This window comes from Saccopteryx leptura, chromosome 3 (assembly GCF_036850995.1).
Source record: "Saccopteryx leptura isolate mSacLep1 chromosome 3, mSacLep1_pri_phased_curated, whole genome shotgun sequence".
NCBI classification, from domain to species: Eukaryota; Metazoa; Chordata; class Mammalia; order Chiroptera; family Emballonuridae; genus Saccopteryx; species Saccopteryx leptura.
In genome coordinates, this window is record NC_089505.1 from 53,869,629 (window position 1) to 54,157,986 (window position 288,358).

At 41.4% G+C, this 288,358-nt stretch overlaps 1 protein-coding gene across 3 annotated transcripts; it reads right to left on the bottom strand.

The window, feature by feature from the left end:
* Window positions 1-1,141: 1,141 nt before the first annotated feature.
* On the bottom strand, window positions 1,142-137,488 carry ARMC2 (armadillo repeat containing 2). 3 transcript variants are annotated; one of them, XM_066373520.1, is made up of 18 exons: window positions 137,294-137,488; window positions 130,918-131,139; window positions 130,411-130,483; window positions 123,189-123,357; window positions 113,600-113,807; window positions 97,131-97,207; window positions 92,440-92,538; window positions 88,011-88,186; window positions 74,879-74,981; window positions 72,895-73,118; window positions 40,770-40,915; window positions 36,999-37,098; window positions 16,807-17,125; window positions 13,099-13,221; window positions 12,665-12,778; window positions 10,450-10,582; window positions 9,721-9,878; window positions 1,142-1,656 (listed from the first exon to the last, which is right to left on the bottom strand). In XM_066373520.1, the coding sequence occupies exons 2-18, from the start codon at window positions 131,133-131,135 to the stop codon at window positions 1,505-1,507; spliced, it is 2,592 nt and encodes an 863-aa protein (XP_066229617.1). In that variant the 5' UTR covers window positions 131,136-131,139; window positions 137,294-137,488; the 3' UTR covers window positions 1,142-1,504. The 3 variants fall into 3 exon arrangements, with proteins under 3 accessions (XP_066229617.1, XP_066229616.1, XP_066229618.1); XM_066373519.1 differs by having other exon boundaries at window positions 130,918-131,177; XM_066373521.1 differs by lacking the exons at window positions 123,189-123,357; window positions 130,411-130,483; window positions 130,918-131,139; window positions 137,294-137,488 and adding an exon at window positions 120,055-120,086.
* Between the last annotated feature and the right edge of the window lie 150,870 nt (window positions 137,489-288,358).

The window sequence follows — 288,358 nt, forward strand, 5'->3', positions numbered from 1 at the left end:
GCAATGTGAAATGATACAGCCTCCTTGGAAACAGTATACAGGTTCCTCAAAAAACTAAAACTAGAACTACTATATGATCCAGTGATCTAGGTATATATATAAAAGAATTGAAAGCAGGAACTTAAAGAGATATTTTCACACCCATGTTCATAGCAGCATTATTCATAATAGCCATGAGGTAGAAGCAACCTATAATAGATGATCTTTGATGGATAAATGGATAAACAAAATGTGGTGTTATATACAAGGAGATATTATTCAGTCTTGCTGCAACATGGATGAACTTCGAGGACATTGTGTCAAGTGAAATAAGCCAGTCACAAAATGACAAATTTTGTATGATTCCACTTATTGTAGTTATCTAAACTGGTAAAATTCATAGAAACATAATGTAGACTGGTGGTTTCCAGGGGCTAGAAGGAGGGGGAAATGTTTGGAAGTTGTTTAATAGATATAGTTGTTTCAGTTTTGCAAGATAAAAATGTTCTGGAGTTCTTTTATGGAAAACCATGAATATACTTAACGCTACTGAATTGTACATTTAAAAATAGGTAAGATGAGATAAAACAGAAAAAATAAAATAAAAATAGGATGATAATATTTTATGTTGTGTTATACCACAATTTTTTTTAAAGGCAGGTCTATGGTTCCAAATGGGCCAGCTTGTACATGAGCCTGAGGGGGAGGAATTTAGTATGTAGGAGAACAGGTCTGATGGTATTCCACCATGAGTTACATTAGTTATAGTGAGGAAGCTGTTTCAGGGAGGGGGGATAGTTTGACCTTTTTCACTGAAAGTAGAATATATGGCCTGCTATGGATAAAATATATTAATATCCTTAAATGTTTGTGAGAGATTAGCTCCTCATACTTAAAATGATGTCAACTATTGGAGTGAATCTGCTCGCGCATACTTATGAATTACAGGCTACGATAAGGTGAGCGTCCCTAGCAGTTTTGCTGAGCTTTAATCAGGAATAAGCCCCAGATTAGAAGAGCCCTTGGAAAATCTATTTGTTCCTGGAAATTTTTTCTAATAGGCTTAGAGAGCCTGTCCAGTTTGTGATGGCCATCCTTGTCCCACTAGTCTTGATATTTTGTAGGGTGAAAGATGAACCATGAACATCAGCTTTTCTCCAAGTTGAGTAGTACACCTACTTTAATTTCCAAATCTTCATTTGCCTTGTCTCAGATAACAACAGTAATTTTGATTTTTTGGTTTTTATAACTTATTCTAAAGCCAAATTTATCCTTCAAAGAATGACGAACTAATAAACTAGGATCATATTAATTTATTGACTACCTACTACATTCCAGACACTTTACTAGGCAATTTGCCCATTCCCCCCCCTAACCTGCACTATGATAAAAAAGGTATTATTCCTATTTTATAGTTTCAGCTCAAGAAATTAATTTTCTGAAAAAGAAAATATTCATGTTTGTTACCACTGTTTAAGAATAAAGGCCACCTGACTTCTTGTTTCTGGTGTTAATTTGCATCATGTTAGAAAGAAGGACTAGGCAGGGGTTCCAGGAAGCTGTGACAAGTCTGAATTCGGTTTAGAAGCTGTTGTGCCACAGGTTTGAAGTCTGTTTCCCAGTGGAGTTTGTGGTAGTTTTTTAGGTCTTGGTCAAAACTCGCATCCAGTTCTTCATCTGTATCAGAAAAAGTAAATTACAGCAATTATTTGGAAATGTAATCCCATTGAATAAAGTTAATTTTTAATGGCATGAGTTAAACGCATCCTGGGTCATCCTAAATTCCAACATGACACTGACAGGATCTGGGGCTTAAAAGACATTTTTTACTGGTTTTTTGTTGTTGTTGTTTGTAAATTTTTTTTATTGGAGAAGTAATTTACTCTCTTCTGTTCTTTACAAATATTTATATATACATAGAGGTTAGTTTCTTAATATAAAAAGGACAATAATAAAAAAATTTCTAAATTGCATTGAACTTTTATTTTAACTAATCTCTTATGTTTATAAGTCCACATCCAAAAAGTCAGATCACAACTGCTTAAAACAAAGTACACGGGGTCCTCTGGTTACGACAGTCTGGACATACGACGTTTTGAGTTCATGATGTTCACTCCCATTAAAACTTAAAAAAATCGAGACATGAGTGTTTTGGCTTAAACCGTTAGTGTCGTACTTACAGACTACGTGGGCGAACTAGTTTGGTTGCACACGGCAGAAGAATATGCAGTACAGTGTACAGTACAGTATATTTATGTCCTTTTCCTTTTTCTGTGGCTTAGTTATGTTTTTATGTTCTAGATTATGATATTACAACTGTGTTAGGATAGGTAAGTGACTTAGGCTAAGGTGTGTTTTGACTTACACCAAAATTCGGGTTATATCACTGTTGTAGGAACAGAACTGTGTGGTAACCCAAGGATCCCCTGTATTAATAGGTTACTTCCTTATCTGTGCTAATTACTTCAGTGGATGACAGATATAAATGGAGTCAGGAAATTCTTTGGGAAAGTAACACAGTTGAATTTGACACTTAAAACTCGACTAGAAATCAACTTTGCTCTCTTCAAAGCAGCCTGGTGCCCTGGCTGGTTGGCGCAGTGGTAGAGGATCAGCCAGTGTGTGGATGTCCTGACTTTAATTCCTGGTTTGGGCACACAGGAGAAGCAACCATCTGCTTCTCTCTTTCTTTCTCTTCTCCTCCCGCAGCCATGGCTCAATTAATTTGAGTGCATTGGCCCTGGGTGCTGAGGATGGCTCCGTGGAGTCTCTACTTTAGCTCGGTTATGAGCATGGCCTCAGATGGGCAGAGCATCGGCCCAAGATGGGGGTTGCTGGCTGGATCCTGGTTGGGGTGCATGCAGGAGTCTATCTCCCCTCTTCTCACTTGGAAAAAGAAGAAGAAAAAAGAAAAAGAAAAGCAGCCTGGACATACTTCTTTAAAAAGACAACCTCCTATCCCTATGCTTTGACCTTTAACAGTAAAAAGTGGGAGACTTTGAGGATCTCAAGGAGTATAAGAATTTCAAATGAGTCCATGGATAGTGCAGAAAAGAACTTGTGAAAAATTGCAAAATTACAATTTTAATTTCTACTTATTCCAAAGACATCCTGAATTCCGCAAACTATCATAGGTGTATCTATCCAAGCAGGGAGACGAATGGCCACTAGGGTTTCTGCGCTGACCCACCACTGCACTTTTGCTATTTATATTGGGTCTCACACCTCAAGAGAAATACTTTAGGAAAACACACTGGCCTGCCAGTCAGAAGGCTGGCTTTGCCACTTCCTAGGTCTGTGGCGGAGGCAGGCTCCTTAAGTGGTAACCACTAAGTCCTAAAATGACCACAAATATTTCAAAATAATTTGAAAACGTTCTTCATAGGGCTAATGAAAATCCTATTATGAACTGATTTATTGCTATTTACATCAAATTTTCTACACTGCGTATTTCTGTACACTGTGTACTTTGGCATTATTAGTGGTAGTGTCCCCACCCAGAGTAAGATAAGGGAGTCTGGAATCCCAGTTTGTACCTTCCCCTCCTCTCCTCACAGCTGGGTGAGCAGCTATGCAGCTCTGAGATAAGTGCTGGGCAGACAAATACTTCAGCAAGGCTCTCCATGGACACCCTGTAAGCAAACCTGCACCGCACCCACTGAATTACCAGCCCTTGGAGAGGAGAGTGCTGACAGTGATGCCTTCAAAGCCCTTCCCATAAGCCTGCTGCTGGACAAGAGGAGTCTGTGAGACTCAGTGGTTTCAGATTTCTAGATCTTCTTCCTGCTCATTCTTTTCCAGATCTTCTTAACACTGAACTTCCATTTAAAAATGAATCCTCTGGGTTTATGCCCTTCTTTCCCAAGATGCTTAGGGCTGAGGTCTGCCCGTGTATCTCACAGTCCCTGCCTCTGCCCACAGCTTTGGTTGGATTTGGTGGTTTTAGCAAATCTCTATTTTCATGCTTTAAAAAAACATCTAATATCAAGACCGTGTTACTTCTTGAGGCTTAGCCTATAATTAGTTAATCTACACTCAGACCCTATTAACTCTAAACTGGGTTAGACAACATAATAAAAGTGGCCAAATAGCTACAGGTAAGAGAAAAGCAGGCCCAAAATTTCAAAGTAAATACAGCAAATACATTTTTTAAATGCCATATTACACTAGGGATTAAAATTTGGAACTTGTATTGCAAAGAGTGGCAGAAGCTAATGTAGGAAAAAATATATTCTGATATTTTCTTTCTTTGCTACTCTATTCTTTAAAGATGCTGGCCACAGTGTGAAAAGTGCTGATCTAGGAAATCTAGTCATTCCTAAGTCCTCTGTGCATAGCACACTTCCAAATACCAGCATTTTAGGCAACGTATCAGAGAAGGTTAAAGGACTCAAGACAGTGCAGTTGTCAGTGATCATTATAACACAGTCTCCATTAGTTTATGTGTCCTGTGGCAGTGGTTTTCAACCTTTTCACACTTGAGGAGCGGTGAGAATAGGAGAGTTATTCTGGGGACCACTGAGGCAGAAATCACCCTGAGCATAAGAGAATTTGACTAAGATCACTGGAGCTATAATTTTCATACAGTATCAGGGTGGTTAACTCTTTCGCCGACTGGCATGAAATTTCTGGTAGACTGGTCCACAACCCAGCAATTGAAAAACTGTCCTACAGCCTCCATAAAAGCTTCTCCTACTCACTGCACTATTTCCAAGCTTGCTGTTCAGCTACTTAAAGGATCCAGTATTGCTCTATTTTCTAAGAAGGCACAGTCCTCATGTATTACAGAAGCATCTACTGGCTCTTTGACATAAGCTGGACCATGTGATCCTCTAACTTGAATGCTGTACCCCACTCTACCCACCCAGATGCTAAGTTCCACGTACCTTAATGGACATTAAACAAAACTGAGTGTATTCTGCAGTCACAATAATAAACCACACACCCTGGTCACCAGTTGCCAGTCCCCCAACAGAAGTTCATGGCAGACTGCTGTGCTAAGGCAACCATTTAGAAACTTCAAGATAAACATAGTGATAATGAGTTTATAAAAAGTGATTGTAATACATCAGGAAGTTTTAGACAACATTCTTTTCAAACTACTTTCTAAAAAGACTGTCAACGTCCCGGCATCCCAACTGTGTTGCGGACCATTACTGTATCCTTTTCATTTTTCTAGTCACCCATCAAGAAAAAGTTGGGTAACTTATATTACTTTATGAAAAACAGTGCTCACACTTCAACACGGGACTTTGTTATTTAATAACTCATCCTGTTTTCAAAGTGACCTGTTTTTTTTTTGTTGTTGTTTGTTTGTTTTTTTAGCTATCTTTATAAAAGAACTGAAATTCAAATACACTCCCAACCACATCTATATTTCACTTACTGCTGCCCAACTGGCCAGACACAGCTACAGCCCTCTCAGAAGTAAGGTTTTGAGGCCCATGCTGTGGAGAGAAAAGCCAAGAAGCAGCCCAGTCCTCACGGTTCGTAAGAAGGGATCTCATGGATCATATGAGAAATCCTGACACTGTGCTGGTGACTTAGACCCCTGACCTTACTGTGTTTATTTTTGTCATCCATGCCATAGCCCCCTTCCATGGTGTGGGGTGTGGGTATACTATTGTGGACAAAAAAAGAAAAATGTTTTTTTAATAAATCAAGATGTGACCACTAACATAACCTGACAAGCTCAGGGAAGACCTACACAGTGGCCTTAACTCAGGGAACTAAGGTAAACACAGGATGGTCTAATCAAACCTTTCTAACTAAAAGCAGTTCAACACCCTCTTGTCCATGTCCCTGAGTCTCATTTTTATGTCCCACCTATGTATGGAATCATATAGTTCTTAGTTACCGGGTTGGGGAGGAGGACATAGAAAACCAGATAGAAGGTGATGGAGGACAATTTGACTTTGGGTGATGGGTATGTAGCATAATCAAATGTCAAAATAACCTGGAGATGTTTTCTCTGAACCTATGTACCCTGATTGATCTATCTATGTCACCCCATTAAAATTAATAATAAGAGAAAAAAAAGAATAAAAATAGTTCATGGTGGGTAGTCATGTCCTATAGGGAAGAACTTGCTCTAAACACAGGTCAATGGTTGCTTTTACTCAAGCCAGCTACAATAATACACCTGATAACAAGCCTCTGGAATGTACAGATCATCTTCCTTCTCCTTCAGGCCAGACATCCCACCAGAGCAGAAGCCAATAGACACCTCATTGTTATTGTTATGTGAACCACTAACTGTTAACTGTCCTGCTCCTGCCTATGTAAACATTTCAACAACATATACGTTTTCACTTTTACCCAATCCCAGAGATTTCCCCACTTTGCCTTCTCCTGCCTCCCTAATCTATCACCAATCAAATTCATGTAACCTCCCTACGTCTTCTCCTTTGATTCTGATGTATAAAATAAGTGGTGAAACTGCCATTTTTCAGAACATTTCCTCAATCTGTTGAGACTTTGCTTCCAGGCAATTGTCCACAGTTTGGCTCAAATACACTCATAAAAATTCTTACAGGTTTAGAAGTTTCTTTTTAGGTGACACTATGAACTGGAAGAGCAGAAAAACACGGGGCTAGATGTTTATTTTCTGATGGAAAGTCCTGACTTTGCTACTATGACCTTAGGCAAGTCACTTAACCCCTTAGACCTTTCCTCATCTGTCACCTAGCTGATAACCTCAGAGAGATCTTATGAAGATAGAATGAACATGCTTTTAAACATCTATAGCACTATTAAAGCAAAGGTACCACTAATGTGAGTCACTCCACAAGCATCTATCAAGAACCTACTTTGTGTGAGTCAATATCCTTTCCCTAAAGCGGCTCAATTGGAGTGGGGAAATGAAAGAAACCAAACAATAGCACAGGAGAAGTCCCACAGTTCATGATTAATTGCTATATAAGTACAGATTTCCTATGATTAGACAGGGGACTTGAAAAGTGATCTGAGACGGGCTTGCAAGGACAGGAGCCTCTGGCTAGGCAGGTCAGGGCTATGCAGTTAAAGGTGCAGAGTTTGGGGAAGCACACGCAGAAGCCCAGCCTGGCTCTAAGGGAAGGCTGAGGGTGGGGATTGGTAGGGAGCTGGCCCATGCCACACCGTCCTGACAGGTATGCTGCCCTGCTGAGAAGCCTACTGTGCCCACACCCCCTTCTAAGGTGTCCTGGGAGCTCGCGGTCCCACCATCCTCGTTACTTATGGTTGACTGTCCCAAACTTAGGTGCCCCAGGAAGCCACAAATAGTTGGTGGAGTCAGCTGCTCCCAGAGGCAAAAAAGCCCTATGGCCCAGAAGTGACTCTGGGACCCAATCACATCTTCTGTCCAAATGGGAGACAGAAAAGTGCACCAAGCACAGAGGAAAGGCAGTTGCACACTCCGGGTACAGTAAGAAGAAGCCTCGAGGTAGTTGGCATGACCAAGCAGAGCCTGGAGGAAGAAGGTGGGGAGAAAGGGCTTCTTGCATTACAGCAGAGACAGAGCAGAGCTGGGGCTCCAGCAGGTCGGGCCAGGGTGCCTGCTGCTGAGGGCTCACTCCAGGGCTCTGGTTCCGTCCGCAGCAACCGCGCAGGTCTGCTCTGGCAGGCTTTGGGCAATATGCTGGTTTCCTGGCCTCCACCCTCCTACTCTTTGCACCCTTCCCTTAAACTCCCTTTTAATCCGGGCACGGGCTCTCCTCAATCCTGGCTGTACAGCAGACTCACCTGTGAAGCTTTTTAAAAACACAGATTATCAACCCCCCCCCCCCCCCCAAGCTCCTGAATCATTATTCCCAGGCCGGGCGGGCAGGGATAAGGGTGTTTTCCCTACATTCCGAGCTGAGTCGATGCTCTGCCGCAGCAGAGACCTGCGTTAAGGCGGATGGAGTGTGCACGCTTGCTCCTGGCGACCTGGGAAGCCTCACGTTCACAGAGCAGACAGTCAAGTGAACCTCAGTGATTCAAAACCGTACTCATTTTTCTTATACCCACCCCCACAAAATTATGTTTAGCTGGAAAAAAAGCAAATTTCACATCAACCTAGCAAACCTCCTAGTTGTGAATTCCTGTTTAATAACGTATGGTTACAATGCTTAAGATTTACGGAGCACTCCGCGACCATGTCTGCAGGGCTTGCTGTGTGGCAGGCGCCGCATCAAGGTCTTCCTATGCGTTGGCTCGTCCATCAGCCTAACACCTCTGCACAGTGGGCATCCATCGCGCCCATCTGAGAGACGAGGAAATATTGTATAAACCGAGAAAGCTTAAAACTTCTCCTGTAAGTGCTGACACAGGGCTGAAACTCCGCCCTGACAACAGCCTGTCCTTCCGTAGTGCCCTCAGGCTGTTTGTTTGGTCCCCATGGTTCCCTGCAGTGGAGCAGGGATTACCAGGTCCCCATTCTAGAGATAAAAACACGGGTTACTAAGAGATCCTCTTATCAAACGACACCGCCTGAACCACAGCTTCCAGCAAAGGGTGCCTTTTCACAAGCCTTGCTGATCCAAAAGGGGGCTGGGCAGTGGGAAGTATGTCTCCATTTGGGGACAAGGATGATTGAAAACACTCATCAGCTGCCTCTAATTACTGTTGCTAGGCTAACCCAGTATGAAAACAATTATCCTAAAAATGGACATTTTAAAAACGGACGAACCTATCTGTAAAGCCGGTAGCCACGGCCACCATCACAGCCGCCTAGCTTTTGCTGGTTCGCATTTAATTCCGGCAGACGGTAATGAAACTGCGGAGCCAAGAACTGGTGGGCCATTACCTTTATTCCTAGCTCGCACTCAGCAAGCGAGTAAACACAAACACACTGGGCTCCAAAACCCGCTCATTCGCTGCTCACAAAGCTACTGACACATCCAAGTTTTCCTAGAATCAAAGGCCCCCACCCGTCTTATGCCCTCTGGTTCCCCATCTCCCTTCCCCTCTCTGCACAAACTGGCTTCTCCTTCAGCACCATGCCAGCTTGACTACCTCCTCTCCTCTAACCACATGGCCTCTCTCCCCTGGAACAACGTGGTCTCTCTTCCTAAAATGGCCTCCTAGCTCCTCTTTTAAAACTTTTCAGTGAGACAGTCCCTCCTCAGCACACGTTAGCATAACCAAGCCCATTCCTAAGAATGAAAGGCAATTAGCTGTATCACGTGAGAGCATCATCACGTGAGCAGTGGCCATTTCTAACAATAAAAGTGATCATATCGATCACATTATACTTATTTGCCCAACACTATCCTCTTTCCTTTGGTTTGTATCATTGATTTTCTACTTTCCAAGGACCTCACCTTAATGTCAAATAGTTTCACAGACTCTGAACAAATGCAGACCAGTAATGCTCAGAGTTCTCAGCTGCTAATTAACACAGAGGCTAATTAAAATATACAGATTCACATAAAAGCATGACAATTTGGAGTGGCTTTTAGCCATATTTTCTCAATTACAACAATGTTGATATACTTTGTATTTATGCAATCTATAAAAAATTGCATAAAAAAAAATGAAGAAAGCCACAGAAGAAACCATAAATCATGACAATGTCCAATGAGTTAAAGTTTTTGTGTCCCCCATTGTAAATAACATTCATTCTCTTCCAGATATTTCTAAATTAATCATTAACAGGCTGTAGTTGCATATAAAAATACAGACACCCAAATGCATACTAATCTTTATTTGTACAGGGCACAGGAAAAATGTTTTCTGTCACTCTGATAATACTCACAAGTTCATAGTGAGGAGTCTTACCTAAAAATGATGACAGCAGGACTAAGAGTGTGTTGGTATCTTCATCTCCAAAACATGACGCATTAGTGATATTTTCACTGAAGTTCCACAACGTTTTGCAAACCAAAGAAGCCAGCTGCCAGTCGGTGGGACCAAAATCTCTTAAACAGTCCACTAACCTGAGTTCATAAAGGCAAATTGAGAAGTAACTAGGTCAGAATGTCTTATATTTAACTTTTATATTTTTAGAACAATAGTGATAACCCTTCTGTAATATTTAATATGTATTGTGTATCATTCAGTGATTATTTAAAATATTTTCATATCTATAAATTTAAATAGCTGTAAGTCGCAGTAATCGACTCCTGAATTATTTTTGGTGTCCAGTGGAACCTAAATCCCCTCTTTTCAGCCCTAACCTGGCTCTTCCCAGTATCGTAATACCTCTGCCCTGGAGGAAAGACTAGCTGGACCCAAACTGCCTGAAAAGTTAGGTCTTCTGAATCCTGAGACAGTTGGAACTCCACGCCTTGAAACTTACTTTTTTTTTTTTTTTTTTTTAATTTTATTTTTTATTTATTCATTTTTAGAGAGAAGAGAGAGACAGAGAGAGAGAAGGGGGGAGGAGCTGGAAGCATCAACTCCCATATGTGCCTTGACCAGGCAAGCCCAGGGTTTCGAACCGGCGACCTCAGCATTTCCAGGTCGACGCTTTATCCACTGAGCCACCACAGGTCAGGCGAAACTTACTTTTTAATGCTGCCTTCTTCTTTCAGGATGACACGCTTGTCTTTATCCACAGTGAGATTTAGGAGAACACCGCAGGCGGAGAAGCAGATATCCTGATGCTTCCTGCCCAGCAGCGCAATCATGAACTTGTAGACTGAGAGGGCAGAGAGCAAATGCAGACCCGTAAAGCTCGAGCTTCCCAGCTGCGCCTTATTCCCCATTCTTTAAGGGGAAAGGGCAAAGGGGACATGAGTAGGAAGTGGCTTGCAAAACTGAAAATCCTACCAGGGGATCTAACCTATTCTTCCTATCGCCCGCTAGTGGGTTCCCCAACACCCACCCACCAGGTCCTCTGTCCTCAGATATTGCTGCGGCTGCACCTGGACAGCAGTTCCTGCTCCAAGGCACTAGTAGAGGTGGAAAGGAGGAGAACATGGATTTCCACTCACACAGGTGACCCTCATCTTTAACAACTAAAGGCCTCTTTGAACCTCCAGCAGCAGTTTTCTCTACACAGCCCTGCAGGAGGGCTCCCGTTGAGATCTACCCTGAGGTCTTCCAGGGCCACAGAAGTCTTGATCAGAACACAGAAACCGGCCTGTGGCAAGGCAGAACTTACTGAGTAAGGGACATTTCAAAAGGGAGACAGGCGCCCCGGCTCTGCGGCCTGGCTTCCCTTTCTCCTAGGAAATGAAGCTCTTTGTCTTGTTTTCTGGTCCCCCAGCTGGGCTGGTCTGAGGTCTGGGGGAGAATGGATAGGTGTGTGTTTTGCCTCCCCTCTGTTTTCCTGCACACCTGAGAGGTGGCCACCCTGTTCTGACCTTGGCCCCATCGACAGTTCCAAAAGTGAGCTTGGCAAAGGCTGTGTAACACACATTTGTATTAAGAGTCTGCAGAATGTACACCAAATGTGAAAAGTTATCTCTGTGGTAGTGAGATAGCGGGTGACAGTTTGCTGCGGCTGGGTTTTGTTCTTTTCTCTCTGTATTATCTAAATGTTTTGATTGTGAACATGGATAATTAGTTATTTGTGGACAAAAAAGGGGTGCTGTAATAAATCATAAATTCCTAACTGGGCAGGTCATGGTGGGTAGTCATACCCCAGACCTGTAACTTCTTTAGTGAAAGGTTTTAAGTAAGCCCCGTCCATTGTTCTTGTGCCTCTAGATTAATACAGCTTTGAGATGCCAGAGGTAATACCCTCGAAGGGGTAACCACTCTTCAGAAAGCATACAATCTTGAAACTTAATCCCCACCTTGCTTTCGCCCACCTGCACATAATTCTCTTTACCTTCCCTACTTAATTTCAAATGCAGAAGAGAAGTTGCACAATCGTTATTCTCAGGAGCATTTGAGATTTTGCTACCCAGTATATGTCATCAGTTTGGCTTAAATAAGCTCATAAAATTCTCTACGGGTTTCTTACATCAACATATTTTTAGTTATTATTCCTACATGAAATAGTTGAGACATACAGAGGATGGTTAGTGTAGCTCTTGTGTACCTGCCACCTAGTTTAAGAAATAAAACATTATAGATTCAAATTTACATTTGGGCATTCCTTGCCCTCCAAAGATAACTTTTGTCTTAAATGTGGAGTTTATCAATTCCAAATACCACTTATACCTCATACCATTACTACATGAGTCCATTACATCAACAAAACCCAAGCTTGTTTTGCATATTTTAAAGCTTACTTTAATGGCATTATTCTGTATATATCCCTCTCTCACTAACGCTTTTGCTCTTAAATTATGTGTTTGAAGTTGATCCACAAGCCTCTAGTGCATTTATTTTCATTGCTGCAGAGCATTTTTTGGCATGAATATACCAAAAAGTGTTTATCCTCTTGCCTGTTGATGGGCATTTAAATTGTTTCCATTTTTTGCTATGAGAAGCAGTACTGTAATGGCCCTTCTCATACATGAAGGAGCATGTATATCTCGAGTCCATTCCCATGGACAGAAACGAGAGTATAGACAACTTGTTACACACACACACACTCACACACACCCCATCTAGGAAGTCAGAAGACCTCTCATAAGGAAGAGGGCACACAGGGCACACTGCCTACACCGCCTTGGCATTCTGAGCCGACAGACGTACGTGTGTACGGAACAGAATGTAAAGCAGAGCGGAAACAAGCACCACCCTGTCAGGACCCAGGCTGCGAGACTGCTGCGCTGTCTATCGGCAAGAAGGGCATTGTGTGTGAACGCAAGCATCATTAACTCACCATTCTTCTGCACAATGAAATCGCAGATGTCAGGGTCCTGCGAGAGATTTCCGAAAACACGCACAGCCTCCAGGATTCCACCCATGTTGTTACTCATGAGAAGCTTTAAAAGCACTGGATTTGGTGACCAGAGAAATAAAATCAGTGAATTTAAGTTTTGATTTAAAAGCTACTGGAAACCAGTATTATAACTCAATAATCATAATAAATACACTGATAACTCGAAAATTAAAAATGATAATAAAATGCAAACTTCAGGGGACTTTAGTGAGAAGTAAGAAGCTGACTTTCCTGCATATTCTAATTCCTCAGAATGAAATCAGATATTTTACCAGGAAAAGAGAAAATCTGAATGCTTCTAGTACTGTATTTAGTTAACACAACCAAAGCCATAAATGAACATGTATCTACCCAAACCCAAGTCTGAACCTTACATTCAGCAATATGTAGCTTCTCATCTTGAATTACGGAATTCTTCACTTGGTAGTAAGATAAGTTGTTGATTGTTGTTGTAGTATTGATCACCAGCTCCTCACAATCATCAATTGACGTGTGTTCTGAAACAAAGTAAGGGCGTCACCAGCTCACAGTAGGGGCAGCAGCAATGCCATCCTAATGCAGCAACAATCCCAGCTGCAGCAGGGATGAGCTGTCCTCCTGGGCAAAGTCTGTGCAAGGGTACCATCTGCCCTTGCTGTTTGCTGCTTTATTCCCTGGCTCTTCCTGCAGGGATATGCACCAAGTGCAGAGGACCACTCCTTGCTCAGGATTTGAACACTCTCTGCTCTGTCGCTCTAGCCAGGGGATCTGGGAAAGTGGGCCCCGTGATGTAGGAAAGCAAAGGTGCCAACACGCCAGTCAGCCCAGCTCTCTATCTCTAATCCCCTCTGGTTTGCCCTGACCCTAAACAGGCAGAGTCTGGTCACTTCTCACCTACTCTGCTGCCAGCAAGCCCAGCTCTCACCCCCTAATTGGCTTCTCTTCATCCGCCTCTACCTCCTGCATTATCCTCAGCATGGTGATCCTTTAAACGTTAGTCAGATGATGTCATTGGTCTCACTTAGCCGCCAGGCCCTCCCTGCACTGCCCTACACAGTCCTGACCTCTCTGGCCTTGTTTGCTGTTTCCTAAGGCCAGTCACACTGGTTGTTCTTCTTGAACATGTCAGCATGTTCCTTCCTGAGAATGTTTGCACTGCTACTCCCTCTGTCTGGAACGTATTCTTTTTCCAGTTACAAATATTGATTGACTTACGACCTATGCAACTTATGACCATTCGACTTTACGACCACAATCGCTAGCCACGATTGCTCTGCATCTGGCAGCGCAAGTGTTGCCCAACTGGGCGTATGACAGTGCGGACCAGCTTCCGGCAGCACTACCATCTCCGCGTGCACCATTTCAACTGTTATCCCAGATTCGGTACAGCAATTTGTGTTTTGTGTCTTGGATATTTTTCATCAAACCCCTCGCAAGATGTCTACCAAGAGGAAATTGTCTTTGCAAATATTAAACCAGTTGTAATGGTAATGCAGTGTTTTACTTAAACCTGACGAATGTAAGAATAAGAAACAAAATGGTTTAGAGATGATACAAATGGCATAAAATGAACAAAGAAAATTATGAGATATAAAAATAATGAAAGAAAATTATGATAAAATATAACTTAAAGATTTTTATAACATCATTTCACAGTACTGTACATATAGCCTACTCAACTTACGACCAAATTGTGTTACGACCGGTCTGTCAGAACCAATCGTGGTCGTAAGTTGAGCACTAGCTGTATATGCTTGCTCACTCACGTGCTTCGGGTTGTTGCTCAGATGTCACCTTATTGGACATACTTTCCTTAATCACCCTATATGAGACGGTACCCATTATTCTTTTTCCCTTACCCCACTTTAATTTTCTCCATAGAACGTGTGACCACTTGACTTAATGTTTAATGTATGTCTTCTAACACCTAAGTTCCTGCAGACTAGTGATTTGTGTTTTATTCATTGCTACATTTCCAGCATCTTGAGCAGTGTCTGGCACATAGGGGTGCTCAGTAAATAATTACTGAATGCAAGAATGAGTGAATGAATGAATGAACAAATGAGAGAATGAATAAGCAAATGAACACTTTAGCTTAGCACACCAGACTCTTAGTAATTCTGTCCCTGCTTTCTCTTTTCCGCTCAGCCTCCAGACTTCTATGGCCACCATGCAGAGAAGGGCAGGGGCAAGGATGCCAGTGAGGGGCCTCCTGTGGTGCTCAGGCGACAGATAATGTAGCTTAGGCTTGGGTGATGGCAGAGATGGAGCAGGGCGACAGACTGAAAAGCCACTTAGGGAGGAAAATGGACAGTAAGAGGTGAAGACTAGATTGGGGTAAGGGAGAGGAATCACCCAACAATATCCCTGGGTTTCTGGATTATATAATTGGATCTACAGTGATCACATTCTATGAATTCAGGTCATGGGAAGTTAGGAGAAAGGTCATGAGTTCAGCTTTAGATATCTTGAGTTGTTTTTAAAGTACCCACATTTGGTGAGGGGTTGGATACATGGTCTGCCTCTCACCTTTGATCCTGCACATACCCCCCACCCCCAGGCCTTGCCCCAGCCTGGGAGGAAACCAGCTCAGCACCTGCACACACCTGGGCCCTTGCTTGGTAAAGAAGTGCCTTTTACCTCTTGTGTGAAACCAAACTTCCTCAGGGAATAAGAGCAGGGCTGGGAGCTGAGCAGGAGGACTGTGCTAGCTCTTGTGCTCTCTGATTTCCTTCTCTCTCCTTTTGGCCTTCTTTTCATTAAAGAGAATGGCCTTTTCATAGCTTACTCTATTCAAAGGAAAATCTAGTCATTCATATGCTACGGAAAACATATACTGTACTCATTTATTCTTTCTTTCTCCAAGTATTTATGGAGTACCCACCATGTACTGACCTCCACACTGGCCTCTGTGGGTGGAGCTGCCCCTGGCTGAAGGACCAGTGTATGTTTTAAGAGCTGACAGACTTACTTGTTAGGTTTCAGACTTGCTTGGGACCTGACAACTGTTCCGTTTTTCCTATTTCTCTCTTGTGGAATGAGAATGTGTATCTGTGCCTGTCCCATCATTGTGTTTCAGAAGCACATAACTTGCCTGGTTTTATAGATTTACAGCAGGAGAGGAATTTTTTTCTGAGGATAAACCATACCTCAAGTCACACAATATCTGATTTAGGTGATATTTAACTGAGATTATGAACCTTGGACTTTAGAGTTGATGCTGAAATGAGTTAAAAGACTTTGGGGATGTTGAGAAGGAATGAATGTATTTTGCCTGTGAAAGGACATAAATTTTTAGGGTACTAAGGGCAGAATACTATTGACTGAATTGTGTTCAGTCTCCCAAATTCACATATTAAAGCCCTAACCTCCAATGGGATTATATTTAGAGATTAAAGTTAAACAAGGTCATAGGGTAGAGTCCTTATTCAACAAGATTGGTGGCATTATAACGAAGAGGAAGAGCGAGGTCATTCTCTGTCTGCACACAGCAAAGAAAGGCCATGAGAACACATAGCCATCTGCAAGCCGGAAGACAGTGCTCACCAGGAACCAAACCAGCCAGCACCCTGCTCTTGGGCTTCCAGCCTCCGGAACTCAGAGAAATACATTTTTGTTTTTTAAGCCAACCAGCCTGTGGTATTTTGTCATGGCAGCTTGAGCTAATACAGGGGAAAAGATAGGACCTGAATGACTGGCGACTGTAATTACAGATGATGTAACCACCTGAAAAGTGGAAAGATAAATACATTTTAATCACATAGACTAACTGTGGAAAAATTTGGGTTTGTAAATTCTTTGTGGTTATGTTTGGCCAATTCTTGGTAATTTGATCGGCCTACATTTTAAATATTGAAAATGCAATTCACTCTCCTAAAGTGTACATACAGTTCAGTGGGATTTACAAATAATATGTATTAACCATTTTATCATTTTTTAAAAATCTGGATTACTTTTGGGGCAGTTCTGAACAGAAGAGAGATTTTGTTTCACAGGGCTGAGAAGTCTCATGAAAGTGAGTTAGTTGATTGTACTAATAAAACTGAATCCACAGAACTGCCTCTGGCTGGTGGAGCAGCTGCCGCCTGGGCCGAGGCGCTTACCCAGCACGGCGAGGAGCATGCCCACCACGGGTGGGTTGGCAGCCATGGCTGGCCCGATGCCCGGATGGATGGCCAAATTTGTGAGCATGCGGGTCAGCTTGACGAGCACGTCCTCTGCCTGGGCCGACGGAGCCTGGGCCTGGGGCTGCTCATCTCCTCCGCCCACTTGCCCCTTGGGGCGCAGGTCCAGTCTGTAGAAGGTGTGGAACAAGGACAGCAGAGTTGGGATGCTCCCTTTCTCTTTGTAAAACTGTTCACGAGCCTGGTTACTTTTCGAGGTCAGGTTGCCAAGAACGAAAACAATACGAACAACTAAGTCCTGCAATAGATGAAAGACAAAAGGTTACAAGTGCCCAGGGGCTGGGACAAATTGTTGGAAAGAGTACAGCATTTATTCATAATATGATTAATAGTAAAATGGAACATGTTTGGCTTTGACTAACTTGTACAGGATCGAGTCCCAAGCTGGGTGCACTTGGCAGCTCTGAAACGGGACCACTGAAGGATGCTATAGGGGTCCATTAACTTCAGATCCTTTGGCTCAAATTCTTTCTTCTTTCTCTCTCTCTCTCTTTCTTTCTTTCTTTCTTTCTTTCTTTCTTTCTTTCTTTCTTTCTTTTCTTTTCTTTCTTTCTTTTCTTTCTTTCTTTCTTTCTTTTCTTTTCTTTCTTTCTTTTCTCTTTCTTTCTTTCTTTCTTTCTTTCTTTCTTTCTTTCTTTCTTTCTTTCTTTCTTTCTTTTCTCTCTTTTCTCTCTTTCTTTCTTTCTTTCTTCTTTCTTTCTTTCTTTCTTTCTTTCTTTCTTTCTTTCTTTTTTTCTTTTCTCTCTTTCTTTCTTTCTCTCTTTCTTTCTTCTTCCCTCCTCCCCCAGAAACCAACCAGTGGCATGGGATATCATTACTAAGAATACTGTGTTACAGAAATCTAAGCTTTGATACTAAGAGGTCTCTGGAGCATCCAGACCTTTTCCTGAAAGTTCACCTCCTGTGGAAGCACTGGCTTTCTGAACACGAGGCAACAATGGCCAGTCAGGTTGTGTTGCAACAGGGTTTCTCAGTGGGGCGCTGCTGACAGTGGCTGGACAATTCTTTGCTGGGGGTGGGTGGCGGGCCCACCTTGTATTGAATAGCATTCAGGCCTCTAGTGCTGGGTGCCAGTAGCACTGCCCCTCCCCCCAGGTGAGAAGCACTGCCTTAGATCTGCGTGCCACTTTATGGCAGAACTGTACGTGTCTTTCTTGACCTGGTTAGTGGTTAACTGGGTGACACTTTTATAATTCTAACTGGTACGTATGTGATTCATGAACTTTTCTGTATGTGTATTTCACAATAAATTAATAAATGTTTCTAAAAACCCCCAAATGAGAACATTTCACAACTAAAATAGATACAGAAACAATTATGTGCTTGATTCAACAACAGACATGAGTACAGTCAGCCTTACACGTGGTGGTAAAGGAGCCCCTGACAGGGGGAGACTTTGAAGGAAGACTTGAATCAGCTACAACCAGCCTGGGTACTAACACTTACTGCACCAGGTGTATGCTATCTCACAGACAAAAGGCAGGCTTTGGGCGCTGGGTCACACAGACAGTGAGGGTGGAGTCGGGGTTTGAACTAGGGTTGCCCAGACGTGGAGTCCTTTCTACATCCACGCCGTACTTCCCACCTCTTTGTCATTTAACAATCTCTCCTTCCACATGTCTTCTTTCAGCACAGTTATGGAATCATCTCCTTTTTAAAATGCAAACATGTCATCAGGAGGGATTCCAGTAAACCTTGTTGTTGTTTTTTTTAGATCTTATTTATTCATTTTTATTAGAGAGAGAGAGGATAGACATAGAGAGAATAGGGGGAGGAGCAAGAAGCATCAATTCCCATATGTGCCCTGACCAGGCAAGCCCGGGGTTTTGAACTGGGGACCTCAGCATTCCAGGTCGACACTTTAGCCACTGCATCACCACCAGTCAAGCCCAGTAAACCTTGTTTATCAGAGTAGTCGTGATCAGCAGCCTTAAGGAACAGGGACAAAAGGCAGAGGGCTGGGCTTGATTTTATCAGGGATCCACGTTCAGATGGGACCTGGGGGCGTGGGGACAGCACAGAGACAGTGTGGCAAAGAGACAGGGAAGATCTAGGACAAAGGACAAAACTTTTGGATTTGCCCAGGGCTGCTCTGCCAGTACCAACTTGTTCCAGCTTGTTCTTGAAAAAAATGTTTTCCCTGGCCCCAGCTGCAGAGAGATGAGGCTGCTGCTTGTGCAGCTGGAAACCATTTGCCAACATTAGAGTAGGAGGGAGTCTAGGAGTCCAACATGATGGCGAGAGCTGTGGCTGGACAGGAACGAGTCCTCTGGGAGGAACCTCAGCTCGGCCTGCCACCACCTGCAGCAGCGTCCAGTCAGGAGAGCCTGCCCTGAGGACCCGGGGATGGACTGCTGGTCCTCAGATAATTTTTTAATGTGGGGGCTGAGGGGAATTCATGCTGAGGAAAGAGTGAAGATAAGAAATATAAAAAATGGAGTCATTTTGTCCAAGCGGCTAAAATTATTAACATTATGAGGGTTGACTCCATTCTTGTTCTAACTAGCCTGGGAGCTTCAACTTTTTGAAGTTTCCAGTTCTGTGTCAACGCCTGGATGTACCTCCAGATCTCCAGGCTACCCTCTGACTGTCCCCTGAAGGACTAGGCCACTTGGCCTCCTTCATCCAGACTGATCACCATCTGACTGATCACCACCCTGGACCATCCTGGGGCCCAGAGCACAGGACTGATGAGTCTCAAGAATGCACTTTTTGCTGTAAGAACTCTTATTTCTTCTTTGGAACTCTTATGGGTTTTGCCTAGCTGTTGTCCCAGTTTTCAAACTCCAAGACCCTTTAATAAATCTTCCAAATTTATTTCTAGCCAAAGCCTCTGGACCCCTTTTGTTCAACAGCATGCAGAAGCATGTTTAAGACCAGGCACTCTGAAGAGCTTCTAATCTATTGGAGAAGACAGGACCATCTGAGGAAGAAGCTAGACAATGGAGGGGATTAGGACTCCCAGCTCAAGGGCCAGGCAGTCCCAGTTCATATATGTCACTTTGCTTAGCCTCTCTGTGCCTGCACTAACTCATTGGGAAAATGGGGAAAACAAGATATTTTGAGATTGAGACAAAACATATAAAGCACAAATTATAGTGAGTAATGATTCATGAATTGTTTTGAACCCTTTTCATGTATTATCAGAAAATTGTTAGTAGCTTTAAACTATGTGGGACAGGCTCTCTGGTCTTAAAAGAGTTTCCACTGTAGGATGCTCAGTGAACAGTGTGAGTGTGGGTGTCAGCAAAGTTACCACAAATGAATTTGAGCTCAACTTTGAAAAATATATGAAATGCAGATATGTGGGAGTAGGGGGAGGGTTTGGCAGGGGCAAGGACCTTGGGAATAAGTAGCTGGGACCACTCCCTTCCTGGTGCCCAGGGTCACCTTGTCTGTCTCTGCTCCCCAGATGGTTCCAAGCTGAGGCCATGGGTCTTAATCTAAAACAAACACATACAACTTCATTATAATACTCAAATTCCACTTCGTGTGAAACCAATGGTTACTTCAAGTAACTCGGGACAGCTGATGCTCCTTCTGGGCTCTGGAAGGAAGGCTCACTTCCAACCTGGCCACATCTGGAAGAAAAGCCAATATCTTTCCAACCAGCACGGGGGTATTTCTGAGAATTAAGCCCCTTGAAGTAAAATTTTATTTTATCTTTGTTAAGCTGAAGAATAGGAGCTTTTGGCATACCCTTTGATATATGATTCCTGATTACAGACATTGTACCTAAGTTTTACCTCTGGAAAACTATAATAATTAATGCTAGTAGTAATGGTAGCAGCAGCTAACGCCTGGAGCTTATGATGTGCTGGGCACTGATATATAAACTAACTGATTCACTAGAAGTGATAACAAAGCTGCTTCCAGTCTCCACCATAGGAGAGCAGCTTCCCTCACGCACTGGGCAGTAGTTATGTCGAACATCACCGAACTCCACGCTGTTCCTTGGGTGTGTGCTCTTCTCCCATTTCCACAAAAGCACATTAAGCTAGACAGAAAAGATGTTATATGTGATTTTAAATGACTTCTTAAAGAATATGATAAATACTGGTATTCTGCTCATTAAATTATTACCAAGACTAATCACTGTTATCTCCTACTGTTGTATCTGAACAGCGAGAAATAGACCTTTTGCCTCACAATTAAGTAGTCAAATTTGGCCCTGGCCGGTTGGCTCAGCGGTAGAGCATTGGCCTGGAGTGCAGGAGTCCCAGGTTCGATTCCCGGCCAGGGCACACAGGAGAAGCGCCCATCTGCTTCTCCACCCCTCCCCCTCTCTGTCTCTCTCTTCCTCTCCCGCAGCCGAGGCTCCATTGGAGCAAAGATTACCTGGGCGCTGAGGATGGCTCTGTGGCCTCTGCCTCAGGCGCTAGAATGGCTCTGGATGCAACAGAGTGACACCCCATAGGGGCAGAGCATCGCCCCCTGGTGGGCATGCAAGGTGGATCCCGGTCAGGCGCATGCGGGAGTCTGTCTGACTGCAATGCCCTACCTCCTTCCCTCCAAGATTTGCTTTTCTGCTCTCATTCCATCCTATCATCCCCCTTCCCTCTGTCCACTTTCCCTCTGAACCCTTTGATCAGCCTCTGTCTCAATGCCATTCCTCAGTTCACATTGTTCATTGGATTCCTCAAATGAGTAAGGTCATATGATATTTTTCTTTCTCTGCCTGGCTTATTTCACTTAACATAATAGTTTCCAGGTCCATCCATGTTGCAAAAAGTAATATTTCCTTCTTTTTCATGGTCCCATATTATTCATTGTATTATATATATGTACCACAGCTTGTCAATCCACTCGTCCACTGATGGACACTTGGGCTGTTTCCAGATCTTGGCTATTGAAAACAATGTTGCAATAAACATGAGGGTGCATTTCTTCTTTTGAATCATTGCTGTGGTGTTCTTGGGATATATTCCTAAAAGTGGGATGACTGGGTCAAAAGACAGTTCCATTTTTAATTTTTTGAGGAATCTCCATACTGTTTTCCACAGTGGCTGCACCAGTCTGCATTCCCACCAGCAGTGCAAGAGGGTTCCCTTTTCTCCACATCCTCGCTAGCACTTATTCTGTGTTGTTCTGTTGATGAGCGCCATTCTGACTGGTGTGAGGTGATCTCATTGTGGTTTTAATTTGCATTTCTCTAATAATTAGTGATGTTGAGCATTTTTTAATCTGCCTATTGGCCATCTATATGTCCTCTTTGGAGAAGTGTCTATTCATTTCTTTTGCCCATTTTTTGATTGGATTGTTTATCTTCCTGGTGTTAAGTTTTACAAGTTCTTTATAAATTTTGGTTATTAACCCCTTATCAGATGCGTTGTTGAATATGTTTTCCCATTGTGTGGTTTGCCTTTTTATTTTGTTCATATTGTTTTTTGCTGTGCAAAACCTTTTTAGTTTGATATAATCCCATTTGTTCATCCTGTCCTTTATTTCACTTGCCCGAGGAGATAAATCAGCAAATATATTGCTGCGAGAGATGTCAGAGAGCTTACTGCCTATGTTTTCTTCTAAGATGCTTATGGTTTCACGGCTTACATTTAAGTCTTATATCCACTTTGAGTTTATTTTTGTGAATGGTGTAGTTGGTGGTCTAGTTTCATTTTTTTTGCAGGTAGCTGTCCAATTTTCCCCAAACCATTTGTTAAAGAGACTGTCTTTACTCCATTGTATGCTATTACCACCTTTGTTAAATAACAATTGTCCATAACGGTGTGGGTTTATTTCTGGGTTCTCTGTTCTGTTCCATTGATCTGTATGCCTGTTCTTATGCCAGTACCAAGCTGTTTTGAGTACAATGGCCTTGTGGTATAACTTGATAAAAGGAAGTGTGATACCCACCACTTTATTCTTTTTTTTCAAGATTGCTAAGGCTGTTCATGTTCTTTTTTGGTTCTATATGAATTTTTGGAATATTTATTCTATATCTTTGAAGTATGTCATTGGTATTTTAATAGGAATTGCATTGAATTTATAAATTGCTTTGAGTAATATGGACATTTTAATGATGTTTATTCTTCCTAGCCATGAACATGGTATGTGCTTCCACTTGTTTGTATCTTCCTTGATTTCTTTTATCAATGTTTTATAATTTTCCTAGTATAAGTCTTGAACCTCCTTGGTTAAATTTACTCCTAGGTACTTTATTTTTTTTTTTGTTGCAACAGTAAAGGAAATTGTTTTCTTAATTTCTTTTTCAGACAGATCATTGTTGGTGTATAAAAATGCCTCTTATTTCTGAATATTAATTTTATATCCTGCCACCTTGCTGAATTCATTTATCAGGTCCAGTAGTTTTTTGACTGAGACTTTAGGGTTTTCTATCTATAGTATCATATCATCAGCAAATAATGATAGTTTTACTTCTTCTTTTCCAATTTGGATGACTTTTATCTCTTCTTCTTGTCTGATTGCTGTGGCTAGGACTTCCAGAACTATACTGAATAAGAGTGGTGAAAGGGGGCACCCCTGCCTTGCTCTTGATCTTAAGGGGATTGCTTTTAATTTTTGCCCATTTAGTATGATGTTGGCTGTGGATCTGTCATAGATGTCCGTTATCATGTTGAGGTATGTTCCCTGTCCCACTTTGCTGAGAGTTTTGATCATAAATGGGTGCTGGTGGGGCTAGCTTTTAAAGACAAAGTTACACACTGATTGAGGAATGGGGAGGAGGAGAGAAAACAGCAGAAAAACAAAGCAGTGAAACACACCCTCTTATAATGCTTATCTATAGGGTTAATTCAGGGAGAAACATTCTGGGAACACCTGCAACATTGCAGAGTCAGTTCAAGGCCGCAGCCTGGGAAACCAGCCTCAAGGCCAGGGGTAGGGAGTCTTTTAGAAAAACTAAGTTCTGCTAAAAGTCTCTTTGTTTTAGAGAAAGTAAGTTCTGCTAAAAGTTACCTATGTTAAATGCCTTTCTTTTCTATATTTCACTGCAACATCTCTGCCTTCTTCTGAAGGGTGCTAGACTATTTTTAATCCTCTTCTCCCTCTTCCTAGGCCCTGCAGCTAGGAAGAGGAGACAGATGAGAAGCATCAACTTGTAGTTGCAGCACTTAAGTTGCTTCTCATATATGCCTTGACTGGGGTGGGGGAGGGGGCTCAAGCTGAGTCAGTGACCCCTTGTTCAAGCCAGCAACCTTAGGCTTCAAGCCAGCGACCTTTGGGCTCAAGCCAGTGACCTTGGGCTTTAAGCCAGTAACTTTTAAGCTTAAGCTAGTGACCGTGGGATCATTTTTGATGATCCCACACTCAAGCTAGTGAGCTTGCACTCAAGCCAGACGAGCTCATGCTCAAGCCAGTGACCTCAGGGTTTTGAACCTGAAACCTCAGCATCCCAGGTCAAGGCTCTATCCACTGCACCACCACTGGTCAGGTGAAAAAATTTTTTTTCCAATTACAGTTGACTGTCCATATTATATTAGTTTCGGGTGTACAGCATAGTGTTTAGACATTGGCATAACTTACAGAGTTATCCTGTGTTTGTGTTTTCTGGTAGTCTAACTCAGTGGGCTCCTGTGGCCCTGCACCACCTCCATCTCTCATTGTTGACCTGTCAGGTGTATTTAGGCCCTGGCTCTCTAGGTAAAAGCAGGTTTCCTTAAAGACTTTCATTCTTCAAAACACAAATGATCTCCACCCAATGCCACCTGTGGTCAGATCCGGGAAAACTTAAGTGCTGCTTTTCTTTGAAAAATTTTCTTAGGCCCCTCCCACTTCTGAGAGACTTTGACTTTAACCTCTCTGTGGGTCCTGGCATGGCCTGGATGAGTTTGTCTGGCATAGGAAGAAGAAACTCTAAGTGTTAAGACGGGAAGAGTTAACACAGCTACAATACCTCTCTCCGTGCCTTCAGAGAGAAAAAGGAGGGGGTGTTCCTGGCAGCAGTGATGCCAACTGCAGGATGGCATGCGAGATCCACGAATGGGGACGCAGACTATGCCGTCTGTGGCAGCAAACTCCCAGCAACTGCTATGTTCACTGTTTCTGTCCTCTTTCTCAGGGTTGGCTAAGGTTTTCTACCCTGCTCCCTTCTCAAATATATTCTCCACAAATACAGGGAGCGCAGAATAGGCCAAAATAGAAGCAGTCTCAAGGAGCTTGGCAGAAGCGTTGTTTCCTTATTCCCAAGCCAGCGCTTGTCTTGACTCATCTGGAATCCTGGAAGCGGAGGCCGAGCAGCGGGGTCCGCCTGGCCCCTTAGCTCGCCACCCGCAGCCCCAGCGCCATGTGGGACAGTGCACCAGGACAGTTTTGTGGAGAGGTTATCTACTGTTCCACAGCCACAATTCACCTCAAGTCTATAACATATCACTTAATTAAAATCTTCTACAGGTTTGAAAAATTGGACAAAGGTCAAAATCACTGATTTGCAGAGACTACCAATTTCACAGCAGAAAACTCTTTCAATATGTAATTCTCCTTTAAGGTACAGATGCTTTCCTTCATTCTTAGACAATATCTGAGAACCAGCATTTCTGTTAAATACGACACAATGTTGCATGTTCCTACAACAGTTATGAAAGAGCAAAATGGAGATGAATCAGGAGAGATCTTTTCTTTTTTTTTTTTAAGGAAGGCAGTCTAGTATAACCAGTTCATGTTGACTTTCTAATCTGGCTTAAAATGGATTCAGCCTTGCAAAAGCTATGGCTAACCAGAGCTCAAATAGGTATGCCTATGGTAAGAGGCCTGATCTCAACTGTGCACTCCAGCTATAGCCCGTGGGATATTCTCTTTGGTTTCACATATGTTGTGCCCTAGTGAGTAAGCATGTCACTCGATCTGAATGAGCTCCACATGACTGTAAATACAATTCCTTCAACTTGAACAAAACAAGGAGCAAGACACTGCTCACTAGGCAGAGTGGTCTCTGTCAGCTTCCAGCAGCAGTGCTAGTGGTTGTTAAATGTCACTTCCCACACAAGAGACAATGGCCCAAAGTCAATAAAGAAGATTTCCTCCTACTCAGAGATCTGGAAACTGAGGCTCTTAGAGGCTCACTGACCCTAAAGTCCAACTCAGTGAAGAGAAGAGGCAGAATTTGGATGGATTCCAAAACCACCAAGAACCCATCTCTGAATTCCCAGTGACCTTCCCCTTCCCTGTCTGCCAGGCTCAGCAGATTGGCGCAGGTGTACGGGACATCTTTGATTCCTCCTTGTCTCACTCCCCTCACCAACCAGTCACCAAGTTCCCTCTGTTCTCTCATCTCAAAATCTCCCCTAACGCCTCTTTCTAATGCTTACTCTGGTTAACCTGTTGGGAGACTCTTGCCAGAGACCCTTGACGAGCTCCTCCCTGTGCCATCAATGCTAAGACTACTCCATGAAGCACAGCTCTTACATCATTCCCTTCCTCAAAACAGCCCTTGCCTATTAAATGTCAAATCCAATATCTCATGTACTATCTAGCCCCATGCGACCACTCTGCATTACCTCACACTACTCCCCACCCACAGCCAGCCACAGTGAACACGTTCCTCCCTGACTCCCACACCCTTCCTATCGTGCCTTAAAATAACCGATATGTATCATGTTGACCACAAGGAAGTATCCACCTCATGCTGTCACAGAAAGAATAAACTATATTCAGCAGACTTCACTTAGTAGAGGACTACTTCTTTTTTCTTCTTCTTCTTCTTCTTTTCCAAGTGAGAGGAGGGGTGATAGAGAGACAGACTCCTGCATATACCCCAACCAGGATCCACCTGGCAACCCCCATCTGGGGCCAATGCTCTGCCCATCTGGGGTCATGCTTGCAACTGAGCTATTTTTAACACCTGACACAGAGGCTCCACGGAGCCATTCTCAGTGCCATCCTCAGTGCCCGGGCGATGCACTTGAACCAAGTGAGCCATAGCTGCATGAAGGGGGGGGGGAGGGGAGGAGTGGAGAAGCAGATGGCCTCTTCTCCTGTGCGCACTGACCAGGAATCAGATAGGATATCCACACGCTGGGCCAAAGCTTTACCACTGAGCCAAACGGCCAGGGCCAAGTACTTCTAAGGAAAACATTTTAGAAAGATTTTCAAGAATGGGTTGAAACTAAAGGGGTTTAAATGTGCTTACAATTGGAACCTTCTCCTAACCAGAACATTAATGACATGCCCTGTTTAAAACTTGGTTAGAAACCTGCATCTGAGAACCAAATCAGAATTCACAACTTGCAACATTTACCCAACTTCCCACCCTCAGTCAAAACCTCAACATGAATGGAGCTTACAGGTGGCTAGAAGACCAGATGAATTCTACCAGCCTGGAAGACAGACTGCAATATTGTCAACATGCTAATCAATCCTAGCCAGGGTACTGAAAGTGGGTCAACAGTTTGTGTAAGTGTTGAACCACACACAACGGAAGCACTGAGATGTTTGAGACTCAAAATCCAGAATCTAGTAGAAAATCATTTAAAAACCAGAAGAGATTATCCTTGATGCCTTGACGCATCGAACTATTCCATTGGCCATCATTTACTGAACATCCACTAGATTAGTGATTTTCAGCCACAAGAATTATTTTTAAAGGGTATTTTTAAAATTAAAAATATTATATATTTTACTTATTCACTTTAGAGAGAAGAGAGAGAGAGAGAGAGAGAGAGAGAGAGAAAGGGGAGGAGTAGGAAGTGTCAACTCCCATATGTGCCTTGGCCAGACAAGCCCAGGGTTTCAAACCGGCAACCTCAGCATTCCAGGTTCATGCCTTATCCACTGCGCCACCACAGGTCAGGCATGAGAATTTTTAAAATACATAATACCTGACTATTTAGTCAGAGGCACTGACTTCTTCTCCCTTAGATTGTCAAATAAAAAAAATTACACAGTCAACACAACAATAGCCATCTGGTGTGAATGAATCAAAATTATACCTATATTTTTTCTTAATCTGACGAGGGGTGTAGCTGAATTTTAGTAATTAGTCTGTGTGCCATGAGATGAAAAAGGTTGAAATGCTGCACTCTACACTTCTGAATGTGTTATCACTCAAAGCACCAGGGCAATGCTAGAATTTCACTGTGTTCCATTCTTTAAGTCAGCAGACATAAATCAGGCATTTGGGCTCTGTGCTGAGTGGAGGAAGAGCCAGTTCCACAAGGGCAAAGCAGCAGGGGCTGGAAAGAATGCGCAAGCCGAGGGCTTATTGTGCTGCCTGCTCTCCCGGTCAGGGGTGCAGACCAAGGCCAGGGCTGAAAAAGAGAAGCAAGCTCAGCCAAAGGCTTTCGGCACCCACTGGGAATGTGCCTGCAGAGGGGCTGGGAAGAGAGCCACAGGGCACACTCCTGCCAGGCAGGAGGCAGCGGGGGAGCCGGCAGCCAAGTCACCATAAAAAGGCGCCAGGGTTAGGGGTGGAGGGGCCTCCCTAACCAATCCTCACTGGCCCCAAAGAGGATGGAGGGGAGAGAGAGGTCATGTTATCTCTGGATGGTGCATGACGGAGCTTGCGTTGAAGATGAATGGCTAGAAACATGGCAGATGTTTGTGTGCTTTTAGCCCACACTGTCCAGACATTCCAAGTCCATTTTCAACACCCTGATGCCTCAGAGCTCCAAATCAGACAGTGCTCACATGGTTGGAGGCAGCTGTTTAAGAGGAAGTCTCAATGCAACGAGAGAGGCATGACTTTCAGAGCAGCACAAGCAAAGACGTGTCTGATGATTTGCAGACAGGGTTTGTGAAGGCTCTGATGATGGACCTTCATCTGAAAGTTATGTTTGAACCCCTCTCCCCCAAATTGACCATTTCTATAAGTAGAAAGGGTTAGACAGACAGTTGATCAATGGACAGAGTAGTGGGAATATAGATAAAGGTTATTATTATTATTTTTTTTGGACCATGACTTTGCAAAATATTGCCAGTCTTTAAAGTCATATTTGAGGTACTTTACCAGATATCTTGCCCAGCAGATATTTATAGAAGGAATGGGGAAAATCCCTTTATATTCTTTCAAAAAACAAACCCACACATATTTTGCTAAGATGCTAAACGCAGCCACACTGACGTCAGAAGCACCCCCAAGGCAGGCCTGCTCCGCACGGCCACTATCCACCCTGCTCATTCTTTTGATTCTAGGCTCATCTGTTTCACATTTCGTTTGTACCAAATGCAATTTCCACCATAAAGCATACAATATGTGCATATTTCTTAAATGGAATTTGTCACTTAATTGAATTTTGGTCAGTGTTTTTAATAGATGTTTTACCTAATGCTAAAGTTTAGCTTTCAAACTGCATTAAGCCAACTGAAATGTTGTGTTTCGGTCTCACTTTTTGTGTGGATGGAAACTAGAATTATTAGCTGTACAGTGGATCTTGGACAAATTAACCTCACAGACAGGAGCCAAAGACATTTCCCTCACTGTCCCTGAGGAAGCCCTTTGTTAGAGCTGGGAGGAGCAGATTCTTTTTCTCAGAGGCTGTGATGAAGCACAAAGCGCTGGCTCATTCTCGGACCATCCTACACAGCCAGGCCCGTGTCTCCATGCAGAGACCTGACCATGTTTCATTTTAAATGAACTAATGTCCCTCAAATTTATTTGTTGCAAACTTACAAAGTTTAGATATGGGTATATACTGAACTTTCTCAAAGCAGGATATCTGCAGGAATATTTTGTGATTATTTTAAAATAAAAGTTTGTCGTTTTTTCACTAACAAATCAACAACTGAGCGCTGCCCTTCCTAGACCACTGGAAGTTAAGGGGTTCTCCCTTCGTCAGGCAGTTCCGAGGGTCCCACTGGAGAGGCCCTGTGCTCACCCGTCCTGAGGGGCCCACTCTGACCAGTGCCCAAAGCCTCATCATTGTGACGGCTCTCTATCCATTATCAACGTTATCAGTGGGTTTGGTCTCAGGACCCCTTGTTTTGACACAAGTCTGGTGGACAAAATTTACAGAGGCGTCTACAGCAGCATCCCATTTTCTCTAGCCAAGAAAGGAGCCCTCGGCAGCTGGTACAAAAGGCAAAGGCGTGTGGCTGTCACTACTGACCGAGGAAACTTACACCAACACCTGGCACAGCTATTCGGTTCCTGCTTCGTGAGATGCCCTTTTAGCCACATGCCTGTGGAGAAAGACTGACCCTGTGCGGCTGATTTGATTAATCATTTTAAAATCTCTCAAGGTTTTGCAGAAAACTTTCTGCTGTCAATACTGAAGAAAAAAATGTTTTAAGGAACCACCTTAATTTATACCATAGGTTCCCAAACCTGCTATTTGAAGCACTGTGAAGCCTCTTAAAAATAGGCTCTTGGGTCCCCTCCCAGAGCTGAATCAACATTTCACAGGGTGGGGCCTGAGAACCGGTATTTTTAAAGCTCCCCAGGTGATTCTGATGATAAGCCACTGATTTAAATCAAGAACGAATTAGAATCTCACCACCTTAATAGCTACCTGTCTTTTATAATACCGCTTTATTAGAATAATCTAAATTTATGTTCCCTGTAAATAGTTCTCACAACACACGTAAAAAATAAAGGTGGAAATTTCAGAGACAGATTTTAAAAAGACCCATTCCTATGTGCTGAAGTCAGACTTTACCTTGACAAGAGATGAATATGCATAATGTCAAAAGATGGAAAAAGTTTTTGCTTTTGGCATTTTCTCGTATAAGTTTTTTTTTTCTTTTAACAGGAAACAACAACAGATGGGGGAATAAATATTGTATTTCTCCCAGCAGCAGCGAGTCTGGTGCTTGCTGGATTCTAAGCAAGATTTCCCCAGAGGCAGACTGTGGAAGCACCTGGCCTCACCTGGTTGATAAAATCACTTGAAGAGGTGTGTTAAGATACTGTGTTTATTACTAGAGAAGGGCTTCTTTCCTTTTCTTTTTTTTCTTTTTAAGATTTTTGTTTCTGTTCTCTGAAAATACAGTTAGTCATAAACATGATTTAATTGAAAAATGAATCTCAGAAAAATGATATCTCTGTTGATTCCAAATGTAGTCTTCAGGCTTTGAAGACAGGGACAACACTGACCTCTCCAAACAAAGATAAGGTGTAAAGATTCTTCCGGACTGTTTAATCACTTGGTGGTAGCGTGATATATCAAGTGACTACAAAGCTTCTAAGGTCTATATCTACAGCCCATGGTTAGTGTTGCAGAAACACTTCCTGGAGCTCCAACAAAAATAGTTATAAGAAGTGATCATTCTATTTAAAAAGTTGCTGGAGAGCTGATGTATATTTCAAAGGTCAGTTCCAAGCCTCAACTGTTCAAGTAAATCTCAGATGTAGCAAAGTTCTTAGACACCACAAATTAATACATTCACATCAGATCATGGTGTGAATTTCTAGAAATTGCTTTTCTTTCTAGGAAAGGGAGAAAAACAAATTGTATTCAACTGGCCACCTGGGCCAAGAGGAATGTGAAGTTAAGATCTTCAAGTTCTTATCAGTTCTGCCATACTGATCTGAAGCAATTTAAAATTCATCACTTCTGTTGTGCTGTTGTGTAAGGTAGCCCACCCAAACGTGAAAAGTGTGGGGAAAATTCTTTTTTCCTCCTCCAAACAAGGAAGAAAGTAAATACTTATGGAAGTAGTACTAAAAATACTAGAAAAATATTTTTAATGCTTTACAGACTTCAAAACATTTCACACACTCAAAATTCATTCTTTGAATACTTATCAGGAGCCTACAGCGTCAAGCCTCATCTCAGTTTTATCAAGACAGGGCCATGTCCTCTAGGCTCTCCCAGTAGTGAGAGAGGCAGCTACACAAATGATAACCATTTGGAGAATTACAGAAGAAATATGTATTTCTAAAGACCTATGAGAACTTTTGGTTAATGATTTTAGGAAGTAGATAGGACACAATAATTTCCTTGTAACCTGAACAATTTCCCAGCTCTTCAAAAATAATTTGGTTTTGAGAAAGAAATAAATTATCTATCTATTTCTTATACTAGAAAAAAGGTCAAAAATAATTCAAAATGGTAACATTTCATTCTTTAGTACAAGTAAAAGATAGTATAGAGTCAAAGTATAGTTTTAGGAGACTTAACAACAGTCCTCATATAAATATAAAATTAACACATTAAAAGAAGTATCTCAGGCCTCACTGGTGTTGGCAAAATCGATAGAGTGTCAACCTGGGATGCTGAGGTCCCAGGTTTGAAACCTTGAGGTCACTGGCTTGAGCTCAGGCTCATCTGGCTTGAGTGTAAGTTCACCAGCTTGAGCATGGGCTCATAGACATGACTCCATGTTTGTTGGCTTGAGCCCAAAGGTCACACTGGCTTGAAGCCCAAGATTGCTAGCTTGAGCCCAAGGTTGCTGGCTTGAGTGAGGGGTTACTGGCTCAGCTTGAGCCCCCTGGTCAAGGCACATATGAGAAACAATCAGTGAACAACTAAAAAGTGACACAACTACAAGTTGATGTGTCTAATCTCTCTCCCTTCCTTTCTCTCCCTCTCTCTATCATTTAAAAAAATTATCTCATTAATGAAAGATCCAATACAATGGTAAAGTTGGTTCCAAGAACAACAAGGAACTGGGTGTTTACAGCATTAAAAAGAATATTGAAGCCCTGGCCGGTTGGCTCAGCGGTAGAGCGTCGGCCTAGCGTGCAGAGGACCCGGGTTTGATTCCCGGCCAGGGCACACAGGAGAAGCGCCCATTTGCTTCTCCACCCCTCCGCCGCACTTTCCTCTCTGTCTCTCTCTTCCCCTCCCGCAGCCAAGGCTCCATTGGAGCAAAGATGGCCCGGGCGCTGGGGATGGCTCTGTGGCCTCTGCCTCAGGCGCTAGAGTGGCTCTGGTCGCAACACGGCGACGCCCAGGATGGGCAGAGCATCGCCCCCTGGTGGGCAGAGCGTCGCCCCTGGTGGGCGTGCCGGGTAGATCCCGGTCGGGCACATGTGGGAGTCTGTCTGACTGTCTCTCCCTGTTTCCAAGCTTCAGAAAAATGAAAAAAGGAAAAAAAAAAAAAAAAAAAAAGAATGTTGAGGTGCTGGCCATTTGGCTCAGTGGTAGAGCATTGGTCAGGCGTGTGATGTCCAGGGTTTGATTTCCCATCAGGGCACACAGGAGAAGCACCCATCTGCTTCTCCATCCCCCCCACCCGCTTCTCTCTCTCTCTCTCTCTCTCTCTCTCTCTCTCTTCCCCTCCTGCAGCCACGATTGGAGTGACTTGGCCCTGGGCACTGAGGATGGCTCCATGGCTTCTGCCTTAGGCGCTAAGAAGAGCTCAGTTGCTGAGCAACAGAGCAATGCCCCAGATGAGTAGAACATCGCCTCCTAAGTGGGCTTGCCAGATGGATCTCAGTTGGGGCATATGTGGGAGTCTATCTCTCTACCTCCCCTCCTCTCTCTGAAAAAGAAAAAAAAGAATGTTGGGTACCCTGACAGAGTAGACCAGTTGGTTAGAGCATCATCCCCATAGGCCAATGTGGCAGGTTCAATCCCAGGTCAGGGTACATATAAGAATCAACCAATGAATGCATAAGTAAGGGAAACAACAATCTGATGTTTCTCGCTCTCTCATCTCTAAACTCAATAAAAAAAATGTTAAGATAAGAGTACTAGGTTAGATACACACCTGGCAAAAAGCCTACAGCAGTAATTTTCAAACAGTATGCCACAATAATTTTTAAAACATGCAATACTGCAATACCTGACTATTTAGTCAGGGGCAATGATCTTGTCTCTTTTAGACTGTCAAATAAAAAAAAAAACAACCCAGCCAATACAACAATAGCCGTTGGTGTGAATGGATCAAAGTGATACATTTTTGTCAGGTTGGCAAAAAACGTAATATATTTTTTGGTCTGTTGCAGAACTTGGACAATTAGTTTATTTGTGCCAGGGTAATAAAACCATAATTTTTGAGGTTATCTTGTCTACCAGAGAGAAATCTAAAAATTAATGTGTAACTTTATAGTAGCTAGGTTTTACTTAAGTAGTAAATAGCAAGTTTAAACACAGATACATTCTCCTCATGGATTAAGCCCTGCCCATTAAACAATACCCCAGCATGATTTTGTTAGGACATGCAGACTCCTATACCACAGGTGATTTCTCAGTGTTAGGTAATTTTTCTTAATCTCAGTGAAATGGTTATTAAGATCATGAACACACTAATTGAATCCTTAGCTCTGAGTACACTAGCCAAATGTATTAGCTACACTGATCTTTAAGATGATGCACTGATGATGGAGGAATTGACTGATCTTAAGAGGCTTCACCGAGAAAAGAACATGAGAGCCATATCTTGAAATATACACTGGCTTTTGAGGATGAGAAGTGACAAGAGAAATTTCATCAGCATCCTTTAGGTCCTTTTCTCTTAAGGGCCTATTTGTATTCAATTTTATTTTAGACATTTTAGGTGTTACTTTTAACAAGCTTGGTTATGATGTTCCCCTACTAATTGCAAGCAAATACATAATTGCCAAAGGCAGGTAACCATTACCAAAGGCAGGAGTAACAACCATTAGATAGGGAAGAGAGAAATCTACAAAAAGAAGACACAAAGGTTTAAAGAATCTCATCAAGAGACTCGTGCTCCCACTGAGGACCAAGAGCCAGAGCATCAAGAAGGGGCTAAATTATTTTTAATATCTTTTGTAATATATTTGAATATGATTTTCACCACAATGATTAAAATAAGTTTGGTAATTAAAGGGATACATTATGCATTTTCTTGATAGTTTGAATAAACAGGATGTTATTTACTGTATACAGTTTGCAAGGTGCTCTTTATTCTTTGAACCAAAATTATTTTATTAGAAACACAAAATTATAATATAAATCAATAGAGAAAAATATGGCTTTTAAACACCAATTTTGCTTTGCAGATAACTATTAGACTAAGGTGAAAAATAGTTCAGTGAGCAGTGTGGTAAAATTTTAGGCCAATTAGACTTGAAGTCACGCAGTCTCTGAAACTAGAAAAAGCATATCCTTACCATACTGACATCTCAAGGCCTCATATTGGCAAGATACCAAACTTTTTGTCAGTTTACTAAACATGGTTATCATCTAACTACAGTCAGAGAAATAAACAGTAGTTTATTAAACCTATTAGTAATGCCATAAGGCTATATATTAGTACTCAACTGATGGGTTTTCTTTCTTTTTAAAATTATAAGTATGACAGTTTGAAGTCAAGCTGTTAAAAACAAGTGTTTTCTTTTGTCCACATTTGAAAATTCTAGTGCAAGGCAAAGACGTCTTCTTCAGTTACAATCATGTAAGTCATGCATGATCAGAATGTCAAAGCCAAAAAGAATAACGCTGGTAAATAAAATTACAATGCAAATCCATGTAGTAAAGCCATAAAATAAAATTACAAAATGAACAATTGAATCTTTCTTTATAATCTAAAATAATTCTTATAATGCTATAGTAAACTACCTTTTCTACCATTTTAGTTTTTTCCTTAAAAAAGAAAACCAGTGTATATGCCTAAGCTTTTCATGGGATTAGTTCACTTGTCCAAAGACTTCAGTTGGGATGATATAGTATATCAAAATATAAATTAATAAATGTTTAAAGGATACTTACATTAACAACAGATTGTGTTTAAACTGCAGGCGTCCCCAAACTACGGCCCGCGGGCCACAATGCGACCCCCTGAGGCCATTTATCCAGCCCCCACTGCACTTCTGGAAGGGGCACCTCTTTCATGGGTGGTCAGTGAGAGGACCACTGTATTTGGCAGCCCTCCAATGGTCTGAGGGACAGTGAACTGGCCCCCTGTGTAAAAAGTTTGGAGACCCCTGCAAAGATTACTCAAATTGACATGGCAAATTCTTACCTTGAAATCTTTCAAAGTATGTAATTTAGAAAAAATATAAACTGCATAGGAGAAGGCCTTTGTAAGCCAAACGCTCAGAAGCAGAAACTTAAGTACACATTCAAAATTCATTTTTTAACAATTAAATAAAAACTTAACCCTTTAAGCAAGGTTTTATTATCTTCAAAATGTAGTAATAATATATATAACAAGAGCATAGAATTTTCTCTGTCATCTATATAACCAAGAAAAGACCTGTAACTTTTTAATAAATAGCTAATAATAATGTAATAATCTGATAAACTTTGTCATTCTCAGCAGAAGTACTTGGCTGGTAAAAATAAGTTCAATGGTATCTGTGGCAAATTTGGATTATATTTTGAGGTGATTTTGATATGGTTAATATAATAATAACAAATAAATATTAGTATACACATCACTTATTTGTTAATTGATGAAACTTACTATGTGATTTTACTATGTGTGGGAATGTGCAGACTCCAGTACTTTCAGCCTTTTATATAGTGCATTTTCACCAGTGAAATAAAAGTTGGTTTTACATCTTGTTTGCATAATCAAATAACAATAATATCTATATAGTATCTTCATCTATAAATGTCTCCACTGAAGATGTGATGTCACTTTAATCATTTGTAAAGGTGAATAAAATATGACTACATTAAGTGATTATTCAAAAAGTTATGATAAATATTTATATTTGTACTATTATGGCGTAAGAGGAAGCTTTTGTGATTTCTTCTTTTTTTAAAAAACTATACATGTTTTTGCTCAATATATTAAAAACAAATTATTTCCTTTAAATACTTACCTGGACATTTCATTTTCTAAGTACAAGGTCAAAGAATTAGAGAATTTCAGTTCTAGAAGAATCTTTAGAGTATACTATGTAATGGGTATCCCAAACTTCAGTTTGCATCAGAAGTCCCTATTGGTTTTTTTGTTGTTGTTCTTGAAATGCAGATGGCTAGGCCCCACCCCATCATCTGACTCAGTAGGCTTGGGTGGGGTCTGAAAATAACCAGTGTACCCCCACCTCACCCCAAGGGGATTCTCATGTAAGGAGCACAGATCAGTGGGAAGAACAACACTGCGGGAGTCCACTCACCCGCTCCCTAGATCAGGAATCCTTCTACCACATTGACAGTTTACGGAGGGCCTTCCTGCTTCCAACTACTGCCTTCCCAACTCCCGCAGGCAACCCTATGCCTCCTGGAGCACCCATTACACATCTAATGGAAGCTTCTAATAGAAACCTTTATATTTAAAACATAAAGCCATTCAACATGGTTTACATAAATATACCAATACAGAGACATGGTGAAAAATTTAATACATGAATAACTGACCTGCTTTTTCTGGTATTTGTTTATCAGATTCAAAAACAAGGCGTAACATCTGGAATAGTTGGCCAAGGCAACACAGCAGTCGTGGTAAGAAGTCATTTTGCTACAGAAATGCCAAATGGGAAAATAAAAATAAACTTTGTGTTTCTATAAAAGTCAAGTACACACTGTTTTACTCTGAATGCAGACCTTCAAAGCATCGCCTAGTGCATGAAAAAGAGTCTAGAAATACTGCCCATATCAGTTCAAAGAAGCCTTGGGGAGGTTTTCTGTCTGCTGTGGAATCTGGGGGCATAGAGTGGGGAAATTTTTAAAAAAGTTCTTTGAAAAATAGAAACCTGAAGCCCGTAAAAACATGTATATTGTGTAAATTTATACAACTCACAAAACCCACATGGTTCAGAAAATGCAAGCTGAGAAATTTACACAAAATCTGGGGGGATACCAACCAGTGAATCCCCTGGGACCTCACTAGCAGCAACTGTGCTAGGAGTATACACTAAGCTCGTTGTGATATGCTCTTATCAGGCACAACAGGGCTTAAGGCAAAAAGCCTTGAAAATAGTTTCAAATTTTCTAAATCAAGCAAGTATGCAAACAACAAAACCAACAAGGCAATATTGACAAACACATCAAATTAGGAGATATTCATAAATTTCTCATTAACGGAGAGATTAATAGGTAAAACGTCATTAATATTTTAAAAACCTGACCATGTACCAAGCTATCAACAGGTCTCAGTCAATTTTCAGATAATCGGTAAGATACAGATCGTGTTTTCTGGTAAATGAAACTAAATTAGAAACCAGTTTTTAAAATACATTAAAAACACACATTTGAAAATTTAAAAACACATAATTTGTGGGTCAAAGAACCATGAAAATAAAAAAGCACTTAGATATACAACAAACACTACATGTCTAAATTTGTGGGATGTAGCTAAAGCAGTCTTTAGAGAAAAATTATAGCCTGAAGAAGGCTAAAAAGATAGGAATTGAATTTCTAATTAAAATGGAAGGAAATATCTCCAAAGACAGTAGATGAAAGAGATTAAAAAAGAACAAAAGGAATAAAATAGAAAGCAAACATACAATAGGGTGGATTGATAGATCTATTGGTTTTGCAAAAACTGGCAAAAAAATTGCCAAGGTTTTGCAAGACTGATAAAGAAAAAAAAAGAGAAACACCACAAATAATCAAAATTAGGAATGAAAATCAGTATCTACAATAAAGAGACAGTATACATGGTGGTTAAATGTATGAACTCCAGAGCCAGACTAGCTGGTTTGAATTGCAGCTCTGTGATTTATTAGCTGTGTGATCCTGGAAGAACTACCAAAGCTCCATATGCCTCAATGTCCTCATCTGTAAAATGAGGATACTAGTAATACCTATCTTTTAAAGTTGTTTTAAGGAATAAATAAATTAGTATTTGGTAAGTGCTTAGACTATTGCCTGGCACATAGTAGGCACTATCAAGTATTTGTTAAATAAATAAAATAAATAAAAGGGGCATAATTAGAGATGCAACAGAGATTAAAGGGATAATAAGACAATATTTGGAACAACTTTATCTTGTTTGAAAACTTAGATAAAATGGACAAATTCATATAAAAGTATAACTTTTTGAAACTGACACAAATAGAAATAGGAAATGTGGTTAGGTATTTAACCATTAGAGAAAGTGATGCAGTAGTCAACAATATTCATACACACACACACACACACACACACACACACATCAGGATAAAATAGTTTTTCAAGCAAGTTCTATAAGCTTTTCAAGAAAAAGATAAGTTTAATTTTCACAAATTTTTCTAGAAAAGAGAAAAAGTCAGAACACTTTCCAATTCATTTTATCAGGCTCACATAAACCTGACATGAAAGCCAGACAACGCCAATATGACAGAGGAGAAGCACAGGTCAGTCTAACCCATGAGCACTGATGAAAAGCCCTAAACTAAATATCAGTGAACCACACCAGCAAAGTGGGTGGTTTAACATGAGAAAGTCCTACTACATCAAGGAATTAAATAAAAAAGAAAATCCACATAATCAAAATAGATTCAGGGCAAGCATTTGAGAAAATTTAATAGCCATTATTAGAGAAAATTTTCCTTAACCTCTAAAGTTATCTACAAAAACCTGCAACAAATATTATTTTCAACTGGTAAAACCATAAAAATACTTCCTTTAAAGTCGGGATAAAGGCAGCAGGCTGAATACTCTCACAACGTTGCATACTAAGTAGTGCAAGAAGATAGAGGTACGGACATGAAAATGAAAAGTTGTAATAATTGGGAAAAATACAATTCTCCAAGAGAATTTATAAAAACACTCTTAGACTTAATATTCATCAAGATCCCTCGATACTTCGATACTTAATGAGCAAACATCAATACTATTCATATATACTTACTGTAACCTATTAGAAAACACTTTTTTAAAAGATTACATTCATAATCACAGCGAAAGCCATGAATACATAAATCTAACACAAGATGTACAAAATACTTTTGGAGAAAATGATGAAATGTTATTGAAAGATATAAAAAGAAAACATCATAAAATGTATGGATGAAAGACTCAGTATCATCAAGATGTCAACCTCCCCACCACCAACCCTACTACTCTGCATACCCCAAAGTTCCTAATGCACCTTAGTTGACTCTTCAATTCATAAAGAAAAAAAAGGAATTTGGATTTTAAAGGAGAAAAGAAGTGATGGGCTCATCCTGTGGCAAGACAAATTAAATCTGTAATAATAAAACAGTGGGGGTTGGTATGAGCACAGACCACCCAGAAACAGACCTGCAGTGTTTCTGGAACCTTCTGTTTAACTGACTAGACATTTAAAATCAGTGAAAAGGGGATGGTGTAGTCAATAAAAGGCGGGACAATCAACTATCCATGAGGGGAAAAAGTTCAATTGGATCCCACATGCCGCCATACACAAAAATAAACAGATTTACAGTGCTTCAAAATGGGAGTTACTAAGTGCCCAGGACAAAGCTCAGGAAAGCGCAGTGCTGAAAGATCAAACCTGGAGTCACATTCTTGAACTGGGGTCAATTACCAATTCAGTCTTCAGGAAATTTTCTATTTTTTTTGAACAACTATAGTACTCTAGTTCAAGAAAGGGCAGTTCTCTTGAGAAGGACCATTACGTAAAAATGCTGGCGAAGAGCAGTGAGGAAGGAAATCTAAAGACATAATTTAAAGAGGGTGTTTAGATTTGACATTTTGCTTTGAGGCAACCTGGATTCATCACTTCTGCAGTAAAAGTAAGTATAAATAAGACTAGTTAATGTGTGAACCAAAGTTCAGGCAAATAAGCAAAATAAACTTCCATTACAAATTGTTATATCAGACTTTCTAAGTAATGGTTTTCTTTTTGAGTTAAAAGCATTATTATTTCTAAGTGTATCAGAAAGATTGCCATGTTTTGTGATATAGTCCTTTATCTCCAATAAACCAACAGAAATCTTTGTTTGTTTTTATTTGTTTTGTAAGAACACTAGGATAACTCACAACCTACCAAATAACTACAGTGATTTACAATTGAGTTTAGAAGCACATTTAGAAGTACATAGGAAATAGTCATTAGTTCAAATCATTATTTTCAACTTGGGCCATTAGATTTACCTTTGCTGCTAGGTGAAGTAAGAAGCAAAAATAAGATTCATTGCCAGCCCCACACATAAATATTAAAAATACCCTGAAATCAAGCATTGGCATTTTCATATGGCTACTTTGTGTTCTGAGTCTACCGACCTGAAGATTCTGGCGATGTTGGTGCAGACATCCTTGTCACTCATGTACTGTTCCATCACCGTGCAGAGCTGGGGAAAGGCATCCATGCTCAGCAATTTACTTCTTGCTGGTGTTGAATCAACCAAGTTTCTCAATGTAGCAGTTATCTAGGGTAAAAAAGCATGTTTGTGCCATTTTTTAAAAACTAGAAAATAAGAGCAACACTCATCAGCACAGCACAATTCATCCTGTAAGTTTCATTTCATCTGTTATGCATCTCCCCCCAGGGTACATGGGCCTAGGCACAAATAGGATAAAAGGAAAACCAAGAAATGAATACAAAAAAACCTATGTTGGTTTAAAGGTAAAGAATGAAATAATCATGTTAATAATCATTTAGCATTCCAAAACCCCAGGGTTATAGAAATCATCATGAGTTTGTCAACAGACATGAGATTTTTAATTGACTCTGCAACATGCCACACCAGTACCACAGATTAGAAAAGGCGTGCTCCATAGTCTTATAAGTAGCACCAAATAATGCTGTGGCCAAAGAACATTTAAGACTGTAAACTTCATTCATTCTCTTCTAAGAGGCAAGTGTTGATTTCTTGCAAATTTGCCTTATTTTATAAAAACTGTTCAGGACAACTATCTTTGTCTAAAGACAGAGGAGAGAACCACCTAGTAAATCCGTAAAGCTAACATGTTGTTATTTGATAATTTTAATATGCACGTAATCTTTCCTCAGAGGATAGTTACGGGCAGGATACTGGTTAAGAGAGTCACTCAGGAGTTGGACAACCTGGTCAAGTCCCAGCCCCACCACTTACTAGCTTGTGTAAATTAGCTAACCTCTCAGAGCACGTTTTTTCCCTCATCTGTCAAGTGGGGGTTGTGGTAATTGCCACGGAGTCGTGAGGCTTCAATGAGAGATGTGGGGACTAGCACTGCCAGTGCTGATTACCCAACAACGGCTCAAAGAGCCCGGGTCTGATATCCCCACCTCTGCGCTAGGGCTTCACATCCAAAATGCATGAAGAGATAGATCTCTGGCCTTAGACTCAAATGACGAAGATTCAAGTCTCAAATCTCTTCCTACTTCTGTGACTGAGGCACTCACTCTTTCTCAACTTCCCCCTGTCCTCATCTGTGAAAAGAGTGTTACAATCCCCACTCACCTCTCAGGGTGGTTGTATATCTCCAATAGAAAACACATAACAGTTTTTGTATACTGTCATATTACGGCAATCTTCAACCTTTTTTCATCTCGTGGCACATGTAAACTAATTACTAAAATTGTGCAGCACACACACAAAAATATATTTTTTCCTGATTTGACAAAAAAAGTATAATTTTGATTCATTCACACCAGACAGCTATTGTGTTGGCTGTTGTCATTATTTTATTTTTATTTGACAGTCTAAGGGAAAGGGGATCAGTGCCCCTGACTAAATAGCCAAGGATTGCATGTTTTAAAAATCCTTGTGGCACACTGGTTGAAAATTGCTGCTATACAGCATCATTATAACGGTGACCGTCAGAGGGAAAGGGTGTGGGGAGCTGGAAGCGGGTAATGGGGGATAGATGGGGACAGGAGGAGGCTTGACTTGGGGTGGTGAGCACGCAGTACGATATACAGATGATGCATTATTGAATTGTAGACCTAAAACCTATATAATTTTATTTATCTATGTCACCTCAATAAATTCTACTTAAAATAAATTAAAAAAATAAAATAAAGTTATTTTTGGTGATGATTGCACAACACTTTGAATATAATAAAAACACTGAGTTGTATACTTCAAGTCAATGAATTGTATAGTTTATAGATTATAACCCAATAAAGCTGTTTTTTTTTGTTTGTTTGTTTGTTTGTTTTTTGTATTTTTCTGAAGCTGGAAACGGGGAGAGACAGTCAGACAGACTCCCGCATGCGCCTGACCGGGATCCACCCAGCACGCCCACCAGGGGCGATGCTCTGCCCACCAGGGGGCGATGCTCTGCCCATCCTGGGCGTCACTATGTTGCGACCAGAGCCACTCTAGCGCCTGAGGCAGAGGCCACAGAGCCATCCCCAGTGCCCAGGCCATCTTTGCTCTAATGGAGCCTTAGCTGCGGGAGGGGAAGAGAGAGACAGAGAGGAAGGAGAGGGGGAGGGGTGGAGAAGCAGATGGGCGCCTCTCCTGTGTGCCCTGGCCGGGAATCGAACCCGGGACTTCTGCACGCCAGGCCGACGCTCTACCACTGAGCCAACCAGCCAGGGCTAAAGCTGTTTTTTAATTGGAAAAAAGCATCATTATAGCCATAGTTAATAAACTTTAAAAGCAGTTATTAAAATGACATGTATCTTTGATTAGTTTTTCTTTGTAACAACAGTAATGAAAAAATTTTGTTAAAATGTAACTATCTGAAAAGCAGAAAAAAATATATAATGCTTTAAATAAATGAGTACAAGTCTTTTGCAGTCAATTGTACATCAATTTTAGTAACTACTTCCCTGGAAGCTTCTGTAGCAAAAATAATGGAGGGGAAGCAAACTATGAGTACATTCCATTTAGCTATGGTTCTACACTGTAGTCTCCTAAGCTGAGGAATGGGTCTTTTGTGACGGCTAATAAACCACTCTAGGCATCCCGGGCCATCACTGTCATACAATGGAAAATGCTCTTTATCTCTGAGCCTGGCTCCACCTGTTCTCCTTCCTCAGAGAGAGCCCTGACATTCCAGCAAGCACTGCTGGTTTCTGTCAATCCAAGGAATGACTCACAAGCTTTCCCACTCAGACACCAAAGAACACAGATGCCCATGTGAATCTGGACCTGAACCTAGGCAGTCAGAGACTATAGGAGACTGGAACACTCATTCTAACCTTGCACACAGAAATAGTTTCTTTTCCCTGCTGCTCAAGGCTTCAGATTGCCATCTTGATCTCCAGTTGTCTTGTTCTCCACATCTAACCTCCCGCAGAGCACACTGTCAGCAGAAGCAACAGTAGTTTTCTCGAGAGCTTTTTTCTTCTTGTTTCAACATTAGTTTTTTCTCCATCAATCCTTTTTCTCACCACATTAGAAAAGGTTAAACCTGACTAGGTAGTGTCACATTAGATTGAGCGTTGACCTGGGATGCTGAGGTCCCAGGTTCAAAACCCTGAGATTGCCAGCTTGAGTGTGGGCTCACCAGCTTGAGCATGGGATCATCGACATGACCTCATGGTCACTGGCTTGAAGCTCAAGGTCACTGACTTGAGCCCAAGGTTGCTGGCTTGGCTGGAGCCCCCCACCCCAACCCTTGTCAAGGCACATATGGGAAAACAATCAATGAACAACTAAAATGCAGCAACTATGAGTTGATGCTTCTCTCTCTATTTCTGTCTGTCTCTTTCTCTCTTAAAACAAACAAACAAACAAAATAGTTAAGACAGCTCAAGGTTCTTTTGCTCCCCAAATGCTACTTTTACAAATGGCCCAACTCAAGAGTGGAAGAACAATTCATGTGTGACACATCATCTGATTATAAATCCTTACACATTTACTGCAATATCATATTGTGTGAATGCTCAGTCAGATATGATACCTCAAATATTTTTATACTTATAGTTGTGATGCTGATAGAATAACATATGTGAAACATATACCACACAATTAAAAAATTACACAGTAATACCTCAGTATGTGACACCACCATCAAATCAGTTCCTCAAGTCCCAAATCTCAGAGACATCCCAGAATTCTGCCTTTCTGCTTTTTGTCACCCTAAGCCCTGCTGGCTTTTTGTTCATTGCTCTTAGGATAAGATTCTGTTTCCTAATCATGATTTATAAGGCTCTATACAATCTGACTCTTATCAAACTTTCAAACGTCCTCTTATACCATATGCAAACTATTTAATATTAGATTATTTAATATTATGTCTTATTGTCTATTCCTCTATATGAGGAACATCAGTGAGTGCATATAACTATCTGTCTTTTCACCATTATGTCCTCAACTCAAATCCAGTGCCTGGTATATAGTGGGTCTTCAATAAACATTTCTGGATGGAATAAATAAAAGGTGAATACTGTCTGACCAGGTGGTGGTGCAGTGGATAGAGCACCAGGCTGGGATGTAGAGGACCCAAGTTCAAAAACCCCGAGGTTGCCAGCTTGAGCGTGGGCTCATTCAGCTTGAGTGTGAGCTCACCAGCTTGAATGGTCACTGGCTTGAGCCCAAAGGTTGCTGGCTTGAAGCCCAAGGTCGCTGGCTCGAGCAAGGGGTCACTCGGTCTGCTGTAGCCCCCAGTCAAGGCACATATGAGAAAGCAACCAATGAACAACTAAGGTGCCACAGCAAAGAATTGATGCTTCTCATCTCTCTCCCTTCCTGACTGCCTCTCTCTGTATCTCTCTCTGTCTCTGTCACACACACACAAAAAGATGAATTCCTACAAAGAAAAGACTTGGGTATAAACAGAAAGGTTAGAATATCAGAAAAACATGGATTAATCTATATTTCTGAGGTAGATGCATTTTAAGATGACTTTAAAGGAGTGATGGACAAAGACTTGACTTGGTAGGGCAGGGGGTGAACACACAATAGCATAAATAAAAAGGTATTGTAGAGGCAGCAAGATGGCGATGGAGTAGGCAGACGTACCAACTACCACCTCCCAGAAACAAAGTGGATTACAACTTAATTTTAAGAACAATCATCTGGAAAAACCAACTTTGGACTAAACTAAGAGGACTCTTCAACCAAGGATCACTGAAGAAGCCACACCGAGACTGGTAGGAAAAGTGGAAACGTGGAGAGGGCTGCCCAGCTCCCAGGAGCAAGCGGCAGCCTGGAGGGCCTCGCATGGCAGGAAGTGAGTTTAGTGGAGAGGGGAGGGTTCTGGGACCCAGGAACAAAGCCCCAGCCTGTGGCCCCAGAACCTAGAAGAGACATATGGACAGTATTTAGCTGCGAAACAAGCCAGGATACTGTTTGCGAGAAAAAGACAGATTTCTCAGACCCAGGATTCATCTTAAAGGAACTGTGCAGAAAACCTCTTTCACAACCACTCACCTGGGGCTCTAGGGGACAGGGATTGCTGAGAGGACCAGAGTAGCAGGAAGAGAGTGTAATCTAGGAGATGCAGGGAAAAACACTTTGAGGGACAGCCACCCTAACCCCTGGGCAGAGGCACTCCCCAAATCTAAAGTGAATATTTTTCCTGGAACCAGCAATACCAGCAAAGAGAAGCAGCTCACCAGCCAAACAGAAGCTCTCCTACTGCAGTCAGAGCAAAGAATCACTTAGAAGCAGGGAGCCATCAGGGATACAGTATTGAGTGCTAAAATCTGAGCTGCATCGCCATCCCCACATTGCTGAGTGCTCGCCGGAGGGCAGGCAGTGGCAGGACGCAGAAGTGAGGTCCTGTTGGCAGGGGCAGAAGCCAGGATGAGTCACAGCTATGGCCCTGCGAGCACAGTCCTGCCAGGCTGGGGTGGAGGCCAAAGGTGGCTGCGGTGGCAGAAGGGGCACACAAAAGTGATCCGACCCACAACTGGAGGCTGGGCACTAAAGAACGGTCCTGCCTGCAGTCCGGCCTGCAGGGACAAGGCAAAAGCTGGGAACTGGCTGAAGCTTGCAGCCCAGACATAGGAGCACAGTGTTGCTCGCAGAGTTGGGGCAGAGGCAGGGGGCTGTCCAGGGCTTGCAGACCAGGTGAGCAAGTGCAGTCCTACACTCGGGGGTGGTGCGGAGGCTGGGCCAGCCAAGGCTTGCAGCCTGGGCACACAAACAAAGTCCCACCTGCAGAGGCAAGAGGAAGCCAAAGCAAATGCTGCAGCAGGCCAGTGCCAGCAATGCCCATGCCCGAATGCCCAAAGCAGTGGCACAGGGGGTGGCGGGCCTGAAGACAGACCACACCTAGGAAACACAGAGGCCACACCCATTGGACTCTGTGGCCACACCCTTCTTATACACAGACAAAATGGAAAGGCAGAGAAATGCAACCTAAATGAATCAACAAGAGAAATCCCCAGAAAAAGATATTAATGAGATGGAAATAACCAAATTACCAGATGCAGAGTTTAAAATAATGATTGTTAGAATGCTCAAAGATCTTAGAGCAACAATGGATGAACATAATGGGCACCTAAACAGATAGCTAGTATAAAAAAGAACATTGAAATAATAAAAAAGAATCAGTTAGAAATGACAAATACAATGTCAGAAATAAAGAACACACTGGAAGGAATTAAAAGCAGGATGGATGAAGCTGAAGATAGAATCAGTGAGTTAGAGGACAAGATAAACAAAAGCATGGAAGCAGAGCAGCAAAAAGAAAAGAGGCTCAAAAAAGTCTGAGGAAACTCTAAGAGATCTCTGTGACAACATGAAGAGAAATAACATCCGAATAATAGGGGTTCCTAAAGGAGAAGAGAAAGAACAAGGGATAGAGAATCTGATTGAAGAAATCATAGCTGAAAACGTCCCTAAATTGATGAAGGAAAAAATCACACAAGTTCAAGAAGCAGAAGAGTTCCATTAAGGATGAATCCAAAAAGGCCAACACCAAGACACATCACAATTAAAATACAAAAATTAAGACATAAAGAAAGAATACTAAGCTGCTAAGAGAAAAGCAGTCTATTATCTACAGAGAAGCCCCCATAAGGATGACTTCTGACTTCTCAACAGAAACATTAGACGCCAGAAAGAAATGGCAAGAAATACTCAAAGTAATGCAAAACAAGAGCCTACAGCCCAGACTTTTTTATCCAGCAAGGCTATCATTTAAAATTGAAGGAGAAATAAAAAGCTTCCCAGAGGAAAAAAAAACAAAAAACCTCAAGGAATTCATTACAACCAAACCAATGCTACAAGAAATGTTAAGGGGCCTGCTGTAAACAGAACAAAGGGGGGGGGGGAATCTAGTAAAAGAGGAATGTAGATTTAAAGAATAAAATAACAATAAACAACTACATATCAATAATAACTTTAAATGTAAATGGATTAAGTACTCCAATCAAAAGATGTAGTGTAGCTGTGTGGATAAGAAAATAGGACCTGTACATATGCTGTCTACAAGAAACACACCTCAAAACAAAAGATACACATAGACTAAAAGTAAAGGGATGAAAAAAAATATTTCATGCAAATGGAAATGAAAAAAAGCTGGGGTAGCAATACTTATATCAGGCAAAATGGACTTTAAAACAAAGTCTATAGTAAGGGATAAAGAAGGTCACTGCATAATGATTAAGGGAGCAATCTAACAGGAAGATACAACCATTATAAATATCTATGCACCTAATATAGGAGCACCTAAATATATAAAGCAGATTTTGATGGGCATAAAGGGTGAGATCAACAGCAATACTATAATAGTAGGGGATTTTAATACCCCACTAACATCACTGGATAGATCCTCAAGAAAGAAAATTAACAAAGAAATAGCAGCCTTAAAGGACACACTAGATCAACTGAATTTAATAGATATCTTTAGAACCTTTCACCCTAAAGCAGCAGGATATACATTTTTCTTTTCAAGTGCTCATAGTACATTCTCTAGGATAGACCACATGCTAGGAGACAAAATGAGTCTCAAAAAATTTAAGAAGATTGAGATCATATCAAGCATCTTCTCAGATCACAATGGCATAAAACTAGAAATCAACTACAATAGAAAAACTGAAAAACAAACACTTGGAAACTAAACAGCATGTTATTAAATAACAAATGGGTTAACAATGAGATCAAGGAAGAAATAAAAAATTTCCTTGAAACAAATGAAAATGAGCATACAACAACTCAAAATTTATGGGACACAGCAAAAACAGTCCTGAGAGGGAAGTTCATAGCTCTACAGGCATACCTTAAGAAGCTAGAGAAAGCTCAAATAAACAATTTAACCCTGCATCTAAAAGAACTAGAAAAAGAACAGCAAGTAAAACCCAGAGGAAGTAGAAGGAAGGAAATAATAAAGATCAGAGTGGAAATAAATGATATAGAGGCTAAAAAAAATGGAGGATCAGTGAAACCAAGAGCTGGTTCTTTAAAAAGGTTAAACAAGATAGATGAATCTTTAACCAGACACACCAAGAAAAAAAGAGAGAGGACCCAAATAAATAAAATTAGAAATGAGAGAGAAGTAACAACTGACACAGCAGAAATACAAAGGATTTTAAGAAAATACTATGAAGAATTGTGTGCCATAAAATTGGGCAACCTAGGCAAAATGGACAAATTCCTGAAACATATAATCTTTCAATAATCAATCTGGAAGAATCAGAAAACCTAAACAGACTGATTTCATTAAATGAGATAGAAACAGTTATCAAAAAACTCCCAACAAACAAAAGCCCTGGGCTAGATGGCTTCACAGGCAAATTCAACCAAACATTCAAAGAAGAAATAACTCCTATCCTTCTCAAGCTATTTTAAAAAATTCAAGAGGAGGATAGACTTCCAAACTCCTTTTATGAGGCGAGCATAATTCTGATTCTAAAATGAGGCAAAGACATTACAAAGAAAGAAAACTATAGACTGATATCCCTGATGAACTTAGATGCTAAAATTCTCAATAAAATATTATCCAACCAGATCCAGAAATACATGAAAGAAATCATACATTATGATCAGGTGAGATTTATTCTATGGAGACAGGCTGGTACAATATCCATAAATCAATCAATGTGACTCAACACATAAACAAAACAAAGGATAAAAATCACATGATAATATCAATAGATGCAGAAAAAGCATTTGATAAAATTCAAAACCCATTTATGATCAAAACTCTCAGTAAAGTGGGGATACAGGGATCATACCTCAACATGATAACAGATATCAATGACAAACCCAAAGCCAACATCATAATCAATGGGCAAAAATTTAAAAAAAATCCTCTTAAGATCAGGAACAAGGCAGGGGTGCCCCGTTTCACCACTCATATTCAACATAGTTCTAAAAGTCCTAGCCACAGCAATCAGACAAGAAGAAGAGATAAAAGTCATCCAAATTGGAAAAGAAAAAGTAAAACTGTCATTATTTGTTGATGATATGATACTATAGATAGAAAACCCTAAAGTCTCACTCAAAAAAATACTTGACCTGGTAAATGAATTCAAAAAGGTGGCACATATAAAATCAATATTCAGAAGTCAGTGGCATTTTTATACACCAACAATGATCTGTCTGAAAGAGAAATTAAGAAAACAATTTCCTTCACTATTGCAACAACAACAAAAAAATGTACCTAGGAGTAAATTTAACCAAAGAGGTTAAAAACTTGTATTCAAAAAATTATAAAACATTGATAAAGAAAATCAAAGAAGAAACAAACAAGTGGAAGCATATACTGTGTTCATGGATAGGAAGAATAAACATAGCAATCTATAAATTCAATGCAGTTCCTATTAAAATACCAATGACATACTTCAAAGATATAGAACAAATATTCCAAAAATTTATATGGAACCAAAAAAGAACATAAATAGCCTCAGCAATTCCGAAAAAGAAGAATAAAGTGGGTGGTATCACACTTCCTGATATCAAGTTATACTACAAGGCCATTGTACTCAAAACAGCATGGTACTGGCACAAGAACAGACATACAGATCAATGGAATAGAACAGAGAACCCAGAAATAAACCCACACCTATATGGACAATTGATATTTGACAAAGGAGGTAAGAGCATACAATGGAGTAAAGACAGTCTCTTTAACAAATGGTGTTGGGAAAATTGGACAGCTACCTGCAAAAAAATGAAACTGGATCACCAACTTACACCATTCACAAAAGTAAACCCAAAATAGATAAAAGACTTAAATGTAAGTTGTGAAACCATAAACATCTTGGAAAAAAAAACATAGGCAGTAAGCTCTCCGATATCTCTTGTAGTAATATTTTTGCTGATTTATCTCCATGGGCAAGTGAAATAAAGGACAGGATGAGCAATTGGGACTATATGAAACTAAAAAGCTTTCGCACAGCAAAAGACACCATTAACAAAATAAAAAGACAACCCACACAGTGGGAGTATATATTCGCCAATACATCAGGTAAGGAGTTAATAACCAAAATTTATAAAGAATTTGTAAAAATCAACACCAGGAAGATAAACAATCCAATCAAAAAATGGACAAAAGAAATGAATAGACACTTCTCCACAGAGGACATAGAGATGGCCAATAGGCATATGAAAAAATGTTCATCATCACTAATCATTAGAGAAATGCAAATTAAAACCACAATGAGATATCACCTCATACCTGTCAGAATGGTGCTTATTAACAAAACAACATATAATTAGTGCTGTAGAGGGTGTGAAGAAAAGGGAACCCTCCTGCACTGCTGGTGGGAATGCAGACTGGTGCAGCCACTATGGAAAATAGTATGAAGATTCCTCAAAAAATTAAAAATAGAACTGCCTTTTGACCCAATTATCCCACTTTTAGGAATATATCCTATGAATACCAAATCAGTAATTTTAAAGAAGAAATGCACCCCCATGTTTACTGCAGCATTGTTTACAATAGCTAAGATCTGGAAACAGCCCAAGTGTCTGTCAGTGGACAAGTAGTTTAAAAAGTGGTGGTACATATACACTGGAATACCACGCAGCCCTGAGGAAGAGGGGAGTCTTAGGTTCACAACAACATTGATGGACCTGGAAAATATCATGCTAAGAGAAATAAGCCAGGCAGAGGAAGAAAAATACCATATGACCTCATTCATTTGAGGAATCCAATCAACAATGTGAACTGAGCAATGGAACAGAGGCAGAGGCAGAATCAAAAGGACCAGAGGGAAAGCGGTCGAGGGAAAGTAGAAGAGAAGATGGGATCAGAGAAGGGAAAGAGATTAATGAAATGATATATACATAACACAGCGTTTCAAAGAACAGGACGGCAAATACTGGAGGGAAGGGGGAAGGTATTGGGGGTGGGGGAATTGGGGGCCGAGGGGAATAAGGGGTGGGGGGACATATATTCGGTGGGACACTTAAATCTATGTAAAAACAAATTAAAATCATAAATAAAAAAATGTATTGTAGAATTGGGCACCTGAAACCTGTATAATTATGTTAACAATGTCACCCCACTAAAATGAATTCAATGAAAAAAAAAAGGTGATTTTAAAGGACAAGCGGAATAAAAAATAATGGATAAAAGAAAAAATGAACTAGAGGGTGGCTGGTTCTCTGTGTATTCCCTATTTTATCTTATTCATGACAGCAGCTCTTCTCCCACTCAATTAGTCATCTGGTCTACATCTTCTTTCCATCACCAGGTTGCTGGTTCAGTTTAATCTCACTATAGCTTCCCAATCTCTTCAGCTCATTGAAAAGGCCCCTTCCACAGTCTCTCCCTTGTCTGGTTCACTTCTCCACAAGGTCTCCCTACTGCCAGAGGGAGTATCTCAAAACCCAACCTTCCCTGTTCAAACACCTCCTCTGACTTTTGGTGGTCTATTGGGCAAAATTCCTATCCTAAAGGTGCTTCACTTTCTAAAGTACAGTTTATACCCCCAGACTCGCCTCCTCTTCCTTCCCCTCCTCTTTCAGACTGGACATCATACACCATGTCCTTGTCTTTTACAATTCCAAGCCTTTCAATAGACCATTGCCTTGCCCAGAACGTCTTCCTCCATCACACTCCTGCACCCTTTCTCCAACCTGCTCACTTCCTGTTTGTTTTTCTGCACGCTCCTCAGGCTTCCTTCTCTATGAAGACATTCCAGCTGTTGATCACTTTCTCTTCCAGGTTTGCAAACCACCCCGTTCATGCCTGCCCCACACCCATCACAGAATCATAACTACTTGTTTTATGCACCTTTTCTCCCGTGATGAGCTCCTCTTTCTACTCAGGGGATAATAAATATGCCCAAGGAAAGCTTGCTGGGAAAAACCATAAGGTGAAGGGGGAGAAGGAGAGGAGGAGAAAGACAGAAAGGGAGATAGGAGGGGGTGAGGGGACAAGGGAGCAGGAAAGGGAGGCATTTCCCCTTTAAGGAGCTTCTGGCAAGAAAGTGCCTGGATTAGCAAGGGCTAGTGGTGAACCAGTTTAAAGCCCTGAGGGAGGAGGATCAAGAGAAGGTCACTAGGCAGATGCAGCCACAAAGGCCCCCCATTTTGAGATGCTGGCTGTGAGCTATCAATCTCACTGTGGGGGTGGGGGTGGGTGAATGCTGAGCACAGTCAAGTGGCCTTTTCTGGGAAAACTGTAAAAGGATCGGTGGGAGGGAGTCTAGCAAAATACTGTGGTAACAGTAGAGGCTAATTCCAAGTCAACCCATTTAACTCTCAACCTCAGTCCAACTTCTAACAGAGATAAATTTGGTGAGCACTGGGCTCTGTAGCAGTCTTTGTTTTCTAGCCCCCAGGAAAGCCCACCCACTGGGACTGCAGGAGTGCAAGAAGTCCTCACTTTATGCTTAGAAAAATGTAGCATTTGTTTCTTAACTTTCTATTCTAATTTATAGTACTCCTAACTCCACTTAATTATGTACTTTTCTATTTTATTGCATATAATCTTTTAAGCCATCTCAGATACTTTGTGACAAAAAAAAGAAGTAAAAGTTAGATGCCTATCTAGACATCTGGTGAGTTTCTAAAGGACTTACTGGAACAATTCCCAACCTCTTAACTGTCATCTCATCAAGAAATATCAAACTGAAAAACATGAGTTTCAATTTTTATTTTTCCCATTTCCTAAAGTGCAGCCCCTTAGGACAGCAGCTACACTGAGCCGAAGGCAACCAGAGGGGAGAAAAGGAGAAGAATGTGGTACTGATCATATGCAAAGAGGATTAATAAAATTTTAAGTGTCCTTTTCTAGTGGTTGTTGTTAGATGATGTCTGGGACAAAAGGGGGCCTAAATATTTGGTATGGATCAAGGAAGGAACATTCTAGTGCGGTTCTGGTTGCTAATCTGCTGAAAAATGATTCGGCTCCCCTTTACAAATTCACGGTGCTCCCTTTTTCTGAGGCAGCTATTTCTCTGTATTTCCCGATTCCTTGACATAAAAGGTACTAACTCTTCTCTCCCCAGCCGGAACATCCAGGTAAAATGCCTGGTGAGTTTGGCAAAGCTGTCCTATCTCACATTTGAATTAGTTGAGCCTCAAAGTTCTCACTGTGCGGTTAATGTTGGGAGATTCAGTTTAAAGGGAAAATTATATATAAGAAGTGCTTAGATAATTTATTTATTTATTTATTTATTTTAATCTTTTTTTTTTTTTCATTTTTCTGAAGCTGGAAACAGGGAGAGACAGTCAGACAGACTTCCGCATGCGCCCGACCGGGATCCACCCGGCACGCCCACCAGGGGCAACGCTCTGCCCACCAGGGGGCGATGCTCTGCCCATCCTGGGCATCGCCATGTTGCGACCAGAGCCACTCTAGCGCCTGGGGCAGAGGCCACAGAGCCATCCCCAGCGCCCGGGCCATCTTTGCTCCAATGGAGCCTTGGCTGCGGGAGGGGAAGAGAGAGACAGAGAGGAAGGTGCGGCGGAGGGGTGGAGAAGCAAATGGGCGCTTCTCCTGTGTGCCCTGGCCGGGAATCGAACCCGGGTCCTCCGCACGCTAGGCCGACGCTCTACCGCTGAGCCAACCGGCCAGGGCTGCTTAGATAATTTATAAAGGCTAAAACAGCATTTGAACACAGCAAAGTTAAAAGGCAAAAGATTTAGCATCTGTTTTTTCAAATCGATTATAGGTACTTAATTCTCAGTTTCAAATTATATTTTTAGCTACTAATTAATTGAAAAACCTTAGTAAACACAAGAAATCTTACACAATAAAGCCCTGATTAGATCAGTGAACCTACAAATGCCAACACAGGCCCAGCAGGTATGGCCCCATTCCCAGCATTCTTTATGCACTGGGGTGGGCACAAGGTGCGCAGGGCCGGTTGGCCCACCTGAGCCTCCACACACCGTTCATTTCCCCAGTCAGCGCCCTTCAGTCTTCCCTTCGCACTATTTCCTCCATCAGAGTCCCAAGGGATCTCACCCGATTCTGCCCTAGAAGGCATTCATTCTTCAGAGCTGCCCAGATCAGAGGCTGTAGCTCACAGCTCACCACAGAACTCCTGCTTCGGGGCATCAGAAGTCATAAAGGCTTTTTGGCTAGCCCAGGAACTTCATCATCAATCATGACATTGTTTCTTGGAGAAATAGTTTCCCGATTTCAAAAACCAAGCTTTCAAAGATTTCTTTGGAACATAATGCAATTGAAAACTGTACCACTAATACAGGTAGTTTGAAAGTTATTTTTCTTCCTCTACCAAAATTAGCATCAAGATTCAGTTTTATTTATTTTTATACATTGAATGCTATTATGTAAAGGACTTGAGCAGCTACTTTATGGTTTATAAAGCTATCTCCTGCACTTGATCTCATTTGCTCCCTAAACCAACCCCAGGAGGCAGACAGAAATGTATTATGAGCCTCCCTTTTCAGATGAGGAAACTGAAGTCCAGAAGCTCATCAACGACCAGGTAGGTGGGCAACCCAGGCTCCCACTCCTTGCCTGTTGTCTCCCCCACTGCATTTGGCTGTCTCTAAAAGCATTTTACTTCTCAATCATCTGGAATATCCAAAACCAACATCCCTTGAGCTTTATTGCAACTTAGCTGCCAACTGCAAAATGGTTCACTTCCCACTGATGATGTGAAAGAATAAACACAGCAGCCAGAGACCACAAACAGCGTCAAATGATTTAAGAGCAAAGCCACACCATTTTCCAACCTCAGCAAAACCATCTCCCTCTATTAATAAAAGTACACTCATTTTTTGGATTTGTGCCCAACTGAGACCACAAATATGCCAAAACCAGAGCTTATGTGGTAACCCAAGAAGTTTCATATTGTCTCATATATCATTAGTGCAATTCTGGCTGAGACAAGAGAAACCAATGACAAGATGCTACCATATCCATGAAACCACAAATTACCACTATATACAAGTACCAAGAATTCCTTAGCATTTCATTGGAGTTAAGATATATGCATATGAAAGTAATATTAATTCCTAATCCTCAATAACTCTTGGTGCCTAGTTATGAAGCCTGTTTGGCATTTCTTCCATGGGTGTTCTACGTCAGCAGATTATGGCTCTGTCCTCCTCAAATCCTCAGTGTCCTACTTTGAGACTCTATTTGATGTTTGCCTATGTTTATTATTATTTCTCCATTTACTGCCCTTATGTCAGTTATCTTGGTTAAAATGAATAGGTAGCTGATTCTTTTAATTGTGCCCAAATATAGCTGAAATTTTGAATGTCACAAACTTTATAGAATGTCAATGAAGTAAAATAAGGAAAATGAATCTGAAAAGGCAAGGCATCAAGAACTATCAAGTAATAACACTAATTTGCACAATTACATATTAAACTTAATGACATGTCTTTATTGCCACACTAATATGTCCACAGGAAGAGATGAGGCTGAAGCTGATATGACAACAATTGAAAGCCAATGGCTCTCCCCAGAAACAGCAGGAGTAGAAATATACATTTCCCACTCTTGATGTTCCTTCCTTGTGAGGAGACTTCCCTTAGCGTAATACTCCTGATCACTCTCCACCTCTCACTTCCTGTTGGCAAGCACAGGGTGTCTTCCGCTCCACCAACGGCACGAGCAGCCTGTGGCTAGGTGGGCAGGTCTAGTCTGGGGGTTCAGGATTAGACCTGCCTCAGTTTAAGCTATGATCCTTCAACCATGGTGATAACTTTCTTCCCTTACCCATCGGCCTAAGTTTTTTTCCTATTTCCAGATTCAAAACCCCAGGCATTACATGTTTGGGGCCTCTGAGTCTCCCCAAATCTCCAGACATGTTGTCTCTGGAGAACCAGAGAAAAAGTGAGTTGCCTATATGTGGCTCCTTCCAAAGAAAGGGAAAGGTTAGGCTCTGATCGCCTACTCTTTCATGTTGACTGGGTGAGAGACTGTTTAGTTATACTACTGGGTATCCTTTACAAGGATAAAGGAAAATTAAGTAGAAGATAGATTCTCTGGCTGGTTAATTTGGTTGGTTAGAGTGTCATCTCCATATACAAAGGTTTGGGTTCAATCCCTGGTCAGGGTACAAGGGTACATACAGGAACAGATGAATGTTCCTCTCTCTCTCTCTCTCTTTCTCTCTTCTTTCCTCTTTATCTAAAATCAATAAATAATTTTTTTTTAAAAAAGAAAACAGCTGTCCCCTTTCCACTAACAAACACATCATTAAAAAATTAGCAAGCCTAATAACCAATACCAAAGAAAAAAAGTTTTATCTAATCTCAAAAACAATATGTTAACAAGCAAAATAAGCCAGACGTAATACTCTAGTTAACTGTATTAACCCATCAATTTCCTCACTTTAGTAATGCACTATAATTATGTAAGATGTCACCCATGGGGGGAAGCTGGCGATGGGTACACAGGACCTCTCTGTACTATTTTTGCAATGTCTTGTGAATCTATACTTAGTTCAAAATAAAGGTTGAAAAAAGGCAGACACAAAAAAGTACATACTCTGCATTCCATTTATATTAAATTCTAGAACAGCAGAGCTTATCTCTGATGAAAGAGATCAGAAAAACGGTACCCTTTGGTGGGTGGAGGGGCAGGAGAGTGGGAATTAACTGGCAAGAGGTAGGAGAAAATTTCTGAGAAATCTTCTGCATCTTGATAGGGGTGTGGATTACATGGCTGTGTGCTTTTGTCAAAACTCTTCAAACATATCAGATCTGAGCATCTCACTGAATTTTAATAAATTATATACCTCAATTAAAGCAATTAGAAGATGAATAGACACACCTGCTGCTTTTTGTTAAAGAGATGCTTTAAAATATTTTTTATTTAATCATCAAATCTCCAATAAAATTATCTGTATGAATTTAAGATATAGTATATAATCATGGAGATATTTGCTCCTATTTTATAGGTATGCAGTTTATTTCCTCCAAAAACCAGAGCAAGGTTCCATCAGGCAGAAGTTACTGCCTTGCTCTCACTTCAAGGTCTGAAGAGGCAGGCTGCCCACAGGTAGGGTCAAGCTATAGAACAAAAGTTAACATACTGTCTGGCTTAAGTATGCATATTCATGGTAATTAATTACCTAAATATACATTTATTAATCTGTACACTTAAAAAATATTAAGTATTTCTGAAGCAAGATTTAAAGGGCCCCAACCACCTGATACAATCCTTAATTACTAATGTAATTTAAATCACTGCTTAATTGATTCTTCAGACCTCAGTCAAAGGCCTTTCTTAAACCCCCCCAAGTCCTCACAGCAGAAAATAGCTGGCTCTGAGAACTTGAAGTCCATCATGTGCAGAACCCTGTGCTGCCGATGTAACACCCTACCCCCACTTTCAATTTTACTTTATGTTCAGCAGTCTTCTCCACATAACTTGTCAAAGCCAGAAAAACAAAAAAGAGCCATGATTGGAAATCCATCTTGAACGCACCTTGAACTCTGTCATCTTAATTTCTTGTGATTATTTTTTTCTTATCAGAAGAAATTGCTCTTTGAACTTCAAATTTTGCTAATTCTGATCTTTATTTAATAGATTTCTGCTGAGTGCCAACTATGTGCTTTAATAAGTCATCTCAATTTTCCCAACTAGCCTGCGGCCAGGCATAGCCAGTCCTCCAGAGCTGCGGAAAGGGAACCCTGAGGTGAAAGCGCTCCGGGTCAGAGCTGAAGCACCAGCTCAGGCCTGTGGGCTCCAGAGTGCTCAAGCTCTTCACTAGTCCACATGTGGCACTGAGTGCTGTCCCACACTGGGTGCACACCAAACGGCCCACCAGTGTTTTCAAAGATGATGTATTATGTGGTGGGCAAGGAATGGAACACAGAGTACAGGAGTGAGCTCAGGTCAGCCAAAGTGGAGAATTTTCCTCTAAGGCTTAGAAATGTTTTTAGAACTCAACTATATCAAACATCTTTTCATTTAAAAACACAGAGATAAAGAAATCATGTAAGATTAAAAAATTATTTTAATTTATTTAGAAAATTAAATTTAACAGGGTGACATTGATCAACAAGAGTATATAGATTTGGGGTTAACATCTCCACATCATTTGAACAGTCAATTATGTTGTATACTCATCACCCAAAGTCAAATTATCCTCCGTCACCTTATATTTGTCCTTTTTTATACCCTTCCCCCAACTCCCTCCCCCTCCCCTACATCACCCTTCTTCTGGTAACCACTGCACTCTGTGTCCACGAGTCTCAATTTTGTATCCCACCTATGAGTGGTATCATACCATTCTTAGCTTTTACTGATTTACTTATTTCACCAGTATAATGTTATCAGTGTTCATCCATGTTGTCCTAAATGATACTATGTCATCGTTTCTTATCGCTGAGTAGTATTCCATTGTGTATGTGTACCACATCTTCTTTATCCAGTCCTCTATCGAGAAACATTTTGGTTGTTTCCATGTCTTGGCCACTGTGAACAATGCTGCAATGAATATGGGGGTGCACGTGTCTTTACGTATCAATGTTTTGACACAGTAGAGGGATTGCTGGGCCATTTGGTTGTTCTATTCTTAATTATTTGAGGAACAACCATACTTTCTTCCATAATGGCTGTACTACTTTACATTCCCACCAGCAGTGAATGAAGGTTCCTTTTTCTCTACAGCCTCTCCAACACTTGTTATTACCTGTCTTGATGATGGTAACTGATCTAACAGGTGTGAGGCAGTATCTCATTGTAGTTTTTATTCACATTTCTCCAATAGCTAGTGAAGATGAGCATCTTTTCATATATCTGTTGGCCATTTGTATTTCTTCCTTAGAGAAGTATCTGTTTATGTCCTCTCCCCATTATTTAATTGGATTGTTTGCTTGTTGTTGCTGAGTTTTGTGAGTTTATTATATATTTTGGATATTAACCCCTTATCGGAGCTCCTGTCAATTATTTTTGTTTGGTGGTATTCTGTACCTCTTTCCCCTGTTTCTTCTTTTTTTAAGCTGTGTGTTTCAGTAGTGGCATTTTCATAGGTGGCTGCCATTAGGTTATTAAAATAAAAATTGTCATATTTACAAGAGTCCATTATCTTATGAGTGCTTCTGCACTCCATCCTCCTTTGTTACTGCTGATCTTTACCCTCCCCCTTTTATGTTATTGTTGTCACAGATTATCCCTGTTTTTATTGTGATCTTGTTGGAGCTTATACATGTAGTTTTGTTTTGCTTTGTTCTTTGTTTCTGGTCAAATAACCCCCTTAAGCATTTCCTGCAGTGGGGTTTTCTGGTGATAAATTCCCTCAGCTTCTCTATATCTATAAATATTTTTATTTCTCTTCCGTATTTGAAGGATAGCTTTGATGGATATATACTGCTCACAAAAATTAGGGGATATTCCATTGCTTAATATTCATTTTGAAATATCCCCTAATTTTTTAAGCAATATAGTATTCTTGGCTGATAATTCCTCTCTTTCAGTACTTTAAATGTTTGGGTCCACTCTCTTATGGTTTGTAGAGTTTCTGCTGAGAAATCTGAAATTCATGGGCCTTCCTTGATATGTTGTATTCATCTTTTCCCTAGCTGCCTTGAGGATTCTTTCTTTGTCATTGATTTGTGATAATTTCATTATGATGTGCCTTGGAGTATGTCTGTTTGAGTAGAGGTGACTTGGTGTTCTGTTTGTTTCTTGGATTCAAAGCCCAAACTCTTTCCATAGGCTTGTGAAGTTCTCATCAATTACTTGCTTGAGTAGGCTCTCCATTCCCTTGCTTCTTCTTCTGATATACCCATTATTCTTATATTGCTCTTTCTGATGGAGTCAGACAATTCTTGTAGGGTTCTCCCATTTTTTTTAAATTTGTGAGTCTCACTCTTCTCTCTGTAGTATCTTTAGTTGTCTGTCTTCGATATCACTGCTTCTCTCCTCTATCTGGCCTATTATTTTCAGCTAATCTTGCTACCTCACTTTTCAGTTCATGTATTGATTTTTTCACCTCTGTGTATATTTTTAATAGTTTCAATCTCCTTGAAGTACTCTTTTTGTTCATTTATTTATTTTTTGAGTTCATTAAATTGCCTATCAGTGTTTTCTTGTATCTCCTTCTGTATTTTTAGGACTCAAATTTTGAATTCTCTGTCATTTAACTCCAAGGTTTTCATGTAATTAAGATTTTTTTGACCAGGTGGTGGCGCAGTGGATAGAGCAGCAGTTCTCAACCTGTGGGTCGCGATCCCCAGCGGGGGTCGAACGACCAAAACGCAGGGGTCGCCTAAAGCCATCGGAAAATACATATTTATTATACAATACATTTTTAAATAAAATATGTATTTCTGATGGTTTTAGGCGACCCCTGTGTTTTGGTCGTTCGACCCCCACCAGGGTCGCGACCCACAGGTTGAGAACCGTTGGGATAGAGCATCAGACTGGGATGCGGAGGACCCAGGTTCAAGACCCCGAGGTTGCCAGCTTAAGCGTGGGCTCATCTGGTTTGAGCAAAAGCTCACCAGCTTGGACCCAAGGTTGCTGGCTCAAGCAAAGGGTTTCTCAGTCTGCTGTAGCCCCACGGTCAAGGCACATATGAGAAAACAATCAATGAACAACTAAGGTGTCACAATGAAAAACTAATAATTGATGCTTCTCATCTCTATCTGTTCTTGTCTGTCTGCCCCTATCTATCCCTCTCTCTGACTCTCTCTATCTCTGTTTTAAAAAAATGCATGTATTCCTGTGTATCCTCATCCTACTACCTTCTGGGAAAGAGATTTTTTTTTTCTGGAGATTTTTCATTATCTATCTGAACTACATCTCTGTCTTGTGTATTCATGATATTTTATTTATTCTTCCTTGATGGCATTTGAGAGTGGTATTGTTAATAATGCCAACAAAAGACAACTAAATATGAAAAAAAATTGAAAAAATACAGTGAAAATTCTAAATATAATAAGTAGAAAAAAACTACAGAAAGCAAAGAGCAAGAACTGAGAAAAAAAAGGGAAAAATGAAATTAACAACAAATAAAACATTAGAAAAATAAGAGTAAAAAATATAATTTGAAGAAAAATAAATTTCATATGAGAAAAAGAGAGAGAAAAGAAAAGGGAAGAGAGTAGAAAGAGTAAAAGAAACCATATCAAAAATAAAACCCTCACAAAAAATAAGAATAAAAAATATATAAAAACTAAGGATATTGAAATTCAAATAAGAAAAAGAAAGAAGAAAAATGAAAAGAAAATATGTGAAAAAGAACTTTTTTTTCAGTTTTGAGAGGTTACTTTTTACTTTTTCAGTAGGTATAACTGTACTACAAGTTTTGGCTCTGTAAAATTCTTGAGCATTGCTGTTATAATGATGTAGGCAGGGTTGCAATCTCATTGGTGGGTGGGACTTGTTAGGCTTTTACAATTTAAGCTTTACGGCTTTGCAGCTTTACAGTTTTGCAGTTTTATGGCTCTAGCAATGGTGATCTCAGGTCTCTGAGTGCTCCTCCTCACATCTCAATAGGCCAGGGGATCAAGTGCTGGGTACCTCTGCCTCTCAGGGAAGAGAATGGCTCCAGAGAGTCAGCTGTGGGGAATCTACCACAGACACTCTTTTTATGACAGGGGAGGGAGGCAAATCTGGGAGGCTGACAGGACACACTTTGGTCCTCTCTGACACTGCATAGGGACTGTGGGTAAGCACAGGCTGCACACTGTGAGCTGACTGTGCCTGAGTGCTGTGCAGGCCACACATGCCTATTGAGTGAAGTGCCATGTGGGCCAAACTCCATTGGTTAAGTGAGTGCCAACTAAGCAAGCGCTGCAGGCTGTGCATGTGCCCAGCACTGGGGGTCACAAGTGGAGCCCAGTGATGTGGGCAGACCATGGGAACCCTGACCATATCCCTGCTCTTGGTTGTGCCCGCCTTAATTCAGCTCCTTCCCCTATGCCCTCCCTCTCTCTACTTCACCTGGCTCCAAAACAAAACCCAAACTAAATATGCCTTCCTCATCAGATCAGCAAGGAAAGAGAAAAATTCAGTCTTCCAGCTTCTCTCCTTTCCAGAGTCTACCATGAAAGCATTTTAGTTTCTGCCTCACATTTCAACCCAACCTGCCTTCAGTCCATTGGTGCACGGATCTTTCAGGCATGCCAGCAAGATCACCTGGGGTTCCTTTCCTGCATTATAGTTGTTCAATTTGTTGACATTTCAAGAGGAGAGATTAGGAGTATATCTCATGTCACCAATTCTCTCAAAATCATGTAAGATTTAAAGAGAGTGTGAACCCCTTGCAACATGACCTCACCCCACCTGCCTACTCAACCGGTCCATACAAAGTAGCAGAAAATTACAGATGACAAGACACTAATATCAGGGGTCGGGAACCTTTTTGGCTGAGAAAGCCATGAATGCCACATATTTTAAAATGTAATTCCGTGAGAGCCATACAATATGTTTAACACTAAATACAAGTAAATGCGTGCATTTTATGTAAGACCAACACTTTTAAAGTACAATAAGTCTCTAAATTCTTTTTAATAATATTGTTATGCTGTTGCTAACCAATGATGAATAAAGTACTTCTTACCATTGATGCGACTTCTGGTGCTGCATGATTTTGCTGATGGCTTTGTAGTCTGGTTAATACGTGGTGAGGTTAAGCTTCATGTAGGTGTTGAGATTTCCATCTGTTAAACATGATTGTAGGTTGGTCTTAATGTTCTTTATATGTGAGAAAGACTGCTCACATGCATATGTAGAGCCAAACATTGTCAGTACAGCAATACTCACATGCTGCAGTGTGTGGTATGTGACGAGAAGCACGTTCCAAGTTTTGACAATCAGCTGATCCGCAAGTTGAAGTTTTTTTCATTTCTCCCCACTTGTGTTTGCTCGCCAACTCTGCTTGCTGTTGTGCAAGTCTTTCCAAATCTTCATTTAGTGACTTGAACTTATTTACCCACATGTCTGAGGCCTTCAGGTTAGCAGCTTGTAGCTCAAAATCTCTGATGGAGACACCGGGGATGTAGCTCAGGTTGGTGCTGTCCACTGCACACTTGTGTGGATGGGTGATGAACTTAAAAAGACGAATGCACTCACAAAATTCTCCAAAGCACGCTTTGAATGACTGCAGGAGATTAGATGTGAAACCCGCTAGCTGCTGGAGATCAAGATGTTGAGCAGGGTCACTTGCTGTGCATGCATCTTTAAACTCTCCCAGTTTTTCAAAGTGTAATAAACTACCTGTTTCAATGTCATCAATGAAGAGTTCCAGCTTGTTTTCAAATGCAAACACTGCTTTGTTGAAGGAATAAGACTGTATTTCCAACGCCTTGCATTTTCACATTGAGCTGGTTCACATGTTCAGTCACGTCCATGAGATAGTAGAACTTCAGGAGCCACTCAGTGTTAGCTAACTCAGGATGCTCGGCGTTTTTCATTTCAAGAAAAGTCCAGATTTCACTCAGACAAGCCACGAAACAGCTGAGTGCCTTTCCTCTTGACAACCAATGCACATTGCTGTGCAGAAGCAGACCAGAATAATTATTCCCAACTTCATCCAGCAGTGTTTTAAACTGGTGATCATTTAAAGCTCAGGCAACAATAAAGTTGACCACCCGAATGACCAGTGACATCACCTCACCAAGCTGCTCGCCACACATCTGAGCACAAAGCACCTCCTGATGTAGGATGCAGTGAAAATTTAGGATGGGTCTCTTTTCATATTCATGAAGAAGGGGAAAAAATCCTCTGTTTTTCCCCACCATGCACGGAGCACCATCAGTACACACCAAAATAAGTTTATCCATTGGTAGATTTTTTTCTTTAGTGAACTCAGTGAAAGGCTTGAATAAATTCTCCCCTCTTGTTGTCTCTTTCATAGGCAAAAGAGCAAGACTTTCTTCACGTAGTGTGTCACCAACAGCATACTTTGCAATCATGTTGAACTGGGAAAAATGGCTTACGTCTGTTGACTCATCCAAAGCGAGAGAAAAGAATGGTGCTTCATTTATGTCCTTCACTTGTGTTGCCTCAATTTGATTTGCCATCATGATGGTATGATCGTGAACAGTTCTTGCTGACAGAGGCATGTCTTTTATTCATTTGATTATCTTGTCTTTATCCGAAAAGTTGTCAAAAAGTTCACTGGCAACATCAAGCATGAATGTTTTGGCATACTCCCCATCTGTGAATGGCTTTCCGTTTCTTACAATTGCTAAAACACCAGCAAAGCTAGCTGAATTCCAGTCACCTTGTTGGGTCCAAACACGGAGTTGCTGCTGACTAGCTTGCACTCTGCACAGTAGCTCTTGACATGCTTTCTTTCTGCTGTCCCCCGCTGGATATTTTGATGCAAATGTATTAAGGCGTGTGTCAAAGTGCCGCTTTATATTTGACCGTTTCATCGATGCAATTTTATCATTGCATATTAGACACACTGCAGAACCTGCTCTCTCCACAAAGGCGAATTCCTCGGTCCATTTCTGCTGAAAAGTACGATACTCCTCATCTTTTTTTCTTTTAGCCATCTTCTTCATCAAAAGGGTTTCTGCAATTAGCTAGCTGACTACTTGATTAAAAGGAGGGAAGTTTACTTCCTGATCTCACAACAACCCGTGTACTTACACAGTATCCAATAAAAATTTGCTGTTGTCCCGGAGGATAGCTGTGATTGGCCCCAGCCACCCACAACCATGAACATGAGCGGTAGGCAATGAATGGATTATAATACATGAGAATATTTTATATTTTTAATGTTATTATTTTTTTAATTAAAGATTTGTCTGTGAGCCAGATGCAGCCATCAAAGGAGCCATATCTGGCTCACAAGTCATAGGTTCCCGACCCCTGCTATATAGAGAGGACCCTAAAGATTTCACCCCAAAACTACTGGAACTGATAAATGAATTCAGTAAAATAGAAAAAGATAAAATAAATCTCTAGAAATCAGTTGCATTTTTGTACAATAAAAAAGTATCAGAAAGGCAAAGTAAGAAAACAATCCCATTTACAATTGCATCAAAACATAAAATACCTAGAATAAATTTAACCAAGGAGGTAAAAGACCTGTACTCAGAAAATTATAAGATACTAAAGAAAGAAAATAAAGAAGATACAAATAAATGGAAGCATATACTGTCTTCATGAAGAGGAAGAATTAACTCTGTTAAAATGTCCTTAAAACCCAAAGCTATCTATAGATTCAATGCAATTCTTATCAATATGCCAATAATATATTTTACAAAACTAGAACAAATAATCCAAAAATTTATATAGAATCACAAAAGACTCTAAACAGCCACAGCAATCTTGAGAAAGAAGAACAAAATTGGAAGGTTCATGCCACCTGATATCAAACTATACTATGAGGACAGAGTAATCAGAACAGCATGGTACTGGCATAGAAACATTTAGATCAATGGAACAGAATAGAGAGCCCTGAAATCAACCCATGCTTTTTTGGTCAATTAATTTTTGACAATGGAGGTAATAACATACATCGGGGTAAGGGCAGTCTATTCAATAGATAGTGTTGGGAAAATTGAACAGATAGGTGCAAAAGAAAGAAAGAGAGGAAGGAAGGAAGGGAAGGAAGGAGGGAGGGAGGGAGGAGGGAGGGAGGGAGGGAAGGAGGGAGGAAGAAAGAAAAAAACTAGACCACCAACTTATACCATATGCAAGAATAAACTCAAAATGGATTAAAGAAAATGTAAGACTTGATATCATAAAAGTTCTAGAAGAAAACATAGGCAGCAAAATCTCAAACATTTCTCTTAGTAATATTTTTATTAATATATCTTGTTGGGCAAGGGAAACAAAAACAAATGGGACTACATCAAACTAAAAAGATTTAGCACAGCAAAAGAAGTCATAACAAAATAAAAAGACAACTCACTGAACTGGAGAACAAATTTGCCAATTATATATCTGATAAGGATGTAATGTCCAGATTTTATAAAGAACTTCTACAACTCAACACTAAAGAAACAATGAAATTTAAAAAATGGCAAAGGACCAGAATAGGCACTTCTTCAAAGAGGACATGCACCAATAGACATATGAAAAGATGCTCAATATCACTAATCATGTGATAAATGCAAATTAAAACCACAATGAGATATCACCTCACACCTGTCAGAATGGCTATCAACAATAAATCCACAAAAGACAAGTGTTGGTGAGGATGTGGAGGGAAGAGAAAACTGATGCACTGTTGGTGGGAATGCAGATTGGTGCAGCCATTGTGGAAAACAGTAAAAAGGCTCCTCAAAAAATTTAAATTGAAACTGCCTCATGATCCAGCAATTTCACTTCTGGGTATATATCTGAAGAAACCCAAAACATGAATTCGAAAGAACATATGCACACCTGTGTTCACTGCAATGTTATTTACAATAGCCAAGCTCTGGAAGTAACCTAAATGCTCATCAATAAATAGATCAGTGGATAAAGAAGATGTGGTACATATATACAATGGAATATTACTTGGCCATAAAAAAGAATGAAACTTTACCATTTGTGACAGCATGATTAGACCTAGAAGATATTATGCTAACTGAAATAAGTTAATCAGAGAAAGACAAATATCATGTGATTTCACGTATATGTGGAATCTAAAAAACAATATAAATGAGCAAACAAAACAGATACAGACTAACAGATATAAAGAACAGACTGATGATGGTTGCCAGTGGGAAGGGGAGTTGGGGGCCTGGGTGAACAAGGTGAAGGGTTTGAGAACTACAGATTGGTAGTTACAAAGCAGTTACAGGGATGTAAAGTACAGCCTACGAAATACAGCCAGTAATACTGTAATAACTATACATGCCAGGCGGGTACTGGTAATATCAGGGAGGACACTTTACAAAGTATATGATTGTCTAACCATTATGCTTCATATCTGAGATTGATACAAAATAATACTGAATATAAACTATAATTGAAAGAAGTTTTTAAAAATTAAAAAAAACAACAGCGGCAGAATTCCTCTTCCCCTACATGCCCTCCACAGCATTTGCCAAAGCTGACCAATCCTTGCTTTTGAAACCTCTACTCTCTCATATATCATCATCCTTTCTTAATTTTCTGGTCACTTCTTTATTCTTTCTTATTCCACAAATTTGTCCATTTCACAGAATCTGTCCCCATCCCTTCTCTATTCTCTTCCTATACCCTCCCCTTAAGTAATCTCATTGTCTTTGTTGACTTCAACTATCACCTCCATGTTGATGACCCTAAATCTGGTCTTTTTGGCTTTACTTTCTCTGTTAAGGATCAGTTCATATTTCAAATGGACTACTGGTCAGTCCCACTTGGCTGTTCTGGTATATTAAAGTTTTGCTTTAAGACTAATTGCATTATTTCCTTCTCTTCTCTCACCAAATCAGTTCCTTGTATAACTCTAATTTTTAACAATAGTATTATCACTTTCTAAAATATCCAGGCTCAAAATGTCTGAGTCTTCCTTCTTTGTTCAATTCACTTTTCTTGTCCCCAAACTCATGCCAAAGTGAAAGAACAGAACAGGGATTGACAAAGGGTGAGAAGACTGACCTTTCTGATACGTTTCCATCTATAGAATGGAAGATTGTGACCCCAGAGATGTACTGAGCAAGGACTAGAACGATTTAGGTGTGAACGGCCCTCCAGGGAGAAGCCCGTAGGCTTAGACACCAGAGAGAGAAACAGGTGTGAGGGGAGGAAAAGCAAACCATGTATCCGGGTGCTGCAGAACAGTTTTAACTTCAAAAATGTTGCATCTGGGCAGGGAAAGAATTTATTTCTCTAAGGACTGAACTCCAAATCAAACGGGCCAGGCTGTAAAAAACAAATAAACAAACAAACAAAAAACAATTGAAAATATAAAGGAGTAATAAAAAATATAGAAATTCAAGTCAATCTTGGTGGTTTTTAAAATTTTTATTGATTGATTTGAGAGAAAAGAGAAAGAGAGAGACAGAAGAATTGATTTTGTTGTTCCACTTAGTTGTACATTCATTACTTCTTGTATGTACCCTGACTGGGGATCGAACCCACAACTTTGGTGTATCAGGATGATGCTCTAATCAACTGAGCTACCTGGCCAGGGGAATCAACATGAGTTTTAATAGTATATTATTTACCTATAAATTACCCAACTATAACTGTGAATACCTTGAGATTTTTCTTCAATTACAGTAAAGCAACTTAACACATGATGTTCTCAAGAGACAAGAAGACAAACAAGGTGCCAGGGGAATTTGGGGTTGGCTGTGATTATGATGTACATAGAAGACTGTGCTCTACTCCTCAGAAAGGGGGCAGGGTGGAGACTGTCTGGTGGAGGTGACTTCAGCAACCTTCCTCGGCTCCAGTGTTATGCCTTCTCACTGTTGGCCTTTACAAGTCAGATATGAACTCTAACACCTCATGATAATCTTTTCTAGATCAATAAAGACAAATCTCTGTTTCCATGGGTCACCTCCTTGAGTCATGCAATTTACTACTGGCGCTTAGGGGGCCTTGCTTTTTACCTGGCCTGTGTTTCTTCTCTTTTTTGAGCGAGCTCTCCTGAAATTTTGGAATTTTTTGAAAATGCACTGTTTAATTTTCACTCTTAAGATTTTACAGACACACTCATGTCTCCAGTTTTGCCAGACTGGAAGCATTAATGCTTCTACTTGGGTCGCAGTTGGTGGCCCCTCAGTTCCTCTGAGCACGAGCAATTATCATTTCAACCGTCTCAAAATGCTATCAGGTATCTGACAGGCAGAACTGAATGCAGCACTGAACATGTGGAAATATCATGGTTTGGTAGAAGAATATGGCATTAGAATCTAGACAAAAGCATCCCCAAAAGGTGAGCCTCTCCGGCAGCCGTCTTGTCCTCATTATCTTACTCAGCACCCAGAACACCTGGCACAGAGCAGCCACTCCACAAACACTTGTGTATCAATGTCTTTTGATGTGAGCCACACAGGGATAACATATATGTATGTGGATATATAAGAAAAAACACAAAGAAAACCTTCAAAATCACCACACTTCAGTATTTCCCCCCCTAAGCAACATCAGCCAATATGCTGTAGAGAGACTTTTTTTCACACCATTCTTTGATCTCGTCCCTTTAGCTCCATTAAAATCAGTCTAAAATCTAATAACTACAGCAATGTCTCTTACTTGGGGCTTCTAAGTGTGAGATCTTAACTCTCTAACCTGTCTACAGCACTGACACATCCTTCTTCCATCACCGTTCAGCTTTTGGTCTTTTATCTCTTGAGAATCTTGGGCACATTCATCTTTCCGCCACTCTGATCTTATTTTCTCCTCCCACAAGCCGACCTCCAGTTTCCCCCTGTTGCTCAAAATCCACACTCTGCAGCCTGGTATTCGAGACCCAGCACCGCAGCCTCTGAATCTCATCTGCATGTCTCCCCCACAGAACCCTTCAGACAGAAGCACGGGTTTCACTTTCTCCTGCTGGCTGGATGAGCATGTGGGGTGCGGGTTGTGCTACAGGGAGAGAACTCAGGACATGTAAGCAGCAGACCTTAGCAGGTACAGAGGAAGGCTTGGGGAACGATCAGTGCTTGGGGAGTGCTGGTGAGCGGTGAGGAGGAATTTACTATAGTGCCTGCCCCACAACATCCTAGGGGGTACATGGGTGCCAGGAAAGGAAAGGGACATCTGACCTAGTGAGTCTGTTTGCAGTGAATGATGCTGAGGTGAGAGAAAAAGGAAAGAAAAGAGAAACATGGGGAGAAAAACACAGCACTTACTGACATACCAAAGGTCCTGTTCTTGACTTGATATATTTTTGGTCACAATAACACCCAATGCTCCTACATATCAACTGATTATATTTTATATTATATAGCAGTATATTTTATTACATATAAATAAATAAAAGTATAAATTGATATATTTATATAAATATACATTATAAATATATAATTTTATATATAAAATATAGGTTGGAAAGAGCTTTTTAAAACCAGGCTATCTACTTGTCTATCTATCCATCTATCCACAGATCTTTTTCTCTCTCTATATATATATACACACACATACAAATAGACATATAGTTTATTTTATATATATATGGCTTTAGATATATAGTTTACTATATAGCTATATACAAATATATATATATATAGAGAGAGTCTGGTTTTAAAAAGCTCTTTTCAATGCATTTAAATATACAGATATTTTTATTTCATTATATAAATATAATTTATATTTTACAATTTATTTTTTTCTTAAGTGAGAAGCGGGGAGGTAGAGAGACAGACTCCCGCATGTGTCCCTCCCTACTGTGATCTACCTGGAAAGCTCCCAACAGGGCAATGCTCTACCTATCTGGGGCTATTGCTCTGTTGCTTGGCAACCGAGCTATTTTAGAGCCTGAGGTGAGGTTATGGAGCCATCCTCAGTGCCTGGGGCCAACTTGCTCCAACTGAGCCATGGCTATAGGAGAAAAAGAGAGAGATAGTGAGAAGGGAGAGCGGGAGAGGAGGAGAAGCAGATGGCCCTTCTCCTGTGTGCTCTGGCTGGGAATCAAACCCGGGACATCCAGATGCCGGGCCGATGCTCTACCACTGAGCCAACCAGCCAGGGCATATTTTAAAATTTATAACTTACAATTTTATTTTATAATTTATTTGATTATACACACACACACACACACACACACACACACACACACACACAAATGGATTATAAAGAGCTTTTTAAAACTAGAGAAGAATGCCAGAAGCTATTGCATAAAAACTAAGAACAAGGTAACTATCTCAACAGGAGAAGGGTTGATTATTTGAAGCATAGCCTAATCACAGAATATCATGCTGCCATTAAAAAGAATAAAATAAGTCTATAGAGTTGACTCAAGGGGGTTTCACTACTGTTAAATGAGAGGAGAGAAATGCACTCCCACATTATTTTGGAAAAGCTATGAGTGTACTAAAAGATCCTGAGAGGTCAGTGTGAACAGACCTGGCTCACTGGGCAGACCACAAGGAGAAACAAGGAGGGAAAATAATAATGAGAAACCAGCAAAAACAACTAAAAATCACAGATTCTATGATAAAAAGCAAGAATTATATAAAATTGTATATATGTAAGCATATATATGCATAAAAATGCTTGCAAGAATGATTACTAAAATGGAGGTGTGTTATCTCAGAAAGAAAAATAAAAGCTTTTTTTTATACTCTTCCTTATACATTTTTGCATAGTAAAAATATAATTATATAACCAAAATAACGATTCATCAAGGGAAAATTTGAATGACTCAATAACACTGGCAGCATGAAAATGATGTTTCTGAGTCTTTCTAGCCCAAAGATGGCATATCCAATAGAATTTTAAATTATTCATGACCAAAACAGGTTTCCACAATTTTTTTCAAAATGGAGATGGGTCACAAGGCCAAGATTAATAATCATCATAAACACTTTAAGCACCTTTATACCAGGGCTTAAATCTAATTTTTACCACTTTCCCCAAATCTTCAAGTGCTCTGAGTGCTTAATCAATCCTCATTAATTGACAAGCACATTTCAAATCTCATGAATTATTACATTGAAGAGGCTATTATTTGACCTACAAATGCTATTAAAGAGTAAAGTCTCATCTAAATAAGAACATGAGAGCTGAAGCAGTTCCAATGAAAATAATTTAACTAGGAAATTTAATCTGCCACAAAAGTAGTAATAAAACTCTAACTCATAACACATTTTTTTCTTCCTGCCCTGGTTGTAGTAAATGTATTCAGTTTTGTTACCTTCGTTCCTGTTGTCTCAGGCCTGCATGTCACCTACAACCCCCTCAACAACTGTTCATTCAACAGCATTAACTTTCTGGTTTTTATTGTAGATATAAGAAGCGTGACATTTACTACCCACCAACATGAACAATCTCCATATCATTATAATTCTGGTGAGAACGCGCGATTGTTTTGCAGAGAGGAGCTGTATTTCCATGCTTCCAGGCCCCCCTTCTCTGCTAGGAGGGGAAAATTTGTCTGCAAGCTGCGTGGACAGCTGCTCTGCGAAAAGCCATGAAATTGCCTTTCCAGGGGAAATAGGCACACACAAGGAGGAGGTAGGGCAGTGACTGCTGCCCCTGGTCCCCAACCTCCCCATCACCTCTTACATTCACCTAACAGGTAACCATGACCATGTACCATGAAAACTAATTTTACACATCTCAGCTTTTCAAGTAAAATACTTACTTGGACTAACAAGTGGCCTGAATTAGGCAAACATGTACTACATTTCTTGGTGGTCTCATATACTTGCTTTATCAAATTCATCAATATTTCCACAGCACCTTTGCTGATCATTTCATTGAGAAATCCTGGATTACCAGAAATGAATTTGATAGCCCCCATACAGTATAAAAAGGCTTCCGTGTTAGTTTGTAGATCTTTGCTTCTCAGGACCTCCAATAATGTTTCTGTCAAAAAGACAGATTATTACAAATGTATGTATGATTATAATAGCTGTAGAGAGATATTTAAAGTGTTTGTATGTGAACATCAAACACAATATGTAGAATGTTAGTCAGAACCTAGTCGTTGCTTGTTATGGAATACTGATTGGTATAAAGAGGAAAACCTACTTTTAGCTAAATCTTCTTAATAGTTAATGACAGGCAGTAAAAGGATGGGATTATAATATATAAATAAGAAAGTGTTCTTTAAATGTCATCCCTTGCCTCCTATTAATATTTATCAACCTTATTTCTGGTTACTAGCATTTTGCATTATTATAGAATAATTATTAAAGCAATTTAAGGGTCACATTTCAACAAATCATTAAGAATATACCAGTTGCTGCATGAATGGGAAATTAATCAAGATAGAACCTTTAAAAAAATCTCAATCAGTATAGAAAGAAAATTTTAAAATATTACTCCCACCCTTTCCCAAAACACCTTAAGAACAACCGCCGCCAAACATGCAATTCTTAGGATTTTGGAGTAATCCAAGCAACTCTAATAAGGGAAATCATGTCTATATCACAATTTATTTCATTAATATCAATGTGAACATTTGTCAGAATCTTTCTTTGTTTTTAGTATACAATCTCAAGAGCTGATTCAGTGTTTGACACTTTTTTCAGTACTGGGCTTGTCCCTGTTTGCTGGGGTGAAAAACAGATGAGGCTATTTATCCTATGTTGTAAAATGAGGACACAAAGTTTTTTCCATGCTGCCTTTCTTTAGATCAGCAATGCTATTTCATAAAAGACCTCTATTGAGTATAGAAAAGAAAGGCTATAACATAAATGATTTTTGGCAAACTTACTTTCTCTAAAACAAAAAGACTTTTTAGCAGAACTTACTTTTTCTGAAAGTAAGTTACTCCCTATTGGCCTTGAGGCTGGTTTCCCAGACTGTGGCCTTGGACTAGCTTTGCAAAGTAGCAGGTGTTCTCAGAATGTTTCTCCCTGAATTAACCCTATAGCTAAATGTTGTAAGAAAGCTTGTTTCACTGCTTTGTTTTACAGTTATGCTTTCTCCCCTCCACATTCCTCAATCAGTATGTAATTCTCCCTATAAAACCTAACTCCAAACTGTGCTCAGGGCCACACTGGTAAACAATTTAGGTTCCATGTGGTTTCTGTAGCTGGCTAATTAAAGATTCCTAATTTCTTAATTTGGCTAATAGATTGATTGATTGTGTGGCAGGACATCTTATCTCGCTGTTCTGATAAAACACTATTTAAGTAACTATTAAGCATCTTAATTATTTAAGGGCATATCAAGAGATAGACCCTATTAACTAGATAGTAAAATTTATCTAAATATTTGAAACACATTTGAGACATTTTGATGTCAAATTTCTACAACAGTTATAGATGTCTCTCAAGTTTTAGTAATTCCTACTATATCAAAAGACAGAATTTCAATTATGTCAAATATATTAAGTGTGTTTTTTTTCCTAATAGTAGACCCAAGACCGGGAAATGAATTTTTAAATAGGGAACACTTCGTAAAGTCACATAATGTTACTGTGAACATTAAAATATATAGCAGACTATCCTACTATGCTTCAAAGGATATATTAAGTGGGATGTGAGAAACACAGAGTGAAAATAGGCATCATGGGAAGTCTCCCTAATACTAGAAAATAAAATATCCCTGCTATCATTAATTGTAACCTTGCACTCAAGTGCAATACTTGGTTGATGGTAGCACTAAATGATACTCACCCAGAATGCTGTCATTTTGAATCAGAGAATCATTCTTTTCATTTCTGCTAATTTTAAATATAAGTTTGCAGACATTAAGAAGATTCTTTTTACTTACTTGAAGCTGTGGAGAAAGAGAGAAAACACACTTCTATTACAGAGGAAAATAAAGAGAGGCCATAATTTTTTTTTAACACAAACATCTAATTTTAAAAGTACAGTAAGAGTATTTTTAAAACATAAAGAGAAGTTCTCAAGAAATGAACTTTCAAAAGTTCTGGCCACCTATTTGCCAACTATCAAATATAAATAATATCCAGAGTAAGCACCTTTTAATAATAAACATTTCTTTTTTTATTCAATACTTTTTAGTCTCATGCTCTTTTGTGACATTACTTCAAAGAGTATATGAAGAAAAAAGATAGGATGATGTCGATAAATTTAATTATATGGACTAATTGCTTTAAAACACAAAAGTAAAGGAGGATGTATACTAATATTTGGAAAGCACAGGAAGGTGAAAGACAGAAAAAGAAAGGTGGGAGGAAGTATGATTCTCTATCATTTGTATAAAAGAAAAAAATGTCATTTTCTCATTAGATAATATGTATTTATTTTAAGGCAAGTTCTGGAATGCTTTGAGATAGTGACAAGTAATGTTCAAAGTTTAAAATTACCTTCTAAATCACACAAAAGTATTCAAGTAAAGTAAAAATAGGGGCAACAAGAAAGTATACATTTTAAAAAAATGGTGTAGGAGGGCTAACTGAATCAAATAGTTTAAATTAGCTGTGTATTGTATTATCTAAAGTAGTAATAGTGAAAAAGAAAAATCCTAAATGTCCAATATCCTAAAAATTTCAATATTAGGTAATGATTTAATACATTGTAGATCATCAATACGAGTCATATTAAGCAGTCACAAAGAGTATAACTGTGAGCACTATGTTTAAAAAGAAAGATTTATAAGCTATTATAAGATAGAAATATTATTAAGTGTTCTCATTGTAAGAGTGTAAAATATGTAGGAATAGGGTCATCTTTACAAATAAATTTATCTGTGTGAGAAGAATGGCAGATGGGTCATTATTTTATCATTAAAAAGTATCTTTCTAATGATCTTTAATATTATTTATGAATGAACTTTCAGTTAGCTTAAAAAAAGATCATGGAATTTGTCAGACATATATTTTTTAAAGATTTATTCTGTGCTTGATCCACAAATATTACTGAGCTCTTACTGTGTACCAGGCATGCACTGTTCGCTGGAGGAGATGCTGTGATAAACGCTGTCAGCCCGTGTGGAGGGGCGGAGGGAAGGGAGCGTTATCCATGGAGCAGCTTCCATCTGCCCCCTGCTCTGGGCCCCTCACCTCTTATCTCAGAGCCACTCGCATATTAGCTGTTATCATTTCCATTTTGCAACTGGGGAGGATGCTCCTCCAACAGGTCATGTCAACTCATCTTGGCATCACCTGGTCGTGTATTAGAAATGCAGACTCCCAGGCCTCATCCATCAGAATCTGCACTGTAACCAGTACCCCAGGGGTCCTGTGCACATCCCAGTCTGAGAAGCCCTTGGAGGAAGCCTCAGAAACTAGACATAGTGTGGAAAGGACACTCCTTCTGTTCTCAGAAGGAAAAATGGAAGCCAGAACTTGTAAACATTTTTAATGGTTAGGTGTTAAAAAAATATTGTATAAGCATCCATAAACTAAAAAAGAAAAATACAAAAAAATTTATATCAATGTAAAATAGAATGTCCTTAATATTTGGGAATATATTTTAATCAGTCAACAATCTTCTACTATATTGTGAGACTTTGAGGTCAAAATCATGATTTATTACTCTTGCTATGATGGTATGTAGCATGTCTTATATACTTAATAAAGCCTGTTGAACAAACGAATGAATACAACTAACCTCAACCCTGTCACCCAAATCTTATATTTTTAGTGAAAAGTGGCAAAGGGGGAAAAATGGTACCAGAGTTTTCATTAGAGAAAACAATACATAACCCACAATTTCCTGGTCTGCTATAAGGTCAGTGTACATTCAAAGCAAATTCCAATACCTTCTCTTTTGATAAGTGCAAAATTGTGACTTTGAGACACGAAAACATTATAAAAAATTAAATTATATGCAAGGAATGTAGACTACCTCACATAAAACAGCACCCCTCCCCCCAACACTGTCCGTTTTCTTTCGTCTGGTTGATTTTTCTCCCCACAGAGCTCGCGGCTCACTCGGGCACTGCGTGTGTTCACCGTCTGTCTCTCCTGCTACAGAGCCAGAACCGAGGCCGGGCTGAGTTATTCACTCAGAGTCCCAGCGGCAGAGTCCCGGGCACAAAGTTGGCTCCTTTACTGCGGTATTTTTCTAATATTAAAAACAGTAGTCTTTTCTATTTAAAGCAGGTTTAGAAAATTAAAAGAAGTTTTAAAATCACTCATAATACTACCACTATATATAATCACTGTTGACATACTGGTATTTTTCTGTCCGCCCCCCAGGATGCTAGATATTTTCTCCCCTTCTGAATATATATAGTTACATTTACACTGTATATGTTTGTACTCTAAAAAAAAAAATGTTAATATAGGCTGATATATTTTTGTAAGATTTTTTAACACAAAGGTTAAAATTAAAATGGTCTGACAAACCCCGCCTTAATCAAAGAATGCAAGAAATCAGAACTAACATTATCCTCAATGAATTTTTTAACTATAAATAATTTTAAATGTCTCAATTATTATATTAAATTGATAGATAACATAAATATTGGCAGGAAAACATTATTAAAAACTTCTTAGTCCTATATATCTTTAGTTATTTTGTTGATTTTTTTCAACAGCTTTATATGTGGTCTTTTTAAAATTTACATTAGAACCCCATCACCAAAGCCTGAGTGAAACGATGCCTTGCCTGGGACATTATAGGAGATTCAGGAGGCGGATGGGAAGTTGGACTTGATGGTTTCGAAGGCCCTTCCTGACTCCTGGGTTTATAGTTAATCAGGAGGGACCGCCTACCCAGCTCTGCACTCTGCAGTGCAGCCTAGGAGTCTTGTTCCTGATTCACCAGGCAGGCAATGTCCCGGAGAGGGCTTCATCTAAACCAGGGGTCCCCAAACTTTTTACACAGGGGGCCAGTTCACTGTCCCTCAGACTGTTGGAGGGCCGGACTATAAAAAAAACTATGAACAAATCCCTATGCACACTGCACATATCTTATTTTAAAGTAAAAAAACAAAACGGGAACAAATACAATATTTAAAATAAAGAACAAGTAAATTTAAATCAACAAACTGACCAGTATTTCAATGGGAACTATGCTCCTCTCACTGACCACCAATGAAAGAGGTGCCCCTTCCAGAAGTGCAGCGGGGGCCGGATAAATGGCCTCAGGGGGCCTCATGCGGCCCGCGGGCCGTAGTTTGGGGACCCCTGATCTAAACATACGTTTCAAATTTTTAACTTTTAAATATAAAGTTGTTGTATTACCTCTTTTTTACTTTTTTGTACTTAAGAACTTGATAAAGCACATAAATATTGTACAAGTATATAAACAGCATCTCAATTTTTTATGTAGGGCAAAGGATTCAATAAGTTTAAATCTAAATTAATTGCTCTGAAATAAAACAGAGATGGGGGCTTAATATCAAAACTTTGCTTTACAAATACCTTTGATTGTTATCTAAGATTATGAACCAGGCCCTGACTGGGTAGCTCAGTGGATAAAGTGTCCACCCAGCATGCCAGACGTCATGGGTTTGATCCCTAGTCAGGGCACATACAAGAAGCAATCAATGAGTACACACAATTAAATGGAACAACTAATGAAACAACAAGCGGATGTTTCTCTCTTCCCCCTACAAATCAATGGAAAAAAATTTTTCTTTTAATTAAAAAAAAAAAAAAAGAAATGATTATGAACCAGATGAAGAACTCTGGTAGTGTTCTCCCTTTCCAAGTGGCTATTAACTATTTTCTTTCTTTTTTTTTTTCCATTTTTCCGAAGCTGGAAACGGGGAGGCAGTCAGACAGACTCCTGCATGCGCCCCACCAGGATCCACCCGGCATGCCCACCAGGGGGCGATGCTCTGCCCATCCGGGGCATTGCTCTGTTGCATCCAGAGCCATTCTAGCACCTGAGACAGAGGCCACAGAGCCATCCTCAGCGCCCGGGCCATCTTTGCTCCAATGGAGCCTTGGCTGCGGGAGGGGTAGAGAGAGACAGAGAGGAAGGAGAGAGGGAGGGGTGGAGAAGCAGATGGGCGCTTCTCCTGTGTGCCCTGGCCGGGAATCGAACCCGGGACTTCTGCATGCCAGGCCGACACTCTACCACCGGACCGGTTGGCCAGGGCCCTATTAACTATTTTCAAAGCCTAAAATATCTGTCCCTAACCAGTACCAAATAAGTCGAGTGTTCTATTACATCAGTTTTAGCTACTATTAAACAAACTTGAAACAATAATTTAAAAAATAGTCAAAGAAAACACATAACATATATTCAAGAGTTTGATTAGTATACCTGAGATGTGACCCATGGCTGCTGTCCTCATGTATTTGTTGGTAGTTGATTATTTTACCTACTTTTTAAAGACTTGTTTGTTCAAGATGGGCTGAATATTATATTAAATGTGAACTAATCTAATGTTGGTTGTATTAAGCCTAGGTATATTGCATAATTTCTTAATTGTGTATGTCCACATTAAATTCAGTAATTCTTTATTATTCTATTTTAAGTAATAACAATTTAAAGTTTCACATTACCAAGGATGACGTCAGCGTAATGGCGCGGTAGGAAGCGATACCAATAAATCTCCCCCAAAACTCAACAAGATCTTCAACCAGAAACAGAAAAACCTATCCTTGGAGCCTCCAGATGTTTTGCAATACACCCAAAAGTATGGTTTAGCGAAAAATTGGCTAAATATATAATCAAACCCCGAAGGAAATAGGAAGTAAGAAATGCTCCGCTTTCCTCACTAACCTAAACAGGGCTGCTTTCACTGGGAACTGAGAATATAGAAACTGAGGCGGGCAAAGGGGGTGAATAGATCCAGGCCGCGGCACAAACGGCTGAACCAGGCTGTGGCACGGAGATCCAAGCCGAGGAAAAACTGTGCCTGTGGCAACCCAGTCAATACAAGCTAACACTCACGCCAAACCCAGACAGAGAAAGACAAGTGGGGCACCCATTTTCCCTAATCCCCTGCTCGGCGTGCACAGATAGTGGGCGAGAGATTCCTCCGAGTGCCTCAGCAGTGGGCGCTCGTGTTACCCCACAGAGAGGCAGAGTCAGGGGCCTTTGTGTGCAGAATCTCCGGGCCTCCCCAGCACCCTGAAAAAGCCGCGCACGGAGAGGGAGTGAGAACTAATTCCAACGCTGGAACTTTTCTGTGCGGGAGGGGGATTCACTCAGAGGGTGAGGTGGCTGGCCTGATATCCTGGTCGGTGTGCACGGAGAGTGAGCGAGAGATTCCTCCCAGCACCTCAGGAGTGGGCGCCCGTGTTACCCCACAGAGGGGCAGAGTCAGAGGCCTCTGTGTGGGCTGAAAGCGGAATCTCCGGGCCGCCCCAGCACCCTGGGAAAGCCGCGCACGGGGACGGAGCGAGAGCCAATTCCAACGCTGGAACTTTTCCATGCAGGTGGGGGTCTCACTCAGAAGGTGAGGTGGCTGGCCTGATATCCTGGTCTGCGCGCGCAGATAGTGAGCGAGAGATTCCTCCAAGTGCCTTGGCAGTGCCCGCCCATGTTATCCACAGAGGGGCAGAGTCAGGGGCCTTTGTGTGGGCCAAAAAGCGGAATCTCGGGCCGCCCCAACACCTTGAAAAAGCCACACCCAGGGACGGAGCGAGAGCCAATTCCAACGCTGGAACTTTTCTGTGCGGGTGGGGGTTTCACTCAGAGTGTGAGACTGCCAGCCTGATATCCTGATCTGCGCGCGCAGATAGTGGGCGAGAGATTCCTCCAAGTGCCTCGGCAGTGCGCGCCCATGTTATCCCACAGAGTGGCAGAGCCAAAGGTCTTTGAGTGGGCAGGAAGCACCGCCTGATTATGCTAGCAGCTCTGACTGACTGCCTTACCCAGAGCCCTGTGCTGAGTGGGAATAGAGTGGGAAGTTGCCAGCTCTTTGACCCTCTTACTATCCAGGCAGAGGCAGCAGCAATCCCATAGCTGGATTATCAGGCTACTAATTGAGGAAGGAAAGACTAGGAGAAAGGTTCCAAGAACACGGACTCTCTCACTGGTGGAGCCTATAAATGCTAATGAGCCTCGACTGCCAACGAGACTGAAGCACAATACACGACATCGTCATAGAGACTTATCAACTGCAAACCTCTACCTGAGCGTGCCAAAGGGGCAGAACCCGAGGTACAGAGTCACCGACCAGGAAGAGGGAGAGAAAAGAAAAAGCAAGAAGATAACCTCTCAAAATCAAGAATAATACGCAGACTTTATAGCCTATCCCATTTTATTATATTTGTTCATTTGTTTCTCTTATCTTCATTCTTGATATTTTTTATTCCTCCTCCAATTTGGCCGATTAACTCTCTGCCGGTCTTACTCTCTCCTCTCCTTGAACTACACTACCCATAAGTGTTACATCTCCCATTATCTTTTCTCTTCTCTTCCTTTCTCTCTATGAGGGTTACACTCCAAAACCCTTAACTCTCTCTCTCTCTCTCCTTTCTTTTTTCTTCTTTTAGTGGTTCCCTCTTTTTTTTTCTCTCTCTCTCCTTCTTTTCTCCCTCTATATTAGTTTCTTCCTTTCTCCTTTACATCTCCTCTCATTCAAACTCAATAACAAACAAATTATCTTATCTGGGACTCAAACTTATGTTTGTGGCATTTTGGGGGGTTTTTACTTCACCTTTTTAACTCACTAGCAGTGCTCCCATCCCTGGCTCTCCATTTTATCTAGTTCTTGTTCCACTAAATACAATAGTAATTTTTTAATTTGTCCCCCCATTTTTCCATTTTCCTCTTATTCCTCTCATCATAACTCTTAGTCAACCAACACCTAAAAGCAAATCATTTTATTCTTGACCCAATTTTTTTTCTTATTTGCTTTTTGTGGGTCCATACACCCTTTTTTTTTCTTTTTTTCTTTTTCTTTTTTGCCCCTTTATTACTTCTCCCCAACTCAGGCCCTCCATTATAGGCATTGTTTGTTCTATTTAGTACAATATAATTCACAGTTCACCACAAGATTTTCTCAAGAAAGAGGGGAGAGGAGAGGAGAGAAAAAAAGGATGGGGGGGAATAATTTCCTTTTTAAAAAAAAATTTTTTTTTATTTTATTTTTCTTTATTTCATTATTAATTTTTTTAAAAAAACAACTCTTTGATTTTTTATTTTTTTAACTTTTTATTCTTTATTAAATCTCATTAATACTATCAACAAAACCACCCTCAGATGCCATTAAGGAAGAGAAAATCGAATATCATGGATACAAAAGAAAGAGAGGTAACACAGCTAGATGAGGAAAAATCTATGGAGAAAAATTTTAATATATTGGAAACCTTGGAGCTAAATGACAGAGAATTTAAGATAGGAATCCTAAAAATCCTCCGAGATATACAAGAAAACACAGAAAGGCAATTTAGGGAGCTCAGAAAACAACTCAATGAACATAAAGAATATATTTCCAAGGAAATTGAAAATATAAAAACAAATCGAACAGAGATGAAAAACTCAATTCACGAGCTGAAAAACAAGGTAACAAGCTTAGCTAATAGAACAGGCCAGATAGAAGAGAGGATTAGTGAAATAGAAGACAAGCAACTTGAGGCACAACAGAGAGAAGAAGAAAGAGACTCAAAAATTAAAAAAAATGAGATAGCCCTACAAGAATTATCTGACTCCATCAAAAAGAATAACATAAGAATAATAGGTATATCAGAGGGAGAAGATAGAGAAAATGGAATGGAGAATATACTCAAACAAATAATAGATGAGAACTTCCCAAGCCTGTGGAAAGAACTAAAGCCTCAAATTCAAGAAGCAAACAGAACTCTGAGTTTTCTTAACCCCAACAAACCTACTCCAAGGCATATCATAATGAAATTGGCACAAACCAACGGCAAAGAAAAAATTCTCAAGGCAGCCAGGGAAAAGAAGAATACAACATATAAAGGAAGGCCCATTAGATTATCATCAGATTTCTCAGCAGAAACTCTACAAGCTAGAAGAGAGTGGACCCCAATATTTAAAGTCCTGAAAGAGAGGAACTTCCAGCCACGAATACTATACCCATCAAAGCTATCCTTTAAATATGAAGGAGAAATAAAAACATTCACAGATACAGAAAAGATGAGGGAATTTATCATCAAAAACCCCCCATTCCAGGAATTACTAAAGGGGTTTCTCCAATCAGATACAATGAACAAAAAAAAAACAAAGCCACAAGTAAAAGCTCCAAGAAGAACACAATAAAACCAAATTTAAACTGTGACAACAACAAAAAGAAAGGGGGGAGAGGATGGAGATTAACAGTAGCAAAAGACGATGGAGTGCAAAAGTACTCACAAAATAGTGCACTACAATGAACAGGGTAGGAACCCTTTTCATTACTTAAAGGTAACCACCATCGAAAAAACCACCACAGAAGCACATGAGATAAAAAAGATAGCAACAGAGGAAAGATGTATGGAATACAACCAAATAAAAACAAAAGATAGAAAAACGAAAGAGAAGGATCAAACAAGACACAAAACTAACAGAAAGCAATCTATAAAATGGCAATAGGGAACTCACAAGTGTCAATAATTACAATAAATGTAAACGGATTAAACTCACCAATAAAAAGGCACAGAGTTGCAGAATGGATTAAAAAAGAAAATCCAACTGTATGCTGCCTACAGGAAACTCATCTAAGTAACAAGGATAAAAACAAATTCAAAGTGAAAGGCTGGAAAACAATACTCCAAACAAATAACATCCAAAAAAAAGCAGGCATAGCAATACTCATATCTGATAATGCTGACTACAAGACAGCAAAAGTACTCAGAGACAAAAATGGTCATTTCATAATGGCTAAGGGGACACTGAATCAAGAAGACATAACAATTCTTAATATATATGCACCAAACCAAGGAGCACCAAAATATATAAGACAGCTACTTATTGACCTTAATGTGGTACTAGAGGTTCTAGCCAGAGCAATCAGACAAGACAAAGAAATAAAAGGCATCCATATCGGAAAAGAAGAAGTAAAGGTATCACTTTTTGCAGATGATATGATCCTATACATCGAAAACCCCAAAGAATCCAAAAAAAGACTACTAGAAACATTAAGCCAATACAGTAAGGTTGCAGGATACAAAATTAACATACAGAAGTCCATAGCCTTTCTATATGCCAACAATGAAACATTTGAGAACGAACTTGAAAGAATAATCCCCTTCACGATTGCAACAAAAAAAATAAAATACCTAGGAATAAACATAACAAAGAATGTAAAGGACTTATATAATGAAAACTATAAACCATTGTTAAGGGAAATCGAAATAGATATAATGAGATGGAAGAATATTCCTTGTTCTTGGTTAGGAAGAATAAATATAATCAAGATGGCCATATTACCCAAAGCAATATACAAATTTAATGCAATTCCCATCAAAATTCCAATGACATTTTTTAAAGAAATGGAGCAAAAAATCATCAGATTTATATGGAACTATAAAAAACCCCAAATAGCCAAAGCAATCCTAAAGAAAAAGAATGAAGCTGGGGGCATTACAATACCTGACTTCAAATATATTATAGGGCCACGACAATCAAAACAGCATGGTATTGGCAGAAAAATAGACACTCAGACCAATGGAACAGAATAGAAAACCCAGAAATAAAACCACATATATATAGTCAAATTATTTTTGATAAAGGGGCCAACAACACACAATGGGGAAAAGAAAGCCTCTTCAATAAATGGTGCTGGGAAAACTGGAAAGCCACATGCAAAAGAATGAAACTGGACTACAGTCTCTCCCCCTGTACAAAAATTAACTCAAAATGGATCAAAGATCTAAACATAAGACCTGAAACAATTAAGTACATAGAAGAAGACATAGGTACTCAACTCATGGACCTGGGTTTTAAAGAGCATTTTATGAATTTGACTCCACAGGCAAGAGAAGTGAAGGCAAAAATTAATGAATGGGACTACATCAGACTAAGAAGTTTTTGCTCAGCAAGAGAAACTGATAACAAAATAAACAGAAAGCCAACTAAATGGGAAATGATATTTTCAAACAACAGCTCAGATAAGGGCCTAATATCCAAAATATACAAAGAACTCATAAAACTCAACAACAAACAAACAAACAATCCAATAAAAAAATGGGAAGAGGATATGAACAGACACTTCTCCCAGGAAGAAATACAAATGGCCAACACATATATGAAAAGATGCTCATCTTCTTTAGCTATTAGAGAAATGCAAGTCAAAACTGCAATGAGATACCACCTCACACCTGTTCGATTAGCTATTATTAGCAAGACAGGTAATAGCAAATGTTGGAGAGGCTGTGGAGAAAAAGGAACCCTCATACACTGTTGGTGGGAATGTAAAGTAGTACAACCATTATGGAAGAAAGTATGGTGGTTCCTCAAAAAACTGCAAATAGAACTACCTTATGACCCAGCAATCCCTCTACTGGGTATATACCCCCAAAACTCAGAAACATTGATACGTAAAGACACATGCAGCCCCATGTTTATTGCAGCATTGTTCACAGTGGCCAGGACATGGAAACAACCAAAAAGCCCATCAATAGATGACTGGATAAAGAAGATGTGGCACATATACACTATGGAATACTACTCAGCCATAAGAAATGATGACATCAGATCATTTACAGCAAAATGGTGGGAACTTGATAACATTATACGAAGTGAAATAAGTAAATCAGAAAAAACCAGGAACTGCATTATTCCATACGTAGGTGGGACATAAAAGTGAGACTAAGAGACATTGATAAGAGTGTGGTGGTTACGGGGGGAGGGGGGAGAGGGAGAGGGGAAGGGGGAGGGGGAGGGGCACAAAGAAAACTAGAAAGAAGGTGACAGAGGAAAATCTGACTTTGGGTGATGGGTATGCAACATAATTGAATGACAAGATAACGTGGACATGTTATCTTTGAATATATGTATCCTGATTTATTGATGTCACCCCATTAAAAAATAAAATTATTAAAATTAAAAAAATAATAATAAAGTTTTACATTGCCAACACTGCATAATATTAAAAGGTAGCAGCATTTAAAAAGTATACCATATTTTAAAAATTCTATGTATGTACTAAATGCTTACTGAGAAATAAATATTTTAGCTAATCTTCCTTCCTAAAAGCAATTAAAAATTACTGTTTTAAATATGATAATATCTACAATTCATGAATTTTTTCAAGAAAAGTTTTATCTCACATCTTATGTTAATTTTACATAAAACACTTCTGTTTTAATGTGACTGTTTCTGATTATTTCAATTGCCTTTGTTTTATCATAATTTATCTTTATGAAAAGTGTACGTTATAAATGTATTGTCCTCAGTATCAACTCTTATTTAAAACCCTCAAAATAATATTCAACACAATGTGTAATCTTATGTACATGTGTCATAGTATATTAAATGCCATTTTATTTTCTGTATTTATGTGTCTCCATGTTATAATAAAGAAAACTGAGGAAAAAAATAAATAAGCATGTGTTTCATTCAGAGCATGTTCATTGCCTGGCAGATCACTTGGCTTTTTGCCCTAAAATAGTTAAATTGTGTCATATATATGACTAATTAATGGCACATTTAGTAACCAAGATAATACTTCTCTGCAAAGCATTAACAAATTCATGGCATTTTCCTTCTTTCTCTTGCTCTTTTATTTATTAAGTTTTTTTGGATTGGTGTGGACAAAATGTCTGGGATCTAGATGGAAAGTCAAGTCAGTCCCTGGGCAGCTGGCCGTACACCAGAGCCCTCTAGTCTCACACTGGAGCTCTCTGGGCCAGAAGGTGCCCCGTATCCAGAGCCAGAAAGGGAACTGGGCAAGCATGCTGATGTCCTTTTGTCTCTACTTACAACTCTTGACTTCAAGTCCCCCTGTGGTTTATGGTCCTTTTATTTCACTAACATGATTGATCAATTACTAACAATGAAAGGGGATTCAAATACTACTGAAGTCATTTCAGAGAAATGTGGCTTTCTGAGTCATTTATCATACCACAGTTTTTATAAGGAGGGTGAGTAGTTTAGGATGACAGGTAAATAAGAATGTAGCTGCTCTAAAACCTTCATAGCACATGCAGTCAGAATATTCTGCTGCATGAACAACATCAAAATTAGAAATGGTGGACACTTGCTAAACTGTAGTAAGTATGCCAATGCTGACTTTCACTGTGTACTTTAAGATTTTAAATTATATGAATTATGGGGCGTTAACATAATAGCTTTTACTTTTATGGAAGTGGGTAAACAAAGCTTCAGTTGTTTTAGTGGCTCTCTTAGAACACTCTATAATAATTGTGTCTTATCTTTTGGTTCCAACTGTTTATGGCTGTGACAACAAAGGGCTCCCTTCAAACAATGGTATCATTTTGTCTGAGACAGCATTTCTATGCTTTTATTTGGTGTCTGGCCTTTTCTTCTAACACCTCACAGGAACCTTCCATGAGCACCTTCCCACGAATGCATGCACCTGTTCCTCTGCTTCATGCTCATTCACAAAGCACCTGCCATTGTGTCCATGGCCCAAGTTCTCTTCTGTTATTTATTAAATCATGTGGCAAAATCAAGCACCCAAAGAAACTACAGCACAGAAACCACAGCCTGCGCTCTCGATACTGATCTCCAGTCAAGTTATTTGAGCAACTGTTTTGAATATATTGGCCTATTGTCACATTTTTGTAACCTAGCCACAGTTCATGTGTAAAAGTTTATTTGAACGTTTCTCTGTGTCCTCAGCCTTTGCTCCTTAGATAGTACATTCTAGTCAAATTCTGGAATATCAGTTTATTGCCTTAAGTTTTTTCAAGATTGTAAATGAACGTATTGCATTTCTACTCATCTCTGCTATCTTTACAAATAACATATTCAACAAAACTTTTACGTGCCACAGTCTACTAGACCAGAGGAAAGAAAAACTTACTTCAAGAATAATTTTTGCGAGTTTGAGGCTGAGCGGGTCTGAACCGACATCAAACAGTTTGTACAGGGTCTTCAGGAGAACACTTCTTCTCTTAAACTTAGTTCCCAGCATGTTTCCTTCCTCTAACGCACAATGAAGTTGTGTGCAAGCAGCACAGATCGTCTTGATGTTTTCTTCTGTCGGGCAGAGAGAGGAAGGCAGCACTTACTGATTAAGGACAAGTTTTCCAGTGTGTCAGACACAGAAGTATAATTAAAAACCCCATAATTATTTTCCTGGGCATCTTCAAATTCCTGAACTATGCTTTTCCCCTCATCTTAGCATTTTCATCTACTTGATTTTTTTTTTCATCTTGGTGGTCCATCTCCTATCATGTTGACTTATTCACTAATCAGTCAGTTAGCTTATCTAGCACACACAGTCTTTCAAAGAGCATATTCATGAATGGAATTGTATCTATTTCAGTCGGTTCCTTTTTTCTACACGCCCTCCAGCTCAGACAGGGCTCTGTTCAGGATTAGGGAACAGACCACTTACACCTCCATCTTCAATCCTCTGGGGCATAATTCTGATGGCCCTAGAATGTTCTCCTCCTTGTTCCTACTGACTTTGGTCCTTCAGGGTTCTGTTGATGTTCTTGCTTATCCAGAAAAGGTGCACTACTCCACATACAACAAGTGTTATCTTGTACTATTATTCTTCACACACACACACACACACACACACACACACACACACGTTGTGTAAGATGTTTGGTACCCTCAAAGAGATGTCATACTCAGTGAGTAGGAATCCTGTCTCACATATGTTTGTATTGGCAGTGCATGGTATTGGGAGAGTACTGTGCTGACAACCTACAGCACGGTCTAAGACATACTCATTTTCTAGTGTATCTGTTGTAGAAACAACAAGCAATATTTTTCTGTGAATATAAAGCTTATTATCTGACAAAAGAGGGCGTAAGTGGAATAAAATGTTACAACCACCACCATTATTTGGAGAGGGGTCATTATAAAAGAGGAGAATAAAAAAAGACAACCTAGAACATTTCATCTTATTAGAATTCTGAGGAAAACAAATTTTTTAAAAGTGGCAGCCATACTAACAGGCATATAAGGAAGGGGAAAAAAGCAGCAGATGTGGAATGTGAGGAGAATGTAAGAATCCAAACTCTAAGGTATTCAGTTGAAAAATATTATCTCTGATAGATTCCATCACGAAATTTAAAAGTAGGAAACCAATCTTAAATAAATACCATAATGTGCTCTTAAAAGCCCACACAGAGGAAGTGTGTGCCGGCAGAAGGAAATGACTCAGGCCATTTTTAGCTCTTTTCAACAATAACATCTAAGAAAAAATTTTAAACCTCAATAGCTAAGTAACCTTCAATGCCTTTCAGTTATGCACTTAAATAAATGAATTGATGGGAAATGACTTAGACTATCTTTAAATAAAGGGAAAACCTGAGCTCTATTGTAGAAAGCACTTTTTGTTGTGTTGTTTTATTCTTCTGTGACTGGTGGTTTCTTCACAAACCTGAGCCACGAGCCACTCTCTGGCAGTGGCGACAGTTTTCAGGATATTTTCCTCTACAAAATCTCAACCTGATGGGTTCTACTCAAGAGTGTGTTCGGTTTTTGCACACAGGGGCCAAACTTTAAACTATGGATCAAATTAACTCTTTATACCAGTTGGTTAGTTATGAATACCATATAGCCTCAAAAGACAGCTTAAATCAAAGAGCTATCAAGATTCTCAGGGGCTAAAGCTAGTGAGTGAAAGTTTGCTGAGTAATGTAAAACAACATAGTCTCAAAGTAATTAACCCCCCCCCCAATACTTTTTAATTACAAGATGGGAAATAGTGATTTTACAGTGGAAAACCTGGCAAACACCACCTTCCTTAAGTGACCAAAGCCCCATCACCAGTAATGGACCAAGTCAGCACCACGTACCTCCTGACAGGACATGCCGAGGACACAGCACCACTGATCTCATCCCATACACCTGCCCCAAAGGCCTACCTGGGATTGAATTGTGAGAACATACCAGGCACATCCGATTTGTGGGGCAGTATATAAACAGTTAGACTACACTCCTCAAATATGTCAAGCTCCTGAAAAAGACACAGCCACTAGACCAATAATTGGAACTTGTGATTTAGGATTTTCTTTTTCTATAAAGGAGATTATTAGGATAACTGGCAAAAATCTGAATACGGTTCATAGAGTATTGAATGGTAATTTCCAGATATATAACAGAATGCTCGTTTGTAAAAATACATACCAGAGTACTTAGGGATATGGGACATCATGCTGGTAACTTGTTCTCAAAGGATTTAAAAAGGGGGGAAAATGTGTATGTGTGAGTGTGAAGGGTACAGAGAAAAAGAGCAAAGGGGGAGGAAGGGAGAGAGAGAATGATGAAGCAGAGGTGGTAAAATGTTAACATCTAGGGGGTCTGGGGGAAGAACATACAGGATTTCTTTGTACTATTCTCGCCACTTTTCTATAAGCTGAAAACTATGTCAAAGTAAAAAATAAATAAATAAGGAATGAAAAAAAATCTCCAAGGGTCAGGGGTCAAATGACCCAGCTCTGCCCTCTTTTGCTGTTCTTTTTTTTTTGTATTTTTCTGAAGCTGGAAACAGGGAGAGACAGTCAGACAGACTCCCGCATGCGCCCGACCGGGATCCACCTGGCACGCCCACCATGGGGCGACGCTCTGCCCACCAGGGGGCGATGCTCTGCCCCTTCGGGGGGTCGCTCTGCTGCGACCAGAGCCACTCTAGCGCCTGGGGCAGAGGCCAAGGAGCCATCCCCAGTGCCCGGGCCATCTTTGCTCCAATGGAGCCTTGGCTGCGGGAGGGGAAGAGAGAGACAGAGAGGAAGGAGGGGGGTGGGGGTGGAGAAGCAAATGGGCGCTTCTCCTGTGTGCCCTGGCCGGGAATCGAACCCGGGTCCCCTGCATGCCAGGCCGACGCTCTACCGCTGAGCCAACCGGCCAGGGCCTCTTTTGCTGTTCTTAAAGTTGTCTATGGAGGACATGTCATACTTCAGATTGAGTCCTTTTGAGGAGGGAGATCCATCCACATTTCAAAGCCCAAGCTCCTGTTCACTCCTGTTGGCATCTGTGGAAGCAGAGCCCTCAGAATCCTCTTGAAACCCTTCAGGATGAAGACTTCCTCCAAGACAGGCCTCCGCACTGCCAGCCATCCTCCCCACCGGTTCTTCCAAGCATGTGCTCCTTTTAAACACTTCCCCAGACTAACTACTTTCCTCACTAGTTTTTGCACACATCTTCTAAAATAAGGGCTGAATTTAACTCGGTCTACTAACAAGAGGGTGAAAATGAGTAACTCTAGAGGGAACAACGTCATCACATCCTTATTTCCAGGGATCTGAGCTGCAGTGAACTTGGCGAGGATCTAGTCTTCCTCGCCTCTCACCTGGCAAATGGGAACTGTACAATGCAGAGATTATGTGGTTGCCCTTGGCCATGTGTCCAGGGCTCCCACATTAACCATGAACATGGCTTAGTACCTGCAGGGAGCCAAGGTCATCTGAATCTTCGAGGAAGTAGTTCTTCTGCACTACCTTCCCTGTTTGGCTTGTCTGCTGGGGACGACCCCTTTACCTGATTCTCCTAAGGGCCTCTTCCTGTGGCTACCATGCCATTTTGCTCATCCAAAGAGCACTCATTCTACAACTCCTAGTGAAGGTCAACTGTGCACTGTGCCAGGTGCTGAGCTCTGCCCCGGGGCCACGACTACAGCTCCATTGGAGCCTGTTTCAACTTCAGAAATGGACCCCCTGAGCAGCAGCAAAGAGAGAGAAGGCGGGGGCCATTCCCCTGATGAGTTTCTCATGGGTCACCTTTGCAGAGACCTGCTGATCACAGGCATTCACAGCTGGGTACTCCAGAGTGCAAGGGCTGGGCACCTCCCAGGACACTTCCTGCTCTGAGTGGCATCCCTGACAAATGTGCTCAACCTAAGGAGAGGAGGACATCTACATCTAATCTAGAAAACCAGGGCACACCTGCCAAGGATGCCTGTCAAATTCTGACTTAGTCAAAGTTTCAGAGACCTGAAATGTGTTTCAATCTTTCACTTTCTTGCTGAACTGCAACCCTAAAGAGTTCAAACCAGCACTTTCTTGGGCAGAGGAGGTGATAAGTCATTTCTATTCCAAGGGGAATTTTAGAAGTAGGCTGTCCTGCTGCATTTAAGGTACAATGTTACTCACTACAAATTAGGTTTACATGTGATAGTTAATACATACAATCCTGGGTAAATAAGTGGATGCCTTCATTTGTTTTTGAACGTGTTCACAGAAATGATAGTCAAAGTATACTAAAAATATCAAGGCACTGGGGACATATACATAACCACAGTACTCTTATTTGGAACAAAACTATTATTTTATTACCTTTTTTTAATTTTTGCAAAATTGGTACTATCCTTGTATTCCAAAAGACATCGTCTACTTTCATTTCTGTATCCTCTTCTCGCAAGTCAGCTCTGGAAACTGCAAAAGAAATCCAGAGCCAGAGAAAGATAATTGAAAAAAAGACTTCTAAGTGGAGCACCATCAACAGTCTTTGCTATTTGTCACTAAATTTAATAAGCTTTAGAATTAAATTACACTTTGCTCCCTAAGCTCAACTAACACTAATTAGAACTATATGTCTTCTAATCAAATCACCCCAAATTAAACTCAGATAACGTAAAGACATCAGAACTGAAAACTCTAATTGGGATACTTCATAAAATCTTAAGCTTTAAAAATGTTGAAATTATTGTCAGTAAGGCAAATAGTTTTGAATTACTTTTATTTAAATTTATTCTTCTGTAGTGTAGAATAAATAGAAAACTATAGACATGTAAAGAATAAAGATCTTGACAATGTTTAACAGAAAGTTTTCTAAAAGGAATTTTCTGTCCTATATATAATAAAATGTCCACATCATTGGGGGCCAAGAGATTTTGTAGGGGGTAGTGGGAAAAGCCTGGGCTTTGGGAGCTGACAAATCTCAATTCAAATTCCAACTTCACTACTGATGCACCGGGTGACCAAAGGCCGGTTTCTCCTTCTTTCTGAACCTCATTGACAAAACAGAGATTAGAATATTTGCCTTCAAGATTATGCGAATTAAAAGACAAGAGATAGGCAAAGCTCTGAGCCCAGTGTCCAGCAGCTACTAACACTCAATAGATAGGAACTTATTTCCCTGATTGAAAAACAAACAGGTCATCACTGTCTGAAGTGTGTTGGGCTGTATGACACACCCGATCACTGGGGTGCATGGTGCCCGGGAACACAGGCTGTAGAGAAGTGCTGGCTACCATTCACTGTGCACTTCCAATGCAGCAAGCCCGTCTTTAATTCTTGTAGCAACACTATGAGGAGGTTTCTGAGTTGTCTCTATTTTCCAGATGAAGAAATTGGGGCTCAGGGGTGCTAAGTTACCTGCCCAAGGTCAAATAGCTCCATAGTCTTTGCCCTTGATCTCTATGCTATTTTGTTCTGCAGCAAATCAGCAAACTAAAAGGTAACTTTGAGGGAAAACATAAGTCATATTAGAAAATGTAAATCATGATTACATTTCATACAGGAAATACTGTATCTTAAGCTCTGAAACACGGACAGTCTTGCTGGAGGGGCCCCGCTATGCAGGGCAGCAGGGGCAGAACTGGAGGCATATTCCTCGACTCCATTCTCGGGAGTGACCCAGTCTGCACTGAATCAGGGAACTGTGCCCTCCTCAGGTGGACCTGATACCAATTAAGTGACCACACAGTGGGTGCCTGGACCCTAAAAATGTCACATGGTGAGTCTGAGCATTCCACAGAGCATTGAAAGGGTTGCGTGGCCTCCATACATTTAGGTTGTTTTAACTACAAAAAGGACAAGCTAACCAGGGAGGCTTGTTAAGAGAACAGGTTTCAGAGTCACTGTCCAGGTCTGAGGTCTGCCACCTACTAGCTGGCTGACTTTGGGCAAATTGCTTTTCTTTTCCTCTGTAAAATAGGATGACAATGGTCATCTCAGGTATTTCTTTTATGTGCTCTTTTGTATTTTCCAAAACATCTAATATACTTGTATTACTCTTGAACAGAAAATATACAATGCATATTAAAATTTCCAAGCATAGCCTTGGTTGGTTGGCTCCAGTGGTAGAGGGTTGGCCCCACGTGTGGAAGTCCTGGGTTCGATTCCCGGCCAGGGCACACAGGAGAAGTGTCTATCTGCTTCTCCACCCTTCCTTCCCTCCTTCCTTTCAATCTCTCTCTTCCTCTCCCACAGCCAAGGGTCCGTTGGAGCAAAGTTGGCCCAGGTGCTGAGGATGGCTCCATGGCCTCAGCCTCAGGCGCTAGAATGGCTCCGGTTGCAATGGAGCTACATCCCAGATGGGCAGAGCATCGCCCCCTAGTGGGCTTTCCAGGTGGATCTCAGTAGAGTACATGTGGGAGTTTGTCTCTCTGCCTCTCTGCTTCTCACTTCAGCAAAATACAAAAACAAAAAATTAAATAAAAATAAAATTTCCAAGCATACAGTGATGATGCAGAGAGGCAGGAAAGCTATACAAATTACTAGTCCATCCATACACAGGCCAACCCCACCCCTGCCCACCTGCTGTGCACTCCCCGTTGAAACCAGCCATTCTTGGCTGCAGGGAGTCTATCTTGTCTTTTATGAAATCTTCCTAACACCAGGAGGGCTGATGCTTGCTGGGTAGGAAGAGCACTTGACAGTAGTAACAGGAGACAAAAGGGGTTGTCAACAAAGCTGTAACTAAACAGTGTAAGTGCTGTCAGTAGTTTTAATTGCAACGTTTCCCTTAATTTGTCTAACCCTTAGGGAAGAATTTACGGTAGAGCATATAGTTGAACTGAACAAAATCAGTCTGTCTCAGTACAGGTTCACAATCCCTTATTCAAAGCCTTTGGGACCAGATGTGGTTTGAGATTCGGAAAATTTTGAAATTTAGAAAGGTATATTACAGACCACCCCACGTAGGACCTTCTGGGGCAGCCGTGCAGCAAAACATGGGAATGTTCACCCCAGTGAAACAAAGCCCGCAGTCTGCCTCGGAGCAGTACAGGTCAGGCACTGTCGCTGAATGAGTCTGAAAACTCTTTCAGCTTTCAGAGATTTGGGTGCTTCGGAACTGCAGGCAAAGGACTGCAGACCTCCATCTCAAACCTTCGGATCATTACTTTTGTGAGTCCGCCACAACTTTGATAAGTTATTAATATGGATTCTAAAAGTAAACACGAATATTCAAACAGTTTTAAAAAACCATATTTGACCCTATTCCCAGGCATGTGACATCTTCAAGGTCCGAAGTTTATAAATAAAATCAACATGTATCCAGTGAAAAGCCAGAAGATAATGCCAGATAAATAATTTAATCAACAAATACTTATGATGCACTTAAATTTACCAGGAATTCAAATTTCAAGTCCGGTAAGTTCAAATCAGCATTTTTACCTTTGATGCAATATACCCTTTAAGAGAAGAGCTCTATGAGAAAGTAAGGGTTATCCACCGGTTTCCTGGGACAAACAATATTGGTAACATGTTCCCCTGAAGAAGAGTTGAATTACAGGGGCTGATCCAGAAATCACAGAACAGTTGATTTAACCTTCACAAAGGAAAGGCCCTCACAGGCCCTTCTGAATGTTTCTAACATTTTTCTTTTCTTTCTCAGAACAGGGGTTAGCAGACACGATGGTGTAAGGGTTTGCTTTCAACTCTGCCAGGGCCCCCTGCACCCTCGGCGTTCTCCAGCGTGTCCCGTGCCCTTCCCACACCCTGCCAGCTCTGCTCTCCAAAGTTCCATCCTATACACTCAGCTTCTGCTCCAGAAACCGAAGCATGAAATCATATGATTACTTTTTAAGAGACACAAAAAATAAAGTTCGTCTCAGTCTTGGGTAACAACCTGATATTTTAGAAAGCACTTTTATCTAGGTTTGCTAAATATAAAAATTATGATTCAACAGGAAATTGGGTAAGCCAAGTAGAAATTTCAGCATGTTTTTCAAGATTTTGCTGTCTCAGTGGTTATAATGCTTAAACCACAGCTTTGAATTCTGGACACAAAAACTTGACACAATGTTTATTGGCTGATGTTTTTAGCATGTAAATGTAAAATCCTCAGCAACAATGCTGACACGGAAGTCAGTCCGGCTAAGATTTCCCTGAGCACTGTAAAAATTCTCACCGGCCACAAAAGTAATTTTATTTATAAGAAATTAGTTCTGAAGATAATAAAACATTTTTTGAACCTAATATTAGTTTCATTTCAAAAAATTTTATGTGTACAATAAAAGTATAGAGAATATAACAAACACCTGTATACCCAAAACTACTTTGGTCAAATATTAACCATATTTTCATACTCTTATTTTAAAGAACCAAAACGTTACAGATATAGTTGCCCTCTGTATGTCTATTCCCACTTGCTCCTCCCCCCAAGGGTTACCACTATTCTAAATCAGGTGCTTATTTTTATCATGCTCAACTTCAGGTTTACCATGTTGATCTGTAGCCATAAGCAGCATACATTGTTATTTTTGCAACCTAATTTTTCATGTAATGTTATGTTTATACTCATTTCATTCAATATTATAAATGTAGTCTATTTCATTTTTCTAATTGCTATATTCCATTCCATGATACATTCTGTATATTTTCTAATCTATGATTTATAGTATTATACATTTTTCTCAGACAGTTTAAACATCCAAAGTACTGTCTTCATATAATTGATACAGTTTCATTTAACTGGGGAGTAATTTTGCACTAAAGTTTTGAACTCAATAACTATTGATGTCAACTCTTGAAGCTTTCCAAATACTTTCACGAAATCATTTCATTAAGATTTTAATCTCTAGATATTTGAGCTGGGATAATGGTAAGAATAATAAGACTGTTGTGAAAATAATAAAAATTTATAAAAATAAATGTTGATGTGTGACCAAGTTGGACAAAGTTCGTGAAGTTTTCAGTGAGCCAACATCGGATATTTTTTGTGCAAATGTTTTTTTGTATGAATGGAGATGCTGAAGATGAAAGAATGTTGGGGGGCTCTAAGCACACAAGCACCTCACCTGTGTTAGTTTCCAGCCTGCTCAGGCCTGAGCTGTTGGGGCATGATGAGGCTCTCGAACGCCTGTACCCCTGGTCCCTAGGACAGAGAGGAATACACACAACACTTAGCACAAAAACCAAAGCAGTTCTCCTTCTATAAGTGTCAAGAGTCTGCCATAGACAGTTTCTGAGGAAAACACAAGAGAACTGTAATCTATACCTTATCTTAATCAATCTCTAATTTCCAACTAAGATTTATCTTTGAAAACAAGTCATATTAGCTTAACCATATGAAATATAGTTACTAGAAACAACCACCAAAATAAATCCAAAGTTTACTTTGCAAATCAAAAAATTGACTCAGGTTATCTACCACAAGAGGTCACTGTTAGAATAAAAAACTGTAGTATGCTTGAATCACAAAAGCCTAGCATTTGAGTTGGGAGTAATCTCTCTCTCTGTCTGTCTTTCTGTTTCTCTCTCTCCAGACTCCCCCACCCCCACCCAAATGTTCTTAAATTGGTCAGATATGTCCAAGGTCACAAGGCAAGGTTAAAACTGGAACCCAGGTCTTAACTAATATCACTTTTTCCAATTCACATCACAGAGTGTCTTGTTTCCATTTTAAATTTAAATTAAGGTTCTCTGAAAATGTTTTCTTTTTAGACATAATTTAAATGTGAAAAAATTGAAGGTAAATTCAGGCAGTTCCTAGATGACAAATATTTTGCATTCCACATATAAGAATGATGGCTAGCCAATAGCAGGCTAATACACCTATTTTTTTAAGGTTACATTTAATATAGAGATAATCTATAAAAGATATAATTTCTCTGTGGCTAGAGTTGATACTTAAAAGCACATACTTTAAAATATCTGTACAAAATTCCAAGGCAAAAAACACTGAGAGAATAATGAAAGTTTTAAAACATAATTTGATTCATCAAATAAAATATTTGCTATGAAAATCATAGAAAATGTTTATACATGTTGCCAGGATTACCCAAAAACAGCTGTATGTATGTCTATTTTTTCTGCTTCCTGTGGCCTGAGATGCCTAGTGAATATTCAGACTGGTCTTGCTTGACCTTTACTACTGCCCCAAAACTAGTTTCTCCAAATATCACTTTTTCCATAAATATGTTTTTATTTCTTTTTATTTTTCCAAAGTTAGAAACAGGTAGCAGTCAGACAGACTCCTACATGTGCTCAATCAGGATCCACCCTGCATGCCCACCAGGGGGCGATGCTCTTTCCTTCTGGGGAGTTGCTCCTTTATGGCTGGAGCCATTCTAGTGCCTGAGGCAGAGGCCATGGAGCCATTCTCAGTGCCCCGGCCAACTTTGCTCCAATGGAGCCTTGGCTGCGGGAGGGGAAGAGAAAGACAAAGAGGAAGGAGAGGGGGAGGGGTGGGGAAGCAGATGGGTACTTCTCCTGTGTGCCCTGGCTGGGAATTGAACCCAGGACTTTCACATGCTTGGCCAACACTCTACCACTGAGCTAACTGGCCAAGGCCATATCCTTTTTCTTTAACATCTGATTTAACACTTCTTTTTATCATTCAGAGAAAAGATCATGTTAACCTTCTCAAAAACGTCTAATTAGTTAATACTCTGAAAAAATTGCTTCATTCTTTATATGCATAAAAACGTAGATCTGGTGGCAAGGTGTCTCTAGTCCCGTGATGGCAAACGTTTTTATAAAAACCCGCCCACTTTTGTAGTGCTGGTCAACCTGGTCCCTCCCTCCTGCCCACTAGTGGGCTTCCAGCTTTCATGGTGGGCTGTAGCAGAGCAACCAAACAGCACCACGATTGGTCCACCATGAAGGCTGGAATGCCCACTAGTGGGCGGGAGGGACCAGGTTGACCAGCACTGCAAAAGTGCGTGGTTTTTATAAAAAGGTTCGCCATCATGGTTCTAGTCAATCAAACAAAAATGGGGATGAAATTCTTTTTGTCAATACTCTCAGAGTTGAGATGTAAATGAGGTAAATGTCTCAAAGAATATAGAAATAAGGGAAATCAACACTCTGTAAAGATAAAGTACCAAAAGTTTGGCAGGGTATGAGTGGAAGTTTTCATATTATTACCCCTAGAAATATAAGGTCTACTGGAAAGTTCTGTCCATTTTTTGAATAAAACAAAATACAAATTTTTCTTACTGTCAATAAACTTTATTAAATAATATAATTACCATTATTATTAATGATTTGCTGAGCTGAATTAAGCCTTTCTGCGATCTTCGTTGTCAGAAAAGGATCTTGCTCCAACATGGTCTTAACATTGTCATCGATCAAAGATGGTCACCTAGAATGTGGCTTATCAGAAAGGTCGAAATCACCTGTTTCGAATTTTTTGAACCATCTTCTGCATGTCCTATCAGAAACTGTATCTTCACCAAACACTTTCAATAAATTTCTACATGCTTCTGTAGCATTTCTTCCTTGTTGAAATTCGTAAAAATTACAGTGGCGTAAATGAACTTTATCAGTAGCCATGGGTACACTATCGCTTCACACATAAGACTAACGTGAATCAACTTTGTTTTAGTTAATTTGCTACGTCAGTATGTATACATTAAGTGATAAAAATAGAGAGGCACACATGCGCCAAATAAACATGTGCTTACGTGTTGAAACTTGTTGTGATAGAAACAAACAGAACTTTCCGGTAGACCTTATAATTAGAAAGTTTGAGGACAGTAGAGGCAAGGCCTTCTTTTCATTATTGTCCTAAACAACTGTTGAAATCAAGCAAGACAGTTTTCAATTAATGGCCTTTCAAAGTCACTGGTCTACTCTCATGGCCAGCGACAAGGTTGCCTTCCTAAGTACCACATTTGTGAGCCTAAGAGAGAAGAGTCCTTCTTATCATATAAAAAAGCTCAGCAGTGCTGTTATACTGGTTCTCAAGAACAGCACAGGATTGGAATTGACCAGCATGGTGCAGTGATCGAATGTGCAGGCATGGGGCCCAAATTACCTCAGTCAAAATTTGTGGTCCAAATTTATCAGCTAGGTGAACTTGGACAAGTTACTTAACCTCCTGGCCTTTTTTTTTTTTATCTTAAAATGAGGGAAATGCCTCTGCTTAGTACAGTGGTACATTTGAAGAACTTAATAAATTGTCAATATTATTTTTCTCTTTAATTCTGAGTCAACAAACACCTGTCTGAGCAGTTCAGTGCTAGTTGTGATTGTGGTAAAGAACACATAAAGAGTTGCCCTAAAGAAGTCTAAAATCTGCTATGAGGAACTAGGGGACTTTTTGTTTTAATGGAAAGTTCCTATAGAGTCTCTACACAAGTACTGGAATGTGAAATTCAGCAGGTTACAAGAACTAGAGGGATGCTAAAGAGAAAGTGATTACTGAGAGGCTGATGTGGACAACGAAGTGGACCTTAAAAGAATAAAAGTTGAACCAGCAAATGACAAGTCTACTCCCAGGAGGAGAGTAGCATGAGCAAAGGTGAAGAGTGGCATGATGAGCCTGGCACTCAGGGCAGGGAAACCTGCACCAGACCAGCAAGATAGCAATAGGAGGTTTCTGCCGGGATGGATTGGGAACAGCTGCCTGGAACTTTGGGTTGAGTCAGTGGACTCATTCTAAGAAGCTATGTGGAGCTGTCATAGGTTCTAATACAAGCATGTGATGGAATTTAGAACCATGCAGTGACAAGAATATTTAGGAGACTTGGAGAGAAGTTAACAAGGACCAGTCCCTTGAGGGTAAAAGTGGGACTGGAGAAGAAAGAACAAATTCAAGAGGTCCTGTAAATGATCAGTAGGATTTAGTGGTTGATTTCAGGTAGAAAAACAAACAGAAGGTAGACCTGGAGGAATGAAATAGTAGGGTTGTTACCAACAAAAATGGGGAGGTTAAAGAGTAGAGCATTTTGAGGTATAAAGTAAGTTTGGGTTTTTCCATACTGAGTTTCTGATGAAAAAGCAAGCATCTGCCAAGGAGATGTGGAAATCAGGAAAAGAGCTCTGTTAGAGATCAAAGCAGTACACAGGGACCGGAGTCAGCAGAAGACTGGCTCAAAGACCAGACTCACAGAACAAGACTGTCAGATAGTCAGGGGAAACGGGCAGAAAGGGGAAAGAGAGTCCAAAGGAAGAAGAAGAGAAATAAAACATGCTCTGATGTATTCCAAGCATGTTGTAAAAATGAGCATGATTAGCAGGTTCAAGAAGATAAGGACTGAAGAAGAGCTGTCCAGTCTGGCCTGGGTAAACCAGAAATTCTGAGTTGAGTCAATGGTCTTAAAAAGAAAAATCCATCTTTGCTAAAAAAGAAGTTAGATGACCTTATACTCAATGCAAATCTGTCTTTTTTTTAACTTTTTTTTTTTTTCTTATGCGTTTTTCTGAAGCTGGAAACAGGGAGAGACAGTCAGACAGACTCCCGCATGCGCCCGACCGGGATCCACAGAGCCATCCCCAGCGCCCGGGCCATCTTTGCTCCAATGGAGCCTTGGCTGCGGGAGGGGAAGAGAGAGACAGAGAGGAAGGAGAGGGGGAGGGGTGGAGAAGCAAATGGGCGCTTCTCCTGTGTGCCCTGGCCGGGAATCGAACCCGGGTCCTCCGCACGCTAGGCCGACGCTCTACCGCTGAGCCAACCAGCCAGGGCGCAAATCTGTCTTATTATAACTTCTATCCTTTGGTCTTGGTTCTACTAATTGGAGCACATGAAACAAATCTTTATCCTTCTTCTTGGCAATCCATTAAATATTTGAAGGTGCGTTCACCACTTAAAGCCATCTCCTATGCCTTACATCCCATAATTCTACCACTTATTAGCTGTGTGACCTTGGGTAAGTTTTTACCTAAGCTTTGGTTTTCTCATCTATGTATGAGGGGGTGGCAAATAATGGTACCCCTCCATATAAGGTTATTGTGAGGATTAGATGATATAATGTGGAATTGCTTAGTAAGTACATAAGTGTTTACTCTTATCACATCTGCTATCACTGATTTCATTAACAAACTTCTCTAGTCCCTTCAACTGTTACTCATTTGATATGCTTTTAAATTTTCTTGCCAGACTGTTTAATCTCTTTGAGTGTCATTTTGTTTGGATCCCTTTTAAAGTCTGGAACCCACACTGAGCTAAAGGGATGGCCTGAGGGGCAAAGAGGAGATACTCTAAATTACTCAGCCTAGAACTGTACTAGTGGTTGTGGTGGTCACATCACAGTGCGGGTCAATTCTTGTCTCTTCTGACACATGCAGATCATTCTTATTCACATTCAGTGTTGTATTTGGTAAAGAGTTCCTGCCTATCAGCCGTTTTTAGATCTCAATGCAGTCATCCAATATAATTGCTCCTCTTCCCACCTTCCTGTTCCGTGTTGTTAAAGGCCATAATTAAATTTTTACAGTGATTTTGATGTACCAAAGATGAAATTATTCCTTAAAGCTATTCTGTGGCATCGTTCTTAGAGGTAGATTAACACCATTTTATTTATTAAGATAACTTCATCTACAAATAACAAAAACTTAATTCTAACTGACAAACAATAAATGGAATTTATTGACTCATCTAACTTAAAAGTCAAGAGCTAGGGTGGGTTTTAGGCACAGTGTGATCAGGGCTCTGGCTCCATCTCTCCGCAGTTCTCTGGTCTGCCCTTCCTTTGCTTCCACCTGTAACCAGGCTGGACTCCTGAGGAAAGCAAAATGGGTGTGGCATTCCGGGGTCTCTCAGCTGCCGCCCACATGTTTCAGTGCTAAAGCAAGGTCTTCATTTCCCAGTTACAAACAAAGGTCCTACGTTTTACTCTGAACAATCAGCACCAAACTCTGTAGCCAAGGCAATGCCATACACAGACTGAGTTACTAATGCCCACCTGTGAGTCAGTTACACTGGTACATTCACTGCTAGATCAAACATACACCAAAAAATAATTAAAATACATTTCTTTCTTTCTTTTTTTCTTTTTTTTTTTTTGTATTTTTCTGAAGTGAGAAGTGGGGAGGCAGAGAGATAGACTCCGATATGTCCCTGAGCGGGATCCACCACCCAGCATGCCCTCTAAAGGGTGATGCTCTGCTCATCTGGGGTGTTGCTCCGTTGCAGCCAGAGCCATTCTAGCATCTGAGGCGGAGGCCAAGGAGCCATCCTCAGCGCCCGGGCCAACTTTGCTCCAATAGAGTCCTGGCTGTGGGAAGGGAAGTGAGAGAGAAGAAGGGTGCGTCTCCTGTGTGCTCTGGCCAGCTGGAAATCAAACTCAGGACTTCCACATGCAGGGCCGACACTCTACCACTGAGCCAATCGGCCAAGGAAAAATATATTTCTTTAAAACTATTCTAAAATTCAGGTTTTGCTACAATTCAGATGGTTCTTCCATCTGAATTATTATGACTAACGTTCTTTAGTCAGGGGTCAGCAAACTTTTTCCTAAAGAGCCAGACAGTATATATTTTACACTTTGTAGCCCAAGTAACAAAATGGAGGCTATTATGTAGGTACTTTTGTGACCATTTAAAAGGTAATGGATTAAAAAAAATGTATAAATAATTCTTAGCTGAAGGGCTGTAAAAAAAAAAAGGTGTTTGGCAAAAATTGGCTCCTGAACTGTAGTTTGTTGACTCCTGGTTTAGAGTAATAACTAGGATATGAAGAATTGTAAACTAAATGGAAGAATTTGGAATTAAGGGGAAAAAGGATACATTTATTTATATTTGGGAAAAATTACAGGTAAAAATGGAAAAGGAAATTCTAAAGGAATGTTTATAGTAAGAAAACTTGACAAATTTTGAGCTAAGCTTTTCCCTGCACAAAGAAGATGAAGCTTCGTTTTTAGAATTAGACTTAAATATATAGATTATGTCAAATAGTAAATATTTCAGGCTTTGTGGCCACACGGTCTCTGTCACAACTACTCAAACTCTGCTATTGTAGTGTGAAAGCAGCCAGATACAATAGGCCAATGAATGAGTGTGGCTGTGTTTCAGTACAACTTAATTTACAAAACAGGTAATAGACTGGACTGAGCCCATGGGCCTTACTTTGCTGACCCCTGCTTTAGTCCCTTAGATTCTTCGTGACTTGGAAACGCCAACAAAGGGTGGCAGTCCCTTCATCATGTCCTCATAGCCTGAAGCACCAGATATATAGTTTCCAGCATTCTATTTTAATAATATTAAAAATAGAATTCTACAGTTATATACAAACACAAGGAAATTAAAAGACATGATTTTTATTTGTTTGGCAGAGACAGAGAGAGAGTCAGAGAGAGGGACGGATAGGACGGGAGAGAGATGAGAAGCATCAATTCTTTGTTGCAGCACCTTAGTTTTTTGTTTTTGTTTTTACTTTTTTATTTATTCATTTTAGAGAGGAGAGAGAGAGAGGAAGAGAGAGAAATGAAGGGAGGAGCAGGAAGCATCAACTCCCATATGTGCCTTGACCAGGCAAACCCAGGGTTTCGAACCGGCGACCTCAGTGTTTCCAGGTCGACGCTTTATCCACTGTGCCACCACAGGTCAGGCTACCTTAGTTGTTCATTGATTGCTTTCTCATATGTTCCTTGACCTGGGCTACAGCAGAGCAAGTGACCCCTTGCTCAAGCCAGAGGCCTTTGGGCTCAAGCCAGAGGCCATGGGGTCATATCTATGATCCTGTGCTCTAGCTGTCAACCTCAGGGTTTCAAACCTGGGTCCTCCACCCAGTGCACCACTGCTTGGTCAGGCTAAAGGACATTATTTTAAAGTAACATTAAGATAAAAATTTTAGGAGAGTCCTCCTCGTTATCAGTACCATTCATTAGCCTGTGGCTCAAGATTTAAAATATATACATGTAAAGATTATATAACACACTCTTAGTAGCTTTTTTAATAATCACCAACTGGTCGTTGTTCAAGTCTATATGTATAAACTTGATTAGACATTGCTTTGTAACCAACCAGGTTAGCCTAGCTTAGACATAAATTTCCTTAGAGTAAAGCCCACAGTTTCATGCTTCTCTTGACCTTTCTAGCTTCACAGTTCCGAGGAACCGCATGTGGAAAGCCCTGGGAACTTCTCACTGGTGCACTACGAGGACTCCGGCACAGGAGACAGTTGCTGTGACTGCCCTCTTCCAGGGTGTGTTACTGGGCAAACTGATTCCACGCTGATTTCCACTCCCTGCTTTTCATCCCAAATGCCCTGGTGTGCTGCTCCAGCTCCCACATTACCATCTTCCACCAGACCTGCTGCAACTGCCCTCTGATGGCCACCTCTGTCCCAGGCTCTCCTTCTGAGTGTCACCCACGCTGCTGCCAGAGTCAGCTTCTCTGCTGAAAACCTCTCAGCGGCCCCTGGATCTGCAGCCTCAGGACCAGTGCTCCTGCTGCCCCTGGTCACCTGCCTTTCCTTGAACCTGCCACCAACAAGTCACATCAGCCCTGTACCTTTGCTGCTCCTTTAGCCAAGTGTACGATGCCTCACCTACGGAAAATCAGCCCTGGGAGCACGGCAAACCCACAAACCCCAAGAAACCGTCCCTGATCTCGGTCAGAATGAGGTGCTCCCGCCTCTACATGCCCAGACCTTCCTTTCAGTTCTCCTTGCCTTCCTCGCATTAGAGAAATCATTAATAGTGCTTAGAAACTGTTTGTGCACATGCAAATCACCTGGGTAGCTTATAAAAAGGCAAATACTAATTCAGCAGGTCTGGGGTGGGGCCTGCGAGTCTGCGGTTCTAATGAGTTCCCAGACGACAGTGATGCTGCTCTTCCAGGGACACACCTGAGCAGCCAAGCCAGATGCACCTGTATGCTCCTCGTGGACAGGGCCCTTTTCTACCCCTCCTGGCCCCCAGCACGGGGCTCTGCTCACCGAGAAACGCTTACCACATGAAAACTGTCAAATAAGGTGGAACTCGACCCAATCATTCTGGCCAATGCCTGTCTTTTCCAAAGGAAAACAGTTTCCTGGCCACATTACACTGAATTTCTTAAAAAAATAATGACTTCATTATTTAAGATATATTTATTATTATTTTTAAGACCAGGTAAGATAAGAAAGTATAAAGAAAATTATAAAAAAAAATCAGCCAGGATCCCACCATCCAAAAATAAATATTGTTAATATATAGTAAACATCATTCCAGGCATATTTTTCATATATTCAGATAAAAAGATAAAAGAACAAAAGAATAGAAGGGTGACTTGGAGGAAGGACAGGTGTGAAAGATGCATAAAGGTGGGGTTACAATACAATACATGTTGTTGTAATTCAAAAAGTGTTAAATATAAATTGTGCTTGAGTTTAACAGAGAAACAGAAATTGAGGTGAAAATGAAGGAATTATAGAAATTCAGATGAATGAGTCTTTCCAAAATATTTTAGTTTCTAAAAGATTTCTCTGAAGTTAAGGGGAAAAAAAATAATGAAAAACATTAGGATGCTCAAATCACTTTTTTAACAATATATTTCATACTGTAGCTACTGAAAAACCTATTTCCTATTATGAAATCGAGTAATTAGTACTCACACTTCCTTCCAAGCACCGGTTCTGATCGCTTATGTTACTATGACATCGTCAAGGTTTCTGTTCCAGAGCTATAATAATTTTCAGTTATTTAGTTTTAATTCAGTATGAAAACAAAGACAATACTCACAAGTGCTTTTACCATAGCTTCACTTCTGAGCCTTGACTTTTGATTCATCATTTTGTTGTCTAAGAGTTTTCAAGAGAGTGCATGAACACTATAGTCCCTGAATTCATTCACATTTGAAAACGTTTGTTACCTTTATACTGAAAGACAACTTGGCTGGCAATACAATTGTTGGTTTATTCTTCTTATACTTAGCACATCACAGACACTATCCCACTGTCTTCTAGCACTGAGGGATGCTTTAATAAAGCCAGAGGTAGCCTGCCTTTTCTCCCTTTTGTACGACTTGCTTGTTCAGCCTGGATGGCCAGAGAAGACCATCTTCCATTTATCCCCCAAGCAACAGTTACTGATTGAGTGTGTCCTATGTACTGGTGGTATTCTAATGCTGAACACTGTTGGAAATGTCTCAATATGGATTATTGCATATCAAATTTTGTTGAGACATGATGTTTTCATTTGAGCTTCAGATTAGAATCTTTATTTCAGAAAGTTATCTTTTATTACATCTTAATATTTTTCTGGTTCTTTTGGTTCTGATATTTTCCATTCTCAGTGGGTTGCTATAAATATCAAAGGAGTTAATGTATGTAAATCACTTGGAAGAGTACCTGGCGCTTACTCTAAAGTAAGACAGTACTACGAGGAAGAGGAGGAGCAGGAGCAGGAAGCAAATGATTCTCTCCTTCAGGGATCTGTGTCATGCCTCCCATATCTATCTCAATCTCTCTAATCATTTCCAGTCTTCCTTTTTTTTTAGTGTGTGTGACAGAGACAGAGAGAGGGCCAGATAGGGATAGATAGACAGGAAGGAAGAGATGAAAACATCAATTCTTCATTGCAGCACCTTAGTTGTTCATTGATTGCTTTCTCATATGTGCCTTGACTGGGGGCTACAGCAGACTGAGTGACCCTTTGCTCAAGCTGGTGAGCCTTGCTCAAACCAGATGAGCCCGTGCTCAAGGCAGTGACCTCAAGGTTTCGAACCTGGGTCCTCCACGTCCCAGTCCGACGCTCTATCCACTGTGCCACCGCCTGGTCAGGCTCTACTCTTTTTCAATCTTCTTACTCATTTCTTTTCAAATGATTTCTTCTTGCCTGTTCACTAGGTCTCAAACATTTTCAGTTATTTTTATTCTCATTTTTTGTTTCTAATGTGACTTTCCTCTCCACATTTATATTTTTTCTTTCATTTCTTTTTTAAGAACTGCAAGCATACTTTCATCTCTTTATGTCGGCTATAATCTCTAATTTGAATTCTAATAATTCAAAGAAAAGCTCTTTTTTCCATTTTTAAAAAAATCAGCAACATTATCTATAATTTCTTTGATGCTATGAAAAAGTGTTTTAAATCTTTCCTTGTTTTTGGAGAGTAACTCCTTCTACATACAACCCATTTTCTTCATCTGTCCTTTGTTAAGTTCTTTATATATCTGTGTTCAAGTCCCATGTTAACTCTTGTCCTCATACTACTTGTCTTTAAACAGAGCCATATATTTGCTGAATAATGAAAAGAATCCAGAGAGAGAGAACTGGGGTATGCGGCACCTTCAGCTTTCGTTTTCTTGCACATCCATTCACCAAGGCTGTTATTTTTCTTTATTTCTTTCTTTTTTTTTTTTTTTTGTATCTTTCTGAAGCTGGAAATGGGGAGAGACAGACTACCGCATGCGCCCGACCGGGATCCACCCGGCACGCCCACCAGGGGTGACGCTCTGCCCACCAGGGGGCGATGCTCTGCCCCTCCGGGGCGTCGCTCTGCCGTGACCAGAGCCACTCTAGCGCCTGGGGCAGAGGCCAAGGAGCCATCCCCAGCGCCCGGGCCATCTTTGCTCCAATGGAGCCTTGGCTGCGGGAGGGGAAGAGAGAGACAGAGAGGAAGGAGGGGGGGGGTGGAGAAGCAAATGGGCGCTTCTCCTATGTGCCCCAGCCGGGAATCAAACCCGGGTCCCCTGCACGCCAGGCCAATGCTCTACCGCTGAGCCAACCGGCCAGGGCCTGTTATTTTTCTTGGTTTGGAGTGTGTGTTCCCTTGGTTTGTGTGTAGCAGGTTGCTATGACTCACAGAAAAGCCATGCTAAACTTCCTGAGTTCTAATCTATCAAGCTCGTCCCCTCCACATACACACATGCACACAGACACACAAACTAGCTGGCTCGCAGGAGCTGAGGGAGCATGTCACCCTTGGCTTCATCCCCCCCCCCCGCCCCCAGTTGCTTCCTGATCTGAATCTTTAATGGGGTCTTTACAGTGGCTTCCTCCCTTCTTCAGTGGCTTGCCCACATCCTTGGATCTTACTTCCTTAATTAAAGACTATTGGATACACCTTTCTGAACTGAGAGACTCAGCTTTAGTGAAATCTGTTTCTTGCTTAAGGACTGGGGAGGCTTTCAAATTATCTCTTGTTTTCATTTATATTTCAGAGTCTGGCAGGTTAACTAGACTTTTTTTGGTTGCAATATTCCAAGCAACAAAAACCTAATCTGAAGTACCACAAGCTGTTTCTGTTAAAATAAATAAGTAAAGAAAAGAAGAAAGAGAGGTAAGAAAGGGAAAAAAAGAAAAAGGAGGGAAGGAAGGGGAAGGGAGGGAAGGGAGGGAAGGGAAAGGGAGGGGAGGGGAGGGGAGGGGAGGGGAGGGGAGGGAGGGAAGAGAAGGGAAGGAAGAAGAGAGAGAGAGAGAGAGGGAGAGAAAAGAAAAGGAACATATTGGCTCAAAACAGCGCAGTCTACAGCATGGAAGTGGTGGCCTCAGGCATAGCTGGATGTAGGAGTTTATGTGACATCCTTGAACTTGGTCACTACCTCCATTTTGTTTCCGTATACATTATTTCCCTCTCAGAGTCACCTTCCACAAGGCAATGAAATGGCCACTGCTGGCTCCAAGACAACCTCATCTTTATAGCTTGTGAACTTGGAGAAGGGGTACTTTCCCCAAAGGCTTTGGCAAAAGTAGCAGGGAAGAATTTCATTGGTCTGGCTTGGATCCTGTGCCTACCTCTGAACCAACTGCTATGGCTGGTGGGTTGGAGAATTCTTATTGGCCAGCTCTGGGCCACTTAATCACCTCTAGAAAGATGGATAGGGAAGACAGGGACAGTCTTCCTCTAAGCATGGACTGAGCAGGATTTACTATACAAGGCAAGACAGCTAGGGGGAGAGGGATGAAGCCCATAATGCAGGGTCAAGTTTGCTTCCTGTTTTGTATTTTGGGGTTGGAATCATTTTGTTTGTTTGTTTGTTTGTTTCATTGATGACATTTACTCCTCTGTTTTTTATTCTTTGTTACTTTGATTAGGTTTCTGTAGAATGCCTTTTCTGTGTCATCTTTAACCAGAAGCCCTCTTCCTTATTTTTGACTCTAACAATACTAGCAGCACTTGAAAGTTCAAATAAAAACCTTTCAAGCCTTATTAATCATTCCACAACCTACAGTGAGGGCTGGGAGGAGATGGGGGTGAGGGAGCACAGTTATTTCCATTTTAAGAAACTGAGCCCTCAAAAGTGTTGAGAGACTTGATAAAGACTACGAAGCTCAGTCAAGGGGCGGGAGGATAAGCGAATCTGGGGCTTCTGGTTCCCAGGCAAGGGTTCTTGACTCTCTACAATTGAGTGCTCTTGGCCTTTCCTTGTAAAAATTACATTTTCAAACCACAATAGATTGAAAAATATTTACACAAAAAATCTTAAAAGGTTTTTAAGCAGAGAGAGAGAGTAGGGCAAAAGTAAGTTTACAGTTGTGAGTATGCAAAACACAGTTTGTTCTTTTATTGTTATTTATTAATTATTGTATGATTTTTCCATATGAACAACTGTAAACCTACTTTTGCCTTACCCTATATATAAAGGATTTCATCAGCTTGAACCACTGGATGGACAGAAATTTATACACATAAAGGGGTGGGCAAAAATAGGTTTACAAGAACACACAGAGTTAATAAAGCTACTGTAATAATAACCTGCATATCTTTTTCCACACAAACAGCTGTAAACCTACTTTTGCCCACCCCTTTATACATATTTGAATGAAAGCTGTTTTCAATCCATGTAGCAACACAAAATAAGGGAAAATGGAGTGTTGCTAAGGAGCAAGCCTACCAAACTTTAAATGAATCCTTAAAGAGACACACAGAGGCTATTGTAATTGGCACACCGTTTTAAGATGGTAATTTGTTAAGTGATTGAGAGTGTGTTCTCTTTTGGAAAGTTAAATAGTCCCCCAAGTTCTTGCTAGCAATGAGACCTTGCTTAGCAAATCCTTTTCTATCACAACCAGCATCAAGTTAAACTCCAGTCCATCCCACAGCTGAGTTACCTATATTCTAAATTAAGGGTGCTCAAATCAATGCGGTTTCACTGATAAAAACTGCTCCCTTTTCTCCGCAGCCCGGGAACTCAGCATGAAGGTGGCCGTCCCACACTGGACAAACATGTAAGGACCCTGCACCAGGAGCATGTCCTTACTGCCTCTATCCCCTCCACACAGTCTACTCAGGCTCCTCTCAACCCGTTGTCGTCTCAAGCCTCTGTGTTTACGCATTCCCCTCCCTCCCTTCCCCTAGCCCAGCTCACTGACAAGACTCATCATTTTCCAGTTTATGGGTAAAGATGAAAAAATGTTAATTGAGGGGAAGGCTTTAGCATCAAAACTGGGAATACTCCACTGCATAGCAAAGATCATTTCTTGGAATTATTCACTTAAATGTTTACAAGAAATAATTAGCAAGTGTCCCAGACTGATTCACAAATGTAATTAATGAAAGAATTGCTAAGAGTTTCCATTTGCTGGTTTGTTTTAATCCTACTGTATAAAAATTTGTTTGGCACCTCAACAAAATCTCATCCAATGACTAAAGGAGGTAAAGATTCCTAAAGCAGCCTGACCGGGTGGTGGCGCAGTGGATAGAGCGTTGGACTGGGATGCGGAAGGACCCAGGTTCGAGACCCCAAGGTCGCCAGCTTGAGCGCGGGCTCATCTGGCTTGAGCAAAGAGCTCACCAGCTTGGACCCAAGGCCCCTGGCTCCAGCAGGGGGTTACTCAGTCTGCTGAAGGCCCGCGGTCAAGGCACATGTGAGAAAGCAATCAATGAACAACTAAGAAGTCGCAAGGCGCAACGAGAAATTGATGATTGATGCTTCTCATCTCTCTCCATTCCTGTCTGTCTGTCCCTGTCTATCTCTGCCTCTGTTAAAAAAAAAAAAAAAAAGATTCCTAAAGCAAACTGTTATTGGAAGTAAACTTGCCAGGGTGCACTGCAAACCCAAATTAGACACAGTCATTATTTGATGCAAAAGCCATGCTAACAAAACAAAAAGAAAACAATTAGCAATTAGTGCCAATGCCTCATAATTTTGAACAGTCAGGAAGAAGTGCATTTCTCCTTTACTGTTTGTAATTGGAATAAAATATGTAATTGAAAATGCATGCCTTTGCTGTCCCCGACTGAAGAGGACATAATGAATCTGGCTTGCCAGATTATTCTGCAACATTTGAAGATTTGCAAAGGAAAAAAGAATACAATAAAATAAAACAGCTCTTGTCTGTTTTTTCCTGGTCAACTTTAATTATGGCAGGGATGGGTGCAGCAGGATAAATGTTTCCTTTTACTGCAGTGCTGAAAAGAACACAAGTTCTCCGGCTGCCTTTTCTTACTCACCGACTGGAAAAGATACAAAGATACGCTGCAATGGCCAGTTTGATGTTTTGTGTTCAACTCCCAAAGTCCCAATTTGAAGTTTGTTCTCTTTCACTTAAGGAGACATTTCATTTTTCCTTTAATTTAAAAAATATTCTGTATGCAAAGCACCATTACAAGAACTACTCGGTTGCTTAATATAAATCCCGAATGTGCGATGCTCTTTGGGCTGTGACAGCAGACAAGGTCAGTTCAGCTAGACTACCCAGCTGCCAAGCAGCCAGTTCAAGGGACAGTTTTAAGCACATAACATGTATAAACCAAGGTCAGGCCTGAAATCTAAAGTGAGGGCAACAAGTACTTGGTCTTAAGATGGACCATAGAATTTAATCTTCTTTGTCCAGTCCCAGGTCTCCTGCCTACCTTAGCATCACCACTGGCTGGGCCCAGAAGACAGAGCCTGCTCCGCCCACCCCCAACCACTCAAGACCGCCTCACGAGAGCACCCGCTGAGAGAACATGCGGTCCACATGGTGAGCATTTCATCACGAATCCTTCCCATGGCAGGAAATTGGCTCTTCAATTTTCTGGGTAAAGCCCCAGAAAGCCCTATCTAGGAACATGGTATAGGGTTCCCAGGTAGGCAGGTGGTAAGGAGGGAGATGATGTGTTGGTGAGAATTGGGGTGAAAAAGCCCCATTTAGGGATTCCTAATCATTCATTTTATGAGAGATTAGTAGAGGGATATCATGGATAACAGAAATCCATAGGAATCTCCTGTTTTAACTATTAATTTGCAAAATAAATTTTTTAATCCAAGTTTCTACTGGAGAATAAAATTAAGTGTCTACTCTTTTGCGAACAATAGTGCACTAACTCAAAAGGAGGTAACAAGAGATTCCAGGAGAGGCAAGGATCCTAAGTAACACAAACATAATGATCAGTTGTCATTCAAGTGCGGGCCAAACAGTACAGCCAAAGCAAAGGCTTTATTCTGTTGGTCCTATCAGAGCAGTATTTTGGCAAGTATGCGTAAATGTTTTCCTAAGGATTAAATGGGCAATGATGTAAAATCAACTACATTCAGCTGTGAGAAGAAATCTTTCTTACTCATGTATCATTAACTTAAATTTTTCTTTATATAAAATAGAAAAATGCAAACCAATCATCTATGTAAGATAGAAAACAAACTGGTAATAAACAAAATTTTGTCCGCATCAGAAAATTCAATTAAAAGAATACTGACCTGCCACTTCCGAGATGAGATGGCAAGGGTGTTGCCCTTTGGAACAGTGCTTGCTCCTTGACTTCACTGAAGTCTCCATCATAAGTTAGCTGAAGTGGGTGACTCTTTATGTGGTCAATGGCCTTTGATTTTGTTAAATAAATCCCACTGATTTTCACCATAGAGTCCCCCATCTTAATTCTTTCTTTGGATTCCACTGTCTTCTTTTCTGTAACAATCAAGGAAATGTTTTGTCAAAGCCTTTCTTATTTTAGGAATCACCATACTTAAAATTTTTTTCAGTCTAAGAATTTCCACAATTTAAAAATTACCTATTACTCATAATCAAGACTGGAATTATATGGATAAAACCTCTCTGAACATGTAAGACCTTACCACTATTTTAAGCTTGGCATCATCAATTCAGCAGGTAAAAATAAATATAATCTTGTTTCTATTTGTTAGAGTCACTTGAATTTAGGTTTATGAACTACCTAAGTCCACTATATACTCTGTGTCCCATAATAATAACTCCTATTTCATGTTAGTAATTTTTGATTCAAAACAACTATTTATTGAGTGTCTCCTGATGTCAGGTACTGTCCTAGGCACCTGGGATGCATCAGTGAGAAAACAAAGGTCCCTGGCCTCATTGGGCTTACATCCTAATAGGTATAAACAGACAACAAGCAATATACTATAATAAATAAGGTATGGAAGATAATAAGTGCTATGGGAAAGAGTGAAAGTAGAAAAGTGGAGAAGGGCAAAAGGGTCTGGGAAAGGGGGAAGGCAGCAATTTTGAATAGGGTGGACATGGTAGACAGATCCTTAAAGGAGGGGAGGCACCCAGCCATCAAATGATGAGGGACGGTGTCTCCAGCAGAGGGAAAAGCAGATGCAGAGGCTCTTGGGCAGGAGTTGCCTGACACGCTTAAGGAGCAGCAGGAGTGGAGTGCGCAAGGGAGAGCAGAGGAGGAGAGGTGTCAGAGGGGCGGGGGCTGGTGGTGCCGCTGGCAGCCCGTCGCTGTGTGGTGAACACGGGGGTGCGTGGGAAGCCCTATCTAGAAGACCTTCTGCATGAGAAGAGGAGAGAGCTAGACAAAGATGTCCAGTCTCTGAACTGAGACATCCATCTTGTTTATGAGTGCAGAATCTTAGACTTCTATACAACGCCACTGCTTTATCAGCAGCTGACATTAGGAGTAGCTTATCCATGCTGCTGCTGCTATGGTCTGTAGTAAAATATGTTTTTCAAAGGGGAAGGCAGGATGAGTTTCATAACTCAGAAAAATACTCTTTTGCAAGGTTTTCCAAAATGACTCAAGGTTTCCTTTTCTGTACTTGAACCAATAAATCAAAACAAAAACAAAAACAAGAAAACTCCAACAACAACAAAAACACCAACAATGAAACCACCGAGTCTACTCCTCTGACAAAGCTCTTTGCTTCAAAACACACTGAATTTCTGAATTTCAAAGTTAAAAGAAACCATAGAGGTGGCTAGTCTAACCTTCATTTTTCAGATGAGAAAATTGAGAACCCAAAAGCTTAAGTGATTAATTTAAGATCACAGAGGAAGTCCGGAGAGAGGAGGACTGTTCAGTGGAAAGAGCGAAGGCTTTGCGTTTCCTCCGACTTGGGGTCAGGTCTAGGCTGTGTGACTTGGGCAGGCCACGCAACTTTCTCTCACCTTCCTCAATGGTCCCCACCTCTTGGGAATGTGGTGAGAATTAAAGTGACTTACATGGTGCTAGCACGCTCCAAACCTGAAGTTACTTTCATTATTATTAATGGAACTCAAGAATCCTGACTCCTTGTCCAGGGCTCTCTCCCACGCTACCTTACACATCTTTCCTATCGAATTACAAAGCACATATTTTGTTTTAGACTACAAAGCATCTTTAGCCTGTGCCTATATTTTAGCATTTCTTTCTTTCATTCATTCACTACATAAATATTTATTCAGCACCCACTGCTGTGGGCCAGGTGCTCTTCCGGATGCCGGTGGTCCACTGGTGAAGAAGAAGCCCCAGCCAGCATGGGGCCACTGCTCTAGAGGGAGAAACACAACCATGTGCACCCCTTTATCTTCAAAATCTACTAGGGTGAGCTTGTCAATCACTACTACAGTAGGAGCTGCGCACTTCTACTCCTGATGGCTCTGAGCCATTAAACTGAGCATGAGTAATGGTGCTCTGTGTTGCCCTGGCAAATATCTGCAGCACACTGTACTAATTTTGTAACGGATCATGGGTGAACTGCAAAAGGATTCTACAACCAGTAGCATTACCATGCAGGAACAATGCTATTTCTTAGCACCTACTCTATACTAGACCCAGCTTTAGGCCCTCAGGCTACAATACAGAAAACATCTTTACCTACTGAAGTTGTGCAGTCCTAGTAGAAGAGACAGAGAAGCAGGCGTGTGTAAAGAAAGAAATGCAGTGGCCCCAGCCAGGTAAGTGAGGGAGAAGCCGGGGTGTCCTGAGGGGTTGGGGCTGGACAGGGAAAGATTCAGAGAGGAGGTGGAGCCTGCACAGCATTCTGAAGGGTTAACAAGAGGCAAAAGGAGTTCTGAGAAGGAACCAAAGCTGTGTCAGAACCAGCTTCATGTGTGTAAAAGCTGAACAGCCAAGCAGGGCCCTAGGCTTAGAAGGGCCCCGCACTGGTTTAATGCTTTTGCTGTTGCCATCTTGAAATTCTGAATTATTTTTGAACAAAGAGCTCTGCATTCCCATTTCCAACAAATGATACAGCAAGTCCCACGTGAGGCTTGAAACGACAGGAAGGGTGGTATAAGGAAATGCAAGGAGTCCCACATTGCTGGGGCACAGACCGTGGGGCCGGGAAGGCCAAGGAGAGCCCAGAGAAGGGCCTGGAGGCCGAGGCTGGGGCCGGAGCAGAGCGGAGCTGTACACACAAGGACTAGGGACTTCATCCTCTAGGCCAGGAGTCAGCAAGCTACCGCCAAGTCTGGCTGCTTCCTGGTACTGCCTGCAAACTAAGAATGGTTTTTATATGTTTAAATGATGAGGGTAAAAAGAAAAAGAAAAATATATTTTGTAACATGATAATTATATGAAATTCAAATTTCAGTGGCCATAAATCAGTCTATGGTTGCTTTCCCGCTATCATGGTGGAGTGAATAGGTTGAAAAGAGACTGTAAGGCCTACAAAGTCTAAAATATTTACTATCTGGACCTTTAAAAAAAAAAGTGTACCAACTTCTGTGCTAGATCAGTGTTTCCCAAACTGTGTTCCCCAAAGGACAGATTCCACAGCCAAGCAAATTTGTGACATGCTGGGTTGAATCAAAATGAAACGGGTTTCTTTACCAGATGGCTTTACCAGCCCTTCAAATATGTTCATTGTATTGCGACTCTCCAAGACGGAGAGAAAGTAGGCAGACTTATTTTAGCACTGAACCAATTTTCCAAGGAAAAGCTATTAATATTTTGCTAAAATGTTCCCTGGAACTCAGTTTGGCAAACATTCCTCTAGGCACAAGTTTTCAGGAAAAGGTGACGCAATCTGATTTTTGTTCCTGACCTCCAGTCCCTTAGGACACTCACAGAAGATGACTTTTCATGGTCCATTAGGATAAAGGGATAAGGTCACTGCCCACGGCCAGCGGCTGGGCGCTCGGCTGCCCCAGCTCCCACCGGCTGCTCCAAGGGCAGCAGGTCCTCATGCTGACCCACTGCAGCCGCACAGAGCTGAGGGCGGAGCAGGACGGGAAGGCTACAAGCACAGGGACCAGGCAAGCGGTGAGAAAGGCAGCGGTGGGGATGGAGAGTGCAGGCCCAGGAAGTATTTAGGAAGCCCACTTCAGAGGCCCATGGACGGCCTGCAATGGCGGATGACAGGACTGGGGGAGAAGGAGGAGATGACCCCCGAGTCTCTGTCCAGCTTGAATAACCGGAGAGGTGTTAGCAACACTGCCCCCTCCAGCCAAAACCCCACTTGGAACACAGAACAACTAAACTGCTGGTCCTACGAAGAGGAGGACTACACACACCTCTTCTCCTTTCATTCTCTTAAATCAGAAATTCCGAACCTGTCACCACACCTCCAGACCTGCCTGTGGCAGTCAGCTGCTAATGACTTCACACCAAGGGAGGGACTCACCTCTCTCTCCACACAAGGTTGTCTTTACAATTACCCAGTAAAGAACACCTTTTCTAAACAACAGAGACTCAGAAACAAGCCCCTGGAGCTCCTGTACAAACGTCAATGATTGCAAGGCTAGAGCTCTAAAATAAATTTTTTAATTGGCAGATGTGTGCTTTTAAAACGACAGTGACTTTTTATTGCCATTGTTTCCTGTGTACCGACATAGCTCTCAGAGGTGACGGAAATGGTGACAGGCAACAGCAAACCGGGTGGATAAAAGTTGTAACCGCAGCAAAGACATGCTTCAGTACAGCTTGGAAGCGTGAGGATGGCTTCAGTGCTGGGACAGGAGACCACAGACGGCATCTCCCCAAGCACAGAAGGGAGGAGCTAAGCCACAGGGGAGCCCCGAGGACAGACGAGGCTGGCGGTTGAAAGAGCCATCTCTTTGGTTACCTTTACACAGACGTGACCAGCTCAGCAAGCAGCAGGGTTCTCAAGAATCAGATGCATAAACATGGATGCGGCATTAGGGTTGAGAAACAAAACCATCTAGCAACCATTTAGGAACTAGGGTTGCCATCCTGTTCATAAGATGTGACTCTGTTCTTATCTAGATGTGACCTCCCTCCCAGCTTCAGGCTGCAGATCCCATTCCTCTCATGTAGTCCAGGACTTTGCTCCTGCGGATACCAATCCTTTCTGACTGGCCTGGTCTGACCTGGGGCCCCAGCGTGGAATGTTTGGAAAGTTCCGCAGGCGGTGTTAATGTGCAGCGGCAGCTGAGAAACCAAAGGTGGGTGATACTTCTCCCTTGCTGAAGCCCTGCCCTGGCATTCCACTGCAAGCCTGCCCTGCGTGGCCCTTGTCCTCAGCTCTTAACCGCCTTCCAGCAACACTGGCCTTCAGGGCCTCCACCACTGGAGACTGCTCCCATCTCGGGCCCTGCTGTCTAGTCAGCGTGGCACTTCTCCACAGATCTCTACATGGCTGCCTTCTCCTCATCATTCACAGTTCAACTCAGGTGCCACCCCCTCAACACCACCTCCCAGAGCCATGCGCTCATGCAAATTCCTCCTGTCACCGTCACTCTGCATCCTGTCACCTTGCTTACCTCCTTCACAGCACTCATCAGAACCCAAGTTATCTGGTGTCTTTGTTTTCCTGTTGATTGTCTATTACCCACTCACTGGACTGTAAGTTCTTTGAGAACAGGACTCTGGTGGCCTAGAATGGTGCCTGGCACTTAGTAGGGGCTCAATAAATATCTGATTGACCAACTGTTAGAAAAGACACAAATTGGACAGACACCAAGATAAAGTGAGTTGCCTGATGATATGCAGTTGTTCCTCTACCCCTGCGGTTTCGGCAACCACAGATTCAACCAACCTTGAATCCAAAATATTCTGAAAAACTGTTACATGGTTGGTGATGTGTACTTGGTTATTAGGCCTAGATCAGTGCATCTACAGACTTTTTTCTTCTCATTATTCCCTAAATAATACAGTATGACAACTATTTGCATAGTATTTACATTGTATTAGCTGTTAGAAGTAATCTTGAAACGATTTATGGTATACAACAGGATGTGCACAGGTGATATGCAAATACTATGTCCCTTTATACAAGGGACTTGAGCATCTTTGAATTTTGGTATCCCAGGGAGTCCTGGGAATTTTGGTATCCCCATCGATACTGAGAGACGACAGTAGTCTACTGCAGTATCTCCGTGGTGTGAGTGACACACTGTGGTGTGCCTGTACTGCCCAGTTTTCCTCTCCTCCTTGGTTCCCTTCTTCAGCTATGTCAGGGAGTGCTTAAACCACAGGAACCAGACAGGAAAATGAGCGGAGTGGGCTGGGGGCATGGGGAACAGTAGATCGCATCTCCTGGGCTAATGGGTCATTCCTGTGGAGGGGCTACACAGGAAAGGGGTCCAGAGTTGCCAGACCTCTTGATTTTTCATATAAAGTAATAAATCTAAACTCTTCCATGAGGTCTACATTAAAATGTGAATGGTTAGGAGAAAATGCTTGTATGTGAAATAAGAAGGGTCTGCAGCTGGCAGCTTGTAACCTTTGGCATCTATCCTCTGATTATTTCCTCTCTGGGACTACTAACCCCGCCCTCTTCATCCCCCCTTACACCAGGGGTTGGGAGCCTTTTTGGCTGAGAGAGCCCTGAACGCCACATATTTTAAAATGTAATTCCGTGAGAGCCATACAATATGTTTAACACTAAATACAAGTAACTGTGCATTTTATGTAAGACCAACACTTTTAAAGTACAATAAGTCTCTGAATTCTTTTTAATAATGTTGTTATGTTGTTGCTACCAGTGATGAATAAAGTAATTCTTACCATTAATGCGACTTCTGGTGCTGCATGGTTTTGCTGATGGCTTTGTAGTCTGGTTGATACGTAATGAGGTTAAGCTTCATGCAGGCATTGAGACTTCCATCCATTAAACGTGATGGTAGGTTGGTCTTAACGTTCTTTAGATGTGAGAAAGACTGCTCACATGCATATGTAGAGCCAAACATTGTCAGTACAGCAATACTCACATGCTGCAGTGTGTGGTATGTGACGGGAAGCACGTTCCAAGTTTTGACAATCAGCTGGTCCACAGGTTGAAGTTTTTTCATTTCTCCCCACTTGTGTTTGCTCGTCAACTCTGCTTGCTGTCGTGCAAGTCTTTCCAAATCTTCATTCAGTGACTTGAACTTATTCACCCACATGTCTGAGGCTTTCAGGTCAGCAGCTTGTAGCTCAAAATCTCTGATGGAGACACCGGGGATGTAACTCAGGTCGGCGCTGTCCACTGCACACTTGTGTGGATGGGTGATGAACTTAAAAAGATGAGTGCACTCATGAAATTCTCCAAAGCGCACTTTGAATGACTGTAGGAGACTAGATGTGAAGCTGCTGGAGATCAAGATGTTGAGCAGGGTCACTTGCTGTGCATGCATCTTTAAACTCTCCCAGTATTTCAAAGTGTAGTAAACGACCTGTTTCAATTTTGGTGATGAGGAGTTTCAGCTTGTTTTCAAATGCAAACACTGCTTATTGAAGGGATAAGACTGTATTTCCAACGCCTTGCATTTTCACATCGAGCTGGTTCAGATGCTCAGTCATGTCCATGAGAGAGTAGAACTTCAGGAGCCACTCAGTGTTAGCTAACTCAGGATGCTTGATGTTTTTTCATTTCAAGAGAAGTCCAGATTTTGCTCAGACAAGCCATGAAATGGCTGAGCACCTTCCCTCTTGACAACCAACGCACATTGCTGTGCAGAAGCAGACCAGGATAATTATTCCCAACTTCATCCAGCAGTGTTTTAAACTGGCGATCATTTTAAGCTCAGGCAACAATAAAGTTGACCACCCGAATGACCAGTGACATCACCTCACCAAGCTGCTCACCACACATCTGAGCACAAAGTGCCTCCTGATGTAGGATGCAGTGAAAACTTAGGATGGGTCTCTTTTCATGTTCACGGAGAAGCGCTATGAATCCTCTGTTTTTCCCCACCATGCACGGAGCACCATCAGTACACACCAAAATAAGTTTATCCATCGGTAGATTTTTTTCTTTAGCGAACTCAGTGAAAGACTTGAATAAATCCTCCCCTCTTGTTGTCTCTTTCATAGGCAAAAGAGCAAGACTTTCCTCACATAGTGTGTCACCGACAGCATACCTTGCAATCACGCTGAACTGGGATAAATGGCTTACGTCTGTTGACTCATCCAAAGCGAGAGAAAAGAATGGTGCTGCATTTACGTCCTTCACTTGTGTTGCCTCAATTTGATCTGCCATCATGATGGTACGATCTTGAACAGTTCTTGACCACAGAGGCATATCTTTTATTCGTTTGATTATCTTGTCTTTATCCGAAAAGTCATCAAAAAGTTCATTGGCAACATCAAGCATGAATGTTTTGTCATACTCCCCATCTGTGAATGGCTTTCCGTTTCTCACAATTGCTAAAGCACCAGCAAAGCTAGCTGAATTCCAGTCACCTTGTTTGGTCCAAACACAGAGTTGCTGCTGACTAGCTTGCAGTCTGCTCAGTAGCTCTTGACATGCTTTCTTCCTGCTGTCCCCCGCTGGATATTTCTATGCAAATGTAGTAAGGTGTGTGTCGAAGTGCCGCTTTATATTTGACTGTTTCATTGATGCAATTTTATCATTGCATATTAGATACACTGCAGAATCTGCTCTCTCCACAAAGGCAAATTCCTGCTGAAAAGTACTTCTCATCTTTTTTTCTTTTAGCCATCTTCTTTGTCAAAAGGGTTTCTGCAATTAGCTAGCTGACTACTTGATTAAAAGGAGGGAAGTTTACTTCCTGACCTTACAATGATCCGTGCACATTACGCATTATCCAATAAAAATTTGGTGTTGTCCCAGAGGACAGCTGTGATTGGCTCCAGCCACCCACAACCATGAACATGAGTGGTAGGAAATGAATGGATTGTAATACATGAGAATGTTTTATATTTTTAATGTTATTATTTTTTTATAATGATTTGTCTGCGAGCCAGATGCAGCCATCAAAAGAGCCACATCTGGCTCGCGAGCCATAGGTTCCCGACCCCTGCCTTAGACTGAAGAAGAGCCAGTCCTGTCAGCCCCCGATAAAGTGGTTTTCCAACTTCTTTGACTACACAGAGTAATAATAAATGTATAGTATGATTTAATATAAATGTACTATATAATAAATTTATACTGTGGCCCTAAACATGTGTCTGAAGTAGTCTCTCTCTCTTTTTCTCTGTCTCTCTCTCTTTCTTCTTTTTGAAGTAGTCTCTTGAAGCAATACTTAGCTTTACTGGCTGTGGTGTATCCTGATATTTTCCATTACATTCTAGTCTACTTCATTTTTTTTTTTAATGCTGGTGTGATCCACTAAATTGATTGCCATCCCACTAATGGGACATGTCCTGCAGTTTGAAAAACTCTTAGCATACCCTGGACAGGGAATGATTCCACCTGTCAGGGCCACTCCTAGAGTTCCAGGTGTTTAGCCTCCCGGTCCCCAGGGAGCCACCCAGCAGTTCAGTGACAGCAGGACAGCCCCCATTCTACTTTTGCTTATATTTTCCCATGAGGGGCAGATAGATATTTTCAAAGACCCAAGCTTAGTTCTCATTATTATATGAATTTTAAATATGCCAAATGAAATGAATAACTTTTTAAACTAATTTAAAAATCATTCATCAAATATAGATAAACCCATTCATTAGAAAATACTTATCCTAATATTCTTTTCTACCAAGAAATGGTTTTTTTTAAAAACTGTGATATTTAGGTATTCTTTATAAACACCCAGAAAAATATGTGAACAGTACTTCTTACTCAGCTTTTTCACAATATTAACTGTCTTGGTTAATGTAAAAATCATGTGGAGTTTGAAAAAATTACATAAAATAGCTTTTGTGTACTATCTCAAGAGACATGCCTGCCCCCGATTTTAAAGATTGTTCTTTGGCCTTACGCTCAGCGGGAGGAAGGGTGCTGTCAGGTAGAAGCCCCTGGGAGGCCGCCCGGAACAAGCGCGCCCGGGCACTGCTGACTCTCCTAATCTGCGCGGGGTCCACTGCGAGTTCAGGAAGGGCAAGGCAGGGATCCTCCTCTGTGGTGGGAGATGCTGGAGCTTTCGGTCTCTGGAAAGAGATTTTTTAAATGATTGACATGAGTTTCTGTATCTCAGATAAGACCACCACCCTGAGCTGCCCTGACGCGTCCAGATGAGCACAGACAGGGCTTTCTGCCTGGCTTCATCCTGGCCCCTGGACTCGAGGGCTTATTGACCCATCTTACTTAACATGTTATATAGATAACACTTTTTCATTGTTGTTTTTTTTTTCAAATACATTATATTAAATACTCTATTCTCCTGCTTAGCATATTTAGCCATGCTAGGAAATAGGTATCTGTATAAGACACTTAAAAATTTGGTAGAGTATATTCAACATATTTTGGAAATTTTGGGGTTCAATTCGCACCAGAAAACATTTATTGGGCACCTGTATGGGTCAATGACTATATGGAATACAAATACTACCGTTACACATTTTGGACTCTCCGAAAGTACTTTTTTAAATGATATAAGTTTGTTTTTTAAAAAAAATAATTTAAAGTCACAAAATATAAGAGCAAAAAGTTGTCTTGGACTTATGATATAAACATGTTTTATTTTCCATGTCTCCAGAATTCTATGGAGATAACCTTAGAAAAGAAACACTATTGGAAAAAATCCAATTGCTTAAAGGCTTTTCAAAATGCCTGCACCAAGCACTGTGCCACCCAGAGCACCCCCTGGTCCAGCCTCCAGGTGGCAGGACCAGCACAGCTGACAGGCCTCAACTCCCACTTCTAGCGTTGCCTGGTGGTCCATCCTTCCTTCTTCCAACTTTAGATGATTATCTGTCTGTGAAAAGACAGTATTATGGAAGCAAGTGCTTTGTAGCTCTCTGACTAGAAATAATCGAGTTCAAGTTCATCAAGTCACTTACATAAAATGTGAAATGACTGCCTCTCAATCCAACAGGTTTAATCAATAAAAATTGTTTAAAATTCCAGTGTGAGATTGAAGTCAGATAATTTGGAAATGGGTGAAGTCATCTATCATATATGACATAACTTTAAACATACATTTTCTCATCTAAATTGAGAATAATGGCATCTATATGAGAGTTTTCCTTCCAAGAAGTTGCTTATCTCAATAATGATGATTTTTCAACATATTTTTTTGTTTTATTTTTGCATTACAGTTCCCATTCAATATTATTTTATTTTAGTTTTGGGTGCACTCAAAATATTTTTTATACCCTATTTTTCATTTGCATCTGAAATTGGTTCACAAACCACATTAAAAAAATTAGTTATGACTTTAGAGACACATTCTTCTAAACACAGTTAGAAAAATGATAAATAAACAATTAGCATAATATATAGGAAGAGTAAATGACTTTGGTATCAAACTGATTGAGAGTGGAATCCCCTTACTGGTTATGTGTATTGGGCAGGCCATTTACTTCTCTGAACTTGTCCAACTATCAAATGGAGATGGCAGTCCCCTTCTTGCAGGGACACTGAAACATATACAGTGACTGTCATGGCGACTCAGTCACTCTTTATTTACCAAGTTTAGTTCAAAGTTACTTTTAAGTTTCAAAGCCAAGGTCCTAGCTTCTGACACAGCCTTGCTGGCAAACAGATCCTGAATTCAGAGGAGTCTATTCTGAAGGAGATGGCACTCAGTTGTCTATAAAATTCTGCTTTATTTGCTTGATAAATAGTCACTTTACTTTTTATTCTCCCTAACTTGTTGCAAAATATGCATTAGAATGTGACTTAGGCCAAGAAACTAATAACAAAAAAAGCTAAGAGCATAAAACAGGAAAATAAGTGCTTTAGATATAATTATGGAAGATAAGATACATAAGGATAAACTCAATATTGACTGTAGATATGAGGTTATTTTTTTTATTTATCTCAAAACGCCTGTACTCTGCAGATACCTTGAATATAAAACAAAGACTGAGAAGTCTACCAAATAATAATAATAATAATGCAGATAAAGTAAATATTCTCTTTTACAAATGCCTTCCTTAACTATTATAAATATTTTGGGTACTAAGTAAAAAATTTTATAAAGGCCCTGGCCAGTTGGCTTAGTGGTAGAGCGTCGGCCTGGCGTGCAGGAGTCCTGGGTTCGATTCCCGGCCAGGGCACACAGGAGAAGTGCCCATCTGCTTCTCCACCCCTCCCCCTCTCCTTCCTCTCTGTCTCTCTCTTCCCCTCCCACAGCCAAGGCTCCATTGGAGCAAAGTTGGCCCGGTCGCTGAGGATGGCTCTGTGGCCTCTGCCTCAGGTGCTAGAATGGCTCTGGTTGCAACAGAGCAATGCCCCAGATGGGCAGAGCATCACCCCCTGGAGGGCATGCCAGGTGGATCCCAGTTGGGCGCATGTGGGAGTCTGTTTGACTGCCTCCCCATTTCCAACTTCAGAAAAATACAAAAAAAAAATTATAAAAAGGGAAAATATAGTTTTGCAAAGCTAATTTATACCCAAAAGAGAATATCTGAATTACCCCTGGATGGCAAGATAAAGCCCCTCAGCTGTTCTTTGATAGAAGGCATTTGTTTGCATAAATATATATAGATATATTAAATTTTGTTTTATTTGTCAAATACTTGGAGCTTGGTTCCTACAAAATATAAAAATAATGGCTCATCGCTACTGTGAGAAGTCAGGACAGCAGTCACTAGGGGGAGGTGCTGTCTGTAGTGCTGGTAATGATCTTCTTTTTCTTTTTGAATGCTGGTTACTGAGTGTGTTGTATTTGTATAAGTTTATCAAGCTGCACTCTTAGGATCTATGTCTTTTCTGTATGTCAATAAAAAGTTTAATAAAAATACCTGGAAAATTATGTTGTGACAATGATCATAAAGAAAGACAAAATTTCCTATTTATTCACATGGTCACATGTCTTTTCCTTTTTCTTACTTTATACTATCCAAAGCATGAGAGCAGCTGCTCCTATATATATAAATCTGAATACCAGCCAATTACAGCCTCTGTATGCAAATGGGGATAACCACTACCAACACAGCCCCACATCTCAGAGCTGTGGGGAAAGGCAGGGGACTGCTAAGAAGAAAGAAAGATATACCTGGGCATTCCTACATAGCCAGTAGATGGAAATGTTAATGGAGTACTGTAAACTGCAGGGCTTTCCCCTGTCTCTCAAGATTATACGTATTAATGGGAACCCTGGTGAGCTAGTCAGACCAGCCAGCCAAAGTCTGAGGGGTCAAGACCATGAGCATCAGTTTTCCCATCATTCTGTGATGCCCAGGTCATTTCTGAGTGCAGCCAGCCCACGGCCAAACACGGGGGAGAACAGGGGAGAAGGGTAGGTGTGCAAGCGCAGCGTTGAGCTGATATGATAACCTAGGAGCAGGAATGAGTTGGTCTCTGGGTCCTTCTTCCCTGTCTGACTGCTGGTTGAAGAATTATTAAAGGGTAAACTGACATGAGAAAGTGTCCCAGATACATAAAGTACTAAAAATTCAATTAGTTAGGCCTTCACAAATTATTTTAGCAAGTTTGTCCCCTAAGAGATGCCCCACACCCACCTTACTCCTGTATATCCACCCTCCCTCTTATTTCTGCTCCTCTCCTCCCTTTGCCAATTTAGTGGATACCAAAGTCAAAGAGTTCATTAAAAGGTGAAGTGGAAAGGAGGAAAGAAGGTGGACAGGCAGGTAGTATGAGGCCATGTCCAGAATTTTTTGACTGGGAGTTCTAAACTTTAATTATTGTTCAAAATAAAATATACTTAAGACCCTCACATAAGCTGCTATAACAAAAATATTTCAAACTAAAGGAGTTATTTAACTTAACATGGGGATTTCTTAGCCCATTTTTACTTTGCACATAGCATCCAACCATTCTGCAGTAAAGAAATATAATAGCAATGACTCTACACAGAGGCCAATGCCAACATTATCTTTGTCTAACACCTGTGAGGTCTCAGAACTGTACCAGTTTTTGACAAGGACCAGGTTAACTCTAGAAATAGATTTTTTTCAGGAAAGAGTAGGCAGAAATTGAGTAAGTCCCCCCAAACTACAACAATATTAAAACTAATTTATAGGTGGCAAATGACAGAATCATAGACTAGAGAACCATTCTACAACCAGGTGGACCATTGGGCTACCAAACCAAGGGTCCTCTTATTGTAGCTGGTTCAAAACCCAAGTGGTCTCCAAGGCTGTAGATGTACAAAGCCATAGGTCATATTTTGCCAATGGCTGGCAAAATATTTATTTTGCTTTGGTTCGTAAGTACTATTTTGGAAACTTATTTTTGTCATCTGCAATATGAGAACAAGTATAATCTTTCCCACAGAGGCATTTGGATGACTCAGTTGGTTAGAGCATCGTCTAGAAGCACAGAGGTTGCCAGTTTGATCCCCGGTCAGGGCACATACAGGGAAAGATCAATGTTCCTGTCTCTGTCTCTCTTACTTCCTCTTTCTCTAAAATCAATATAGATTAAAAAAATTGAGAAGCAGCTTGAATGATATTCCAATTCCAGAAATGTCTAAGGAATTCTTATAGTAGAGGCCTGGGGCAGAGGTACCTAAAATAAGAAGGATTGGCTGCAAGTCTATGTAATTCCTTCCCTCCTGGCTCGAAGCAACCAGGCTACTGAACCCAGGAGTAGATGGAAGGTTTGTTCTTTCAAGAAGGTAGCACAGAGAATCTCTGAATCAGGCTAACCAGGCAAAATTGAGAGTCAGAGTGCTTTTTGTAAGCAAAGATACTAATGGAACAATAAAATATGAATGTTAGTTATTCCAACATTTTTCCTCAACTGGGCTCCTGGAAGTTAGCAATAGGTAAGAGCTTAGAGTATACTTTATCCTCCAGGCAAGAGCTTAGAAAATACTTCTAGAGAAAGTTACCTAGCCCACAGTGAAGCCCTAAAAATACTGTAATTGAGAGTTTCATAAAAAACACAGCCCAGCCAGACCCTTCCCCTCTAAATGGGCCTCTGATATGAAAAACAGCGACCCAAATAAACAGAAAACTGTGTCTTGTTAGGCACAGAGGAAAGACCATGTGAAGACATAGGGAAAAGGTGGCCATTCACATGTTAAGCAGAAAGTCCTCAGAAGTTATCAGCCCAGCTGCCACCTTGATCTCAGACTTCTAATCTTCAGAACTGTGAGAGAATAAATTTCAGTTGTTTAAGACACACACACACACACACACACACACACACACACACACACACGCACGCATGCAACAGAAATTTTAAAGGGAGAAGAAAATAATTGAAAAATAAAAACTATTATTAATATGTGCAAATAAGAGGCTACAACCATGAAATAAGAACTGAATGTTATATCTATCTATCTATACATCTATCTATGATAATTTAAAGGGGGAAGCTCTTAGATATTAAAAATATGACAGCAGAAATGAACTCAACAAAAGGATTAGAATATAACATCTCTTTAAAAAAAAAAAAGATACATAAAAGAGACAATAAGAAAATTAAAGTGCCAGTCCAGGGGATCCCACATCCAAATAATAAATTCCAGAAAGAACAAACAGAAGAAAAAGGGGGGAAGACATATCAAAATAATTTAAGGGCATTTCCCAGAGTGGAAGGCACGAGATTCCTCATTGAAAGTGCCCAGTAGGATGTATGTAAATGAACCAACACAAAGGCCCATTATCATACAATTTCTAACACTAAGAACAAAAAAATATTCCACATACTTCTAGACAGAAAAATCAGCAATCAAAATCTCAAATAATTTACTTCCCATACACCGCTTTTCTCAAAAGTTATTGGAGGGAGAGCTCCACCACAGCAAGAAGAAATCAAAACAGAGAAGGACTTCGGGTCCAGGGAACAGGGCTTCCAGCACAGGAGGGAAAAGCTGGCTCTGTGCTGGGTGGCCAGGGCAAGTGGTCCAGGACGCAGGCTGGAAAATTCTCCAAGGAGATGAATCAACAGAATACCTCATATGCCTGAATATACAAAGGAGATCTGGAGCACTGGGGAAGGATTTGGGTTGAAATAGTAATAATACAAAATTATAAAAGGAAGGCAATTATTAATGCCAGGGAAAACAAAAAGTGGTGCAGGGAAGGAGTGATCATCATTAGTCATTACTAGTTCAAGGCACAGCTGCAATCAGGGTTTATGTAATCAGAGAAAAAGGATCTAACCAAAATTATGATATGTCTATATTGGGAGTAGCAATGGGGATAGAAAGGGTGAATGTGTAGGGAGAGGCTTGGGGAGGATAGACAAGAGTTAAATCTTCATCTTCCTTAATGTGATGTCATTAGCTACTTCCTCCAGCTCATAAGTCAGAGAGCAGCAAAACACTGTGTTATTTAGAAATTTGGATTGAAATATCAAAAAAAATGTGCCAAAAGAATTTAAAGTGAGAGCCACTGGGGAGGGGAGAATGAAGAATAAGGGAACAGGAGACTGCTAGAGCTTTTGTGGTAGCAAATCTTTGACTCCTAGGTACATGTATTTATTTGTATATAACTATTAAAAATAAAATAATATATATGCATAACTTTTTTGAATTTTTTAAAAATACTGTGAAACATTTTATTTTTCTTCTTTTCCAAGTGAGAGGATGGGAGATAGAGAGACTCCCACATGCACCCTGACCGGGATTCACCTGGTGACCCCGTCTTGGGCCGATGCTCTGCCCATCTTGGGCCATGCTGGCAGAGGCTCCACAGAGCCATCCTCAAACTAATCGAGCCATGGCTGTGGGAGGGGAAGAGAGAGAGAGAGAGAGAGAGAAAGAAAGAGAGAAGGGGGGAGGAGGTCTCTTCTCCTGTGTGCCCTGACAGGGAATCAAACCCAGGACATCTACATACTGAGCCTACAACACTCCACCACTGAGCCAACTGGCCAGGGCCAAAACATTTTGTCTGCCAGGTTACTCTGTATTTCTAAAAGTCTTTATTATTAACCTATAGGTAAGTAGAAATGTTTTATTAGATACCATTATATTTGAAAAAGTATAAAAGAATTTGTTTTCATATTAAATTATTGGTACATTTAGGTCTATGTGATCATTTTCTTAGCATGCATAAGTGCTGATTCCAAATGTTTTTGACCAATTCTATTTCACAGCAGTCATGATATTCTCAGGTACTCACAAGCTCCAGTGGGCTGAGACGTGTGCCAGAAATGGGCCTGGAATCAGATGACTCAAAACTGGAGGCATGGAGGCTAGCACAGGAGATGGAACAGAAAGGTCAGTTTGTGAAGAATCGTTTTTTATTTCTAGTATATATGAGTTAACTCTAGCCCAAAACAAAAGCATTCAAATGCATAAGTCTTAAGGAAGAAGGAATATTTAAAAATTATAGTACTTAAAATATTTTGTTAATAAGTCTTCTTTTATGGCTTTTAGGAGAATTGAAACTATTGAATAATGAAAGGAAGAAATGCATATGATTTTTTAAAGCTTTGTTCATAGTACTTTACAAAGTAGATATGACAACCATTATTACCATTGCAAACCAACTTCTTGGACCCAAGGTCTAAAATTAGTATTGGGAACCCTGAACAGATACAAGAACTATAATTGGTATAATTAGCAGAAGTCAAAGGGAAAATGTCATTACATAACTGAATGTACAGCCAAGAGAAATGTCATATACCTGAAGGAGGAAGGGGGTCTATTTTCTGGTGTCCTTGAAGATGCAGGTCCAAACAGTGTCCTCTGGTTTTCCTGTGGTGTCAGTGGTCTTTGGGTCCTAACTGTTCTCAATGCATTTCGTGCTTCACTTATAATTTCTGCGCTGGTCTTCTGCTTGGCCACCAAAGGTCGATAAAATGGATCCAGCTTTTCTAACTTTTTATTATTTGGAGACAGCATCTTTCTTTTTAAAAAAAAATGTTCTTCAGCTCGACATCACACCTTACAAATATATGGTACAAATTATCAACTATTTTCATCCAGTAGTTTAGAAAAGGGTACTTATACCCATCCATACATGCTTAAACTGTCCTCTACATTAAACTTGATAAAATGATAAATTTTAATTAAAAATCTACCCAACAGTTACAGTTAGATGATCAGGATGGGAGATGCGCTTTCAAAGATATGAGTTGATGGGCCCTGGCTGGTTGGCTCAGCGGTAGAGCGTCGGCCTGGCGTGCGGGGGACCCGGGTTCGATTCCCGGGCAGGGCACATAGGAGAAGCGCCCATTTGCTTCTCCACCCCCCCTCCTTCCTCTCTGTCTCTCTCTTCCCCTCCCGCAGCCAAGGCTCCATTGGAGCAAAGATGGCCCGGGCGCTGGGGATGGCTCCTTGGCCTCTGCCCCAGGCGCTAGAGTGGCTCTGGTCTCGGCAGAGCGACCCCCCCCCCCAGGGGCAGAGCATCGCCCCCTGGTGGGCAGAGCGTCGCCCCTGGTGGGCGTGCCGGGTGGATCCCGGTCGGGCGCATGCGGGAGTCTGTCTGACTGTCTCTCCCCGTTTCCAACTTCAGAAAAATACAAAAAAAAAAAAAAAAGATATGAGTTGATGGGTGGAGTTATGCCTGTGGGAATACCTGTGATTGAGGACAGCGACATGCTGGGAGGAGACACAGAATGAAAGAAGATGGATTAAGAAGAGAAAATCATCTCATATCCTCCACTACCTCTACCTCCCCAAAAAACACTGGGTTTTCATTTCTCCTGCCCTCCACACAAAATGCTAGCAAAAGGTTAAATTTAATAGATGGGGTCCATTTCCAAACTACATTTGCTTTTATAAGTGTAATTTGTAAATTAAGAGAAAGGTTTAACCCCACAGTGCCCATATATTTAAATGAATTGATTAAAATCATCTTCAATGTGAGAGAATGTCCTATATGAATAAATGCCAAATATCGATATCATCAAAAGATCCCTTCCCAGGCCACCTATCCTCAGTTAAAGAGTTCAAATCATGCACAAGGGCCTGGAGAATGCAGATCCTTCTTAAGTGCTGGTGTGTCCAATGGAGACATGGTTAACTTGGCGAGACACCTCTGACAGCTCTAAACTTTAAACAGTCCAGATTTTAAAGATTTATTTCTAATTAGTACATGGTACTAGGTGTTCATTTTAAAAAACCCAAAAATCCCTCTAATTCCCTGAAAATGTTATATTTCTAGGGAGACAGTGGTCTGAAAATTATTCATGTTTCAGCTGCCCAATTTTAGAATAATCTGCCAAAAAGAAAAAATTGGTGACATGCCAAAGGAAGCTAAAAAGACTCTATTTCCATAAGTAGAATCAACAAGTGATTTCTTAGATAAAGATTTACTATGTCACAATTTTATACCTCAAATTGTTATATAACAACAGAAAACAGAACTTGTGTTTAGTTCTGCCCATTCCTTTCATATGAAAAGGTCATGGGTCGAGGAAAAACAGTACAAAAAATTACTAAATAAGCAATACTATTCTAGGATTTAATATATATATATATTTTACTTATTGATTTTACAGAGAGAAGAGGTGGGGGGAGCAAGAATTATCAGCTCATAGTTGCTTCTCTTTAATTGTTCACTGATTGCTTCTCATATGTGCCTTGACCAGGCAAGCCTAGGGTTTCAAACCAGTGACCTCAGCATTCCAGGTTGACAGTTTACTGCACCACCACAGGTCAAGCCCTAGGGATTTTTGACGTAAGAGTTTGAACATAAGCAAGGTCTCCAAAATCACTATGTAAATGAAAACAACAGACTATATGACAGGCTTGATACATTTTACTTCTAATATATGATATGATATGATATGATTGGTTCTTTATTAAAAATATTCAATGATAATTATTAAAAGTATGTATAAAGTGTACTGAATATAAATGCAGATTATTTTTGGATGCATAATAATATAAATTCATTCCCACATAACTTAAGTGCCTGGCAGGCTGGTTGTTTTTGAAAGGCCTGTAGCAATAAGAAATTATTGCACTTAATGAGAAAAGCTTTAGTACAATGAACAAGTTTATTCCAGAACCCAAATCAGGTTTGTGACTCCCTTGGCCCCACACATCACTAGTAAGTCTAGCAATGTCCAAAAGTGATCTGACAAACCTAATAAAGGTGAGAGAAAGGGCTTTGGATGAATAATAATGGACCATTATTTCCAACTAAGGTTCTCCCTGGCTACATTAGTTTGTATTAAAAACTATACTCTTCCATAGAGTAAGCAGTAACATTTACTCAAGTCAAATTCTAGGAAGTCTAAATTATTTGGGCACACAGGAGTTTAGTCGGATCAAACACCGGTGGAAATAATGCAAATAAAGGACTCTAAAATTTTTGTCCCCAATTTTTTTTTAATTCAGTGAAAGGAGGGAAGGCAGAGACAGACTCCCACATGTATCTGGACCAGTATCCACCTGGCAATCCCACTAGGGGGCCATGCTCTGCCTGTTTGGGGCATTGCTCTGTTGTTCAGCAACTGAGCTCTTCTCAGTGCCTGAAGTGGAGGCCATGGAGCCATCCTTACCACCCAGGGCCAACTCGCTCCAATCAAGCCATGGCTGCAGGAGGGGGAGAGAGAGTGAGAGAGACAGAGAAGCAAGAGGAAGAAGGGTGGAGAGGCAGATGGGCACCTCTCCTGTGTGCCCTGACCAGGAACAGAACCTGGGACATCCACAAGCTGGGCCGATGCTCTACCACTGAGTCAATTGGCCAGGGCCAATTTGTGTCTCTAATTTTTACCTCAAATTCTAATACAACTTTTTCACCTTTCTTCTCCTTTACCCCCAAATCTCACTTTAACAGTTACATTGTGAAGAACTGTTTTAATAATGTAGAATGGCATAGTTAATCTATTATTATATTAAATGAATATATTATTAATTAAATCAAATTTGGAAATGTTCAATAACACAAATGAACTGAGAAGTTGGTTTTTTGGGGGGTGCAGTGAAGATTTTTTTCTTTATCTGTTAGGTTAAAAGTTCTTATTATAAATGGATTTTGTAAACTGAAAAACAACTACACAGAGTTTGAAAGCTTGTCTCTTTAAAGTGCTATATAATTGTATCAAAGAAATTTTAACTTTACAAGAATTCTCCTGACAACTGGAACAAATTTATTCAGCTAGAACTCATTAACTGTTTCCTATGTGCACAGCCCTCTGCTTGGATCACTGGAAACAAAGATGGGAATAAATACTATCTTCACTGTTGGACAAGAAGGACCACTAATGCTAAGTACTCCAAGCACTATGCTAAGTACTCCAGAGTACATCGTCTCAATTATTCCCCACAACAATTCTGTGAGGCGAACAATGTTAAGCAATAGCAAAAACAAACAAATAAACAAACAAAACAACCCTGTGATATATATCCAGAGATCATATTCAAACTATTACCTGGTAGACGGGGTGGTGGGGGAGGGCACTCAGAGGCCTCAGGGCTGCAGCTATTTGCACATCACCAACATAGAGACAGGCCAGTATTCTTACAACTGGAGTGGGCTTCTTGGTGTGTACCAGCTGAGTATCAGCCCATTTATATCCAAATGATTTTAATGCAAGGTAAGAAACTGATGAGGGCAATTTAAAATGATAAACCACCACCATGTGATTACAAAAGAGAAATGGTCTTCTGTTTGGAAGAAGGTGTTAGGCAGACTTCCTGGAAGAGGTGATAACTGATCTGGGTTCTGGAAAAATGGCAATGGCTGACTTTGGGGCTGGAGTAGAGAAGGAATTTCCAGCAAAGGCAATGAGTAAGCCAAGGCAGAGTATCAAGAACTTACGAGGTATGTGCTGGATAAGAAGGAGCTCTGGAAACAAAGACTGGAGTGGGACCAGAGACAGAGCTGAATGGCAGGTCAAGAAATTAAATAATAGCTGATGATAAAGTTAAGAGATTTTGAGGCATGATGTGATCTGGCAGGAACTGGCAAGATGAAAAGAAGGGAATAAAAACTAGAAAGGACAGAATCAGGTAGTTCTTATATATCACCCAGCAATCTCTTAGAGGTCCTCATGAACGCTTTTCTGGACATGCCTCTTGCCTTCCCAGCCTCAGTGAGATGTCTGTCCTCCATACTCCACAAGGTCCCGGGTTGGTATCTGTCAGTACGCCCTTCCACTGTGCCTCTGTAACTGATGCTGCTCCATCAGGCTCTGAGCCCCAGCTCTTCGTGTGAGGCAGAGCTGAAGGCCAACCATCGCACACAATCGCTGGATTCCACTTTCAAATACAAACCTGAGCTAGGAAATATCCAGACAGAAATAGAATGGCTTCCTTAGTTGGAGCCATGTTGTTACAGTGGATTATAAAAACATATTGGACTTCATTTCAAAGGCATTTGATTCTTGATGCCATGCAGTCATATGAGATCAAATGTAGCCCCCTTTTTCTTTCTTGCCTTCCTTTGAGTCACCTGGCATGGAGTAAGACTTGACAAATGTTGTAATCAGTAGATAAGTCATTGAAAGCCCAAAATATAGCAGTGAAAGTGAAATAGAGGTAAGAAGAGAGAGGAGAACTAGTGAAGAGCACCAAGAGCCAAAGAATCAGCAGGAGTTGGTATCTAAGAAAACAGGAAGGAGGCAGAGGTGACACTGGGGATGCAAATGTAGGGAGCAGGAGGGCAAGGGGACCTTTTAAGAGAAAACAGGAGAAGTAGACTTAGAAGGGAAAGAGAAAAGTGGCTAAGTCTGTCTTGCATCACTGTCCTGAGTTTATGGTGTCCACAGGACCTCTAGAGAGTAAATACCATCAGCGGTAGGGAATTTGAAACTGGAGACCATTTTAAACAAAATATTTCTTATTAGTTGGTAGAAAATTTTCAAGTCATCATTTATAAGTTTAGACCTAATTATGAAGACATGTCTTCACCTTTGCTGCTAACAGTCACCTGAATCAGAGCTTTCTTGCTGTATGCAACACTGCAACAGGGGAAAGACTGGTCATCTCCATACTCTTTTCCCTGCAAATCAAACACTCAGGACCCTTACTTGATTTTGAATTACCTTTATGTTAATATGAGCATCCAAAGGGGCAGTGGCTAAGTGCTTAGATGCTGGAGTAAGGATTCAGATACTCTGACAATAGGTATGTAACCTAGGGCAGGGCTTCTAACACCTCTCAGCCTCAGTTTCCTCATCTATATAGTATAGGTAATAATAGTAATTGCCTCATAGAATTGTTATGAGTATTAATTAACATAATTCACATAAAGTGCTTTAGCATGGTTGCCTGGCCCTTAAAAAACATGCTATAAAAGAATACAGGAAACATTTATCCCATGAATGAAAAAGTTCATTAAAAAAATTTTGCAAAAGAAAAGGAATGCCATTTATTCAGCACTTTCATACACTTTTATAGGTTTTACATTTAAATGAGGGGTGTTTTCCTTTATGAACACAAGCATTTTATTAAATATTTTAATATTTCATATCAGCTATGCTAAATCAACAACCAATCAGATTAATAGATTTACAAAATAGAATACAAACAGAATGGTATTTGCTTTTCTACCAAGTTAAAGTAATTTCAAATCAGGGTGAGATGGAAGACCTCCTGTGATACTTGTGGGAATGGATGATAAAAGGCATTATATGTACATATGATATATTTTAATGTATACTGTTACACATACACTTATTCATCAAGTCTCTATCTGTTGCATTGAGGAGCCCAGACACAATTTGTGTGACCTTGGCCGGGTCACTGCGTGCCTAGACAAAGACCCTTAGTCTATTATTCTCTCATTCAACAAATATTAAGTCTCTATTTCTGCACACTTGGCTAAATGCTCAGTTATAGAAGACAATAGGGGCCCAACTTTGAGAGTATGCACAGCACTCTCATTGTCTCTTTTCCCCATCCGGGAACAGAAAGAGCTGTGACAGCAGAAAGGGGTCCCCGGTGAGCCAGCGGAGGACGCCTCACATCCCGCGCGGATAGCTGCTCCCCTATTCCCAGCAATGCCCCCTCCTCCACCAGTCCAGGTGCTTCAGCATCTTCACCCTGGCGGTCGGCCCCACCGGGCCTGCCAACGGCTCCATGGCAACCGTACACAAACTACCTACCTGGGTCACCCGCTGTAGAGCCAGGTCACTGATGGGCGATCCAGGGAGTGGGCCAGGGAATAAGTTGGGAGTGGGAGCAGGGAAGGTGACTTCTGGCCAGACCCAAAGCACCTGTGATTAGCGCTGGAGACAATAACAGCTGCAGGGATTCATTTCATTTTCCAGTTTTACCGAGGCAGCGGCGTCCTCGACGGAGGAGGCGGGGTGGGGCGGGGCCGAGAGGGGCGGGGCCGGACCTGGCGAGCGGCGGGCAGGGAGGTCCCCCGGCGCAGGTCGGTCCCTGGGCCAGCGCCCGTTCCTCCCGCAACGCATGCGTAGAAATGCCGAGGTGTGGGAATGGGAGGAGCCTGGACGAGGGCTGGAGGCGGGGACTGTGCGGATCTCTTGATGAGAAAGGCGGGTTGAGGCTTCGTGTGGATGAACCCGGGTGGGACAGGCATTTATTGTACTTTCAGCAATTTACCGAACCACATTTGTGGAACCCCTTGAGATTTCAGCGCCTCTATTACGTGACAATAAGAAGGACGACTGCTTAGTGCTAAGAGGATTTACTACTTCAAGTTGCAGCACTGTATAATGTCAAAGTAGTTGCTTAACCTCGCAATCTGTAAAATGGAGGGAAGTAATAGTACCTAGCCAGGTCTGGTGGTGGCGAAGAGTGAGTGAGAAAGATTTCGTTATGCATGTGACAATCAACAAAATGTTAAGCTGTTGCAATTCTTGAGTCCTTGCATTTGTGCAGCACTTTATAGAGATTGTTAAAGATATACTGCGTATTTTCTTTTTGAGCATCCCTGCCCCTCTGAACTAGCCAGCGTGGCATCCCCCTTCACCAGAGACAAAATAGGGGACCGAGGTCTAATGAGTGACAACCTAGATTCAATTCTAGGCCTCCCATGGGCAATCAGTTTTAGTTTTTACTGCATCATCACAGTTTGATTAGAAAAGATTTTAAAAAAAAAACACCCACTTACATATTTCTGGTTTAAATTCTGTTCTCTCCTATAAGACCATTCAGCAACACTTTACAGTGTTAAATACAAGTGAGACCATAATCACTCTCCATTCAGGTTCACACTACATTTTACAAATATAGGAATTTTTTCAGCTGAAGTGTTGTCAACATTGGGAAAATGCCACATCCCTTGGTGCTAAGTATATGGTAAAGAATAATTAAATTTTGAGTACAAACTGTGTGTTAAAGCATTGTGCGAGTTAGGAAATGATACTAACCTGAACTAAAGGGATGCCAGTATTCTTCAGAGTACCCAACAGGATTTTGAACAATAAACAATACATATTTACTACTTGATTGGTTAATTTGAGGGCCTCAAACAAAGTATTTGTGTTCTTCAGGGTTGAAATCTTTCTTTCATGACTTGACATGAATGATCACATCTAGTCCCTTTTACTGGCCACTGGACTCCATTGTGCAAAGGGATCTTTGCCCATTTGACATAAGACCATAACTAGTATTTGAATTCACAGTATGCGAGTGTGACCAAAATGCAACTCCACTTTTGTCTCTTACTGTCATTTCAAAATATATTCAATGTTGTTATCTTCTCCTGCTCCTGATGTAAAGTTGGGTAGAGTTCTTGTATTTTCTGCGTATTTTAGAAAACTGAGAGTCCTATTTAATAACTAAGTCTCAACCACAACTTCATTCCAAATGATAATGTAGGGTACAAGACAAACAAATGAAGCAAACATCACACGACAGTAAGGCTTCAGCTGCTTCTCCTGGAAAACTTAAGGTCTATAATTGACTTTCCCAGCAGAGATGCAGTGGCTTTGACTTACCCCTCCCTCATTCACTAGAGGCTACTTAAGATCCTGCATGGGTAAAAGTGGGCAGAAAATGGGGAGAGGAGAAGCCAGTAGCACTTCCTCCTGGAATTGATTGGCTTTGAGCTTGCTGTGCCTGGCCTATGGTTATAGCAACTCATAAGGGTCTTTCCTGGGTCTTTCAGAAGTTTCCTATTAATGAGGACTTTTCTCCCTGAGATTCTGGGTGGAGGTAGTGCTATTACACAGTTGCTTACAACTCTTTCCCTGCTGTAGAAATCCAGGATTCATTCCAGCCCCTTTGAATGGTTCCCAAGATAACCCCATGTCTTGTCGAACCCCACATGTCTCCTGCCCTAGTGACTCTGATAGTGCAACCCCACCCCCTGAAGCCTCCTCCCTGCTGTTGCATGGAACTTTAGCTTTCCCAGGAGTGAGTGGGGCTCCAATCTTCTGAGCCACCTAACTGCAGTCTCTGGCAGCCCCCTCCCCCACTGTGAAGCCCCTCTCACTGGGTTTGAGATGTCTGAGGTGGCACCCCCACACTCCTCTCCAAATAAATGTCCTCACACATTCTCCCACTTCACTCTCTGACTCTTTATTTTTAGCCTTGGAGTTTGTATGTTTCTTTTCAACTTGCTCTGGGAGGACTTTGCCTCACCTTCACTTTGGAACCGATGATTATACAATCACCATTGCAACTGAAACTTCACTTTAAACACCTGTTGTACAGCCAGTTACTAACTATGCTCTTGCACTCTAGGATCTTGGTCTAAAATAGACCTTGTAAGCACACTATTGGACCCTAAAGCTAGCCAGCTAAGTAGGCCAGGAAATGTCTGCCAGGCAAGTTCAAACAATGGAAAAGAATGACAAGGCCAGGATTATAGGAAGCAATTATTTAAAGCAATGAAGCTGCCCAGTTTAATTCGCTGAAGGGCACGATATGGAAAAGTATTGAGGCTATCATAGTAGTGGCTTATTATATTGACCTGGCTAATTCTCCACAGTTACCTAATGGCTATTTAACAGAATTTGATATAGTTAAGCTTGTAAGTGGAATTATTTTAAAAACAAAGTTGTTGACATTTTTAATACCTTAGAGAGATTAAAGGGAGAAACAAACTATTAATTGTAAGTATGACATTCATAAAGCACTTTATAGTTAACAAATTGCTTTTTCATTTGGAGCATTTTATTTTTATTGTTTTGTTTTGTGTTTATAATAAGCCTGAGAGGTAGTCAGTTTAGGGATTATTATCCCAATTTGAGAGTGGTGAAAACTGCGCACATTCACACAGGTAGGAAAGTGATCTGATGCCTGGTATTTTTGATGCCCAAGTCCAGAGTGCCATCTGCTATTGTAAATGTATAAATACAATTTCTTCAGGCTGATGCCTGTGATTCACAGCATTGAGAGGTACCTCCTAAGCTGCTGAATCTGTTAAAGTGTTCTCTTAATTTGCTCCCCTTACTTATCTGCAGTATGTCCTGTGTGAGGCAACAGAGATCAAGAACTTAAGAATCTTTACGCTCACTTAAAAATGCTTCCTGGGTTTCTGGGTTTTGAGTTAAGGTGAGAATTATATAGATGGTTGGATGGGTAATATAATCTTACACACTCCAAGATGCAAACATGTAACAAAATGATGAACTCATAATACTTTTATCCACACAATCTCCCAGTGTATTTTATAGTTTATATTACAGTTTACATCCCACACACCTCATATTTAATGTCTATAGCTTATTCTGATTATATATATATATTAAATATATTCTTGAAAAGATACAGTTTAAATAAATACTTCTTTAGTGCTTACAGTTTCCCCAATGATTTTTATGACCAGAACAGAAACGTGACTCACAGAGGGAAAAAATTGCTTCTGGCATAGAATAAAAATCACCAATTTAGAATTCTAATATTCACTTCAAGACACTTTCTGCTTTTGTAAATACAGAATTTCAATGCGTTAATTATATTTATCACATAATCCCTGTGAGGAGTTCATCAAATTGATAGCCTATGCAATCTTTGCATACAGATTTAAAGGAACGAATACATTAAAATTCAAGTTGGCGGAAATTTATAATGCATTCAAAATTAACTAACTTCATGGAACTAGATAGGCACAGGACTGTGGAATGGTTCTAAAACTTATTAGCTGAAAAAGCTTACATGAAGATTCTGTATTTAATGAGGCTCAGCTATTACGGGTGCACCTTAAGGATACTTTGCCTTTAAACGCATTATCCCTCCACAGCTTTCCCACCACCCCAGGCCACATTCTCTGAGAGCAGCCAAGTCAAGTGTTGATAGGGCTGCTCACGAATGAGGTCCACTTAATTACCAGTTGATTATGAAATCTCTGACTACCTAGCTTTGCACTGGAGGAGAGAAGTTCCAGTTTTCAGGGATTGACTCAGTAGGAGTCTTAACTATGAATTGCTTTGTCTGAAAGAATGGCTGTTGTACCTCCTGTATATTGAAAAAGACAATCAGCAATCCCCTAGTCTTTGTTAAGCTCACCTGTGAGACATTATTAGTGAGCATGCCTGAATCTCTTGAAAGCTCTAGACTGCAAATAACAAAATATCCCATCAAAGGTAGCTTATGTACCAAGGACGTTTATTATTTTGTTTGATAATAAATCTCCAGGTAGGCTGCTTCAGGGTTGGCCTTGCAGCTCGGGGTTGGCATTAGGAGTGTCTGTCAGTCCTGCCTCCCACGTGCTCTGGCTGTGGCAGCACTGGCCCGTGCATTCTTACATGATAGAGTCTCAAAGCAAGGAAGGGAAAGAGGGGCAGGGCCCTCTTCATATGCATTTCTTTACACAGGAAAAAAAAATTCCCAGAAGTCTTCAACTGTGTTCTTCTTACATCTCATTGGCCAGAACTGGGTCACATGCCCAGTTCCGCCAGAGATGAATGAAATTACTCTAAAAATGATTGACTTAGATCAATCGTTTCACACCTTGGGGTTGAGGGGAGAAGCCCATCTTCTCTGAGCATCTTGCCACCACAATCTGAACCAAACTGGAGTCTGTTTAGCAGGAAGAAGGGGCCATGGATGCTGGGTAGATGCTAAGGATGTCTGCCACAGTGGTCTGAGTGAACTAATGAAGAGCGTCTCCTGATAATTTTGCAGGTTGCTTGTCCTGACTGGATCAAAAGAACTGAAAGTAATGCTCTACATACAAGGCAGGGTGCTGTGGTTTGCTGCTACCTGAGGAGGCGGGGCCATGGTCCCGGGTCTCACTGCCGCTCAGTTCTGCCTGCCATTAGACCCATGTGGGAAGTTTCAAAAACTACGTCTGCCCAGCACCCACCCAGATGTTCTGATTCACTTGCAGGGGATGAGCGCACAGGGAATGGGTTCAGTTTTTCAGAGTTTGGAAGCTGTAACGCGCAGCCACCAGCATGGAGGCCCCAGGCCTAGTGAAGGCCAGAGTTCCCTGTCTGGCAGCCTCAGTCACAACCCAGCAGGAAGCAGAGATGTAAGAAGAAGCCTTGACTTTCAGAGCAGAAGGAATAGAGTGGACTCTCTGCGCGACCCGGAGATAAGTCTCACAGACTCATGATGCTCTCCTGGACGTCCCTCCTCCTGTTCACATGTCAGCTTGGGCACTTTTTATTTTGTTTTTTTCCCTTTTTTGTATTTTTTCTGAAGCTGGAAACGGGGAGAGACAGACAGATTCCCGCATGCGCCGGACCGGGATCCACCCGGCACGCCCACCAGGGGCAATGCTCTGCCCACCAGGGGGCGATGCTCTGCCCCTCCGGGGCGTCGCTCTGTTGCGACCAGAGCCACTCTAGCGCCTGAGGCAGAGGCCAAGGAGCCATCCCCAGAGCCCAGGCCATCTTTGCTCCAATGGAGCCTCGGTTGCGGGAGGGGAAGAGAGAGACAGAGAGGAAGGAGAGGGGGAGGTGTGGAGAAGCAGTGGGCGCTTCTCCTGTGTGCCCTGGCCGGGAATCGAACCCGGGACTTCTACACGCCAGGCCGATGCTCTACCACTGAGCCAACCGGCCAGGGCAGCTTGGGCACTTTTTATATCTCCTCTCCAACTGGCCCCTATGACCTCGCTCATTCTCCTTCTACTCCAAATTCACCCTGTGCTCAACAACCAAAGTGACTGTTATACACCACAGTCCTGGATGCACCCATCTCTGCTTACAAGCTCTCAATGTCTGTCCATCGACCAGCCAATCAAATCCCAGATCCACTGTGCCGTGCACTTCTATCTTACTATAATAACTAGGTCTTAGTTAGGGGTTATAACAGACCCTATGTTAAATGCTTTGATGAATTTAAATCAGCAAATCTTTCAACCCTGGAGTCCTACTATTATTCTCATTTTACATGCAAGGAAATTGAGGTTTAGTTTCACTTGCCCAGGTCACACAGTTGGGGAAAATAGTGAATCTAGAATTCAAGCCCAACTAGTCTGATTCCAGAGGCCACACATCTACACAGACCAGGTACTCAGCCAAACCAACTACTGCCATTCCCTGGACACTCCCTGCACCTCCCTGTCTCTGTACCCTGACTTTGGGTAGTCCCTTCCCCTTAGAAAGCCTGGGCACTCAGCAGAGATATTTATGCCGCACTGGAAGGACTGAAAAGAGGAGGTGACCATGGAGTAGCCCACAGGAGGAACAAAGAAAATGAAATGAATCTGCCCATTCCCTCCTGCCTCCTGTTTTCCATTGCTCAAGTTCATGGTGGATCTCTTTGGGACACTTCTGTAGCTTTCTATACAATGTCTCATGGCTCAGAAAGAAGAGCAGAAATAGTGTGGATGGGGATGACCAGGACTGGGGATGCCAGAGGATAAAGTCTGAAGGGGCAGGCCCCAGGCCTGGGGTGATGGGGAAGGAAGGGGAGGGGAGAGGGTGCTGGGCTGTTAGGTTTAGGGGAAGCTGGAGGGCAGAGGTCATGCAATGCCCAAAACAGATGAGGTGGTTTGAGGGAAAGAACTGAGAACGTCCTACAGTAGATTGAGCTCTGGACTGGTGTCAGGAGACTTTAATTCATATGCCACTTCTGCCACTCTAGCGGTGTGCCTGGGAACATGTCAATTAATAACTGCAGTTTTCTCATCTGTGAGATGTGGCATTTGAACAAAATGACTCTCAGAATAGCCAAGCTCTAGAATTCTATGGGAGGAGTTTGTAGAGAGAGAGGAGGCTGAGGGTTAGAGATTTTGGAAGTGGCTTAATTGTGAGAGCCAGATAATGAGGACCAAGTGTAGCCTGGCTGGCCACTGTCCTTGAGAAAGGCAGGGTGGTGGGAGAGGCTAGAGGAAGCACTGCTAAAGGACAGAGGGGGAGAAGAACCTGACCTGTCAGTCGTTTGTTCCTGAAGACTCTCATGTTGTGCTAACAACTCCTGTGCACAGGTGGCCCCCCACACAACTGGCAGCCCCAGAGAAGGGTGCAACCCGAGGGCTCAAGTCTCCAGGAGAGACAGGCCTCCTGGTTCTCCTGGGTGATGATAGCAATGAGTTGCCTGAAGATGTTCAGCACACATGTTCATTGGGATGAGAAGGGTCACACAATTCTTTATGCTACTCAGATGAAAGGTATTACTCAATAGGGTACACAATATTTCTTACCAAGATGGCAAAAGTAATAGTCACACAAAAAATTAAAACTTCATGATAATCGTTTGTCCTTTTTCTTTCTTTTTGCAAAGTGCTTTTCTTCACTGGAGCTCATTGAAGTGTTCATTGGAACATTATGCATTTCCTAGAATTACATGCACACACATGTCCACGTGAAACAGAGGGGATCTGAATGTGGTGATAGACTGTATCAATGTCACTATCCTGGCTGTGATATTGTGCTATATAGTTCTGCAAGATGTCAAGATTAAGGAAATTGGGGCCCTGGCCAGTTGGCTCAGTGGTAGAGCGTAGTGTGTGGAAATCCCAGGTTCAATTCCCAGTCAGGGCAACAGGAGAAGCACCCATCTGCTTCTCCACCTCTCCCTCTCTCACTTCTCTTTCTCTCTCTCTCGTATCGTACCCTTGTGCAGCTATGGCTCAATTGGAGCAAGTTGGCCCTGGGTGTTGAGGATGGCTCCAATGGCCTCCACCTCAGGTGCTAAGAAGAGCTTGGTTGCTGAGTAATGGAACAACAGTCCAGATAGGCAGAGCATCACCTCCTAGTGGGCTTGCTGGGTGGATCCCAGTCGGGGCACAAACAGCAGTCTGTCTCTGCCTCTCCTCCTCTCACTAAATTAAAAAAAAAAAAAAGGAAATTGGGCAATGTGTACTTGGGACTTCTCAGGACCTCTTTATATTACTTCTTACAACTGCATGAGACTCAATGATGATCTCAAAATAGAGTTTATAATAAACCACTTCACTCTCTCACTTCCTATTTCATTTCTGCAAGGCTCATAGATAAAGAGTTGTGATACAAATACAGAGGAAATATCAACTGGGACATAAACAGGATGATTATTCCACAACATAGTCTGGATAAAACAATTTCTGTCTGAAACTTGCAAACCAGTGGACTGGCCTTCACTAACCAAGAAAAGTGGCTTTCAGCACTGGAAGTCTTGGTGAAGTTATTCTTTCTCGGCATTTCCTAAGTTCACACCAAGAGATTTTAAAAATAAACAGGGTGTCCATCACAGTCCCTTTAAACTTTTTATATATTTTGTTTTTAAATTTTTACCTTAACGGAGGTATAATTGACTTATAGTTTTCTCTTATATGGTATTTCAGCATCTCTGTTCTTACTGGGGTATGGAAAGAAAAAGAAATTTTCAATTTTGCAACCATTTTGATTTTGAGAGCTCCAACTCAAGAGAAGGAATTCTTGGGCTTAGACTGCAGTGTTCAGAGCAGCTCGGTTTCTGAAATGTCAGGGGTGGGGACCCCCCTCGCTCCTCTAGGCCCCTGCTGCTCTCTGCCTGCCGCCTGCCCAGCTGCTCCAGTCTCCACTGACCCCTCTTCCCCTGCCCTCTAATTGAACCGCGGAGGCCAAGCTCCCCACCCCCACCCCCATCCTGCCAACTGTGCTCCGCCACCTCCTCTTTGGCCTCGCACCCACATTATGGAGCTCCGCCAAGCTTTGCACTAAGTGGCTCAAGTTCTTAAGAGGCCTTGTGACTGTATCTTGTAGCAGCCGGTCTCCTAGAGCAGCTCCGGACAGAGCAGTTGACCCGCCAGGACCCACACTGAGGTCAGTCGCCGTGAGGAAAGCTCACCCTGACCAGGCGGCATCCTCTTGGCCCCCTAGCACTCCGTCCAGGAGTCCCCGGCCAGCATACAGTCCTTGCTTGCAAGAATCTTACCAAGAGGAAAGATTCATGCCCCATGTAGGAAATTTTAAAAGATATCCCAAAATACCTCCCCTCCCCAGTATAGTATACTTCTTGTTCACGGGCAGGCCCACCCCCGGAAGAGAAGGGGAAGGCTGAGCGAGCAGCAAGAACTGTCCCACCCCTAAGGTCGCAGATCTGGTCCCTCTGGCTCACGTTCTGGTGTGCTCACTAGGAGAATGGCGGTTGAACATGCAGGGAGATGTCAATAAATGTCTGTTAAATAAATGAACAAATGGATGTGGGCTTCAGCACATGACATTAGGTCAGGTATAACCCTCACAAGGCAGGATGTCCTTCCACTGGTGGTACCCCAGGCCCCTCCGACCTCCCAGCCCATCTCCCGGCAGTCATTGCTGGTGGTGCCTATGGCTGTGCTGTCTGTCTCACCTGTGCTCAGGACCAAGTCAGCTTACGGCCCCCACCCCCACCATCACAAGGGTCCTCGCTGCCCACCTGCCCGAGCCCTTCCGTAGGGGCCTGTGGTACCACCATCTTCCCCAGCGGTGCCGCCCCGAGGGGGGACAGGCCCTCTGGGTTCTGTCTGCATTTTGTCTCTGGGCCCTGAGACAGCGCGACCCAGCCCAGAGTCCCACACAGCCAGTCACAAACTGCGTACCCTAGGCTTCTCCCCTGAGCCACCCTGGGGGGCTCACACCCTATCCACAGGCCTGGCTGACTGTGGCCTCTCCTCCATCCCTCTCATTTCCCTGTCTCCATTTTTCCCTCTCAGCACCAACACGTTCCCCCTTTCCTGTCAGCACAAGCCAAAGCTCTTCTGCAAATCCGCTCCAGCAAACAAGCACATGCAGGGGTCACCAGCCAGCCTGCCAAGTCTCTGGTAAGCCCAGACCTGTGTGAACTACCCCTGAGAGGAGCCCTGGGCTGCAGACGGGGAGCCTGAGGTCCAGCCTCACATCTTTCCCAGAACTGCTTTGTAATGTGGGAATTTTCATGGGAGCTCCTCGGGTCTCGGCTCGGGGGTCTGTGAAATAAAGTGGGTTCTAGGCGCCCTGAGAGAGAAGAAAGTGGCGCAGGAAGGAGACAGAGGGTGAGAAACCAGGGTTGACCAGAAAAGGCCTGTCAGGGAGCGTGCCTCCAGGCACTGGGAGGAGACAGCCCACCCAGAAGCTAACAGGGAGCTTGTGTGGCAAGTGCAGAGGTAACAGTCACCTCCTAGAGAGGGTCACCTCTTCGGCTCCTGGAGCTTCAATGGGTTAAAGAGCAGGTGCGGCTCGTTTATATATTCGTACAGGATGGTTGGCCGCACTGCTAGTCCAGTCCCACATTGTTTTTTCTTTTGTTGCTTGTGATTTTGGTGTCATATCTAAGAATCCCTTATCAAATCCAAAGTCATGAAGATTTTGTTTCCTGTTTTCTTCTAAGAGTTGTATAGTTTTAGTTCTTACATTTAGAAGGCTTTGGTCCATTTTGAGTAAAATTTTATATATGGTATAGGGCTTGGTCATACTTCATTCTTTCGCATGTGGCTATCCAGCTGTCCCAACTATTGAAGATGGGATGGGGGGGTAGACTTTGTTTAGGCACAATACCTTGCTTGTGTCACTTAAATGTCCTTTGAACCAGGGCCTGGGTAACCTGTGTAGAGTTTTTCAGAAAAAGGGGCTGTAAGATCCTGAGGGTGTGAATTTATCAGAGTGACAGTGAGGTGGTGGCTGTAACGTTTTGAGGAAGCAAAGCCCGCTCCTCAACCAGACCAGCTTAGGTGCATACCTGAGGCTGGGATGAGTGAGGGTGGGAGAAGTGGCGGAAGGTGACTTTGGGACAGAAAGGGGTCAGTTTATGTGCAGGAAGCAATAACGGCAGACTCTGGCCACCAGGGGGCAGAGCAGAGGGTATCAAGCCGGGGCATATTTAATGGCCACCACCATGCAGTTTTTATTCAGAGGAATCTCTGTGAAGAAAAGAATGGATTTAGAGGCACGGGTTAGAACATTTCCACTGATGCACTCTGGGAGCCAAAAACAATTTTAGTTACTTTTTGCTTGTCCTCCCACAAGAGTTACAATTAATCTCTCATTTCAAAATGTGATTCAAAAAATAACATTCTGTTTTCCAAGACCCTGGCTTTCTGTGAGAAATTCTATATTAGCATTTAAAAATAAGTCATGTTCACCAAAATGTAAATTCCTTTTCATGGTTAAGTTTTTTTTAAGTGCTTATGTTTTTTAACAGAGAAATAAGAAAAAAAAAAAAAAAAAAAGGAGGAGTAATCTGCCTAAAAAATAGCAGGTTTATTTTTGGGAAGGGATGTCACAGAGAACCAATGTATTTCTGTAATATTAATCTATTTCAAGTTTTTTAAATGTCAAAATTACAATTTACATTTACTGCCACAAACTTGGTGACATTTTTTATTATATACTAAGCAGAAAATTTAGAATTAAATGTTTAGCAATGTGCAGACAAATGAAGAACTCCCCTCCCCCATCCTTTGACATAACTAGGACAATCCAATATAATAACCCTAGAGAAGGATTAATTCTGTCTAAAACCAGCTCCTGAAAAAAACCACATGGCACTTTCTGAAACGTTCTTGATTAGTGCATGTCTTTATTACATTTACAATCCATGAGCCTGGTGCGCTGACTCTGTCTTGGAACAGTCTATGACAATGCTGAATGAGGGAGTCTTCATAATCAGAATCGTAGGAAAATCTCAATAGTAACCAATATATACAAAATAAAAGAGCAATCAGATTCAATTTTGGTTTTATTAAGTTAATAAAATATTTAAAATGTACTTGTTGCTGGCGATGGTGTAGTGAAACTGATGTCCAAACGTAGGTTGCTGGTAACAATGTAAAACAACTGGGCCAGGAAAAATCATTCAAAATATTTATATGATTTGGTGATTTGCATTACCCAAAGGAAGGACAAGATTTTATGCCTATTGAATACAAAATTAATATAAGAATGTTGGTAAGCTGGAAACCTACTAAATATCTAGTGTGTGGTGATTGGTGATTGGGTAAAACATGTTGTACCCACTTAACAAATATAAAGGCACAGTTGACACATTGAGATATTATTTGAGATATGCAAGTAATAGAATGTTAAGAGGCACAAGTAGGTCTATCAAGGCGGGGAGGGGGCAGAACTCTGAGTGCAGTTGTTCTTTCTGCTATTGCAAGTTTCATTAATGTTGCCATAATCCTTTTCGTTTAATAAAAATGTTAAGGAAATTGCAGGTAAGCTACATTATCTTTGTAAGAGGATACAAAATCAAGCATATATAGCATCTCAATTTTTAAAATCTTTTCATTTATGCTTGGCTTGGCTAGCCTAGTCTGTGATTTCTTCCACACAATATTAGGTTGCACCTATCCACTAGGCTGAGACGGGAAATTCTCAGGGCATGAAGCGTTTGGTGAAAACACTGAAGGAAAAAGATAGTAAGAGCAGATTTTCATCCCAAGGAAGGTAGTGGAGACAGGAAGCCAAGTCTGGCAGCAGGGCACAACTTCTGGGGCATTGTTTACATTTTACTCTCTGTAAGTGGGGTGCAGCCCACAGAATACAGCCCCTAGTGTTTTGCAATGCCAAGTCCCTACTGTAGGAGACACAGTTTTGCCTACCCAACAAGTATTCTTCACTTCCTCCTTGCAGAGTTCCTGGTAATGAACAATAGAAACCACTCGTGCTAGTTAGTTTAAGCCAGAAAGGAATTTACTAGGGAGCTCACAGAATCCCCAGGAGGGATGGAGATCAGGCTTGGAGGCAACATAACCTGGAACAAGAGCCACATTACATCACCACACTGCATCGCTGGAGCCCCTGGCCACTGCCACTTTCAGCACTGATGCTATGCACAGGACGCGACCACTCAGCTGTCTCTGAAAACTAGACCCTTTCTGCAGTGGTCCTCCACATTCACTGAAAAATGGATCCTGCCTGTCACCTAATTCCTCCAGTCTGAATTCAAGCCTGTGCAGGTGTGTCTGATTGCTGGAGTCCAGGCGACCTGCCTGCTTACTGGGAAGGGAGTTCTGCTCCAATCTTGGATAGGCAGAACTCATAATGTGGGACATTTCTCAAATAAAGGGAGCTACAAATATGACTAATGTCCACAAAACTTCACCCAGCTTTGTTCTGCTACCCATTTTACTCTTTGTGACCATGAGCTTTTGGGAAGGCTGACCCCCTTCACAGCTGTTGTGATTAAGTCAGTTGTGAAAATTCCATTTTCTTGATGGTAACTGGCCAAAAAAGGCACGTGACCCAGTTCTGACCAATGAGGCATGAAGAGAAATCTGTTGAGAGACTTCTGAGAAAGGTTTCTTAGCTCTTGAAAAGAGACACTAGGACACAATAATCCTTTTGTTCTGCCTCTGGACAGTGGAGTGTGGGTATTTGAAGCTTGGAGCTATGGCAGCCATCCAGTGACCGACACACTTAAAATGGCAGAGCAGAAAGATGAAATTAATGTTGGTCTTTGATACGATTGCTCAGCCACTGACTCAACCAACCATCTGATCTCAGGATTTGTTGTTAAGTAAAATAATCAGTTTCTGTAAGATTTAAACCAGTTGAGTAGAGGTTTTTCTTTCATCCTAACCTACCAACTCTATGTCCAATGTTACAATGGTGGTTGAGATAAACAGGAACTTAAGACATGGTCATCTCCTTGGGCTGGAGGAACCTGAGAATGTATAAATAAATAAAATGGATGGGTAAACTGTAGACATATTAGAGAAGTCCCTTCTGAACAGCCTTCCCCTCAGAAGTAGATCCAGCCTCCATTTCCTAGAGAACAGCACGCTTTTCTCCTGTGGAATTTCATTTCCCCCAACATGTCCAGTAATTGGAGACACCCTGCCCTATCACGGAGAAGGCTGAAGGAGTTCCTGGAGGTTCTTTCTAGAAGAAACATCCTGTCACCCCCAAACAGCCAGGGGCAGGCTCAAGACCTACACCAATCAGATTCTTCCCCTCAAGACTTTACATCTCCAACCAAGTGACTCAAGGACAGAAAATAGTGGTGGCTGTTCATTCATTCCAGAAAACTCCCACTCCACCTGGCTGGGACCTCTGAGTTGTTCCTGCTGCCTGGTTGCCCAAAACTGCCCTGGAGGAATATCTGTACCGTTTCTAAAACCACCGTGTTCCCAGGAAACAGATTTCAAAACCTCCCCCAGTAGCCCAGCCAGAGACATTCCAGTGTGGATGCTTACATACTTGAAGAAAATCCAAATCAGAACCTTATTAAAAGTCAGTTCTACAATTCCACCTCTTTCTCTAAGGATTGCTTCAGTGAACTTATACTGAAATGTTTTTTTTTTGTTGTTTTTTTTTTACAAGAAATCTATCCTGTTTCTTCTTCTGGCCTCCCACCTCCAAATTAGGGTTTTTAAATGATGAAATAAAAAGGCTGATATAAAACAAGCTGCTAAAATTAAACTCATCAAGAAGTTTACAGATGACTCAACTGTTCATGAAACATTTATGTTTATACATTTCAAGGAGTATTGTATCCCAGATCTTCGCTTGTTGGATACTTGAGGATAATTATTTGAAAATTTTTAAAGAGCATTTTATTTCTCAGAATTGTAATAGTGAGTACCATGTGACATCCCAGGACAAGAGAAATAATTATTGAGTATGTGGAAGAAAAACAAAACCATTTCAACTCTTCATTTAGAATTTTTAAAATTACATACAAATTTTAAAATTGTACTGAAATACATATAACATAAAATTTAACATCCTAACCATTTTTAAGTGTACAGTTCAGAGGGAACTATACACTGCTTTAAAAAACCAGACCATTAAAAAAAAAAAAAAAAAAGACCATTTAATCTTTTGGGTTTAACAAATATATTCTCATACAATTTTCTAGCATGAAGACTTGTGAATTTTCCAATAAAATCAGAACTGTTTAGTATGTTCTCAGAGGAAATGTTAGTTCTAAAGTGCATTACCGTGACGGCATTACAGTGATGACCTCTATTCTATTTTGAACATTGAAACAAATGAAAATGATCCAAGAAATAAAGAAAAACACATTTATGACCCAAGCTACTTGATTTTCCATTTTTAACCTCTAGCTAATTAAAACTAGGTAATATTCAATGGGTCTTGCTATATTCAAAAGGAATTATATGTCAACGATTACATTTTAAAAACTTTTATAATGAAAAATTTCCAGAGCATACAAAGTGAACAGAACAGTAGGGTAAACCCCCATGTATCCAACCTCCTAATTAAACAATTATTAATATTCTACCATTCTTGTTTCATCTGTAGTTCTCCCCATTATAACAGTAGTGCTCTCAATTATAATAATTTTTACTGTTAGTTCTTTTGGGTAATTTCTACACATTAAAATATACAAATGTCAATTGTACAGTTTAGACAAATGAATACTCCCAAATCACCTACACCCTATCACAATACAGAACATTTTCATCTCCCCAGAAAGTTCCCTCCTGTCTCTTCCTAGTTACCCCCATTTACAAACATCCACACTTTTGAACTTTTCACTTTTGATTATTTTTGCCTGTTCTAGAAACTCACATAAATAGAAATTTACATACTCTTTTGAATCTGTCTTCTTTCACTCCACATACTAATGTTAATGAGGTTCATCCACGTTGTTGAGTAATTCCTTATTTATTATTGCTGAGTAGTGTTCCATTGTGATAATAATGATTCTTACAGTAGAAGGACCATTGTTAAGTGGGTCTTACTGATTGAGGGACACTGAGTTATTTTTCCTGGGTTTTAGCTGCTGTGAAAGAAAAAAAGCTGCTGTGAACATTCTTGTATAAGCATTTTTTAAATGGGTCTATGCTTTCATTTTTCTTGGATAAATACTTAAGAATGAAACTGCTAAGTCAAAGTGTAGCTCTATGTTAATTGTATGATACTGTCAGGCCATTTTTCCAAGTGGTTGTACCATTTTGTAGCCCAGCATATATATATATATGTTTTAAAAATATAGTATCTCCAGTATTACATAACATATAACAACTGGGATGAGAATCCCAGTTACTCCACATCCTTGCTAACATTTAGCTGTCATTCTTTTAAATTTTAATCATTCGGATGGATATATAGTGGTATCTCATTGTGATTTTAATTTCCATTTCCCTGAGGACTAATGAGATTGAGCTCTTTTTCACATGCTATTTATTAGGTGCGTGTTTTCATTTGTGAAATATGTGTTCAAGTATTTTGCCTTTTAAAATGAATTTGACTGTTCACTTTTTTAAATTAAGGAGTTGTAGGACGAGTCCTTTTATATATTGACAGAAGTTCTTTGTCAGATATGTTTTGTGAATATTTTCTAGACTGTGTCTTGTCTACTCGTTTTATTAATAATGTCTTTTGACAAGCAGAATATTTTATGAAGACTACTAATTATTTTTTATGGTTATTTCTTTCTGTGACCGGTCTGAGCAATTTTTGCCAAATCCAAGGATGTAAAGATATTATCCTGTATTTTCTTGTTAATTCTTTGTGGTTTTAGCTTCTGTTTACAGCTATAGTCAGTCTCAAAATAATTTTTGTGTATTATGTGAGTTTGAAAATGTGTACATCCAGTAATGCCAGCCAGCCCCCTTTTGAAAATTCTTTCCCTTTCTATTTGAGTTATAATGGCGTCTTTGTGAAAAACCAAGAGACTGTATCTGTGGGGCTCTATTTCTAATTCTAGTTTGTTTCATCGATTGTTCCAACTATCACTATGCCAATACCACCCTGTTTTTATTACTGTAGCTATAGAGTGTATGCCTTTTACAGTGGCTGCAGTAGATTCCTAAAGGCTGCTGAAACAAATTACCCCAAACTTAACGACTTAAAAACAACAAACTTATCCTCTGAGAGTTCTGGAGATCAGAAGCCTGAGGAATGTTAGGAGCTAAACCCCAGGTGCTGTCTGGGCTGGACGCCCTGGGAGTTCCAAAGGGGAAGCCATTTCTTGCCTCCTTCAGCTTCCCAAAGCTGTGCGCATGCACAATCTCAGGATGTGCCATTGCAGTCCCCGCTTCTTGTACTGTATCACTTCCTCTGACTCGGATTCCGTGGCCCGTCTTCTAAGGACTCCTTATGTTCATCCTGCCAGAAGGTGATTTTGTGAAAAACTTTTGTGTCTTCTATTCATGAAATATATTGATCTTTAATTTTCTTTTCCATTAATGCCTTCGTCAGGTTTTACTACGAGGGTTCATGCTGACCTCATAAAAGATGTGAAGTATTTCTTTTTCCTGTTTCATAAAGGAGTTTGTATAAAGTTGGTCCCAATCCTCGGAACCTATGTCTATGTTACTTTATTTGGCCAAAGAGACTTTGCAGATGAACTAAGGATCTTGAAAAGGGAGAATACCCTGGGTTGCCCGCAGGATTTCTGCCACCCCTCAGCTGCACACAGACAAGGACATCATCTAAAGCCAAGAGCTGCTGCATACAGCGAATCTCACCAGGGCGGAATCTTGTCTGGTTTCTCTCAGTCTTTGGTTATTCTTCAATGCTTTCTAAGAGCCATTTTTATTATATTTATTTTTCTTTAGATATAATAATTATTATTTGGGAAGGCTTGTCTAACCAACATGCTCTGTCACTGTTCGCTATTGTTTTTAAATATGTTCAAAATATTGGAACTACTAGATTGAGAAGCTTAAAATTGCCCAGATGCTCATATCTGGAACCCAGTGTTCCATAGGACAAAGTAAAGCATAATTTGGGCCTCGGTGCAAAAAAGCGCATAGAATCTATGCATCTTCACAGGGTGCTGTGCCTTGACTATTGCTGCTGACCGTTCTACTCCCATTGGTGAGGGATGTAGGACAAAGCAGTCTGTGGCAGGTGACACAGGCCATATAACTCTTGACTGGTGAGCAGGGAGCACCCCACATTCTACCCCTTGGCACAACTAGCCTACCATCAGGCTTGCGGCCTTCATTATGAGACAACACAATTAGGAATAGCCTTTGCAGACGCTGGACAGTGGAATGATACATGAGCAGATGCTGTGTGCTATCCAGAAACAGAGCAACTGCAGGCAGGATGGGAAGAAAGTGCTTTTAAGGACATGCAATTTCAAGCATGAAACCAGTACAAACCAAGTTTACATTTGACAAAGGAGGAAAGGTGAGTGATAGGAAAAGAGGGAAGAGAGAGGTATTCCTATTACTCTCATGTCCAAATTTCCTAAAATAATTTTTTATTGTCACTCCCTTTTATAAATTAAGATCGAGGCCTAGACAGGGAACTGGCTGATGTGACTCCAGCGTGTTTTACATACCACCAGGCAATATTGTAAACTCTCGGAAGTTGTAGGTCAAGCTGCTAAACCCTTTGCCTTTGATGGATGACAGAGTCACTAAAGACGCGCAAGAGACACAGAGAAGGTGCCATTTTTTTTTTTTTCAAACCTCTAGCTCTGCTCTGCATATACTCGGAATGTATTAATCAATCAGTCCTCCAGTCAGTTAATTAGAGTTTTAAGTGGGTTAAAAGCCAATCTTAAAAAAATAATAAAACCTATTCCTGGGAGACTTATGTATCAGTCATGCACATCATTGTATTAATTATTTTACTTACATGGCTCTCCTCATAATGGCTATTTGAGAGAGAAATGTGTCATTTTTTTTTTCCTTCAGGAAGGGAAGAGGCAATTGTGGAGCCAAGGACACTTGGCAGAGGGCCCTGGGGGAAGCAGAGCGGGGCTGTAGGCACCAGAGAATATTATGGCTTCTAGAAGGCGGAAAGGGGAAGGATGCCTCCTCCTCTTCAATACAGTCTTGTAATTGTCAAAGCTATAGTAAAGACTCTTTGGCCTCTCTGGACTTTTCTAGGGTCTTTGTGGGGGCAGTTCTGACCACTATGACCACTGCTGAAAATGATGCCTCTGCCATGGAGAATGGGTGCTTCTCTTTTTGACCTGCCTTTCTCACCAAGTTAGCCTCACTGGGTTGACTCATGAAAAGAGTTCATTTTGCAATATACAGAAATATTGAATCATTATGTTGCTCACCTGAAACTAGGTCAATTATACTTCAATAAAAAAGAAGAATAGGCATGTGCTTACAGACCGCTGAACCACAAGCTTAACTGAGGGCTCTCATGTGGCCCACTGCAGTAGGCACCAGATTCATCCTAATACACAGGACCACTGGGGGTGGGGGTGGGGGGAGCAGTATCTGGCATGCAGACATCAAAGAGCTAGGTTTTGATTTTAAACTCTCTGGGAAATTTGTGGCCAGTTGTGTTCTCTTCTTTGCTCTGGCCCCCAGGAAATTCAGATCCAAACTCAGAATTTCTGGCATACATTTCTATATATAACTTTATCATTGTCTTTGTCTTACTATTGCACCTTTATTTTATTTTCCCCAGATGGTGCTCATTTTTTGTTTGCTATATTGTGTAGATTTGTATAAGGCCAGCCCGAATCCTTTTGGGAGTAAGGCAGGGAAATAAGCAAGCAAGGCTGCTCTGGATTACCTTCTAACAGCCTGAGCGTGCTTCGTCCTTTGGCCAGAGGAGCTGGAGCTGCTTGGCAACCTTTGTCAAATGAGTTGTGGAGCAGCCATGAGCCGGACTTTTAAGTGGTAAAATAATTTTTGAATGTGCCCAGTGATCTGTTGCCCATCTCAACTGCGCCGCCTTTGTTTTGTTTCATTTTTCATTCCTTGCTATCAGACATAATTGCACTACTAACTAGCTTTTTTAAAAATAAATTCTGATTTAATATCTCTCTCCCAGTTTATGAATAATGTCAGCTAGCTTCTAACTTTATGAAAGTTAAAACTGATGAAAATAAAGAAAATAGGTCCTCCAGATTGACAGAGCTTTTTAAAAATGATTAAATTAAAAGTATGCTTATTTGTTTGGTTTGTGGAATCCTTATCTCCATGGCCTAAATGAGTGCACAGACAACTTCCACGAATGGTTTAGACACAACTCTCTGAATAACATCATAAAAAATAAAAAATTTCTGACCCACCAGTCAACTTATATCTATCAAGTGTTCAAGATATTATTCTCAGCACCCAAGGGATCGCAGAGGTGAGTAATCCCAGTTCCTGCCCTCCAACAGCCCACCATGTATGGCTGGGAGGCCCTGTGCGTGGAGAGGAAGACAGAAGAAGAGTGAACACATAGACTGTAAGACAAAAGTTTGAGTGAGGCGCCACGAGAGGCACAAACACGTGCGAATGCAAAAGAGGGTCTGGTTTGGGGCCAAGAGGGGCACTGGTTTCATGGAGAAGGTTGTTTCCATGCAGGGAACAGTGAGAAAGAACCAGTGGGACCCTTGAGTGCTGCCATAGAAATCCTTCTGTTCAGGGTGGAGGCTTATTCTCACTTTTGCAGTAAGGGAAGGGGAGCACTGAAGATCTGCAACCAGAGAGTGATTTGTTTTATCTTACAGCAGAGAAATTATTTAATTTTATTCAGACACTAGATTAGGTGTTGCAGTGACTTGTGACAAAACCATAAAACAATTTTTCAAAAAAAAGAAGTGGAATGAAAAAAGGCCCAACTTGTGCTTCTGCAAACTGATAATGCACCAGTCAGTTTCTTCTTGAGCTATCACGGCCTTGTTTTGATTTTACAAGGGACGTAAATAGCCTGAATTGTGGAGAGAGGTAACCAGAAGTCAAATAGCATGCTTGGGAGGGCAGCTCCTCTTAACCAAGCAACATGACATTTTAACCTTCCTGCTTTCGTTTGGATTGCCTGAGTCCGCCTCCCAGAAGGGTGCTGACACTTTAATAGTATCGTTACACAACAAGCTTCCTGTGATTTTACTGAATTTTCCCTCTGACTTGCAGCTTCCCTGACCTGACCGAATCCCTTGTCAGGAATAGCCCTCAAATTAAATTGCTTCCTTCACTTCTCCAGTCTTTAAAGTTAAGGAAACAATATGTTTCTAATTTCTCTTTTATTTTTGGTATTTATTCTCGAGTCAAATTTTCTGCTCTCGCGCTATTATTGATGCAGCATTTTATGTTCTCCAAAATGCCTGCACAGCTTTCCTGTAAAATAACTCCTCTATAAGAAAAAAGGGAACTTTCAGTGACATTTCCTCGGCAGACATTTTATTAGGAGAAGGAAAAATAATAGATGGGTAGAGGGGAGATAAGGTATAGGAACTAAGGCCAGGAGGTTTAGTACAGAGAAATCATTCACTGGTATCTAAAATGTCACTTGTATAATAATATATGCATCTAGGAGTCTTGGGGTCAAAGACGGGCAAGGCAGGGACAGATGTGAGGAGGCGAAGGAGGTGGTCTATCTGGGGTAGAGAAGTGAACATGAGAGACTGAAAAAGAGGTTCAACCTCTTCCTCTCATTTCTCTGGATCTTTTGGGCGTTGCCTCATCCTGTTGGGCCACCCTGGTTGAAGGAGCAGAGGACTCTGAGGCCGTGGCTCCCTAACTCAGGGCTCCCTTAGGGCAAACCATCAGCACAGGCCTGGAATACTTCCAGGTGGACTTACTGACTTGGGGGCTATTATTCTGGAAAGGGAACACCTCCTCCTCTACCCACTGAGACATAAAACCCTGTTAAGGAGAGAAGCCTCTAATTTAGGTTAATGATAGAAGGCTTAAAACAGAAACCTGGAAGGGTAACACTTTGGTGAATATCCTTCCCTACAGCCAAAGGTGGCTGCCAGGAACTTGAGACTCACCTAAAGGTGGGCTACTGAGTGAGGGACAGGCAAGTGGAGAGTAAGCTACACAAGAGACCTGGAAGGCATCATGACTTTGAGGAGTCACCCTGTTACCCTCAATGACCCCAAGACAGAACAAGCTGTTCCTCGCATGGGCCCAAGGAAGTCAATGCTGGGTCACATGACCCCCTTGTTGCTTTGTTACGTAAATTCAGCCATTTGTTACAGTTCGTAGTGTTTCCATGGGGGAACTTCAACTGGTCTTGGATTCCTTCAGTCCTCCGCCGGCTGATTACAGTCTGGCGGAAGTGGCGGTGGGGTCCAGGCACCAGCGCCTCGCAGCTAGTCTCCCCATCTTGGTTTTGCCACAAAAGGAGCTAGTGCACTGGGCATGCAAGCAGACTTCCATTTTCTTCACCATTTTGCTGAGAGAGGCACCATAACCAGCCCCGTACTTGCTGACAGCGCAGACATTTTTGATCTGTTCAGCCACGTCTCTGCAAGGTGACTGCAAGCCCAGAGAGGAAGTGACCCCCTTTATCGTCAAGTCGACCCATTACCGTTTAAATTGACTTCATCCCCTGGAGATTGGGTAATTAAGGTAACATACAATTTGCTATGTTTTTAAATGACTTATTGGCCAGAGAGTGGTATTTCAATCGTTGAAACATTAACAAACAGACTCAGAAAAAGCAGAAACTGGGTACGCTCCCATTTACAGGGGGACAGGGGCAGGGTCAGGATGAGAATTCTCAGGGAGCAATCCCACCACATCCTGTTTCACTAGCCCCAAATCCTGCTTTCTTCTACACACCAGCTTTCCTACCTGGAAACAGGAGCTGCGTGCTTTGCGGGAACGCCCACTCTCACTGTGTGCTGTCTCCTGTGGGGTGTTCGCTGTCCTGGCTGCCCCTGTGGGGTGTTCATTGTTCTGTCTGGGCAGCCTCAGGGCCCTGGCATGAAGCCACACCAGTGCTAAGAACAAAGCTGGGGGGTAAAGCCAGGCCGGTGAGACTATGGAACCACACTTCTGATCACAGTGCCTACCCCAGTAACTCCCCTGTTTCCTCTGGGAGAAGTCTAGCCACCCCCACCCCAACCCCACCCCGCACTCTCCCACAGGATGTTTAGGGCACTAGCAGAGGGAAGGTCACACTTGTATAGTGAATATCCTTTTGTTCACCTGAGCCGGATTTGCAAGCGCCTTAATGTGGCCGGTGGCAAAGCCAACCCTGCAACCAAGGCTAGGGGGTGGCAACATGGCTGAGGCCCAGAGGGAGAGGGCGGTGGGGACTCCGAGGTGTCTGTGATGACAGGGAGAGGCTAGGGGAGCTCAGATACACAGGCAGGGGAGCAGGCTCCCAAATAGACTGCAAAGAACACACAAAGAAATCACAGGGAGCTGAGACAAGTTAAACACCAAACCAGTCCAAGCTTCGCTTGGGGGTTGAGAAGAGTATTCACACACACAGACCTGCACAAGGCCAGGGGCCCTCCCCCTGCCATGGCATCCTATAAAGCCTCTCCTGCCACCCCCTCTGCTAACACTTTCTAAGACAAAAGGGAGGAGGGATGTCTGGAAGATGAGTAACTGAACCACGGAAGTTGAAGTCACCCTAAAGACAATATTTAAAGATTGCATCTAAGTCAAACTGGTTGGATTCAGTCTGGCTTCTCTTTATCACCACCCAGTGGATAGGGGCCTCGTGAAGGCCATGACAGACGTTTAGTTTGCACATGTGAGTGTAGTTAGTAAATCAGAAATCCTGCTACTTGTTGCAGTTGCTTCCTGGGCACCACCTAGGCTACACTTGCCAACCTTGTTGTCTTGTTTATTTTCCATAAACTATGTCACACGCCTCTCCTAAAGGAGACCTGGTTGACATCTGGGATACTGTGTATGTGTCAGGTCTTCCTTGGTGCCATCTTCCGATTGGGGTGGATGCCAGGCTCCCTCAGGGTCCTTATGTTCCCCCCCTTTACTTACCAAGTTATATTTTCAACAGGTGGTCTCCCCTAAGGCACTAAGGCCCCTGTGTTTATCCAGCACTTGAGTTTCCACAGGGCTAGAGTGGAGGGTGGAGAGCAACCCAGGTTTCAAGGCAGTTAGCTGTGGGAGGCACAAAGCACCAAGAATTCCAGACCTGGAGACTTGGAGACTCAGAACTCATCGGATACAACCCCCTCACTCGAATCAGACAGAAAACAAAATCAGATCATGAAGACAAGACTTGAGTTCATGCAGGGGGCTCCCTCCTAGGGAATGGGACAGCACCAGTGGAGACCTCCCAGGAGGACCACCTGGAGGAGACCAATTCTGCTCACCTTTCATTTTTGTCAGGCCCACCTTGACAGTGAGACCACTTAACAGTTTACAGCTTGTTCTTTTTAAAAAATTGTATTTATTGGGGAGATATTGTTTAAATAAAATTATACAGGTTTCAGGTGTATAATTCTATAACACATCATTTGTATATTATATTGTGCGTTCACCACCCAAAGTCAAGCTTCTGTCCATCACCATTTACCCCCCTTTACCGTCTTCTCCCTCCCCCCTTCCCTCTTGTAATCACCATACTGTTGTCTGTGTCTATTAGTTGTTGTTGTTTTTTACATAATTCCTTCACCTCTTTCACCTAGCCTGCTAACCCTCCTTCCCTCTGACAGCTGTCAGTCTGTTCTCTGTATCTATGTGTCTATTTCTATATTGTTTATTTTATTAATTTGATTCCCCATATAAGTGAAGTCATATAGTATTAGTCTTTCTCTGACTTATTTCACTTAGCATAAAACGCTCCAGGTCCACCTATGCTATCACTAAGGGTAAGAATTCCTTATTTTTTACACTTAAGTAGTATTCCATTGTATAAATGTACCACAGCTTTTTTATATCCACTCACCTACTGAGGAACACCTGGGCTGCTTCCAAATCATGGTTATTGTAAACAACACTGCAATGAACACGGAGGTGCTTATATTCTTTTGAATTAGTGTTTTGGGTTTCTTTGGATATACCGTATTTCCCATGTATAAGATGCTCCTACATATAAGATGCACCTTAATTTTGAGGCCTGAAATTTGAAAAAAAAGTATTAAAGTTATTGAACTCAAGTTATATCCATCATAAAATTCATACAACTCCTCATCACTGACAAAACTCCCATCCAGGCCTAACCTATGGTGGTGCAGTGGATAAAGCGTCGACCTGGAAATGCTGAGGCCGCCGGTTCGAAACCCTGGGCTTGCCTGGTCAAGGCACATATGGGAGTTGATGCTTCTAGCTCCTCCCCCCTTCTCTCTCTCTGTCTCTCCTCTCTCTCTAACTCTCTTCTCTAAAATGAATAAATAAAATAAAATAAAACACAACTAAACTTTTAAAAAAAAAACAAAAAAAACCCTCCCATCCATTAGCTTGTCCTCATCTGTGTCTAATGACGAATCAATCTTTAACAATGACACAAACACAAGCGCAAAAAAGTGGGAAATGCAAGTAAAATAATTACAACCACTGTATAAGATGCACCCAGTTTTTAGACCCCAATTTTTCAAAAAAAAAAAAGTGTGTCTTATACTTTGGGAAATACAGTATTCCCAGAAGCAAAATCACTGAGTTATAAGGTAGTTCCATTTTTAATTAAAAAATTATTTTTCTTTTTTTCCAAGTGAGAGGAGGGGATGATAGACAAACTCCTGCAGGTGCCCTGACCAGGATCCCCCTGGCAACACCCCTCTGGGGCCAATGCTCTGCCCATCTGGTAACACGCTTGCAACTGAGCTATTTTTGGCACCTGAGACAGAGACTCCACTGAGCCATCCTCAGCGCCTGGGGCCAGTGCGCTCAAATCAACCCAGACATGGCTGCAGGAGTGGAAGAAGGAGGGAGGGAGAGAGAGAGAGAGAGAGAGAGAGAGAGAGAGAGAGAGAGAGAGAAAGGAAGGAAGGAAGGAAGGAAGGAAGGAAGGAAGGAAGGAAGGAAGGAAGGAAGGAAGGAAGGAAAGAAAGGAAAGAGAGAGAGAGAGAGAGAGAGAGAGAGAAGGAAGGAAGGAAGGAAGGAAGGAAGGAAGGAAGGAAGGAAGGAAGGAAGGAAGGAAGGAAGGAAGAAAGAAAGAAAGAAAGAAAGAAAGAAAGAAAGAAAGAAAGAAAGAAAGAAAGAAAGAAAGAAAGAGGAGGTGGAGGGGTAAAGAAGCAGATGATCACTTCTCCTGTGTGCCCTGATCAGGAATTGAATCTGGAACATCCACATGCCGGCCAATGTTCTACCACTGAGTCAACCAGCCAGGGTCTATTTTTAATTTTTTGAGGAAACTCCATACTATTTTTCACAGTAGCTACTCCAGTTGGCATTCCCACTACAAGGGTTTCCTTTTCTCCACATCCTCACCAACATTTATTTGCTGATTTATTGATGATAGCCATTCTGATAAGTGTTAGGTCAGTGGTGGGATTCAGCCAGTTTGCACTGGTTCGTTAGAACCAATACCTAATTTTTTGTTGAGTTTAGTGAACCAGCTGTTAAAATGGCACTTGTAATCAGAGTTCTCTCTAAGGTGGGCGCCTGGGCAGCAGCCCAATGTGGAAATCACAAATTTACATTCCTTACTCTTTTTTTAACATTCATCCGCACAACAGCACATTCTAAGCACCTGTAGTAATAATGTTCATTCCATCCATAGGTGAAAAATATTTGATGGAACTATGCTTATAATATTTATTTATTCATTTCATAAAACTCATTTGCCTTTGATGAAATACTACATTTTAATTCCCTTGCGATTGTTACTTCAGTAAACAAACATATAACATGAAGAGAAAAAGTGCCAAACAACCAGGGGGGATAAACTGTCATTTGTGTCAGCTTTGTGTTACACTGAAAATTCCCCCCAGATATTATGAGTGTGCTGGTGTTCCCCAAATGGTGAAACCAATAGGAAGGTAGGACACAATGAACCAATAGAAATACAGATTTCAAGGGTTATCTTATTGCCCATTTCAGAAGCCATGGAAAAATGCTCACAACTTTCTCGTGACAGTTTGTTGTGCACGTTATTAGACCATATTTAATCTGCATTGCCTATGCCATTTATTAATTCAGCCTAGAAATTTTCATTTAGTATTGATAAAATGAAGAAAATGCATGTGAATATTTTCATTAATATTTTAAAACTTTCTTATAACATAGTCTAGTTTTGTATACCTCTTTTATTCTTATTTAAGTATTAAATGCATGAAATAATAAACTACCTTTTGGTATATTGTTTTTTTATATACTTAAAACAGTCATTAGAGCAGAGAAATGGTTGTTAAAATATTTGAATCCCACTGTGTTAGGTGATATCTCACTGTAGTTTTAATTTGCATTTCTCTGATGATTAGTGACATCGAGTATTTTTAAGTATGTCTATTGGCCATCTGTATGTCCCTCTTTGGAGAAGTGTCTATTCAGGATATTTGCCCATTTTTTAAATTGAATTGTTTGGGGCTTATTTTGTTGTGTTTGGTGTTCATTTATGAAAGTTCTTTATAAATTTTGTATATTAACCTCTTGTTAGCTGTATCACTGGCAAACATGTTCTCCCATTTAGTGGGTTGTCTTTTCATTTTGTTCATGATGTCCTTTACTGTGCAAAAAATTTTAATTTGATTAGTTCCATTTGTTTATTTTTTGTTTTTTTTCCCTTGCTCAAGGAGATATGTATCAGAAAAAATATTGCTATAAGAAATGTCTGAGATTTTACTGCTTATGTTTTCTTCTAGGATTTTTATAGTATCAAGTCTTACATTTAAGTCTTTAATCCATTTTTAGTTTATTCTTGTGTAGGGTGTAAGAAGGTGATCTAATTTCATTTTTTTTTTTTGCATGTTTCTGCCCATTTTCCCAACACCATTTACTTAATAGACTACCTTTGCTCTATTATATGTTCATGCCTCCTTTGTCAAATATTAATTGACCACAGAGGTGTGGGTTTATTTCTGGGCAGCCCATTCTGTTCCATTGATCTATATGCCTGTTTTTATGCCAGTACCACCACACTGTTCTGATTATTATGTCCTAATAGTATAGTTTGATATCAAGTGGCATGAATTCTCCAGCTTTGTTCTTCTTTCTCAAGATTAGCTATGACTATTCAGGGTCTTTTGTGGTTACATATAAATTTTTGGGTATTTGTTCTAGTTCTGTGAAATACACCATTGGTATCTTGATAGGAATTGCATTGAATCTGTAGATTGCTTTGAGTAGTATGGACATTTTAATGATGATAATTTTTCCTATCCATGAACACTGTATATGCTTCCACTCATTTGTATTTTCTTCAATTTTATTTTCACTGTCTATAATTTTCCAAGTACAGGTCTTTCACCTCTGTGGTTAAGTTTTTTCCTAGGTATTTTATTCTTTTTGAAGCAATTGTGAATGATATTGTTTTCTTAGTTTCCCTTTTATTATTGGTTCATAGAAATGAAAATATTTCTGGACATTTACTTTGTATCCTGCTACTGTATTCCCCCATGTATAAGGCACTCACATGTATAAGATGCACCTTAATTTTGGGGCCCGAATTTTGAAAAAATATGTATTACATAAAATTATTGAACTCAAGTTTTATTCCTCATAAAATTCATACAACTCTTCATCACTGTCAAAACTCCCATCCATTACCTTGTCCTCATCTGTGTCTGATGACAAATCACTGTCTTCAACAGTGTGCTCAAAAATAAGAACGAAAAAGTGGGAAATGCAAATTAAAAAATCACAATCACTGTATAAGATGCACCTAGTTTATAGACCACAAAATTTTCAAAAAAGGGTGCATCTTATACATGGGGAAATATGGTACTTTACAGAATTCATTTATCAGTTCTAGTAGTTTTTTGGTGGAATCTTTAGGGTTCTCTATGTACAAAATCATGTCATCTGTAAATAATGCCTCTTTTATTTCTTCCTTTCCAATTTGAATGTTTTTTACTTCTCTTGTCTGATTGCTGTGGCTAGGACTTCCAGTTCTATGTTGAATAAAAGTTGTGAAAGCAGAGATGCCTTTTTTGCTTTTGATCTTAAAGAATATATTTTAAGTTTTTGCTCAATGAGTATGATGTTGGCTGTGGGTATGTCATATATGTTGAAATATTATCCCTACATTCCCACTTTGCTCAGAGTTTTTATCATAAATGGGTGCTACATTTTATCAAATGGTTTTTCTGCATCTATTGTTTATTGACTTGAGGATATCATACCAACCTTGCATCCCTGGAATTAACCCTGCTTGATCATGGTATATGATATTTTTAATGTATTGCTGGATCTAATTTGCTAATATTTTGTTGAGGATTTTAGCATCTATGTTCATCAGGGATATTGACCTATAATTGTCATTTTTACTGTCTTTATTTGGTTTTGGAATTAGGATAATGATGGCCAAGTAAAATAAGCTTGGGTATCCTTCCTCCTCTTGAATTTTTTAGAATACTTTGAGAAGGATAGGTTTTAGTTAGACTTTGGTACAATTCACCTGTGAAGTCATCCAGTCCAAGACTTTTTGTTTATTAAGAGGTTTTTTAAAAAAAATTATTGCTTCAGTTTCATTAGTTGTAATCTGTGTATTCAGAATTTCTGATTCTCCCTGGCTCAGTTTTGGAAGATTGTATTTTTCTAGAAATCTATTCTTTTCATCCAGATTGTCCAACATGTTGTTTGTAATATTTTCTTATAATTCTTTGTATTTCTGTAGCATCAGTTGTTACTTCTCCTCTTTCATTTTTTATTTTATTTGGGTCCTCTCTCTTTTCTTGATGAGTCTGGTTAAAAGTTTGCCAATCTTGTTTGTTTTTTCAGAAAACCAGCTCTTTGTTTCATTGATCTTTTGTATTTCCTTTTTTCCCCTTTAGATTCTATTTCATTTATTTCTACTCTGACCTTTATTATTTCCTTTCTTCTACTGATTTTGGGCTTTGTTTGTGTACTTTTTTCTAGTTCCTTTAAATGTAAAGTTAGATTATTTATTTGTTATTTTTCCTGTTTCTTGAGATAGGTCTATAATGCTATGAATTTTTCTCATAGGACAGCTTTTGCTGTTTCCCATAGATTTTGTGTTGTTGTGTTCTCATTTTAATTTGCTTCATGGTATCTTTTGATTTCTTCCTTGATCTTATTTTTAACCTATTCATTGTTTAGTAATACATTATTTAGCCTCAATATCTTTCTGTGTTTTTCAGGGTTTTTGTTTTGTTTTGTTTGCATGTGTATGATTGATTTCCAAGGTCATACTGTATGGTCAGAGAAGTGGCTTGATATGATTTCAGTCTTCTTAAATTTATTGAGACTTGGTTTGTGTGTTAACATGTGGTCTATCCTAGAAAATATCCCATGTGCATTTGAAAAGAAGTATATTCTTCTGCTTTAGGGTGAAATGCTCTGAAAATACCAATTAAATTGTCCTGATCTAGTGTGTCATTTAAGGCTGCTGTTTCCTTGCTGATTATCTGTTTGGAAGATTTATTCATTAATGCAAATGGGGCATTAAAAGCCCCCACTATGATTTTATTACTGTCAGTCTCTTCCTTTATGTCTATTGAGATATGCTTTATATATTTAGGTGCTCCTATGTTGTGTGTATAAATGTTTATAGGGGCTATATTTTCTTATTGTATTGTTCCCTTTATAATTATGTAGTGTCCTTCTTTGTCTCTTACTATAGCTTTTGTTTTAAAGTCTATTTGGAGAGATATAAGTATTACTACCCCAGCTTTTTCTTTCTTTCCATCTCTATAAAATATCTTTTTTCATCCCTTTACTTTTAGTCTGTGTGTATCTTTCCTTCTGAGGTGGATTTCTTGTAGACAGCATATATATGGGTCTTGCTTTCTTATCCATCCTGCTACCCTATGTCTTTTGATTGGAGCACTTAAGCCATTTATATTGAAAGTGACTATTAATAGGTGTGTATTTACTGCTATTTTATTCTTTATAAATATGTTTCCCTGTTCTTCTTCTTTCTCCTCCTTCCTCCTTCCCCCTCCCCACTTCCCCCTTCCTTCTGTTCTTCCTCCTCTTCCTCTTTCACCTCTTCCTTCTCCTCCTCCTCCTTCTTCTCCTTCTTCTTACCCCTTAACACATCTTGTAATACTGGTTTGGAGGTAATGAACTCTTTTTGCTTTCTATTGTCTGGGTAGCTCTTTATATCTCCTTTATATCTCTTTATATCTTCTTCAACTTTGCTGAGTAAAGTAGTCTTAGTTGTAGGGACTTACTTTTTATCACTTTGAATATTTCATGCCAATCTCTTCTGGCTTGAAATGTTTCTGTTGAGAAATCACCTGGAAGTCTTATAGGAGTTCTCTTATAGGCAGAGGCAGATTAAGGTTGGTTGAGGTCTGGGCGCTGAAGAAAATATTGGGCCCCTTAAAAAAAAGAGAGAGAGGGAAAATAAAAATACATGTTAACCATATTTTTAAATAAATTCAAAATATTATGTACTATTAATGTTAAAATTGCACATATGAAACCAAACTTGGTGTCATTAGAAAAAAGGTGTAAAGTTGGGGTTTTGAGGGTCCCTTCAGAAGTCAGGGCCCAGGGCGTGTGCCCAGTGTACCCACCATTAAATCTGCCTCTGTTTATAGGTAACTGTTTTTTCCTTGCTGCTTTTAAGGTTCTCTCTTTGTCTTTAACATCTGCCACTTTAATTATGATGTGTCTTGATGTGGGTCTCTTTGGGTTCACCTTGTTTGGGATTCCCTGTACTTTCTGAACTTGTGTGCTTTTTTCCCACTATTTTAGGGAAATTTTCAGTCATTATTTCTTTAAATAGATTCTTGATTCCTTGCTCTCCCTTTTTTCCTTCTGGTATACTCCTAAGATGTGGATATTGTTATGCTTCATGTTTCCCAAAGAAATCTTAAACTATCCTTATTTTTAAAAATTCTTATTTCTTTTTGCTGCTCTGATTGGATGTTTTCTGCTGTATTCCAAATCGCTGGTTCAATCCTCAGCTTCATCGAATTTACTGTTTATTCCTTCTAGTGCAGTGGTAGTCAACCTGGTCCCTACCGTCCACTAGTGGGCGTTCCAGCTTTTTTTTTTTTTTTCATTTTTCTGAAGCTGGAAACAGGGAGAGACAGTCAGACAGACTCCCGCATGCGCCCGACCGGGATCCACCCGGCACACCCACCATGGGGCGACGCTCTGCCCACCAGGGGGCGATGCTCTGCCCATCCTGGGCGTCGCCATGTTGCGACCAGAGCCACTCTAGCGCCTGAGGCAGAGGCCACAGAGCCATCCCCAGCGCCCGGGCCATCTTTGCTCCAATGGAGCCTTGGCTGCAGGAGGGGAAGAGAGAGACAGAGAGGAAAGCGCGGCGGAGGGGTGGAGAAGCAAATGTGCGCTTCTCCTGTGTGCCCTGGCCGGGAATCGAACCCGGGTCCTCCGCACGCTAGGTCGGCGCTCTACTGCTGAGCCAACCGGCCAGGGCGCGTTCCAGCTTTCATGGTGGGTGGTAGCGGAACAACTAAAGTATAAATAAAAAGATAGATTTAACTATAGTAAGTTGTTTTATAAAGATTTATTCTGCCAAACTTAGCAATAATCCGACATAAAGTACTTGGTAAGTAATTATTACTATATGCTTTAACTTGCTGTAACTCTGCCTTATAAATTTTATAAAGTAATGTTACTGCCCTACTTTATAAATCACCATTCCTGTGGAACCGGTGGGCGGTTAGAAAATTTTACTCCTAATAGAGATACAAAAGTGGGCAGTAGGTATAAAAAGGTTGACTATCCCTGTTCTAGTGTATTCTTCATTTATAACTGGTTCTCTTTATGGTTTTTATGTTCTTTTTTATGCTGGCAACTTTGTTAAAGTTCTCATTAAGTTCCTTGATTTTTTTTTTATCAAAATTTTAAATGAACTTTACAATGCTACTTAAGCTTTCCTACTATTTGGCATCATCCTAGACCCTGTGTGCTGTATTTCCCCAACAGCAAATTATATTGATTGGTTGTAAATCAAGCCTTTTACAGACTATTAAATTACACCAGGTCAACTACATTGTTTTCGCAAAGTTACCATTTTGGACAAACATTGTTCTTTCTTGTTTATCAGCCTCAGAGGTGAGGAAGAGTTCCCCATGGGGTGTTATGGACATCAGAGATGACCAGATTTAAGGTTCCAGGCTAAATTTAGCCCTCCCAGCTGGCTGTTATCTCAGCAACTAACTGTAGATTTACCCAAGTGTATTTTAAGCTGAGCCTCAAATTTTCCTCTGTTTGATTTTATGTTCTGCAGGATTTTGGTTTAGTTACCAAAATTATAAAGGATTTTCTTGTGGGCTTTCAAGTGAGTAAGTTTAACCAAAGAGTGAGGAAAAATTGCCTAGCATGGACATGGTAATTTGTGATTTGAAGAGACCTGCCCGGTCAGTGGAGGACATTCTCTGACCACCCAAGTTAATTGTGACCAAGAAAGAAAGAAGGCCATGATTACTAATTTGCCCATTCAGAAAGCTTACTGTTTTTATGTCATTATTCCTCAATAAAACTGAAAAAAACATTTTTTAAAGTTTATTGTTTAGAAGCACTTCCAAAATTTGTAAAACTCTATGAAAACAGTATACACAGGATGCTACCATCTAGGAAAACAGAAAACATATGTTTGTATATGCAAATTATATTTCCAGAAACATTCATAAGAAACTGACAATGCTGGTTGCCTCTAGAGAGAAAAACTGAAGGACTGAATGAAAGCCAGGGGATTATGTTAAATTGTGTACATGGATTACTTAAAATTTTTGTGCTTTAAAAATGTTTTATTTGGATAGTGGATCTGTAGATTGACATGTAAAATTGTGGCTTCATTATTCCATTATTACCATGGCAGTTTGTAACATAGCATCTTCTAACTCAGAAGCTCCAGAGAAGAGCAAGCGAAAATCCACAAATGTGTGAGCATGTACCCACAGTGAGTTTACAGTGTGCACACATGTGCACACACTGATAAAATTTGTATTTTCCACGTATAATGGCACCAGTCTAGTTTTAAAAACAGAGTAGTACTAAATTAAAAGGCTGGAAGCAAATAAGTCAAAATATTAATAGTACTTACTTATTCATAGTGGGAATATGGGTCATTGCTATTTTTTTTCTTTATATTTGTGTGCATTTAAAGTTCTTCAACTGAATGTTTTCTCAAAAATAGATCCTAATCCTGTGTTTTAAAAAAGCAGTATCTTATACAAGAAGATAGTAAAGGAATCACATGGCAGCAATTCCTCATGATTTCTATTCAGCCTCTTATAAGAAGCATTGAGAAGTCTTCTCATTTCTGCTTACAATCATGTGTCCCATAAACCTACTGCACTGCCAGTTAAATACAAATATACATGCTATACTTGACTATGTACAGTATATAATACTTGATTATGATAATAAGCAACTATGTTACTGGTTTATGTATTTACTATACTATACTTTTCATTGTTACTTTGGAGTGTGCTCTACCTATAAAAAAAGCTTACTATCAAACAGTAGCTGTGCACCACTGGCAATATATATCTGTACACCACTGGAAATATATATCTGTGTACCACTGGCCTCATATATCTCATGTTTACCACATCTCTTGATGGTATCATTTCTCTTGTGCTTGATTTAATTTTGTGTTGTTTTAGACAGCAACCATACTATACAAGCTTATGGCCTTGGAGTGGCTATTCCATATTGCTTCAGTGTGTAGTAGGTCATACCATCGAGGCTGTATACTCTATGATGTTCATGCAATGATGAAATTGCCTATGCATTACTCAGAACATATTCCCGTGTTAAGAGGCAAATGACTATATTTGACATCATTAAGCAATGACTCATCTTTGCTCATGTATCATCCTTAGAAAAGCTTATTTTAGCTGAACAAATGCTTATTGAATGAGTATTATGGGCCTGCAATGGGCCTGCTGCTAGGGGTACCAAGATGAATGAGAGCCACCATAGCTCTATTCATGTGAGATATTATCCTTTCTCTAAGAGTTTTCTGAAGCAAGAAAACTTCTACACCGACTCAAAGCTTTAAATAAAACACTGTTCAATCATCAGCATTACATGCAGTCAAGGGCTTATGTCCTTCATCTGAAGTCTTTCTACACAGGATTGTTATTTCTGGTGCCTGGCTGGAAGGAAGGAGGCTGGGCAGGATAACCTTCAAAGGCCATGAGTTTTTCTCCTCCAGCGGTTCTCAACCTGTGGGTCGCAACCCCTGCGGGGGTCGATCAACCAAAACACAGGGGTCGCCTAAAGCCATCGGAAATACATATTTTAACACAGGGGTCGCCTAAAGCCATCGGAAATACATATTTTAACACAGGGGTCGCCTAAAGCCATCGGAAATACATATTAATTTAATGTATTTTCAGTAACATAATACCAAAACCAAAGGATGGCATGGTAAAGAAAAAGACAACAGTTAATCCAGGAAACTGACAATCAAACTTCTAACAAACCAATCACAGTATCTTCTGATTACTTCAGCATTTTTGCCTCCTTGACCAGTTGTAAATCCAAGGTCGGTGTGTTGACTGTCAGTAACGCACTTGAAACTGTATCTAGGATGGGACTAACCAACAAAAGGAACTTGGTAAACACTGGCTGAGGTAGAAGATGGAGAAGAGGTGGGGACAGGCGAGAGAGGAAGGGCTCCTGAGAGCCATTGGAAGTACCAGGAAAGTGGTCAGAGGTAGGAAGAGGAACTTGGGGCCTCCAAGGGATTTTCTGGCTCCATCAAAAGAGCTGCTGCTTTGCGGTGTCCCAACTGAGGCTGTCTGGAAGTCCTGTTGAAACCTGTCCCTTTATCTTGGCAGAATGCTGGCCTTCACAGAGCCCGGCCAATTCTGGGACACTCAGACTCACTTTGGGATAGTTGGGGAGCTAGGAATGTGGAAGTAGAGAGTGGAAAAATGACTCTGAGTCATGGGTGGTTGTTTTTTTCCTTCTTCTTTTCATCTGTACCATAGAGACTTTTGACCCTGACCTTTAACACACCCTTTTAACAGACTCTTGATCCTGACCCTCTCCGAACTTATTCCCTAAGTGACCTCATCCATTTTCACTACAGATTTGCTGACAACTCTCAAGGTATGTATTCAGCCTGGATCACTCTCCTGAGCTCCAAGCTCATACCTACTCTACAGTTCTGCTTGGATATCTAAGGGCATCTAAAAAGTTATCATGTCTAAAACTGAACTCCTAACTTCTAACTCCAAACTGCTCCTCTTGATATTGCTCCCCCTTAGCAACTTCCAGTTGTTAATCCCAAAAGCCATGGAGTTATCCTTGACTCCTCTCTTTCTCTCATATGTCACATGACATTGATGAGTGTATTATGTGAGCTGGTCTTGCCAATATAGCCAGGATCCAAGATTTTCCCATCTCCTCCACTGCCACCATTACAGCCCCAGTCATCTCTCCCCTATAACTGGAATCACTTCTTTAATGTTCTCCCAGCTTCTGCCCTTGGCCTTCATCCATCCATTATCAGTATAGTAATCAGATTGGTCAGTTTATTTATTTATTTATTTAGTCATTTAAAAAAATTATTGATTGATTTTAGAGAAAGAGGAATAAAAGAGAGAGAGAGAGGAAGTACCCTGACTGGGGATCGAACCAGCCATTTTTGTGCTTGGGCTGACACTTTCATCAACTGAGCTATTCGGCAACAGCATCAGATTGGTCAGTTTAAACATGTTTAATTTATTATATCACTCTTCTAGTCAAACTTTCAAGAGCTTCCCATGTCACTGAGAATAAAAGTCCAAGTCAACTAATGAGGCCGTATGTGGTCTCTCCCTGACCCCGTACTTCTCATTACCTCTGCCCTCTTCCCCCACTGCCCCCTTACTCGTCTGCTCCACCCACTCTGACCTCCTTTCTAGTCCTCCAAACACAAGCGTGTTTCTACCTCAGGCCTCTGCCTTTCCTGTTTTCTCTCTCTGGACTGCTCTCCCCTTGTAGTCACAGAGACCTTGTGCCTCTCTAAGGTCTCATGCTCAAATGTCCTGTCCTCAGCAAGGCCCGCCTTTATTTATCCTGTTGAAAGTTGCAACACCTTCTACCAAGCATTTCTTTTCCCTCTTTCATGTTTTATATTATATTATTCTCTTTATCGCAATAGGATACACTCTATATTTTATTTAGTTAGTTAGTTAGTTATTATTGGTCACTTCCCATGATAAAATAAAAACTCTTTGAGGTCAGAGATATTTGAACATTTCTTGTTCATTCCAGCACCATTAGTGCCTGGTACATGGTAGGTACTCAATAAATAATTGTAGAATGAATGTTATTGTTGAAAAATACTTGAACTTGGTGTTAAGGGGATGATTAGGAGTGTTGGGGACTAGTGTGAACCACAGAATTTATGTTTCCACTCTCTACCCACATATTTCACTAACCACCTTTATCTAAATGGGCCTTACATTTATAGCTCTGATTTCCAAGTTCATATTGCTGGTACCCAACTAATGTTTCTATGAGAAACACAGAATGCTCATATTCTGAGTTTATGTCCCACATAGTACTCTTCTTGTACTTCTCATCTCACAAATAATAACTCATTGCCCACCACTCACCCAGTCATCCAAATGAGAAACTGTGATCAATTATATCTTTGTTAAGATGAGTTAAGCACCAATCCTGTGCCATCCAGTAAGCCAGACACTCATATCACAGGGCAATGCACATAGCCCCTTCCTTCAAAGAACCAAGTTTGGTGCAATAAACACTATGATAGAGAAATGTACAGGGTCTCTTGTTTATTTTTCCAAAGTGGAAATAACTATTTTTTATGATTATTAAAATATTACATGCTCATTATAAAAATTTGATTAAGTAAATAAATGAAGTTAAAAATGAATGTTACCCAATAATGTCGTATTCAAGAGAAAACTGTTTATCAAACAAACAACACAAAAACAGATTCATAGAAACAGAGAGACTAAAGGGATGGTTGTCAGGGGGGAAAGGGGTGGGGTGATGGGTGGAAAAGGGGCAGGGGAACATAGTCAATAATATTATGATAACTTTGCATGGTGAGTACAGAATCAGAGGCGTGATCACATTGCAAGGTACAAAAATGTCAAATCAAGATATTGTACACCTGAAACTAATATAACTAGTATTATTGTTTACCAACTATACTTAAAAAAAAATTTTAATGGGTTGATGTATATTCCATGCAGATTTAAAGATTGCTAATATTTACTGAATTATTTTTATGGACTAGACACCATGCAGTATATATTAAAATTAACTAATTTTAACCTTACAATGATCATCTGAGGTAGGCATTATTAACATCCCCATTTTATAGACAAGCAAACTGAGGTATAAAGAGGTAAAATAAAACCCCGTTGGTTGTAAAGTGTCTATCAGTCTATGTAGGCTGAGTTATGCTGTGGTATCGACATCTCAGTGGCTAACAGTAACTAAGGTTTGTTTCTTGCTAATGCTAATGAACTGTGTCAATCATGTGTGGCTCTGCTCCATTGCTCCATGTTGACTTTATTCCAGGACCCAAGCAGGACCTAAGGAGCACCCTCCCTCTGGGAGCTGGTCATCGGAATCTAAGGAAAAGAGAACACGGCAGAAGCAAAAGATGGCTCTTACAACATCTACTTGGAAGGGGCATACCTCACTTCTGCTCTCATTTCCATAGTCAGAGCAGGTCATATGACCAGCCTGGTGTCAATGCACAGGAAAGAATAATCTTCCCCAGGAAGAGACAGTAAATATTTTCAACAATAACACAATCCACTGGACGTACTGAATTTAGATTTTAATCCAGTCTGCCTTTAGAACTTAAAAAGCTCAACTACTATGCATATATATATATACATATATATATGTATATGTATATATATGGTCTACCGGAAAGTTCTGTCCGTTTCTATCACAACAAGTTTTGACACGTAAGCACATGTTTATTTGGCGCATGTGTGCTTCTCTATTTTTATCACTTAATGTATACATACTGACGTAGCAAATTAACTAAAACAAAGTTGATTCACGTTAGTCTTATGTGTGAAGCGATAGTGTACCCATGGCTACTGATAAAGTTCATTTATGCCACTGTATTTTGGGGACTCGTCAAAAAATTGCAGAACTAGGCTGGGAAATTCTGTTGCATCCACCATATTCCCTGGACTTAGCACCCTCCGACTATTACTTGTTTTTGTCCTTACAAAATTTTTTGAAGGGCAAAAACTTCAAAAATGAGAAGATATCAAACAAGCACTGGTTCAATTTTTCTCATCAAAAGATAAAACATTTTTCAAAAATGGGATATACAAATTGCCCTCACACTGGCAAGAAATCATTAATAATAATGGCAATTATATTATTTAATAAAGTTTATTGATGGTAAAAAAAAATTGTATTTTGTTTTATTCCAAAAACAGACAGAACTTTCCAGTAGACCATATATATATATGAACCTTAAACGTAGCAATTCTACACCCGTTGCCAAATAACCTCCTTTTCAATGAAATCTATATTGGACATTGTGCTCAATTCACATAGACTCGGAGTATTTTTTTAAGGTTGCAGAGTTTCATATGGGATATCCACCATTTTACCTGTTGAAATCCTCCTCACTCCTAAGGTCCAGCCTGGAGGCCTCACCCAGGAACGACTACCTCCTCAGCACTCTGGTTGCCTTTGGTGCTCTCTTCACTTCGGTCACGTATGTGCTTGTCCTAGAGGTACTTGTATATGTGTCTGTTCCTTCAGTAGATTTTGAGCACCCTGAAGCAGGAATCATGTCTACCTAGAGATAAAGATTTTATCTTCCTGTGCCTGGGTGTGCTTGACAGAGATGAGATACTGTCTGTTGATTTTGCAGTACTGTGCAATCACCCTCTTCGTGCGCTCTGTCACGTCGCTACCTATATCGGTTCTTTTGTGTTATTTAAATTTAGTGACCCCTTCAGAGTTTGTGCAGAATTTGTCAGTTAAAGGAGTCCTCAAATAGTTCTGTCTTCCCACACTTGTTAAAATTATGGCAGCAAGAACAACATTAGGGAAACAAAATGGCAAATAGACATTAATACCTCCCTTCTTATTCCTTAAAGGAAGACTATTGCAGGAGAAACACAAACCAAAATATAGTAATTGTCCTCAATACATATCATCATCAAGTTTCCCCTCTCCTCTTTACAACAAAAGTTACTAAATGAACAGCAATCTTCAAAACAGAGCTGTCGGAACAATGCTGGGGGTGGAAGCATGGAATAATGTCTCAGAGGCAGGAGCACTTGCTAATTATCTAAGAGAGAGTCTTGCCACATGTACTCAAACACATACAACACTCTTCAGGTTGGAAAGCTCCTTTTCTGGTGCCCAGTATGTTTATTTTTTAAGAGTGGCAAATAAAAGCAGATTCCTAAACTGCATGGCAAACAGGGGGCACCAGACTTTGAAGGAGAGCCCTTCCCTGACACGAAGGCCATGGCCATCTGGAAGAAAAGCCACCCCCCTAAGCAGATCAGCAGCTCTGTCACGCTGGGGTGGATTTGCCCGGAAACAGGCATCTTGCCGTTATTAACTTATTCCATCATTAGCAGTAATCAGCGTGTCCTCTTCATCTAATTCTTATTGAGCACCTGTGTAAGGGCATTGTGCAGCCTCTCCATAAGAGACCCCAAGGACACACTGCATCTTCTCCTGTCCCCAAGCCAGCTTTGTCTACAGGAGGTGCTTTGGGAAAGGTGTGAGCAAAGCCAATCAAACGGACACAATTTCTCAAAATGTGGTACATATACAGGTGGACTGCCAAGGTCTCAATGGTAAAAGGTGGTCTCAGGGGCCTCACCCGCCTTCCTCATGGTCTGTCCCCTCCCCAGGCCCCTCGAGAGCATAACCAGATTTTGCTCTCATGCTGCATTCTGTGAGGCCCTTCAGCCTCACTGTTCAGGGCCCCTCCTACCTTCAGGCTAGGAACTGAGGCTAGGCTGTGCAAGAGCCCCAGCCTGGCCCGAGGGGCCCTTATCACCACTCCCCACACCTCTTCCCCTCACATATCCTGTGCCAACACTGTGTCAGGCCCATCTCACATTTTTCAAAATGTCTTTAGTATCATTTCCTGAGTCTAACATTTGCTTGTGCTGCAAAACGGCATCCCAGCTGAGAACTCTCTTTGCAAGTTCCCCACAGGGTTATTGGGACCACAGACTTCCAGAGGCAGGAGCAAACGTTTCTCTCTTATCAGTGGGGAGAGGAGGCCCAGCTTTCCTGTGAAACCCCAGCAGTTTGCAAACCAGAGCGGGTGTGTGTGTTTTTATCTAAGCAGAGACCTGCTCTTCCAGTTAAAAAAAAAAAAAAATCATGTAAGAATTACACTCCCCACAGAATTTGGCACCAGATTATTTTGTGCAGCCACTCCTCCATTCTGGAGGGCCAGGAGGAGGCAGCATGGACGCACTAGGAGTTTGGCTCAGTGCACAGGTGGTGGGTGTGTTAGTCTCTGCTTCGCCTCAGCCCAGCTCTCTGGAAATAATGCTGCCTGACAAGATTTCTCCCTCCTTTAGCCTTTTTCCTAACCCTTCCAGCTCCACTTGCTTACATCATCCCAGTTGGATTTAAATAGCTAACTGTGCCATGTTCTCCTGGATACAAATCACCCATTGGCCACCTCCTCACCTGGCCTCTACCTACTAACAAGTAGGAGGTAGATCTTTGGGGCCAATGGCTGCCAGAGCTCAGCTGCGGCTAGAGTCCAATGGGTTTTCTGTCACTACGGGAGAGAAAAATATAGAGGCACCAGAGGTCTGTCCTATGTGTGGCAATACTTGTCTGCCTGGGCAATGAACTGTGTTGTGCTAATTTTACTACATCCCAGGCACAAAGGGAAAGGAGAGTGCCCATCCTTTTGTTCCCGTCTGTTGGACTGCAAACAGATTATAAAATCTAACTCGGTGGCTAACTGATAGAATAATTTTAGCTCAAAGAAGAAAAGAAATCAAAGATGGAGAGGAGATTTCTGGAAACTGCAGCCTTTCCCTTCTCATTTTAAGGACAAGATAGCTGCATCCGTGGGGCAGCGGGATGTATAAATATCAAGCTGAGTGGAACTCCATTGTGCTCAACAATGAACGCTTTTAATTATTTTAATGGGTTTTTTAAAGTAATAATTATGAGCTTAGCAGTCTGCTAGGCTGCCTTTATCTTCAATAAGAATTCTTACAGAAAAGGGCTCTAAGAGAAACTGAGGAAGGTAAGAGTGAAACTAATGTAAACCATTGGAATCATATCATTCTAGAATTTTAATTAAGTAAATTTAAAAGCTCTAGAGAGCCATCTACACAAATAGTAGGCTAAAACTTAGTAGGCTGTGTGTGATACTGAAATCAGCTTTCAAAAGAGAACTGGAAAACCTTAACTGTATGTGTGCAACCAGCTGAGAAAGTGAACCCTTTGGGAGTAGGGGATGGAGCACAGATAACCCTGCTTCCTAGTCAGAAAAGCATTTTTAAAATCCTTGCAGAAGGTATGAGGTGTGTGGTAAAGGGCAATGGAAATCACATATATACATACAGTATACACACATGCCTTTAAAAGAGATTAAGCCACCATCAATTTAGAAGTTAAGAATAAAATTGAAAGCTCATTCCATTTTATAAAAAATAAAATGAATTCCTGTGAAGATACTTTCTCAGATGGCTAGATATTTAGGGTGAATCTATGTGGTCCAGGCAGCCACTTTTTAGCTAATTCAGGTCTCTGTCTAGCCCCCACACTGTCAATTCAGGCCTGGGTAATCTCATTGATTGGGGGCACACATGCCAAACAATTATACTCAGGAACACCCAGGTGATGGGTTAGAAAAAACAATTCACTTTCAACATCGCTGAGGCCATTAGATAGAACACATTTACAATCCTACCAACATTTGAATGCAGACTTTCAGATTTTAAGGCAAAATCAAATAACCTCCTTATTCTAGATCATGAAAGCATAACCCACAAATTAGTAACTTTACACTTTAATGCTTTTTAAATGAAATATGATTTTCTTTGTTGAGGTATAACAATGCTGGATGGAGTGCTAATTACATTACATTTGTACTTTCTGTGTATTTAAACTATTTCACAGCTTTTACAGTGTGCAGACAATTTGACTCAATGATTCTACTTACATAAGAATTTATTCTATAACTGTGCTTACATATAAGCATTGTTTGAAGTAACAAAAGATTGCAAACAACCTAAAAGTTCTTCAGAAAGAACTGATATGGATACTACAGATCCCTACAGGGAAACCATGCTGCTCATCAAAAAGAAAGAGGAGGTACTGACTGCAGTGGCAGAGTTGTCTCTACAATACATCATTAAGAGACAAAAGTAGCCCTGGCTGGGTTGCTCAGTGGGTAGAGTGTCATCCTGGCACACTAAGGTCTTGGGTTTGATTCCTGGTCAGGGCGCATGTGAGAAGCAACCAATGAGTACACAACTAAAGTGGAACAAGGAGTTGATGCTTCTCTCTCTCTCCCTTCCCCCCTTTCTTTCTTTCAAATCAATGGAAAAATTAGAGAGACAAAAACAAGCAGAAGAACTGAGTTACAAAATTTTGCCATCTCTATTTTTAAAAAAAGTTATATGTATATACATGTAGTAAGTTATCTCTAGAAGGCTATGCCCCCTACTCATTCCCCTTCCCTCTCAAAAAATAAAAAAAGATAGTGGCCTCTGCAGAGGGCTAGAGTGGCTGGGATAGGAATTGTTAATATCATAACCAGGTTTCTTTTCTCATTTAAGTCAGCTATATTGAGATTCTGTTTGATGAGTTTTGATAAATGGATGTTATACTCTTTTGTACTCTTTGATTTTGTGCATATATTATAAAAATTTTTAATAAAAAATAACTTTTTGAGATAGAGTCTTCAGAAGTCTTATAGAGTACATAAAGTATTAATATAAGATATACCTTCTCTGGTCTATGAACAAGTAGTAGAAGGTGGCCACTTTGGGACGATGAGTTATTTTGATCTTTCATAAAGGTTAATGTTGCCTGACCTGTGGTGGCGCAGTGGATAAAGCATCAACCTGGAATGCTGAGGTTGCTGGTTCAAAACCCTGGGCTTGCCTGGTTAAGGCACATATGGGAGTTGATGCTTCCTGCTCCTCCCTTCTCTCTCTCTCTCTCTCTCTCTCCCTCCCTCTCTCTCCTCTCTAAAATGAATAAATAAAATCTTAAAAAATAAAACAAAGGTTAATGTCCCACATGGTGGTGAATCACCTGGGATGGTATGAAGGCCCCGCTTGGGAGTGGGGAAGGGAGGTGACCAGGAGAAGAGAGAACCAGGGAGATACTCTTACTTCTAGGAGCTAAAAGCACCTTCACTATGGTTTGAGTGGCTGTGTCCCCCCCCCCCAAATTTCTATGTTGAAACACAAGCCTGAATGTGAAGGTATTGGGAGGTAGGGCCTTTGAGTGATGATTAGGTTTAGATGAGGTCATGAAGGTAGAGCGCCCATGATGGGATTAGTGACCTTATAAGAAGAGACACTAGAGATTCTTCTCTATGTGAGGACACAGCAAGAAGGGACCATCTGCAAACCAGAAAGAGAATCCTCACTGGAACACAACCATGCTGGCACCTTGATCTCAGATTTACCAGTCACCAGAACTGTAAGATATTAATTTCTGTTGTTTAAGCCACTCAGTCCATGGGATTCTGTTATGACAGCCTGAACTGACTAATACAATCTAGTACTGAGGATGAGACTAGAAATCTCCCCATTTTATAATCAATCACCACATCAACATTCTGAAATGCTTGCTTATGGCCCAGTGTTTTCAAAGATATAAAGAATTAAAGATAAAAGAACTAAAGATAGGCCCTGACCGGTTTACTCAGTGATAGAGCGTTGGCTCAGCTTGTTGAAGTCCCAGGTTTGACCCCTAGTAAGGGCACACAGGAGAAGTGACCATCTGTTTCTCTACCCCTCCTTCTCCCTCTCTCTTCTCCTCCCGCAGCCATGGCTCAATTGGTTTGAGCAAGTTGGCCCTGGTTGCTGAGGATGGCTTCATGCCCTTGCCTCAGGCACTAAAATAGCTCAGTTGCGGAGCAATAGAGCAATAGCCCCAGATGGGCAGAGCATCACCTGGTAGGGGGCTTGCAGGGTGGATTCCAGTAGGGGCACATGCAGAAGTCTCTCTTTCTGCCTCCTGCCTCTCAATTTAAAAAAAAAGAGAAAGAAATAAAGATATATAAGAATTACTCTGTGTGCTAAAGCTAATTTAATGCTCTAATTGTATCTCTGTAAGCCTAGCAGGTGAACTTCCATTTTACCTCATATAGTTTGAAATTTATGATGTCAACTTGGTCAGAGTACTTTAGCTCTGTTCAACAAGAAGGGCCTGTGATATACAGGCAAAGTCAGGAAGACTGTGGCAGAGTCTGGGCAATGAACTGGGAAGACCACAGTGTGGGGATGTGGTGTATTAACTCCATTAGAGAGAGGCAGGCTAGAGGCTAAGTGTATATGAGGAAGAGACTGAAGGCATTAAATGGTCCTGTGTGTGCTACTCAAGATGTGATCAACTTGTGACCAACCTTGTCATGTCATCCTTCAGTTGTTTCCCATTTATGCAGCCAGTTTCCTGACCTAGAATGCAAACCTCCCAAGTGAAGAGAAACTTTTCTCTTCTCCTTCATTCTGTTTTTATCCCTAAGCACTTAGCACACATGAAGGAAGGAAGGAAGGAAGGAAGGAAGGAAGGAAGGAAGGAAGGAAGGAAGGAAGGAAGGAAGGAAGGAAGGAAGGAAGGAAGGAAGGAAGGAAGGAAGGAAGGAAGGAAGGAAAGGAGGGAGGGAGGGAGGGAGGGAGGACAGAACTACTACCTAAGTGCCAGTAGAATTAGTTATGTAAATATTAAGTAAAGTAAGCATAAAAATTAAATTAAGCAGAGCTAAACTCTTACTTTTAGGCTTTTTTACAGTGTACCTAGAGGTGTTGCATACCAGGAAAGTGGAGAGAACCATGGCTTCTGCTCATTAGCTGACTCCAGGAATCACTGAGCATAGAGAGGACAGCTCCGCACACCCTCAGGTCTCCTCACATTCACATGGGGAAGGTAAAATATCTTTCCTGGTGAATTCACTTCTCTGCTGCCTAGCTGTGCACCCTTAACTGCTTCTGCTTCATTTTCCACATCTATGAAATAGGTCTAATATAGTACCTTACTCACAAAGTTTCTGTGAAAATGGAATTTAATATTTATTATACACATAAATATATATTAATATATATGTTAATATTATATATTAATATCAGGCACACAGAGCCCCTAGTTAATAATAAATATTAACTATTATAATTGTTAATATCATTAAATTATTTAAGGTAGGGGAACCTTAAATAATTTAGTGATATTAACAACGGGACGACCATTTTGCCAATGGCTCAAGCATTCTCTGTGCTCTGGGTAATGAAGACTTGTGCAATGGTGGATCACTGGTAATAGGATAATTGATGTTGTTAAATAAAGATGGGATTTATCTTACATTCTGGTGGCTGTTCAGTCAAGAAGCTTATTCATGAAAATACCTGCATACATACATATCCAGGGATATTGGTTACCAACTGTGTTTATAGGAAAAATCCCATTTCCTGTGCTAATTATCACTAGAGAATGAATTCATGAGAATAATCTGGTGAAGGCAATTCTTGCCATCACACCCCAAGCATGTAGACATAGCGTGCCCCCACCAAAGGCAGAGTAATTCCTGCATCAATATATTATAATCTTCCAATGAACTCATCTCTTATATGAATTCAATTTAGAGGACACTGCCAGACAGAATTAAATATATTTGTTTGAAAAATCACAGAGAGGGTATATTTGTAACAGTCACATTTTGAATCAATCAATTTTCTAAGCACTTATCTCTTAAGAGTACTAGAGGTCTTGCTTACAGGGTGTGCCTCACAGATAGACTTTGCATTATAGCATCTGCTGTAAGAAAGGTCCCTAGAAATGTTTTATTTGGGACCTTGATAGCTGTCCAAGGGGACTGCTGCAGAAGAAAAATGTGTGAAAAATCACTTAACACAAACTTTCCCACAAGCAATTGTTACATCTCTTATCTAGGTTAATATCTCTTATCTTTGTATATTCTAGGGATATCAAAGTTATAGCAAAAGGGGTATGAAGGGATATGACTAATCAAAAGATCTCAAATACTATATGGGGATAACTGACACAATGGCATCAGTACGATTAAGATTCTTATGCTGGAAGTAATTTTAATCCTTTATAAAAACCTACCATTGGCCAGACTTTGCACTTTATATACACCGTATCATTGGTTGCTGCAGTTAATCCTGGTGGGTCTACTTTATAAATGATTAAATTAAGATTTAGGGAAGTTCAGTGAGCTTAAAGTAAGTTGCCCAAGTCACATAACTGTTAATGCAAAACTAGCATTTGAACCCAAGTCTCTTTGACCTCAAAAATATATGCTTTTGCAGCCTACTGATCTGTTGGTTTTAACAAATAAAAGCATAATATATATGGTCTTTCCCCCATAGCCATTTTCAGAGATATCTCCTTAGCATAAATCTAAGCATTTAAAAATTACTTATTAAAGATTATAGCCATCTTAGACATCATTCTCTATTTTTAAAGGATCTGATTAGGAAAGGTACAGTGTTATTTATTTATTTATTTTTTTGTATTTTTCTAAAGCTAGAAACGGGGAGGCAGTCAGACTCCCGCATGCGCCCAACCATGATCCACCCGGCATGCCCACCAGGAGGCTATGCTCTGCCCATCCGGGGCGTCGCTCTGTCGAGACCAGAGCCACTCTAGCGCCTGGGGCAGAGGCCAAGGAGCCATCCCCAGCGCCCGGGCCATCTTTTGCTCCAATGGAGCCTTGGCTGCAGGAAGGGAAGAGAGAAAGAGAGAGGAAGGAAAGTGGGAGGGGTGGAGAAGCAGATGGGCGCCTCTCCTGTGTGCCTTGGCCGGGAATCGAACCCGGGACTTCCGCACTCCAGGCCGACGCTCTACATCTGAACCAACTGGCCAAGGCCCAATGTCATTTTTTTAATGAAATTTTAGTCTTACTCTTAAGGTTTAATATTATTTTTGAGGAGAGTTAACTGTCTTACTTTGTATTAAATAAAAAAATCACAACAAAATAAAAAATAGGTCTAAAAAGTGGTCAAAATACAGTTCACAAGATTTTTTGTTTTGTTTTGTTTTTGTTTTTTTATTTTTGTATTTTTCTGAAGTTGGAAACGGGGAGGCAGTCAGACAGACTCCCGCATGCGCCAGACCGGGATCCACCCGGCATGCCCAACAGGGGGCGATGCTCTACCTATCTGGGGGGTCGCTCTGTTGCAACCAGAGCCATTCTAGTGCCTGAGGCAGAGGCCACAGAGCCATCCTCAGTGCCTGGGCCAACTTTGTTCCAATGGAGCCTTGGCTGCGGGAGGGGAAGAGAGAGACAGAGAGGAAGGAGAGGGGGAGGGGTGGAGAAGCAGATGGGTGCTTCTACTGTGTGCCCTGGCCAGGAATCAAACCCAGGACTCACACATGCCAGGCGTCATGACACTCTACCACTGAGCCAACCGGCCAAGGCCCACAATATTTTTTTAAATGACAAAACTAAAGAATGGAAGAATAAGGTGAGAAAGTATAATGTTTATAGAACTTCTAGAAAAAGACTAGAATGGAGAGTAATGGCGGGGTAGGAAGCGATACCAATAAATCTCCCCCAAAACTCAACAAGATCTTCAACCAGAAACAGAAAAACCTATCCTTAGAGCCTCCAGATGTTTCGCAATACACCCAAAGGTATGATCGAGTGAAAAATTTGCTAAATATATAACCAAACCCCGAAGGAAATAGGGAGTAAGAAATGCTCCGCCTTCCTCACTAACCTAAACAGGGTGGCTTTCACTGGAAACTGAGAATATAGAAACTAAGGTGGGCAAAGGGGGTGAATAGATCCAGGCCGTGGCACAAACGGCCGAACCAGGCTGTGGCACGGAGATCCAAGCCGAGGAAAAACTGTTTCTGTGACAACCCGGGCAATACAGCTAACACTAGCGCCAAACCCAGACAAAGAAAGACAAGCGGGGCAGCCATTTTACTCGATCTCCTGGTTGGCGCGCGCAGATAGTGGGCAAGAGATTCCTTCCAAAGCCCCAGGAGGGTGCGCCCGTGTTACCCCACAGAGAGGCAGAGTCAGAGGCCTTTGTGTGGGCTGAAAGCCTCCGGGCCGCCCCAGCGCCCTGGGAGAGACATACACGGGGAGGGAGCGAGAACTAATTCCAATGCTGGAACTTTTCCGTGCGGAAAGGGGTTTCACTCAGAGGGTGAGGCTGCTGGTCTGATATCCTGGTCTGCGCGTGCAGATAGTGAGCAAGAGATTCTTCTGAGTGCTTCAGCAGTGACTGCCCGTGTTATCCCACAGAGGAGCAGAGTCAGGGGCCTTTGTGTGGGCCAAAACGCGGAATCTCGGGCCGCCCCAGCACCCTGAGGGAGCCACGCACGGGAAGGAAGCGAGAGCCAATTCCAACGCTGGAACTTTTCAGTGCGGGCGGGGGGTTTCACTCAGAGGGCGAGACTTCCAGCCTGACATCCTGGTCTGCACGCACGGAGAGTGGGCAAGAGACTCCTCCCAGCACCTCAGGAGTGGGAGCCCGTGTTATCCCACAGAGGGGCAGAGTCAGGGGCCTTTGTGTGGGCCGAAAGCGGAATCTCAGGCCGCCCAAGCGCCTTGAAAAAGCCGCACACGGGGACGGAGCGAGAGCCAATTCCAACGCTGGAACTTTTCAGTGCGGGTGGGGGGTTTCACTCCGAGGGTGAGACTTCTGGCCTGACATCCTGGTCTGCACGTGCAGATAGTGAGCGAGAGTTTACTCCAAGCGCCCCGTGAGTGGGTGCCCGCCCATGTTACCAGACAGAGTGGCAGAGCCAGAGGTCTTTGAGTGGGCAGAAGCCCCACCTGATTATGCTACCAGCTCTGACTGACTGAGCCTTACCCAGAGCCCTGTGCTGAGTGGGAATAGAGTGGGGAGTTGCCAGCTCTTTGAGCCTCTTACTATCCAGGCAGAGGCAGCAGCAACCCCATAGCTGGATTATCAGGCTACTAATTGAGGAAGGAAAGACTAGGAGAGAGGCTCCAGGAACACAGACTCTCTCACTGTCGGAGCCTATAAATGCTAATGAGCCCCGATTGCCAATGAGACTGAAGCACAATACATGACATCGCCATAGAGACTTATCAACTGCAAACCTCTACCTGAGCGTGTCAAAGGGGGAGAACCCGGGGTACAGAGTCACCGGCCAGGAAGAGGGAGAGAAAAGAAAAAGCAAGAAGATAACTTTTCAAAATCAAGAATAATCCGCAGACTTTATAACCTATCCCATTTTATTATATTTGTTCATTTGTTTCTCTTATCTTCATCCTTGATTTTTTTTTTTCCTCCTCCAATTTGGTTGTTTAACTCTCTACGGGTCTTACTCTCTCCTCTCCTTGAACTACACTACCCATAAGTGCTACATCTCCCATTATCTTTTCTTTCCTCTTCCTTTCTCTCTATGAGGGTTGCACTCCAAAACCCTTAACTCTCTCTCTCTCTCTCTCTTTCTCTCTCTCCTCTTTTTTCTTCTTTTAGTGGTTCCCTCATTTTTTTCTCTCTCTCTCTTTCTTTTCTCCCCTATATTAGTTTCTTCCTTTCTCCTTTACGTCTCCTTTCATTCAAACCTCAATAATGAACAAATTATCTTATCTGGGACTCAAACTTATGTTTGTGGCACTTTGGGGGGGGGAGGGTTACTTCACCTTTTTAACTCACTAGTAGTGCTCCCATCTCTGGATCTCCATTTTATCAAGCTCTTGTTCCACTAAATACAATAGTAATTTTTTAATTTGTTCCCCCAATTTCCTGTTTCCCTCTTATTCCTCTCATCATAACTCTTAGTCAACCAACACCTAAAAGCAAATCATTTTATTCTTGATCCAAATTTTTTCATTATTTGCTTTTTGTGGGTCCATACCCCCCTTTTTTATTTTTTTTTATTTTTTTTAATTTATTCTTTTTCTTGCCCCTTTATTACTTTTCCCCAATTCAGGCCCTCCATTACAGGCATTGTTTGTTCTATTAAATACAATATAATTCACAGTTCACCATAAGATTTTCTCAAGAAAGACGGGAGAGGAGAGGAGAGAAAAAAAAGAGGGGGGAATAATTTCCTTTTTCTTAATTTTTATTTTATTTTTCTTTATTTTATTATTAATTTAAAAAAAACAACTTTTTTCGATTTTTTATTTTTTAACTTTTTATTCTTTATTAAATCTCATTAATACTATCAACAAAACCACCCTCAGATGCCATTAAGGAAGAGAAAATCAAATATGGATACAAAAGAAAGAGAGGTAACACAGCTAGATGAGGAAAAATCTATGGAGAAAAAATTTAATATATTGGAAACCTTGGAGCTAAATGACAGAGAATTCAAGATAGAAATCCTAAAAATACTCAGAGATATACAAGAAAACACAGAAAGGCAATTTAGAGAGCTCAGAAAACAACGCAATGAACACAAAGAATATATGTCCAAGGAAATTGAAACTATAAAAACAAATCAAACAGAGATGAAAAACTCAATTCACAAGCTGAAAAACGAGGTAACAAGCTTAGCTAATAGAACTGGCCAGATAGAAGAGAGGATTAGTGAAATAGAAGACAAGCAACTTGAGGCACAACAGAGAGAAGAAGAAAGAGACTCAAAAATTAAAAAAAATGAGATAGCCCTACAAGAATTATCTGACTCCATCAGAAAGAATAACATAAGAATAATAGGCATATCAGAGGGAGAAGAGAGAGAAAATGGAATGGAGAACATACTCAAACAAATAATAGATGAGAACTTCCCAAGCCTGTGGAAAGAACTAAAGCCTCAAATTCATGAAGCAAACAGAACTCCAAGTTTTCTTAACCCCAACAAACCTACTCCAAAGCATATCATAATGAAATTGGCACAAACCAACGGCAAAGAAAAAATTCTCAAGGCAGCCAGGGAAAAGAAGAATACAACATATAAAGGAAGGCCCATTAGATTATCATCAGATTTCTCAGCAGAAACTCTACAAGCTAGAAGAGAGTGGACCCCAATATTTAAAGTCCTGAAAGAGAGGAACTTTCAGCCACGAATACTATACCCATCAAAGCTATCCTTCAAATATGAAGGAGAAATAAAAACATTCACAGATACAGAAAAGATGAGGGATTTTATCATCAGAAAACCCCCACTCCAGGAATTACTAAAGGGGGTTCTCCAATCAGATACAAAGAACAAAAAAAAAACAAAGCCACAAGTAAAAGCTCCAAGAAGAACACAATAAAACCAAATTTAAACTGTGACAACAACAAAAAGAAAGGGGGGAGAGGATGGAGATTAACAGTAGCAAAAGACGATGGAGTGCAAAAGTACTCACAAAATAGTGCGCTACAATGAACAGGGTAGGAACCCTTTTCATTACTTAAAGGTAACCACCATTGAAAAAACCACCATAGAAGCACATGAAATAAAAAAGATAGCAACAGAGGAAAGATGTATGGAATACAACCAAATGAAAACAAAAGATAGAAAAATGAAAGAGAAGGATCAAACAAGATACAAAACTAACAGAAAGCAATTCATAAAATGGCTATAAAGAATCTACAAGTGTCAATAATTACACTAAATGTAAACAGAATAAACTCACCAATAAAAAGGCACAGAGTAGCAGAATGGATTAAAAAAGAAAATCCAACTGTATGCTGCCTACAGGAAATTCATCTAAGTAACAAAGATAAAAACAAATTCAAAGTGAAAGGCTGGAAAACAATACTCCAAGCAAATAACATCCAAAAAAAAGCAGGTGTAGCAATACTCATATCGGATAATGCTGACTACAAGACAACAAAAGTACTCAGAGACAAAAATGGCCATTTCATAATGGCTAAGGGGACACTGAATCAAGAAGATATAACAATTCTTAATATATATGCACCAAACCAAGGAGCACCAAAATATATAAGACAGCTACTTATTGACCTTAAAACAAAAACTGACAAAAATACAATCATACTTGGAGACCTCAATACACCGCTGACGGCTCTAGATCGGTCATCCAAACAGAGAATCAACAAAGATATAGTGGCCTTAAACAAAACACTAGAGCACCTGGATATGATAGACATCTACAGGACATTTCATCCCAAAGTGACTGAGTATACATTTTTCTCCAGTGTATATGGATCATTCTCAAGAATTGACCATATGTTGGGCCACAAAAACAACATCAGCAAATTCAGAAAAATTGAAGTTGTACCAAGCATATTTTCTGATCATAAAGCCTTGAAACTAGAATTCAACTGCAAAAAAGAGGAAAAAATCCCACAAAAATGTGGAAACTAAACAACATATTTTCAAAAAATGAATGGGTCAAAGAAGAAATAAGTGCAGAGATCAAAAGATATATACAGACTAATGAAAATGACAATACGACATATCAGAATCTATGGGATGCAGCAAAAGCAGTGATAAGAGGGAAGTTCATATCACTTCAGGCATATATGAACAAACAAGGGAGAGCCCAAGTGAACCACTTAACTTCCCACCTTAAGGAACTAGAAAAAGAAGAACAAAGACAACCCAAAACCAGCCGAAGAAAGGAGATAATAAAAATCAGAGCAGAAATAAATGAAATAGAGAACAGTAAAACTATAGAAAAAACTAATAGAACAAAGAGCTGGTTCTTTGAAAAGATCAACAAAATTGACAAACCCCTGGCAAGACTTACCAAGGAAAAAAGAGAAAGAACTCATATAAACAAAATCCAAAATGAAAGAGGAGAAATCACCACAGACACCGTAGATATACAAAGAATTATTGTAGAATACTATGAAAAACTTTATGCCACTAAATTCAACAATCTAGAGGAAATGGATAAATTCCTAAAACAATACAACCTTCCTAGACTGAGTCAAGAAGAAGCAGAAAGCCTAAACAGACCTATTAGTAGAGAAGAAATAAAAAAAACCATTAAAAACTTCCCCAAAACTAAAAGTCCAGGCCCTGACGGCTATGCCAGCGAATTTTATCAAACATTCAAAGAAGACTTGGTTCCTATTCTACTGAAAGTCTTCCAAAAAATTGAAGAAGAAGCAATACTTCCAAACACATTTTATGAGGCCAACATAACCCTCATACCAAAACCAGGCAAGGATGGCACAAAAAAAGAAAACTACAGACCAATATCTCTAATGAATACAGATGCTAAAGTACTAAACAAAATACTAGCAAATCGAATACAACAACATATTAAAAAATAATACATCATGATCAAGTGGGATTCATCCCAGAATCTCAAGGATGGTTCAACATACGTAAAACGGTTAACGTAATACACCATATCAACAAAACAAAGAACAAAAGCCACATGATCTTATCAATAGACGCAGAAAAGGCTTTCGATAAAATACAACACAATTTTATGTTTAAGACTCTCAACAAAATGGGTATAGAAGGAAAATATCTCAACATGATAAAGGCCATATATGATAAACCATCAGCTTAACATCATATTAAATGGCACTAAACTGAAGGCTTTCCCCCTTAAATCAGGAACAAGACAAGGTTGTCCACTCTCTCCACTCTTATTTAATGTGGTACTAGAGGTTCTAGCCAGAGCAATCAGACAAGACAAAGAAATAAAAGGCATCCGTATCGGAAAAGAAGAAGTAAAGGTATCACTTTTTGCAGATGATATGATCCTATACATCGAAAACCCCAAAGAATCCACAAAAAGACTACTAGAAACAATAAGCCAATACAGTAAGGTCGCAGGATACAAAATTAACATACAGAAGTCCATAGCCTTTCTATATGCCAACAATGAAACAACTGAGAACGAACTCAAAAGAATAATCCCCTTCACAATTGCAACAAAAAAAATAAAATACTTAGGAATAAACATAACAAAGAATGTAAAGGACTTATATAATGAAAACTATAAACCATTGTTAAGAGATATTGAAAAAGATATAATGAGATGGAAGAATATTCCTTGTTCTTGGTTAGGAAGAATAAATATAATCAAGATGGCTATATTACCCAAAGCAATATACAAATTTAATGCAATTCCCATCAAAATTCCAATGACATTTTTTAAAGAAATAGAGCAAAAAATCATCAGATTTATATGGAACTATAAAAAAACCTGAATAGCCAAAGCAATCCTAAAGAAAAAGAATGAAGCTGGGGGCATTACAATACCTGACTTCAAACTATATTATAGGGCCACGACAATCAAAACAGCATGGTATTGGCAGAAAAGTAGACACTCAGACCAATGGAACAGAATAGAAAGTCCAGAAATAAAACCACACACACACACACACACACACACACACACACATATATATATATATATATATATATATATATATATATATATATATAGTCAAATAATTTTTGATAAAGGGGCCAAGAACACACAATGGAGAAAAGAAAGCCTCTTCAATAAATGGTGCTGGGAAAACTGGAAAGCCACACGCAAAAGAATGAAACTGGACTACAGTTTGTCCCCCTGTACTAAAATTAACTCAAAATGGATCAAAGATCTAAACATAAGACCTGAAACAATAAAGTACATAGAAGAAGACATAAGTACTAAACTCATGGACCTGGGTTTCAAAGAGCATTTTATGAATTTGACTCCAATGGCAAGAGAAGTGAAGGCAAAAATTAATGAATGGGACTACATCAGACTAAGAAGTTTTTGCTCAGCAAGAGAAACTGATAACAAAATAAACAGAAAACCAACTAAATGGGAAATGATATTTTCAAACAACAGCTCAGATAAGGGCCTAATATCCAAAATATACAAAGAACTCATAAAACTCAACAACAAACAAACAAACAATCCAATAAAAAAATGGGAAGAGGACATGAACAGACACTTCTCCCAGGAGGAAGTACAAATGGCCAACAGATATATGAAGAGATGCTCATCTTCTTTAGTTATTAGAGAAATGCAAATCAAAACGGCAATGAGATACCACCTCACACCTGTTCGATTAGCTATTATTAGCAGGACAGGTAATAGCAAATGTTGGAGAGGCTGTGGATTAAAAGGAACCCTCATACACTGCTGATGGGAATGTAAAGTAGTACAACCATTATGGAAGAAAGTATGGTGGTTCCTCAAAAAAACTGCAAATAGAACTACCTTATGACCCAGCAATCCCTCTACTGGGTATATACCCCCAAAACTCAGAAACATTGATACGTAAAGACACATGCAGCCCCATGTTCATTGCAGCATTGTTCACAGTGGCCAGGACATGGAAACAACCAAAAAGCCCGTCAATAGATGACTGGATAAAGAAGATGTGGCACATATACACTATGGAATACTACTCAGCCATAAGAAATGATGACATCGGATCATTTACAGCAAAATGGTGGGATCTTGACAACATTATACAGAGTGAAATAAGTAAATCAGAAAAAACCAGGAACTGCACTATTCCATACGTAGGTGGGACATAAAAGTGAAACTAAGAGACATTGATAAGAGTGTGGTGGTTACAGGGGGAGGGGGGAAAGGGAGAGGGCAAGGGGGAGGGGGAGGAGCACAAAGAAAACTAGATAGAAGATGACAGAAGACAATCTGATTTTGGGTGATGGGTATGCAACATAATTGAAAGACAAGATAAACCTGGACTTGTTATCTTTGAATATATGTATCCTGATTTATTGATGTCGCCCCATTAAAAAAATAAAATTATTAAAAAAAAAGTAGAAGACTAGAATGAATGGAATATTCGACTAAGTGGTAGCTGAGAATATTCTAGAATTAACAAAAACCCACAAATCCTCTGACTGAAGAATCACAACAAACATTGACTACAATAAATCATAGAAACCTCAGCTATATATGGTGAAACTGTATATAGTTATTTTAGAACCTCTAAAATAACTTTAGAACAATAGAAAAAAAAAAGGCACATTGTCTGCAAGGAACATTTAGACTGAGTTGACATCTCATCAGCAAAAACTGAGGCTAAAATAAAACAGAAAACCAGCTTAACCACTGACTTACAATTATATACCCAGTTCAATTATCATTCACAAATAAGAGTGAAATAAAGACATTTTCAGGCAGGAACTAAGAGAATTTTTACTCTCAGATTTTTTATGAAAAAACTACAAAAGGATTACTTCAGAGAAAATGAAAAATGAACCTATAAGAAGAAATTTAAGAAGCAATAAATAAGCAATGGATGATTTGAAAATAAAATTTAAAAATAATTATATTTATATTAGAATAAAAAAATAAACTAGGAATAAATTTAACAATAGTACAAAAGTGCACTCTAATAATTACAAGACATTATTATAGAAAATTAAAGAATTCCTAAATAAATGAAAAGATATCCCATGTCCATGGATTGAAAGATTTAATATTGGGTTTTTTTTTTATTTGTTTGTTTGTTTTTTATTAGTGAGAAATGGGCAGGCAGAGAGACAGACTCCTACATGTGCCCTTACAGGGATCCACCCTGCAAGCCTCCTATGGGGCGATGCCTTGCATATCTGGGGCCATTGCTTTGTTGCTTGGCAACCAAGTTAAATTTAAGCGCCTGAGGTGAGGCCATGGTGCCATCCTCAATGCCAGGGGCCAACTTGCTCGAATGAGTGATGGCTGTGGGAGTGGGAGAGAGAGAAAGGGAGAGAAAGGAAAAGGGTGGAGAAGCAGATGGTGACTTCTCCTGTGTGCCCTTACCCAGAATTGAACCCAGGACTTCCACACACCAGGGTCTACCACTGAGCCAACCGGACAGGGCCTTAATACTGTTAAAATGGCAATACTCCCATATCATCTACAGATTCAATGCAATGACTATCAAAATCCCAGCTGGCTTTTTGTTCAGAAATTGAGAAGATGATACTAAAATTCATATGTAAATGTAAGGCACCCAGAATAGCAATCTTGAAAAAGAATAAAAAAGTTGAATGACTCACACTTCCAGGTTTCAAAACTTATTACTAAGTTACAATGATGAAGACAGTATAATACTGGATTAAGAATAGCCATAGAAACCAATGGACTAGAGCCCAAAATTAAACCCTACATTTATAGTCAATTGATTCTCAACAAGGGCGCACAACATTTAATGGGGGGAAGTAATCTTTCTCAACAAGTGTTATTAGAATAACTGATTGCTACATGTAAAAGAATAAAGTTGGACCTCTTCCTTACTCTAATACAAAAAAAATGACTCAAAGTTAATCATAGATCCAAATGTAAGAGCTAAAACTACAAAATGCTTAAAAGAAATATAGGAATAAATTGTCATAACCTTAGTTAGGCAAAACCTTCTTAGTTATGACACAAAAAACAAGCAACAAAAGAAAAAATATATAAATTAGACTTTATCAAAATTAACATTTTTTTACTTTGAAGAATACTATAAAAAAAGTGAAGCTATAACCCACAAAATGGGGAAAATATTGGTAATCGTGTATTAGTTAAGTTATTTGTACTCATATTAAAGAACTCTTACAACTCAATATTAAAAGACAACCTAATTCAAAAATGGATATTTGAATCTCTAAAGAAAATATACAAATGGCTAACAAACACACAAAAATATTCTTAATTTGTTACAATCACTAGGGAAATGCAAACAAAAACCATAGTAAGATACCACTTCACACATATTTTGAGGAAGGCTATAATAAAAAGATAACAAAAAATGTTGGCAAGGATATGGAGAAATTAGAACTCTCATACATTGTTGGTGGGGATGTAAAATAACAGCCTTTTTGGAAAAGAGTCTGGAAGTTCATCCAAAGGCTCAACTGAGAGTTAGCACTTGACCCAGTCATTCCACTTCTAGATACATATCCAGGATAAATAAAAATATATGTCCACACAGAAACTTGCACACAACTGTTCATAGCAGCTTTATTCATAGTAGCTAAACTGTAGAAATAACCCAAATGTTCATTAACTGATGAATGGTTAAAAGAAAAGGTGATAGGTCCATTCAATGGAATATTATTCAGCCATAACAGGAATGAAGTACAGATACATACTACAACATGAATGAACCTTGAAACAAGCCAGTCACAAAAGAGCATATTATTATATAGTCCCATTACTATAAATGTCCAGAATAGGCAAATCCATGGGTATATGAAGCAGATTAGTGGTGGCCTAGGGATGGGAGGATTGGAGGGAAATGGAGTGACTACTAATGGGAATGAGATGCCTTTGGGGGTAATGAGAACATTCTAAATTTGATTTTGTTGGTGGTTACACAACTCTGTAAATACACTGAAAATCACTGAGTTGTAAACTTCAGATGGGTGAATTGTATAGTATGTGAATTATTTCTTAATAAAGATGTTTGGAAAAGAGCAGTGGAGAGTAAAGAATTTGATACATATATAATCAAATCTAAACAAACATTGAATTTATGAAGTAATAGTAGCAAAAACCGTAACAAAAGTTATGAAAAAAGATGCAACTAAAATACTGGAAATAATATGTGAGAAGAGATGAAGAATGGTTACTGACAACTTATCCTAAGGTCCTCATTTTGTTTAAAAGGAAAGCAAAGGGTATTGATTAATTTACAAAATAGTTGAATGGTATGCTTGCTAAAAGTATATATGCAAAAATAGAAACATAATCCCTTGAAGGAAGAAAATTGGTCAGTTCTATGGAAGGCAGAAAAGGAGAATAAAAACAACATAGTGAATGGAAAGCATAAAATAAGATTAAAAAATAAATTCATCATGGAATGTAATTATAATAATGTAAATAGATTAAATTCACCAGTTAAAAGGCTGAGACTCAGATTTAATTGAAAGAAGTTTAGCTGTATATAATATTTTTTGAATTGCATTTTTTAGGATGAAATTGTTCTTGGTATTTAGGATGAAAATGCATTTGAATGTTTTTCTTTGTCTTCCTGACTTTAAACGGGATATTTTTAAAGGCATTTTGCCATTAGGAATAAGGTTTAGGACCTTGATACTCTTTTGCAGGTTAAGGAATTTTCTTTTTATTTCTATTCACTAAGAGAAAATATATTTAGAATGTTGAAAGAAAATAACTGTCAACTTAGAACTCTATACACAGTTAAACTATCATTCAAGAGTAAGAATGAAATAAAAAGATATGCCACTTACAACACTATAAAAAACTATTGGTACCTAGAAATAAATCTTTTAAAATGTGATAAACATTTATGGAGAAAACTCTAAATCTTTATTGAAAGACATAAAAGATAACCTGAAAAAATAGAAATATATTTACATATTGGAAGACAATAGCTTAACAGTACTTTTACTAAATTTATACCACAAATTTAATAAATGCTCTTAAAAAAAACCCTGGGGAATTTTTCACTGACTTGGATAAGCAGATCATAAAACCTACTCAAAAGAGTAAAAGGCCAAGAATACCTAAAACAATTTTGAAACAAAGAAAGAATTCATCCTAACAGATATCAAGACTTTCACAAAGTTATAATAATTAAAATGCTCTGGTATCAGCATTTGGACAAATAGATCAATGAGACAGATTTTCTGAAAAACCTTAAAACACTAATATATAAATAGAAACTTGAAATATGACAGAGGTAATATTACAAATCAGTGGGGGTATTTAATAAATGGCACTGAGACTATTTGCTAATAATATTTCAAAAGGAAAAATTAGATTCATACCTCATAGCATGAACAAAAATAAATTTTAAATGTGTTAATAGAAAGCTGTAAACATTTAGACAGACTATAAGAATACATATATGACATCCTAGAGGGCACAAATCGAAAATTATCATGGAAAAGTGATACACTGAACTACATAATTAAAGAAAAACTTCTCAATGATAAATGACATCAATAACAAAGTAAAAAGACAAGCACAGGATTGGAGAAAATATCTGCAACCTATATTTCCAACCAAAGAGAAGTATTCAAAATATACAATAAGTTCCTAAAATAAGCAAAAAAAAAGAGAAACAACCAAACACCAAAACAGTAGATATGAAAAAGTATTTAAGAGAAGCAGATGTTTAGTGGTCAATAGACACATGAAAACATGCCTGACTTCACTAGTAGTCAAGGAGATGCAAGTTAAAAGCAAAGATATAATTTCACCATTATTAGAGTAGAACAAAAATATTAACTCTGACAATACAAACATTTGGTGGGAATGGAGAAATGAAAACTTTCACCTGCTGCTAGAGGGAGAATAAAATGACATAACCATTAGAGAGAGCGGTTTGGCAGTGCCTGGTAAAGTTAATGCATAACCTAAGAGCAGCAACTTCACCTTTATGTGTCTAGAATTTCCTGAGAGATAACATGGGCCAGAGGAGATACAAAAGCATGTTCTTTTTAACACTCCCTATTATAGCTAAAAAGTGGAAACTAGCTAGCTGATCCTCAGGAGTAAAATGGGCAAATGTCGATTATTTATGCAGTGCAATGCTGCGCAGCAGTTAACAAGACTGAACTAGATCTATATCATCTACAAGAATAAATCTAAAATACATAATTATAAGCTAAAAAGATGCAGAGAAAATATTCAATATGTGATATTTATATAAAATTTAAAATAAGTGAAATAATAGTACATATTATTTACTAATATATGATAATACATTAAAGACACTAAAATCTTCTTAGTTATAATTCACACCTCCAAAGTGAAGTGAGAGGAGTCTCCTAATCCAGTGTCTTGATGATGCATCATCCAGGGTGCCTTGAAGTTAAACATCATAAAAGAGAATTTTTTGAGAATGACTCAGAACCATTCATGTGCTTATGTATGAAGAACACTAGACATTTGGTGGGCTTTGGTATCAGGGGCTAGCTCCTCATCACTAAGGGACTGATAGTACTGACCCTCAACCAGTGGATCTAAGAGCATGGCTCTGGCCATGTCTCATCTTCTGAAGGTCCCGGGTTCTCCCTCACCAGCCTGGTTTGTGCTAAGAATCCCTTTCCTGCTGCAGATGTATATGTCCCTCTGCTTGCCTGGGCACTCACCAGGAGGACCGGCCCAACATCCTAAGTTTTACCTGCTGATTTCTGTAGAAGGTTCTCCAGCCCAGCTCTGCCTCTCTGATCCATGCCAGGGCCTGCACTTGTGCTTATTCAAGGCTTAGCTTCCCTCTGGGCACTGCAGTGCTGGGCAGAGGGCCTTTATACTCCATCCGGCTCCGAGTTATAGAACCATCATCCTTCCCCACACATACACACATGTGCACAGGCACACACACACACTTTCATATACACATAAACACACACACACACACACACACACATATACAAACACATGGATAGAGCAGTGGATAGAGTGTCAGACTGGGATGCGGAGGACCCAGGTTCGAGACCCCGAGGTCACCAGTTTGAGCGTGGGCTCATCTGGTTTCAGTAAGGCTCACCAGCTAGAGCCCAGCGTCTCTGGCTTGAACAAGGGGTTACTCAGTCTGCTGTAGCCCCATGGTCAAGGCACATATGAGAAAGCATCAATGAACAACTAAGGTGTCTCAACGAAAAACTAATGATTGATGCTTCTCATCTCTCTCTGTTCCTGTCTGTCCCTATCTATCCCTCTCTCTGACTCTCTCTCTGTCTCTGAAAAAAAAAAAAAAAGAAACATCTAATATTGTGTAGATATCATGTGGCAGATCTGATTTGATAATGGAAGACAATGGGATAATAGGATTTGCTATTCATGAACACATAGATCTCCAATATCAAAGGTCAACTGTATGATACCACTGGAACCACTATAGCATAATAGATCTCTTCTCACCCACGCTCAAATCCTGTGAATTTTCTTTTTCACTCTGGGAATAGAGTTGATTCAATTATCCTCTTTGGTTCTTGTCTCATTACATTACCAATGTGAGGCCACTCTCTAGTTTTATTTTGTGCCTGATCCACTCTCATTGCCCATTACTCCCGCCCCTCATTGGTATCTGCTGTAATGTGTTTGATATCTGTCCGATCATTATTTATCCTATTGTTTTTCTACTAGGATGGCACAGCAAAGTGCTGTTTGTTTATGAGTCATTATGCTGATTAATTTTTATCAAGCATCCATCATAACTTAGGTGTTGTGCAGGAGTGGCAGCTGCTATGGCACCTAGAAGGCAAATGATGCGAACATCTGTTTAATTTGATGGTGGGTTCAGAGGTGTCTGTGATATTATTTTCTTTGTACACAAAACTTGGCTCTTTTCTTTTTTTTCTTTTCTCTTAATTAAGTGAGAAGCGGAGAAGTAGAGACAGATTCCTGGATGTGCACCAACTGGGACCAGCAAGCCCCCTACCAGGTGATGCTCTGCCTCAGGGCCACTACTCCGTTGTTCGACAACTGAGCTATTTTAGCATCTGAGGTGAGGCCATGGAGCCATCCTCAGTGCCCGGGGCCAACTTGCTTGAAGCATTCAAGCCATGGCTGTGAGAGAGGGAGGGGGCAGGGGGAGAAGCAGATGGGCACTTCTCTTGTGTGCCCTGACCGGGAATTGAACCCAGGACTTCCACATGCCAGGCTGATGCTCTACCACTGAGCCAACTAGCCAGGGCAAAATTGTACTCTTACTGGGGGAAAAAATGTTCTTTAAAATGGGAAAATGTGCATCTGCTGTGAATGAGTTGAGAGTGTTTTTGTAGGTGAAAAATTGTTCCACAAAGACTCTTCAATGCTGAGAGCATGCCTGGCTGGCCACATACCACGTGCCAGCTCTCCTGGAACCTGGCCCATAGGTGGCAGTCTCCCTTCATCGTTCCTGGACTGCAGCCTCAGTAGGATAGTCTGTCCTATCTGCTTCTTTTGCTCTTGTCTTTGGGTTTCCCAGTATCTAATGTTCCCTTCACTCAGCTTCCCCGTCTTCCCCACAGAGAGGGTAGAGACTAGCTTACAGGGGTGGAGCAAAGAACAAAACAAATTTCATCTGGAATCAAAGTCAGAAGACCCAGGTTGTGCCCCACTCCAGCTCTATAAATGGCAAGGAATGTCTTTCACTCTAAACAGAAAATAAAGCCTTCACAAATTGCCATATTTTTCAAAAGCCATCATGCTATTGCAAGTGTTCACCTCCCCACTCTGTTTTGCCCCACACCTCTCTGACAGTCACAGCTTTGGGGTTCATCTTTGGGAGTGGGTTGTAATCCAACATTCCTCCTAAATGTGCCCCAGCCCTCACCCCCAGCCCCTCACAGAACAAGGTAGAGAATAGTCACAGACAGAGCTGAGGAGCGTGTGTGCCTGTATGCCTGTGTGTGTGTAAGAATCCTCCCACTCTCTTCTGTGCAGAAGGAAACCAAGAGATCAAGAAAGGGGGCACTACCCAGCCTGGGCTCTTTGGGGAAAGCCTGCCCAAAGGGCTTATGCCAGCACTACATGTCTGGCTCCTGCCGTTCATGGGGCCAAGGAGTGTGATCCCAGCAAGTGTCAAATCGCCTAAAGATTGGGCTTGTCTATGATGCCAAATGGAGTAGCTCATTAACATTTGTAAAAACCGCCTCAACAAAATTGTCAAACCCAGTGCTGGCTGAGTTTTGTGTATTCCACTTGAATTAGCAAGGAGAATACCTTTTTAATCTTTTTAAGTCCTCAGTTCTGAAAGGGATACCCCCTAAGGAAAGGGTTTCCTTGTCTGTGCTGGAAGGGGGCTTTCTCTGATGCTGGGCGCTTCTCCTCCCTGTGGTAGAGACCTAATTAGATGTTCTGACCTCTTTATTTCCCCAGAGGTGGGCAGGGCTCAGAGCTTGTTGCTCAGGCTTTGGGATAACAAAAATACAGGAAGTTCTTAGTGTTATAGCAAGCATTCCTGAATCACAGGTAGCCAGTGGTCAGCTTATTTTAAAGGGTGTCAAATTCATACTCCTCTAAAGGACTAGAGCAGGGGTCAGGAACCTATGGCTTGCGAGCCAGACATGGCTCTTTTGATGGCTGCATCTGGCTCACAGACAAATCTTTAATTAAAAAAATAATAACATTAAAAATATAAAACATTCTCATGTATTACAATCCATTCATTTCCTACTGCTCATGTTCATGGTTGCGGGCGGCTGGAGCCAATCACAGCTGTCCTCCGGGACAACACCAAATTTTTATTGGATAATGCGTAATGTACACGGGTCATTGTATGGCTCTCATGGAATTACATTTTAAAATATGTGGCGTTCATGGCTCTCTCAGCCAAAAAGGTTCCTGACCCCTGGACTAGAGCCTAGGGCAGATGGAGCATGTGTGGGCTTTAGTGGTGGTGGCAGTGGGGGTGAGGGTAGAAAGGAGGGATGGAGGGAACAGAGGTGAAGGGGGTGGTGGAGGTGGAGGAGCTGGTGGGGAGGGGGGGTAAGAGGACGGAGGAGGGGTAGAAGAGACCTGGCAGAAACCTGGTTCAAGTTGAAACTTCACAGAGCAATGGCCATGACAGGCAAGCCTTGCCATTACAAGGAGTCTTCTTTTGTAGTACTTGTCTCAGGTATTTGGCCGCTCTAGGGTGTGCATGTGGAGTCACGTGGAATGTTTCTGAGGAACCAAAGCGGATCTCTTCTTGCTGGGCTGACTCCAGGGGAAACAGCCCCTCCAGTCTATCCTGTGGGGTCTTCAGGTACACCTGGGGGCTGGAAGCCTATGAGGAGGGCAGCCAGTCGGGAGCACACAACCACAGGGAGTTGAGGTCACACGTCTTTCAACCCTAGTTATTTCTGAGGTGGGAAGATCTGGTCATTTGTGAGATAGACTCTATCAGGAACATCTGCTGTCTCAGTAGTCATGTTCATTTATGACACAAGGGATTATTAGTTGAAACAAGTATTGTAAAGATGCTGTGTTGTAAAGAAACAGAATTTCAGGTTCATTTCTTTCCGAGTCAGACCTTAGCTGATTTTAATCCCAGGAAGCTTTATCATTTTGCACCTTCCACTGTATACCAACATGGGGAATGGATGCAGGCGATCTGAGAACATAGCCTTTCCTCTCTGCAGAGCTTTTCCCTTCAAAAATTCTATGAATTTAGATTGTCTTTTCTCATATATATATATAAAGACTGCTTAAAATCATTAACAAGTCCTCAAATCTATAAAAGAAAGTCTTAGCAGGATATTTAAATTCTGCTGAAACGTGAGCCCAGCAGCCCTTCCCGGTCATCTCCCACCACTGACATGTCATTAGACTCGTCCCAGTTCTTCCTGAAATACCAGGGGTGTGTCCACACCTCTCCTGTCTCTGCCCTGTCCTTCAGCCTGGGTGTTCCTCTCTCCGAGTCCCCTTGTCAAGAGTCTGCTTCCTCCTGAAGGCCTGTCTCAATCTCGCCTCAGGAAGCCTGACCCACCTGGCGTAAGTTAGCCGCCCCACTCTGCGCTCTGGGCCCTGGAAACTTCCACCGCATCTTCTGCACACACAGCCTTGGGCCAGGGGCTGTGCCTGCGCCCGCCTTTCTCTTCCTCAATCCAGCTCCCTGTGAGCATCAGCCATGTCTCAGTGGATCTCCTCTAACACCCAGCCCAGTGTTAGCCCAACAACAGTTGACGGAATTTGCAGTCAACCATGTTAGCTTACGAAACAGTCACAAATGTCAGGCCTGATCCTGCCCCATTTAATGTAAGAGGCACCATGGATTCACTTTTAACAGAAAAAAATATATAGTAATTTAAAACTAGAAATGAATTAGCTAATTAAAAGAAAGATCAAGAATGTTCAGCCTCTCTGGAATTCAAAGAGTTGTTTGTGAAAATAAGGAAATGCCAAATTCAGCAAATCAAATTAACAAATTTAGAAGAAATTACCATGGTCATTGTTGCTGAAGTCACAGCCATACTCAGGGTTGCTGGCAATGCCATCAGTTGGTTTTTCTCAAAGCAATTTTATAAAATGTCTCAAGAGCCTTAAAAATCTTCATCCACTTTGATTCAGTAACCCCAATGAGAATGGATTATAAGGTAACAAGCTGTGATGCAAATAATGAATTGTGTTTATTATTATGTTCACTGTAGCCAGCATGATTTTTGATACTGAAAAGTTGATAATAACCTAAATATCTAACAATATGGAAATGGCTCAGTAAATAATAATGGATCTGTGTAACAGCTGCTGTGCATTAAGATGATTTTTAAAAATATTTATTGGCCCTGGCCAGTGAGTAGAGTGTCAGCCCAGTGTATGGGTGTATGGATGTCCTGGGTTCAATCCCCGGTCGGGGCACATAGGAGAAACAACCATCTGCTTCTCTCCCCCTCTTCCCCTCCCACGGCCAGTGGCTTGATTGGTTCGAGCATCAGCCCCCATTGCTGAAGATAGCTTGGTTGGTCTGAGAATCAGCCTCAGGCACTAAAATTAGCTTGGTTAATTCAAGCATGGCCCAAGCTGGGGGTTGCTGGGTGGATCCTGGTTAGAGCACATGTGGGAGTCTGTCTTACTATTCCCCCTCCTCTCAAAAAATAAAAGAAAAAAAAATATTTATCATCATGGAGAAATGCAGATGCTAGAATGTTAATTTCAAAAATAAGATATAAAACTGAATATGTATTAGGATCTCAAATGTGATGTTACATACATATATGTATACACATACATATGTACCTATATATGGATATATAACCTGTGCTATCTAATATGATAGCCACTAACCACATGTGGCTAGAGTACTTGAAATGTGTGGCAAGTTCATCATGAGCTATGCTGTAAGTGTGAAATACATATTGAATTTTAAAGACTTAGAAAAACTAATTTTTATATTGATTATGTATGGAATATTTCAGGCATATTGGATTAAGTAAATTTTATTATTAAAATTAATCTCACTTGTTTCTTTAGACTTGTTTTAATGTTGCCACAAGAAAAATTAAAATTACTTATGTGACTCACATTCTGTTTCTGTTAGTGCCATAGTGGACAACTGCATTTTAAAAAAAGACGAAGTAAATTGCTAGTTGAGCTTATCCCTAGGTTTTAGAATTACAGGTGATTTTAGTTTTGTTTTTCTAACTCCTCTGTACTCTCTCTGTTGTCTCAGTGGACATATATTTCTAGTACTTCACTTTTAGTGGGGAGCCTTCTCCAACGTCCCAGAATGATGTTACATGCATGTATGACTTTCTATACTTTTCTTCATAGCACTTAGCTTGAAACTAAACACTGTCTGATCACTGGATTCATGTCAGTCTGCTCAGCAGATCATTAGGTCCATAAGTCTGGGACCCATACCTTTTTTGCTCACCTTTGTGTCCCTAGCACTCAGCCCAAAACATGGTATGTAACTATTTTTCTTTTAAGAGAGAGAGAGAAGGGAAGGTGGGGAGGAGAGATGAGAAGCATCAACTCATAGTTGCTTCACTTTAGTTGGGGTTTTTTGGGGTTTTTTTTTTTTTTTTTTTTTTTTTTTTTTTGTATTTTTCTGAAGCTGGAAACGGGGAGAGACAGTCAGACAGACTCCCGCATGCGCCCGGCCGGGATCCACCCTGCACACCCACCAGGGGCGATGCTCTGCCCCTCCGGGGCGTCGCTCTGCCGCGACCAGAGCCACTCTAGCACCTGGGGCAGAGGCCAAGGAGCCATCCCCAGCGCCCAGGCCATCTTTGCTCCAATGGAGCCTCGGCTGCGGGAGGGGAAGAGAGAGACAGAGAGGAAGGGGGGGTAGAGAAGCAAATGGGCGCCTCTCCTATGTGCCCTGGCCGGGAATCGAACCCGGGTCCCCCGCACGCCAGGCCAACACTCTACCACTGAGCCAACCGGCCAGGGCCTTTAGTTGTTTTTTATTGATTACTTCTCATATGTGCTTTGACTGGGGGTTCAAGCCAAGCCAGTGACTCCTTGCTCAAGCCAGTGACTTTGGACTTCTAGCCAGCAGCCTTTATGCTACAGGCAGCGATCTTGGGATCCCACACTCAAGCCAACAACCCTGTGCTCAAGCTGGCAAGCCGCGCTCAAACCTGCGACCCCACACTCATGCTGATGAGCCATGATCTAGTCAGTGACCTCGGGGTTTCAAACTGGGGCCCTTAGCATCCTGAGCCAAGGCTCAATCCACTGCACCACCACAGGTCAGGCAGTATATAAGTATTTAACTAACCAAGGAGATTAAAGACTTGTACTCAGAAAATTATAAAACATTGATAAAAGAAATCAGGGAAGATATGAATAAGTGGAGGCATATACCGTGCTCATGGTTAGGAAGAATAAACATCATTAAAATGTCTGTATTACCCAAAGCAATTTATAAATTCAATGCAATACCAATTAAAATACCAATGACTTACTTCAAAGATATAGAAAACATATTCCAAAAATTTATATGGAACCAAAAGAGAACACGAATAGCCTCAGCAATCTTGAAAAGGAAGAATAAAGCAGGAGGGATCACACTTCCGGATATCAAGTTATATTATAAGGCCATTGTACTCAAAACAGCATGGTACTGGCATAAGAACAGGCACATAGATCAATGGAACAGAACAGAGAATCCAGAAATAAACCCACAGCTCTATGGACAACTGATATTTGACAAAGGAGGTAAGGAAATACAATGGAGTAAAGATAGCCTCTTCAACAAATGGTGTTGGGAAAATTGGACAGCTACCTGCAAAAAAATGAAACTAGACCACCAACTTACACCACTCACAAAAATAAACTCAAAATGGATAAAAGACTTAAATGTAAGCCGTGAAACCATAAGCATCTTAGAAGAAAACATAGGCAGTAAGCTCTCTGACATCTCTCGCAGCAATATATTGGCTGATTTGTCTCCACAGGCAAGTGAAATAAAAGACAGGATAAACAAATGGGACTTTATCAAACTAAAAAGCTTCTGCACAGCTAAAGACAATAAGAACAGAATAAAAAGACAAACTACACAATGGGAGAATATATTTGACATTGCGTCTGATAAGGGGTTAATAACCAAAATTTATAAAGAACTTGTAAAACTTAATACCAGGAAGACAAACAATCCAATCCAAAAATGGGCAAAAGAAATTAATAGACACTTCTCCAAAGAGGACACACAGATGGCCAAAAGGCATATGAAAAAATGTTCAACATCACTAATGATTAGAGAAATGCAAATTAAAACCACAATGAGATATCATCTCACATCAGTCAGAATGGCGCTTATCAATAAAACAACACAGAATAAGTGCTGGCGAGGATGTGGAGAAAAGGGAACCCTCCTGCACTGCTGGTGGGAATGCAGACTGGTGCAGCCACTGTGGAAAACAGTATGGAGATTCCTCAAGAAATTAAAAATCGAACTGCCTTTTGACCCAGCTATACCACTGTTAGGAATTTACCCCAAGAACACCATAGTACTGTTTGAAAAGAAGAAATGCACCCCCATGTTTATGGCAGCATTGTTCACAATAGCAAAGATCTGGAAACAGCCCAAGTGTCCGTCAGAGGACGAGTGGATTAAAAAGCTTTGGTATATATATACTATGGAATACTACTCAGCCATAAGAAATGATGACATAGGATCTTTTACAACAACATGGATGGGCCTTGATAACATTATACTGAGCAAAAGAAGTAAATCAGAAAAAACTAAGAACTATATGATTCCATACATAGGTGGGACATAAAGAGGAGACTCAAAGACATGGACAACAGGGTTGGGGTTACAGGGTGGGGGGAGGAGAGGGAGGAGGTTGGGGGAGGGGAGGGGCACAAAGATCATGGCTTTTCAGCATTTGCCATATTCCCCTTTAATCTATAGACAGCAAATATTTACTTATGGTGTTTCCACTATAAAGACTGCTGTCTTAGGGACAAATGCTGATGAACTATTTCAGCAGTTCCTCCTTCTTCAAAGACTTATATGCCAACATAGAGCTCCATGTTTCATAGAACATACTCAAGCTCACTCCATGCTCCCTGGAGCTTTAACACAAAGGAATGCCCTTTCTTTTTTTTTTTTACTCTTTTCTTTTTTTTGCTGTATTTTTTTCTTTTATTTATTTATTTTTTGTATTTTTCTGAAGATGGAAATGGGGAGGCAGTCAGACAGACTCCCGCGTGCGCCTGACCAGGATCCACCTGGCATGCCTACCAGGGGGGAATGCTCTGCCCATCTGGGGGGTTGCTCTGTTGCAACCGGAGCCATTCTGGCAACTGAGGCAGAGGCCATGGGGCCATCCTTAGTGCCCAGGGTGGCTTTGCTCCAGTGGAGCCTTGGCTGTGGGAGGGGAGGAGAGAGACAGAGAGGGGGAGGGGTGGAGAGTAATAACACTGTTTTGTCTTTTTCCAAATAGCTCCAGATATATGGAAAAGATTTATATAGGCAGATGGGGATCCTCAAACCCCTCAGCGAGATCTTCTGAGCATGGCTTTTAAGATACCTAGAGGCAGAAAAAGCCCAATAGAGATCAGGGGAACTACCAGCTTTTAGGATACACCCTTAAAGGCTCCAATGCCCCAAAGGGGTCTCCTAGGATGCAATCTGGGTCCTGCTTCAATAGTGGAAAGGAAGGTCATTGAGCTAAAGCCCGCCAGGCTTACATGCCTCTACTGTGAGGAAACAGGGACACTGGAAGGTAGGCTTCCCCCTCACTCCTCTAAGGGAGGGTTCAGTCTCTTCCAGCCCTGCTCCAGCCACCTATGACCTAACCTTGCCCAGAAAGCTGGGGTTTGCCACTGAAGGCTGAAGGTGCCCAGGGCCGTCGGCCCCATCTACGACACTGTGGATGAGCCTAGGGTATTTCTTCCAAGAAGCAGGTAAACTGATCTCATTTGCACAAGGTCCACTTAACTATGTTTTGCCTGAATAGTCAGGTTTTTTAGTCTTCCCTCAAAGATCTCTGTTGTGGGTGTTGATAGTCCTATTTTCTGCTGCTTTGCTTAATATATAGTGTTTCCTTTATCCCTCCTATCTCAATGCCCCACTCATATTTCAGGCTGGGACCTACTCCTAATTTAGAGCTCTCTTTCCCCCTTTTGCCAACTTGTATTATGAATCTACCTTTGCCACCCAGCTTAGTGTATCCCAAGGTTCTCTTTACCATGCCACAGTCACAGAGCTCCAGGGAAAAGCTACCTGGTCTCATCTCTCCAGGCAGAGGAGAACAGAAGCTCCATATCCACGCATGCTGCAGATGGCTTTTCCAGTTTACCTGAATCATTACCAGCTAGAAGCAGAGGTCACTGGGACTTGGACATGAGCTGCAAAGTATAGAATGGTGACAATTCCAGTGCCATGCGGACTTTTCCTGGATGTGGACTCTTCCTGGACTCCTGCTCCCTGTGACAGATCCTAACAGACTGAACTGTGGTTGGGTTGCATTTTTCAGGGATTTGGCATGGTGATGGGGCCAACTTGGACTTGGTGAACATGTTAAGGACACTACTCTTTTATGGATTCTTGCTGTATTGGCCAAGAGTTTGCTTAAAGGCTTTTAATCACTGTAAAAAAAAAAAAAAAAAAAAAGAAGGCTGGATAAAGAAGATGGGGCACATATACACCATGGTATACTAGTCAGCTAGAAGAAATGATGACATCGGATCACTTACAGCAGATTGGTGGAATCTTGATAACATTATGCGGAGTGAAATAAGCGAATCAGAAAAAAACAAGAACTGCAGGATTCCATACATTGGTGGGACATAAAAGTGAGACTAAGAGACATGGACAGGAGTGTGGTGGTTACGGGGGCTGGGGGAGGGAAGGAGGGAGGGGGGGAGGGGGAGGGGTACAAAGAAAACTGGATAGAGGGTGACGGAGGACGATTTCTCTTTGGGTGATGGGTATGCAACAGAACTAAATGACAAAACAACCTGGAAATGTTTTCTTTGAATATATGTACCCTGATTTATTGATGTCACCCCATTTAAATAATAAAAATTTATTTATTAAAAAAAAAACTGGAATCAACCCAGATGTCCACCAACAGATCAGTAGATTAACAAATTATGGTATATTCATACAATAAAACACTACTCATCAAACTTTTTACATACAGACTTATGGATGAATTTCAAAATAATTATACTGAAATAAAGAAGCCAGATAGCAAGAATGCAAAAAAAAAAAAAAGTATTTAATAAATACTGTCTGGATGAATGAGTGAACAATTAAAGAAAAAATATTCATACTCAGAAAAGTCCAAGTCACTACAACTGTAAAATCAAAGTAAGTCATCACATAAGAGAATTGTTTGCAAACTTTGGTAAAGGGATAGTCAGAAGAGATTTTGGAGTTGCTGTGGCTACAAGGTCTGAGGCAGACAGTGCAACTAACTGATCAAGAGGCTCAGCTGCTGGTCTTGGAATCCTTCCACAGCTGGAAGACTGCCTTTCTAGCCTCTGCTCTCAGCCAATGACTAAGCTTTTAGGGAGAGTACACACTCCCATTCCTGCTGGAGGGGGAACTCTATTGGCAGGACATTTTAGCTCAGGGACTCCTATTGGACTTGTCAGAACTTTCTTACCTCTTATTCTCAGGAGTCAGAACTTCATCACCACCTAAGGGCTCTCCCTGCTGCCTGGGGCTCCCTCTCCATTTTCCCAAACACATTATTTGCATGCCTACTCTTGTCTTGGGGTTTGCTTCTCATGAGACCCATATAACACATGTGTTTTCAAAATTTAAAATATGTATTTACTTTTTCAAATGGGCAATGCATGCATACTGTACAAAATTCTAAAGTTGCTCTCACATCTTTTTCCTCCAGACACCTAACTACTATCTAAATTCCCATTTCTCTTCCAGAATTCACTCTGTTCTACTCATCTATATTATATATATTATTGTCTTATACTGTTTTTGTTGCTGAAGAGAATATCTTGACTAGAATTCCATGGCTATACACATTATGCTTCATTTTTGTTATGGCTCCAAAAAAGTCCGTTGTATTTGACTGTTTCCACATTAATGAACATTTAAGTATTTCCAATCTTTTGCCATGATTTATTATATCATTATTTATTGTCTTTTCATTTATATGTAGGTATATCTGTAAATAAACTCCTAGAAGTAAATTTACTGGATCAAAGGGTTAAGAAATGTTAAATTTTTAAAATAGTTTTATTTAGACAATTAATTTTAACAAGGTGACATTGGTCAGCTAGAGCACATAGATTTAGAGAAAACATCTCCAGATCATTTTGACATTCGATTTTGTTGTATACCCATCACCCAAGGTCAAATCGTCCTCCATCACCCTTCATTTGGTTTTCTTTATGCCCCTTCCCTGCCACCACCCTGTCCCTCTCCTCCCTTTCCCCTCCCCCCGTAACCACTGCACTCTTATCTATGTCCATTTTCTGTCCCACCTATGTATGGAATCATACAGTTCTTAATTTTTTCTGATTTACTTATTTCACTCATTACAATGTTATCAAGGTCCATCCATGTTGTTGTAAATGATCCTATGTCGGCGTTTCTTATGGCTGAGTAGTATTCCATAGTATATATGTACCACATCTTCTTTATTCAATCTTCTATTGAAGGGCTTTTTGGTTGTTTCCATGTCTTGGCCACCGTGAACAATGCTGTGACAAACATGGGGCTGCATGTGTCTTTATGTACCAATGATTTTGAGTTTTGGGGATATATACACAGTAGAGGGATTGCTGGGTTATATGGTAGTTTTATTCTTAATTTTTTGAGGAACCACTATACTTTCTTCTATAATGGTTGTACTAATTTGCATTCCTACCAACAGTGAATGAGGGTTCCTTTTTCTCCACAGCCTCTCCAACACTTGTTATTACCTGTCTTGTTGATAATAGCTAATCTAACAGGTGTGAGGTGGTATCTCATTGTAGTTTTGATTTGCATTTCTCTAATAGCTAGTGAAGATGAGCATCTTCTCATATATCTGTTGGTCATTTGTATTTCTTCTCGGGAGAAGTGTCTGTTCATGTCCTCTTCCCTTTTTATATTTGCTTGTTTGTTGTTAAGTTTTGTGAGTTCTTTATATATTTTGGATATTAGCTCCTTATCTGAACTGTTGTTCAAAAATTTCATCTACCATCTAGTTGGCTGTCTGTTTGTTTCGTTGTCAGTTTCTTTTGCTGTGCAGAAGCTTCTTAGTCTGATGTAGTCCCATTCATTTATCTTTGTCTTTACTTTCCTTCCCTTTGCAGTCAAATTCATAAAATGTTCTCTATGGCCAAGGTCCATGAGTTTAGTATCTATGTTTTCTTCATGTATTTGTTTCAGTTTTTAAATTTAGGTCTTTGATCCATTTAGAATTAATTTTTGAGCAAGGAGACAAACCGTAGTCCAGTTTCATTCTTTTGCACGTGGCTTTCCAGTTTTCCCAGCACCATTTATTGAAGAGGCTTTCTTTTCTCCATTGTGTGTTTTTGGCTTCTTTATCAAAGATTATTTGACCATATATATGTGGTTTTATTTCTGGGCTCTCTATTCTGTTCCATTGGTCTGAGTGTCTATTTTTCTGCCAGTACCATGCTGTTTTGATTATTGTGGCTCTGTAGTATAATTTGAAGTCAGGTATTGTAATGCCACCAGCTTCATTTATTTTCCTTAGGATTACTTTGGCTATTTGGGGTTTTTTATGGTTCCATATTAACCTGATGATTTTTTGTTCCATTTCTTTTAAAAATGATATTGGAATTTTTATTGAAATTGCATTAAATTTGAATATTGCTTTGGGTAATATGGTCTCTTTAACTATATTTATTCTTCCTATCCAAGAACAAGAAATATTTTTCCATTTCATTATGTCTTTTTCGATTTCCTTTAACAATGCTTTGTAGTGTTCATTATATAGGTCCTTTACATTCTTTGCTATGTTTATTCCTAGGTATTTTATTTTATTTTTTTTGTTGTAACCATAAAAGGGATTTTTTTTTTTAGTTCATTTTCTGAAGTTTCATTGTTGGCATATGAGCAAGCAATTTGACTTCTGTATGTTAATTTTGTATCCTGCAACCTTCTATATTGGTTTGTTATTTCTAATAGTCTTTCTGTAGAATCTTTGGGGTTTTCTATATACAGGACCATATCACCTTCAAAAAGTGAAACATTTACTTCTTCTTTCCCAATATGAATGTCTTTTATTTCTTTCTCTTGTCTGATTGCTCTGGCTAGAAGTTCCAGCACTACGTTGAATAGGAGTGGAGAGAGTGGGCAGCCTTGTCTTGTTCCTGATTTTAGAGGAAAAGTTTTCAGTTTTTTGCCATTTAATATGATGTTAGCTGGTGGTTTGTCATAAATGACCTTTATTATGTTGAGATATTTTTCTTCTATACCCATTTTGTTGAGTGTTTTAAACATAAATGATGCTGTATTTTATTGAATGCCTTTTCTGCATCTATTGATAAGATCATATGGTTTTTGTTCTTTGTTTTGTTGATATCGTGTATTACATTAATTGTTTTACATATGTTGAACCATCCTTGTGATTCTGGGATGAATCCCACTTGATCATGGTGAATTACTTTTTAATGTGTTGTATTCAGTTTGCTAGTTGTTTGTTTAGGATTTTTGCATCTGTATTCATTAGAGATATTGGTCTGTAATTTTCTTTTTTGTGTGTTGTCCTTGCCAAGTTTTGATATGAGGGCTATGTTGGCCTCTTAAAATGTGGTTGAAAGTATTGATTCTTCTTCAATTTTTTGGAAGACTTTGAGTAGGATAGGAAACTAATCTTCTTTGAATGTTTGATAGAATTCACTAGTATAGCCATCTGGCCATGAACTTTTATTTTTGGGGAGATTTTTGATAGTTGTTTCTATTTTCTCCCTGCATATGGGTCTGTTTAAGCTTTCTAGTTCTTCATAATTCAGTCTAGAAAGATTGTATTGTTCTAGGAATTTATCTATTTCTTCTAGATTGTTAAATTTGGTGGCATATAGTTTTTCATAGTATTCTATAATAATCCTTCGTATATCCATAGTATCTGTGGTAATTTCTCCTCTTTTATTTTGGATTTTGTTTATATGAGACTTTACTCTTTTTTCCTTAGTGAGTCTTGCCAAGGGTTTGTCAATTTTGTTGATCTTTTCAAAGAACCAGCTTCTTGTTTTATTGACTCTTTCTATAGTTTTTCTGTTTTCTATTTCATATATTTCTTCTCTAATTTTTATTATTTCCTTTCTTCTGCTGGTTTTGGGTTTCCTTTGTTCTTCTTTTTCTAGTTCCTGAAGATGTGATGTTAAGTTGTTTACTTGGGCTCTCTCTTGTTTGTTCATATAAGCCTGTAATAATATGAACTTCTCTCTTATTACTGCTTTTGCTGCATCCCAGAGATTCTGATATGTTGTGTTGTCATTTTTGTTTGTCTGTATATATCTTTTAATCTCTGCTTTTATTTCTTCTTTGACCCAGTTGTTTTTTAGAAGTATGTTGTTTAATTTCCACATTTTTGTGGGTTTGTTTACTTCTTTTTTGAAGTTGAATTCTAGTTTCAAAGCTTTATGGTCAGAGAATATGCTTGGTACAATTTCAATCTTTCTGAATTTGTTGATGTTAGTTTTGTGTCCTAACATATGGTCAATACTTGAGAATGTACCATGTACACTGGAGAAAAATGTATACTCTGATGTTTTGGGATGAAATGTCCTGTAGATGTCTAACATATCCAATTGTTCTAGTGTTTTGTTTAAGGTCAATATTTCTTTATCAGTTTTCTGTTTGGATGAATGAGCTAGAGCCGTCAGTGGTGTATTGAGGTCTCCAAGTATGATTGTATTTTTGTCGGTTTTTATTTTTAGATCAGTTAGTAGATGTCTTATATACTTTAGTGCTCCTTGGTTTGGTGCATATATATTAAGAAGTGTTATGTCTTCTTGATTCAATGTCCCTTTTATCATTATGAAATGACTGTCTTTGTCTCTGATTACCTTTGTTGTCTTATAGTCAGCATTATTAGATATGTGTATTGCTACACTTGCTTTTCTTTGGATGTTATTTTCTTGAAGAATTGTTTTCCACCCTTTCACTTTGAGTCTGTTTTTATCCTTGTAGCTTAGATGTGTTTCTTGAAGGCAGCATACAGTTGAATTTTTTTTTAATCCACTCTGCTACTCTGTGTCTTTTTCTTGGTGAGTTCAATCCATTTACATTTAATGTAATTATTAACACTTTAGTGTTCCCTATTGCCATTTTATGTAACACTTTCTTTCTTTTTTTTTTTTTTTTTTTGTATTTTTCTGAAGCTAGAAATGGGGAGGCAGTCAGACAGACTCCTGCATGAGCCCGACCGGGATTCACCTGACACGCCCACTAGGGGGCGATGCTCTGCCCATCCGGGGCGTTGCTCTGCCGCGACCAGAGCCACTCTAGCGCCTGGGGCAGAGGCCAAGGAGCCATCCCCAGCGCCCGGGCCATCTTTTGCTCCAATGGAGCCTTGGCTGCGGGAGGGGAAGAAAGAGACAGAGAGGAAGGAGAGGGGGAGGGGTGGAGAAACAGATGAGTGCCTCTCCTGTGTGCCCTGGCCGGGAACTGAACCTGGGACTTCCACACGCCAGGCCGACGCTCTACCACTGAGCCAACCGACCAGGGCCTGTAACACTTTCTAATAGCTGTATTTCTTGGTTGGTTCTTCTATTTTGTTTTTCTGTCATTTGTTTTTGTTTAGTTGTATTCCATACTTCTTTCCTCTGTTTCTTCTTTGTTTAAGTCATGTGTTTCAGTAGTGTTATTTTCAGGGGTGGTTACCATTAGGTAATTAAAAGAATATATATCATATTCATTGTAGTCCATTATCTCATGAGTGCTTCTGCACTCCATCCTCCTTTGTTACTGCTAATTTTTGTCTTCTCCCCTTTCTTGTTTTTGTTGTCACAGATTATTCTTGTTTTTACTGTGCTCTTGTTGGAGCTTTTACTTGTGATTTTGTTTTGTTTTGTTCTTTGTATCTGGTCAGATAATCCCCTTTAGTATTTCCTAAAGTGGGGTTTTTCTGGTGATAAATTTCCTCATCTTCTCTATATCTGTGAATGTTTTTATTTCCCCTTCATATTTGAAGGAAAGCTTTGATCGTAATGTATTCTTGGTTGGAAGTTCCTCTCTTTCAGTACTTTAAATATTGGGGTCCACTTTCTTCTGGCTTCCAGAGTTTCTGCTGAGAAATATGATGATTACCTAATGGGCCCTCCTTTATATGTTGTATTCTTCTTTTCCCTGGCTGCCTTGAGTATTTTTTCTTTGTCATTGATTTGTGATAATTTAATTATGATGTGCCTTGGAGTAGGTCTGTTTGGGTTAAGGTAACTCGGTGTTCTATTTGCTTTTTGGATTCGAGGCTCCAATTCTTTCTATAGGCTTGGGAAATTCTCATTGGTTCTTTGTTTGAATATGTTCTCCATTACTTTTTCTCTCTCTTCTCCTTCTGATATACCCATTATTCTTATATTGCTCTTTCTGATAGAGTCAGACAATTCTTATAGGACTTTCTCATTTTTTTAAAGTTGTGAGTCTCTCTCTTCTTTTCTCTGTAGTATCTCTAGTTGCCTGTCTTTTATGTCACTAATTCTTTCTTCTATCTGGCCTGTTCTATTAGCTAAGCTTGTCACCTCATTTTTCATTTCATGTATTGAATTTTTTTATCTCTGTTTGGTTCCTTTTTATAGTTTCTATTTCCTTGATGAAGTATTCTTTTAGTTTATTAAGTTGTTTTTTGAGCTCACTAAATTGCCTTTTAGAACTTTCTTGTATTTCACAGAGTATTTTTAGGACTTCAATTTTGAATTCCCTGTCATTTAACTCCAAGGTTTCCACGTAATTGAAAATTTTTTCTAGAGATTTTTCATCATCTATCTGAGCAAGTCTCTGTCTTTTGTATCCATGATATTTGATTTCTTTTTCCTTAATGGCATTTGAGAGTGGTATTGTTAATAACATTAATAAGAGATAATTAAGAAAGTAAAATAAAATTTGAAAAAATACAGTGAATAAATAAAAATTCTATAATGATAAGTGGAACAAAAACTACAGAGAGCAAGGAGCAGGAACTGAGGAGAGATGACAAAATAGAGGGAAAAAAATGCAGTAAAAAACAAGCAATATGCCACAAAGAAAAATATGAGTCCAATATATAATAATTTGATGATAAATGACAATCAGATGAGAGCAAAAAAAGAAAGAAAAGAAAAAGAAGAACAAAAATAAAGGAGAAGAAGTGAGAAGGGAGAAAAAAGAGAAAGAACAGAAAACAAAATACAAAACAAAGAGAAAGAAAAAGAAAAAAAACAGAAGGTTTCTGAAATGAAACTCTCACAAAAAAGAATGAAAAATATAACAACTATGGATAATGTAGTTCAAAAGGAAATAATAAAAAAAGGAAAAGGAAAGAAGTAAAAATGACAAAAAGTGTTAAAAAATGTAATTTTTTCTGGTTTTGAGAGGTAGCTTCTTCCTTTTTTTTTGGCAGGTGGCACTGTACTATGAGTTTTGCCTCTGTGGGGCTCTTGGGCAAAGGTCTTCTGGTGTGTCCCTGTGGCAATGACGTAGACTGGGCCTCAGTCCTGTTAGCAGGCAGGGCTTGTTAGGGCTTTGCAATTATATGGCTCAAGTAATGGCAGTCTCAGTTTTCCAGGTGCCTCTCCGCATGTCCCTCCCACTGGAGCTACCAGCCTGGAGACTTAGCTGTGGGGTCCGCCTCAGCTACTGTCCTTGCAGCAAAAGAGTCTATGCACAGCCAGGTCCCCCCTCCAGTGCTGCTCAAAGCACAGTTCTGGGGAAGGCAGTGGGAACCAGAGCTGCCAGAGCAAGCAGGCAGGGCAGGGCAGGGCACAGACCAAGGGCCAAGTTCCTTTCTGTTACACACAGATAAAATTCTATGGGCCAGCAGGCATATCTGGCATGCCTCAGTGTGCCGTGGTTTTAATCTCTACAGGTTTTTACCACTTGCGCTCTTGGTAGCCCACAACAGGCCATGTGTGTGTCCAGCTCCCACAACTCCAGCAATGCACACAGACATTGCAGCTGTCATTCAGGAACCCAGCCAATCAAGGGTCTTAGGCCAAGGGTCTTGGCCAATGCATGCGCCCAGCACTGAAGATCGTGGAGCTGGGAATGCCCAAAGTCGCTGGTGACCCTGCAGGTGCCCAGGGCTGACAATGTTGGGCTAAGCACCCCCGTCCCTGAGCGCACCCCGTGTTGGGGATTGTGGAGCCAGGAGTGCCCCAAAACACTGGTGCTCATGCAGGTGCCAAACGTTGTTAATCTCAGGCTAAGCACTTCGGCCCACATGTGTGCCCACTCACTCTCTGTGCTGGTGATTCTAGGTGGGGCCACTAGTGCTGCACAAAGATGCTGGTGTTGGCCCACGCGGGCACTGTGTGCTGGTAATTTTAGGTGGATCTCACTGTCCATGTGCACGCCCAGTGTCTGCAATCTCAGGCAGAGCTGGTGTGTTTTTTCCTTTGTTTGGGCACCCACCCTAACTCAGCTCCATCCCCACTAGTTCAGTCTCTCCTATTTGCCTGGCTCCAAACAAAAGTGCCCCTACCTCAGATCAGCGCAGAAAGTGAAATGCCCCATCCTCCGTCTTATATATTCAGCCACTTTTTCACCCAATCATACCGTTGCCTAGTGTGTGAAAATTTCAGGTGTTCCTAAGGTTTTTTCTCTGTGTTTAGTTGTTGAATTTGTTGAAATTTCAAGGGGAGAGATTGGGAGTATCTTTCACGCTGCCATTTCTCTGATGTCACTAAGAAATGTTAAATTTTACTGCTCAAATAATCTCTGAAAAGGTTAGATCCATTTATATCCCCACCAGCATGACTTCACCCCCTTGGCAAAGCAACATCCTATCAATCTTTCCATCTTTGCCCATCTGACAAATTAAAAACACATTTCTCTTATTACAAATGAAGTCAAGAATCTTTTCATACCTTTAAGAACCATTTTATTCCTTTTCTGTGAACTATCTGTTTGCATACTTTACTTATTGTTCTATTGGGTGTGTTTGCTCTTTTAAAATTGAAAAAGTTCTCTATGCTTTAGGAAATTGACACTTTGGTTGAGATATCAATATGCTAGAAGTTCCCCACTTAGAATTTGACTTTCTCTTTACTCTATTATGGTGTTTTGTCAGGAAGAATATTTAAAATTAAATTTATCATTTTTAATAGCCTCTACATTTTTGAGTCATTTATAAAGACCTTCATTTTGAGTGAGAATTATTTTTTTAAATTAAAATATCTCTTGTATTTTCTTCTGCTTACCATCCACCCTCCCTCCCTCCCTCCCTCCTTCCATCCCTCCTTTCTTTTCCTTTTCCCCTTTCCTTTTCTTTCTTTTCCTTCCTTCCTTCCTCCTTTCCTCCCTTCCTTCCTGCTATTTACTTATTTTTTACTCTTTCTTCTATAATTAGTTTTGGTATTAAGGTGTGTGAGTTAGGGATTTGTGTAAGAGATTGACATTTTAGTTGTTAACCAAATCCATTTCCCTGTCCTCTTGGGCACATAGCTAGACTACATTTTCCTCTTACTTGGCAGTTAGGTGTGGACATATGACTGAGTTCTTGTCAATAAAATGTGATGCATAGTGGTGTGGCCCTCCCATCTTCTCTCTGTCAGTCCATTCACCATGGAATAGACTTGAGGGATCTGGAACAGTGCTCTCCAATATAATTAAATGTGAGCCATACAGCGACACACGTGCCATTTTAAATTTTCTAGTAGCTATATTTTAAAAAAGAAAAAAAAAAAAGTAAAATTAACTGTAATAAAATACTTTATTTAACCCAATATATCTAAAATATCACTTTTACAAATAATCATTGTAAAATGTATTAATGAGATGTTTGACATTCTTTGTACTATGTCTTTGAAATCTGATGTGTATTTTATATGGCACATCTCATTTTGCACTGGCCAAATTCCAAGTACTTAGTAGCCATATGGGGCTAGCAGCCAACATATTGGCAAGTAACAGCTCTAGTGAATGTCAAGATGAATAGAGCTTGCATTCCTGAATGACCACGTGAAAGACTGTACAACTAATAACAGTCAATTGTGTTTTATATACACAAGAGTAAATTTTAATTGTGTTAAATCACTGTGGTTAGCATGACTATATATAAGTGATGTAGGTTCCAACTTTTTTTTTTTCAGATGGCTACCAATTTGTATTTTTTTCATTTAAAAAAAATTTATTTAGAAATTAAATTTAATGGGATGACATTGATCAAGAAGAGTAAATAGGTTTTAAGTTGAACTGTAGCATTTGAACTGTTGATTATGTGGTGTGCCCATCACCCAAAGACAAATCATTTCCATCACCATGTATTTGTCCCTCTTTGCTCCCCTCCCCCCAATTTGTTTCAATGCCATAATTCTTTTTTTTTATTAACCAACAATTTTATTTTATTTTATTTTTATTTTTATTTTTTGTACTTTTTCTGAAGCTGGAAAAGGGGAGAGACAGTCAGACAGACTCCCGCATGCGCCCGACCGGGATCCACCCGGCACGCCCACCAGGGGGGTCGCTCTGCCCACCAGGGGGCGATGCTCTGCCCCTCCGGGGCGTCGCTCTGCCGTGACCAGAGCCACTCTAGCGCCTGGGGCAGAGGCCAAGGAGCCATCCCCAGCGCCCGGGCCATCTTTGCTCCATGGAGCCTTGGCTGCGGGAGGGGAAGAGAGAGACAGAGAGGAAGGAGGGGGTGGGGGTGGAGAAGCAAATGGGTGCTTCTCCTATGTGCCCTGGCCGGGAATCGAACCTGGGTCCCCCGCACGCCAGGCCGACACTCTACCGCTGAGCCAACCGGCCAGGGCTTAACCAACAATTTTAAAAATCACCTTCCTCATGTTCTATATATGCTTTTGGATTTATTCTTGGACTTTCAACCCAAGTTTATATATTGATCTATTATTTATTGATCAGAAAATATTGGCCTAGTTATTCACCAGTATCACACTGTTAACTGTTATATCTTTCTTGTCCCCTTAGTAGGCAGAATTCTAAATTGACTCACAAGATTCCTGCTCTCTGGTATATATGTACTTTATAATCCCCATGATTTGTGATTGATGGTAAAATTGCCCTCATGATTAAGTTATGTTGTTTGGCACAGCTGACCTGAAGCAAGGGAGATTACCCTGGGTGGACCTGACCCAATTAGGTGAGACCTTAAGAGGGAACTGGGCACTTCTTGGAAACAGATTCCAAGTAAAAGAGAATCAATATGAGAGAAATTCCCTATTGCTGGCTTTGAAGATGGAAAGAACTCTGTGGCCAGGAATATTAGGAAGCTTCTAGGAGCTAAGAACTCCTGGCTGACAGTCAGCAGGGAAATGAGGTCCTTTTTCTACAACCACAAGGAACTAAACTGAGCCAATGATCTGAATAAAAGTGGAAGTAGATTCCTCCCCAGCCCATCCTCTAGAAGGGAGTGCAGCGTCGCCAGACCCTAAGCCAACTGTCGTGCTGTGCCTGGACTTCTGACTAACGGAACTGTGACCTAATAAGTAGCTGTTGCTTTAAGCCACTAAATTTGTGGTCATTTGTTATGCAGCAACAAAAAAACCAATACATCCTCAATCTATTTTTTTCCAGATATTCTTCTGGTTAGTAATTATTTTTTCAGATAAACTGTATAATCAGATTATCTAATTTAAAAAGAATATTCTGATAGTGGTTTTACTGTCATTGTTTTACATTTATAAATTAATTTAGGGGGAATTGACATGTTTACAATGTTGAATATTCCTATCCTAGAGCATAATATATCTTTCATTTCGTTGTCTTCATTTCCATTTGAAAGTTTTCTCTACATAGTCTTTGCAGATTTCCTTTTAAATTTTTTCTGCATAAATTTTTGTTGTTTCTATTGCACATGAGGTCTTTCCATCACCTTTTTAATTGGTTATTATTTCTACATGACTATTAATTTTTCTAATGTTCTCTCTGTATATCAAGCTTCCTAAATAAATTTTTATTACCTATAATAGATTTTAGTTGACTCCTTTAAATTTTTCAGGAAAACAATATTATCTTCAAAGAATAATAATTTTACCTCCTTTGAAGTTTTTATTAACCTCTAATTTTTTTCTCTTGTTTAATTATGTTGGTTAGTGTTTCCAATACATTATAGAATAATAATGTTAACAATACTATTGTTATTTATGTCCTGACTTTAATAGAATTATTTATTTTACTCTAGATTTTAAATAAATATTTAGAGGAGACACTGGACTATGATTTGACTTATTTTTGGTACCATTTTTGTTGGGTTTTAATATCTGGTTTCATAAAAAGAATTCATACCTTTGATTCTTTTTCTTCATTTCAAGACCATTTCAATAGCAATAAAGTTACAAATTCCTTAAAATTTTTATAGAATTTGAGAAACAAATTCTGGCCTATTGCTACTTGAGGGTTAGCTCATTAATAATATTTTCTAATTGCTTTATATTAATTGATCTGTTTAGATTTTCATTCTTTTCTAAGCAATTTTGGCAATTTATATTTTCCTAGGAAAACATGTATTTAGCCATTTATTTGCAGAGAGTTAAGAAAAGCAGCTGTTTATGATTCAGTTTCATTTTTCTCCAAATGAGTGGCTTCGTGGTGTCAAGATGGCTCTTGATATCACATCTATGTTTCAAGGAAGGAAGAAAAGTGAGGAAAGCCAAAACTGTACCCAAAACTCCACAGTAGACTTCTGTTTCTATCTCACTGGGAACAGCTATGTCACATGGCCACCCCACCTGCAAGGAACACAGAGAAAGTGAATATTTAGAATTTCTGAGCTCTATAGACTTCAGAGTAACTGGGAGAAAAGAACACCTGAGTAAGGACATGCTGGGATGGGAAGAGCAGCAGGCGTATCCTGGAGAAGAGGGGTGTAAGCATGTGACAGTGTAAAGAAGTGAGGTCACAGTCCCAGAAGCAGGATCACTGAAACAGCCTTGGAGGATCAGAGCAAGAAGACTGACCTGACAAAAAACTCAAGTAATGAAGATTCGAGACTGGATTTGGCCAGAGAAGTAGACATTTGTTCTTAAAGTTGTCCAGCGTCTGTTCTTTTTTTCTCATGGCAACCACACCCTCACTCCCTGTTTGGGAGCTGACACTAATGCCATACTCAATCCATGGATTTCTGGAGAAGCTGAATCAACTCTGGCCCAAGAATCGGGAACCTGGTCTGGACCTGAGCTAACCCCTCCATCAAATTTCCCTAGGCAAAGTGATTGGTTTAGGAATGGACAGCAACAATGCCATTTTCCCAGGTATTCTAGAACAAAGACACTCGTTTCTGCTGGGTGTGCACCAGTAAGGTCTATAGTCCTGGGAGTTGCCGACAGCCATCTTATGGTCATGAGCCTATTTAACAATGGCTTTAACATTCAACAGCTTAGATTGCCCTTCACAAAAAACTAACAGTGGTTACTTATGCAGGTGGTATTTATTGGGGTAGAGACGTGAAAAAGCTTGGTGTGCTGTAAATGTTCTACAACTTGTTCTAGATGGCGGCTACACCAGTATATACCATATGTAAAAGTTTACTGAGTTGCACATTTAAGTTTTGTGCACTTTATTGTATAATATATATTATTTAATAACTTATTTCTCAAAAACGAAAAAGCAAATATCTATATTGAAGAAGGCTTGCATACAGGGCACTCAGAACTGTTTAATGGGGTCTAATTTATATACATGCATGTTGGGAACAAGCATTCAATGAAGTTAGATAGCCTGTAAACTAATCTGACCCTTCTGTTAGAAAGGCATTGTTCAGTTCAATAAGGAACAATCTTTTGCTGAGCATTTGTATTATGTTATGAGGCTATGCTGGGTGCTAGGGATACTAAAATGACAAAGTTGTAGTTTATGCCTCCAAGAACTTACAGTCTATCAGGGAAACAAGTCACCAAGTGGACAGTTATAATGTGGTATGATGGGGGTGATGATAAGGGTCACACAGGGTACAGACTTGGGTGTCTAACCTACTCTGGTGTGTGGTAGCCTCGACAGGTTACACCAGTTATGCATTCTCCCTGTTACTCTGAAGTCTCAGCAAGTGTGAAGGTGGGAATAGCAGGACAATGAGATTGATTTTTCCCCCTTCTTTTCCAAGCGAGAGGAGGGAAGACAGAGAGACAGATTCCCACATGTACCCTGACTGGGATCCACCGGGCAACCCCCTTTGGGCCAATGCTCTACTCATCTGAGGCCATGCCCACAACAGAGTTATTTTTAGCACCTGAGGCAGAGGCTTCACCAAGCCATCCTCAGGGCCCAGGGCCATGCGCTCAAACCAATTAAGCCATGGCTGTGGGAGAGGAAGAGAAAGGGAAGAGGGAAGGTGGAGAAACAGATGGTCACTTCTCCTGTGTGCCCTGACTGGGAATAAAACTCAGGACTTCCACGAGCTGGGCCAACAATCTACCACTAGGCAAACTGGCCAGTGTCGAGATGGATTCTTTCCCCTCATCATCATCATCATTTTCCTTTCCTCTCATTATCTCCTCAACAGGACAAGAATCAGATGATCAAAATTAGCTTCTTAACTTGAACATTTACTACTATGATTCTGAAAAAGTCACTTCACCATTCTGAGTCTCAATTTCTGCAACTGCAAGTGGGGCTTACGATGGCCACTTTACCTCCTTCCAGGCAGTAGCTCTTAGAAAATATTGCATAAAAGAGGGAAGTAAGAGGGTGACAGGTCTGAAGGCTGCATCTTTTTGAATGGCTGTTGAAGTTCCTGATGATACTTCTGCTAGAGAAATCTTAAAATGTGGGTTTTTCTCCAAGCATTTCAATGATTTTGAAGGTTGAATAAATATTTTGAAAATGTTTATAGACTCCGAGGCTCTCAAGAGATGCTGGATTGTATTTTGGTACCCAGACAGATCTCTGTAGAGCTCTTGTTTAACCCCAACTGTTGTTTATATATGACACTTGTCGAGGGTTTCCACCCTAGAGAACAAAAGCACAAAAGTTTCTCTGAAGTCCTCTAGTCTAATCCTCTTAAGAGTCGTTGAAACCTCTTTGAATTGATCCGGAGGTAGTCAAGTGCCTTCTTAAAACAGGAGGCTCTTTCAAATTTTCTTACCATTTCTAGTTCAGACAGACTCACTCAAGTGTTTCTGTTAAATGTTATCATTGCCCATATGGCAGTTGGAGCCAGAGATTTTGCCCAAAGTTACAGTGCCAGAAGTGACCGGACAAGGATTTTTCTAGAATTTACCCTAATTCCACATGGCCAGAGGATGCTAAGACTGCACAATCACAATGGAGACAGACTATAAAGAATGTGAAAAACACAGATTTTGCCCTACCCTAGTAGCTTAGTTGATTGGAGCACTGTCCCAATGCACCAAGGTTGTGTGTTCAATCCCTAGTCAGGGCACATGCAAGAATCAACCAAGAAGTGCATAAGTAATTCGAACAAAAAACCAATGTCTGTCTATCTCTCTCCCTTCCTTTCTCTAAAATCAATAAATAAAAAATTAAAAAATATATATAGATTTTGACTAAATCCTGCAAAAGAAGTCAACAGTGTCTGAGTAAGGACTGGACACACAAGGTGTAGCAGCAAGTTTGGAAATAAAATCAGGAAGATCAGCTCTTAGACTGGCACCAGTATATTACCCAGGATTAAAATTGTAAAACAAAACGCCTTAAGGATCTCTGCATTTGCAGAGCCTAGCACAACACCTAACTCAATGGACATTCAACTAGGCTGATGATGGGGTGAAAAGGAACAGATAGATTTAAGAGATGTTCTGGATAGTAGGCAAATAAAATTTGTGAATGGTTAAATGTGGAGGATGAAGGATAAGAAAGAGTAAACTATGGCTTTGGGTCTGGGGAACTCTAAGACAAGGGGACATTTGGATGGGATGATTAAGAGTTCAATGTACGGCTTTAGTTGGAAGCCATAATAGGTCAGCTGTAGATACCCTATCAGAAATTTTATAGTATGATGTGATTTGTTCATGTAAAATACATATGAGGCCGGGCCTGGTTGGTTGGCTCAGTGGTAGAGCAATGGCCTGGCATGCAGATGTCCTGGGTTTGATTCCTGGTCAGGGCACACAGGAGAAGCGACCATCTGCTACTCCACCCCTCCACTCCCCCTTCTCTCTCTCTCTCTCTCTTTTTCTCCTGCAGCCATGGCTCAATTGGTTTGAGCAAGTTGGCCCCGGGTGGTGAGATCGCTCCATGGAGGTTCTGCCTCAGGTGCTAAAAATAGCTCAGTTGCAAGCATGGCCCTAGATGGGCAGAGCATCACCCCAAAGGTGCTTGCCAGGTGGATCCCAGTCAGGGCGCATGTGGGAGTCTGTCTCTCTGTTTCCCTTCTTTTCACTTAAAAAAAAGAAGAAAAGGAAAAATTCATATGAAATTCTAATAGGTCCTTATAAAATGTAAGCTTTAGACATAGAGCATAGACTATTAGACAGCTTTCCTACTTCTTTCTTACTAATGGACCTCTAATTTTGTCCAAAGCAGCAATGAGCCAGGCTCAGCATTTCCATAATTCAGCTTCCCTTGCCATATGACCATGGAACTCAATCTAGCCGATGAGACATAAATGAAAGCTATTGGACGGGAGCCGACTAACTGGCATGCACATTTTGCTCTTGGCCCTTCCACTTTTCCACTTGCATTGTGGACTTGATGGCTAGTTCCAACAGCCATCTGATGACCATGAGAATGGAAACCACACGCTAAGGATGGCAGATGGAAGAAATCTAGGCCCCTTGTGGCATTGTGAAGCTACCACACCAAGCCCTGGATGCCATCCTAAGATTTCAGCTTAACATGAGAAATAAAACTTCTAATATTTATTTATGAGTTCTTTCCACATTTCTGTTATTCACAGGCAAATGCAATTCCTTTTTGATATACTATTGTCTTAAAAACCATGAAAGACCTTCAATTTCAGAATGAGTTTGAGTTTGCAAAAGAAATAATGAAAATAAGTGTAATGCCAGTGGTCGAGGCCAAGCAGGTTCACAGTGGGCCCAGGCAGATGGCAGAGGAACTGCAGAGACACAAAGCTCTGGGCCGTTCCTGTTTATTGAATTCTCGCACAGGCTGGCAAGCGAACAGTCAGGGGAAAACCTCTTCTCGCAGTGGTAGGGGAGCTAACAGGAAAACTGCCCCTCACTGTGGCAGGCAAGCGATCTGCCCAGAGGGAAAGTACCCATGGCCTTATATAGGTTTTCTGCCACGGTGCTCACACACTAATTATGCAAAGTGCAAGTGAGCCAGCCTAACACAGCTGTTTTCCCTACAATAAGGCAATTCAAAATAATAAGAATCAACCCTAGAAGCATGCCTATCATTTAAAAGCCGAAAAGGAAGCCTTTGGAAGCCCTGTGACATTAGCCACAACTAGTGCATCCCATAGCTGGCTTGAACCTCTTGTCTAAAAGGGTGAGAGAACAACATGACTATCAATTTGAACTTAAAACCACCTACATGTACTTTTAATGCCAAAGAGTCTAATAAATTCAAAGAACTGTTGCGTTCTTGTTGTGGTAGAATCCTGTGAAAACTAACTCTTAGCAATCACATCCTAAGAAAGTCATAGTTGTTGAGGGGAAGAAAGAAAGTCTGCATTAGGCTCCCTCTCAGCTCTTATAACAGAGTGGGAGGTTTTTGTTTGAAAGCTTAAGTCTGAAAAGGAGTCCTTTAATGCAGCTCTACCCTCAAGCCTAACTCCAGCCAGCCACCAATCACCTGACTGGCTGGGACTCATGCCATTCTCCAGGAATCAGTCTCTCATTGGTCTAGCCCAACCTGTAGGTGGGTTATGTCCCCACTCCCTCTAAAGGTGAGGCAGGGCCTTTGGTGGGGGGAAGTGGGATTTTATTTTTTATTTTAAAAGTTTTTAATGGTTAAACATATTTATATATATATTTTTATTACATGCATTCATTTTTTTGGTTCAGGAGTACACATCCCTGTGGGTTTGGCCAGGGCAGTAGCAATTCTTGGAGCAAGGGAGGCTGTGCTTGGGGCAGGAAGGGAGTCCAGATGAAACCTAGCTGTGAATTATTAGAAACAAACAGCACAGGTGTGCATGCAGAGATATTTTTCTGCCAAAATGCAAATACACCCTTCAGGAAGGCACCTCAAACAGAAGCTTGTCTGGTTTCATCCCTGAAGCTCCAGGCATCATTTTTGCTGTGTCCTCAGCCGAAAGGGGGAGCTTCATTTTGCCAGTAGCTTTTACCCATGCAGACTTTCTTACATAGGCACCTGATCAGTTCTGTTTGAAAGAGACATTTCTTTTCTCTAGATTAGTTCGGCTGATCTATTAGGTGACCAAAAAAAGCCTCTAAAGAAAAATAAACAAAAAAAGGAAAGAGAAAAGAGAGAAACCTCAACCTTTAATTCCACAGCTCCCTTGGGAAAAACAAAAGGCTCCCCCCAGTAAACACAAGCTCACAAGCTTCAGTTCACTTGACGTACCTGGAGCAGACACACTCAAAGGGGAGCCCTTTCAGGAGTTGCCTCTGAATTCCTTCCCCACCCTGAAGTCTTTGGTACTTCAATGTCCTCAGTTATGAAATGGAGATAAAAACACACTCAAAGGTCTTGACAAAGCAAGATTATTATCTCCAGTCATATTCAGAGGGACAGCAGAGCTTAGAGACAGGCTTGAAGAGTGGTGAAGAGTGAGTGTGGACAGAAACTCATGCTCCTACTGGGGACGGTGGGGAGCATGTGCTGATCACCGTACTTCTACAGAGCGCTTAGGGTCTGCATCAAACACATGCTCCTATTTCCTAAATTGCTGGTTTCAGTCAGGTCACCTCCCTTAGCTCCAATCCCACACCTGGCAGGACCCCGTGCCCGTCCCTGCCAGGAGGTCAGGCTGCTGTGCATCTGATGGGAAGGAAGCCCCATCTCTCAAGGCTTCTAGTCCAGTGGTGGGATTCAGCCAGTTTGCACTGGTTTGGCAGAACCAATGCCTAATTTTTTGTTGAGTTTGGCCAATGGGTTGTTAAAATGGCACTTGTAATCAGGGTGCTCTCTAAGGTGGGCAGCCACCCAATGTGTAAATCACAAATTTACATTCCTTACTCTTTTTTAATATTCATCCGCACAACAGAGTATTTTAAACACCTGTAGTAATGTTCACTCTGTTCATAGGTAAAAAAAATTGCAAGTGAGGAGGCCAGTCAAGAAACAATATGAAAATATCTTAAATAATAGTTTTATTGATTTTTGTCAGGTATTATCTAATATTTTTTCATTAATATTTTAAAACTTTCTTATAACATAATCTAGTTTTGTCTACCTATTTTATTGTTCTTATTTAAGTATCAAATGCATGAAATAATAAATCACTTTACGGTAGATCGTTTTTTTATACTTAAAATGGTCATTAGGGCCATTAATTAAATTATTTGAATCCCACCACTGGCTCCACCTCTCAAGGCCTCCCGCCCCCACTGGTACAACTAGCCCTGCGTCCCTTAGTTTCCACTCACTGGCCTCACACTGGCTCCGCTGCTCTCCACACAGATGATGCACTTTCTCATTGTCCTGACCATTTAATTATGTGAAGATCCCCCTCATACCACCCCATGGAGTAGTCCCCTTACAGACCTGACATAAGTGACTTCCCCACCACGTACCCTTGGTTCCAGTTTGTCAGTGGCCCTCTTAAAGAACATTCTAGTGGAGCCCTAGGCTCTGGGGTCATGCATGCAGCTCAAGGTGAGCCCTGCACCTCTGTTAGTAGAGCCCACACTTACAGTAACTTTTCTGTCAACTCCTAGTCATACTGAGCCTCCACATAACTAAAACTCAAATTTTCTGCAGTCCAAACATGATGTACCTTTAGCTTTCTCAAAGCCTTTACAAGAGTAAGAAAGATGTGAATCAACAACTAATGCTGCCACTGGTCCAATTATTGTTAAACCCAAGCACGGTTCTGTTCATCTACTTTACAGGTTTCATCTCAATGTTTTAACCAGTCTCAAGATCTTCTAGAAGTCTGATATGTCATTTGTCATTATTAGCTACATTCTCCAGCTTTGTGGCACCCACAGATTTGATTGTCTGCTCTTTATTTCAGCCATTACTACATTGCAATAAAAGTTGGCTATGTGTACCAAGGCAGTGAGCAAATGTGATCAAAATTGTGGGATGCTTGCCTGCCCCAGGCCCTGCTACACCTGAATGGATGTTCATCATTCGCTCAGCAGGTAGGGCCTCTGCACAGTTTTCGGGGTGCAGATCTGTTTACTGCCTTGTGTTGGCTGCCACCAAGAGCTGTAGCTAATAACACAGTTGCCTTTGACTCCCTTTCACTTCTAGACTTCAAGGGTCTCTGACCAAACCCAGCTAGCTCCTTCCCCTCCATTGGCCTCCCCACACCTGCCCAGCTCACCACAACAGGACGGAAGCAGTCTGACCTAGGCAGTGAGCCACTGGCGCCCTAGTGCAGCTCCCACCATGTTTAATTCTTTCACTCTGTTTGACAAGCCATTCAATTTCCCTGAGCCTCAGTTTTCTCACCTAAAACAGGAGAGCACACCACTCTACCTTACAAGGATGATTTCAGCATCAAAGGAGAGAATGAATATAAAATTTATTTTGAAAACTCTTCAATGCTTAGTGAAGCACATTATTATCAAATGGGTACAGAGGACTCCAAAATGCATCAGTACCTGAAACTTGTTTTTAAAGCAGCTCATTGTATCCTAACCTACTTATTCATTTCTTTCTCTTTTTTTCCCAACAAAAACTGAATATTAAGAATGCTTGTAGGGAGAACACCAAATGCAAATTAACTATGCAATGTTCTTTAGTCACTTTGGCAGGGAAGTGATACACCTATTAAAATCCCCCAGTCAGAGCTGGCGTGTACTCTGCTGATAACCCTAGCAAGCAACGACCTTGGCACCATTACAAGGGCAATATTTTCAAATGGATGAACTATTCCTGAACAAAGTGTCCAGTGTACTAGGAATAAACAGGCTTTTCATCAACCAAGCCCGTGTGTTTTCTGCTTCCAACAACCTTTCCCAAAGACAGTGTCAAGGACGGGGGCGGGGGGGGGGGGGGCAGGAAGGAGCATCTCCTAGCAACCTGCCCTGTCTTGCTCATCTCTCCTTAAGAGTCCTGTGACTGAACAGACCTCCAGACCTCTCTCTCTTCTGAACTTTTCACAAGTTTTTGTCTTCACTTTTTCAAAGGTAGAACCCAGTGTTTCCCATTGCTCTCCTAGTCAGACATGAGGGTGTCCCCGGTAGGAAAGCAGGTGAGGGAATCAGCTCTTCCCACAGTGCAAAACTGAGCCCAGGAGCCTCATGAGCCAGAGTCTGTGCTGGAAACACGTACAACATCGCCAAGTGTCTGCGAGGCCCGCTCTGTGAGAAGGTGGACCAGTCTGCCAGCACAGTCTGAAACAGGGTGCACAAGAGGCTTTGAAGACAAGATCCTTGAGACAGAATTCTTCAGGAGAGCAAGAAAAGGCTGGTATAATGCTGGTGGCCGAGGCCAGGCAGGTTCTCACTGAATTTGGGAAGATGGTAGGGGAACTGCGGAGCTGGAAAGCATTGGGCCATACTCATTTATTGGAGGCTCGCAAAGACAGGCGAGCGAATCAACAACAAAAGGGAAAGAGCTAATAAACAAAGGAAAATCTGCTTTTTGCAGTGAAAGGCAAGGGAGCAGGGAAAACCGCACCTCACAGGGGCAGGAGGGTGATCTGGGAGAGTGGACGCCCAGGGGAAGCACCCATAGCCTTACATAGACCCCCCCCCACACACACACACACACGTACACACGTGGTGCTGCCACGTACCCACACACCAATCAGGCAAAGGGCTTGCAGCCGGTAAACCTGCAAGCAAACCTAACACAGCTGTTTTCCTCATGGGCTGGATTCACCAGAAATGAAATGTACTGTATAAGCAAAACTTGGCTGGTGAGACTTGCTTCCTAACTGGGGTCAATAAGGCTCAGCTGGTCCATGTAGGTAGCCATTCTTTCATTTATCCTACAAATGGTTAGTGAGTAATTCCTGTGGGCCTAACATTATTCTATGTTCTGCAGACACAGACCAAACATGACTAAGTCCCTGCCATCCTTGCATTCTGGTAGGAGTAGGCAAAGCAAATAAATGAGTGAATATATAGTGTGCTAAGAGGCCGAGGGAGTGTAGGTGCAGGTGAGTGTGAGTTTATAGCAGTGCAGGCCACGCTGTTAAGGTAAATTTGACCAGAGGTCTTAAGGAAGTGAGAGAGGGAGTTAGAACTCTCTGGGAAAGGTGTTCCAGGCAAGAGCTTGCTGAAAACAGCAAAGGAGGTAGTGATGCAGGGACGGAGCAAGCCAAGGAGAGAGTCGGGAGAGACAATCCGAGGTAATGGGAGCAAGCTTGTGTAGGCCTGAGAGCCAAGTTAAGGACTTTGGTTTCAATGCTGAATGATCTAAGAAAATATTGTGCGTTGGCAGGAGTGGGAGGCTGGGAGAATGAAGGGGGCAGCTTGGAAGAGAAGAGCCAGATAATCCGATTTATATGTGTGAAGATCTGGCTGTTTATTGAGAACAGAATGCAGGCAGGAAAGAATGTGAGCAGGAAGGGTATTAGGAGGACAATGCAACAATAAGCAGGAGGGTAGGATGAGGACCTGGATATTTTTAAAGGTAAAACCAATAGTAATTGATAATAATGGAATGTGGGAAATAAAACACAATCAATGATTTTTGGCTTAAGAAATCGGAAGGACGGAGTTAACATATTTCTGAGATGGGAAAGATTACGTGTGAAGCGGGATTAAAGGCATCAGGGGGATGGTTTGGCTGTGTTAAATCTGAGGTGTCTGTTAGACACTGAGTAGAGCTGTCTCATAGACAGGTGGACAAGCCAGTCTTGGGTCCAGGCTAGAGATGTAATCTTGGGAATCATCACTGTACAGAAAGTATTTAAGGCCAAGAACATGGATGATGGTAACAAAGGAGTGGGTGCTATGAGAAGAGATGCAAGAATTGAGCCTGGGGGGAGCTGACACAAAGACAAAGAGCAAAGTATATTAAACTGAGTCTGAGGATTGCAAAAATAAAGAAAGAAGGCCTAAAGACTATGTGAAGAAAATTTCTCAAGAAGTTGCCATTGACCAACTTTGCCAGCACTGCTATTTGGTCATATGTGTCAACAACTGAGATTTCACTATTAGATTTAGAAATGTGGAGGTCACTGGTAATTTAATTAAGGCAGACTTACTTCTTTAACAAATAACCCCCAAGTCAGTGACTTAACACGATAAAAAGTGTATTTCTCATTCACATCACAGTCTAACCAAGTGTTTGCTAGATAGCCTTCCATTTAGGTACTCAGCTTCTTTCCATCTTCAGTGTGTGGCCTCCGTGGTCACCCTGGAAAAGGAGGGGACAGCCCATACTGAAGCACACCTGTGCCCAAACGCCTGAGCCTGAAGGTGGCACATTACCTTCCTGTTTGATGTTTGAATTTGAGATTACGGAGAGAGCACAGTTTTTGGTAATGGCAAGCGGTCAAGGGCATGGCCATGGAGACAGGTGGCCAAGGTGCCATAAAGAACAGTAAAGAACAGGATCACAGGAAGTTGAGGAACGGGGCGGCTGCATGCGGAAAGGATCATGTTTGTGGATGTTGAAATTACCAAGGATTATTATCAAGAGTATCATCGAAAGCGTACCGAGACCTATTGTTTTCAAACTCTCCTTACAGAATCCAGTGCTCTAAGGAGAGGACGACTTTCCAAAATATAAATTCTGGCCCTCATGCAAAAATTTCCCCATGAGTCTCCTTCTAGCACTAATTGCAAAATAGACACAGCAGCAGGGGCTGCCGGGCAAGGAGGCTGAGCCTGCAGCTGGCTCCTGTGGGTCTCAGAAGAGCCCCGCTCGGCTCTGTCCCCAAGCAGTCTGAGAAATGAAGAGCGATGACCAGATGCTGAGAAACTCAAGGTGACTCATCACGGCCCACAAATGCTCGTGTCTCTCCACACATTTAAATGGAATAGTAGGCTGCTAGTGTGTGATGCCTTAGATTTCATATTTAACTCCTGTGACTGTTCTAGTGCAGAAAGACTAAATTTAGACTTCAAATGAGGTAATCTAAAGAAGAATTTTACCAAAGCGGCATCAAAGGTAAGGACTGGAGGGGTCGTGAATGGAGGTGGGAGACGCTTGGCCACGACAGTGGTTTCTTCTCCAGCTGGGGACCCCGCTCCGTGACCACAGTGTGTCAAGACAGAAAACAACTGCTTCGATACATTATTGAGAACAGACCTGCCTGCGCCCATCACCTGCCCCAGCACAATGGCAGTTCGTGCATCCTCACTGTGTGGGAGCCAAGCCAAACTCTACCTGCAACTATGGAGCGGCTCCTCTCTCCCTAGGGTCAGAGCCACCCTGGAGCAGAAAAGGGACCAGGCTCTTTGCTGCCTGCTTCTTTTACCCTCCAGGCCTGAGGATCCAAACATAAAACACGGCCCCTTCCCCTGTGTAAACCATTGCTGCAAATCAGTGTGGCAGTGGGTACAGGGGTGGGGATAGTCGCTTACAAATCCCATCTGGGACCTTGCACACGAGTGTACCACTGTGTGTGGAGCAAGCACGAGAGAGAGGAAGGAAGGCCATTCACACCCAGAGCAGACTGTATTTATCCCTGGGGGATCAGATTATGGATGGCTTTTCCATTTTCTATTTTCTCATCTGTATTTTCTAAAAGAAGTATGTGCCATTAATCCATGTACTAGTGTATGTGACAAATTCCTAATAAATATGTTTGTTGTTAATAAAACACTTAGTTGGATGGGTTCACCTTGCCAAGGGGCATGCAACCATACAAGACCGATCCAGACAAACAGCTAGAGACTCAGCTTTTACTAGCATGCAGTGCATGACAATGGCAAGTAGGAGTGTGGGGACTCATTGCCAGCATGCCAGGCATGCCCTCTCACTTGCTCAGTTACAGCTACCCAGGGCCCTAAAATCCACATGGATGGGAAAGACAAAGTGTGGACAGTGGTGGTGGTGGTGGTGTTCTCAGAGTGCGAGGACATTTCGTGTCCCCCTCCAATCTGCGAGTCTGTGTCTGGCCCAGATTGTGTGGACCAGAGCGTCTGCATGCGATTTACCTGCCTCGTGAGCAGAGGGCACATTCCGCTGCTGCTGAACATGGTGACAAAGGGGGATCCTGGGCCACCTTACCTGAAGCAGCTTTCATTTTTCCCACCTGGTCTGGGCTGTCAAATTCCAGAGCAGAACCTTAAATGCCACATTAACTTTGACCAATGGTTTGAGGTCAGGTTCAAAGACCTGTGGTCTAGAACAAACAATGACCTCGGTTCAAAGGCAGGTCCTAGAGAAAATTGTTAAATGAATAAAATGTATCTTTGGACATCTCCCTACAAAGGCAAAGCGGCCCCTTCTCACCAGGGTGCCCCACGTTCTAGGGTTCCGTGCAGGTACCACGCAGGACTTCCCCTCCTGAGTCCCACCCCTCGTGAGTCTCTTCCTGGACGGGCTCCCCGGGCTCACTGACTCACACGTCTGCTGAGCCCCATGAGGTCACACCTCTCTCTCACCTTACGGAAACTGGGTCTGAACTCTTCTGAAAAGACATGGCCTTATTAACCCTTTGAGAAGTACGAACGTTCATGTACGTCCTCGGGCCTCCTGACCAGAGTACAATCGATTTATTTTAAAAATGTGTAAGGTAACACTGAAAAAAGGCAAATGTATGTTCTTCTTGTTTCCATAAATTGGTTATCAAACATACATGATTTTAAGTTAATAAAACTGGAACTGGAACTAATTTCATTTTTTGAAAAAATACTCCCGGGGATCAGTGAGCATGAAAATACTCACTACTCAAAGAGTTAACTAAACATAATGTTAATGACAGAAATTTTAGGTTGGCCTATAGGATGCTAGTGGAGGAGAATTTGGGAGATAAGGTGGAGGTCCGGAGTCCTCCTAAAATAGTAACACCTTACTTATGCTTAAATATGTCTCTGCCAACAAGAATGCTGACTTATTAGATAAATAAGCTACCTTAAATCCTTTATGGAGCAACAAGAAATTTTTAAATGAAAAGAAAGGAGGGAAGAGAAGAGAAAAAAGGAAAATAAGGAATTAGTAGAGTGAGGGACTGATACTTAACACATACCCATATTCTTTCATGTGCCTTTCCCCCCCTTTACTAAATTTATTGGGATGACACTGGTTAACAAAATTATATAAGTTTTGGGTGCACAATTCTACAATACATCATCTGTGCACTGTGTTGTGTGCACAGATTTCATGTGCTTTCTCTTCTTTGTCCTTTGCAAGGAGCAAGATGATATTTAGCCCCATAGTAATGTGCTTCAAGTCTTATTTTCAAAATATTATTTCTAGGAAAACAGTTCTCACGGTGTGTTTTAGGGAACCCTGGCAGGGCCTTTGAGCCCGTTTAGGGAGATCCTTGAGGTCAAGACTATTTTAATAATAATAAGACACAATTTGCCTTTTTTATCCTGTTGGGTTTTCCAGAGGCCGGATGATGTGTGATGATATCATTTTATCAAAAAAGATTCCATGCTCTTAAAAATTTACCAAATGCTTTTAGACTCTTAGAGAATACACAGTGTCTATTAGTATATTAAAAGCTCTGAGAAGTTCTGTAATAGAAAAGAAAACAAAACCTGTTTAACTTGGTTTAATACAACATTGCAAATTTATTTTACCATGGAATTTATTTTTGTTTTGTTTTCATTGTTTTATTTAGTACCTTTTGTTATCATGTTTTGGGAACTATTCCTCCAGGAGTAAGATATTAAGCCAGTAATCCTCTGGCCGAGGAATTTATTAGCAATTCCTCACCTGAACCTGAAGTCAATAGTCAAAGACTGAGCATTAGTTTACCAGTTTTGTGTAGCAGTCAAGAACAGAGCCAGACTGAGTGCAAATCCTAACTCTGCCATTTACTAGCTGTGACTTTAGGCAAGTTACTTAACCTCTCTGTGCCTTATAGTCCTCATTCATAAAATGGGAAAGTTTATGCACACACATATCATTCAATGGTGCCTTGCACACAGAAAACACTCCATAAGAATCAGTTATCATCTATTACTGTGCCAAACATGCCAGGCTAGTCCAGGACCTAAAGCTAGGCCACAGACAGACTTCAGTTTAGCCACACGTTGAAATAGGAAGTGAGATAAGGCAATCTCTGAAGCCCCTTCTCGTGCTGATATTCCCGGATTCCTAATATCCCTGTGGAAGGCGGCATGAACCTGGACCATGAAAGGAGACAGAAATAGGAAGGCGAAGGGTGGAGGGTCCAAGAGCACTCAGGTCCTGGCAGCATCAACAGAGGATGAAAGGATTCCCTAGATGGAATGGTTGACCTTGGAGGATAGAGTTCTCTGCTCCAAAGCTCTGCCTCCCACCGGCCTGCCTCTCCCCACCCCCCATCTGCTCTCCCTCCACCACCACCTCCAGGGCACCACCTCCATTAAACTGGTTGTTTGAGATGAGGGCCTGGCTACAGAAAAGGTAAGAGCGAATGGGTTTCAGCTTAATGAGCACCTTTCTCTGCCCTCTTCTAAGGACGATCCCCACCACCCAGCCCCAGGGAAGGCTTTGGGACACCTACCCCGATAAGATACAATGGTGGCCATCTCTGTAAAAACTCCTTCAATATGGCTTCACCACGGTTGGGAATGAAGAGTACGCAGTCTTAACAAACTGAAAATGTCTTTATGAGAGCTTTGAGTTGCTGGCAGCTGTGGGCCAGGGTAGGCGCACCCGACATAATGCTCACGAGGCTAAATCGGGAACATTTGAATGCTTGGTTTTACTTGTGCTTAAAAAAGTAAGTAGCAGCTCAACTGCCAGATGTTGGAGAACTTCAATGTGTAGCTCTTGGGTACAGTGTCAGCGATGCGTTTGCAGGTGACCACACGTCAAAGGGAGAGGTGACTTGCTTTCCTAGAACTGCTTCTTGGGAGGGAGCCCAACCCTTTCATGTTTCACTTTCACTAAAGAAATAAAATTTGGGAACACCAAAAAGGATTTCTCTCTGCAATTTTATTTTTTAATTTATTTTAGAGAGGGGGAAAGGAGAAAGAAAGAGAAGGAGAGAGAAACACTAATTTGTTCTACTTTTTTTTTTTTACAGAGACAGAGAGAGGGACAGACAGATAGGAACAGAGAGAGATGAGAAGCATCAATCATCAGTTTTTCCTTGCGACACCTTAGTTGTTCATTGATTGCTTTCTCATATGTGCCCTGACCACGGGCCTTCGGCTGACTGAGTAACCCCCTGCTTGAGCCAGCAACCCTGGGTCCAAGTTGGTGAGCTTTGCTCAAACCAGATGAGCCTGCACTCAAGCTGGCGACACTGGCAACCTCGGGGTCTCGAACCTGGGTCCTCCGCATCCCAGTCCGACACTTTATCCACTGCGCCACCGCCCGGTCAGGCTGTTCTACTTCTTTTATACATCCATTGGTTGATTCTTGTATGTGCCCTGACCAGGGATCAAACCCACAGCCTTGTCATATATGGATGATACTTCTAACCCAACTGAACTAACCAAACAGGGCAAGAAAGGATTTCTCTTAATTCATTAAAGAATGACACTAGAGACCCTGGCCGGTTTGCTCAGTGGTAGAGCATCGGCCTGGCGTGCGGGAGTCCTGGGTTCGATTTCCGGCCAGGGCACACAGGAGAGACGCCCATCTGCTTCTCCACCCTTCCCCCTCTCCTTCCTCTCTGTCTCTCTCTTCCCCTCCCGCAGCCAAGGCTCCACTGGAGCAAAGTTGGCCCGGGCGCTGAGGATGGCTCTGTGGCCTCTGCCTCAGGCGCTAGAATGGCTCTGGTTGCAACAGAGCGATGCCCCAGATGGGCAGAGCATTGCCCCCTGTTGGACGTGCCAGGTGGATCCCGGTTGGGCGCATGTGGGAGTCTGTCTTACTGCCTCCCCATTTCCAACTTTAGAAAAATACAAAAAAACAAAACACAAAAAGAATGACACTAGAGCTTGTCAGGGGAAAAAAAATTCTGAGAACCAGAAAGAGCTCAGTTTCCTGCAATCAAGGCCTTTGAGTAATCATGAACTACCTTCTGATTCTAATTTGGTGTATTAACTAGGAATTGCTTTTGGTTACGAGTAACAGAGAACTGACTTCTGTGGCTTAAAAACAAAGGTTTTGTTTGTGTGGTTGTCATAAGAAATGCACACATGGCCCTGGCTGGTTGGCTCAACAGTAGACTGTTGGCCTGGTGTGTGGAAGTCCAGGGTTTGATTCCTGGTCAGGGCATACAAAAGAAGTAACCATCTGCTTCTCCCGCCCTCCCCCCCTCTTTCTCTCTCTCTGCTGCAGCCATGGCTCAAATGAGCAAGTTGGCCCCAGGCACTGAGGATGGCTCCATAGCCTTGCCTCAGGCTCTAAAATAGCTTGGTTGCTGAGCAACAAAGAAGCAACCCCAGATGGGCAGAAAACCAGCCCCAGACTGGGGGGGCTGGGTAGATCCCGGGTGAGGTGCATGCTGAAGTCTGTCTTTCCACCTTTCTGCTTCTCACCTGATTAAAAAAAAAAAAAAAAAAAAGAAATGCACACTTTGGTAATTACCACCATTGGTTTAGTGGCTCAACAATCAATTAGAATCAAGAAAATCAGAGTTTAGTTTTTTCTTCATGGCTTTACCATGGCTGCTGCAGCCCCAGCCATCATATACATCTATGTCCCAAACAATAGCAGGCAGGTAGGATGAAACGGTAAAGAAAGTTTCCCCAGAAGTCTCATCCAACAACTTCTGCTTTCATCTTCTACAAGAAAGGCATGAAAACATAGTCTTTTCATTGGATGCAGGCCACCCAGAATGACCCCGGGGCTCTGTTACTAAGAGACAGTGGATACTGCATTGGAAACTAGCACTCTCTTTTTAGAGAGATGAATTTAGACAAGTTGCTGCCTGGACTGGTCCTTCTGGGAGAGCTTGTTATATAAAAGGGCCAACATGTGGGGGAGCCCGTGTTTACCCAGGAGACTGACTTCCAAGCCTCTCTCTGAGAGGGTCGAAGCTGGCTTCCATCCTAGCAGTGCCCCGGTTCCCACACAACTTGATTAGGAAAGCAGAGTGTTCAGAACACATGGAAATCTCTGAAAAAGCAATGGATTCATTTTTTGATCAAAGGCAGTGTACTAACACAGTGGGTGCTCCACTACTAGTTGTTGATGGAGTGAGGCAGGCAGCAAGTGAAGAAGCCATGGTTCTGAACCTCCAGAAGGTTGCCATTTAAACTGCGGCTCACGAGCCACATGTGGCTCTTTGGCCCCTTGAGTGCGGCTCTTCCACAAAATACCACATGTGGGCACTACCTTGATAAGGAATGTACCTATCTATATAGTTTAAGTTTAAAAAATTTGGCTCTCAAAAGCAATTTCGATCATTGTACTGTTGATATTTGGCTCTGTTGACTGATGAGTTTGCCGACCACTGCCCTAATGTACTACGAAGTGGGGCCCCTTGGTGGTGACTAGGTCATGAGGGTGGAGCTCTCATGAATGGAACTGGTGGTCCTATAAATAAAAAGAGAGAGAGAGAGACCCGAGAGAGTTCCCTCTGCCCTTCTTTCATGTGAGGACACAAGAAGACAGCCATCTCTGAGCCAGAAAGCAGGCTCTCACCAGACTCTGAAAAGGCTGGCACCCTCATCTGGGACTTTCCAGCCTCCGAAACTATGAGAAATAAACTTGTGTTGTTTATAAGCCATCTGATCTCGTGTATTTTTGTTATAGCAGTTGAATGGATAAGACAGGGGCTAAATGGGGCCAGCAGCAAACCCAGAGAAGGGAATGGTCATCCCCACCAGGATGATCCCAAAGATGTCAGAGAGGAGGGGGAAGATTCGGGGCTGTGTGGGGGGGGGGGGGGGGGGGGGGGAGGGGCTGCTTGTTGCCTAGCCACACAATAGGGCTCCTCTAACTGGCAAGAGAAACAACCCTTGACCCAAATTCCCAAGGGCCGCTGTAGATTCCCCCCAAAATAATGTCCTCCCCACGTGTCTAGCTCTCCATCCAGCCATATAAAACAAAGAAGTGGGTTTAACAAGACCCAACAAAAGCCAGGAAAGGGCACAGCAGAGAGAAATACCGTCGCTGGAACACAAGACCGACTTCTGTTACAGGAGGGGGAAAACCCTTTCGCTGATACATGGGGGATATGTTGAAGACAGGGGGATATTTTGTCCTAGACTCTCTTCTTGGGCTTTATTTGGATTTGGGAGCAAAATGGCTAGCCAGACAACCACATTCTCTGGGTGGTGGGAGAGGGAGTGCAAAGTGGGGAAGGACAGAGTGGCTGGTTCAGTCACTAGGTCTACATGTTTCCGACTGCTGTTCCGTGTTTCCAGCCGTTACCATGTGTTCGCAGATTTTAAAATCACAGTAAGCGTCAGGGCGAGCTGCTATGGAGGAAGTCCCACCTTTGTTCCTTTTCCAGCACTCCCCATCAGATCGCATTGCTTAATGACCTCCCCACCCTCTCTCCCCCTGCACGTCAAGGTCATGGTTCTTCAGTCTACATTAATGGCAGTGAGAACAGCCAGTTTTACTCTCGTGGGAAGTTAGAAGAATTGCACACTGACTGTTGAGCTTTGGATAGATCGTGAAATTTTAGTCACTGAAACTACTTTTTCTAATGGTTAGATTTTTATATAAATATATTTCTCTCTAGTGACATCTTTTAGTCATGCAAATTACCACAGGCATGTAAGAACAAAGACTGATTCCATCCTGTCCATACCAGAAGAGGCTGGTAACATGGCAAGGGATTTGTGTAGTGATCTTGGAGGCAGGCTATCTGGGTTCAAATCCTGCCTCGGCAACTTCGTCACTGTGTGAAACTGAGCCCATTATTTCAGAAATCTGTGCCTCGATTTTCTCATATGTGGAGATAATAACACTCAGGTGTTATTATGAGGTGTCTACCTCAGTGTTACAAAACTGTGAGGATTAAATGAATTGACAAATGTAAATTGGTTAGTGCCGGGAACAGATGCCAATTATTATTATCAAGTAATTAGTCATGAATATTAATATGGCTTTTTAAGCATTAATCCTTAATGTTGTTAAGTCCTGCCGGGGCCTGCACTGTGTTGGCCCCGTTAGCTGCTGGGCCAGGAAGAGGCATGGTGTCTTACATACTTCTCTTGGCCCTTCCACCTGCCTTCCCAGCACCAGCGTGCTCTCTGGCGCACGGAGCAGGTCTGCTGGCCAGAGCGACGTCCCTGGCTCACCTGAGGTCAACAGCAGAGGGGGGGGGGGGACACTAAAGAACGGCCCAGCACTGAAGGGGGCAAAAAAGTATCCTCGGCTTGGAGTTTTTCTTTTTACTTTTGGGCAGCCTGGTGGAGCTGTTACCTTATAGCATGGCAGTCTACCCAAGCATCCAATGATTTGTGCATCTGTTTGAAAGCCAGCCTGTTCCTGGGGGCAGAGACGAGCAGGCCTGGCTCCGTTCCCCGTGACACCAAACAAGCTAGCACTGCTCTTGGGAGCCCTGCCCAGTGGTCTGGCCTTGGGGGAGCTGCCAGCTACCCAGAGAGAGAGCGAGCTGGATCTCTGCCATGTAATGAGATTGACTAAAAAAGAACAACGTTGCTCTCAACACCTGCTCACCCTCTCATAGCTATGAAGGCTAAGAGGGGAACGGGTAACTTCAGACCACAGGCAATGAAAGAAAAAGGAAAGAAACCAGCAGCCCTTAGCACAGCATCTTCGCCATGACCCCTCCCCAGAAGAACCTCCATGTCTGGGGGGGGGGGGGGCTGCGAGACAGCGGAGCCCGCAGGGCAGCAGGTGGGAAAGGACAGAGGGATCTGGAAGAACAGCCCCAGAATAATCTCCTTTTTGTTTAAACTAGTTTAAAATGGGTTTGTATGACTTGTACTCACTCTCATTTGTAATACATTCTGTAAGAAATGCAATATGGACCCCTTGGCACAAGCAGAATAGCCTGTTAGCCTGGTCACATTTCAGAGGAGATACTATGAAAAGGGTTCTTAAAATCAAATCTTGCGCTTCCATTGACTGTTTTAATCACACCATTAGAGCTGCTATGATGTTTGTAGAAGGCACTTCTCCTGGTAGCTGCCTCACTCAATCCCACAGGGATGGGCAAAGGATGGTCAAGTGTATCCTATGTACCCCTGCCTACAGTCATAGCTCATCAGACAAGGAACCCCAGCCCAGGCGGAACCCATCTGAATTAGAATCCAATAGAAAAGCCTGGCTCCCAGCTCGAATGGAGAGGGTGTAAGCACCGGTGCCACCGCGGGACTACGTTCGGCTCTCTGAGCCAGACTGCAGAGAGTGAGGGTAGTCAAACAGGGGATACTCAGAGAAACCTGATGCAGGGAGCTGCCTGGGGTCCCAGCTCTCCAGACCCCATTTCTGGATCCAGTCTCACTTCCTGCTCGTGGTTTCTGAGATGTTTCAACTCTGCACCTCCTTTTTTACTTATTCATTGGGTTTCTATATATTATGGGCATCCAGAAAAATTTCCACGGAGGCGTGAGTCACAGCTTACCGAACACTTTCACATGTTACCCTGTCTGGATATTGTTTCTCACACAACTCTAGGAAGAAGGCAAGGGAAGTATCGTCTACATTTTATGGCCAAAGAAGCCCAGGTGACAACCAGGCTGACCTAGACCCAGCTTTGCCTCCACCACGCCCCTTGCATGGGAGGCGTGCTTCCAGGAAAAGGGACTCTGGCCCCAGGTATAATCAGAAGCAATGTGCTGTGTTCCTAAGCACAATCAGATATTTCAAGAGGAAAATGGGATCTTCAGCTTGACCATTAGTTGCCACACCTCCCTGAGCCTCTGCAGGCAGAGCTGGCCATGCCTCTGACTTTGAAAACAAACTACATGCAGAACGCAGAACCAAGCATGGACTTTCCTGGTGAAGAATCCTCCCTCTTATAAAAACATATGAAGCCTGTACTATTATATTATTTTAGCATCTATTGTACTATACTTCTTTCTCCGTTCTTTTATAAACAGTGGGCAGGTGTTACATTTCTTCTTCCTGCCTTTCTTTAGTTCACACTCTGACATTTTCACCCAAAGTAGATTAACTTGGATACTGACAGTCTCTCTTGCTGGCACACGTGTGTGCATACACATACCCACTGCTAATGGATATCATTTTTAAAAAACAGTTTTACTGAGATGTAAATTCAGACACCATACAATTCACTCATTTAAAATGTATAATTTAAACAGCATAGTACTGGGGGAAAAAACAGACATAGATCAATGAACAGAATAGAGAGCCCAGAAATAAACCCAGGCCTTTAGAGTCAATTATTATTTGACAAAAGAGACAAGAACATACAAAGGGTAAAGACAGCCTATTCAATAAATGATGTTGGGAGAATTGGACAGATACATGCAAAAAAAAAAAAGAAAGAAAGAAACTAGATCACCTTCTTACACTATACACAAAAATGAACTCAAAATGGATTAAAGACTTAAATGTAAGCCTCAATACTGTAAAAATCCTAGAAGAAAACATAGGTGGTAAAACCTTGGACATTTCTCATAGCAATATTTTTCTGCTATATCTCCTTGGGCAAGGGAAGCAAAAGAAAAAATAAACAAATGGTGCTACATTAAACTAAAGAGGTTTTGCACAGTGAAAGAAACCATCAACAGAATGAAAAGACAGCCCACTGAATGGGAGAACATATTCTCCTATGATACATCTGATGAGTAGTTAATATCCAAAATTTTAAAAATTTATACAACTCAACACCTAAAAAACCAACCAATCTACTTAAAAAATGGGCAGAGGATCACAATAGACATTTCTCTAAAGAGGACAAACAGATGGCCAACAGACATGTGAAAAGATGCTCAATCACTAATTGAGTCACTAATCAGAGAAATGCAAATTAAAACCACAATGAGATATCTCCTCATACTTGTCAGAATGGCACTCATCAATAAATCAACAAACAACAAGTGTTGACAAAGATGCGGAGAAAAAGGAAGCCTCCTGCACCGTTGATGGGAATTCAGACTGAGGCAGTCACTGTGGGAAACAGTATGGCGGTTCCTCAAAAAATTAAAAATGAAACAGCCTTATGACCCAGTGATTTCACTCTGGGAAATATAGCCAAAGAAACCAAAAACATTAATTCAAAAGAATATATGCACCCCTTTGTTCATTGAAGCTTTATTTACAATAGCCAAGCTATGAAAGTAACCCAAGTGGCCATCAATAGACATATAGGTAAAGAAGATGTGATTATAGCCCTGGCAGGTTGGCTCAGCAGTAGAGTGTCGGCCCAGCATGTGGAAGTCTAGCATTCGATTCCCGGCCAGGCACACTGGAGAAGCGCCCATCTGCTTCTGCACCCTTCCCCTTCTCCTTCCTATCTCTCTTCCCCTCCTGCAGCCAAGCCTCCATTGGAGCAAAGTTGGTCTGGGTGCTGAGGACGGCCCCATGGCCTCCACCTCAGGTGCTAGAATGGCTCCGGCCGAAATGGAGCAATGCCCCAAATGGGCAGAGCATCGCCCCCTGGTGGGCATGCCAGTGGATTCTGGTTGGGTGCATGCAGGAGTCTGTCTGACTGCCTCCCCACTTCTAACTTAGAAAAATTAAAAAAAAAAAAAAAAAAAAAAAAAAAGATGTGATACACACACACACACACACAAATAAAACCAACAAAATTTTTACCATTTTCAAACAGCATGGATGGATCTAGAGGGTATTATGCTAAGTGAAGTAAGTTTGTCAGAGAAAGAAAAACACCATATAATTTTACTAATATGTGGAATTTAAAGAACAATATAAATGTACAAATAAAACAGAAACAGACTTATAGATACAGAGAACAGATTGATGACTGTCAGAGGATAAGAGGGTTTGGGGATTGGGTAAAAAAGATGAAGAAATTGAAAAGTACAGATTGATATTTACAAAATAGTCATGGGGATGTAAAGTATAGCATAGTCAATAATATTGTGATAACTATGTATGGCGTCAGCTGGGTACTGTAAATATCAGGGGGAACACTTTGTAAAATATTATATATGGTTGTATAACCACTATACTGTGAACCTGAAACTAATACAAAATAATACTGAATATAAAGTATACTTGAAAAAAAATAAAATAAAATGTAAAATTTAGTGGTTTTGGTACATTATACTATTTTTTAAACTGTGGTAAAATATACATGCTATAAAATTTGCCATTTTAACCATCAAGTGTAAAATTCAGTGACATTAATTCCATTCAACCACCACTATCTATTTCAGGGGTCCCCAAACATTTTACACAGGGGGCCAGTTCACTGTCCCTCAGACCGTTGGAGGGCCGGACTATAAAAAAACTATGAATAAATCCCTATGCACACTGCACATATCTTATTTTAAAGTAAAAAAACAAAACGGGAACAAATACAATATTTAAAATAAAGAACAAGTAAATTTAAATCAACAAACTGACCAGTATTTCAATGGGAACTATGCTCCTCTCACTGACCACCAATGAAAGAGGTGCCCCTTCCGGAAGTGCGGTGGGGGCCGGATAAATGGCCTCAGCGGGCCGCATGCGGCCTGCAGGCCGGGCTGTAGTTTGGGGACCCCTGATCTATTTCTCCTGGATACCATTTTTTATACATGTGCTCTCTCTCCCTCCCTCCTTTCTTTCCTTTTTGTTTTTAAGCAGAAAGGGAAGTCTGTTTCTGCTCCCCCCCCCCCCCCCAGCCCTGACTTTTCCCATGCATGCAAATTCCACTGCATTGCTTCACTTCTCATTCCTCTATTTAAACAACATTGGCCAAAACTTAAAGGCGAGATGTTGACTTGCTCGTATATGAGTTTCAGCCTGCGCTCTTCTCCAGACACAGAGAAACATCCTCCTCTGGGCTGCTTCGGGCTGCTCACCTCCCTGCTCAAAGGGGAGCTGCCTGAGGGCAGGGCTTGTATCCTCAGTCTCAGCAGGGAAATTCTACAAATGGCCCTGGGGCCTTGAAGCACCCCCTACACCGGCCAGGACCTAGGCACCTATTCCTCAAGCAGTTTCTCCCCAGCTGAATGTTGAATTTCAAATGTTTTCTTCCTCCTCTACATTACTTTTGCTTGCCTCCTGTTACTTCTTACTTGTCCTAACCGGTGTGAGAAAAGAACCTTCTGGAAATTCAATCTAATTGGATGTTAATGTGGACTCAGCATTTTGATGTTGTCGCTCAGAGCTGGAGGGGGAGGCTGGGTCCCGAGTGGGTGTGAAGTGCAGGATCGTATTTCTGGGGTCTGGCAGCAGCATCCCCTCTAGCAATGCACTCAGAAGGGAAGAAGAGAAGGAAGGATGGGGGGGGGTTCCAGAAGAGAAAGCTCAGTTCTAGGAACCCACCTGGAAGCTCCCAATAAACCCCATCTCTTCCTCTACCAAAAGCCATCCTTTGGGGATGTCATTACTGTCATTCATCATGCATATGAGCAGTCAACAGCCGAGTCTCCTTCCGAGGATCTTTTATGTAATTAAATATACAATTCTGACAGCCCCTCAAAGAAGTGGTAACCTCCCCTGGGTGTAAAATTGCTTTTCTCTAATCCCGAGTGATGGCATGCTGTTGCTAGGTGCCTATTCCTTGCCTTTCAAATACAAAGTGACTAATGGGGCATATTTCATAACACATCTGCAAGTGCATAGTTATTCTTATACTTCAATGGCCTTTAAAATATTATCTGCCAACACTTGGACTATGTGCTATTATGCAAATTAGGCATAATAAAGGAGGAAGGGAGAAGTTCTTTGCTCTTGAAAAATCATATTTATAAGGTTAACGAGATTGGTATATTATTCCAGGGAACCAGGGTTAGAATGAAAGACCTAAATGTAATATAATAGTTGGCAACAATAAAGATTCTCTGGTGTTTTCCCCTTGCACAAGGTCAAAACTTTTCATCTGTGCTGAGGTTTAATGAGATGGAAAAGAAAATTCCCACAAAATCAAAACACAGAGAATCCAACTTCAGATACAAGGCAGACACTCTAAGTTTAATGTTTTTGATTGGTAGCAACAAGAACAGGAGCAGTAGTTTAAAATCATATGACTTTGCATTTTAAAAATTCAAGTTAAATATTTCAATGAGTTCTCCTTTAAGCCAGGAAAATGAGTACTTTTGTTTTGGAAATAAAAGGAAAAAGACCAGGAAAATTCAATATTATAAAGGAAACTACACACAAAAAAAGGAAAAATGTGCATCCATACCCTTTATAGAATTATGAACTTCTCGGTAATCAAACAGGAAAATGTTTGAACTCAGCGTGGTCAACAAATGGGATGTTATGATTTAGCAACTATTCTGATCGTAGGGAACCACCTCTATCTTAGATCATGTGTCTGTTTGGTATTAAAATAGAAGCATAACTAAGTTTATACTTGCTAAAGAATCAGATACCAGCAAAATATATTCAATACTAGAACAATTCCGATGAGTAAGTTAGCAGTAATGACTCCAAGGGCACTTTAGGATCTTGTAGCCCTGGGAACCATTATTATAAACAGGAAGTTGTGGCTGTCTTTGTTGCCACGCACCAGTGCTGAAGAGCAGAGTCCCAATGGCTAGGATGCTGCCATAAGCAAATTTAGATGTTCTGCAAAGGTGTCAGGAGGCCTGCCTTGGTGGACCCACCCAGCACACCCAGGAGAAGGCCGAGTCCAGACCAGTTTTGCTCCATACCGGGTTCACCTTGGCACAATCCTGAGCACATGGTACATACAGAGTAAGTGCCTGCTGAATAAATAACTGTGAATGAATTATAAGTTAATTTTTTTCAATTTTATTTAGAAAATTAAATTTAACAGGATGACATTAATCAATAAAAGTACATAGGTTTCAGGTAAACATTTCTATAGTATTTGAACTGTTGATTATCTTGTGTACTCCTCACCCAACGGAAGCTTTTTCTGTTAAGAATTTCTGCTCATGCCCAAAGCTGAGAGGAGTAACAAGTGGTCCCATGTTCTAAAGAGAGATGTATCTTCCATCTGAGCAAGATTTGTTAAGAACTGGTAAAAAAAAAAATAGCTATAAATGATATAGGTTTCGATATAGATTTGGATGGACGATATGGAATTTCTAGTAAGAAGCATTATGTCTTTATTTTCCTCTTCCTCTCACCAGGGGAGTGCTTCCCACACCCATGAGCCAGGCAGGTATGGCTCTGCAAAGATCACTCTGAGAGCGGGGTCTGCCAGAAGTAGAGACTAAAATCCGCCATCCTGGTGGACGCTTGCTGAGCTGCAGGGTCCTGCAGGCCGGCTCTGGCTGCTGCCCACTTGGAGACAAAGAACTCCTGGGTAAGACCTGCACTTCTAGAGCTGGCTGGGATGGACTACAGGTAAACAGTTTTTCTGTGGGCCACGTGGCCCATCAGGATGGTAACTGGGTGTGAGTCCTCTAGACAGGACCAGCCAAGGGTTCTGACTGCCAGAAAGAGGTGACCTTACATTAGTTGCCATGTGGGATACCCAATTGGCACTGGTTTGAAAGGGGAGTCATAAGAGGCAGCTAAAGAGGGCATATGTCCCAAGTCCAGGCGCTGCAAGGCATCACCCTGAGTTGGGCGGGGCAGGTCCAGGGAACCCGCTTAGGAACCAGTACCGGGCCTCCGCATCCAGAGGACACCCAGGGCTAGATTCTAGCAGGCCTGGCTAAGTAAAAGAATATTTTTGCTTCTTTCTCTTTTCTGCCCTACATGGGGAGACAGAAGCAGCTAGTGAGAGGCAAGAAACAACACAATAATAAAAGAGAGCAGCAACCTTTTGTGCTTGGGTCAGGCCTGAGCTGTAGGAAGTGGAAATAGCTTTGCTTTTGATGCACTTTTTTAACACTCTAACATGAGGACTGTTTGTTGATTCCCAAAAGGGACTAAATAGGTCTGGGATCTGTCTGAGATGTTGACCAGTGAAAGAAGATCTGGTAGAGCAGTTTAGGAGGGCAGTGATGAGAGAAAGAGGAAAATAAGCTATTTCCTGGTTATAGGCCCCAAGTCCAGCCCATTCAATGCACTAGTAATAAATGAATGAATGAGTGAAATGTTTCTGTGTAACTGATTGGTACTATGGCCATGTATCCATTGGCCCCTGCTCACCCTACCTAGGACAAGAGTTCAGGTGATGTCCTCCCCTCAGCAGCAGGCAAATGAAACCTCTGCAGCAGCTTTGTAGTGTGGTGGAAAAAGTCACCAGGTCAGTGAGTCAGGGAAGGCTGACCTCCTGCCACTCCTGACTTCTCCCAGGTGTGCTGAGGGTTGATCATTCACCACCCCCTTATCAAACATTGTGACTGCTGTTACCTTGGCCCCAATAAGTAACAACTTTCCACAGGCAAGTTAGCAAAGTGCCCAGATCTGACATCAGCCTACACTTGGTGTACTTTGGGCTGTTCAGGACACTCCCTGAAGAACTGGCTAAGAAGATAGTAAGAAGTGCAGAAACTGCTCCTTCTGGGATTCTTTGAGTTATGGAGACCAATCCTGCGGGAGAAGAGGGGGCAAGTTCCTGCTTCCCCGTTTCTCCCCGGACAAGCTCAGCACATGCCTTCGTAGTGGTGTCAGTGAAATTCAGCGGGCAAGAGCCTTAAAATCCCACTCTTTAAGTGCAGGGCTCATGGTGGCTTCCATGGCATCATCCTCATGTTTCTTTTGAAGCCTAATTGCATTGCCCTGGAACTGACCAATCACTTGTCTATTTCTTCTTCTAGGGCAGGAGTTTTCTTTTGCTCATGATTCTACCATAAGTGCTGGGTAAGACTTTCAACAAATGCTGGCTCAGTGAGTGAACTTGACTGGCTCTGATGGGCCTTCCTATGACAGGTGGAGTTAGGCAGCAGACCCATTCCCCAGAAGGAGCAGCTGAGCTACAGATAGGGAGGGTAGTTTAGCCAAGGCCCCAGATGAGCAGGAGCACAGGTGAGACTAGAGCAGGGTTATGGACCTCTAGAAACAACCATGAAGGCACACATCTCAGTAAGCACAAGCTCACGCTAGTTGCCTGGAGGCCAGGGCACCCTCTCTCAGAGCACTGAGCTCCATAGAATCATCATGCCACCAACACTTAGTGGTGACATTTACACATCACCAGATAGTTTCCTAGCCATCTACTTACCCTCACAGTAAGCCACAACGAAGCAGAGCAGACACTATTATCCACATTTTACAGGTCCAGAGAGGTTAAATGATGCTCTCAAGGATGCCCAGCTACCAAAGGGGGAACTATGATATCCTCAGGCCATTTGACCCCAAATATGTGAGTTTCCTACCAAGCCTGGTCAAACCCTACCAAATAAGAGCCCACAGAGCATTTCAGGACCCACAGGGCTTCCCTGTAGTTACGGCATAGTGTCAGAAGAGTTGTGTCTTCATTTTCATGTATCTTTTAGAGGTTCCTTCAGTTCTGCCCTGTAAGGACTCACAGTGCTGTTCCCAGGAAGAGCCGTGATGCAGTCCCTCCTTCTGGGTCCATTGTAGCCCAAGAGCCTGTTTGTTGAGTCGTGTTCCACAGCTTGAGCTGTTCCCGGGCCAGATTGCTGAGATTTTGGAAGTGGCTCTGTAGCCAACACTTGCCACATGGGAGAGGCTACTGTGCCAACACTGTCATTTCTCACTCCAAAATATCAGGTGAGACTTGAGTCCGACAGCGTTCTCCCCTTGCACCTCAGATGTGTGCTTTTGTTCCTACTGACAGCCTCCGACCTACTCCGTTCTATCCCGAGGAGGCTCTCAGCACAAAGAGAAAAGACTTCCTGAAATTTGGCATTTCCTGGGGTCTAATTTATAAAGTCAGGATCAGAAGATAGTAGAACAGCTTTCGAGGTTTTGTTCAGACTGTTAAAAGAGATGCCAAAAGATGTCTTTTTAACGTTCAGTTGGCTTCATCTTTTAATGTCAACACCAGCTAAATGCTGAAGGTAACAAATGACACACTCGTATCTTGCCCGGTTAATTTCAAAAAGGAAATTCAGGAGGAGGAATTGAGATTACATTTTTTGTTTTTTTAGACAGACTAAACATGGCAAAGAAAGAAAGAGAGAGAGAGAGAGAGAGAGAGAGAGAGAAAAGAAGAAGTAAATGTAAGTCCAGAGACTTTGATTTACCGAAACTCATTTTCAAAGTAAGAGGAGACATGAAAGGCAAAAATTCTACTCAAATTCAAGTAGTTTCCAAGGAAAATTCCTGTAACCTTGAAGAATAATAAAGGCCCATGGATATATTTGGAATTTCTGAATGGTAGGACTGTTTCCCGAGAGCATTTTAAAGATCCCAAGTGAAAAATGAGAACAAGGCCTAAATTGTTTTTGGTAAAGAGCAAAGAAGCCTTTGGTTTAAGGAAAAGAGGGGGAGACTGTAAGAGTCAACAACAGTGGAAGGGGCTGCAGTTTCACACAAAATATGAATGACCATAGCTTTTTACCAGAACACTTATTACTCAAGGCCACATGCAAAGAATGTATATTATAATCATTTATTTTTAAAGTCCATTTCATGCCATTTTGCACCCTATGAGTTTTCTCTTTTCTTTGTAGCCCTGCGTGCAGTGTCTGGGTTTGGGGCTCTGCGGGGCGGGGCCTCCAGGCACACAGAGCCCGGCTCCCTCTTGAGTCCTTGCAGGACTCTGGCATCTGTAGTTAACAGCCCCATTTCTGTCCAGATCACCGCCAGTCTTAAGGCAGATGAGCATCTCTGCCATTATCATTTATTCTCTTCATCATTTTCTAAATCCCCTCAAACCTCAAAATTGGACAGTTACACTCTATCCTAAGAGGGATACATTCTGGAGTGAGATTTATGATGGCCCTCCAGCTGCTTAGACTCCATTGGAGTGGGCAAACATCATGTGGCACACATGGAAGGTACAGTAATAGCCAGCATCATCCAACAAGTATAACAAAGTCCATCGCTGAGAAGAGAACAATTACTGCCATGTGAGAAATGCTTCTTCAAGCAGAGGCAGTGCCAAGAAGCCGCGAGGGGCGAGCTGGGGCTGGAGAGAGGGAGAAGTAGGTGGAGAGGGCACAGTAGGAGCACAAGCCCTGAGAGCCTGGATGTGACCAGGACCTTCCTCCACCCCAACCCCCGTCCTTTGTGCCTGGGTCCAGACGCGCAACGGGAGATGGAGCTGAGAAGGAAGGCTGCAGCTGTACCATGGGGCTCTGAGCACTGGGAGAAGGACTCGCAGTCGATTCTGGAGATGAAGGGGGACCAAACCTTTGGGAGCAAAGGGACTATGAAGTGGTCAGGGCCCATGGATGGGCTCAGGAGGCCCGCGAAGCCCCTAGAATTGTATACATTTCTGTGCTCATGCACCATATGTGTTGGTGAGCACGTCCATAGTTTTTTCTAGTTTTTCAAAAAGCCTCATAGTTCTGAGACCAAGTTCCGGGCCCAAGTTGGAGAAGTCTCACCATTACCCTTCTCCCCGCTCCCCATCCACAGCCCAGATACAGGACACAGAGATGCCTTTCTGGACACAAATCAGCCACTAAAATAGAGACCCGGGGGTTCCAGATGTCTGCAGCCCCTCTTGGGCTTCCTCTGGGACCACCCTGTGTTATTAAATTTCCAAACTACTCAAGGATGTTTATTTACACTACACTTTCATGTCAAATGAACGAAGAATTGCCAAAAAACTTCTGCAACAAGGTTCAGATTTTGAAATTTTCCTTTTTGGCTTCGTCATCTCAGTTATTTAAAGCCAAGCATCAAGGTCTACTCACGGTTTTCAAAGTGGCTCCCCCGCGGGATCCAGACGTGGAGCCAACCCAGACCCGGAGCCGACCCAGACCCGCCTCTGACCCGTGTTCTGGCCCGCCGCCAGCGAGCAAGCACTAGGACTCCGCAGGCCTTCTCTATTTTGTATTTAGTGAGAGTCCATGTGTCCCTCACACTCTCCTGAGTGGGCCAAGCTGCAGAGCCCTTTGCTCAACAGCAGCAATGGAGTTTTCCAGAACAAAACCAAGACTCCACCTGAGATTAATTTTACCTGTTTTACTCCAGCCACGAACCATGTTGGCAAAGCCCCTCAGGTGGCTCATTAAAAGCCTGCTGCCTTTCCAGCTGGTCTGGGAGGTCTCCTCCCCAGGGGCCCTTGGACACTGAGAGCTGCCGCCGTGAAGACTGGCGGCAGAAGGGCTGCACACAGGACAGCTTCCAGTGGTTTGGCCTATTTTAGAAATATGGCGGCTAGAAACCTGAAACACCACTCAGAAATGAGTCCTTCTTGGATTGAAAACATGCAAACTTGACCAACAAGCATTTCTCACTACCACCAAGTGCTGGGTGGGAGTCAGAGACTCGATAATGGGTGCTATCCGTGCGCCTTCGTCGTCTGCATCTCTCAGTGGCTACTGGGCGTCATTTCAGCCTCGCGTCACAGGAGATGCCTTTCCTCCCTCGCCTGACTGACCTTGCACGGTGAACATGCGCGAATACCTGTGATCGCCCCTCTTCCACACATGCTCACTGACCTTGGTATGGGACTTGCACGTAGTTCATGTTGGTAACTACGTACTAAAGAGACTTGCTCGCTCACTAGACACTGTATCAAGCCCTGAAGACAGACTTGATAAGTGAAGCCCAGCCTCTGCATTCTAGCGGGCTTTATAATCATGGCAGACACGAAGGGAGGAACTAACATTTAGGGAAAATGACCTAAGAACTAAACAAAGGAAGAAGTAAACAAATGAATGCCACACATAGAATGGGTCTGGCAACACTTTGCTTTTATCGTCAGGGCAAAACTACTCATGTTACCTGGGACTAGGGCAAGGACCTATTCTACTTACTTCCTCCCTTTCTGGTAGCACCAAAGGGAAAAGAAAACAACATGTCCCTCCCCCACCCTGATCCCGCAGAAGGAGAATGTACTTGGAAACTAGCCCCTGACTCTCTTCCAAACCATCTCACCCCATCTCTACTCTGCCAGCTGCGACACTCACCACCACAGTTTTGCTCAGAAATACGGAAAGGTCAGGACATCCCAGAACTTGGAGCAATAAAACAGGAGGAAGTCAATTTGCTGAGAAAGTTCAGAGGTGGAATTGCAAGTTTTCAGAACTTTCCCAAAGTTACACACACACACACACACACACACACACACACACACACACACACACACACACACGCATACACACACGCACGCATGCACACACACATGAACATACGCACACATACACACGCACTCACCACAATCTATTTATCTATCTACCTATCCCTCTATTCATTTATCCATTCACCCACCTTACCTACTGCTTTTTCTACTTTTCTTTTAGAAGTAAAAATAAAGAAAACAGAGGAATGAGAAGGAATTTGGGACAGCGAGGAGAGGGGGTGAAGGAGTTCTTATTTTAATCCAAACGAAACCAAGCACCACAGCTCTCTCTCCTCATACTCTCCCTGGGAGCACATCCCACTCTGCTCTTCTTACAAATCTCCCTGGGTTACACAAGTAAAATAAAATAAAGCACATATTACAAAATCTGCACAATCCCATCTAATGTGAGTTCTCTGTAACCACCGGCAGTCCTACACTCATCGCCACCCCCCCACACCACTCCCTGCCACCCACCCATGCTTTCTAATTTTAGAGCTAAGAGCATGGAACTTGACACTGGACATGTTTCCATTTACCATGAAAGGCATGTTTCTCCACAAACAGCTGGAGGACAAGCTTGGAAAACAGGTCTGAAGACCAGCCTTGTAGAACTTTGGCACGGCAATTCTCTGGAATTGTCCACCATCCCAGCAAGAGGCAGGAAGCATCGAGACTGAATATGTGCTCTGGCCTCTTTCAAATGAAATGATTTAATTTTAAGAGTTTCGATTCATAAAATAGCCCCAGCTAATTTTCCAAGGAAAATGAGCATATTTTGTTTTTCTTCATTCTTCAAAGAATATTTGGGCCATGAAAGGAAGTTAAACTGAATTTCCTTAAAAGACTTCATTGGGCAATGTCCCCAGTACCTTACGAAGAAATATAGAGTGGTGAAAATAAAAGCAAGTTTGAAAGGGGATATCAACTTTTTTGTGATTTAGAAATTAGAGATTAGTGTAGCCCCTGTGTTAACCACAAATAAAAAATAAACTCTTTAGCATACTGGAATCCATTTCTATAGTTTTATCGATTTAGGAGCTATTGCACCAGAATAAAAAGCATACTTCAGTCCTGAGGCTGACATTTTTTATATATCCACAGATGTCCTCTGTGCCCAAACTGTAGGTTAGTTTCTTTTATTGCCGCATATGTAATCAAATCATCAGTATTTCCCTTTAATCATCTTATAAGAGGAAAAGTCAGACAACATTTTCAATGTAGTTTAAAAAGATCATGGAGGACTCCTAACCATTCAGCCCCCCATGTCACCTGGCTGGCTCTCCCCTGCCCACCCCCTCCATCACCTCTCCTCCCAGGTGGGCTGCACATATCCTGGTACACAGGCCCCGGGGGGGGGTTATTTGACCTGCTTTTCTTTCTATTCCAGTTCTGCTACCTCCAACAAAGAGCACCTTTCTTCCCCTAGACCCAGCTGCTGGGCAAGGCACAGTCTCCCCAACTCCGCCCTTCTCCCTCACTCCCCAAGACAAGTAGGTCGGTAATTGGTTCCCCTTTAAATTAAAAAATTCACTGCTCATCCCTCTACGGAAATGGATGGTAGGTGCTGAAAGTAACAAGTATGAGGAAGCTATAAACCTCCTCAGCTCTCCAAGACATGCTCCCGACTGGCCTGACCTTTTTCTTCTCACCTGGCCTCAGGAGCGACTTCCAGTTGGTGTTATATGTTGGGTAAACCTGTGGTGACTGGAGGCCAAGTTAAATTTGATCTGGCTTCTCTGCCAGAAAAATTTATGAGCAGAATTCTTGGCTATTGTCTAAGGTACACCTACCCAGGATGCCAGACACAACTGCTCCTCCATCCCGTGCCCACAGCAGACTCAGCTAAACAATCACAGATCTGTTTCCTAGTGAATTTGGATGCTGCTCCAGAATCCTTCTGAACAAAGTGCCATAAGTGGCCATTGGCAGCTCTTCGAATTTGGCATGTGAGTTGGACTTATTTGCCATTTTTGTCCCATATCATGGGTGTTCTGAATGAGACACATTCATCAGCCAGTTACAAAGGCTTTATCCACCTTGCAGTACAGCTGAGCTTCTTTGCATCTTGTCTTAAGAAAGGGTCATCCAACAGATAGGCATTTGGACTTTTTGTCCTGACACCCCTGCCAGGGTGTGTCTGGCCTGAGGTTTTCAGCATATCTTAATGTTTACCCAATTATAGACATACCTCAGAGACTTTGCGGGTTCGGTTCCAGACCGCCACAGTAAAGTGGGTATTTCAATAAGCAAGCCCTAACCATTTTGCTGTTGGAGTGGCTTGCCTTCAATTTGTAAAAAAATAAAATAAAAATCCACAACATCCATGAAGTGCAATAAAGCTAAGCGCAATAAAACAAGGTATGCCTGCAGTTAGTACATACAGATTAGACAGAGGCTAACATCCTGTCTATAAGAAATTTGAGACATTTGGTTTAAACATGGAAAAGGGAGTTCACCTAAAACAGATGGAATAGTTTACTCAAGTTAATAGGGCAGGCAGGTGTGCCCACTTTCTACTGGATCCTCATCAGAAGACACAAACTCGGTAAGTCAGGCTCCTGGCAGGTATGGGGGTGGAGGAAGTGACTACGGTGGTGAGTTTCCTTTACGCTCATGTACTCCACTGAGTCCATTTACGGACCACTTGGAAGAAGTTAAAGCAGAGTGTACACAGTCAGTTGATTGTAATGCAGGCAGTTGGCTGGGCTGTGGAAGCTTGGTTCTCCAAGCATCTTCCTCAGATCCAAGTCTTATTAGCATTGCTGCACTCTGACGTAGCTCACACTGTGGGTCATACCTTCTTTCATTGATGTAAGTCATCTGAATGCATCCAATTGAGGCTATTGAGGGAAGGAGAGCATTTCTCATGAGAACGCGGAAGTACAGACATCTACCTTCTCATGGGCGTATGGTTTGAAAAGGAAACAGAGAGTGACGTCACGGAAATGGCGCCGTGAGCAGCGCGTCCGACAGATCTCCCCAAAATCACAACAAATTTATCAACTAGAAACAGGAAAATTTATCTTCGGAGCAAACTGAAAGCAAAAGGACTGTTATCGCTCGAATCTGAGAGACGAGGGTGTGGAGGAAGCTACCGCAGGGACATTCATTCAAGCCGCGAGAAAGTGCGCCTGTGGTAAGTCATCCCGCACTCGGAAGCCGCCGCCGGCCGCCGCCGCCGCCGCCGCCGCCGCCGCCGGCCGCCACCGCCAGCCCGGGTCGGTTGCAGGGCGAGCGGCAAACAGCCGCTGGCGCGCTCCCGGTCTGGTTGCAGACCGAGCATTGCAGACCGAGCACCGCTAACGTTCCCAGCGGCCCGCGCACGGGGAGCGGGAGAGGCCCCAGGGCGGTATTCCCTACTTGGGAGATTCTCTCCGCGGGCGGGGCACCTCACCCAGCCATTCAAGCTAACAATCAAGCGTTGGGGGAGGGGCGCGCGCAGGCAGCCTGAAACACCTTCGGGAGCACAGCTGCGACCCAATTACTAAAATTAACTTAACCCGTAAAATCTGCGCACCCTCGGTTCTAATTGATAAGATCTCTCTCAGTTCACCGACCCAAGACAAGAGGCGTGATATTTTTTGGTGCCTCTCGCTAAAGGGGCGGGGGCAACTTCTGATTGATAGAGCCTCCATATTCAGGGATAAACGCTAACAAGAAGGACTTGGCAGATAATAAGATCTATACCACACTAGTCGCAAGCAGAGACTAGTGCCTCTTCTTACTGGCCAAAACAGGCTACAAAGAGTGGAAAGCCTGGGTTGAGAGGTCCAACGGAATGCTAGGCGCTGAACAATCACCTTGACAACAATTGACGCCCACCCCCGCCTGATTACACTGGAGGCCCTGACTGTCAGAGCCCTTCCCAGAGCCTTGCACTGAGTGGGGATAGAGTGGGGATTTCCCAGCTCTTTGAGTCTCTTACTCCCCAGGCAGAAGCAGTGGCAGCCTTGTGGCTGGATCGCCAGGCTGCTGGTTCGGGAGGGGGGGACTGGGAGAGAGAATCCACGAAGGCGAACTCTCTCGTCGTTAGACCCTGCAGACGCCGGCAGGCCTTGACTACCAACAAGACTAAAGCCAATTGTGTGACATTGCCATAGAACCCCATCAACTGCAAGTCCCTGCCTGGGTGTGGCGCAGGGGCAGGGCCTGGGGTGCAGAGTCGCCGACCGGGAAGAGGGAGAGAGGAGAAGGAGGAAGAGGTTGACATCTCAAAATCAGGAAAAATCCACAGACTTTGCAGCTTGTTCCACTGTTTGTTGGTTTTTTTTGTTGTTGTTGTTGTTTGTTCCTTCTATCTTATTGCCTTTATTTCCTCCACCTCAGTCCTTCTATTCTCTGCCCATCTTATGCTTCCCTTTTCTTGAACTACACTACCCATAAGTGTTACATTTTATTTCTCTTCTTCATCCTCACCCTCCTTTGGGGTTATACTCCAGGACACTTAATTCTCACTCTCTCCTCTTTTGTTTTTTTTTGCCTTATTTTGTCTTTTTCTCTTCCTTTTTTATTTCTTCCTTCATTTTTCTCTTTTTCTTATTTTTTCCTTTCTATTCGTTTTTTCTTTTCTCGTTTTACTTTCCTCCCATTTAATCCTCAATCACGAACAAATTAGTTAATTTGGGACTCAAGGTTTTTTTTGGCTTTGTTTTTCTTTTTCGGTTTTGTTTTTGTTTTTTTCTGGTTGGTTTGTTTTTGTGGCATTTTGGGTCCTCCCAACCCAAGGTCTCCATTGTATTTGGTCTTTGCTCCACTTAATACAACGTATTTTTACTTATTATTTTTATTTTTTCTTCTTGATTATTCCTTTTTTTGTCCTTTTTTCTGGTTCCCTCTTGTCCCTCTCATTATATCTCTTGGTTGACCGTCACCCGCAGGCAGATCAACTTATGCTTGTCTAAGATTTTCTTCCTTTTTTCTTTTTTTTTTTTTTTTTATTTTTTTTTATTTTTTTATTTTTTATTTTTTATTTTTTATTTTTTTTTTTTTTGCCCCCTTGAACTCTTCACCGCAAACCAGGCCCTCCATTATAGGCACGATATTTCCCTGAGGAGGGGAGAGGAGGGAAGGAGAACAAAGAAAAAAAAAAGGGGGAAATAATAAATTATTACTGCTTTTTTTTGTGGGGTGTTTTACCCTTTGTTTTTTTGTTGTTGTTGTTGTTGTTGTTTTGTTTTTTTTTGTTTTTTGTTTTTGTTGTTTTTTTGTTGTTGTTGTTTTTTACTTTTTACTCTTTATTAATTCTAATTAGTGCTATCAACAAGACCACCCCCAGATGCCAATAAGAAAGAGGAAATCGAATATTATGGATACAAAAGAAAGAGAGGTAACACAAATAGATGTGGAAAAATCTATGGAGAAAAGACTTAACATATTGGAAGCCTTGGAGCTAAATGACAGAGAATTTAAAATAGAAATCTTAAAAATACTCAGAGATATACAAGAAAACACGGAAAGGCAATATAGGGAGATCAGAAAACAACTCAATGAACACAAAGAATATCTTACCAAGGAAATTGAAACTATAAAAACAAATCAAACAGAAATGAAAAACTCAATTCACGAACTGAAAAACGAGGTAACAAGCTTAGCTAGCAGAACAACCCAGATTGAAGATAGGATTAGTGAAATAGAAGACAAACAACTTGAGGCACAACAGAGAGAAGAAGAAAGAGACTCAAAAATAATAAAAAACGAGAAAGCCCTACAGGAATTATCTGACTCCATCAGAAAGAATAACATAAGAATAATAGGTATATCAGAGGGAGAAGAGAAAGAAAATGGAATGGAGATTATACTCAAACAAATAATAGACGAGAACTTCCCAAGCCTGTGGAAAGAACTAAAGCCTCAAATTCAAGAAGCAAACAGAACACCGAGTTTTCTTAACCCCAACAAACCCACTCCAAGGCACATCATAATAAAGTTGACACAAACCAATGACAAAGAAAAAATTCTCAAGGCAGCCAGGGAAAAGAAGAGTACAACATATAAAGGAAGGCCTATTAGATTATCATCAGATTTCTCAGCAGAAACTCTACAAGCTAGAAGAGAGTGGACCCCAATATTTAAAGCCCTGAAAGAGAGGAACTTTCAGCCAAGAATACTATACCCATCAAAGCTATCCTTCAAGTATGAAGGAGATATAAAAACATTCACAAATACAGAAAAGATGAGAGAATTTATCACGAGAAAGCCCCCACTCCAGGAAATACTAAAGGGGGTTTTCCAACCAGATTCAAAGAACAAAAGAAAACAACACCACAAGTAACAGCTCCACCAAGAACACAATAAAACCAAACTTAAACTGTGACAACAAAAGAAAAAAAAGGGGGGAGAGAATGGAGATTAACAGTAGCAAAGGACGATGAAGTGCAGAAATACTTATAAGATAGGGTACTACAATGAATATGGTAGGTACCCTTTTCATTACTTAATGGTAACCACCCTAGAAAAAACCACCACAAAAACACATGACTTAAAAAAGGTAGCAACAGAGGAAAGAAGTATGGAACACAAACAAACAGAAACAAATGATAGAAAAACAAAAGAGAAGAATCAAACTAGATACAAAACTAACAGAAAGCAATTTATAAAATGGCAGTAGGGAACCCACAAGTGTCAATAATTACACTAAATGTAAATGGATTAAACTTACCAATAAAAAGACACAGAGTAGCAGAATGGATTAAAAAAGAAAATCCAACTATATGCTGCTTACAAGAAACACATCTAAGCAACAAGGATAAAAACAAATTCAAAGTGAAAGGCTGGAAAACAATACTCCAAGCAAACAACACCCAAAAAAAAGCAGGTGTAGCAATACTCATATCTGATAATGCTGACTACAAGACAGAAAAAGTACTCAGAGACAAAAATGGTCACTTCATAATGATTAAGGGGACACTGAATCAAGAAGACATAACAATCCTTAATATATATGCACCAAACCAAGGAGCACCAAAATATATAAGACAGCTACTTATTGACCTTAAAACAAAAACTAACAAAAATACAATCATACTTGGAGACCTCAATACTCCACTGACGGCTCTAGATCGGTCATCCAAACAGAGAATCAATAAAGATATAGTGGCCTTGAACGAAATACTAGAACACCTGGATATGATAGACATCTACAGGACACTTCATCCCAAAGCGACAGAGTATACATTTTTCTCTAGTGTACATGGAACATTCTCAAGAATTGACCATATGTTGGGCCACAAAGACAATATCAGCAAATTTAGAAAAATTGAAATTGTTCCAAGCATATTTTCTGATCATAAAGCCTTGAAACTAGAATTCAACTGCAAAAAAGAGGGGGAAAAACCCACAAAAATGTGGAAACTAAACAACATACTTCTAAAAAATGAATGGGTCAAAGAAGAAATAAGCGCAGAGATCAAAAGATACATACAGACAAATGAAAATGAAAATACGACATATCAGAATCTCTGGGATGCAGCAAAAGCAGTAATAAGAGAAAAGTTCATATCACTTCAGGCCTATATGAACAAACAAGAGAGAGCCGAAGTAAACCACTTAACTTCACACCTTAAGGAACTAGAAAAAGAAGAACAAAGACAACCCAAAACCAGCCGAAGAAAGGAGATAATAAAAATCAGAGCAGAAATAAATGAAATAGAGAACAGAAAAACTATAGAAAAAATCAATAAAACAAGGAGCTGGTTCTTTGAAAAGGTCAACAAAATTGACAAACCCTTGGCAAGACTCACCAAGGAAAAAAGGCACAGGACTCAAATAAATAAAATCCAAAATGAAAGAGGAGAGATCACCACAGACATCATAGATATACAAAGAATTATTGTAGAATACTATGAAAAATTATATGCCACCAAATACAACAATCTAGAAGAAATGGATAAATTCCTAGAACAATACAACCTTCCTAGACTGAGTCATGAAGAAGCAGAAAGCCTAAACAGACCAATCAGCAGGGAGGAAATAGAAAAAACTATTAAAAACCTCCCCAAAAATAAAAGTCCAGGCCCAGACGGTTATACTAGTGAATTCTATCAAACATTCAAAGAAGACTTGGTTCCTATTCTACTCAAAGTCTTCCAAAAAATTGAAGAAGAAGCAATACTTCCAAACACATTTTATGAGGCCAACATAACCCTCATACCAAAACCTGGCAAGGATGGCACAAAGAAAGAAAACTACAGACCAATATCTCTAATGAATACAGATGCTAAAATTCTAAACAAAATACTGGCAAACCGAATACAACAACATATTAAAAAAATAATACATCATGATCAAGTGGGATTCATCCCAGAATCTCAAGGATGGTTCAACATACGCAAAACGGTTAACGTAATACACCATATCAACAAAACAAAGAACAAAAACCACATGATCTTATCAATAGATGCAGAAAAGGCTTTTGATAAAATACAACACAATTTTATGTTTAAGACTCTCAACAAAATGGGTATAGAAGGAAAATATCTCAACATGATAAAGGCCATATATGATAAACCATCAGCTAACATCATATTAAATGGCACTAAACTGAAGGCTTTTCCCCTTAAATCAGGAACAAGACAGGGTTGTCCACTCTCTCCACTCTTATTTAACGTGGTGCTAGAAGTTCTGGCCAGAGCAATCAGACAAGACAAAGAAATAAAAGGCATCCATATTGGAAAAGAAGAAGTAAAGGTATCACTTTTTGCTGATGATATGATCCTATACATCGAAAACCCGAAGGACTCCACAAAAAGATTATTAGAAACAATAAACCAATACAGTAAGGTCGCAGGATACAAAATTAACATACAGAAGTCCATAGCCTTTCTCTATGCCAACAATGAAATATTAGAAAACGAACTCAAAAAAATAATCCCCTTCACGATTGCAACAAAAAAAATAAAATACCTAGGAATAAACATAACAAAGAATGTAAAGGACCTATATAATGAAAATTACAAAGCATTGTTAAGGGAAATCGAAAAAGATACAATGAGATGGAAAAATATTCCTTGTTCTTGGATAGGAAGAATAAATATAATCAAAATGGCCATATTACCCAAAGCAATATACAAATTTAATGCAATTCCCATCAAAATTCCTATGAGATTTTTTAAAGAAATGGAACAAAAAATCATCAGATTTATATGGAACTATAAAAAACCCCGAATAGCCAAAACAATCCTAAAGAAAAAGAATGAAGCTGGGGGCATTACAATACCTGACTTTAAACTATATTATAGGGCCACAATAATCAAAACAGCATGGTATTGGCAGAAAAATAGACACTCAGACCAATGGAACAGAATAGAAAGCCCAGAAATAAAACCACATATATATGGTCAAATAATCTTTGATAAAGGGGCCAACAACACACAATGGAGAAAAGAAAGCCTCTTCAACAAATGGTGTTGGGAAAACTGGAAAGCCACATGCAAAAGAATGAAACTCGACTACAGCCTGTCCCCGTGTACTAAAATTAATTCAAAATGGATCAAAGACCTAAATATAAGACCTGAAACAATAAAGTACATAGAAGAAGACATAGGTACTAAACTCATGGACCTGGGTTTTAAAGAACATTTTATGAACTTGACTCCAATGGCAAGAGAAGTGAAGGCAAAGATAAATGAATGGGACTACATCAGAATAAAAAGTTTTTGCTCAGCAAGAGAAACTGATATAAAAATAAACAGACAGCCAACTAAATGGGAAATGATATTTTCAAACAACAGCTCAGATAAGGGCCTAATTTCCAAAATTTACAAAGAACTCATAAAACTCAACAACAAACAAACAAACAATCCAATAAAAAAATGGGAAGAAGACATGAATAGACACTTCTCCCAGGAAGAGATACAAATGGCCAACAGATATATGAAAAGATGCTCAGCTTCATTAGTTATTAGGGAAATGCAAATCAAAACTACAATGAGATACCACCTCACCCCTGTTAGATTAGCTATGATCAACAAGACGGGTAATAGCAAATGTTGGAGAGGCTGTGGAGAAAAAGGAACCCTCATTCACTGTTGGTGGGACTGTAAAGTAGTACAACCATTATGGAGGAAAGTATGGTGGTTCCTCAAAAAACTGCAAATAGAACTACCTTATGACCCAGCAATCCCTCTACTGGGTATATACCCCAAAACCTCAGAAACATTGATACGTGAAGACACATGTAGCCCCATGTTCATTGCAGCACTGTTCACAGTGGCCAAGACATGGAAACAACCAAAAAGCCCTTCAATAGAAGACTGGATAAAGAAGATGTGGCACATATACACTATGGAATACTACTCAGCCATAAGAAACGATGACATCAGATCATTTACAGCAAAATGGTGGGATCTTGATAACATTATAAGGAGTGAAATAAGTAAATCAGAAAAAAACAAGAACTACATGATTCCATACATTGGTGGAACATAAAAATGAGACTAAGAGACATGGACAAGAGTGTGGTGGTTACCAGGGGTGGGGGGAGGGAGGACAGGGGGGAGAGTTAGGGGGAGGGGGAGGGGCACAGAGAACTAGATAGAGGGTGGCGAAGGACAATCTGACTTTGGGCGAGGGGTATGCAACATAATTTAATGACAAAATAACCTAGACATGTTTTCTTTGAATATATGTACCCTGATTTATTAATGTCATCCCATTACCATTAATAAAAATTTATTTAAAAAAAAAAAAAAAAAAAAAAAAAAAGAAAAGGAAACAGAAACAGCCTTTCTCTCTAATTCCTGAACTGCCCTGGGTGCCACCACGTCACAGAATTGAACCATGGCCGAGCTAGTCGGTAGAAATTAGATCACAGTTTAAGAAGAGAGTCATAGATCAAACAATGTGAATCATGCATAAGTTTCCCTGTCTGCCTCTGGAGTTTAAGCCTGAGGGCGTGGCTGAGTTATCAAGCATCTGACCCATGAGCATGACTCAGTTTCATTAGATGGACCACCTAGATGACATGATATTTCCAGAACCTTGGAGATACATCACGGAACAGAGCTTAAATTGGCTGTGATGAGCCAAACTCTATGTCTTACTTATATCGTAAATCAGCAGGCATGAAGTTAGAAGTTACCACTTTACTAGTGACAACATACATCCAGAATTGAGACACGCTTTTGATATAAAATATTCCAAGTTGTTGAGGCTAGTTTGGACTTCTAAATGCCAATAATCTCTTGACTTGACCACATCTGATTAACGACTAATTCTAGATCTCTAACTATATATTAGGATCTGAAAAAAGTGCTTTGGACATTTTTTTTTAATTCCTGCTAAATACTTACATGTTTGAATAGCAAAACCATTTACCATTTAATTTTTTTGCTATAAACATGCACCACATTTGGATTTCAGGTGGAAATGAAAAAAAAAATTAAACATACTCCCCTCTTAAGATAACGCCTATGCCTAATTTCTCTGAATTCTATATATTTTGTGTATTCCAAAATTTTTATCCTTTTAACCCACTTTTTTTTTTCAATTTCCAGACAAACAATTTTTATTTAAATTCAATATGACTTAAGCCTTAGGTTCCTAATTCCAATGTAAAAGAAAGGTCCTTCTAGGCTCACTGCCATTTGCCAAGGTGACATGACTGACAGACACATCCTGTGACTAAGGAGGGCCCTATCTTTCCTGTTTCAGATCATTAGGCCCCGCCCCCAGCCAGCCCCTCAGGTTTCCCTGAATAAGTCAAACCCTGTCTCTTCACAGGTCCTTCTGCTCACAGGACCCCTCCCCTCACTCCAAGTAATCTTTTGAAATTATCATTTTAATGGGTAAAAATAGAAGAAAAAATGAACTTCCCCAACAAAAGAAGGAGTCTTCTCAGCATATCCTTAATAGAAATACCCCAACCTTCATTCTGAAGCTTCTGAGGACTTGGAACCATTGGTTCCAGTGGTTCACTCCTTTTACCCTCTGCCATCTTGCCCTCCATTCTTGGACATCACATGAGTCCTGACTGGACACTGTCCTCCCAGGCTGGGCTCTCCAGTTTCACTGGGCACTTCACTCTCTGTCAAGTGGGTCTTGAGGCTCCAGAAAATTTGGTACCTTTTCTTATCTTGTGTATACCAGAAAGAATAAGGAACAGAGAGAATTTATTGAAAAAGCACCCCAGAAATTTACTAAGCATCTTCCTCAGATCCAAGTCTTTTTTTTTTTTTTTTTTTTAATTTTTCTTTCTGAAGCTGGAAACGGGGAGAGACAGTCAGACAGACTCCCGCATGTGCCCGACGGGGATCCACCCGGCACGCCCACCAGGGGCGACGCTCTGCCCCTCCGGGGCGTCGCTCTGCCGCGACCAGAGCCACTCTAGCGCCTGGGGCAGAGGCCAAGGAGCCATCCCCAGCGCCCGGGCCATCTTTGCTCCAATGGAGCCTTGGCTGCGGGAGGGGAAGAGAGAGACAGAGAGGAAGGGGGGTGTGGAGAAGCAAATGGGCTCTTCTCCTATGTGCCCTGGCCGGGAATCGAACCTGGGTCCCCCGCACGCCAGGCCGACGCTCTACCACTGAGCCAACCGGCCAGGGCCCAGATCCAAGTCTTATTAGCATTGCTGCACTCTGACGTAGCTCACACTGTGGGTCGTACCTTCTTTCATTGATGTAAGTCATCTGAATGCATCAAATTGAGGCTATTGAGGGAAGGAGAGCATTTCTCATGAGAACGCGGAAGTACAGGCATTGACCTTCTCATGGGTGTATGGTTTGAAAAGGAAACAGAAACAGCCTTTCTCTCTAATTCCTGAACTGCCCTGGGTGCCACCATGTCACAGAATTGAACCATGGCTGAGCTATTCGGTAGAAATTAGCACCAGCTCCCTCCGTGGCATTAAGAAGGTCACATCTGTGTCTTTGGTTTCATGTCCTCATCTCTCACAGGAGGTGTCGGGCCAGAAGACCTCCAAGGCCCCATCCGGGTATAGCAAGAGAGAATCCACCCTCCCTCTTTGACCCGGAAAGTGGCTTCCATGGACCTGATCCCTCAGGGTGCGGTGACAGAGTGGCTGGCCCTGCTCTGTGAATGCGGCAGGAGAAGCAGGGATAAGGAAGAACAGAATTCCAGAAGCCAGCGGGGCAGTCAGCTAGCGCTTTCTATGAAAGGGCAGCTAAAACAACATGGAGGGAGAAAGACAAAATTGTATGATCTCACTACATGTGGAATATAAAAAACAAAGTCACAGAAACAGAGGATAGATTGGTGGTTGCCAGGCAAACGGGGCAAGGGGTGGAGGAAATGGATGAAATTTTCAGTTTAATAAGTCCCAGGGATCTAATGTACAGCGTGGTAACTGTAGTTAACAACACTGTATTATACATTTGAAAGTTGCTAAGAGAGTACATTTTTAAAGTTCTCACTACCAAAAAAAATTTTTTTTTAATGTACCTATGTGAGATAATGGATGTGTTCACTAACCTTATTGGGTAATTATTTTGCAGTATTACATATAAAAATCACTATGTTGTAACCTTAAACTTATACAGTGTTATATGTCAATTATATTTCAACAAAGCTGGGAGGAAACAAGAAGAATAAACATCTGCATGGCACTTCACAGTTTAGACAGGCCTTCACTTAAATTATTTCTTATAAAAATGGAGAAGCACTTTGAGTTCAACGCCCATTTTACAGATAATAAAACAGGCACAGAAGCTACATGAGCTGTCTAAAGTCACATGGCTAGAAATAGTAGAGCAAAGCCGACAAGCCTGCCTTTAGATCTAATGCCCTGTTCACTTTGCCAGGGTCACTTCCTAAATATCTTGATTATCCAGCTGTAAGCTCCCTGACCCCGGCCACTGGGAGGCAAGGTTGTGGCCAGGGCCCAAGTAACCCTTTGTGCCACCAGGGATAGGGTACTTTGTGGGAACACTTCTTCTCCTTCTTCTTTTTGGATATCCTTTTACTCTAATTTACTCTTTTTTTCTTTAACCCCACTCATCAAACTTCTCATTCTGTTCTTGTAACTCAATTTCACCTCTATAAGGAAAGTTGAGGCTCTTGCGAGTGGGGAAACATCCCACCCCGTGATATTTGCCTTCTCCACTCCTAGGGATCCCAGTGTGACATACTTATCTGTTAGGGTCTAAGAGGGCCAATAGAAATAGAGCAGCATTTTTTAAACGTGTGAACTATGTCTCTGTTTAAAAAAGCAAACAACAACCATCCTCAAGTCCCTTAATGTCAACTTAAATTACCCCTCACTGTTTCTTGACTATGTCCAAACTATATATGAAACTTATTTTTCAAATGCTTTAAACTGTATGGCTCATAAGTAAGTGTCTGGTTTTGCTGAAACTAAATTGCCAATGCTGGATGAAAGGCAGAGTTAGTGTGGGCCTGTGTTTGTTTCTGTGTTTGACCTTCAGAATGCTATACTAGCAGCGGATGCTTGCACCCCAGGTGCCCTGTGAGAAACAGCATTAATATCTGTGGGGCTTTCTGGCCACTTCAGGTTGTCAGACTCATACTTATCCAGAGCTCTACCAGGAGCACACCGTGAGAGCCGGCTCTAACCAAGGCCATCTGAGATCTCTTTGTTCTTGAAGATAAGGTTAATATCTTGCTGGCCAATTCTGCTGCAAGATGTTAGATTACAAATAAGGTGAAGACACAGATGTGCGTGTTATGGCTGCACGCGCATGGATGTGGACCTTGAGTCTGGCAGCCCCTTCTTGCCGTGTGCTCTGGGTAGGCTCAGGTCTCCCACCTTACCAGGGGTAATACCTTCACAGACACATATGCAGACCCAGGCCCTGAAGAGCCAGCCAGGTGGCACTCAGATCTTGGGGGCCACCAGATGGTTCAAAAGAGGCTCAGATATTTGGGGGTAGTTTGTGATTGCCAACGTCTCAGTACTGCACAGACCTGTCAAGAATCAGCACCTAACCTCCCTGCACATCAATTTCTGAAGGATGGAGACAGTAATATGCCTGCTGTTCTAATCCTACAGGATTGTGACAAGGCGGAGGTTCTCAAAGTGTAGTGCCTAGAATAGCAGCTTCAACAGCACCTGGGAAATTGTTTAAAATGCAAATTCTCGGGCCCTACCCAAGATCTACAGAGTCCGGAGCTCCAGGCTGTGGCCAAAAATCTGCATTTGAACAAGCCCCCGGTGAGTGCGACACCCCCTGAAGTTTGGCAAGCACGCTGTAAAGCAGAGACAGGCATGCCAACGCTGTCAGCACCCTGCAATGGCGATAGCCTCTCTCCAAGAACCGAGAACCGCAGCCTCTACAGAGATGTTGGTCATTATTTTAACACCCAGGCCCCTGTTAAAGCACAAATACCCCTGAGGTGAGCAACATCTTACACTTTAACACGTAGTCTCAACAAGCGTAGTAGGCAGTTAGCTAGGAATAAACCTTTTCTAGAATAGAAAGTTAGGGTTGAGACTGCTCTTGCTCCTGAGTGATGCACAAGGAACAGGAGAGGGAAAGAGGAATGGGGCTTGGAGCCACACAGACAGGTCATATTCCAGCTCTGCCACTTCCCAGCTACATGACCTTAAGCAAGCTTCTTAAAGGATATCATAAAATAATAATAATGACCCCCATAGTGTTACTGGGAGGATCAGATGACACAATGCATGTAAAGCAGTCAGTGCAATGCATGGTTATAGGTATTCAGTAAGTGATTGCCATCACCAGCAGCAGGGTGTCCAGGCTACTTAAGGCTCCCACCCAGGACTAGTCCTCTTTCCCACCTTGCTCATTGCTCTTCCATCCCATCCCATTTATTATTGTTATTATCATCATCGTCAGCAACATCTTTGCCCCTTCTGCTCCAGTTCTTCCTGATCTTAGGCTTAAGATTCCCACCCTAAAACATCCTGGAAAGACTAACCACCAAGGAAAGAAGGGGGGGGAGGATTTCCCAGAATGGCATGGCTGTCCCCAGAAGTGGCTCTGGTGTGTGCCTCATTAGAAGCCTGAAAGATGGCAGGAAACCAGAGGAACAAGTCCTTCCTCTGTGTCCTTCCCCTCTCCAGCTCGAAGGTGTGGTTGGCGCAGCTGGCAGTGTGCAGAGCAGACAGGAGCCAGCCCACAGCCTTTGTCTATTGTTAACCACTGGTGAATCTGGCCCGCCCAGATTTTATCTTTCAGGTGACTCCAGGCACCTGTCTGCCCAGGTTCAGGCCTCTGAGATGGGTCACGAGGGCTTGGCTTGTCTTCCCTGGGATGAGTCAGGGCCTGCTGTCCAAGAGTCACCTTCAGCTACCCTCACAATAATGACAGGAGGTCAGATTCTTTCTGATTTAGTAAGGGCACTCCTTGAGACCGCCTTTTGTCACCCGTCCACAGTGGGAATTCTCTTTTCATGGGCAATGAGCCACACCCTTCCCCCAGAATGGGGGTGGGGTCGCTTTCCAGATGGCATGTGAGCAAGGCTGATTTCACAATGGCCAGCCCACAGACGAGGGACCAAGGGCAGTCTAGGCAGGACATGGCCTCCTGGACCTGCTTGGTCAGCTCTCCCCAACCCTCCCACCCAGGCTGCAACTCCTCCACACTCCACCTGCCCAAACAGCGGGCGGGAGGTGCTGCTGCAGGCGTGGGAGGCAGAGGAATGGTGAAGAGCAGGGTGCTGAGTGTCCAGTGGTACCTGACCGGAAACCAAGCGCAGCTGCAGATGGGCAGGTGTTGCCGGATGCTCCTGCTCCAGCCATCGCTCGACGTAGCCCTGGTGAAGCCTTACCTCTGTGCCGTGCCCACAGTTTACATGCATGTTCACACACTGTCATGTCACCCTACCTGTATAAACCTTATCTGCAGCTCAGAACAGTTAAGGGACATGTCTGGGTCACATAAGGGAAGGAATTTGAACTCAATGCCATGAAGCCTGACTCTAAAAACCATCCATTTTTTACTATACCATTGGTTCTTAAACTGGAATTTTGAACATCTAAAAATAATATAAAATCCTGTATGCTCTTATACAATATTTGCAACTTCCTGTGAATCTATAATTATTTCAAAAAAAAGTTTTAAAAACCAGGTATGTGGAGCCCCAATGTATAAAATCTATCGATGAGACGCCGCTAGGAGCCAGGTGAGTGGCTCCCCTTCAGGGGCACTGTCGGAAAGGAGCATGGGTTTCTGGGAGCGGAAGTTCTATTTCTGGATCCAGTTGGTTCCACAGGTGTGGTGTGCATTTGTAAAACTCATTGAGCTGTACATTTACGATCAACGCATTTTTCTAAATCAACCGAACAGAAAGAGGAGTTGAGATTTGCTCAACTTCTCCCACCGCTCCTCCCAACCTTAACCCCCTGGGGACCCAGGGTTTTGGGGAGCAGTCTAGAACCTGGGTCCTGACTCCTGCTCCTATCACCTGAGTGGCTGGGTCAGAGGACCTCAGCTCTCCAGGCCCTGTGCTGATAATGGTCATTTCCCACTAGCTAGTTACAAACTGTAGCCTTCAGTTAAAAACCATCATTCAAATGTCTGTAGAGGTGCTTAATCCTGGATGTGGAAGATACCACAAAAGGATGCTGAGTGAACAAGAAAACAGCAGGCTCTCTGTCTCCTGGAGAAAAACTGTAGTACCCACTTGGGAAGGGCAGCCTTGCACTGAAAGCATAACCTGACAAGAAAGGATTCCCAAAGAACATTGGATTTAAAAAAGTTGACTTGAAAGGAACTGGTTCATACCTATAATCACAGGGAGCTGGAAATAATAGCCACTCAATATATTCTGTAAGTAAAAGGCACTGACAACATAAAACAAACAAGCAAACCAAGTCACTCAGGTTCTACGTTGGCCATGGGCTTCATTTCCCCTTGATTTGGCTTTTAGGAAGGTTTCTGGGTGGATTGTGCACTTTTGATCAGCATGTCTCAGCCAGGTTGTTTTTCCCCTCATGCTTGGGGCACGTGGTTAACATTTTTTCCTTTAATGCACCAAGTTAGTTTCCACTGTTATCTGCCCACTGCTGTACTTGGAATCAGCAGTAGTAGCTGCCAACACACAGCTAAAGGCAGAAGTTAGCCCAGTGTGAGGTTAATTGAACCAAACTGAAGCCATTACAGTTTAAACAGATCCTCTCAGAGGCCTATGGGAGGAATTCTTAAGTGAGGTCCCTTGAAAAGTTTGGAAGTGAACTTACTATTGCTATTCACAGTAGCGAGAAGTCCCCTATTTGATGCATCCAACAGCCACTCTACAGGCTGCTGCTGGATGAAGCTCTTAGATGAAGGAGAATCTTTTACAAAGCTCCTGCTTCTGGAAGAGCCAATCCCTGAGGAGTTTGAGAAATAATAAAAGCAATGAATCAGACTAATGACCATCGAGGAGTTGAGGGGAGGGGAGGAAAAGGCATGCAGGTGTCAGGACCTCCTACTTGGTGGCATGACTTTTCTGTGAGGTTCTTTCCAGTTCAGTAACACTCCATTACCCTCAAGGGAAGCAGAGTTTTGTTTTACTGAGATTTCAGGCTAAGTGGAAAATTCTTTTTTGATACACCATTTGTCACTGTAGAGCCACGTTCTCCAGGATTCCACGGCTCTCTCTACCTTGGGACCTCTTCTCTGAGGAATAAGTAGGACAGTGAGGTTCCAGCTGGTCAAGGTGTAAGTAGCAGCACACCACTCTTAGTATAAAAACCAACCCCACTTAGACAGCATTTATCAAAGGGCACATCTAGCCAAGGAAGGTAGCAGCCTGGTCCTCCTGTGCTTTCAAGACATTGGTTTATTGGGTACCATCGTGGAAGGCTTATTGGCACACTAGAATCCTTCCAGAAAAAGAGACCAGCATGGTAAACTCTCTGGGGGCTATGTGCATTGGAGAGAATGGGTATGTGTCGCTAAGAAAAGAGGAGACTCACCTGGGGGTGGGCAGCCCCTGGGGAAGTGCCATGACCTCTGGGGGATCGTTCAATACTTCACTCCCACATCGGCTTTCCCCAGGACCAGTCATGGATCTAAACACTGTACATACTACGAACTCATTTAATGCTCACAACAACCTCCTGGGGTACTCTTATTATCATCTTCGTTGTACAGAGGTGCAGACAAGCACAGAGAAGTAAGTTGCCCAGAGCCACACGGCTGTAAAGGACAGAGATGGAATTTGAGCCCAGCTTTCTCCCTAGCCCAGGGTTTTTCAACCTTGCCACTGTTGACATTTTGGGTCCAGTGACAGCACTAGACCTTGCATTTGCCCAGAGATGTCCTTGCCCTGTATATTGTTTGATTTTTAACATTTCCAATATTTCCTAATTTTATTGTCATTTGCAAAAGTCAAAGGCCATAAAGTAACTCTGCTTCATCAGGGCAAAGGCTGAGGAAAGGCCTACATTTACTTAGCACTTTACATATATATATATCCCATTTAATCCTCACAGTAATCCTACTGAACTAGATACTCTTATCCTCATTGTATAGATAAGAAAACTGAGGCTCAGAAAGTTTAGTAACTTGCCCAGGGTCATAGCTAAAAAGTAGTAGAGCCAAGATTTGTAGTCAGCTCTGTCAACACCAAAATCCTCATGCTTTTTTAAGGGGCACCAATTGGGGCTCAGATGCTGAATGCTCACAATGACACTGAGACATGAGCAGCCCAAGCTGGAGGGATGGGCACTGAGACTAACGGTGGGACACCTGCTGTCTGCCCGCTCCTGGGAGACAGCTTAGTGTCACAGGCTGAGTGTCGTATTTGGGAGCTGTGTGTGTGTGTCCTACCCCTTGTCCAGCTCAGGCCCTGTCCCCTCTCTCCTGGGCCACCAGCCTCTTCCACCTCCCCCTCCAGGGCCCAGAGCCATCTATTAAAACCAGCAATCTGTCACTCCCCTGCTCCAAGTCTTCTATTGCTGCCCTTCTCTCAGAGCCAAAGCCCGTATCGTCCAAGGCAGACTCATGTCCTCCACCCTACCCTCACTCCTCCTTGCTGTTCCTGAAATTCCATGCACTTTCTCACATGCAGAGCTCTTTGTATCAAATCAAGCTTTCGAATGAGGGATGTGTGAGTACGTAAGTCTCACCACCTTTCTCTATTGTTTGAACTTCAGGTGGCCCTGTCTTCTCCTCCATGACCTATTCCTTTGCAGGGCGGGCACAGTGCCCCTTACATTGTTGGACTCAATGGATATATTTGTTGAATATGCATTTAACAAGCATGTACCTTATGTTCTCATCTAAGTCACTGATGAAAATGCCAAGCTTCAGAAGTGGGCCAAGGCTGAGGCAGACACGGTCCTCTGGGAGACGTCAGGTTTTTGTTGACGTCATCTGGATCATTCAACCTCCCAGCGCCATCCATCCGTGTCTGCACGCAGCCCTGTGAGGCTCGGCGCCTTCGACTCCTTCGCCAGGCAAGCACCTCAAACGCTCACCCGCGAAAGTCCTTCAGCTCGTGCCTACACGCGCTTACTCTCCCGACACACAACCCTTCATGAAAGGAAAATGAACCTAATCTTGATGAAAATGAGCCCTTCCTACCTTTCAGTGGTCCCTCTTCCTTCAATTCTCGTCTCTCTCTTATTCGCCACGTGGTGATCTGACCCTTAGGAAGCTGGGAGCACGTTCTGAACAAGTGGGTCCGGGACAGCTATAATTTTTCTCAGCTTTACAAAAGTATAACTGGCATTCAATAAACCGCAAAAATTTTAAATTGCCCAAGTTTATGAATTTTAGCAAATGTTGACAGTCACGAAACCATCACCACAATCAAGATAATGAACATTTCCATCATTCCCAAGGGTTTCCTGTGCCCCTGTGAGATCTCTTTCTCCCACCCCAGCCTGAGGCAGCCACTGATCTGCTGTTTATCACAATAGGTTAGTGTGCATGTTTAAAACCCTTAAATAAATGGAATCATACTATACGTATATTCAGGGGAAGGTGTCATATACTGTATTTCCCCATGTATAAGACGCACCTTTTTCCTAAAAATTTGGGGCCTAAAAACTGGGTGCATCTTATACAGTGGTTGTAGTTTTTTTACTTGCATTTCCCACTTTTTGCGCTTGTTTTTGCGCTCATTGTTAAAGACAGTGATTTGTCATCAGACACAGATGAGGACAAGCTAATGGATGAGAGTTTTGACAGTGATGAGGAGTTGTATGAATTTTATGATGGCTAAAACTTGAGTTCAATAACTTTATGTAACACAAATTTTTTTTTCAAATTTCAGGTTCCAAAATTAAGGTATGTCTTATACATGGGAGCGTCTTATACGTGGGGAAATACGGTAATGATTTTAAGATTCACCCATGTTGTTACATATACTGATAATTTGTTCCTTTTTTTGCTGAGTAGCATTCTATTTTATGGATATATTACAATTTCTTTATCTATTCACCTACTGATGGACATCTGGGTTGTTTCCAAGTTGGGACTATTTCAAATAAGGCTCCTATGAACATTTGTGGAAAAGCCCTTATGTCGACATGTGTTTTCATTTCTCCTGGGCAAACACCTAGGAATAGAATGGCTGGATTATTTGGTAGTTAGATATTTAAGGAGACTACCAAACTATTTTAAAAGATGGTTGAACCATTTGACGTTTCTACCACAATGTATCATTTCACTTGTCCCACAACCTCACTAACACTTAGAATGATCAGTCTTCCTAACTTAACCCATTCTGATTGGGTGTAATGTTATCTCCATGTGGTTTTAATTTGCACTTCTCTATGAGTAATGTTGTTGAATGTCTTTTCATGTGCTTACGGTGTATTGTTGTATCTTTTTTTTTTCCATAAAGTGCCTGTTCAGATATTTTGACCATTTTTAATTGAATTGTCTTTTTTTAATTTAGTTGTAAAAGTTCTAATATAGTCTGGAAACAAATCCTTTATCAGATGTATGTGTAGTGAATAGTTTTTCCAGTTTGTGGCTTTTTCATTTTCTTGTCAGTATCTTTTGAGGACAAAAGTTTTAAATTTTGATGAAGCCAATTTCTTTTGTCATCTATGTCACATGTTTTAAAAATCTTTGCCTAGTTCAAAGTCGCAAAGATATTCTATGTATTGTTCTAGTTTTAGGTTTTTTACATTTAAGTCGATAGTCCATTTCAAGTTAATTTCTCTATGTGGTATGGTGTAATGTTGATGATCATTTTTTAACATGCAGTATTCAGTTGTTTTGCACCATTTGTTGAAAACTTTATTTTCCCTGTTGAATTGCTTTGGCATCTTTATTGCAAATCTTCTATTGCAGATGTATTTCCAGACTATCTATTTTGTTCTATTGATCTATATACCAAAGGTTTTGCTAATTCTAAGCTGTTTTGACTACTGTAGCTTTATAGTAAGTCTTAAAATCAGGTAGAGTAAGTCCTCCAACTTTGATCTTTTTATAAAGTTAGTCTTCATTATCCTTTGTTCTTTACATTTCATATATATAAATATATTAGGATAAGCTTGTCAGTTGTTATGAAAGATCTTTCTGAGATTTTGATTGAGAACATACTGAATCTGTAGATCAATTTGGAAAGAATATTGAGTCTTCCCATCAACCAACTCAATATGGCTTTCCTTTTTTTTTTTTTTTTTTTTTTTTTTGTATTTTTCTGAAGCTGGAAACTGGGAGAGACAGTCAGACCGACTCCTGCCTGCGCCCGACCGGGATCCACCCGGCACTCCCACCAGGGGCGACGCTCTGCCCACCAGGGGGCGATGCTCTGCCCCTCCGGGGCGTCGCTCTGCCGCGACCAGAGCCACTCTAGCGCCTGGGGCAGAGGCCAAGGAGCCATCCCCAGCGCCCGGGCCATCCTTGCTCCAATGGAGCCCCAGCTGTGGGAGGGGAAGAGAAAGACAGAGAGGAAGGAGGAGGGGTGGAGAAGCAAACGGGCGCCTCTCCCATGTGCCCAGGCCGGGAATCGAACCCGGGTCCCCCGCACGCCAGGCGGGCGCTCCACCGCTAAGCCAACCGGCCAGGGCCAATATGGCTTTCCATTTAATTATACTTTCTTTAATTTCTCTCAGCAATGACTTGTAGTTTTCAGCATGAAAGACTTAGACTCCTTTTTTTTTTTTTTTTTTTTTTTTTTGGTGGGCCATAGTCTTTAATCTAGCTTGCACCCGGCGGGCAAGCAAAAATACACACTGGGCTCCGAAACCCAGTCACATTCAGTGCTCACAAAGCTACTGATTTATCCGAGTTTCCTAGAATCAAAGGTTTCTAGCTCACCAGCCTTATTTTCCTCAGTTCCCCATCTCCTTCCTTATCCCAGATACAAACTCTGTACAAACTGGCATCTCACTCAGCACTCCGCCATCTTGGCTGCTTTTCCTGGCCTTCTCCACGTGGCCTCCTCCCGCTGCTGGCTCTACTCTCTCTGCTGAAGATAACCTCAGGAACCAAGAGCCAAACTCCCGCTCCGTTCCCATTTTATAGTATAGAAATCCAAACCCTTAATCCAATATACATAATAGGGAAGTCTCTTAATACAAAGTCACTTCTCTGAGGCATGATTGGATTGTACCACCTTACACCAAAAAGGGTAGGAAAGGCTTAATCCCAAAACTAAGCCCCAGGCTACAAGGATTCTGCCTGCCTTTAGCCCACCCCAACACACATTAATATCACCTGGGCAACGGCCTCTTTAACAAAGTGAGCATAATACATTTTATCTGCCCAACAATCCACCCCTATGCTCACTTTACTACCCACAATTTACATCACCAGCATTCCTGTGCAAGGAATTTAGAACATTACACAGATTACAACAGCAAAAATCATAGTTTCAACAATTACAAAGGTACATTTCACCAGTCTCTGAGCACTTAGCCCTAAGCGCAAAATGTCCTCGGTCTTCTTTCTAGCCACGGGAAAAGCTTCCCGGGGTAGGGGAGTGCTTCCAGCAAAGCGATCCCCCACCCCCGTCAGGGTATTTTACATTGTCCAAAATCCGTAATCCGAAAGTCCATCCAACAAAGGAGCCAATGCCCACTCCGGTCGTAGTCCAGGAAATCAGTCCACGCACGTGGGTCATCAGCCACCCCCCTCATTCCTGCCGTCCTGGCAGGTCTTACACTGTCCCAAAGAGGGGCACGTGGCAATGGCAGTCAGCATTTCCATCTCTGCTCCGGAAAGCATGTCCAGCCCTATTTCCCAAAATCGCAGACCTACCAGGGCCGAAGTAGGTGCTCCTTCCAGCTGCGCTTTCACCTTCTGGAGACTGCGGATTGCAACTCCAGTCCGATTCTCCTCATCCTCCAAAGAGGGACTGAAAACACCAGCTCCGGCTGCCGGGCTCGAGCCTCCGTCTGCCGCCGCCTTCTGCTCCACAGACCTTGCAGCTCCTGACCCGGCCTCAGCTTCAGCTTCAGCTTCAGCCTCAGCCTCAGCCTCAGCCTCAGCCCCGGCCTCCTGCCGCTGCTGGCTCTCCGCAACATCCAGGGCAAGCTGCAACTCACGAACCTCTGAATCCTCCTCCAGTGTTTGCTCCATTTCCAGGCGAATCTCGAACACCTGGTCGGCCTCCTCCTCCAGCATTTCCTCCAGCTCCAGGGTCAGCATCGGTTTCTCCTGCGTTTGCTCCAACTCCTTCTGCTGCTCGGTTTGCAGGTCCCAGGCAGCCTCTTTCACAGAGCTCTCGGTTTCCTCACGCATGGCTGTAAAAGTCAGCCAGCCTACAGTCCCCAAAAGGACAGCCATGGGGAACCCTAAAACTAGCCAGTCCTCTACTCCACCACTCAAAGGCTCCTTGCCGATCTGTATCGAATCCTGCCACAGACTACGCCAAATGTAAAGCCAGGAGCCGCCATCGTGGCCATTCACATGCAGGTTCGCATTGGATTCGGACAGTCGGTAAAGAAACCATGGAGCCAAAAACTGGTGGGCCATAGTCTTTAATCTAGCTTGCACCCGGCGGGCAAGCAAAAATACACACTGGGCTCCGAAACCCAGTCACATTCAGTGCTCACAAAGCTACTGATTTATCCGAGTTTCCTAGAATCAAAGGTTTCTAGCTCACCAGCCTTATTTTCCTCAGTTCCCCATCTCCTTCCTTATCCCAGATACAAACTCTGTACAAACTGGCATCTCACTCAGCACTCCGCCATCTTGGCTGCTTTTCCTGGCCTTCTCCACGTGGCCTCCTCCCGCTGCTGGCTCTACTCTCTCTGCTGAAGATAACCTCAGGAACCCTAGACTCCTTTTGTTAGGTTTATTTTTAACTATTTTATGTTTTGTGTTGCTATTATAAATGGAATTGCTTTTTTCAAAATTTTATTTCAAAGCATTTGCTGCTAATATATAAGGATACAGTTGATTTCCATATAATAGCTTTGTATCCTGCAACCTTACTAAATTCACTTATTAGTTATTCTGCAGATTCCTTGGGCTTGATAGGTAAACAACAACAACATCTGCAAATCAGGAACGTTTTCTTTGTTCCTCCTCGATCTTTATTCCTTTTATTTCTTTTCTTACTTGATTACAATGGCTAGGAACTCCAGTACAAAGTGGATAGAAGTGAAAGCAGGCATCTTTGCCTTGTCTCTAATCTCAGGGATCTTTCACAATTAAGTATGATGTTAGCTGTTAGGGTTTTATTTATAGATGCTGTTTATCATTTGAAGAAGTTTCTAGTTGATTGTAGTTTTTATCATGAATGGATGATGATTTTTTTTTTTTTACAAAGACAAAGAGAGAGTCAGAGAGAGGGACAGACAGACAGGAAGGGAGAGAGATGAGAAGCATCAATTCTTTGTTGTAGCTCCTTAGTTATTCATTGATTGCTTTCTTATATGTGCCTTGACCAGGGGGCTATAGCAGAGCGAGTGACCCCTTGCTTAAGCCTTTGGGCTCAAGCCAGTGACCATGGGGTCATGTCTATGATCCCACGCTCAAGCCAGCAACCCCACGCTCAAGCTGGTGAGCCCACACTCAAGGCCGATGAGCCTGCGCTCAAGCTGGCAACCTCAGGGTTTTGAACCAGGGTCTTCCGCAACCCATTCCAACGCTCTATCCACTGTGCCACAGCCTGGTCAGGCGGGTGATGAATTTTATCAAGGGCTTTTTCTGCATTGATTGAAATGGTCGGATGATTTTTCTCTTTTACTAAGTATCTTAGTCCATTCAGGCTGCTATAGTAAAACACCAGAGATTAGGTGGCTTATCAACATCAGAAATTTATTTCCCACAGACTGGAGGCTGGAAAGTCCAAGATCAAGGCACCAGCAGATTTGATGTCTAGTGAGGAGTCACTTCCTCATTCACAGATGGTTGTCTTTTCCCTTTATCCTTACATGGCAGAGGGATGAGGGATCTTTGAGGGTCTCTTTTTAAGGGCACTAATCCCATCAGGAGGGCTCCACCCTCATGACCTAATCACCTCCCAGAAGGCCCACCTCCGAATACCATCACATTGGGGGGTAGGTTTTAACATATGAATCTCTAAGAGGAATTCATAGGCTGCAGAGTTTCCCAAACACATTTTATGTCAGAGCTCTTTCACAATTCACTCTTTGCTTCCAAAAGGACAAACTTCAGGAAAGCCTGATGCAGCTTTACTTGTCTCAGTGGCATATTTCAAAACATTTACCCTCTCAATCAAATTTTAAAAACAAAAACAAAATCAGACATGTTCACTCCTCACAGCCTTCTACAAAGCCCAACCCACAGTAGGCTATTAATGAGCAGTGTTATGCTATTGTTAGGTATTACTATTCCCATTTTATAAATGAGAAGAAACCTAGCCTAGAATGCTAACCACTTTATATATTTCATCTCTCAGTCATCTCAACATTCCTGGAATACAGGCATCATTATCTCCATCTGATGGCAGTGGAAGGGAATTAAGTGACTTGTGCAGGGTCACACAGCTAGTGGCAAGGTAAGAAAGACACTAGGGTAGAAGGTCATTCTGGTTGCCTCCATCCACCCAAAGTGAGCCTGTCATTGGAACAAAAATGGACAGAGACACAGGTGCAAGTTCCCCGGGAGGACAGCACCACACAGGTGCCACTGACTCACCCCCACTTAACCTCCCTTCCAGGTGGGGCTGGGTGGGAAGAGGGAATGAATGTGTAGTTGCTAAAAACTTTGAACTCCCTGAACAAGAGGGCTTTGTTTTCTGAAGAAGCCAGATAGTATCGGGACCTATTGTCACCCAGAACTGCAATTCTGGACTCACAAACAGGACAGCTTTCAGATTTGTAAGGTTTTCTGCCCAGCCCTTGTTGACCTTACTGCATAGATCTGACTAGCACATTTAGGAAGGAAGTTGCAAGAAGTCCTTCACTCAGAGGTTCACATGAATAATCTTCAGTAGCCCAGCCCTGCCCGATTTTAAGCTGAATGAGAGTAGAGAGAGGGGAGAGCCCAAAGCTGGTAAATTCAGGAAATCATGGGTGGAGGAAAGTGAGGAAAATGTTAACTTGACATTCAAAATTAAAAGTTGTTCATAAAGTGGTTACTCGATTGTATTAATTGACAAGTAATTGCCTGGGTGTGGGAAGGAAAAGACCTCATCAGAGGAGCTAAGTGCAATTTAGTAATAATCCCATTGAGACACAACACAGACACTGTCCTCATATGTTTGGAAATATGACTTTAAATGCAATTGTAGGTGGAAGGGGAACTCAGGTTTAATTGAAGATGCTGATTATCACCACACTATTCCAGGTTTAGTTTTGAATGTTTTCATGTTTGACAGGGGAGGGAGGGGAGGGACAAGCAATAGGTGTTAGCTTCCCAAATGAATAATTCCATTTCTTTCTTAGCTACAAGAAGAGTTTAATAAATCACCTTGGGTCCAGCGGTCCATATGCAAAGGCCAACTAGGACAAGGAGATGGGAAGCAGACATGAAAATGAAAAGTTAGTCAGAGATTGCAGAAATGGACCTATAAAATAAATGGTACAAAAACCCAGTTCAGCAATTTTATGCTCTGTAGGGTCCTGAATCCACTTGGGAATCTGATGAACGCAGATACAAATGCGCACAACTTTATGTAAATCTAAGGCACTCACTGTCCCGCCGTGGCCCTACCATGGCCCTTCTGAGCATGTAGAAACTAGATTAAGAAGCCCTCAATTTGGCAGAAACCAGCTTGAAACTGGCAAGTGGCATTATGAGTCTACTCTTTAGTTTGCCATAATTAGCTGAGACAACTTTTAAAGCTATCTTTGGGACTGCTCCAAGAAATCATTTCACTTCATCATCTGTGCTAGTCTATTAAATATTGGCTGTTCTGAAAAACTGGCCTGCAAGCTGCCAATACGGGTGACTTACTGCAATTGATAAAAGACAATAACCTACAGAATGAGTTTGGGTCCTATTAACCCCTCCCTGGCTGTGGAGAAAATATTGAACACGGTGGCCTGGGTTTATGAGATGGGGTTTGAGATGAGATCTTCAAATGCCACCAACTATTGATTCCTGGGGGATTGTTTTTGTCCTTGGCAAAGCACACAGTGAGACAGGCTACATCTTCGTTGTGCTTATTTAACAAGAGTAGGCCCTGGCCGGTTGGCTCAGCGGTAGAGCGTCAGCCTGGCGTGTGGGGGACCCGGGTTCGATTCCCGGCCAGGGCACATAGGAGAAGCGCCCATTTGCTTCTCCACCCCCCCCCTTCCTCTCTGTCTCTCTCTTCCCCTCCCGCAGCCAAGGCTCCATTGGAGCAAAGATGGCCCGGGTGCTGGGGATGGCTCCTTGGCCTCTGCCCCAGGCGCTAAAGTGGCTCTGGTCGCGGCAGAGCGACGCCCCGGAGGGGCAGAGCATCGCCCCTGGTGGGCAGAGCATCGCCCCTGGTGGGCGTGCCGGGTGGATCCCGGTTGGGCGCATGCGGGAGTCTGTCTGACTGTCTCTCCCCGTTTCCAGCTTCAGAAAAAAAAAAAAACAAACAAAAAACACAAGAGTCTTAGGGGTTGGAGAGGGTGAACCTCAGGCTCCAGGGTAAATGTTCAGGGATTCCCCACCCTGAACCGGAGCTGGTATTACCTCTGTACTCCCAGGCCATGGTCCTCACACAGACTGTCTTGATGGCCAGCCTCAGACAGTGAAACTGAGGAGTTTAATAATTCACTTACAGGTCTTGGCTGCCTTGGGGTTAGTTCAAGGAGGTATGGACAGAAAGAAGACATTGACCAGTGACAGAGTCTAGTTCTCCCCACTCTCGCATGAGGAAGGCACTTCCTAAGTCCTTTCAGTGCTGCTCGGTCACCTGAGAACAACGCCCTCTGAGATGTATGTGGGTCATCCTACCTGGAGCAGGTTCCTCTGCCTGGGACCACAAGCTTCTCTGAACCAGAAAGGGGGCTGGGAGGACTCCTAGTCTAGTGTGCAACAGTGTGTGTGGCGAGTCAGGTGACTTGGGGCTGGACTGATCTGGGAAGCTGAGGGTCACTATAACTGTCCCTCACAGTGGCTCCCCTCCGGGAACAGTATCTGAATGGCTGCTGGGTATCTTGGCATCCTTTTGAAGGCAATAGTTTGTGACCTTTTTTTTATGGCACAGTGACTGAACTCCTTCCTCTCTTTGGCGCACCTTCAATTATTCATAAGTAAACTCATGACAAATCAGGTTGCACATCACCTCAGAGCAGGAGTTGGGAAACTTTTTGGCTAAGAGAGCCATGAATGCCATATATTTTAAAATGTAATTCCATGAGGGCTATACAACGACCCATGTACTTTATGCATTATCCAATAAAAATTTGGTGTTTCCCAGAGGACAGCTGTGATTGGCTCCAGCAACCTGCAACCATGAACATGAGTGGTAGGAAATGAATGGATTGTAATACATGAGAATGTTTTATATTTTTAGCGTTATTATTTTTTTTTCTTAAAGATTTGTCTGAGAGCCAGATGCAGCCATCAAAAGAGCCACATCTGGCTCGCGAGCCGTAGGTTCCCGATCCCTGCTTTAGAGTCTAGATTCTAGTCCACAGAAGCAATTCAGGTGATGTTTATAAAAAATTAAACAACAAAAATTTTTTAAATTGAAAATTATATCATGAACATAATACCCCATCCTCTCCTCCCCTTCTTATTCCTCTCCCGTGAACTGGGGAAACGCCTGAGTTCTTTGTCTTGGGGATAAATGACCCCAATCTAGGTTGTGATACAACCGCATCATCTCAGAGCCTCTGGTATAAGCCACTGGAGGAGCCCAGAAGGAAAGCATCATCTGCATTGGTGCTTATTGCGTTAAATCTTCATCTTGTCTACTTACAGCAGGCATTTTCCTTCAGCCCGGCTTCTTGTTTCTCAAAAACTCATAGTGTCTCACCCAACTTTCCATCAAGCCTAACAATTTAAATCTATTTCCAGCAGTCTGAGTGGCAGTCTAGTGTGGGCTCAGTGGGATTTCTTTCTAGTCAAACTTTCTGAAAATACTTAAAAGGAGAGTTTAAAAAAATATTTTTTTACGGCTCCCTAGCAATGAAGAGGTCACTGCTGGAGTACCGTCAGGAGGCCAGCAGCTGTCCTCACCCCAGAGCTCTCCGTCCACGGGCCTCCCACGCGGCCTCAAGTGCTGTGTTGTCCCGAAAGTGTTTCCAGAAGGCAGGAAGGCAAATTAGCAGGGGAGCAGACCTGGGGGTGCAACAAACTGAGACTCCGATTCTTGTTGTTCTACCACTGATAACCTCCAAGAATGACGTGCCTCCTGTGTCTTCCTCTCCATATAAATGAGTGTTTGTGCATTAGTCGGTGTCTGAAACTAAAACAGGTAATATATGGAATCGAACGGTCCCTAATAGTTCTCAATACAAATGCTTTCAGTATGATGAAAACAGTAACTCCCGAGGATATAAAGCAGGAGGAATTTAACGTAAGGAACTGATTCCGCAGGTGATGGGAAAGGTTAGGAAGCCATCCAGGGACAGGGAGCAACCCAGAGATCAGCAATAGCAGAAAGCCACCACCGCCTGAGGCTGCAGGGTCACAGGGAGGGAACGGGCTCTCCCAGGCCAGGCACAAGAGGTCACCAGAAGAAAACTGGGCCACAACAGGGGGAGTTAGGGTCACAAGGCAAATGCACCTGCTGCCAGAAATGGCACCCAAGGCAGAGAAGGAAGAAAAGAAACTTTGTGCTTCCTCCTCCCCCCACCCACCCTTTAGTCTCTTGCCAAAATCTCTCCAGGTGACCTCAGCAGCCTGCTGGCTGACCCGGCACCCTGAAAGTGCAACCTGCAGGGCCTGCCGAGGGCCGTGAGGAGCAGAGGGCAAGCTGAGCACAGGCCTGAGGGCAAGCAGGCCCGGCCACACTGCAGACCAGAGTCCTGAGGACCGGGCCTCCCCACACTGAAGCCTCCTCTGGGCTCAGGGCAGCGTCCTCCTGGCTGCTAGCTGCCAGCATTGCCCTGTTCTCCTTCTCTCCTTCAAGCTGTCACCACCCTCTGTCTCTCTCTAAACTGATTCGGGTTCATCTTCCTCCCTCTTTCTAAGCAATGCTATGTGCCCTGGCAGCAAACACACAGCCCCCACTCTAAACTCACTGTGTTGGGCAGGGTGGGCTGGGCAGCAGCTAGAGTAGGGACAGACCGGCTTCCAGGGTGAGCAGACATGGTGCTGCCCTCAGCACTGGGTGGGGCGCCCTGCTCTGGGCCTCACCTCTGGAAGGCCAGAATTCTAAGCAACAAGGGGAACTGGATCCCCCTGTTTCTCCTCTCACCACCTCTTTCCCAAGCATCCAGGAACATGTTTGCAGGACCCACTGGCCTTTCTCCCTAGTCCGTCTTCTCAAAGATGGACCATGCCCTCAGCTTGAGTATCTTTAGTGAGGGTTGTGATTGTGAACACAGCTTACACCCCACCCAGCTGGTGTGTCCACACACATGCAGGTGACAGGCCCACATGCTGAGGGATGTATCTGGGTTGTGGAAAGAAGGGGGACAGGCCTCATGCCCGGTGCTGCGGAACAGGGCCAGCTCTTCTCATGCCTCAACGTTCCTGCACAAAATGTCAAGGAGATCTAAAATTGAACCTGGCCTTCCAGGTTGCTTTGAAGGTGTAACTGTTGAGTTACGAGGATGAAACCCATTTTATTTAGCTGTTCTTAGCTTTAACCTTCATTAACTGGGGACTTCCATTTGTAAATCTCACCACTGGGCCTGTGTTTGTTAAGAGTAGGCCAGAGCAAGAGTGGGCTGGGGCCAGAGTGGGCTGGTTCTTTAAGCAGAGGCTGGGCTCTGAGAGTATGGGGCTCAGGCAGACAGAAGAAGAAGAGGGACTAGACCCACAGATGCTCATGGGCCAGGGTTCTGTCCCCACATAGGGAAGCTAAGTCTGGTGGCCGCCACCCTCTGGAGAGACCTCCTTTAGGCTTTGCAGGATGGTACACCCTCTGATGTTTTTAAATGAACATTTATGGAATATGGCAAACTTTGTCCTAAATACAGTTTGTGTATTGCCACATTTAGTCCTTCTATGAGGTGGGTGATGTTATTATCCCCATTTCACAGATAAGCAAGCAGACAAGGAGGTTAAGCAGCCTAAGGCACAGCCGGGATTCAGATCTGTCAGAAGCAGGGCTCTTGGCCACACCCTCTCTTGCCTCCCATTCTGTGAAAGCTGTGTGTGTCCAGGGCTCTACTGAGCACTCAACAAATTCCCTGACCTCCCCCCTCCCCAGACAGTGAGGGACCATGTGCTGTTATTCTCCCAAACATTTAACAACAGGTCTCACATCTTCACCTGCACCCTCTCTTTTCCTAGCTGAACATTTTATCTTTTTCCTTTTCATTACACAACAGAGCATCTACACCCTTTACCACCCGGCTTGCTCTTGAGAGGAGTCCATTCATCCTGTCTCATTGACTTTTTTGAAATGTGGGACCCAGATCTAAAACCCACATTCAAGTTGTCTGATCTGCCTTGTGTGACCAGAATAATTATTTCTGCTGATCACTCCTGTACAAACACAGCAAAAGACAGGATTTGCCTTTAGCCAGATCCTTTCTACAAACATTTGTTGAATATCTAACTCTGAATGAAAAGCCCTTGTCCTCAAGGAGTATACAGTTTAGTGAAGCAGACAGACAGAGAAACAATATTTGATCAAAATGTGGCGAGTGCCCTGCGGCAGAGGTAGTTGGAAGGTTCCACCCAGGTGGAGCTGCTCGACGGGATATTAAATTGTGAATAGGAAGCCACAAGTGAGCGAGAGGAGCAGGAAGTGGGAGCAGTGCGGGCAGAGCGTGGGGGTGTGCAAGGACAGGCACGTTCCAGAATCTGTCAAGTAACTAGTAGCTGGATCACACCTGCATCTGATCCTATGG

Coding starts and splice junctions, on each gene's coding strand:
- ARMC2 (XM_066373520.1), bottom strand. CDS start 131,135: ATGCTGTCTCCAAATAATAAAAAGTTAGAAAAGCTGGATCCATTTTAT. Junction 88,187..92,439: donor TTTGCAAAAATTAAAAAAAG/GTAATAAAATAA, acceptor TCTGCCCGACAG/AAGAAAACATCAAGACGATC. Junction 73,119..74,878: donor TCAAAATGACAGCATTCTGG/GTGAGTATCATT, acceptor TCTTTTTGACAG/AAACATTATTGGAGGTCCTG.